The 288,358-nt window shown below is 42.3% G+C and overlaps 3 protein-coding genes across 6 annotated transcripts; 1 reads left to right on the top strand and 2 right to left on the bottom strand.

Annotated features, from left to right (window-relative positions):
• Positions 1-92,453: 92,453 nt before the first annotated feature.
• On the bottom strand, positions 92,454-163,081 carry LOC148364906 (contactin-4-like). 4 transcript variants are annotated; one of them, XM_088339106.1, is made up of 23 exons: positions 163,005-163,081; positions 136,181-136,278; positions 131,504-131,636; positions 130,812-130,987; positions 127,312-127,407; positions 123,687-123,890; positions 120,339-120,441; positions 119,231-119,415; positions 117,888-118,027; positions 116,721-116,850; positions 115,936-116,086; positions 107,644-107,771; positions 105,096-105,274; positions 103,469-103,589; positions 102,405-102,563; positions 101,471-101,620; positions 101,331-101,401; positions 99,838-100,072; positions 99,651-99,766; positions 97,835-98,015; positions 96,671-96,783; positions 96,418-96,586; positions 92,454-95,132 (listed from the first exon to the last, which is right to left on the bottom strand). In XM_088339106.1, the coding sequence occupies exons 2-23, from the start codon at positions 136,233-136,235 to the stop codon at positions 95,041-95,043; spliced, it is 3,087 nt and encodes a 1,028-aa protein (XP_088195232.1). In that variant the 5' UTR covers positions 136,236-136,278; positions 163,005-163,081; the 3' UTR covers positions 92,454-95,040. The 4 variants fall into 4 exon arrangements, with proteins under 4 accessions (XP_088195232.1, XP_088195231.1, XP_088195233.1 ...); XM_088339105.1 differs by lacking the exon at positions 163,005-163,081 and adding an exon at positions 140,168-140,424; XM_088339107.1 differs by lacking the exon at positions 163,005-163,081 and adding an exon at positions 139,654-139,765.
• Positions 163,082-164,991: 1,910 nt separating this feature from the next.
• Positions 164,992-226,584, bottom strand: chl1b (cell adhesion molecule L1-like b). Its single transcript, XM_088339104.1, has 26 exons — positions 226,509-226,584; positions 193,355-193,495; positions 190,879-190,987; positions 188,249-188,439; positions 187,215-187,337; positions 186,132-186,302; positions 186,031-186,060; positions 183,651-183,762; positions 183,392-183,573; positions 182,340-182,471; positions 181,327-181,467; positions 181,146-181,257; positions 179,621-179,787; positions 179,267-179,441; positions 179,074-179,198; positions 178,599-178,700; positions 177,942-178,139; positions 177,229-177,299; positions 176,652-176,874; positions 175,880-175,995; positions 173,427-173,631; positions 173,231-173,353; positions 172,584-172,763; positions 171,293-171,424; positions 168,997-169,069; positions 164,992-167,189 (listed from the first exon to the last, which is right to left on the bottom strand). Exons 2-26 carry the CDS (start codon positions 193,443-193,445, stop codon positions 166,979-166,981), a joined length of 3,495 nt encoding a protein of 1,164 aa, XP_088195230.1. The 5' UTR covers positions 193,446-193,495; positions 226,509-226,584; the 3' UTR covers positions 164,992-166,978.
• A 20,951-nt stretch (positions 226,585-247,535) lies between these two features.
• Positions 247,536-287,911, top strand: cntn3b (contactin 3b). The gene is made up of 23 exons (XM_088339102.1): positions 247,536-247,672; positions 256,579-256,695; positions 258,301-258,439; positions 261,604-261,773; positions 264,365-264,463; positions 267,355-267,558; positions 267,628-267,730; positions 268,982-269,166; positions 269,299-269,435; positions 271,147-271,276; positions 272,911-273,061; positions 274,042-274,169; positions 274,239-274,414; positions 277,419-277,536; positions 277,804-277,962; positions 278,030-278,179; positions 280,124-280,194; positions 281,565-281,799; positions 283,001-283,110; positions 284,473-284,659; positions 285,160-285,272; positions 285,358-285,523; positions 287,638-287,911. Exons 2-23 carry the CDS (start codon positions 256,641-256,643, stop codon positions 287,727-287,729), a joined length of 3,078 nt encoding a protein of 1,025 aa, XP_088195228.1. The 5' UTR covers positions 247,536-247,672; positions 256,579-256,640; the 3' UTR covers positions 287,730-287,911.
• The last annotated feature ends 447 nt before the right edge of the window (positions 287,912-288,358 follow it).

Raw genomic sequence — 288,358 nt, 5'->3', positions numbered from 1 at the left:
CCCTTTCTGTTTTTTTTTACATTTTCGACATACTAACCCCTTTGTGTTTTTTTCGACATTTTCGACATACTAACCCCTTTGTGTTTTTTCGACATTTTCGACATACTAACCCCTTTGTGTTTTTCAGACATTTTCGACATACTAACCCTTTTGTGTTTTTTCGAGATTTTCGACATATTAACCCCTTTATGTTTTTTCGATATTTTCGACATACTAACCCCTTTGTGTTTTTTGACATTTTCGACATACTAACCCCTTTGTGTCTTTTCGACATTTTCGACAAAATAACCCCTTTCTGTTTTTTCGACATTTTCGACATACTAACCCCTTTCTGTTTTTGACATTTTCGACATACTAACCCCTTTGTGTTTTTTCGACATTTTCCACATACTAACCCCTTTGTGTTTTTCAGACATTTTCGACATACTAACCCTTTTGTGTTTTTTCGACATTTTCGACATATTAACCCCTTTATGTTTTTTCGATATTTTCGACATACTAACCCCTTTGTGTTTTTTCGACATTTTCGACATACTAACCCCTTTCTGTTTTTTCGACATTTTCGACATAGTAACCCCTTTGTGTTTTTTCTACGTGTATTTTTTCAACATTTTCGACGTACTAACCCCTTTGTGTTTTTTCGACATTTTCGACATACTAACCCCTTTTTGTTTTTTTGACATTTTCGACATACTAACCCCTTTGTGTTTTTTCGACATTTTCGACATACTAACCCCTTTGTGTTTTTTTAACCTTTTTCGACATACTAACCCCTTTGTGCTTTTTCCGAGTTTTTCGACATACTAACCCCTTTGTGTTTTTTGACATTTTCAACATACTAACCCCTTTGTGTTCTTTAGACATTTTCGACATACTAACCCCTTTGTGTTTTTCCTACGTGTATTTTTTCAACGTTTTCGACGTACTAACCCCTTTGTGTTTTTTCGACATTTTCGACATACTAACCCCTTTGTGTTTTTTAGACATTTGACATACTAACCCCTTTGTGTTTTTTCAACATTTTCGACATACTAACCCCTTTGTGTTTTTCCTACGTGTATTTTTTCAACGTTTTCGACGTACTAACCCCTTTGTGTTTTTTCAACATTTCGACATACTAACCCCTTTGTGTTTTTTCGACATTTTCGACATACTAACCCCTTTGTTTTTTCGACATTTTCGCCATACTAACCCCTTTGTGTTTTTTCGAGATTTTCGACATACTAACCCCTTTGTGTTTTTTCGACATTTTCGACATACTAACCCCTTTTTGTTTTTTTGACATTTTCGACATACTAACCCCTTTGTGTTTTTTCGACATTTTCGACATACTAACCCCTTTGTGTTTTTTTGATATTTTCGACATACTAACCCCTTTCTGTTTTTTCGACATTTTCGACATAGTAACCCCTTTGTGTTTTTTCTACGTGTATTTTTTCAACGTTTTTGACGTACTAACCCCTTTGTGTTTTTTCGACATTTTCGACATACTAACCCCTTTGTGTTTTTTTTGACATTTTCGACATACTAACCCCTTTGTGTTTTTTTCGACATTTTCGAAATACTAACCCCTTTGTGTTTTTTCGACATTTTCGACATACTAACCCCTTTGTGTTTTTCAGACATTTTCGACATACTAACCCCTTTCTGTTTTTTTTTACATTTTCTACATACTAACCCCTTTGTGTTTTTTTCGACATTTTCGACATACTAACCCCTTTGTGTTTTTTCGACATTTTCGACATACTAACCCCTTTGTGTTTTTCAGACATTTTCGACATACTAACCCTTTTGTGTTTTTTCGAGATTTTCGACATATTAACCCCTTTATGTTTTTTCGATATTTTCGACATACTAACCCCTTTGTGTTTTTTGACATTTTCGACATACTAACCCCTTTGTGTCTTTTCGACATTTTCGACAAAATAACCCCTTTCTGTTTTTTCGACATTTTCGACATACTAACCCCTTTCTGTTTTTTCGACATTTTCGACATAGTAACCCCTTTGTGTTTTTTCTACGTGTATTTTTTCAACGTTTTCGACGTACTAACCCCTTTTTGTTTTTTTGACATTTTCGACATACTAACCCCTTTGTGCTTTTTCCGAGTTTTTCGACATACTAACCCCTTTGTGTTTTTTGACATTTTCGACATACTAACCCCTTTGTGTTCTTTAGACATTTTCGACATACTAACCCCTTTGTGTTTTTTCGACATTTTGGACATACTAACCCCTTTCTGTTTTTTCGACATTTTCGACATACTAACCCCTTTGTGTTTTTTCTACGTGTATTTTTTCAACGTTTTCGACGTACTAACCCCTTTTTGTTTTTTCAACATTTTCGACATACTAACCCCTTTGTGTTTTTCCTACGTGTATTTTTTCAACGTTTTCGACGTACTAACCCCTTTGTGTTTTTTCAACATTTTCGACATACTAACCCCTTTGTGTTTTTTCGACATTTTCGACATACTAACCCCTTTGTTTTTTCGACATTTTCGCCATACTAACCCCTTTGTGTTTTTTCGACATTTTGGACATACTAACCCCTTTCTGTTTTTTCGACATTTTCGACATACTAACCCCTTTGTGTTTTTTCTACGTGTATTTTTTCAACGTTTTCGACGTACTAACCCCTTTTTGTTTTTTTGACATTTTCGACATACTAACCCCTTTGTGTTTTTTCGACATTTTCGACATACTAACCCCTTTGTTTTTTTCGATATTTTCGACATACTAACCCCCTTGTGTTTTTTCGACATTTTCGACATACTAACCCCTTTCTGTTTTTTCTACGTGTATTTTTTCAACGTTTTCGACGTACTAACCCTTTTGTGTTTTTTCGAAATTTTCGACATACTAACCCCTTTGTGTTTTTTCAACATTTTCGACATACTAACCCCTTTGTGTTTTTGACATTTTCGACATACTAACCCCTTTGTGTTTTTTCGACATTTTCCACATACTAACCCCTTTGTGTTTTTTCGACATTTTCGACATACTAACCCCTTTGTGTTTTTCAGACATTTTCGACATACTAACCCTTTTGTGTTTTTTCGACATTTTCGACATATTAAGCCCTTTATGTTTTTTCGATATTTTCGACATACTAACCCCTTTGTGTTTTTTCGACATTTTCGACATACTAACCCCTTTCTGTTTTTTCGACATTTTCGACATAGTAACCCCTTTGTGTTTTTTTTACGTGTATTTTTTCAACATTTTCGACGTACTAACCCCTTTGTGTTATTTCGACATTTTCGACATACTAACCCCTTTTTGTTTTTTTGACATTTTCGACATACTAACCCCTTTGTGTTTTTTCGACATTTTCGACATACTAACCCCTTTGTGTTTTTTTAACCTTTTTCGACATACTAACCCCTTTGTGCTTTTTCCGAGTTTTTCGACATACTAACCCCTTTGTGTTTTTTGACATTTTCAACATACTAACCCCTTTGTGTTCTTTAGACATTTTCGACATACTAACCCCTTTGTGTTTTTCCTACGTGTATTTTTTCAACGTTTTCGACGTACTAACCCCTTTGTGTTTTTTCGACATTTTCGACATACTAACCCCTTTGTGTTTTTTAGACATTTGACATACTAACCCCTTTGTGTTTTTTCAACATTTTCGACATACTAACCCCTTTGTGTTTTTCCTACGTGTATTTTTTCAACGTTTTCGACGTACTAACCCCTTTGTGTTTTTTTAACATTTTCGACATACTAACCCCTTTGTGTTTTTTCGACATTTTCGACATACTAACCCCTTTGTTTTTTCGACATTTTCGCCATACTAACCCCTTTGTGTTTTTTCGAGATTTTCGACATACTAACCCCTTTGTGTTTTTTCGACATTTTCGACATACTAACCCCTTTTTGTTTTTTTGACATTTTCGACATACTAACCCCTTTGTGTTTTTTCGACATTTTCGACATACTAACCCCTTTGTGTTTTTTTGATATTTTCGACATACTAACCCCTTTCTGTTTTTTCGACATTTTCGACATAGTAACCCCTTTGTGTTTTTTCTACGTGTATTTTTTCAACGTTTTTGACGTACTAACCCCTTTGTGTTTTTTCGACATTTTCGACATACTAACCCCTTTGTGTTTTTTTTGACATTTTCGACATACTAACCCCTTTGTGTTTTTTTCGACATTTTCGACATACTAACCCCTTTGTGTTTTTTCGACATTTTCGACATACTAACCCCTTTGTGTTTTTCAGACATTTTCGACATACTAACCCCTTTCTGTTTTTTTTTACATTTTCGACATACTAACCCCTTTGTGTTTTTTTCGACATTTTCGACATACTAACCCCTTTGTGTTTTTTCGACATTTTCGACATACTAACCCCTTTGTGTTTTTCAGACATTTTCGACATACTAACCCTTTTGTGTTTTTTCGAGATTTTCGACATATTAACCCCTTTATGTTTTTTCGATATTTTCGACATACTAACCCCTTTGTGTTTTTTGACATTTTCGACATACTAACCCCTTTGTGTCTTTTCGACATTTTCGACAAAATAACCCCTTTCTGTTTTTTCGACATTTTCGACATACTAACCCCTTTCTGTTTTTTCGACATTTTCGACATAGTAACCCCTTTGTGTTTTTTAGACATTTTCGACATACTAACCCCTTCCTGTTTTTTCGACATTTTCGACATAGTAACCCCTTTGTGTTTTTTCTACGTGTATTTTTTCAACGTTTTCGACGTACTAACCCCTTTTTGTTTTTTTGACATTTTCGACGTACTAACCCCTTTGTGCTTTTTCCGAGTTTTTCGACATACTAACCCCTTTGTGTTTTTTGACATTTTCGACATACTAACCCCTTTGTGTTCTTTAGACATTTTCGACATACTAACCCCTTTGTGTTTTTTCGACATTTTGGACATACTAACCCCTTTCTGTTTTTTCGACATTTTCGACATACTAACCCCTTTGTGTTTTTTCTACGTGTATTTTTTCAACGTTTTCGACGTACTAACCCCTTTTTGTTTTTTTGACATTTTCGACATACTAACCCCTTTGTGCTTTTTCCGAGTTTTTCGACATACTAACCCCTTTGTGTTCTTTAGACATTTTCGACATACTAACCCCTTTGTGTTTTTTCGACATTTTGGACATACTAACCCCTTTCTGTTTTTTCGACATTTTCGACATACTAACCCCTTTGTGTTTTTTCTACGTGTATTTTTTCAACGTTTTCGACATACTAACCCCTTTGTGTTTTTTCTATTTTTTCGACATACTAACCCCTTTGTGTTTTTTCGACATTTTCCACATACTAACTCCTTTGTGTTTTTTCGACATTTTCGACATACTAACCCCTTTGTGTTTTTCAGACATTTTCGACATACTAACCCTTTTGTGTTTTTTCGACATTTTCGACATATTAACCCCTTTGTTTTTTTCGATATTTTCGACATACTAACCCCCTTGTGTTTTTTCGACATTTTCGACATACTAACCCCTTTCTGTTTTTTCTACGTGTATTTTTTCAACGTTTTCGACGTACTAACCCCTTTGTGTTTTTGACATTTTCGACATACTAACCCCTTTGTGTTTTTTCGACATTTTCCACATACTAACCCCTTTGTGTTTTTTCGACATTTTCGACATACTAACCCCTTTGTGTTTTTCAGACATTTTCGACATACTAACCCTTTTGTGTTTTTTCGACATTTTCGACATATTAACCCCTTTATGTTTTTTCGATATTTTCGACATACTAACCCCTTTGTGTTTTTTCGACATTTTCGACATACTAACCCCTTTGTGTTTTTTCGACATTTTCGACATAGTAACCCCTTTGTGTTTTTTCTACGTGTATTTTTTCAACGTTTTCGACGTACTAACCCCTTTGTGTTTTTTCGACATTTTCGACATACTAACCCCTTTTTGTTTTTTTGACATTTTCGACATACTAACCCCTTTGTGTTTTTTCGACATTTTCGACATACTAACCCCTTTGTGTTTTTTAGACATTTGACATACTAACCCCTTTGTGTTTTTTCAACATTTTCGACATACTAACCCCTTTGTGTTTTTTCGACATTTTCGACATACTAACCCCTTTGTGTTTTTTCGACATTTTCGACATACTAACCCCTTTGTGTTTTTTTGACATTTTCGACATACTAACCCCTTTGTTTTTTTTCAACATTTTCGACATACTAACCCCTTTCCGTTTTTTCGACATTTTCGACATACTAACCCCTTTGTGTTTTTTCTACGTGTATTTTTTCAACCTTTTTTACGTACTAACCCCTTTGTGTTTTTTCGACATTTTCGACATACTAACCCCTTTGTGTTTTTTCGACATTTTCCACATACTAACCCCTTTGTGTTTTTTCGACATTTTCCACATACTAACCCCTTTGTGTTTTTTCGACATTTTCCACATACTAACCCCTTTATGTTTTTTCGATATTTTCGACATACTAACCCCTTTGTGTTTTTTCGAGATTTTCGACATATTAACCCCTTTGTGTTTTTTTGCCATTTTCGACATACTAACCCCTTTTTGTTTTTTTGACATTTTCGACATACTAACCCCTTTGTGTTTTTTCGACATTTTCGACATACTAACCCCTTTGTGTTTTTTTGATATTTTCGACATACTAACCCCTTTGTTTTTTCGACATTTTCGCCATACTAACCCCTTTGTGTTTTTTCGAGATTTTCGACATACTAACCCCTTTGTGTTTTTTCGACATTTTCGACATACTAACCCCTTTCTGTTTTTTTGACATTTTCGACATAGTAACCCCTTTGTGTTTTTTCTACGTGTATTTTTTCAACGTTTTTGACGTACTCACCCCTTTGTGTTTTTTCGACATTTTCGACATACTAACCCCTTTGTGTTTTTTTTGACATTTTCGACATACTAACCCCTTTGTGTTTTTTTCGACATTTTCGACATACTAACCCCTTTGTGTTTTTTCGACATTTTCGACATACTAACCCCTTTGTGTTTTTCAGACATTTTCGACATACTAACCCTTTTGTGTTTTTTCGAGATTTTCGACATATTAACCCCTTTATGTTTTTTCGATATTTTCGACATACTAACCCCTTTGTGTTTTTTGACATTTTCGACATACTAACCCCTTTGTGTCTTTTCGACATTTTCGACAAAATAACCCCTTTCTGTTTTTTCGACATTTTCGACATACTAACCCCTTTCTGTTTTTTCGACATTTTCGACATAGTAACCCCTTTGTGTTTTTTAGACATTTTCGACATACTAACCCCTTCCTGTTTTTTCGACATTTTCGACATAGTAACCCCTTTGTGTTTTTTCTACGTGTATTTTTTCAATGTTTTCGACGTACTAACCCCTTTTTGTTTTTTTGACATTTTCGACATACTAACCCCTTTGTGCTTTTTCCGAGTTTTTCGACATACTAACCCCTTTGTGTTTTTTGACATTTTCGACATACTAACCCCTTTGTGTTCTTTAGACATTTTCGACATACTAACCCCTTTGTGTTTTTTCGACATTTTGGACATACTAACCCCTTTCTGTTTTTTCGACATTTTCGACATACTAACCCCTTTGTGTTTTTTCTACGTGTATTTTTTCAACGTTTTCGACATACTAACCCCTTTGTGTTTTTTCTATTTTTTCGACATACTAACCCCTTTGTGTTTTTTCGACATTTTCCACATACTAACCCCTTTGTGTTTTTTCGACATTTTCGACATACTAACCTTTTTGTTTTTTTCGATATTTTCGACATACTAACCCCCTTGTGTTTTTTCGACATTTTCGACATACTAACCCCTTTCTGTTTTTTCTACGTGTATTTTTTCAACGTTTTCGACGTACTAACCCTTTTGTGTTTTTTCGACATTTTCGACATACTAACCCCTTTGTGTTTTTTCAACATTTTCGACATACTAACCCCTTTGTGTTTTTTTGACATTTTCGACATACTAACCCCTTTGTGTTTTTTCTACGTGTATTTTTTCAACGTTTTCGACGTACTAACCCCTTTGAGTTTTTCAGACATTTTCGACATACTAACCCTTTTGTGTTTTTTCGACATTTTCGACATATTAACCCCTTTATGTTTTTTCGATATTTTCGACATACTAACCCCTTTGTGTTTTTTCGACATTTTCGACATACTAACCCCTTTGTGTTTTTCAGACATTTTCGACATACTAACCCCTTTCTGTTTTTTCGACATTTTCGACATACTAACCCCTTTGTGTTTTTTCTACGTGTATTTTTTCAACGTTTTCGACGTACTAACCCCTTTTTGTTTTTTTGACATTTTCGACATACTAACCCCTTTGTGCTTTTTCCGAGTTTTTCGACATACTAACCCCTTTGTGTTCTTTAGACATTTTCGACATACTAACCCCTTTGTGTTTTTTCGACATTTTGGACATACTAACCCCTTTCTGTTTTTTCGACATTTTCGACATACTAACCCCTTTGTGTTTTTTCTACGTGTATTTTTTCAACGTTTTCGACATACTAACCCCTTTGTGTTTTTTCTATTTTTTCGACATACTAACCCCTTTGTGTTTTTTCGACATTTTCGACATACTAACCCCTTTGTGTTTTTCAGACATTTTCGACATACTAACCCCCTTGTGTTTTTTCGACATTTTCGACATACTAACCCCTTTCTGTTTTTTCTACGTGTATTTTTTCAACGTTTTCGACGTACTAACCCTTTTGTGTTTTTTCGACATTTTCGACATACTAACCCCTTTGTGTTTTTTCAACATTTTCGACATACTAACCCCTTTGTGTTTTTGACATTTTCGACATACTAACCCCTTTGTGTTTTTTCGACATTTTCCACATACTAACCCCTTTGTGTTTTTTCGACATTTTCGACATACTAACCCCTTTGTGTTTTTCAGACATTTTCGACATACTAACCCTTTTGTGTTTTTTCGACATTTTCGACATATTAACCCCTTTATGTTTTTTCGATATTTTCGACATACTAACCCCTTTGTGTTTTTCAGACATTTTCGACATACTAACCCTTTTGTGTTTTTTCGACATTTTCGACATATTAACCCCTTTATGTTTTTTTGACATTTTCGACATACTAACCCCTTTGTGTTTTTCAGACATTTTCGACATACTAACCCTTTTGTGTTTTTTCGACATTTTCGACATACTAACCCCTTTCTGTTTTTTCGACATTTTCGACATAGTAACCCCTTTGTGTTTTTTCTACGTGTATTTTTTCAACGTTTTCGACGTACTAACCCCTTTGTGTTTTTTCGACATTTTCGACATACTAACCCCTTTTTGTTTTTTTGACATTTTCGACATACTAACCCCTTTGTTTTTTTTCGACATTTTCGACATACTAACCCCTTTGTGTTTTTTTAACCTTTTTCGACATACTAACCCCTTTGTGCTTTTTCCGAGTTTTTCGACATACTAACCCCTTTGTGTTTTTTGACATTTTCGACATACTAACCCCTTTGTGTTCTTTAGACATTTTCGACATACTAACCCCTTTGTGTTTTTCCTACGTGTATTTTTTCAACGTTTTCGACGTACTAACCCCTTTGTGTTTTTTCGACATTTTCGACATACTAACCCCTTTGTGTTTTTTAGACATTTGACATACTAACCCCTTTGTGTTTTTTCAACATTTTCGACATACTAACCCCTTTGTGTTTTTTCGACATTTTCGACATACTAACCCCTTTGTGTTTTTTCGACATTTTCGACATACTAACCCCTTTGTGTTTTTTTGACATTTTCGACATACTAACCCCTTTGTTTTTTTTCAACATTTTCGACATACTAACCCCTTTGTGTTTTTTCGACATTTTCGACATACTAACCCCTTTGTGTTTTTTCGACATTTTCGACATACTAACCCCTTTGTGTTTTTTTGACATTTTCGACATACTAACCCCTTTGTTTTTTTTCAACATTTTCGACATACTAACCCCTTTCCGTTTTTTCGACATTTTCGACATACTAACCCCTTTCTGTTTTTTCTACGTGTATTTTTTCAACCTTTTTTACGTACTAACCCCTTTGTGTTTTTTCGACATTTTCGACATACTAACCCCTTTGTGTTTTTTCGACATTTTCCACATACTAACCCCTTTGTGTTTTTTCGACATTTTCCACATACTAACCCCTTTATGTTTTTTCGATATTTTCGACATACTAATCCCTTTGTGTTTTTTCGAGATTTTCGACATATTAACCCCTTTGTGTTTTTTTGCCATTTTCGACATACTAAATCCTTTGTGTTTTTTCGACATTTTCGACATACTAACCCCTTTGTTTTTTCGACATTTTCGCCATACTAACCCCTTTGTGTTTTTTCGAGATTTTCGACATACTAACCCCTTTTTGTTTTTTTGACATTTTCGACATACTAACCCCTTTGTGTTTTTTCGACATTTTCGACATACTAACCCCTTTGTGTTTTTTTGATATTTTCGACATACTAACCCCTTTGTTTTTTCGACATTTTCGCCATACTAACCCCTTTGTGTTTTTTCGAGATTTTCGACATACTAACCCCTTTGTGTTTTTTCGACATTTTCGACATACTAACCCCTTTCTGTTTTTTCGACATTTTCGACATAGAAACCCCTTTGTGTTTTTTCTACGTGTATTTTTTCAACGTTTTTGACGTACTCACCCCTTTGTGTTTTTTCGACATTTTCGACATACTAACCCCTTTGTGTTTTTTTTGACATTTTCGACATACTAACCCCTTTGTGTTTTTTTCGACATTTTCGACATACTAACCCCTTTGTGTTTTTTCGACATTTTCGACATACTAACCCCTTTGTGTTTTTCAGACATTTTCGACATACTAACCCTTTTGTGTTTTTTCGAGATTTTCGACATATTAACCCCTTTATGTTTTTTCGATATTTTCGACATACTAACCCCTTTGTGTTTTTTGACATTTTCGACATACTAACCCCTTTGTGTCTTTTCGACATTTTCGACAAAATAACCCCTTTCTGTTTTTTCGACATTTTCGACATACTAACCCCTTCCTGTTTTTTCGACATTTTCGACATAGTAACCCCTTTGTGTTTTTTCTACGTGTATTTTTTCAACGTTTTCGACGTACTAACCCCTTTTTGTTTTTTTGACATTTTCAACATACTAACCCCTTTGTGCTTTTTCCGAGTTTTTCGACATACTAACCCCTTTGTGTTCTTTAGACATTTTCGACATACTAACCCCTTTCTGTTTTTTCGACATTTTAGACATACTAACCCCTTTGTGTTTTTTCTACGTGTGTTTTTTCTACGTGTATTTTTTCAACGTTTTCGACATACTAACCCCTTTTTGTTTTTTTGACATTTTCGACATACTAACCCCTTTGTGCTTTTTCCGAGTTTTTCGACATACTAACCCCTTTGTGTTCTTTAGACATTTTCGACATACTTACCCCTTTGTGTTTTTTCGACATTTTGGACATACTTACCCCTTTCTGTTTTTTCGACATTTTCGACATACTAACCCCTTTGTGTTTTTTCTACGTGTATTTTTTCAACGTTTTCGACATACTAACCCCTTTGTGTTTTTTCTATTTTTTCGACATACTAACCCCTTTGTGTTTTTTCGACATTTTCCACATACTAACCCCTTTGTGTTTTTTCGACATTTTCGACATACTAACCCCTTTGTGTTTTTCAGACATTTTCGACATACTAACCCCCTTGTGTTTTTTCGACATTTTCGACATACTAACCCCTTTCTGTTTTTTCTACGTGTATTTTTTCAACGTTTTCGACGTACTAACCCTTTTGTGTTTTTTCGACATTTTCGACATACTAACCCCTTTGTGTTTTTTCAACATTTTCGACAAACTAACCCCTTTGTGTTTTTTCGACATTTTCGACATACTAACCCCTTTGTGTTTTTTCTACGTGTATTTTTTCAACGTTTTCGACGTACTAACCCCTTTGTGTTTTTGACATTTTCGACATACTAACCCCTTTGTGTTTTTTCGACATTTTCCACATACTAACCCCTTTGTGTTTTTTCGACATTTTCGACATACTAACCCCTTTGTGTTTTTCAGACATTTTCGACATACTAACCCTTTTGTGTTTTTTCGACATTTTCGACATATTAACCCCTTTATGTTTTTTCGATATTTTCGACATACTAACCCCTTTGTGTTTTTTCGACATTTTCGACATACTAACCCCTTTCTGTTTTTTCGACATTTTCGACATAGTAACCCCTTTGTGTTTTTTCTACGTGTATTTTTTCAACGTTTTCGACGTACTAACCCCTTTGTGTTTTTTCGACATTTTCGACATACTAACCCCTTTTTGTTTTTTTGACATTTTCGACATACTAACCCCTTTGTGTTTTTTCGACATTTTCGACATACTAACCCCTTTGTGTTTTTTTAACCTTTTTCGACATACTAACCCCTTTGTGCTTTTTCCGAGTTTTTCGACATACTAACCCCTTTGTGTTTTTTGACATTTTCGACATACTAACCCCTTTGTGTTCTTTAGACATTTTCGACATACTAACCCCTTTGTGTTTTTCCTACGTGTATTTTTTCAACGTTTTCGACGTACTAACCCCTTTGTGTTTTTTCGACATTTTCGACATACTAACCCCTTTGTGTTTTTTAGACATTTGACATACTAACCCCTTTGTGTTTTTTCAACATTTTCGACATACTAACCCCTTTGTGTTTTTCCTACGTGTATTTTTTCAACGTTTTCGACGTACTAACCCCTTTGTGTTTTTTCGACATTTTCGACATACTAACCCCTTTGTGTTTTTTAGACATTTGACATACTAACCCCTTTGTGTTTTTTCGACATTTTCGACATACTAACCCCTTTGTGTTTTTTCGACATTTTCGACATACTAACCCCTTTGTGTTTTTTCGACATTTTCGACATACTAACCCCTTTGTGTTTTTTTGACATTTTCGACATACTAACCCCTTTGTTTTTTTTCAACATTTTCGACATACTAACCCCTTTCCGTTTTTTCGACATTTTCGACATACTAACCCCTTTGTGTTTTTTCGACATTTTCGACATACTAACCCCTTTGTGTTTTTTCGACATTTTCCACATACTAACCCCTTTGTGTTTTTTCGACATTTTCCACATACTAACCCCTTTGTGTTTTTTCGACATTTTCCACATACTAACCCCTTTATGTTTTTTCGATATTTTCGACATACTAACCCCTTTGTGTTTTTTCGAGATTTTCGACATATTAACCCCTTTGTGTTTTTTTGCCATTTTCGACATACTAAACCCTTTGTGTTTTTTCGACATTTTCGACATACTAACCCCTTTGTTTTTTCGACATTTTCGCCATACTAACCCCTTTGTGTTTTTTCGAGATTTTCGACATACTAACCCCTTTGTGTTTTTTCGACATTTTCGACATACTAACCCCTTTTTGTTTTTTTGACATTTTCGACATACTAACCCCTTTGTGTTTTTTCGACATTTTCGACATACTAACCCCTTTGTGTTTTTTTGATATTTTCGACATACTAACCCCTTTGTTTTTTCAACATTTTCGCCATACTAACCCCTTTGTGTTTTTTCGAGATTTTCGACATACTAACCCCTTTGTGTTTTTTCGACATTTTCGACATACTAACCCCTTTCTGTTTTTTCGACATTTTCGACATAGTAACCCCTTTGTGTTTTTTCTACGTGTATTTTTTCAACGTTTTTGACGTACTCACCCCTTTGTGTTTTTTCGACATTTTCGACATACTAACCCCTTTGTGTTTTTTTTGACATTTTCGACATACTAACCCCTTTGTGTTTTTTTCGACATTTTCGACATACTAACCCCTTTGTGTTTTTTCGACATTTTCGACATACTAACCCCTTTGTGTTTTTCAGACATTTTCGACATACTAACCCTTTTGTGTTTTTTCGAGATTTTCGACATATTAACCCCTTTATGTTTTTTCGATATTTTCGACATACTAACCCCTTTGTGTTTTTTGACATTTTCGACATACTAACCCCTTTGTGTCTTTTCGACATTTTCGACAAAATAACCCCTTTCTGTTTTTTCGACATTTTCGACATACTAACCCCTTTCTCTTTTTTCGACATTTTCGACATAGTAACCCCTTTGTGTTTTTTAGACATTTTCGACATACTAACCCCTTCCTGTTTTTTCGACATTTTCGACATAGTAACCCCTTTGTGTTTTTTCTTCGTGTATTTTTTCAACGTTTTCGACGTACTAACCCCTTTTTGTTTTTTTGACATTTTCGACATACTAACCCCTTTGTGCTTTTTCCGAGTTTTTCGACATACTAACCCCTTTGTGTTTTTTGACATTTTCGACATACTAACCCCTTTGTGTTCTTTAGACATTTTCGACATACTAACCCCTTTGTGTTTTTTCGACATTTTGGACATACTAACCCCTTTCTGTTTTTTCGACATTTTCGACATACTAACCCCTTTGTGTTTTTTCTACGTGTATTTTTTCAACGTTTTCGACGTACTAACCCCTTTTTGTTTTTTTGACATTTTCGACATACTAACCCCTTTGTGCTTTTTCCGAGTTTTTCGACATACTAACCCCTTTGTGTTTTTTGACATTTTCGACATACTAACCCCTTTGTGTTCTTTAGACATTTTCGACATACTAACCCCTTTGTGTTTTTTCGACATTTTGGACATACTAACCCCTTTCTGTTTTTTCGACATTTTCGACATACTAACCCCTTTGTGTTTTTTCTACGTGTATTTTTTCAACGTTTTCGACGTACTAACCCCTTTGTGTTTTTTTGACATTTTCGACATACTAACCCCTTTGTGTTTTTTCGACATTTTCCACATACTAACCCCTTTGTGTTTTTTCGACATTTTCGACATACTAACCCCTTTGTTTTTTTCGATATTTTCGACATACTAACCCCCTTGTGTTTTTTCGACATTTTCGACATACTAACCCCTTTCTGTTTTTTCTACGTGTATTTTTTCAACGTTTTCGACGTACTAACCCTTTTGTGTTTTTTCGACATTTTCGACATACTAACCCCTTTGTGTTTTTTCAACATTTTCGACATACTAACCCCTTTGTGTTTTTTTGACATTTTCGACATACTAACCCCTTTGTGTTTTTTCTACGTGTATTTTTTCAACGTTTTCGACGTACTAACCCCTTTGTGTTTTTGACATTTTCGACATACTAACCCCTTTGTGTTTTTTCGACATTTTCCACATACTAACCCCTTTGTGTTTTTTCGACATTTTCGACATACTAACCCCTTTGTGTTTTTCAGACATTTTCGACATACTAACCCTTTTGTGTTTTTTCGACATTTTCGACATATTAACCCCTTTATGTTTTTTCGATATTTTCGACATACTAACCCCTTTGTGTTTTTTCGACATTTTCGACATACTAACCCCTTTCTGTTTTTTCGACATTTTCGACATAGTAACCCCTTTGTGTTTTTTCTACGTGTATTTTTTCAACATTTTCGACGTACTAACAACCCCTTTGTGTTTTTTCGACATTTTCGACATACTAACCCCTTTTTGTTTTTTTGACATTTTCGACATACTAACCCCTTTGTGTTTTTTCGACATTTTCGACATACTAACCCCTTTGTGTTTTTTTAACCTTTTTCGACATACTAACCCCTTTGTGCTTTTTCCGAGTTTTTCGACATACTAACCCCTTTGTGTTTTTTGACATTTTCAACATACTAACCCCTTTGTGTTCTTTAGACATTTTCGACATACTAACCCCTTTGTGTTTTTCCTACGTGTATTTTTTCAACGTTTTCGACGTACTAACCCCTTTGTGTTTTTTCGACATTTTCGACATAGTAACCCCTTTGTGTTTTTTAGACATTTTCGACATACTAACCCCTTCCTGTTTTTTCGACATTTTCGACATACTAACCCCTTTGTGTTTTTTGACATTTTCAACATACTAACCCCTTTGTGTTCTTTAGACATTTTTGACATACTAACCCCTTTGTGTTTTTCCTACGTGTATTTTTTCAACGTTTTCGACGTACTAACCCCTTTGTGTTTTTTCGACATTTTCGACATACTAACCCCTTTGTGTTTTTTAGACATTTGACATACTAACCCCTTTGTGTTTTTTCAACATTTTCGACATACTAACCCCTTTGTGTTTTTTCGACATTTTCGACATACTAACCCCTTTGTTTTTTCGACATTTTCGCCATACTAACCCCTTTGTGTTTTTTCGAGATTTTCGACATACTAACCCCTTTGTGTTTTTTCGACATTTTCGACATACTAACCCCTTTTTGTTTTTTTGACATTTTCGACATACTAACCCCTTTGTGTTTTTTCGACATTTTCGACATACTAACCCCTTTGTGTTTTTTTGATATTTTCGACATACTAACCCCTTTCTGTTTTTTCGACATTTTCGACATAGTAACCCCTTTGTGTTTTTTCTACGTGTATTTTTTCAACGTTTTTGACATACTAACCCCTTTGTGTTTTTTCGACATTTTCGACATACTAACCCCTTTGTGTTTTTTTTGACATTTTCGACATACTAACCCCTTTGTGTTTTTTTCGACATTTTCGACATACTAACCCCTTTGTGTTTTTTCGACATTTTCGACATACTAACCCCTTTGTGTTTTTTAGACATTTTCGACATACTAACCCTTTTGTGTTTTTTCGAGATTTTCGACATATTAACCCCTTTATGTTTTTTCGATATTTTCGACATACTAACCCCTTTGTGTTTTTTGACATTTTCGACATACTAACCCCTTTGTGTCTTTTCGACATTTTCGACAAAATAACCCCTTTCTGTTTTTTCGACATTTTCGACATACTAACCCCTTTCTGTTTTTTCGACATTTTCGAAATAGTAACCCCTTTGTGTTTTTAAGACATTATCGACATACTAACCCCTTCCTGTTTTTTCGATATTTTCGACATACTAACCCCTTTGTGTTTTTTCGACATTTTCGACATACTAACCCCTTTCTGTTTTTTCGACATTTTCGACATAGTAACCCCTTTGTGTTTTTTCTACGTGTATTTTTTCAACGTTTTCGACGTACTAACCCCTTTGTGTTTTTTCGACATTTTCGACATACTAACCCCTTTTTGTTTTTTTGACATTTTCGACATACTAACCCCTTTGTGTTTTTTCGACATTTTCGACATACTAACCCCTTTGTGTTTTTTTAACCTTTTTCGACATACTAACCCCTTTGTGCTTTTTCCGAGTTTTTCGACATACTAACCCCTTTGTGTTTTTTGACATTTTCGACATACTAACCCCTTTGTGTTCTTTAGACATTTTCGACATACTAACCCCTTTGTGTTTTTCCTACGTGTATTTTTTCAACGTTTTTGACGTACTAACCCCTTTGTGTTTTTTCGACATTTTCGACATATTAACCCCTTTGTGTTTTTTAGACATTTGACATACTAACCCCTTTGTGTTTTTTCAACATTTTCGACATACTAACCCCTTTGTGTTTTTCCTACGTGTATTTTTTCAACGTTTTCGACGTACTAACCCCTTTGTGTTTTTTCGACATTTTCGACATACTAACCCCTTTGTGTTTTTTAGACATTTGACATACTAACCCCTTTGTGTTTTTTCAACATTTTCGACATACTAACCCCTTTGTGTTTTTTCGACATTTTCGACATAGTAACCCCTTTGTGTTTTTTCTACGTGTATTTTTTCAACGTTTTCGACGTACTAACCCCTTTTTGTTTTTTTGACATTTTCGACATACTAACCCCTTTGTGTTTTTTCGACATTTTCCACATACTAACCCCTTTGTGTTTTTTCGACATTTTCGACATACTAACCCCTTTGTTTTTTTCGATATTTTTGACATACTAACCCCCTTGTGTTTTTTCGACATTTTCGACATACTAACCCCTTTCTGTTTTTTCTACGTGTATTTTTTCAACGTTTTCGACGTACTAACCCTTTTGTGTTTTTTCGAAATTTTCGACATACTAACCCCTTTGTGTTTTTTCAACATTTTCGACATACTAACCCCTTTGTGTTTTTGACATTTTCGACATACTAACCCCTTTGTGTTTTTTCGACATTTTCCACATACTAACCCCTTTGTGTTTTTCAGACATTTTCGACATACTAACCCTTTTGTGTTTTTTCGACATTTTCGACATATTAACCCCTTTATGTTTTTTCGATATTTTCGACATACTAACCCCTTTGTGTTTTTTCGACATTTTCGACATACTAACCCCTTTCTGTTTTTTCGACATTTTCGACATAGTAACCCCTTTGTGTTTTTTCTACGTGTATTTTTTCAACATTTTCGACGTACTAACCCCTTTGTGTTTTTTCGACATTTTCGACATACTAACCCCTTTTTGTTTTTTTGACATTTTCGACATACTAACCCCTTTGTGTTTTTTCGACATTTTCGACATACTAACCCCTTTGTGTTTTTTTAACCTTTTTCGACATACTAACCCCTTTGTGCTTTTTCCGAGTTTTTCGACATACTAACCCCTTTGTGTTTTTTGACATTTTCAACATACTAACCCCTTTGTGTTCTTTAGACATTTTCGACATACTAACCCCTTTGTGTTTTTCCTACGTGTATTTTTTCAACGTTTTCGACGTACTAACCCCTTTGTGTTTTTTCGACATTTTCGACATACTAACCCCTTTGTGTTTTTTAGACATTTGACATACTAACCCCTTTGTGTTTTTACAACATTTTCGACATACTAACCCCTTTGTGTTTTTCCTACGTGTATTTTTTCAACGTTTTCGACGTACTAACCCCTTTGTGTTTTTTCAACATTTTCGACATACTAACCCCTTTGTGTTTTTTCGACATTTTCGACATACTAACCCCTTTGTTTTTTCGACATTTTCGCCATACTAACCCCTTTGTGTTTTTTCGAGATTTTCGACATACTAACCCCTTTGTGTTTTTTCGACATTTTCGACATACTAACCCCTTTTTGTTTTTTTGACATTTTCGACATACTAACCCCTTTGTGTTTTTTCGACATTTTCGACATACTAACCCCTTTGTGTTTTTTTGATATTTTCGACATACTAACCCCTTTCTGTTTTTTCGACATTTTCGACATAGTAACCCCTTTGTGTTTTTTCTACGTGTATTTTTTCAACGTTTTTGACGTACTAACCCCTTTGTGTTTTTTCGACATTTTCGACATACTAACCCCTTTGTGTTTTTTTTGACATTTTCGACATACTAACCCCTTTGTGTTTTTTTCGACATTTTCGAAATACTAACCCCTTTGTGTTTTTTCGACATTTTCGACATACTAACCCCTTTGTGTTTTTCAGACATTTTCGACATACTAACCCCTTTCTGTTTTTTTTTACATTTTCGACATACTAACCCCTTTGTGTTTTTTTCGACATTTTCGACATACTAACCCCTTTGTGTTTTTTCGACATTTTCGACATACTAACCCCTTTGTGTTTTTCAGACATTTTCGACATACTAACCCTTTTGTGTTTTTTCGAGATTTTCGACATATTAACCCCTTTATGTTTTTTCGATATTTTCGACATACTAACCCCTTTGTGTTTTTTGACATTTTCGACATACTAACCCCTTTGTGTCTTTTCGACATTTTCGACAAAATAACCCCTTTCTGTTTTTTCGACATTTTCGACATACTAACCCCTTTCTGTTTTTTCGACATTTTCGACATAGTAACCCCTTTGTGTTTTTTCTACGTGTATTTTTTCAACGTTTTCGACGTACTAACCCCTTTTTGTTTTTTTGACATTTTCGACATACTAACCCCTTTGTGCTTTTTCCGAGTTTTTCGACATACTAACCCCTTTGTGTTTTTTGACATTTTCGACATACTAACCCCTTTGTGTTCTTTAGACATTTTCGACATACTAACCCCTTTGTGTTTTTTCGACATTTTGGACATACTAACCCCTTTCTGTTTTTTCGACATTTTCGACATACTAACCCCTTTGTGTTTTTTCTACGTGTATTTTTTCAACGTTTTCGACGTACTAACCCCTTTTTGTTTTTTCAACATTTTCGACATACTAACCCCTTTGTGTTTTTCCTACGTGTATTTTTTCAACGTTTTCGACGTACTAACCCCTTTGTGTTTTTTCGACATTTTCGACATACTAACCCCTTTGTGTTTTTTAGACATTTGACATACTAACCCCTTTGTGTTTTTTCAACATTTTCGACATACTAACCCCTTTGTGTTTTTTCGACATTTTCGACATACTAACCCCTTTGTTTTTTCGACATTTTCGCCATACTAACCCCTTTGTGTTTTTTCGACATTTTGGACATACTAACCCCTTTCTGTTTTTTCGACATTTTCGACATACTAACCCCTTTGTGTTTTTTCTACGTGTATTTTTTCAACGTTTTCGACGTACTAACCCCTTTTTGTTTTTTTGACATTTTCGACATACTAACCCCTTTGTGTTTTTTCGACATTTTCGACATACTAACCCCTTTGTTTTTTTCGATATTTTCGACATACTAACCCCCTTGTGTTTTTTCGACATTTTCGACATACTAACCCCTTTCTGTTTTTTCTACGTGTATTTTTTCAACGTTTTCGACGTACTAACCCTTTTGTGTTTTTTCGAAATTTTCGACATACTAACCCCTTTGTGTTTTTTCAACATTTTCGACATACTAACCCCTTTGTGTTTTTGACATTTTCGACATACTAACCCCTTTGTGTTTTTTCGACATTTTCCACATACTAACCCCTTTGTGTTTTTTCGACATTTTCGACATACTAACCCCTTTGTGTTTTTCAGACATTTTCGACATACTAACCCTTTTGTGTTTTTTCGACATTTTCGACATATTAAGCCCTTTATGTTTTTTCGATATTTTCGACATACTAACCCCTTTGTGTTTTTTCGACATTTTCGACATACTAACCCCTTTCTGTTTTTTCGACATTTTCGACATAGTAACCCCTTTGTGTTTTTTTTACGTGTATTTTTTCAACATTTTCGACGTACTAACCCCTTTGTGTTTTTTCGACATTTTCGACATACTAACCCCTTTTTGTTTTTTTGACATTTTCGACATACTAACCCCTTTGTGTTTTTTCGACATTTTCGACATACTAACCCCTTTGTGTTTTTTTAACCTTTTTCGACATACTAACCCCTTTGTGCTTTTTCCGAGTTTTTCGACATACTAACCCCTTTGTGTTTTTTGACATTTTCAACATACTAACCCCTTTGTGTTCTTTAGACATTTTCGACATACTAACCCCTTTGTGTTTTTCCTACGTGTATTTTTTCAACGTTTTCGACGTACTAACCCCTTTGTGTTTTTTCGACATTTTCGACATACTAACCCCTTTGTGTTTTTTAGACATTTGACATACTAACCCCTTTGTGTTTTTTCAACATTTTCGACATACTAACCCCTTTGTGTTTTTCCTACGTGTATTTTTTCAACGTTTTCGACGTACTAACCCCTTTGTGTTTTTTCAACATTTTCGACATACTAACCCCTTTGTGTTTTTTCGACATTTTCGACATACTAACCCCTTTGTTTTTTCGACATTTTCGCCATACTAACCCCTTTGTGTTTTTTCGAGATTTTCGACATACTAACCCCTTTGTGTTTTTTCGACATTTTCGACATACTAACCCCTTTTTGTTTTTTTGACATTTTCGACATACTAACCCCTTTGTGTTTTTTCGACATTTTCGACATACTAACCCCTTTGTGTTTTTTTGATATTTTCGACATACTAACCCCTTTCTGTTTTTTCGACATTTTCGACATAGTAACCCCTTTGTGTTTTTTCTACGTGTATTTTTTCAACGTTTTTGACGTACTAACCCCTTTGTGTTTTTTCGACATTTTCGACATACTAACCCCTTTGTGTTTTTTTTGACATTTTCGACATACTAACCCCTTTGTGTTTTTTTCGACATTTTCGACATACTAACCCCTTTGTGTTTTTTCGACATTTTCGACATACTAACCCCTTTGTGTTTTTCAGACATTTTCGACATACTAACCCCTTTCTGTTTTTTTTTACATTTTCGACATACTAACCCCTTTGTGTTTTTTTCGACATTTTCGACATACTAACCCCTTTGTGTTTTTTCGACATTTTCGACATACTAACCCCTTTGTGTTTTTCAGACATTTTCGACATACTAACCCTTTTGTGTTTTTTCGAGATTTTCGACATATTAACCCCTTTATGTTTTTTCGATATTTTCGACATACTAACCCCTTTGTGTTTTTTGACATTTTCGACATACTAACCCCTTTGTGTCTTTTCGACATTTTCGACAAAATAACCCCTTTCTGTTTTTTCGACATTTTCGACATACTAACCCCTTTCTGTTTTTTCGACATTTTCGACATAGTAACCCCTTTGTGTTTTTTAGACATTTTCGACATACTAACCCCTTCCTGTTTTTTCGACATTTTCGACATAGTAACCCCTTTGTGTTTTTTCTACGTGTATTTTTTCAACGTTTTCGACGTACTAACCCCTTTTTGTTTTTTTGACATTTTCGACGTACTAACCCCTTTGTGCTTTTTCCGAGTTTTTCGACATACTAACCCCTTTGTGTTTTTTGACATTTTCGACATACTAACCCCTTTGTGTTCTTTAGACATTTTCGACATACTAACCCCTTTGTGTTTTTTCGACATTTTGGACATACTAACCCCTTTCTGTTTTTTCGACATTTTCGACATACTAACCCCTTTGTGTTTTTTCTACGTGTATTTTTTCAACGTTTTCGACGTACTAACCCCTTTTTGTTTTTTTGACATTTTCGACATACTAACCCCTTTGTGCTTTTTCCGAGTTTTTCGACATACTAACCCCTTTGTGTTCTTTAGACATTTTCGACATACTAACCCCTTTGTGTTTTTTCGACATTTTGGACATACTAACCCCTTTCTGTTTTTTCGACATTTTCGACATACTAACCCCTTTGTGTTTTTTCTACGTGTATTTTTTCAACGTTTTCGACATACTAACCCCTTTGTGTTTTTTCTATTTTTTCGACATACTAACCCCTTTGTGTTTTTTCGACATTTTCCACATACTAACCCCTTTGTGTTTTTTCGACATTTTCGACATACTAACCCCTTTGTGTTTTTCAGACATTTTCGACATACTAACCCTTTTGTGTTTTTTCGACATTTTCGACATATTAACCCCTTTGTTTTTTTCGATATTTTCGACATACTAACCCCCTTGTGTTTTTTCGACATTTTCGACATACTAACCCCTTTCTGTTTTTTCTACGTGTATTTTTTCAACGTTTTCGACGTACTAACCCCTTTGTGTTTTTGACATTTTCGACATACTAACCCCTTTGTGTTTTTTCGACATTTTCCACATACTAACCCCTTTGTGTTTTTTCGACATTTTCGACATACTAACCCCTTTGTGTTTTTCAGACATTTTCGACATACTAACCCTTTTGTGTTTTTTCGACATTTTCGACATATTAACCCCTTTATGTTTTTTCGATATTTTCGACATACTAACCCCTTTGTGTTTTTTCGACATTTTCGACATACTAACCCCTTTGTGTTTTTTCGACATTTTCGACATAGTAACCCCTTTGTGTTTTTTCTACGTGTATTTTTTCAACGTTTTCGACGTACTAACCCCTTTGTGTTTTTTCGACATTTTCGACATACTAACCCCTTTTTGTTTTTTTGACATTTTCGACATACTAACCCCTTTGTGTTTTTTCGACATTTTCGACATACTAACCCCTTTGTGTTTTTTAGACATTTGACATACTAACCCCTTTGTGTTTTTTCAACATTTTCGACATACTAACCCCTTTGTGTTTTTTCGACATTTTCGACATACTAACCCCTTTGTGTTTTTTCGACATTTTCGACATACTAACCCCTTTGTGTTTTTTTGACATTTTCGACATACTAACCCCTTTGTTTTTTTTCAACATTTTCGACATACTAACCCCTTTCCGTTTTTTTGACATTTTCGACATACTAACCCCTTTGTGTTTTTTCTACGTGTATTTTTTCAACCTTTTTTACGTACTAACCCCTTTGTGTTTTTTCGACATTTTCGACATACTAACCCCTTTGTGTTTTTTCGACATTTTCCACATACTAACCCCTTTGTGTTTTTTCGACATTTTCCACATACTAACCCCTTTGTGTTTTTTCGACATTTTCCACATACTAACCCCTTTATGTTTTTTCGATATTTTCGACATACTAACCCCTTTGTGTTTTTTCGAGATTTTCGACATATTAACCCCCTTGTGTTTTTTTGCCATTTTCGACATACTAAATCCTTTGTGTTTTTTCGACATTTTCGACATACTAACCCCTTTGTGTTTTTTCGAGATTTTCGACATACTAACCCCTTTGTGTTTTTTCGACATTTTCGACATACTAACCCCTTTTTGTTTTTTTGACATTTTCGACATACTAACCCCTTTGTGTTTTTTCGACATTTTCGACATACTAACCCCTTTGTGTTTTTTTGATATTTTCGACATACTAACCCCTTTGTTTTTTCGACATTTTCGCCATACTAACCCCTTTGTGTTTTTTCGAGATTTTCGACATACTAACCCCTTTGTGTTTTTTCGACATTTTCGACATACTAACCCCTTTCTGTTTTTTCGACATTTTCGACATAGTAACCCCTTTGTGTTTTTTCTACGTGTATTTTTTCAACGTTTTTGACGTACTCACCCCTTTGTGTTTTTTCGACATTTTCGACATACTAACCCCTTTGTGTTTTTTTTGACATTTTCGACATACTAACCCCTTTGTGTTTTTTTCGACATTTTCGACATACTAACCCCTTTGTGTTTTTTCGACATTTTCGACATACTAACCCCTTTGTGTTTTTCAGACATTTTCGACATACTAACCCTTTTGTGTTTTTTCGAGATTTTCGACATACTAACCCCTTTGTGCTTTTTCCGAGTTTTTCGACATACTAACCCCTTTGTGTTTTTTGACATTTTCAACATACTAACCCCTTTGTGTTCTTTAGACATTTTCGACATACTAACCCCTTTGTGTTTTTCCTACGTGTATTTTTTCAACGTTTTCGACGTACTAACCCCTTTGTGTTTTTTCGACATTTTCGACATACTAACCCCTTTGTGTTTTTTAGACATTTGACATACTAACCCCTTTGTGTTTTTTCAACATTTTCGACATACTAACCCCTTTGTGTTTTTCCTACGTGTATTTTTTCAACGTTTTCGACGTACTAACCCCTTTGTGTTTTTTCAACATTTTCGACATACTAACCCCTTTGTGTTTTTTCGACATTTTCGACATACTAACCCCTTTGTTTTTTCGACATTTTCGCCATACTAACCCCTTTGTGTTTTTTTGATATTTTCGACATACTAACCCCTTTCTGTTTTTTCGACATTTTCGACATAGTAACCCCTTTGTGTTTTTTCTACGTGTATTTTTTCAACGTTTTTGACGTACTAACCCCTTTGTGTTTTTTCGACATTTTCGACATACTAACCCCTTTGTGTTTTTTTTGACATTTTCGACATACTAACCCCTTTGTGTTTTTTTCGACATTTTCGACATACTAACCCCTTTGTGTTTTTTCGACATTTTCGACATACTAACCCCTTTGTGTTTTTCAGACATTTTCGACATACTAACCCCTTTCTGTTTTTTTTTACATTTTCGACATACTAACCCCTTTGTGTTTTTTTCGACATTTTCGACATACTAACCCCTTTGTGTTTTTTCGACATTTTCGACATACTAACCCCTTTGTGTTTTTCAGACATTTTCGACATACTAACCCTTTTGTGTTTTTTCGAGATTTTCGACATATTAACCCCTTTATGTTTTTTCGATATTTTCGACATACTAACCCCTTTGTGTTTTTTGACATTTTCGACATACTAACCCCTTTGTGTCTTTTCGACATTTTCGACAAAATAACCCCTTTCTGTTTTTTCGACATTTTCGACATACTAACCCCTTTCTGTTTTTTCGACATTTTCGACATAGTAACCCCTTTGTGTTTTTTAGACATTTTCGACATACTAACCCCTTCCTGTTTTTTCGACATTTTCAACATAGTAACCCCTTTGTGTTTTTTCTACGTGTATTTTTTCAACGTTTTCGACGTACTAACCCCTTTTTGTTTTTTTGACATTTTCGACGTACTAACCCCTTTGTGCTTTTTCCGAGTTTTTCGACATACTAACCCCTTTGTGTTTTTTGACATTTTCGACATACTAACCCCTTTGTGTTCTTTAGACATTTTCGACATACTAACCCCTTTGTGTTTTTTCGACATTTTGGACATACTAACCCCTTTCTGTTTTTTCGACATTTTCGACATACTAACCCCTTTGTGTTTTTTCTACGTGTATTTTTTCAACGTTTTCGACGTACTAACCCCTTTTTGTTTTTTTGACATTTTCGACATACTAACCCCTTTGTGCTTTTTCCGAGTTTTTCGACATACTAACCCCTTTGTGTTCTTTAGACATTTTCGACATACTAACCCCTTTGTGTTTTTTCGACATTTTGGACATACTAACCCCTTTCTGTTTTTTCGACATTTTCGACATACTAACCCCTTTGTGTTTTTTCTACGTGTATTTTTTCAACGTTTTCGACATACTAACCCCTTTGTGTTTTTTCTATTTTTTCGACATACTAACCCCTTTGTGTTTTTTCGACATTTTCCACATACTAACCCCTTTGTGTTTTTTCGACATTTTCGACATACTAACCCCTTTGTGTTTTTCAGACATTTTCGACATACTAACCCTTTTGTGTTTTTTCGACATTTTCGACATATTAACCCCTTTGTTTTTTTCGATATTTTCGACATACTAACCCCCTTGTGTTTTTTCGACATTTTCGACATACTAACCCCTTTCTGTTTTTTCTACGTGTATTTTTTCAACGTTTTCGACGTACTAACCCCTTTGTGTTTTTGACATTTTCGACATACTAACCCCTTTGTGTTTTTTCGACATTTTCCACATACTAACCCCTTTGTGTTTTTTCGACATTTTCGACATACTAACCCCTTTGTGTTTTTCAGACATTTTCGACATACTAACCCTTTTGTGTTTTTTCGACATTTTCGACATATTAACCCCTTTATGTTTTTTCGATATTTTCGACATACTAACCCCTTTGTGTTTTTTCGACATTTTCGACATACTAACCCCTTTGTGTTTTTTCGACATTTTCGACATAGTAACCCCTTTGTGTTTTTTCTACGTGTATTTTTTCAACGTTTTCGACGTACTAACCCCTTTGTGTTTTTTCGACATTTTCGACATACTAACCCCTTTTTGTTTTTTTGACATTTTCGACATACTAACCCCTTTGTGTTTTTTCGACATTTTCGACATACTAACCCCTTTGTGTTTTTTAGACATTTGACATACTAACCCCTTTGTGTTTTTTCAACATTTTCGACATACTAACCCCTTTGTGTTTTTTCGACATTTTCGACATACTAACCCCTTTGTGTTTTTTCGACATTTTCGACATACTAACCCCTTTGTGTTTTTTTGACATTTTCGACATACTAACCCCTTTGTTTTTTTTCAACATTTTCGACATACTAACCCCTTTCCGTTTTTTCGACATTTTCGACATACTAACCCCTTTTTGTTTTTTTGACATTTTCGACATACTAACCCCTTTGTGTTTTTTCGACATTTTCGACATACTAACCCCTTTGTGTTTTTTTAACCTTTTTCGACATACTAACCCCTTTGTGCTTTTTCCGAGTTTTTCGACATACTAACCCCTTTGTGTTTTTTGACATTTTCAACATACTAACCCCTTTGTGTTCTTTAGACATTTTCGACATACTAACCCCTTTGTGTTTTTCCTACGTGTATTTTTTCAACGTTTTCGACGTACTAACCCCTTTGTGTTTTTTCGACATTTTCGACATACTAACCCCTTTGTGTTTTTTAGACATTTGACATACTAACCCCTTTGTGTTTTTTCAACATTTTCGACATACTAACCCCTTTGTGTTTTTCAGACATTTTCGACATACTAACCCCTTTCTGTTTTTTTTTACATTTTCGACATACTAACCCCTTTGTGTTTTTTTCGACATTTTCGACATACTAACCCCTTTGTGTTTTTTCGACATTTTCGACATACTAACCCCTTTGTGTTTTTCAGACATTTTCGACATACTAACCCTTTTGTGTTTTTTCGAGATTTTCGACATATTAACCCCTTTATGTTTTTTCGATATTTTCGACATACTAACCCCTTTGTGTTTTTTGACATTTTCGACATACTAACCCCTTTGTGTCTTTTCGACATTTTCGACAAAATAACCCCTTTCTGTTTTTTCGACATTTTCGACATACTAACCCCTTTCTGTTTTTTCGACATTTTCGACATAGTAACCCCTTTGTGTTTTTTAGACATTTTCGACATACTAACCCCTTCCTGTTTTTTCGACATTTTCGACATAGTAACCCCTTTGTGTTTTTTCTACGTGTATTTTTTCAACGTTTTCGACGTACTAACCCCTTTTTGTTTTTTTGACATTTTCGACGTACTAACCCCTTTGTGCTTTTTCCGAGTTTTTCGACATACTAACCCCTTTGTGTTTTTTGACATTTTCGACATACTAACCCCTTTGTGTTCTTTAGACATTTTCGACATACTAACCCCTTTGTGTTTTTTCGACATTTTGGACATACTAACCCCTTTCTGTTTTTTCGACATTTTCGACATACTAACCCCTTTGTGTTTTTTCTACGTGTATTTTTTCAACGTTTTCGACGTACTAACCCCTTTTTGTTTTTTTGACATTTTCGACATACTAACCCCTTTGTGCTTTTTCCGAGTTTTTCGACATACTAACCCCTTTGTGTTCTTTAGACATTTTCGACATACTAACCCCTTTGTGTTTTTTCGACATTTTGGACATACTAACCCCTTTCTGTTTTTTCGACATTTTCGACATACTAACCCCTTTGTGTTTTTTCTACGTGTATTTTTTCAACGTTTTCGACATACTAACCCCTTTGTGTTTTTTCTATTTTTTCGACATACTAACCCCTTTGTGTTTTTTCGACATTTTCCACATACTAACCCCTTTGTGTTTTTTCGACATTTTCGACATACTAACCCCTTTGTGTTTTTCAGACATTTTCGACATACTAACCCTTTTGTGTTTTTTCGACATTTTCGACATATTAACCCCTTTGTTTTTTTCGATATTTTCGACATACTAACCCCCTTGTGTTTTTTCGACATTTTCGACATACTAACCCCTTTTTGTTTTTTCTACGTGTATTTTTTCAACGTTTTCGACGTACTAACCCCTTTGTGTTTTCGACATTTTCCACATACTAACCCCTTTGTGTTTTTTCGACATTTTCGACATACTAACCCCTTTGTGTTTTTCAGACATTTTCGACATACTAACCCTTTTGTGTTTTTTCGACATTTTCGACATATTAACCCCTTTATGTTTTTTCGATATTTTCGACATACTAACCCCTTTGTGTTTTTTCGACATTTTCGACATACTAACCCCTTTGTGTTTTTTCGACATTTTCGACATAGTAACCCCTTTGTGTTTTTTCTACGTGTATTTTTTCAACGTTTTCGACGTACTAACCCCTTTGTGTTTTTTCGACATTTTCGACATACTAACCCCTTTTTGTTTTTTTGACATTTTCGACATACTAACCCCTTTGTGTTTTTTCGACATTTTCGACATACTAACCCCTTTGTGTTTTTTAGACATTTGACATACTAACCCCTTTGTGTTTTTTCAACATTTTCGACATACTAACCCCTTTGTGTTTTTTCGACATTTTCGACATACTAACCCCTTTGTGTTTTTTCGACATTTTCGACATACTAACCCCTTTGTGTTTTTTTGACATTTTCGACATACTAACCCCTTTGTTTTTTTTCAACATTTTCGACATACTAACCCCTTTCCGTTTTTTTGACATTTTCGACATACTAACCCTTTTGTGTTTTTTCTACGTGTATTTTTTCAACCTTTTTTACGTACTAACCCCTTTGTGTTTTTTCGACATTTTCGACATACTAACCCCTTTGTGTTTTTTCGACATTTTCCACATACTAACCCCTTTGTGTTTTTTCGACATTTTCCACATACTAACCCCTTTGTGTTTTTTCGACATTTTCCACATACTAACCCCTTTATGTTTTTTCGATATTTTCGACATACTAACCCCTTTGTGTTTTTTCGAGATTTTCGACATATTAACCCCTTTGTGTTTTTTTGCCATTTTCGACATACTAAATCCTTTGTGTTTTTTCGACATTTTCGACATACTAACCCCTTTGTGTTTTTTCGAGATTTTCGACATACTAACCCCTTTGTGTTTTTTCGACATTTTCGACATACTAACCCCTTTTTGTTTTTTTGACATTTTCGACATACTAACCCCTTTGTGTTTTTTCGACATTTTCGACATACTAACCCCTTTGTGTTTTTTTGATATTTTCGACATACTAACCCCTTTGTTTTTTCGACATTTTCGCCATACTAACCCCTTTGTGTTTTTTCGAGATTTTCGACATACTAACCCCTTTGTGTTTTTTCGACATTTTCGACATACTAACCCCTTTCTGTTTTTTCGACATTTTCGACATAGTAACCCCTTTGTGTTTTTTCTACGTGTATTTTTTCAACGTTTTTGACGTACTCACCCCTTTGTGTTTTTTCGACATTTTCGACATACTAACCCCTTTGTGTTTTTTTTGACATTTTCGACATACTAACCCCTTTGTGTTTTTTTCGACATTTTCGACATACTAACCCCTTTGTGTTTTTTCGACATTTTCGACATACTAACCCCTTTGTGTTTTTCAGACATTTTCGACATACTAACCCTTTTGTGTTTTTTCGAGATTTTCGACATACTAACCCCTTTGTGCTTTTTCCGAGTTTTTCGACATACTAACCCCTTTGTGTTTTTTGACATTTTCAACATACTAACCCCTTTGTGTTCTTTAGACATTTTCGACATACTAACCCCTTTGTGTTTTTCCTACGTGTATTTTTTCAACGTTTTCGACGTACTAACCCCTTTGTGTTTTTTCGACATTTTCGACATACTAACCCCTTTGTGTTTTTTAGACATTTGACATACTAACCCCTTTGTGTTTTTTCAACATTTTCGACATACTAACCCCTTTGTGTTTTTCCTACGTGTATTTTTTCAACGTTTTCGACGTACTAACCCCTTTGTGTTTTTTCAACATTTTCGACATACTAACCCCTTTGTGTTTTTTCGACATTTTCGACATACTAACCCCTTTGTTTTTTCGACATTTTCGCCATACTAACCCCTTTGTGTTTTTTTGATATTTTCGACATACTAACCCCTTTCTGTTTTTTCGACATTTTCGACATAGTAACCCCTTTGTGTTTTTTCTACGTGTATTTTTTCAACGTTTTTGACGTACTAACCCCTTTGTGTTTTTTCGACATTTTCGACATACTAACCCCTTTGTGTTTTTTTTGACATTTTCGACATACTAACCCCTTTGTGTTTTTTTCGACATTTTCGACATACTAACCCCTTTGTGTTTTTTCGACATTTTCGACATACTAACCCCTTTGTGTTTTTCAGACATTTTCGACATACTAACCCCTTTCTGTTTTTTTTTACATTTTCGACATACTAACCCCTTTGTGTTTTTTTCGACATTTTCGACATACTAACCCCTTTGTGTTTTTTCGACATTTTCGACATACTAACCCCTTTGTGTTTTTCAGACATTTTCGACATACTAACCCTTTTGTGTTTTTTCGAGATTTTCGACATATTAACCCCTTTATGTTTTTTCGATATTTTCGACATACTAACCCCTTTGTGTTTTTTGACATTTTCGACATACTAACCCCTTTGTGTCTTTTCGACATTTTCGACAAAATAACCCCTTTCTGTTTTTTCGACATTTTCGACATACTAACCCCTTTCTGTTTTTTCGACATTTTCGACATAGTAACCCCTTTGTGTTTTTTAGACATTTTCGACATACTAACCCCTTCCTGTTTTTTCGACATTTTCGACATAGTAACCCCTTTGTGTTTTTTCTACGTGTATTTTTTCAACGTTTTCGACGTACTAACCCCTTTTTGTTTTTTTGACATTTTCGACGTACTAACCCCTTTGTGCTTTTTCCGAGTTTTTCGACATACTAACCCCTTTGTGTTTTTTGACATTTTCGACATACTAACCCCTTTGTGTTCTTTAGACATTTTCGACATACTAACCCCTTTGTGTTTTTTCGACATTTTGGACATACTAACCCCTTTCTGTTTTTTCGACATTTTCGACATACTAACCCCTTTGTGTTTTTTCTACGTGTATTTTTTCAACGTTTTCGACGTACTAACCCCTTTTTGTTTTTTTGACATTTTCGACATACTAACCCCTTTGTGCTTTTTCCGAGTTTTTCGACATACTAACCCCTTTGTGTTCTTTAGACATTTTCGACATACTAACCCCTTTGTGTTTTTTCGACATTTTGGACATACTAACCCCTTTCTGTTTTTTCGACATTTTCGACATACTAACCCCTTTGTGTTTTTTCTACGTGTATTTTTTCAACGTTTTCGACATACTAACCCCTTTGTGTTTTTTCTATTTTTTCGACATACTAACCCCTTTGTGTTTTTTCGACATTTTCCACATACTAACCCCTTTGTGTTTTTTCGACATTTTCGACATACTAACCCCTTTGTGTTTTTCAGACATTTTCGACATACTAACCCTTTTGTGTTTTTTCGACATTTTCGACATATTAACCCCTTTGTTTTTTTCGATATTTTCGACATACTAACCCCCTTGTGTTTTTTCGACATTTTCGACATACTAACCCCTTTCTGTTTTTTCTACGTGTATTTTTTCAACGTTTTCGACGTACTAACCCCTTTGTGTTTTTGACATTTTCGACATACTAACCCCTTTGTGTTTTTTCGACATTTTCCACATACTAACCCCTTTGTGTTTTTTCGACATTTTCGACATACTAACCCCTTTGTGTTTTTCAGACATTTTCGACATACTAACCCTTTTGTGTTTTTTCGACATTTTCGACATATTAACCCCTTTATGTTTTTTCGATATTTTCGACATACTAACCCCTTTGTGTTTTTTCGACATTTTCGACATACTAACCCCTTTGTGTTTTTTCGACATTTTCGACATAGTAACCCCTTTGTGTTTTTTCTACGTGTATTTTTTCAACGTTTTCGACGTACTAACCCCTTTGTGTTTTTTCGACATTTTCGACATACTAACCCCTTTTTGTTTTTTTGACATTTTCGACATACTAACCCCTTTGTGTTTTTTCGACATTTTCGACATACTAACCCCTTTGTGTTTTTTAGACATTTGACATACTAACCCCTTTGTGTTTTTTCAACATTTTCGACATACTAACCCCTTTGTGTTTTTTCGACATTTTCGACATACTAACCCCTTTGTGTTTTTTCGACATTTTCGACATACTAACCCCTTTGTGTTTTTTTGACATTTTCGACATACTAACCCCTTTGTTTTTTTTCAACATTTTCGACATACTAACCCCTTTCCGTTTTTTCGACATTTTCGACATACTAACCCCTTTGTGTTTTTTCTACGTGTATTTTTTCAACCTTTTTTACGTACTAACCCCTTTGTGTTTTTTCGACATTTTCGACATACTAACCCCTTTGTGTTTTTTCGACATTTTCCACATACTAACCCCTTTGTGTTTTTTCGACATTTTCCACATACTAACCCCTTTGTGTTTTTTCGACATTTTCCACATACTAACCCCTTTATGTTTTTTCGATATTTTCGACATACTAACCCCTTTGTGTTTTTTCGACATTTTCGACATACTAACCCCTTTGTGTTTTTTTGATATTTTCGACATACTAACCCCTTTGTTTTTTCGACATTTTCGCCATACTAACCCCTTTGTGTTTTTTCGAGATTTTCGACATACTAACCCCTTTGTGTTTTTTCGACATTTTCGACATACTAACCCCTTTCTGTTTTTTCGACATTTTCGACATAGTAACCCCTTTGTGTTTTTTCTACGTGTATTTTTTCAACGTTTTTGACGTACTCACCCCTTTGTGTTTTTTCGACATTTTCGACATACTAACCCCTTTGTGTTTTTTTTGACATTTTCGACATACTAACCCCTTTGTGTTTTTTTCGACATTTTCGACATACTAACCCCTTTGTGTTTTTTCGACATTTTCGACATACTAACCCCTTTGTGTTTTTCAGACATTTTCGACATACTAACCCTTTTGTGTTTTTTCGAGATTTTCGACATATTAACCCCTTTATGTTTTTTCGATATTTTCGACATACTAACCCCTTTGTGTTTTTTGACATTTTCGACATACTAACCCCTTTGTGTCTTTTCGACATTTTCGACAAAATAACCCCTTTCTGTTTTTTCGACATTTTCGACATACTAACCCCTTTCTGTTTTTTCGACATTTTCGACATAGTAACCCCTTTGTGTTTTTTAGACATTTTCGACATACTAACCCCTTCCTGTTTTTTCGACATTTTCGACATAGTAACCCCTTTGTGTTTTTTCTACGTGTATTTTTTCAATGTTTTCGACGTACTAACCCCTTTTTGTTTTTTTGACATTTTCGACATACTAACCCCTTTGTGCTTTTTCCGAGTTTTTCGACATACTAACCCCTTTGTGTTTTTTGACATTTTCGACATACTAACCCCTTTGTGTTCTTTAGACATTTTCGACATACTAACCCCTTTGTGTTTTTTCGACATTTTGGACATACTAACCCCTTTCTGTTTTTTCGACATTTTCGACATACTAACCCCTTTGTGTTTTTTCTACGTGTATTTTTTCAACGTTTTCGACATACTAACCCCTTTGTGTTTTTTCTATTTTTTCGACATACTAACCCCTTTGTGTTTTTTCGACATTTTCCACATACTAACCCCTTTGTGTTTTTTCGACATTTTCGACATACTAACCCCTTTGTTTTTTTCGATATTTTCGACATACTAACCCCCTTGTGTTTTTTCGACATTTTCGACATACTAACCCCTTTCTGTTTTTTCTACGTGTATTTTTTCAACGTTTTCGACGTACTAACCCTTTTGTGTTTTTTCGACATTTTCGACATACTAACCCCTTTGTGTTTTTTCAACATTTTCGACATACTAACCCCTTTGTGTTTTTTTGACATTTTCGACATACTAACCCCTTTGTGTTTTTTCTACGTGTATTTTTTCAACGTTTTCGACGTACTAACCCCTTTGTGTTTTTCAGACATTTTCGACATACTAACCCTTTTGTGTTTTTTCGACATTTTCGACATATTAACCCCTTTATGTTTTTTCGATATTTTCGACATACTAACCCCTTTGTGTTTTTTCGACATTTTCGACATACTAACCCCTTTGTGTTTTTCAGACATTTTCGACATACTAACCCCTTTCTGTTTTTTCGACATTTTCGACATACTAACCCCTTTGTGTTTTTTCTACGTGTATTTTTTCAACGTTTTCGACGTACTAACCCCTTTTTGTTTTTTTGACATTTTCGACATACTAACCCCTTTGTGTTTTTCCGAGTTTTTCGACATACTAACCCCTTTGTGTTCTTTAGACATTTTCGACATACTAACCCCTTTGTGTTTTTTCGACATTTTCGACATACTAACCCCTTTGTGTTTTTTCTACGTGTATTTTTTCAACGTTTTCGACATACTAACCCCTTTGTGTTTTTTCTATTTTTTCGACATACTAACCCCTTTGTGTTTTTTCGACATTTTCGACATACTAACCCCTTTGTGTTTTTCAGACATTTTCGACATACTAACCCCCTTGTGTTTTTTCGACATTTTCGACATACTAACCCCTTTCTGTTTTTTCTACGTGTATTTTTTCAACGTTTTCGACGTACTAACCCTTTTGTGTTTTTTCGACATTTTCGACATACTAACCCCTTTGTGTTTTTTCAACATTTTCGACATACTAACCCCTTTGTGTTTTTGACATTTTCGACATACTAACCCCTTTGTGTTTTTTCGACATTTTCCACATACTAACCCCTTTGTGTTTTTTCGACATTTTCGACATACTAACCCCTTTGTGTTTTTCAGACATTTTCGACATACTAACCCTTTTGTGTTTTTTCGACATTTTCGACATATTAACCCCTTTATGTTTTTTCGATATTTTCGACATACTAACCCCTTTGTGTTTTTCAGACATTTTCGACATACTAACCCTTTTGTGTTTTTTCGACATTTTCGACATACTAACCCCTTTCTGTTTTTTCGACATTTTCGACATAGTAACCCCTTTGTGTTTTTTCTACGTGTATTTTTTCAACGTTTTCGACGTACTAACCCCTTTGTGTTTTTTCGACATTTTCGACATACTAACCCCTTTTTGTTTTTTTGACATTTTCGACATACTAACCCCTTTGTGTTTTTTTAACCTTTTTCGACATACTAACCCCTTTGTGCTTTTTCCGAGTTTTTCGACATACTAACCCCTTTGTGTTTTTTGACATTTTCGACATACTAACCCCTTTGTGTTCTTTAGACATTTTCGACATACTAACCCCTTTGTGTTTTTCCTACGTGTATTTTTTCAACGTTTTCGACGTACTAACCCCTTTGTGTTTTTTCGACATTTTCGACATACTAACCCCTTTGTGTTTTTTAGACATTTGACATACTAACCCCTTTGTGTTTTTTCAACATTTTCGACATACTAACCCCTTTGTGTTTTTTCGACATTTTCGACATACTAACCCCTTTGTGTTTTTTCGACATTTTCGACATACTAACCCCTTTGTGTTTTTTTGACATTTTCGACATACTAACCCCTTTGTTTTTTTTCAACATTTTCGACATACTAACCCCTTTGTGTTTTTTCGACATTTTCGACATACTAACCCCTTTGTGTTTTTTCGACATTTTTGACATACTAACCCCTTTGTGTTTTTTTGACATTTTCGACATACTAACCCCTTTGTTTTTTTTCAACATTTTCGACATACTAACCCCTTTCCGTTTTTTCGACATTTTCGACATACTAACCCCTTTGTGTTTTTTCTACGTGTATTTTTTCAACCTTTTTTACGTACTAACCCCTTTGTGTTTTTTCGACATTTTCGACATACTAACCCCTTTGTGTTTTTTCGACATTTTCCACATACTAACCCCTTTGTGTTTTTTCGACATTTTCCACATACTAACCCCTTTATGTTTTTTCGATATTTTCGACATACTAATCCCTTTGTGTTTTTTCGAGATTTTCGACATATTAACCCCTTTGTGTTTTTTTGCCATTTTCGACATACTAAATCCTTTGTGTTTTTTCGACATTTTCGACATACTAACCCCTTTGTTTTTTCGACATTTTCGCCATACTAACCCCTTTGTGTTTTTTCGAGATTTTCGACATACTAACCCCTTTTTGTTTTTTTGACATTTTCGACATACTAACCCCTTTGTGTTTTTTCGACATTTTCGACATACTAACCCCTTTGTGTTTTTTTGATATTTTCGACATACTAACCCCTTTGTTTTTTCGACATTTTCGCCATACTAACCCCTTTGTGTTTTTTCGAGATTTTCGACATACTAACCCCTTTGTGTTTTTTCGACATTTTCGACATACTAACCCCTTTCTGTTTTTTCGACATTTTCGACATAGAAACCCCTTTGTGTTTTTTCTACGTGTATTTTTTCAACGTTTTTGACGTACTCACCCCTTTGTGTTTTTTCGACATTTTCGACATACTAACCCCTTTGTGTTTTTTTTGACATTTTCGACATACTAACCCCTTTGTGTTTTTTTCGACATTTTCGACATACTAACCCCTTTGTGTTTTTTCGACATTTTCGACATACTAACCCCTTTGTGTTTTTCAGACATTTTCGACATACTAACCCTTTTGTGTTTTTTCGAGATTTTCGACATATTAACCCCTTTATGTTTTTTCGATATTTTCGACATACTAACCCCTTTGTGTTTTTTGACATTTTCGACATACTAACCCCTTTGTGTCTTTTCGACATTTTCGACAAAATAACCCCTTTCTGTTTTTTCGACATTTTCGACATACTAACCCCTTTCTGTTTTTTCGACATTTTCGACATAGTAACCCCTTTGTGTTTTTTAGACATTTTCGACATACTAACCCCTTCCTGTTTTTTCGACATTTTCGACATAGTAACCCCTTTGTGTTTTTTCTACGTGTATTTTTTCAACGTTTTCGACGTACTAACCCCTTTTTGTTTTTTTGACATTTTCAACATACTAACCCCTTTGTGCTTTTTCCGAGTTTTTCGACATACTAACCCCTTTGTGTTCTTTATACATTTTCGACATACTAACCCCTTTGTGTTTTTTCGACATTTTGGACATACTAACCCCTTTCTGTTTTTTCGACATTTTGGACATACTAACCCCTTTCTGTTTTTTCGACATTTTCGACATACTAACCCCTTTTTGTTTTTTTGACATTTTCGACATACTAACCCCTTTGTGTTCTTTAGACATTTTCGACATACTAACCCCTTTGTGTTTTTTCGACATTTTGGACATACTAACCCCTTTCTGTTTTTTCGACATTTTCGACATACTAACCCCTTTGTGTTTTTTCTACGTGTATTTTTTCAACGTTTTCGACATACTAACCCCTTTGTGTTTTTTCTATTTTTTCGACATACTAACCCCTTTGTGTTTTTTCGACATTTTCCACATACTAACCCCTTTGTGTTTTTTCGACATTTTCGACATACTAACCCCTTTGTGTTTTTCAGACATTTTCGACATACTAACCCCCTTGTGTTTTTTCGACATTTTCGACATACTAACCCCTTTCTGTTTTTTCTACGTGTATTTTTTCAACGTTTTCGACGTACTAACCCTTTTGTGTTTTTTCGACATTTTCGACATACTAACCCCTTTGTGTTTTTTCAACATTTTCGACAAACTAACCCCTTTGTGTTTTTTCGACATTTTCGACATACTAACCCCTTTGTGTTTTTTCTACGTGTATTTTTTCAACGTTTTCGACGTACTAACCCCTTTGTGTTTTTGACATTTTCGACATACTAACCCCTTTGTGTTTTTTCGACATTTTCCACATACTAACCCCTTTGTGTTTTTTCGACATTTTCGACATACTAACCCCTTTGTGTTTTTCAGACATTTTCGACATACTAACCCTTTTGTGTTTTTTCGACATTTTCGACATATTAACCCCTTTATGTTTTTTCGATATTTTCGACATACTAACCCCTTTGTGTTTTTTCGACATTTTCGACATACTAACCCCTTTCTGTTTTTTCGACATTTTCGACATAGTAACCCCTTTGTGTTTTTTCTACGTGTATTTTTTCAACGTTTTCGACGTACTAACCCCTTTGTGTTTTTTCGACATTTTCGACATACTAACCCCTTTTTGTTTTTTTGACATTTTCGACATACTAACCCCTTTGTGTTTTTTCGACATTTTCGACATACTAACCCCTTTGTGTTTTTTTAACCTTTTTCGACATACTAACCCCTTTGTGCTTTTTCCGAGTTTTTCGACATACTAACCCCTTTGTGTTTTTTGACATTTTCGACATACTAACCCCTTTGTGTTCTTTAGACATTTTCGACATACTAACCCCTTTGTGTTTTTCCTACGTGTATTTTTTCAACGTTTTCGACGTACTAACCCCTTTGTGTTTTTTCGACATTTTCGACATACTAACCCCTTTGTGTTTTTTAGACATTTGACATACTAACCCCTTTGTGTTTTTTCAACATTTTCGACATACTAACCCCTTTGTGTTTTTCCTACGTGTATTTTTTCAACGTTTTCGACGTACTAACCCCTTTGTGTTTTTTCGACATTTTCGACATACTAACCCCTTTGTGTTTTTTAGACATTTGACATACTAACCCCTTTGTGTTTTTTCGACATTTTCGACATACTAACCCCTTTGTGTTTTTTCGACATTTTCGACATACTAACCCCTTTGTGTTTTTTCGACATTTTCGACATACTAACCCCTTTGTGTTTTTTTGACATTTTCGACATACTAACCCCTTTGTTTTTTTTCAACATTTTCGACATACTAACCCCTTTCCGTTTTTTCGACATTTTCGACATACTAACCCCTTTGTGTTTTTTCGACATTTTCGACATACTAACCCCTTTGTGTTTTTTCGACATTTTCCACATACTAACCCCTTTGTGTTTTTTCGACATTTTCCACATACTAACCCCTTTGTGTTTTTTCGACATTTTCCACATACTAACCCCTTTATGTTTTTTCGATATTTTCGACATATTAACCCCTTTGTGTTTTTTTGCCATTTTCGACATACTAAACCCTTTGTGTTTTTTCGACATTTTCGACATACTAACCCCTTTGTTTTTTCGACATTTTCGCCATACTAACCCCTTTGTGTTTTTTCGAGATTTTCGACATACTAACCCCTTTGTGTTTTTTCGACATTTTCGACATACTAACCCCTTTTTGTTTTTTTGACATTTTCGACATACTAACCCCTTTGTGTTTTTTCGACATTTTCGACATACTAACCCCTTTGTGTTTTTTTGATATTTTCGACATACTAACCCCTTTGTTTTTTCAACATTTTCGCCATACTAACCCCTTTGTGTTTTTTCGAGATTTTCGACATACTAACCCCTTTGTGTTTTTTCGACATTTTCGACATACTAACCCCTTTCTGTTTTTTCGACATTTTCGACATAGTAACCCCTTTGTGTTTTTTCTACGTGTATTTTTTCAACGTTTTTGACGTACTCACCCCTTTGTGTTTTTTCGACATTTTCGACATACTAACCCCTTTGTGTTTTTTTTGACATTTTCGACATACTAACCCCTTTGTGTTTTTTTCGACATTTTCGACATACTAACCCCTTTGTGTTTTTTCGACATTTTCGACATACTAACCCCTTTGTGTTTTTCAGACATTTTCGACATACTAACCCTTTTGTGTTTTTTCGAGATTTTCGACATATTAACCCCTTTATGTTTTTTCGATATTTTCGACATACTAACCCCTTTGTGTTTTTTGACATTTTCGACATACTAACCCCTTTGTGTCTTTTCGACATTTTCGACAAAATAACCCCTTTCTGTTTTTTCGACATTTTCGACATACTAACCCCTTTCTCTTTTTTCGACATTTTCGACATAGTAACCCCTTTGTGTTTTTTAGACATTTTCGACATACTAACCCCTTCCTGTTTTTTCGACATTTTCGACATAGTAACCCCTTTGTGTTTTTTCTTCGTGTATTTTTTCAACGTTTTCGACGTACTAACCCCTTTTTGTTTTTTTGACATTTTCGACATACTAACCCCTTTGTGCTTTTTCCGAGTTTTTCGACATACTAACCCCTTTGTGTTTTTTGACATTTTCGACATACTAACCCCTTTGTGTTCTTTAGACATTTTCGACATACTAACCCCTTTGTGTTTTTTCGACATTTTGGACATACTAACCCCTTTCTGTTTTTTCGACATTTTCGACATACTAACCCCTTTGTGTTTTTTCTACGTGTATTTTTTCAACGTTTTCGACGTACTAACCCCTTTTTGTTTTTTTGACATTTTCGACATACTAACCCCTTTGTGCTTTTTCCGAGTTTTTCGACATACTAACCCCTTTGTGTTTTTTGACATTTTCGACATACTAACCCCTTTGTGTTCTTTAGACATTTTCGACATACTAACCCCTTTGTGTTTTTTCGACATTTTGGACATACTAACCCCTTTCTGTTTTTTCGACATTTTCGACATACTAACCCCTTTGTGTTTTTTCTACGTGTATTTTTTCAACGTTTTCGACGTACTAACCCCTTTTTGTTTTTTTGACATTTTCGACATACTAACCCCTTTGTGTTTTTTCGACATTTTGGAGATACTAACCCCTTTGTGTTTTTTCTACGTGTATTTTTTCAACGTTTTCGACATACTAACCCCTTTGTGTTTTTTCTATTTTTTCGACATACTAACCCCTTTGTGTTTTTTCGACATTTTCCACATACTAACCCCTTTGTGTTTTTTCGACATTTTCGACATACTAACCCCTTTGTTTTTTTCGATATTTTCGACATACTAACCCCCTTGTGTTTTTTCGACATTTTCGACATACTAACCCCTTTCTGTTTTTTCTACGTGTATTTTTTCAACGTTTTCGACGTACTAACCCTTTTGTGTTTTTTCGACATTTTCGACATACTAACCCCTTTGTGTTTTTTCAACATTTTCGACATACTAACCCCTTTGTGTTTTTTTGACATTTTCGACATACTAACCCCTTTGTGTTTTTTCTACGTGTATTTTTTCAACGTTTTCGACGTACTAACCCCTTTGTGTTTTTGACATTTTCGACATACTAACCCCTTTGTGTTTTTTCGACATTTTCCACATACTAACCCCTTTGTGTTTTTTCGACATTTTCGACATACTAACCCCTTTGTGTTTTTCAGACATTTTCGACATACTAACCCTTTTGTGTTTTTTCGACATTTTCGACATATTAACCCCTTTATGTTTTTTCGATATTTTCGACATACTAACCCCTTTGTGTTTTTTCGACATTTTCGACATACTAACCCCTTTCTGTTTTTTCGACATTTTCGACATAGTAACCCCTTTGTGTTTTTTCTACGTGTATTTTTTCAACATTTTCGACGTACTAACAACCCCTTTGTGTTTTTTCGACATTTTCGACATACTAACCCCTTTTTGTTTTTTTGACATTTTCGACATACTAACCCCTTTGTGTTTTTTCGACATTTTCGACATACTAACCCCTTTGTGTTTTTTTAACCTTTTTCGACATACTAACCCCTTTGTGCTTTTTCCGAGTTTTTCGACATACTAACCCCTTTGTGTTTTTTGACATTTTCAACATACTAACCCCTTTGTGTTCTTTAGACATTTTCGACATACTAACCCCTTTGTGTTTTTCCTACGTGTATTTTTTCAACGTTTTCGACGTACTAACCCCTTTGTGTTTTTTCGACATTTTCGACATACTAACCCCTTTGTGTTTTTTAGACATTTGACATACTAACCCCTTTGTGTTTTTTCAACATTTTCGACATACTAACCCCTTTGTGTTTTTCCTACGTGTATTTTTTCAACGTTTTCGACGTACTAACCCCTTTGTGTTTTTTCGACATTTTCGACATACTAACCCCTTTGTGTTTTTTAGACATTTGACATACTAACCCCTTTGTGTTTTTTCAACATTTTCGACATACTAACCCCTTTGTGTTTTTTCGACATTTTCGACATACTAACCCCTTTGTTTTTTCGACATTTTCGCCATACTAACCCCTTTGTGTTTTTTCGAGATTTTCGACATACTAACCCCTTTGTGTTTTTTCGACATTTTCGACATACTAACCCCTTTTTGTTTTTTTGACATTTTCGACATACTAACCCCTTTGTGTTTTTTCGACATTTTCGACATACTAACCCCTTTGTGTTTTTTTGATATTTTCGACATACTAACCCCTTTCTGTTTTTTCGACATTTTCGACATAGTAACCCCTTTGTGTTTTTTCTACGTGTATTTTTTCAACGTTTTTGACGTACTAACCCCTTTGTGTTTTTTCGACATTTTCGACATACTAACCCCTTTGTGTTTTTTTTGACATTTTCGACATACTAACCCCTTTGTGTTTTTTTCGACATTTTCGACATACTAACCCCTTTGTGTTTTTTCGACATTTTCGACATACTAACCCCTTTGTGTTTTTCAGACATTTTCGACATACTAACCCTTTTGTGTTTTTTCGAGATTTTCGACATATTAACCCCTTTATGTTTTTTCAACATTTTCGACATACTAACCCCTTTGTGTTTTTTCGACATTTTCGACATACTAACCCCTTTGTTTTTTCGACATTTTCGCCATACTAACCCCTTTGTGTTTTTTCGAGATTTTCGACATACTAACCCCTTTGTGTTTTTTCGACATTTTCGACATACTAACCCCTTTGTGTTTTTTGACATTTTCGACATACTAACCCCTTTGTGTCTTTTCGACATTTTCGACAAAATAACCCCTTTCTGTTTTTTCGACATTTTCGACATACTAACCCCTTTCTGTTTTTTCGACATTTTCGACATAGTAACCCCTTTGTGTTTTTTAGACATTTTCGACATACTAACCCCTTCCTGTTTTTTCGACATTTTCGACATACTAACCCCTTTGTGTTCTTTAGACATTTTCGACATACTAACCCCTTTGTGTTTTTCCTACGTGTATTTTTTCAACGTTTTCGACGTACTAACCCCTTTGTGTTTTTTCGACATTTTCGACATACTAACCCCTTTGTGTTTTTTAGACATTTGACATACTAACCCCTTTGTGTTTTATCAACATTTTCGACATACTAACCCCTTTGTGTTTTTCCTACGTGTATTTTTTCAACGTTTTCGACGTACTAACCCCTTTGTGTTTTTTCGACATTTTCGACATACTAACCCCTTTGTGTTTTTTAGACATTTGACATACTAACCCCTTTGTGTTTTTTCAACATTTTCGACATACTAACCCCTTTGTGTTTTTTCGACATTTTCGACATACTAACCCCTTTGTTTTTTCGACATTTTCGCCATACTAACCCCTTTGTGTTTTTTCGAGATTTTCGACATACTAACCCCTTTGTGTTTTTTCGACATTTTCGACATACTAACCCCTTTTTGTTTTTTTGACATTTTCGACATACTAACCCCTTTGTGTTTTTTCGACATTTTCGACATACTAACCCCTTTGTGTTTTTTTGATATTTTCGACATACTAACCCCTTTCTGTTTTTTCGACATTTTCGACATAGTAACCCCTTTGTGTTTTTTCTACGTGTATTTTTTCAACGTTTTTGACATACTAACCCCTTTGTGTTTTTTCGACATTTTCGACATACTAACCCCTTTGTGTTTTTTTTGACATTTTCGACATACTAACCCCTTTGTGTTTTTTTCGACATTTTCGACATACTAACCCCTTTGTGTTTTTTCGACATTTTCGACATACTAACCCCTTTGTGTTTTTCAGACATTTTCGACATACTAACCCTTTTGTGTTTTTTCGAGATTTTCGACATATTAACCCCTTTATGTTTTTTCGATATTTTCGACATACTAACCCCTTTGTGTTTTTTGACATTTTCGACATACTAACCCCTTTGTGTCTTTTCGACATTTTCGACAAAATAACCCCTTTCTGTTTTTTCGACATTTTCGACATACTAACCCCTTTCTGTTTTTTCGACATTTTCGAAATAGTAACCCCTTTGTGTTTTTAAGACATTATCGACATACTAACCCCTTCCTGTTTTTTCGATATTTTCGACATACTAACCCCTTTGTGTTTTTTCGACATTTTCGACATACTAACCCCTTTCTGTTTTTTCGACATTTTCGACATAGTAACCCCTTTGTGTTTTTTCTACGTGTATTTTTTCAACGTTTTCGACGTACTAACCCCTTTGTGTTTTTTCGACATTTTCGACATACTAACCCCTTTTTGTTTTTTTGACATTTTCGACATACTAACCCCTTTGTGTTTTTTCGACATTTTCGACATACTAACCCCTTTGTGTTTTTTTAACCTTTTTCGACATACTAACCCCTTTGTGCTTTTTCCGAGTTTTTCGACATACTAACCCCTTTGTGTTTTTTGACATTTTCGACATACTAACCCCTTTGTGTTCTTTAGACATTTTCGACATACTAACCCCTTTGTGTTTTTCCTACGTGTATTTTTTCAACGTTTTTGACGTACTAACCCCTTTGTGTTTTTTCGACATTTTCGACATATTAACCCCTTTGTGTTTTTTAGACATTTGACATACTAACCCCTTTGTGTTTTTTCAACATTTTCGACATACTAACCCCTTTGTGTTTTTCCTACGTGTATTTTTTCAACGTTTTCGACGTACTAACCCCTTTGTGTTTTTTCGACATTTTCGACATACTAACCCCTTTGTGTTTTTTAGACATTTGACATACTAACCCCTTTGTGTTTTTTCAACATTTTCGACATACTAACCCCTTTGTGTTTTTTCGACATTTTCGACATACTAACCCCTTTGTGTTTTTTCGACATTTTCGACATACTAACCCCTTTGTGTTTTTTTGACATTTTCGACATACTAACCCCTTTGTTTTTTTTCAACATTTTCGACATACTAACCCCTTTCCGTTTTTTCGACATTTTCGACATACTAACCCCTTTGTGTTTTTTCTACGTGTATTTTTTCAACCTTTTTTACGTACTAACCCCTTTGTGTTTTTTTGACATTTTCGACATACTAACCCCTTTGTGTTTTTTCGACATTTTCCACATACTAACCCCTTTGTGTTTTTTCGACATTTTCCACATACTAACCCCTTTATGTTTTTTCGATATTTTCGACATACTAACCCCTTTGTGTTTTTTCGAGATTTTCGACATATTAACCCCTTTGTGTTTTTTTGCCATTTTCGACATACTAAACCCTTTGTGTTTTTTCGACATTTTCGACATACTAACCCCTTTGTTTTTTCGACATTTTCGCCATACTAACCCCTTTGTGTTTTTTCGAGATTTTCGACATACTAACCCCTTTGTGTTTTTTCGACTTTTTCGACATACTAACCCCTTTGTGTTTTTTTGACATTTTCTACATACTAACTAACCCCTTTGTGTTTTATCGACATTTGACATATTAACCCCTTTATGTTTTTTCGACATTTTCGACATATTAACCCCTTTATGTTTTTTCGATATTTTCGACATACTAACCCCTTTATGTTTTTTCGATATTTTCGACATACTAACCCCTTTGTGTTTTTTCGAGATTTTCGACATATTAACCCCTTTGTGTTTTTTTGCCATTTTCGACATACTAAACCCTTTGTGTTTTTTCGACATTTTCGACATACTAACCCCTTTGTTTTTTCGACATTTTCGCCATACTAACCCCTTTGTGTTTTTTCGAGATTTTCGACATACTAACCCCTTTGTGTTTTTTCGACTTTTTCGACATACTAACCCCTTTGTGTTTTTTTGACATTTTCTACATACTAACCCCTTTGTGTTCTTTAGACATTTTCGACATACTAACCCCTTTGTGTTTTTCCTACGTGTATTTTTTCAACGTTTTCGACGTACTAACCCCTTTGTGTTTTTTCGACATTTTCGACATACTAACCCCTTTGTGTTTTTTAGACATTTGACATACTAACCCCTTTGTGTTTTTTCAACATTTTCGACATACTAACCCCTTTGTTTTTTTCGATATTTTCGACATACTAACCCCCTTGTGTTTTTTCGACATTTTCTACATACTAACCCCTTTGTGTTTTTCAGACATTTTCGACATACTAACCCTTTTGTGTTTTTTCGAGATTTTCGACATATTAACCCCTTTATGTTTTTTCGATATTTTCGACATACTAACCCCTTTGTGTTTTTTGACATTTTCGACATACTAACCCCTTTGTGTCTTTTCGACATTTTCGACAAAATAACCCCTTTCTGTTTTTTCGACATTTTCGACATACTAACCCCTTTCTGTTTTTTCGACATTTTCGACATAGTAACCCCTTTGTGTTTTTTCTACGTGTATTTTTTCAACGTTTTCGACGTACTAACCCCTTTTTGTTTTTTTGACATTTTCGACATACTAACCCCTTTGTGCTTTTTCCGAGTTTTTCGACATACTAACCCCTTTGTGTTTTTTGACATTTTCGACATACTAACCCCTTTGTGTTCTTTAGACATTTTCGACATACTAACCCCTTTGTGTTTTTTCGACATTTTGGACATACTAACCCCTTTCTGTTTTTTCGACATTTTCGACATACTAACCCCTTTGTGTTTTTTCTACGTGTATTTTTTCAACGTTTTCGACGTACTAACCCCTTTTTGTTTTTTCAACATTTTCGACATACTAACCCCTTTGTGTTTTTCCTACGTGTATTTTTTCAACGTTTTCGACGTACTAACCCCTTTGTGTTTTTTCGACATTTTCGACATACTAACCCCTTTGTGTTTTTTAGACATTTGACATACTAACCCCTTTGTGTTTTTTCAACATTTTCGACATACTAACCCCTTTGTGTTTTTTCGACATTTTCGACATACTAACCCCTTTGTTTTTTCGACATTTTCGCCATACTAACCCCTTTGTGTTTTTTCGACATTTTGGACATACTAACCCCTTTCTGTTTTTTCGACATTTTCGACATACTAACCCCTTTGTGTTTTTTCTACGTGTATTTTTTCAACGTTTTCGACGTACTAACCCCTTTTTGTTTTTTTGACATTTTCGACATACTAACCCCTTTGTGTTTTTTCGACATTTTCGACATACTAACCCCTTTGTTTTTTTCGATATTTTCGACATACTAACCCCCTTGTGTTTTTTCGACATTTTCGACATACTAACCCCTTTCTGTTTTTTCTACGTGTATTTTTTCAACGTTTTCGACGTACTAACCCTTTTGTGTTTTTTCGAAATTTTCGACATACTAACCCCTTTGTGTTTTTTCAACATTTTCGACATACTAACCCCTTTGTGTTTTTGACATTTTCGACATACTAACCCCTTTGTGTTTTTCAGACATTTTCGACATACTAACCCTTTTGTGTTTTTTCGAGATTTTCGACATATTAACCCCTTTATGTTTTTTCGATATTTTCGACATACTAACCCCTTTGTGTTTTTTGACATTTTCGACATACTAACCCCTTTGTGTCTTTTCGACATTTTCGACAAAATAACCCCTTTCTGTTTTTTCGACATTTTCGACATACTAACCCCTTTCTGTTTTTTCGACATTTTCGACATAGTAACCCCTTTGTGTTTTTTAGACATTTTCGACATACTAACCCCTTCCTGTTTTTTCGACATTTTCGACATAGTAACCCCTTTGTGTTTTTTCTACGTGTATTTTTTCAACGTTTTCGACGTACTAACCCCTTTTTGTTTTTTTGACATTTTCGACGTACTAACCCCTTTGTGCTTTTTCCGAGTTTTTCGACATACTAACCCCTTTGTGTTTTTTGACATTTTCGACATACTAACCCCTTTGTGTTCTTTAGACATTTTCGACATACTAACCCCTTTGTGTTTTTTCGACATTTTGGACATACTAACCCCTTTCTGTTTTTTCGACATTTTCGACATACTAACCCCTTTGTGTTTTTTCTACGTGTATTTTTTCAACGTTTTCGACGTACTAACCCCTTTTTGTTTTTTTGACATTTTCGACATACTAACCCCTTTGTGCTTTTTCCGAGTTTTTCGACATACTAACCCCTTTGTGTTCTTTAGACATTTTCGACATACTAACCCCTTTGTGTTTTTTCGACATTTTGGACATACTAACCCCTTTCTGTTTTTTCGACATTTTCGACATACTAACCCCTTTGTGTTTTTTCTACGTGTATTTTTTCAACGTTTTCGACATACTAACCCCTTTGTGTTTTTTCTATTTTTTCGACATACTAACCCCTTTGTGTTTTTTCGACATTTTCCACATACTAACCCCTTTGTGTTTTTTCGACATTTTCGACATACTAACCCCTTTGTGTTTTTCAGACATTTTCGACATACTAACCCTTTTGTGTTTTTTCGACATTTTCGACATATTAACCCCTTTGTTTTTTTCGATATTTTCGACATACTAACCCCCTTGTGTTTTTTCGACATTTTCGACATACTAACCCCTTTCTGTTTTTTCTACGTGTATTTTTTCAACGTTTTCGACGTACTAACCCCTTTGTGTTTTTGACATTTTCGACATACTAACCCCTTTGTGTTTTTTCGACATTTTCCACATACTAACCCCTTTGTGTTTTTTCGACATTTTCGACATACTAACCCCTTTGTGTTTTTCAGACATTTTCGACATACTAACCCTTTTGTGTTTTTTCGACATTTTCGACATATTAACCCCTTTATGTTTTTTCGATATTTTCGACATACTAACCCCTTTGTGTTTTTTCGACATTTTCGACATACTAACCCCTTTGTGTTTTTTCGACATTTTCGACATAGTAACCCCTTTGTGTTTTTTCTACGTGTATTTTTTCAACGTTTTCGACGTACTAACCCCTTTGTGTTTTTTCGACATTTTCGACATACTAACCCCTTTTTGTTTTTTTGACATTTTCGACATACTAACCCCTTTGTGTTTTTTCGACATTTTCGACATACTAACCCCTTTGTGTTTTTTAGACATTTGACATACTAACCCCTTTGTGTTTTTTCAACATTTTCGACATACTAACCCCTTTGTGTTTTTTCGACATTTTCGACATACTAACCCCTTTGTGTTTTTTCGACATTTTCGACATACTAACCCCTTTGTGTTTTTTTGACATTTTCGACATACTAACCCCTTTGTTTTTTTTCAACATTTTCGACATACTAACCCCTTTCCGTTTTTTCGACATTTTCGACATACTAACCCCTTTGTGTTTTTTCTACGTGTATTTTTTCAACCTTTTTTACGTACTAACCCCTTTGTGTTTTTTCGACATTTTCGACATACTAACCCCTTTGTGTTTTTTCGACATTTTCCACATACTAACCCCTTTGTGTTTTTTCGACATTTTCCACATACTAACCCCTTTGTGTTTTTTCGACATTTTCCACATACTAACCCCTTTATGTTTTTTCGATATTTTCGACATACTAACCCCTTTGTGTTTTTTCGAGATTTTCGACATATTAACCCCTTTGTGTTTTTTTGCCATTTTCGACATACTAAATCCTTTGTGTTTTTTCGACATTTTCGACATACTAACCCCTTTGTGTTTTTTCGAGATTTTCGACATACTAACCCCTTTGTGTTTTTTCGACATTTTCGACATACTAACCCCTTTTTGTTTTTTTGACATTTTCGACATACTAACCCCTTTGTGTTTTTTCGACATTTTCGACATACTAACCCCTTTGTGTTTTTTTGATATTTTCGACATACTAACCCCTTTGTTTTTTCGACATTTTCGCCATACTAACCCCTTTGTGTTTTTTCGAGATTTTCGACATACTAACCCCTTTGTGTTTTTTCGACATTTTCGACATACTAACCCCTTTCTGTTTTTTCGACATTTTCGACATAGTAACCCCTTTGTGTTTTTTCTACGTGTATTTTTTCAACGTTTTTGACGTACTCACCCCTTTGTGTTTTTTCGACATTTTCGACATACTAACCCCTTTGTGTTTTTTTTGACATTTTCGACATACTAACCCCTTTGTGTTTTTTTCGACATTTTCGACATACTAACCCCTTTGTGTTTTTTCGACATTTTCGACATACTACCCCCTTTGTGTTTTTCAGACATTTTCGACATACTAACCCTTTTGTGTTTTTTCGAGATTTTCGACATATTAACCCCTTTATGTTTTTTCGATATTTTCGACATACTAACCCCTTTGTGTTTTTTGACATTTTCGACATACTAACCCCTTTGTGTCTTTTCGACATTTTCGACAAAATAACCCCTTTCTGTTTTTTCGACATTTTCGACATACTAACCCCTTTCTGTTTTTTCGACATTTTCGACATAGTAACCCCTTTGTGTTTTTTAGACATTTTCGACATACTAACCCCTTCCTGTTTTTTCGACATTTTCGACATAGTAACCCCTTTGTGTTTTTTCTACGTGTATTTTTTCAATGTTTTCGACGTACTAACCCCTTTTTGTTTTTTTGACATTTTCGACATACTAACCCCTTTGTGCTTTTTCCGAGTTTTTCGACATACTAACCCCTTTGTGTTTTTTGACATTTTCGACATACTAACCCCTTTGTGTTCTTTAGACATTTTCGACATACTAACCCCTTTGTGTTTTTTCGACATTTTGGACATACTAACCCCTTTCTGTTTTTTCGACATTTTCGACATACTAACCCCTTTGTGTTTTTTCTACGTGTATTTTTTCAACGTTTTCGACATACTAACCCCTTTGTGTTTTTTCTATTTTTTCGACATACTAACCCCTTTGTGTTTTTTCGACATTTTCCACATACTAACCCCTTTGTGTTTTTTCGACATTTTCGACATACTAACCCCTTTGTTTTTTTCGATATTTTCGACATACTAACCCCCTTGTGTTTTTTCGACATTTTCGACATACTAACCCCTTTCTGTTTTTTCTACGTGTATTTTTTCAACGTTTTCGACGTACTAACCCTTTTGTGTTTTTTCGACATTTTCGACATACTAACCCCTTTGTGTTTTTTCAACATTTTCGACATACTAACCCCTTTGTGTTTTTTTGACATTTTCGACATACTAACCCCTTTGTGTTTTTTCTACGTGTATTTTTTCAACGTTTTCGACGTACTAACCCCTTTGTGTTTTTCAGACATTTTCGACATACTAACCCTTTTGTGTTTTTTCGACATTTTCGACATATTAACCCCTTTATGTTTTTTCGATATTTTCGACATACTAACCCCTTTGTGTTTTTTCGACATTTTCGACATACTAACCCCTTTGTGTTTTTCAGACATTTTCGACATACTAACCCCTTTCTGTTTTTTCGACATTTTCGACATACTAACCCCTTTGTGTTTTTTCTACGTGTATTTTTTCAACGTTTTCGACGTACTAACCCCTTTTTGTTTTTTTGACATTTTCGACATACTAACCCCTTTGTGCTTTTTCCGAGTTTTTCGACATACTAACCCCTTTGTGTTCTTTAGACATTTTCGACATACTAACCCCTTTGTGTTTTTTCGACATTTTGGACATACTAACCCCTTTCTGTTTTTTCGACATTTTCGACATACTAACCCCTTTGTGTTTTTTCTACGTGTATTTTTTCAACGTTTTCGACATACTAACCCCTTTGTGTTTTTTCTATTTTTTCGACATACTAACCCCTTTGTGTTTTTTCGACATTTTCGACATACTAACCCCTTTGTGTTTTTCAGACATTTTCGACATACTAACCCCCTTGTGTTTTTTCGACATTTTCGACATACTAACCCCTTTCTGTTTTTTCTACGTGTATTTTTTCAACGTTTTCGACGTACTAACCCTTTTGTGTTTTTTCGACATTTTCGACATACTAACCCCTTTGTGTTTTTTCAACATTTTCGACATACTAACCCCTTTGTGTTTTTGACATTTTCGACATACTAACCCCTTTGTGTTTTTTCGACATTTTCCACATACTAACCCCTTTGTGTTTTTTCGACATTTTCGACATACTAACCCCTTTGTGTTTTTCAGACATTTTCGACATACTAACCCTTTTGTGTTTTTTCGACATTTTCGACATATTAACCCCTTTATGTTTTTTCGATATTTTCGACATACTAACCCCTTTGTGTTTTTCAGACATTTTCGACATACTAACCCTTTTGTGTTTTTTCGACATTTTCGACATATTAACCCCTTTATGTTTTTTTGACATTTTCGACATACTAACCCCTTTGTGTTTTTCAGACATTTTCGACATACTAACCCTTTTGTGTTTTTTCGACATTTTCGACATACTAACCCCTTTCTGTTTTTTCGACATTTTCGACATAGTAACCCCTTTGTGTTTTTTCTACGTGTATTTTTTCAACGTTTTCGACGTACTAACCCCTTTGTGTTTTTTCGACATTTTCGACATACTAACCCCTTTTTGTTTTTTTGACATTTTCGACATACTAACCCCTTTGTGTTTTTTCGACATTTTCGACATACTAACCCCTTTGTGTTTTTTTAACCTTTTTCGACATAGTAACCCCTTTGTGCTTTTTCCGAGTTTTTCGACATACTAACCCCTTTGTGTTTTTTGACATTTTCGACATACTAACCCCTTTGTGTTCTTTAGACATTTTCGACATACTAACCCCTTTGTGTTTTTCCTACGTGTATTTTTTCAACGTTTTCGACGTACTAACCCCTTTGTGTTTTTTCGACATTTTCGACATACTAACCCCTTTGTGTTTTTTAGACATTTGACATACTAACCCCTTTGTGTTTTTTCAACATTTTCGACATACTAACCCCTTTGTGTTTTTTCGACATTTTCGACATACTAACCCCTTTGTGTTTTTTCGACATTTTCGACATACTAACCCCTTTGTGTTTTTTTGACATTTTCGACATACTAACCCCTTTGTTTTTTTTCAACATTTTCGACATACTAACCCCTTTGTGTTTTTTCGACATTTTCGACATACTAACCCCTTTGTGTTTTTTCGACATTTTCGACATACTAACCCCTTTGTGTTTTTTTGACATTTTCGACATACTAACCCCTTTGTTTTTTTTCAACATTTTCGACATACTAACCCCTTTCCGTTTTTTCGACATTTTCGACATACTAACCCCTTTGTGTTTTTTCTACGTGTATTTTTTCAACCTTTTTTACGTACTAACCCCTTTGTGTTTTTTCGACATTTTCGACATACTAACCCCTTTGTGTTTTTTCGACATTTTCCACATACTAACCCCTTTGTGTTTTTTCGACATTTTCCACATACTAACCCCTTTATGTTTTTTCGATATTTTCGACATACTAATCCCTTTGTGTTTTTTCGAGATTTTCGACATATTAACCCCTTTGTGTTTTTTTGCCATTTTCGACATACTAAATCCTTTGTGTTTTTTCGACATTTTCGACATACTAACCCCTTTGTTTTTTCGACATTTTCGCCATACTAACCCCTTTGTGTTTTTTCGAGATTTTCGACATACTAACCCCTTTTTGTTTTTTTGACATTTTCGACATACTAACCCCTTTGTGTTTTTTCGACATTTTCGACATACTAACCCCTTTGTGTTTTTTTGATATTTTCGACATACTAACCCCTTTGTTTTTTCGACATTTTCGCCATACTAACCCCTTTGTGTTTTTTCGAGATTTTCGACATACTAACCCCTTTGTGTTTTTTCGACATTTTCGACATACTAACCCCTTTCTGTTTTTTCGACATTTTCGACATAGAAACCCCTTTGTGTTTTTTCTACGTGTATTTTTTCAACGTTTTTGACGTACTCACCCCTTTGTGTTTTTTCGACATTTTCGACATACTAACCCCTTTGTGTTTTTTTTGACATTTTCGACATACTAACCCCTTTGTGTTTTTTTCGACATTTTCGACATACTAACCCCTTTGTGTTTTTTCGACATTTTCGACATACTAACCCCTTTGTGTTTTTCAGACATTTTCGACATACTAACCCTTTTGTGTTTTTTCGAGATTTTCGACATATTAACCCCTTTATGTTTTTTCGATATTTTCGACATACTAACCCCTTTGTGTTTTTTGACATTTTCGACATACTAACCCCTTTGTGTCTTTTCGACATTTTCGACAAAATAACCCCTTTCTGTTTTTTCGACATTTTCGACATACTAACCCCTTTCTGTTTTTTCGACATTTTCGACATAGTAACCCCTTTGTGTTTTTTAGACATTTTCGACATACTAACCCCTTCCTGTTTTTTCGACATTTTCGACATAGTAACCCCTTTGTGTTTTTTCTACGTGTATTTTTTCAACGTTTTCGACGTACTAACCCCTTTTTGTTTTTTTGACATTTTCAACATACTAACCCCTTTGTGCTTTTTCCGAGTTTTTCGACATACTAACCCCTTTGTGTTCTTTAGACATTTTCGACATACTAACCCCTTTGTGTTTTTTCGACATTTTGGACATACTAACCCCTTTCTGTTTTTTCGACATTTTCGACATACTAACCCCTTTGTGTTTTTTCTACGTGTATTTTTTCAACGTTTTCGACATACTAACCCCTTTTTGTTTTTTTGACATTTTCGACATACTAACCCCTTTGTGCTTTTTCCGAGTTTTTCGACATACTAACCCCTTTGTGTTTTTTCGACATTTTCGACATACTAACCCCTTTGTGTTTTTCAGACATTTTCGACATACTAACCCCCTTGTGTTTTTTCGACATTTTCGACATACTAACCCCTTTCTGTTTTTTCTACGTGTATTTTTTCAACGTTTTCGACGTACTAACCCTTTTGTGTTTTTTCGACATTTTCGACATACTAACCCCTTTGTGTTTTTTCAACATTTTCGACAAACTAACCCCTTTGTGTTTTTTCGACATTTTCGACATACTAACCCCTTTGTGTTTTTTCTACGTGTATTTTTTCAACGTTTTCGACGTACTAACCCCTTTGTGTTTTTGACATTTTCGACATACTAACCCCTTTGTGTTTTTTCGACATTTTCCACATACTAACCCCTTTGTGTTTTTTCGACATTTTCGACATACTAACCCCTTTGTGTTTTTCAGACATTTTCGACATACTAACCCTTTTGTGTTTTTTCGACATTTTCGACATATTAACCCCTTTATGTTTTTTCGATATTTTCGACATACTAACCCCTTTGTGTTTTTTCGACATTTTCGACATACTAACCCCTTTCTGTTTTTTCGACATTTTCGACATAGTAACCCCTTTGTGTTTTTTCTACGTGTATTTTTTCAACGTTTTCGACGTACTAACCCCTTTGTGTTTTTTCGACATTTTCGACATACTAACCCCTTTTTGTTTTTTTGACATTTTCGACATACTAACCCCTTTGTGTTTTTTCGACATTTTCGACATACTAACCCCTTTGTGTTTTTTTAACCTTTTTCGACATACTAACCCCTTTGTGCTTTTTCCGAGTTTTTCGACATACTAACCCCTTTGTGTTTTTTGACATTTTCGACATACTAACCCCTTTGTGTTCTTTAGACATTTTCGACATACTAACCCCTTTGTGTTTTTCCTACGTGTATTTTTTCAACGTTTTCGACGTACTAACCCCTTTGTGTTTTTTCGACATTTTCGACATACTAACCCCTTTGTGTTTTTTAGACATTTGACATACTAACCCCTTTGTGTTTTTTCGACATTTTCGACATACTAACCCCTTTGTGTTTTTTCGACATTTTCGACATACTAACCCCTTTGTGTTTTTTCGACATTTTCGACATACTAACCCCTTTGTGTTTTTTTGACATTTTCGACATACTAACCCCTTTGTTTTTTTTCAACATTTTCGACATACTAACCCCTTTCCGTTTTTTCGACATTTTCGACATACTAACCCCTTTGTGTTTTTTCGACATTTTCGACATACTAACCCCTTTGTGTTTTTTCGACATTTTCCACATACTAACCCCTTTGTGTTTTTTCGACATTTTCCACATACTAACCCCTTTGTGTTTTTTCGACATTTTCCACATACTAACCCCTTTATGTTTTTTCGATATTTTCGACATATTAACCCCTTTGTGTTTTTTTGCCATTTTCGACATACTAAACCCTTTGTGTTTTTTCGACATTTTCGACATACTAACCCCTTTGTTTTTTCGACATTTTCGCCATACTAACCCCTTTGTGTTTTTTCGAGATTTTCGACATACTAACCCCTTTGTGTTTTTTCGACATTTTCGACATACTCACCCCTTTTTGTTTTTTTGACATTTTCGACATACTAACCCCTTTGTGTTTTTTCGACATTTTCGACATACTAACCCCTTTGTGTTTTTTTGATATTTTCGACATACTAACCCCTTTGTTTTTTCAACATTTTCGCCATACTAACCCCTTTGTGTTTTTTCGAGATTTTCGACATACTAACCCCTTTGTGTTTTTTCGACATTTTCGACATACTAACCCCTTTCTGTTTTTTCGACATTTTCGACATAGTAACCCCTTTGTGTTTTTTCTACGTGTATTTTTTCAACGTTTTTGACGTACTCACCCCTTTGTGTTTTTTCGACATTTTCGACATACTAACCCCTTTGTGTTTTTTTTGACATTTTCGACATACTAACCCCTTTGTGTTTTTTTCGACATTTTCGACATACTAACCCCTTTGTGTTTTTTCGACATTTTCGACATACTAACCCCTTTGTGTTTTTCAGACATTTTCGACATACTAACCCTTTTGTGTTTTTTCGAGATTTTCGACATATTAACCCCTTTATGTTTTTTCGATATTTTCGACATACTAACCCCTTTGTGTTTTTTGACATTTTCGACATACTAACCCCTTTGTGTCTTTTCGACATTTTCGACAAAATAACCCCTTTCTGTTTTTTCGACATTTTCGACATACTAACCCCTTTCTCTTTTTTCGACATTTTCGACATAGTAACCCCTTTGTGTTTTTTAGACATTTTCGACATACTAACCCCTTCCTGTTTTTTCGACATTTTCGACATAGTAACCCCTTTGTGTTTTTTCTTCGTGTATTTTTTCAACGTTTTCGACGTACTAACCCCTTTTTGTTTTTTTGACATTTTCGACATACTAACCCCTTTGTGCTTTTTCCGAGTTTTTCGACATACTAACCCCTTTGTGTTTTTTGACATTTTCGACATACTAACCCCTTTGTGTTCTTTAGACATTTTCGACATACTAACCCCTTTGTGTTTTTTCGACATTTTGGACATACTAACCCCTTTCTGTTTTTTCGACATTTTCGACATACTAACCCCTTTGTGTTTTTTCTACGTGTATTTTTTCAACGTTTTCGACGTACTAACCCCTTTTTGTTTTTTTGACATTTTCGACATACTAACCCCTTTGTGCTTTTTCCGAGTTTTTCGACATACTAACCCCTTTGTGTTTTTTGACATTTTCGACATACTAACCCCTTTGTGTTCTTTAGACATTTTCGACATACTAACCCCTTTGTGTTTTTTCGACATTTTGGACATACTAACCCCTTTCTGTTTTTTCTACGTGTATTTTTTCAACGTTTTCGACGTACTAACCCCTTTTTGTTTTTTTGACATTTTCGACATACTAACCCCTTTGTGTTTTTTCGACATTTTGGAGATACTAACCCCTTTGTGTTTTTTCTACGTGTATTTTTTCAACGTTTTCGACATACTAACCCCTTTGTGTTTTTTCTATTTTTTCGACATACTAACCCCTTTGTGTTTTTTCGACATTTTCCACATACTAACCCCTTTGTGTTTTTTCGACATTTTCGACATACTAACCCCTTTGTTTTTTTCGATATTTTCGACATACTAACCCCCTTGTGTTTTTTCGACATTTTCGACATACTAACCCCTTTCTGTTTTTTCTACGTGTATTTTTTCAACGTTTTCGACGTACTAACCCTTTTGTGTTTTTTCGACATTTTCGACATACTAACCCCTTTGTGTTTTTTCAACATTTTCGACATACTAACCCCTTTGTGTTTTTTTGACATTTTCGACATACTAACCCCTTTGTGTTTTTTCTACGTGTATTTTTTCAACGTTTTCGACGTACTAACCCCTTTGTGTTTTTGACATTTTCGACATACTAACCCCTTTGTGTTTTTTCGACATTTTCCACATACTAACCCCTTTGTGTTTTTTCGACATTTTCGACATACTAACCCCTTTGTGTTTTTCAGACATTTTCGACATACTAACCCTTTTGTGTTTTTTCGACATTTTCGACATATTAACCCCTTTATGTTTTTTCGATATTTTCGACATACTAACCCCTTTGTGTTTTTTCGACATTTTCGACATACTAACCCCTTTCTGTTTTTTCGACATTTTCGACATAGTAACCCCTTTGTGTTTTTTCTACGTGTATTTTTTCAACATTTTCGACGTACTAACAACCCCTTTGTGTTTTTTCGACATTTTCGACATACTAACCCCTTTTTGTTTTTTTGACATTTTCGACATACTAACCCCTTTGTGTTTTTTCGACATTTTCGACATACTAACCCCTTTGTGTTTTTTTAACCTTTTTCGACATACTAACCCCTTTGTGCTTTTTCCGAGTTTTTCGACATACTAACCCCTTTGTGTTTTTTGACATTTTCAACATACTAACCCCTTTGTGTTCTTTAGACATTTTCGACATACTAACCCCTTTGTGTTTTTCCTACGTGTATTTTTTCAACGTTTTCGACGTACTAACCCCTTTGTGTTTTTTCGACATTTTCGACATACTAACCCCTTTGTGTTTTTTAGACATTTGACATACTAACCCCTTTGTGTTTTTTCAACATTTTCGACATACTAACCCCTTTGTGTTTTTCCTACGTGTATTTTTTCAACGTTTTCGACGTACTAACCCCTTTGTGTTTTTTCGACATTTTCGACATACTAACCCCTTTGTGTTTTTTAGACATTTGACATACTAACCCCTTTGTGTTTTTTCAACATTTTCGACATACTAACCCCTTTGTGTTTTTTCGACATTTTCGACATACTAACCCCTTTGTTTTTTCGACATTTTCGCCATACTAACCCCTTTGTGTTTTTTCGAGATTTTCGACATACTAACCCCTTTGTGTTTTTTCGACATTTTCGACATACTAACCCCTTTTTGTTTTTTTGACATTTTCGACATACTAACCCCTTTGTGTTTTTTCGACATTTTCGACATACTAACCCCTTTGTGTTTTTTTGATATTTTCGACATACTAACCCCTTTCTGTTTTTTCGACATTTTCGACATAGTAACCCCTTTGTGTTTTTTCTACGTGTATTTTTTCAACGTTTTTGACGTACTAACCCCTTTGTGTTTTTTCGACATTTTCGACATACTAACCCCTTTGTGTTTTTTTTGACATTTTCGACATACTAACCCCTTTGTGTTTTTTTCGACATTTTCGACATACTAACCCCTTTGTGTTTTTTCGACATTTTCGACATACTAACCCCTTTGTGTTTTTCAGACATTTTCGACATACTAACCCTTTTGTGTTTTTTCGAGATTTTCGACATATTAACCCCTTTATGTTTTTTCAACATTTTCGACATACTAACCCCTTTGTGTTTTTTCGACATTTTCGACATACTAACCCCTTTGTTTTTTCGACATTTTCGCCATACTAACCCCTTTGTGTTTTTTCGAGATTTTCGACATACTAACCCCTTTGTGTTTTTTCGACATTTTCGACATACTAACCCCTTTGTGTTTTTTGACATTTTCGACATACTAACCCCTTTGTGTCTTTTCGACATTTTCGACAAAATAACCCCTTTCTGTTTTTTCGACATTTTCGACATACTAACCCCTTTCTGTTTTTTCGACATTTTCGACATAGTAACCCCTTTGTGTTTTTTAGACATTTTCGACATACTAACCCCTTCCTGTTTTTTCGACATTTTCGACATACTAACCCCTTTGTGTTTTTTGACATTTTCAACATACTAACCCCTTTGTGTTCTTTAGACATTTTTGACATACTAACCCCTTTGTGTTTTTCCTACGTGTATTTTTTCAACGTTTTCGACGTACTAACCCCTTTGTGTTTTTTCGACATTTTCGACATACTAACCCCTTTGTGTTTTTTAGACATTTGACATACTAACCCCTTTGTGTTTTTTCAACATTTTCGACATACTAACCCCTTTGTGTTTTTTCGACATTTTCGACATACTAACCCCTTTGTTTTTTCGACATTTTCGCCATACTAACCCCTTTGTGTTTTTTCGAGATTTTCGACATACTAACCCCTTTGTGTTTTTTCGACATTTTCGACATACTAACCCCTTTTTGTTTTTTTGACATTTTCGACATACTAACCCCTTTGTGTTTTTTCGACATTTTCGACATACTAACCCCTTTGTGTTTTTTTGATATTTTCGACATACTAACCCCTTTCTGTTTTTTCGACATTTTCGACATAGTAACCCCTTTGTGTTTTTTCTACGTGTATTTTTTCAACGTTTTTGACATACTAACCCCTTTGTGTTTTTTCGACATTTTCGACATACTAACCCCTTTGTGTTTTTTTTGACATTTTCGACATACTAACCCCTTTGTGTTTTTTTCGACATTTTCGACATACTAACCCCTTTGTGTTTTTTCGACATTTTCGACATACTAACCCCTTTGTGTTTTTCAGACATTTTCGACATACTAACCCTTTTGTGTTTTTTCGAGATTTTCGACATATTAACCCCTTTATGTTTTTTCGATATTTTCGACATACTAACCCCTTTGTGTTTTTTGACATTTTCGACATACTAACCCCTTTGTGTCTTTTCGACATTTTCGACAAAATAACCCCTTTCTGTTTTTTCGACATTTTCGACATACTAACCCCTTTCTGTTTTTTCGACATTTTCGAAATAGTAACCCCTTTGTGTTTTTAAGACATTATCGACATACTAACCCCTTCCTGTTTTTTCGATATTTTCGACATACTAACCCCTTTGTGTTTTTTCGACATTTTCGACATACTAACCCCTTTCTGTTTTTTCGACATTTTCGACATAGTAACCCCTTTGTGTTTTTTCTACGTGTATTTTTTCAACGTTTTCGACGTACTAACCCCTTTGTGTTTTTTCGACATTTTCGACATACTAACCCCTTTTTGTTTTTTTGACATTTTCGACATACTAACCCCTTTGTGTTTTTTCGACATTTTCGACATACTAACCCCTTTGTGTTTTTTTAACCTTTTTCGACATACTAACCCCTTTGTGCTTTTTCCGAGTTTTTCGACATACTAACCCCTTTGTGTTTTTTGACATTTTCGACATACTAACCCCTTTGTGTTCTTTAGACATTTTCGACATACTAACCCCTTTGTGTTTTTCCTACGTGTATTTTTTCAACGTTTTTGACGTACTAACCCCTTTGTGTTTTTTCGACATTTTCGACATATTAACCCCTTTGTGTTTTTTAGACATTTGACATACTAACCCCTTTGTGTTTTTTCAACATTTTCGACATACTAACCCCTTTGTGTTTTTCCTACGTGTATTTTTTCAACGTTTTCGACGTACTAACCCCTTTGTGTTTTTTCGACATTTTCGACATACTAACCCCTTTGTGTTTTTTAGACATTTGACATACTAACCCCTTTGTGTTTTTTCAACATTTTCGACATACTAACCCCTTTGTGTTTTTTCGACATTTTCGACATACTAACCCCTTTGTGTTTTTTCGACATTTTCGACATACTAACCCCTTTGTGTTTTTTTGACATTTTCGACATACTAACCCCTTTGTTTTTTTTCAACATTTTCGACATACTAACCCCTTTCCGTTTTTTCGACATTTTCGACATACTAACCCCTTTGTGTTTTTTCTACGTGTATTTTTTCAACCTTTTTTACGTACTAACCCCTTTGTGTTTTTTTGACATTTTCGACATACTAACCCCTTTGTGTTTTTTCGACATTTTCCACATACTAACCCCTTTGTGTTTTTTCGACATTTTCCACATACTAACCCCTTTATGTTTTTTCGATATTTTCGACATACTAACCCCTTTGTGTTTTTTCGAGATTTTCGACATATTAACCCCTTTGTGTTTTTTTGCCATTTTCGACATACTAAACCCTTTGTGTTTTTTCGACATTTTCGACATACTAACCCCTTTGTTTTTTCGACATTTTCGCCATACTAACCCCTTTGTGTTTTTTCGAGATTTTCGACATACTAACCCCTTTGTGTTTTTTCGACTTTTTCGACATACTAACCCCTTTGTGTTTTTTCGACATTTTCGACATACTAACCCCTTTGTGTTTTTTTGACATTTTCGACATACTAACCCCTTTGTTTTTTTTCAACATTTTCGACATACTAACCCCTTTCCGTTTTTTCGACATTTTCGACATACTAACCCCTTTGTGTTTTTTCTACGTGTATTTTTTCAACCTTTTTTACGTACTAACCCCTTTGTGTTTTTTCGACATTTTCGACATACTAACCCCTTTGTGTTTTTTCGACATTTTCCACATACTAACCCCTTTGTGTTTTTTCGACATTTTCCACATACTAACCCCTTTGTGTTTTTTCGACATTTTCCACATACTAACCCCTTTATGTTTTTTCGATATTTTCGACATACTAACCCCTTTGTGTTTTTTCGAGATTTTCGACATATTAACCCCTTTGTGTTTTTTTGCCATTTTCGACATACTAAATCCTTTGTGTTTTTTCGACATTTTCGACATACTAACCCCTTTGTGTTTTTTCGAGATTTTCGACATACTAACCCCTTTGTGTTTTTTCGACATTTTCGACATACTAACCCCTTTTTGTTTTTTTGACATTTTCGACATACTAACCCCTTTGTGTTTTTTCGACATTTTCGACATACTAACCCCTTTGTGTTTTTTTGATATTTTCGACATACTAACCCCTTTGTTTTTTCGACATTTTCGCCATACTAACCCCTTTGTGTTTTTTCGAGATTTTCGACATACTAACCCCTTTGTGTTTTTTCGACATTTTCGACATACTAACCCCTTTCTGTTTTTTCGACATTTTCGACATAGTAACCCCTTTGTGTTTTTTCTACGTGTATTTTTTCAACGTTTTTGACGTACTCACCCCTTTGTGTTTTTTCGACATTTTCGACATACTAACCCCTTTGTGTTTTTTTTGACATTTTCGACATACTAACCCCTTTGTGTTTTTTTCGACATTTTCGACATACTAACCCCTTTGTGTTTTTTCGACATTTTCGACATACTACCCCCTTTGTGTTTTTCAGACATTTTCGACATACTAACCCTTTTGTGTTTTTTCGAGATTTTCGACATATTAACCCCTTTATGTTTTTTCGATATTTTCGACATACTAACCCCTTTGTGTTTTTTGACATTTTCGACATACTAACCCCTTTGTGTCTTTTCGACATTTTCGACAAAATAACCCCTTTCTGTTTTTTCGACATTTTCGACATACTAACCCCTTTCTGTTTTTTCGACATTTTCGACATAGTAACCCCTTTGTGTTTTTTAGACATTTTCGACATACTAACCCCTTCCTGTTTTTTCGACATTTTCGACATAGTAACCCCTTTGTGTTTTTTCTACGTGTATTTTTTCAATGTTTTCGACGTACTAACCCCTTTTTGTTTTTTTGACATTTTCGACATACTAACCCCTTTGTGCTTTTTCCGAGTTTTTCGACATACTAACCCCTTTGTGTTTTTTGACATTTTCGACATACTAACCCCTTTGTGTTCTTTAGACATTTTCGACATACTAACCCCTTTGTGTTTTTTCGACATTTTGGACATACTAACCCCTTTCTGTTTTTTCGACATTTTCGACATACTAACCCCTTTGTGTTTTTTCTACGTGTATTTTTTCAACGTTTTCGACATACTAACCCCTTTGTGTTTTTTCTATTTTTTCGACATACTAACCCCTTTGTGTTTTTTCGACATTTTCCACATACTAACCCCTTTGTGTTTTTTCGACATTTTCGACATACTAACCCCTTTGTTTTTTTCGATATTTTCGACATACTAACCCCCTTGTGTTTTTTCGACATTTTCGACATACTAACCCCTTTCTGTTTTTTCTACGTGTATTTTTTCAACGTTTTCGACGTACTAACCCTTTTGTGTTTTTTCGACATTTTCGACATACTAACCCCTTTGTGTTTTTTCAACATTTTCGACATACTAACCCCTTTGTGTTTTTTTGACATTTTCGACATACTAACCCCTTTGTGTTTTTTCTACGTGTATTTTTTCAACGTTTTCGACGTACTAACCCCTTTGTGTTTTTCAGACATTTTCGACATACTAACCCTTTTGTGTTTTTTCGACATTTTCGACATATTAACCCCTTTATGTTTTTTCGATATTTTCGACATACTAACCCCTTTGTGTTTTTTCGACATTTTCGACATACTAACCCCTTTGTGTTTTTCAGACATTTTCGACATACTAACCCCTTTCTGTTTTTTCGACATTTTCGACATACTAACCCCTTTGTGTTTTTTCTACGTGTATTTTTTCAACGTTTTCGACGTACTAACCCCTTTTTGTTTTTTTGACATTTTCGACATACTAACCCCTTTGTGCTTTTTCCGAGTTTTTCGACATACTAACCCCTTTGTGTTCTTTAGACATTTTCGACATACTAACCCCTTTGTGTTTTTTCGACATTTTGGACATACTAACCCCTTTCTGTTTTTTCGACATTTTCGACATACTAACCCCTTTGTGTTTTTTCTACGTGTATTTTTTCAACGTTTTCGACATACTAACCCCTTTGTGTTTTTTCTATTTTTTCGACATACTAACCCCTTTGTGTTTTTTCGACATTTTTGACATACTAACCCCTTTGTGTTTTTCAGACATTTTCGACATACTAACCCCCTTGTGTTTTTTCGACATTTTCGACATACTAACCCCTTTCTGTTTTTTCTACGTGTATTTTTTCAACGTTTTCGACGTACTAACCCTTTTGTGTTTTTTCGACATTTTCGACATACTAACCCCTTTGTGTTTTTTCAACATTTTCGACATACTAACCCCTTTGTGTTTTTGACATTTTCGACATACTAACCCCTTTGTGTTTTTTCGACATTTTCCACATACTAACCCCTTTGTGTTTTTTCGACATTTTCGACATACTAACCCCTTTGTGTTTTTCAGACATTTTCGACATACTAACCCTTTTGTGTTTTTTCGACATTTTCGACATATTAACCCCTTTATGTTTTTTCGATATTTTCGACATACTAACCCCTTTGTGTTTTTCAGACATTTTCGACATACTAACCCTTTTGTGTTTTTTCGACATTTTCGACATATTAACCCCTTTATGTTTTTTTGACATTTTCGACATACTAACCCCTTTGTGTTTTTCAGACATTTTCGACATACTAACCCTTTTGTGTTTTTTCGACATTTTCGACATACTAACCCCTTTCTGTTTTTTCGACATTTTCGACATAGTAACCCCTTTGTGTTTTTTCTACGTGTATTTTTTCAACGTTTTCGACGTACTAACCCCTTTGTGTTTTTTCGACATTTTCGACATACTAACCCCTTTTTGTTTTTTTGACATTTTCGACATACTAACCCCTTTGTGTTTTTTCGACATTTTCGACATACTAACCCCTTTGTGTTTTTTTAACCTTTTTCGACATACTAACCCCTTTGTGCTTTTTCCGAGTTTTTCGACATACTAACCCCTTTGTGTTTTTTGACATTTTCGACATACTAACCCCTTTGTGTTCTTTAGACATTTTCGACATACTAACCCCTTTGTGTTTTTCCTACGTGTATTTTTTCAACGTTTTCGACGTACTAACCCCTTTGTGTTTTTTCGACATTTTCGACATACTAACCCCTTTGTGTTTTTTAGACATTTGACATACTAACCCCTTTGTGTTTTTTCAACATTTTCGACATACTAACCCCTTTGTGTTTTTTCGACATTTTCGACATACTAACCCCTTTGTGTTTTTTCGACATTTTCGACATACTAACCCCTTTGTGTTTTTTTGACATTTTCGACATACTAACCCCTTTGTTTTTTTTCAACATTTTCGACATACTAACCCCTTTGTGTTTTTTCGACATTTTCGACATACTAACCCCTTTGTGTTTTTTCGACATTTTCGACATACTAACCCCTTTGTGTTTTTTTGACATTTTCGACATACTAACCCCTTTGTTTTTTTTCAACATTTTCGACATACTAACCCCTTTCCGTTTTTTCGACATTTTCGACATACTAACCCCTTTGTGTTTTTTCTACGTGTATTTTTTCAACCTTTTTTACGTACTAACCCCTTTGTGTTTTTTCGACATTTTCGACATACTAACCCCTTTGTGTTTTTTCGACATTTTCCACATACTAACCCCTTTGTGTTTTTTCGACATTTTCCACATACTAACCCCTTTATGTTTTTTCGATATTTTCGACATACTAATCCCTTTGTGTTTTTTCGAGATTTTCGACATATTAACCCCTTTGTGTTTTTTTGCCATTTTCGACATACTAAATCCTTTGTGTTTTTTCGACATTTTCGACATACTAACCCCTTTGTTTTTTCGACATTTTCGCCATACTAACCCCTTTGTGTTTTTTCGAGATTTTCGACATACTAACCCCTTTTTGTTTTTTTGACATTTTCGACATACTAACCCCTTTGTGTTTTTTCGACATTTTCGACATACTAACCCCTTTGTGTTTTTTTGATATTTTCGACATACTAACCCCTTTGTTTTTTCGACATTTTCGCCATACTAACCCCTTTGTGTTTTTTCGAGATTTTCGACATACTAACCCCTTTGTGTTTTTTCGACATTTTCGACATACTAACCCCTTTCTGTTTTTTCGACATTTTCGACATAGAAACCCCTTTGTGTTTTTTCTACGTGTATTTTTTCAACGTTTTTGACGTACTCACCCCTTTGTGTTTTTTCGACATTTTCGACATACTAACCCCTTTGTGTTTTTTTTGACATTTTCGACATACTAACCCCTTTGTGTTTTTTTCGACATTTTCGACATACTAACCCCTTTGTGTTTTTTCGACATTTTCGACATACTAACCCCTTTGTGTTTTTCAGACATTTTCGACATACTAACCCTTTTGTGTTTTTTCGAGATTTTCGACATATTAACCCCTTTATGTTTTTTCGATATTTTCGACATACTAACCCCTTTGTGTTTTTTGACATTTTCGACATACTAACCCCTTTGTGTCTTTTCGACATTTTCGACAAAATAACCCCTTTCTGTTTTTTCGACATTTTCGACATACTAACCCCTTTCTGTTTTTTCGACATTTTCGACATAGTAACCCCTTTGTGTTTTTTAGACATTTTCGACATACTAACCCCTTCCTGTTTTTTCGACATTTTCGACATAGTAACCCCTTTGTGTTTTTTCTACGTGTATTTTTTCAACGTTTTCGACGTACTAACCCCTTTTTGTTTTTTTGACATTTTCAACATACTAACCCCTTTGTGCTTTTTCCGAGTTTTTCGACATACTAACCCCTTTGTGTTCTTTAGACATTTTCGACATACTAACCCCTTTGTGTTTTTTCGACATTTTGGACATACTAACCCCTTTCTGTTTTTTCGACATTTTCGACATACTAACCCCTTTGTGTTTTTTCTACGTGTATTTTTTCAACGTTTTCGACATACTAACCCCTTTTTGTTTTTTTGACATTTTCGACATACTAACCCCTTTGTGCTTTTTCCGAGTTTTTCGACATACTAACCCCTTTGTGTTTTTTCGACATTTTCGACATACTAACCCCTTTGTGTTTTTCAGACATTTTCGACATACTAACCCCCTTGTGTTTTTTCGACATTTTCGACATACTAACCCCTTTCTGTTTTTTCTACGTGTATTTTTTCAACGTTTTCGACGTACTAACCCTTTTGTGTTTTTTCGACATTTTCGACATACTAACCCCTTTGTGTTTTTTCAACATTTTCGACAAACTAACCCCTTTGTGTTTTTTCGACATTTTCGACATACTAACCCCTTTGTGTTTTTTCTACGTGTATTTTTTCAACGTTTTCGACGTACTAACCCCTTTGTGTTTTTGACATTTTCGACATACTAACCCCTTTGTGTTTTTTCGACATTTTCCACATACTAACCCCTTTGTGTTTTTTCGACATTTTCGACATACTAACCCCTTTGTGTTTTTCAGACATTTTCGACATACTAACCCTTTTGTGTTTTTTCGACATTTTCGACATATTAACCCCTTTATGTTTTTTCGATATTTTCGACATACTAACCCCTTTGTGTTTTTTCGACATTTTCGACATACTAACCCCTTTCTGTTTTTTCGACATTTTCGACATAGTAACCCCTTTGTGTTTTTTCTACGTGTATTTTTTCAACGTTTTCGACGTACTAACCCCTTTGTGTTTTTTCGACATTTTCGACATACTAACCCCTTTTTGTTTTTTTGACATTTTCGACATACTAACCCCTTTGTGTTTTTTCGACATTTTCGACATACTAACCCCTTTGTGTTTTTTTAACCTTTTTCGACATACTAACCCCTTTGTGCTTTTTCCGAGTTTTTCGACATACTAACCCCTTTGTGTTTTTTGACATTTTCGACATACTAACCCCTTTGTGTTCTTTAGACATTTTCGACATACTAACCCCTTTGTGTTTTTCCTACGTGTATTTTTTCAACGTTTTCGACGTACTAACCCCTTTGTGTTTTTTCGACATTTTCGACATACTAACCCCTTTGTGTTTTTTAGACATTTGACATACTAACCCCTTTGTGTTTTTTCGACATTTTCGACATACTAACCCCTTTGTGTTTTTTCGACATTTTCGACATACTAACCCCTTTGTGTTTTTTCGACATTTTCGACATACTAACCCCTTTGTGTTTTTTTGACATTTTCGACATACTAACCCCTTTGTTTTTTTTCAACATTTTCGACATACTAACCCCTTTCCGTTTTTTCGACATTTTCGACATACTAACCCCTTTGTGTTTTTTCGACATTTTCGACATACTAACCCCTTTGTGTTTTTTCGACATTTTCCACATACTAACCCCTTTGTGTTTTTTCGACATTTTCCACATACTAACCCCTTTGTGTTTTTTCGACATTTTCCACATACTAACCCCTTTATGTTTTTTCGATATTTTCGACATATTAACCCCTTTGTGTTTTTTTGCCATTTTCGACATACTAAACCCTTTGTGTTTTTTCGACATTTTCGACATACTAACCCCTTTGTTTTTTCGACATTTTCGCCATACTAACCCCTTTGTGTTTTTTCGAGATTTTCGACATACTAACCCCTTTGTGTTTTTTCGACATTTTCGACATACTCACCCCTTTTTGTTTTTTTGACATTTTCGACATACTAACCCCTTTGTGTTTTTTCGACATTTTCGACATACTAACCCCTTTGTGTTTTTTTGATATTTTCGACATACTAACCCCTTTGTTTTTTCAACATTTTCGCCATACTAACCCCTTTGTGTTTTTTCGAGATTTTCGACATACTAACCCCTTTGTGTTTTTTCGACATTTTCGACATACTAACCCCTTTCTGTTTTTTCGACATTTTCGACATAGTAACCCCTTTGTGTTTTTTCTACGTGTATTTTTTCAACGTTTTTGACGTACTCACCCCTTTGTGTTTTTTCGACATTTTCGACATACTAACCCCTTTGTGTTTTTTTTGACATTTTCGACATACTAACCCCTTTGTGTTTTTTTCGACATTTTCGACATACTAACCCCTTTGTGTTTTTTCGACATTTTCGACATACTAACCCCTTTGTGTTTTTCAGACATTTTCGACATACTAACCCTTTTGTGTTTTTTCGAGATTTTCGACATATTAACCCCTTTATGTTTTTTCGATATTTTCGACATACTAACCCCTTTGTGTTTTTTGACATTTTCGACATACTAACCCCTTTGTGTCTTTTCGACATTTTCGACAAAATAACCCCTTTCTGTTTTTTCGACATTTTCGACATACTAACCCCTTTCTCTTTTTTCGACATTTTCGACATAGTAACCCCTTTGTGTTTTTTAGACATTTTCGACATACTAACCCCTTCCTGTTTTTTCGACATTTTCGACATAGTAACCCCTTTGTGTTTTTTCTTCGTGTATTTTTTCAACGTTTTCGACGTACTAACCCCTTTTTGTTTTTTTGACATTTTCGACATACTAACCCCTTTGTGCTTTTTCCGAGTTTTTCGACATACTAACCCCTTTGTGTTTTTTGACATTTTCGACATACTAACCCCTTTGTGTTCTTTAGACATTTTCGACATACTAACCCCTTTGTGTTTTTTCGACATTTTGGACATACTAACCCCTTTCTGTTTTTTCGACATTTTCGACATACTAACCCCTTTGTGTTTTTTCTACGTGTATTTTTTCAACGTTTTCGACGTACTAACCCCTTTTTGTTTTTTTGACATTTTCGACATACTAACCCCTTTGTGCTTTTTCCGAGTTTTTCGACATACTAACCCCTTTGTGTTTTTTGACATTTTCGACATACTAACCCCTTTGTGTTCTTTAGACATTTTCGACATACTAACCCCTTTGTGTTTTTTCGACATTTTGGACATACTAACCCCTTTCTGTTTTTTCGACATTTTCGACATACTAACCCCTTTGTGTTTTTTCTACGTGTATTTTTTCAACGTTTTCGACGTACTAACCCCTTTTTGTTTTTTTGACATTTTCGACATACTAACCCCTTTGTGTTTTTTCGACATTTTGGAGATACTAACCCCTTTGTGTTTTTTCTACGTGTATTTTTTCAACGTTTTCGACATACTAACCCCTTTGTGTTTTTTCTATTTTTTCGACATACTAACCCCTTTGTGTTTTTTCGACATTTTCCACATACTAACCCCTTTGTGTTTTTTCGACATTTTCGACATACTAACCCCTTTGTTTTTTTCGATATTTTCGACATACTAACCCCCTTGTGTTTTTTCGACATTTTCGACATACTAACCCCTTTCTGTTTTTTCTACGTGTATTTTTTCAACGTTTTCGACGTACTAACCCTTTTGTGTTTTTTCGACATTTTCGACATACTAACCCCTTTGTGTTTTTTCAACATTTTCGACATACTAACCCCTTTGTGTTTTTTTGACATTTTCGACATACTAACCCCTTTGTGTTTTTTCTACGTGTATTTTTTCAACGTTTTCGACGTACTAACCCCTTTGTGTTTTTGACATTTTCGACATACTAACCCCTTTGTGTTTTTTCGACATTTTCCACATACTAACCCCTTTGTGTTTTTTCGACATTTTCGACATACTAACCCCTTTGTGTTTTTCAGACATTTTCGACATACTAACCCTTTTGTGTTTTTTCGACATTTTCGACATATTAACCCCTTTATGTTTTTTCGATATTTTCGACATACTAACCCCTTTGTGTTTTTTCGACATTTTCGACATACTAACCCCTTTCTGTTTTTTCGACATTTTCGACATAGTAACCCCTTTGTGTTTTTTCTACGTGTATTTTTTCAACATTTTCGACGTACTAACAACCCCTTTGTGTTTTTTCGACATTTTCGACATACTAACCCCTTTTTGTTTTTTTGACATTTTCGACATACTAACCCCTTTGTGTTTTTTCGACATTTTCGACATACTAACCCCTTTGTGTTTTTTTAACCTTTTTCGACATACTAACCCCTTTGTGCTTTTTCCGAGTTTTTCGACATACTAACCCCTTTGTGTTTTTTGACATTTTCAACATACTAACCCCTTTGTGTTCTTTAGACATTTTCGACATACTAACCCCTTTGTGTTTTTCCTACGTGTATTTTTTCAACGTTTTCGACGTACTAACCCCTTTGTGTTTTTTCGACATTTTCGACATACTAACCCCTTTGTGTTTTTTAGACATTTGACATACTAACCCCTTTGTGTTTTTTCAACATTTTCGACATACTAACCCCTTTGTGTTTTTCCTACGTGTATTTTTTCAACGTTTTCGACGTACTAACCCCTTTGTGTTTTTTCGACATTTTCGACATACTAACCCCTTTGTGTTTTTTAGACATTTGACATACTAACCCCTTTGTGTTTTTTCAACATTTTCGACATACTAACCCCTTTGTGTTTTTTCGACATTTTCGACATACTAACCCCTTTGTTTTTTCGACATTTTCGCCATACTAACCCCTTTGTGTTTTTTCGAGATTTTCGACATACTAACCCCTTTGTGTTTTTTCGACATTTTCGACATACTAACCCCTTTTTGTTTTTTTGACATTTTCGACATACTAACCCCTTTGTGTTTTTTCGACATTTTCGACATACTAACCCCTTTGTGTTTTTTTGATATTTTCGACATACTAACCCCTTTCTGTTTTTTCGACATTTTCGACATAGTAACCCCTTTGTGTTTTTTCTACGTGTATTTTTTCAACGTTTTTGACGTACTAACCCCTTTGTGTTTTTTCGACATTTTCGACATACTAACCCCTTTGTGTTTTTTTTGACATTTTCGACATACTAACCCCTTTGTGTTTTTTTCGACATTTTCGACATACTAACCCCTTTGTGTTTTTTCGACATTTTCGACATACTAACCCCTTTGTGTTTTTCAGACATTTTCGACATACTAACCCTTTTGTGTTTTTTCGAGATTTTCGACATATTAACCCCTTTATGTTTTTTCAACATTTTCGACATACTAACCCCTTTGTGTTTTTTCGACATTTTCGACATACTAACCCCTTTGTTTTTTCGACATTTTCGCCATACTAACCCCTTTGTGTTTTTTCGAGATTTTCGACATACTAACCCCTTTGTGTTTTTTCGACATTTTCGACATACTAACCCCTTTGTGTTTTTTGACATTTTCGACATACTAACCCCTTTGTGTCTTTTCGACATTTTCGACAAAATAACCCCTTTCTGTTTTTTCGACATTTTCGACATACTAACCCCTTTCTGTTTTTTCGACATTTTCGACATAGTAACCCCTTTGTGTTTTTTAGACATTTTCGACATACTAACCCCTTCCTGTTTTTTCGACATTTTCGACATACTAACCCCTTTGTGTTTTTTGACATTTTCAACATACTAACCCCTTTGTGTTCTTTAGACATTTTTGACATACTAACCCCTTTGTGTTTTTCCTACGTGTATTTTTTCAACGTTTTCGACGTACTAACCCCTTTGTGTTTTTTCGACATTTTCGACATACTAACCCCTTTGTGTTTTTTAGACATTTGACATACTAACCCCTTTGTGTTTTTTCAACATTTTCGACATACTAACCCCTTTGTGTTTTTTCGACATTTTCGACATACTAACCCCTTTGTTTTTTCGACATTTTCGCCATACTAACCCCTTTGTGTTTTTTCGAGATTTTCGACATACTAACCCCTTTGTGTTTTTTCGACATTTTCGACATACTAACCCCTTTTTGTTTTTTTGACATTTTCGACATACTAACCCCTTTGTGTTTTTTCGACATTTTCGACATACTAACCCCTTTGTGTTTTTTTGATATTTTCGACATACTAACCCCTTTCTGTTTTTTCGACATTTTCGACATAGTAACCCCTTTGTGTTTTTTCTACGTGTATTTTTTCAACGTTTTTGACATACTAACCCCTTTGTGTTTTTTCGACATTTTCGACATACTAACCCCTTTGTGTTTTTTTTGACATTTTCGACATACTAACCCCTTTGTGTTTTTTTCGACATTTTCGACATACTAACCCCTTTGTGTTTTTTCGACATTTTCGACATACTAACCCCTTTGTGTTTTTCAGACATTTTCGACATACTAACCCTTTTGTGTTTTTTCGAGATTTTCGACATATTAACCCCTTTATGTTTTTTCGATATTTTCGACATACTAACCCCTTTGTGTTTTTTGACATTTTCGACATACTAACCCCTTTGTGTCTTTTCGACATTTTCGACAAAATAACCCCTTTCTGTTTTTTCGACATTTTCGACATACTAACCCCTTTCTGTTTTTTCGACATTTTCGAAATAGTAACCCCTTTGTGTTTTTAAGACATTATCGACATACTAACCCCTTCCTGTTTTTTCGATATTTTCGACATACTAACCCCTTTGTGTTTTTTCGACATTTTCGACATACTAACCCCTTTCTGTTTTTTCGACATTTTCGACATAGTAACCCCTTTGTGTTTTTTCTACGTGTATTTTTTCAACGTTTTCGACGTACTAACCCCTTTGTGTTTTTTCGACATTTTCGACATACTAACCCCTTTTTGTTTTTTTGACATTTTCGACATACTAACCCCTTTGTGTTTTTTCGACATTTTCGACATACTAACCCCTTTGTGTTTTTTTAACCTTTTTCGACATACTAACCCCTTTGTGCTTTTTCCGAGTTTTTCGACATACTAACCCCTTTGTGTTTTTTGACATTTTCGACATACTAACCCCTTTGTGTTCTTTAGACATTTTCGACATACTAACCCCTTTGTGTTTTTCCTACGTGTATTTTTTCAACGTTTTTGACGTACTAACCCCTTTGTGTTTTTTCGACATTTTCGACATATTAACCCCTTTGTGTTTTTTAGACATTTGACATACTAACCCCTTTGTGTTTTTTCAACATTTTCGACATACTAACCCCTTTGTGTTTTTCCTACGTGTATTTTTTCAACGTTTTCGACGTACTAACCCCTTTGTGTTTTTTCGACATTTTCGACATACTAACCCCTTTGTGTTTTTTAGACATTTGACATACTAACCCCTTTGTGTTTTTTCAACATTTTCGACATACTAACCCCTTTGTGTTTTTTCGACATTTTCGACATACTAACCCCTTTGTGTTTTTTCGACATTTTCGACATACTAACCCCTTTGTGTTTTTTTGACATTTTCGACATACTAACCCCTTTGTTTTTTTTCAACATTTTCGACATACTAACCCCTTTCCGTTTTTTCGACATTTTCGACATACTAACCCCTTTGTGTTTTTTCTACGTGTATTTTTTCAACCTTTTTTACGTACTAACCCCTTTGTGTTTTTTTGACATTTTCGACATACTAACCCCTTTGTGTTTTTTCGACATTTTCCACATACTAACCCCTTTGTGTTTTTTCGACATTTTCCACATACTAACCCCTTTATGTTTTTTCGATATTTTCGACATACTAACCCCTTTGTGTTTTTTCGAGATTTTCGACATATTAACCCCTTTGTGTTTTTTTGCCATTTTCGACATACTAAACCCTTTGTGTTTTTTCGACATTTTCGACATACTAACCCCTTTGTTTTTTCGACATTTTCGCCATACTAACCCCTTTGTGTTTTTTAGACATTTGACATACTAACCCCTTTGTGTTTTTTCAACATTTTCGACATACTAACCCCTTTGTGTTTTTCAGACATTTTCGACATACTAACCCTTTTGTGTTTTTTCGACATTTTCGACATATTAACCCCTTTATGTTTTTTCGATATTTTCGACATACTAACCCCTTTGTGTTTTTCAGACATTTTCGACATACTAACCCTTTTGTGTTTTTTCGACATTTTCGACATATTAACCCCTTTATGTTTTTTTGACATTTTCGACATACTAACCCCTTTGTGTTTTTCAGACATTTTCGACATACTAACCCTTTTGTGTTTTTTCGACATTTTCGACATACTAACCCCTTTCTGTTTTTTCGACATTTTCGACATAGTAACCCCTTTGTGTTTTTTCTACGTGTATTTTTTCAACGTTTTCGACGTACTAACCCCTTTGTGTTTTTTCGACATTTTCGACATACTAACCCCTTTTTGTTTTTTTGACATTTTCGACATACTAACCCCTTTGTGTTTTTTCGACATTTTCGACATACTAACCCCTTTGTGTTTTTTTAACCTTTTTCGACATACTAACCCCTTTGTGCTTTTTCCGAGTTTTTCGACATACTAACCCCTTTGTGTTTTTTGACATTTTCGACATACTAACCCCTTTGTGTTCTTTAGACATTTTCGACATACTAACCCCTTTGTGTTTTTCCTACGTGTATTTTTTCAACGTTTTCGACGTACTAACCCCTTTGTGTTTTTTCGACATTTTCGACATACTAACCCCTTTGTGTTTTTTAGACATTTGACATACTAACCCCTTTGTGTTTTTTCAACATTTTCGACATACTAACCCCTTTGTGTTTTTTCGACATTTTCGACATACTAACCCCTTTGTGTTTTTTCGACATTTTCGACATACTAACCCCTTTGTGTTTTTTTGACATTTTCGACATACTAACCCCTTTGTTTTTTTTCAACATTTTCGACATACTAACCCCTTTGTGTTTTTTCGACATTTTCGACATACTAACCCCTTTGTGTTTTTTCGACATTTTCGACATACTAACCCCTTTGTGTTTTTTTGACATTTTCGACATACTAACCCCTTTGTTTTTTTTCAACATTTTCGACATACTAACCCCTTTCCGTTTTTTCGACATTTTCGACATACTAACCCCTTTGTGTTTTTTCTACGTGTATTTTTTCAACCTTTTTTACGTACTAACCCCTTTGTGTTTTTTCGACATTTTCGACATACTAACCCCTTTGTGTTTTTTCGACATTTTCCACATACTAACCCCTTTGTGTTTTTTCGACATTTTCCACATACTAACCCCTTTATGTTTTTTCGATATTTTCGACATACTAATCCCTTTGTGTTTTTTCGAGATTTTCGACATATTAACCCCTTTGTGTTTTTTTGCCATTTTCGACATACTAAATCCTTTGTGTTTTTTCGACATTTTCGACATACTAACCCCTTTGTTTTTTCGACATTTTCGCCATACTAACCCCTTTGTGTTTTTTCGAGATTTTCGACATACTAACCCCTTTTTGTTTTTTTGACATTTTCGACATACTAACCCCTTTGTGTTTTTTCGACATTTTCGACATACTAACCCCTTTGTGTTTTTTTGATATTTTCGACATACTAACCCCTTTGTTTTTTCGACATTTTCGCCATACTAACCCCTTTGTGTTTTTTCGAGATTTTCGACATACTAACCCCTTTGTGTTTTTTCGACATTTTCGACATACTAACCCCTTTCTGTTTTTTCGACATTTTCGACATAGAAACCCCTTTGTGTTTTTTCTACGTGTATTTTTTCAACGTTTTTGACGTACTCACCCCTTTGTGTTTTTTCGACATTTTCGACATACTAACCCCTTTGTGTTTTTTTTGACATTTTCGACATACTAACCCCTTTGTGTTTTTTTCGACATTTTCGACATACTAACCCCTTTGTGTTTTTTCGACATTTTCGACATACTAACCCCTTTGTGTTTTTCAGACATTTTCGACATACTAACCCTTTTGTGTTTTTTCGAGATTTTCGACATATTAACCCCTTTATGTTTTTTCGATATTTTCGACATACTAACCCCTTTGTGTTTTTTGACATTTTCGACATACTAACCCCTTTGTGTCTTTTCGACATTTTCGACAAAATAACCCCTTTCTGTTTTTTCGACATTTTCGACATACTAACCCCTTTCTGTTTTTTCGACATTTTCGACATAGTAACCCCTTTGTGTTTTTTAGACATTTTCGACATACTAACCCCTTCCTGTTTTTTCGACATTTTCGACATAGTAACCCCTTTGTGTTTTTTCTACGTGTATTTTTTCAACGTTTTCGACGTACTAACCCCTTTTTGTTTTTTTGACATTTTCAACATACTAACCCCTTTGTGCTTTTTCCGAGTTTTTCGACATACTAACCCCTTTGTGTTCTTTAGACATTTTCGACATACTAACCCCTTTGTGTTTTTTCGACATTTTGGACATACTAACCCCTTTCTGTTTTTTCGACATTTTCGACATACTAACCCCTTTGTGTTTTTTCTACGTGTATTTTTTCAACGTTTTCGACATACTAACCCCTTTTTGTTTTTTTGACATTTTCGACATACTAACCCCTTTGTGCTTTTTCCGAGTTTTTCGACATACTAACCCCTTTGTGTTTTTTCGACATTTTCGACATACTAACCCCTTTGTGTTTTTCAGACATTTTCGACATACTAACCCCCTTGTGTTTTTTCGACATTTTCGACATACTAACCCCTTTCTGTTTTTTCTACGTGTATTTTTTCAACGTTTTCGACGTACTAACCCTTTTGTGTTTTTTCGACATTTTCGACATACTAACCCCTTTGTGTTTTTTCAACATTTTCGACAAACTAACCCCTTTGTGTTTTTTCGACATTTTCGACATACTAACCCCTTTGTGTTTTTTCTACGTGTATTTTTTCAACGTTTTCGACGTACTAACCCCTTTGTGTTTTTGACATTTTCGACATACTAACCCCTTTGTGTTTTTTCGACATTTTCCACATACTAACCCCTTTGTGTTTTTTCGACATTTTCGACATACTAACCCCTTTGTGTTTTTCAGACATTTTCGACATACTAACCCTTTTGTGTTTTTTCGACATTTTCGACATATTAACCCCTTTATGTTTTTTCGATATTTTCGACATACTAACCCCTTTGTGTTTTTTCGACATTTTCGACATACTAACCCCTTTCTGTTTTTTCGACATTTTCGACATAGTAACCCCTTTGTGTTTTTTCTACGTGTATTTTTTCAACGTTTTCGACGTACTAACCCCTTTGTGTTTTTTCGACATTTTCGACATACTAACCCCTTTTTGTTTTTTTGACATTTTCGACATACTAACCCCTTTGTGTTTTTTCGACATTTTCGACATACTAACCCCTTTGTGTTTTTTTAACCTTTTTCGACATACTAACCCCTTTGTGCTTTTTCCGAGTTTTTCGACATACTAACCCCTTTGTGTTTTTTGACATTTTCGACATACTAACCCCTTTGTGTTCTTTAGACATTTTCGACATACTAACCCCTTTGTGTTTTTCCTACGTGTATTTTTTCAACGTTTTCGACGTACTAACCCCTTTGTGTTTTTTCGACATTTTCGACATACTAACCCCTTTGTGTTTTTTAGACATTTGACATACTAACCCCTTTGTGTTTTTTCGACATTTTCGACATACTAACCCCTTTGTGTTTTTTCGACATTTTCGACATACTAACCCCTTTGTGTTTTTTCGACATTTTCGACATACTAACCCCTTTGTGTTTTTTTGACATTTTCGACATACTAACCCCTTTGTTTTTTTTCAACATTTTCGACATACTAACCCCTTTCCGTTTTTTCGACATTTTCGACATACTAACCCCTTTGTGTTTTTTCGACATTTTCGACATACTAACCCCTTTGTGTTTTTTCGACATTTTCCACATACTAACCCCTTTGTGTTTTTTCGACATTTTCCACATACTAACCCCTTTGTGTTTTTTCGACATTTTCCACATACTAACCCCTTTATGTTTTTTCGATATTTTCGACATATTAACCCCTTTGTGTTTTTTTGCCATTTTCGACATACTAAACCCTTTGTGTTTTTTCGACATTTTCGACATACTAACCCCTTTGTTTTTTCGACATTTTCGCCATACTAACCCCTTTGTGTTTTTTCGAGATTTTCGACATACTAACCCCTTTGTGTTTTTTCGACATTTTCGACATACTCACCCCTTTTTGTTTTTTTGACATTTTCGACATACTAACCCCTTTGTGTTTTTTCGACATTTTCGACATACTAACCCCTTTGTGTTTTTTTGATATTTTCGACATACTAACCCCTTTGTTTTTTCAACATTTTCGCCATACTAACCCCTTTGTGTTTTTTCGAGATTTTCGACATACTAACCCCTTTGTGTTTTTTCGACATTTTCGACATACTAACCCCTTTCTGTTTTTTCGACATTTTCGACATAGTAACCCCTTTGTGTTTTTTCTACGTGTATTTTTTCAACGTTTTTGACGTACTCACCCCTTTGTGTTTTTTCGACATTTTCGACATACTAACCCCTTTGTGTTTTTTTTGACATTTTCGACATACTAACCCCTTTGTGTTTTTTTCGACATTTTCGACATACTAACCCCTTTGTGTTTTTTCGACATTTTCGACATACTAACCCCTTTGTGTTTTTCAGACATTTTCGACATACTAACCCTTTTGTGTTTTTTCGAGATTTTCGACATATTAACCCCTTTATGTTTTTTCGATATTTTCGACATACTAACCCCTTTGTGTTTTTTGACATTTTCGACATACTAACCCCTTTGTGTCTTTTCGACATTTTCGACAAAATAACCCCTTTCTGTTTTTTCGACATTTTCGACATACTAACCCCTTTCTCTTTTTTCGACATTTTCGACATAGTAACCCCTTTGTGTTTTTTAGACATTTTCGACATACTAACCCCTTCCTGTTTTTTCGACATTTTCGACATAGTAACCCCTTTGTGTTTTTTCTTCGTGTATTTTTTCAACGTTTTCGACGTACTAACCCCTTTTTGTTTTTTTGACATTTTCGACATACTAACCCCTTTGTGCTTTTTCCGAGTTTTTCGACATACTAACCCCTTTGTGTTTTTTGACATTTTCGACATACTAACCCCTTTGTGTTCTTTAGACATTTTCGACATACTAACCCCTTTGTGTTTTTTCGACATTTTGGACATACTAACCCCTTTCTGTTTTTTCGACATTTTCGACATACTAACCCCTTTGTGTTTTTTCTACGTGTATTTTTTCAACGTTTTCGACGTACTAACCCCTTTTTGTTTTTTTGACATTTTCGACATACTAACCCCTTTGTGCTTTTTCCGAGTTTTTCGACATACTAACCCCTTTGTGTTTTTTGACATTTTCGACATACTAACCCCTTTGTGTTCTTTAGACATTTTCGACATACTAACCCCTTTGTGTTTTTTCGACATTTTGGACATACTAACCCCTTTCTGTTTTTTCGACATTTTCGACATACTAACCCCTTTGTGTTTTTTCTACGTGTATTTTTTCAACGTTTTCGACGTACTAACCCCTTTTTGTTTTTTTGACATTTTCGACATACTAACCCCTTTGTGTTTTTTCGACATTTTGGAGATACTAACCCCTTTGTGTTTTTTCTACGTGTATTTTTTCAACGTTTTCGACATACTAACCCCTTTGTGTTTTTTCTATTTTTTCGACATACTAACCCCTTTGTGTTTTTTCGACATTTTCCACATACTAACCCCTTTGTGTTTTTTCGACATTTTCGACATACTAACCCCTTTGTTTTTTTCGATATTTTCGACATACTAACCCCCTTGTGTTTTTTCGACATTTTCGACATACTAACCCCTTTCTGTTTTTTCTACGTGTATTTTTTCAACGTTTTCGACGTACTAACCCTTTTGTGTTTTTTCGACATTTTCGACATACTAACCCCTTTGTGTTTTTTCAACATTTTCGACATACTAACCCCTTTGTGTTTTTTTGACATTTTCGACATACTAACCCCTTTGTGTTTTTTCTACGTGTATTTTTTCAACGTTTTCGACGTACTAACCCCTTTGTGTTTTTGACATTTTCGACATACTAACCCCTTTGTGTTTTTTCGACATTTTCCACATACTAACCCCTTTGTGTTTTTTCGACATTTTCGACATACTAACCCCTTTGTGTTTTTCAGACATTTTCGACATACTAACCCTTTTGTGTTTTTTCGACATTTTCGACATATTAACCCCTTTATGTTTTTTCGATATTTTCGACATACTAACCCCTTTGTGTTTTTTCGACATTTTCGACATACTAACCCCTTTCTGTTTTTTCGACATTTTCGACATAGTAACCCCTTTGTGTTTTTTCTACGTGTATTTTTTCAACATTTTCGACGTACTAACAACCCCTTTGTGTTTTTTCGACATTTTCGACATACTAACCCCTTTTTGTTTTTTTGACATTTTCGACATACTAACCCCTTTGTGTTTTTTCGACATTTTCGACATACTAACCCCTTTGTGTTTTTTTAACCTTTTTCGACATACTAACCCCTTTGTGCTTTTTCCGAGTTTTTCGACATACTAACCCCTTTGTGTTTTTTGACATTTTCAACATACTAACCCCTTTGTGTTCTTTAGACATTTTCGACATACTAACCCCTTTGTGTTTTTCCTACGTGTATTTTTTCAACGTTTTCGACGTACTAACCCCTTTGTGTTTTTTCGACATTTTCGACATACTAACCCCTTTGTGTTTTTTAGACATTTGACATACTAACCCCTTTGTGTTTTTTCAACATTTTCGACATACTAACCCCTTTGTGTTTTTCCTACGTGTATTTTTTCAACGTTTTCGACGTACTAACCCCTTTGTGTTTTTTCGACATTTTCGACATACTAACCCCTTTGTGTTTTTTAGACATTTGACATACTAACCCCTTTGTGTTTTTTCAACATTTTCGACATACTAACCCCTTTGTGTTTTTTCGACATTTTCGACATACTAACCCCTTTGTTTTTTCGACATTTTCGCCATACTAACCCCTTTGTGTTTTTTCGAGATTTTCGACATACTAACCCCTTTGTGTTTTTTCGACATTTTCGACATACTAACCCCTTTTTGTTTTTTTGACATTTTCGACATACTAACCCCTTTGTGTTTTTTCGACATTTTCGACATACTAACCCCTTTGTGTTTTTTTGATATTTTCGACATACTAACCCCTTTCTGTTTTTTCGACATTTTCGACATAGTAACCCCTTTGTGTTTTTTCTACGTGTATTTTTTCAACGTTTTTGACGTACTAACCCCTTTGTGTTTTTTCGACATTTTCGACATACTAACCCCTTTGTGTTTTTTTTGACATTTTCGACATACTAACCCCTTTGTGTTTTTTTCGACATTTTCGACATACTAACCCCTTTGTGTTTTTTCGACATTTTCGACATACTAACCCCTTTGTGTTTTTCAGACATTTTCGACATACTAACCCTTTTGTGTTTTTTCGAGATTTTCGACATATTAACCCCTTTATGTTTTTTCAACATTTTCGACATACTAACCCCTTTGTGTTTTTTCGACATTTTCGACATACTAACCCCTTTGTTTTTTCGACATTTTCGCCATACTAACCCCTTTGTGTTTTTTCGAGATTTTCGACATACTAACCCCTTTGTGTTTTTTCGACATTTTCGACATACTAACCCCTTTGTGTTTTTTGACATTTTCGACATACTAACCCCTTTGTGTCTTTTCGACATTTTCGACAAAATAACCCCTTTCTGTTTTTTCGACATTTTCGACATACTAACCCCTTTCTGTTTTTTCGACATTTTCGACATAGTAACCCCTTTGTGTTTTTTAGACATTTTCGACATACTAACCCCTTCCTGTTTTTTCGACATTTTCGACATACTAACCCCTTTGTGTTTTTTGACATTTTCAACATACTAACCCCTTTGTGTTCTTTAGACATTTTTGACATACTAACCCCTTTGTGTTTTTCCTACGTGTATTTTTTCAACGTTTTCGACGTACTAACCCCTTTGTGTTTTTTCGACATTTTCGACATACTAACCCCTTTGTGTTTTTTAGACATTTGACATACTAACCCCTTTGTGTTTTTTCAACATTTTCGACATACTAACCCCTTTGTGTTTTTTCGACATTTTCGACATACTAACCCCTTTGTTTTTTCGACATTTTCGCCATACTAACCCCTTTGTGTTTTTTCGAGATTTTCGACATACTAACCCCTTTGTGTTTTTTCGACATTTTCGACATACTAACCCCTTTTTGTTTTTTTGACATTTTCGACATACTAACCCCTTTGTGTTTTTTCGACATTTTCGACATACTAACCCCTTTGTGTTTTTTTGATATTTTCGACATACTAACCCCTTTCTGTTTTTTCGACATTTTCGACATAGTAACCCCTTTGTGTTTTTTCTACGTGTATTTTTTCAACGTTTTTGACATACTAACCCCTTTGTGTTTTTTCGACATTTTCGACATACTAACCCCTTTGTGTTTTTTTTGACATTTTCGACATACTAACCCCTTTGTGTTTTTTTCGACATTTTCGACATACTAACCCCTTTGTGTTTTTTCGACATTTTCGACATACTAACCCCTTTGTGTTTTTCAGACATTTTCGACATACTAACCCTTTTGTGTTTTTTCGAGATTTTCGACATATTAACCCCTTTATGTTTTTTCGATATTTTCGACATACTAACCCCTTTGTGTTTTTTGACATTTTCGACATACTAACCCCTTTGTGTCTTTTCGACATTTTCGACAAAATAACCCCTTTCTGTTTTTTCGACATTTTCGACATACTAACCCCTTTCTGTTTTTTCGACATTTTCGAAATAGTAACCCCTTTGTGTTTTTAAGACATTATCGACATACTAACCCCTTCCTGTTTTTTCGATATTTTCGACATACTAACCCCTTTGTGTTTTTTCGACATTTTCGACATACTAACCCCTTTCTGTTTTTTCGACATTTTCGACATAGTAACCCCTTTGTGTTTTTTCTACGTGTATTTTTTCAACGTTTTCGACGTACTAACCCCTTTGTGTTTTTTCGACATTTTCGACATACTAACCCCTTTTTGTTTTTTTGACATTTTCGACATACTAACCCCTTTGTGTTTTTTCGACATTTTCGACATACTAACCCCTTTGTGTTTTTTTAACCTTTTTCGACATACTAACCCCTTTGTGCTTTTTCCGAGTTTTTCGACATACTAACCCCTTTGTGTTTTTTGACATTTTCGACATACTAACCCCTTTGTGTTCTTTAGACATTTTCGACATACTAACCCCTTTGTGTTTTTCCTACGTGTATTTTTTCAACGTTTTTGACGTACTAACCCCTTTGTGTTTTTTCGACATTTTCGACATATTAACCCCTTTGTGTTTTTTAGACATTTGACATACTAACCCCTTTGTGTTTTTTTGATATTTTCGACATACTAACCCCTTTCTGTTTTTTCGACATTTTCGACATAGTAACCCCTTTGTGTTTTTTCTACGTGTATTTTTTCAACGTTTTTGACATACTAACCCCTTTGTGTTTTTTCGACATTTTCGACATACTAACCCCTTTGTGTTTTTTTTGACATTTTCGACATACTAACCCCTTTGTGTTTTTTTCGACATTTTCGACATACTAACCCCTTTGTGTTTTTTCGACATTTTCGACATACTAACCCCTTTGTGTTTTTCAGACATTTTCGACATACTAACCCTTTTGTGTTTTTTCGAGATTTTCGACATATTAACCCCTTTATGTTTTTTCGATATTTTCGACATACTAACCCCTTTGTGTTTTTTGACATTTTCGACATACTAACCCCTTTGTGTCTTTTCGACATTTTCGACAAAATAACCCCTTTCTGTTTTTTCGACATTTTCGACATACTAACCCCTTTCTGTTTTTTCGACATTTTCGAAATAGTAACCCCTTTGTGTTTTTAAGACATTATCGACATACTAACCCCTTCCTGTTTTTTCGATATTTTCGACATACTAACCCCTTTGTGTTTTTTCGACATTTTCGACATACTAACCCCTTTCTGTTTTTTCGACATTTTCGACATAGTAACCCCTTTGTGTTTTTTCTACGTGTATTTTTTCAACGTTTTCGACGTACTAACCCCTTTGTGTTTTTTCGACATTTTCGACATACTAACCCCTTTTTGTTTTTTTGACATTTTCGACATACTAACCCCTTTGTGTTTTTTCGACATTTTCGACATACTAACCCCTTTGTGTTTTTTTAACCTTTTTCGACATACTAACCCCTTTGTGCTTTTTCCGAGTTTTTCGACATACTAACCCCTTTGTGTTTTTTGACATTTTCGACATACTAACCCCTTTGTGTTCTTTAGACATTTTCGACATACTAACCCCTTTGTGTTTTTCCTACGTGTATTTTTTCAACGTTTTTGACGTACTAACCCCTTTGTGTTTTTTCGACATTTTCGACATATTAACCCCTTTGTGTTTTTTAGACATTTGACATACTAACCCCTTTGTGTTTTTTCAACATTTTCGACATACTAACCCCTTTGTGTTTTTCCTACGTGTATTTTTTCAACGTTTTCGACGTACTAACCCCTTTGTGTTTTTTCGACATTTTCGACATACTAACCCCTTTGTGTTTTTTAGACATTTGACATACTAACCCCTTTGTGTTTTTTCAACATTTTCGACATACTAACCCCTTTGTGTTTTTTCGACATTTTCGACATACTAACCCCTTTGTGTTTTTTCGACATTTTCGACATACTAACCCCTTTGTGTTTTTTTGACATTTTCGACATACTAACCCCTTTGTTTTTTTTCAACATTTTCGACATACTAACCCCTTTCCGTTTTTTCGACATTTTCGACATACTAACCCCTTTGTGTTTTTTCTACGTGTATTTTTTCAACCTTTTTTACGTACTAACCCCTTTGTGTTTTTTTGACATTTTCGACATACTAACCCCTTTGTGTTTTTTCGACATTTTCCACATACTAACCCCTTTGTGTTTTTTCGACATTTTCCACATACTAACCCCTTTATGTTTTTTCGATATTTTCGACATACTAACCCCTTTGTGTTTTTTCGAGATTTTCGACATATTAACCCCTTTGTGTTTTTTTGCCATTTTCGACATACTAAACCCTTTGTGTTTTTTCGACATTTTCGACATACTAACCCCTTTGTTTTTTCGACATTTTCGCCATACTAACCCCTTTGTGTTTTTTCGAGATTTTCGACATACTAACCCCTTTGTGTTTTTTCGACTTTTTCGACATACTAACCCCTTTGTGTTTTTTTGACATTTTCTACATACTAACTAACCCCTTTGTGTTTTATCGACATTTGACATATTAACCCCTTTATGTTTTTTCGACATTTTCGACATATTAACCCCTTTATGTTTTTTCGATATTTTCGACATACTAACCCCTTTATGTTTTTTCGATATTTTCGACATACTAACCCCTTTGTGTTTTTTCGAGATTTTCGACATATTAACCCCTTTGTGTTTTTTTGCCATTTTCGACATACTAAACCCTTTGTGTTTTTTCGACATTTTCGACATACTAACCCCTTTGTTTTTTCGACATTTTCGCCATACTAACCCCTTTGTGTTTTTTCGAGATTTTCGACATACTAACCCCTTTGTGTTTTTTCGACTTTTTCGACATACTAACCCCTTTGTGTTTTTTTGACATTTTCTACATACTAACTAACCCCTTTGTGTTTTTTGACATTTTCGACATACTAACCCCTTTGTGTCTTTTCGACATTTTCGACAAAATAACCCCTTTCTGTTTTTTCGACATTTTCGACATACTAACCCCTTTCTGTTTTTTCGACATTTTCGAAATAGTAACCCCTTTGTGTTTTTAAGACATTATCGACATACTAACCCCTTCCTGTTTTTTCGATATTTTCGACATACTAACCCCTTTGTGTTTTTTCGACATTTTCGACATACTAACCCCTTTCTGTTTTTTCGACATTTTCGACATAGTAACCCCTTTGTGTTTTTTCTACGTGTATTTTTTCAACGTTTTCGACGTACTAACCCCTTTGTGTTTTTTCGACATTTTCGACATACTAACCCCTTTTTGTTTTTTTGACATTTTCGACATACTAACCCCTTTGTGTTTTTTCGACATTTTCGACATACTAACCCCTTTGTGTTTTTTTAACCTTTTTCGACATACTAACCCCTTTGTGCTTTTTCCGAGTTTTTCGACATACTAACCCCTTTGTGTTTTTTGACATTTTCGACATACTAACCCCTTTGTGTTCTTTAGACATTTTCGACATACTAACCCCTTTGTGTTTTTCCTACGTGTATTTTTTCAACGTTTTTGACGTACTAACCCCTTTGTGTTTTTTCGACATTTTCGACATATTAACCCCTTTGTGTTTTTTAGACATTTGACATACTAACCCCTTTGTGTTTTTTCAACATTTTCGACATACTAACCCCTTTGTGTTTTTCCTACGTGTATTTTTTCAACGTTTTCGACGTACTAACCCCTTTGTGTTTTTTCGACATTTTCGACATACTAACCCCTTTGTGTTTTTTAGACATTTGACATACTAACCCCTTTGTGTTTTTTCAACATTTTCGACATACTAACCCCTTTGTGTTTTTTCGACATTTTCGACATACTAACCCCTTTGTGTTTTTTCGACATTTTCGACATACTAACCCCTTTGTGTTTTTTTGACATTTTCGACATACTAACCCCTTTGTTTTTTTTCAACATTTTCGACATACTAACCCCTTTCCGTTTTTTCGACATTTTCGACATACTAACCCCTTTGTGTTTTTTCTACGTGTATTTTTTCAACCTTTTTTACGTACTAACCCCTTTGTGTTTTTTTGACATTTTCGACATACTAACCCCTTTGTGTTTTTTCGACATTTTCCACATACTAACCCCTTTGTGTTTTTTCGACATTTTCCACATACTAACCCCTTTATGTTTTTTCGATATTTTCGACATACTAACCCCTTTGTGTTTTTTCGAGATTTTCGACATATTAACCCCTTTGTGTTTTTTTGCCATTTTCGACATACTAAACCCTTTGTGTTTTTTCGACATTTTCGACATACTAACCCCTTTGTTTTTTCGACATTTTCGCCATACTAACCCCTTTGTGTTTTTTCGAGATTTTCGACATACTAACCCCTTTGTGTTTTTTCGACTTTTTCGACATACTAACCCCTTTGTGTTTTTTTGACATTTTCTACATACTAACTAACCCCTTTGTGTTTTATCGACATTTGACATATTAACCCCTTTATGTTTTTTCGACATTTTCGACATATTAACCCCTTTATGTTTTTTCGATATTTTCGACATACTAACCCCTTTATGTTTTTTCGATATTTTCGACATACTAACCCCTTTGTGTTTTTTCGAGATTTTCGACATATTAACCCCTTTGTGTTTTTTTGCCATTTTCGACATACTAAACCCTTTGTGTTTTTTCGACATTTTCGACATACTAACCCCTTTGTTTTTTCGACATTTTCGCCATACTAACCCCTTTGTGTTTTTTCGAGATTTTCGACATACTAACCCCTTTGTGTTTTTTCGACTTTTTCGACATACTAACCCCTTTGTGTTTTTTTGACATTTTCTACATACTAACTAACCCCTTTGTGTTTTATCGACATTTTCGACATATTAACCCCTTTATGTTTTTTAGAGATTTTCGACATATTAACCTCTTAAACACATTCGCAGGATTAACAGCAGTAAAACGCTGGATGGAAAAATACTAACTAACCCCCTTTGTGGCCCCACATTCTACAAACAAGCCACCACAGTTAGGAACACCGTCACCAACACAAACTACCTGATTAAACAAACACTCACACCTAATTCGGAAAACTGTATATATGTCATCAAGTGTAAACACTGTGACATTAAATATATAGGAGAGACAGGAAATTCAATCAGATGTAGATTAGCGCAACACATTTATAACATCAAAAACAACAGGGAAACAGACACACACTTAGTAGCCCACTTCCTACACCATGGACTACAGGCACTAGAAATATGGGGCCTACAAACAAACAGCAATTGGACGCAAGAAGAAAAACACTGGATAATAAAACTGAACACTCTCTTTCCAAATGGACTAAACAAACGCATGTAAAACAAGAAAGGCTCCAGTATCCTGAATGGCCAGTGCAAACCTTCCTTTCCCAAGGGCCTCAGATTTAGGGGAACTTGGGAAAGAAAGATTGTTTCCTAACCCTAACCCTTTAACCCTAACCCTCTAACCCTAACCCTAACCTGATTTTGTTTTACGGCTCTATCTCAAAAAAGAATTAAATATTTGGCCACCATGGCTCCGATCCCCGCTCCTCCCTGGCCAAAGTTGTTTCTGTTTTTGAGGACGTTATCATAACCCACTGTCACCGTTTTATTCCCTGTGTTTTTGAGTTTGCGTCTTTCACGTCGGGGACACCGACAAACGAGTGGACTGTTGTCGTTTGAATCCTTCTGCTTTTATTAACAGGGAAAAGAGGACAAAGCCTGAGAGGAAGTTTACAGCGTTTAGACAAATGCAGGGACGTGGCAACGAGGTTTGCTCAGACCACATACTCAAAACTGGAGCCGTTCAAGCCAACGGGCAAGCAAAAACAAATACCCACGGACGCTGCTTTTTTTTTTTTTTTAACAACAGTTTTGTCTTCCCTTTAGAAATGATTTCAAGTGTACAAAAGCGTATTTTACACGATATCTCGATTCTCCGCTAGCTTTGCTACGAGCTTCGTCGGGCCGCGACGCAGGCGTCTGTAAACATTCTACTGTCTTCCGTTGACATGACATTAAGGCTCTAAACGGTCCTGAGGATTTTCAAGTCAGGCACACACAAGGCAAAGACGGCTAAGCTAAAGAAAAAGTGGGTTGCGTTTGCCAAAGACGTTAACGCCTTCCCATGTAACGCACTTTCTTCGATTTCCCTTAATCGAGACACTTTGCCCGCCACGTTGCTGGCGTTTTCCTTTCAAGACATTTAAGGACCGTATTTTACAGACTACACGTCGCACTTTTTCATTCCGTCGGTGGAAAGTCACTTGACTTGAGCCAAAGAGACTTTTGGCCTAATTTGAGCATACCTGTCAAAACGTTTTTTTGATCATTTCACAATCATAAAAAAAAAGCCTCCTTTTTCTTCAAACGATCCGTTTTCGCCCCCATTTGTGCTCTAATCCGGACGATCTCGGTCAACGGTAGCAGACAAAAAAGTCATTGTGGATCTCTAATACTGTTGCGCTATACTAGGAAAGGTGATCCTATAATAAGCCACAGTGAATTAATTGCAAGTGATACGAACTAGGATGCCGTCGATTTTCTTTACTTCGTAAATCAAATCGACTTGCTTACACGAATGAGCTTTTTATAATTCTACCTACTGAGTAAAAAGGAACTAAGTGCGTTTGTAAAGATGATTGCGGTATAAGGGGATTTGCAAGCATCGACGATGTCGACGTCAGCTGAGGTTGACAGGTATGCGTTAGCAGCCTCAACTAGTGCTTTTCTTTGACTTTGAATATCTTTTTCAGCCCAATCCTATTCATTTATTTTGACAAGAAAAGTGCGCCGAATAAGATGAGTGCTATGCTAGTTTCCAGTATAGGAGCTAATGACTTGCTTTTTTTGGCCTTTTTTCTTGTTTTTTTGGGTCGGTTTTTAAAAAAAATCTTTTTCCTTTGTGGTTTTCCTCGTATTTTTGTGAAAATGGTTTTTTTTTTAGGGCCAAGTGTTGTGTTTACTATGGAAAATATGCATCTAAAATAGGACCGTTTTCTTTGCAAGTCAACCGTTCGTTAACCTGTAGTTCTTTTTAGTGATTTGTTTTGAAAACAGGCTGTTTAGAAAAAAATGTTTTTGTTTTACTAAATGCATATAAATCCCACTTCCTCTTTTCCGGCGTGAATATTCCAAATGGACACTTTGAGAGTACTCACGTTTTTTTTGATTCCGAAAACCCGCGTCGTCATTATCTGGGACGTCGATCTTGTTTGTTTTTGGGAGGGGGCCATTTCGTTTAAAAAAAAAAAAAATAGACGCCAATGAAAATGTTTATTTTAATGAAACTTTTGCATGCCAACCCTTGACCTCCAATGTTTTTGTTTTTTTCTTGTTCTGGGATTCGTGCCCGAAAGGGGACTGACATCAAAGGGAATTCTTCGGTTTTGCCAAATGTATTCTAATCGAGTGCAACTTGTCATTTTTCTTGAGTGTATTTTTTTCTAAACCAAATGTAATTTTTAGTCTGGACAATACGGCATGTAAAAGGTTGATTTTGATCACACTATTGCAAGCATTACATTAGCAATTACATCTTAGGCGCCGCCGCGAGCGGCAGCCTTTCCAGTAGCTCTGTGTCATTTAGCTCTTTTTGTGACTTATTGTTTTAGGTGTCTGCTTCTTAACCGGAGCTAAGGTGAAGGCTAAGCGGCTAGCGGCGTTAAAGGCCCTCGGAACCGTCCGTAATCATTTGAAATGTGAACTCTCTACCAATAAGACCGACGAACTGGCTGTGCTTGTGAAAAATATCAAAGGGCACGAGGAGTGCAGTTTGCTGAGTTTTACGGAAACGTGGCTCACATCTAGCATCCTGGACGCTAACGTGAATCTACCCGGCGCGATGTTAGGACAGACAGAGACACAAAAGCCTGCGGGAAGCGGAGAGGAGGCGGACTCGCTATCTACATGAAGACGAGACGGTGTAACCCTGGGCACAAAGATTTCCACTTTTGGCCTAGCGTGTGACCTCGTGCACTCCGCTGTTGCTAACTACAACACAGCACCCCGAGGCCATCCTGTTCATCTTTTAATAAACAACAAAAGGATACTGCTGGAAGTGTGAACTCTCCTACAGGGATGAATAAAGTATCAATCCATCCGTCTATCTATCTAAGCCACCGCTAACTTGCATTTTTTAACCCCTGTAAGTTGTCCCTAAAAAGGTCTCGCATCAAAGTGAATTCTTTTGTTTTGAATCAGGCAAAATGTAGATATTTTCTTTTATCTTTTTTGAAGCAGGCAAAGCCATTTTGTAGTTTGGAAATATGGCACTAAAAAGGGTTATTTGGATAAATCCTTTTCAAGTAGACTGTTGACTTTTTCTTTTCCCCCTGTGGCTGGCATCCAAGTGAATTATTTTTTTGTTAAACGCATTCACGTACTACTTTGATATTTCAAAACGGGAATATTCCAATAAACGGGGGAAATGAGAACAAGAACTTTTATTTTCGGATGCAATCCAAAAAAGAAAAAAGTCATACGCTGTAGAGGAAACGGACACAAGCGCGTCTGTTATTATCAGGGAAGAAGGCTTACGCTTCAACTTTTTACTCTATCCTAATTGGCAGATTGGAGTTTCATTATTAAAACAATAAAAGGCTGGTTTTATTTGACTTGGTTTGTTGTGAATCCAGAAAGGATGACATTTTTCTTGATTTACTTACAATTTTTTTATAAAGGACAAAGCCCTTACAGGGAGCGATGTTTGATTTGCCAAACGATACGGCTCCAAGAGCCGGCTCTTTGAAATGAACAATAGGAGGCCGCTCCCTCCGTGATCGTGTTGGGTCAGGTGCGAACGTAACGGCTCTCGTCGTTCACTTCAAAGAGCCGGCTCCCTTCGATACAGCGACGCGTCTTTCACATATATAACGGCTCGAAGAACCAACTCTTTGAAGTGAACGACAAGAATCGGCTACCCGCACAAAAGGGAACCGCTTCCCTTCGAGATAACGATGATTATTTGCTGAACGGAACGGCTCTATAAGCCCCCTAACCCTAACCCTAACCTCAGGTGCCGGCTCCTCACCAAAAAAGGAACCGTCTCCCTTGATGATGTTCATGGAGCAGCTTTTTGTAAGAAGGGCAGGAGCCGGTTCCCTTCGAGATAGCGATGTGTCGTTCACGAATGTGACAGCTCTCAAAAAAGAGCCAAGGTTCCCATCAGTCGGTTCTTTTCAGCGAGACGAGCCGATAGAGCCAGTTTTTGGGGACGGTTCGGAATTTTCATCACAACTCAATATTCTCAGTCCCGTATAAATAGAATTCAATCGAATATTCTTGTAAACCGAAAACTAGATCGTTTCCCGACGAGCTCGTCTTTTTTACGACGCGTCGGCAAATCGTCTTCTTTGTGGTCAAATGTCCTCGTACCGCCAGTTTATAGCCCGACTGCTGAAAAAAAAGTCCCAAGAATGTCCAGTCGAGCACGGAACGTCCTCCAGATAGTGGTGGTTTTCTGGCTTGGGTAACAAGGTGGCGTTCGTTTTTTCCGTCTTGACGTAGTTTGTCTGTCATAAAGATGTCCTGGCGGTGAAGGAGAGCGCGATGGTGCTGAGAGCCGACAGGGTGGACACTTTGGAGGCCGAGCCGAGCGCGTTTCCCCCTGCAGGACAAAACAGGAACCACAATTTTTAGTCCCCGAATACAAAATAAAATCGACGCTAAAATGGCGAGTTGACCCCTGCGGGACAGGAGAGTAACGGCAGCATTTTATTCCGAAAATACCCAATTAAAGTTCCCGGTAACATTTAATTGCATCAAGTAATCCGAATATTTTTGTTTTATTTCCGTTGTTATATGTCTTTGGTTGTATTTCTGTCATAATAATACTTTCGTAGTATTTTTTTTATAGAATCGCCGTAGTGGTATTTTTGTAGTACCTCTGTATAAGTTTTCAATTATTTCCATCGCAGTATTTCGGTAGTATTTTTGTAGAATCCCCATAGTAGTATATTTGTAGTATTTCTTTAGTATTTTTGTAATATTGCTGTGGCTGGGTTTTTCTCGTATTTCTGCGCAGCCCTTTCAGAATTTTTGCGATGACGTGACCGCGCGTTGCCCCCTGCAGGACAGCACAGGGACAACGCCGATTCAGTAAAAAAAAAAATGAAATGAAAATGAAATGATCTGCATTTCTATAGCGCTTTTCAAGTCAATGACTTTCCAAAGCGCTTTACATTGTACTTCACATTTCCCAATAGCGGCCGTGCAGCCATGTAAGGCGCTAACCTGCTTATTGGGGGTAATTGGGGGTTCAATGTCTTACCCAAGGACACTTCGACAAGTAACACGGACAAGCCGGGATTCGAACTGGGATCCCTTAATCCTAAAACGATCGCTCTACCTCCTGAGCTACTGCCGCCCCAAAAAAATACAGAATAAAACAGAGAAGGACATTCTACTGTTAGAATTTGAACAAATATGGTAAATGGACTGCATGTGTATAGCAGTTTAACCGCTATGCAATTTGACCCATTTACACACATGGGTAAATGGGTCAAATTAGCAACATCAGCCCTGAGAGGCGTCCACCTGCTTATGGGGAGCATTAGGGTTTTGGTGTCCCGCGTAAGGACATTTCCACAAAGAACTCGAACCTGCGCTACGTCCTGAGCTACTGCTGCCTCAATGTAAAAGCAGACTATTCTTTCTCTCTCTAAACAATTTCTCTCTTTCCTTTTTCCCTCATCATCTTTTTCCTTCTGTCAATTTTTGTCCCTCTGTCACTCTCTCTTTATCTTTTTACTTTCTCTCTTACTCATATTGGCCGTCCCAGGACATCGGGTAGGGAAAAGGGAGAATGGAGTCGGAGGAAACCGTATCGGGGCGTCCCCACTTAGCGAGGGGGGTCTCTCGAGTCAAGTTTGAGGGAGACGCGCGCGACTGACCGTCTAATCTCGGTATGGTGATCTGCGGGCTGGTGCTTCCCTCGCCTCCTTCGCCGAAGGCCCGGACCTGGACCAGGTAGTCCTCGTCGGTGGGCAAGGAGAGCTCCAACGAGGTCCCGTTGGTCTCCATCACGTTGGCGGGACTGTGACGGCTCTTTTTGTACAAAACCTGCCAGAGAAGGAAAAAAAACGGTTGAGAAGCAGGAAAGAGAAAACAAAAAAAGGAGTTTTCTTTTTTTCCCCCCCTTTTTACTTTGTAACCGGTGACTTCCGACTCGTTCTCCAGCGCTTTGACTTTCTCCCAGTTTAAGATGATCTTGGAGTCGGAAGCGTTCCACACGACCTTGGCGGGAGGTCGGCTGGGTGCTGCCAGGGGAAAATCAGAAAAACACTGAGGGTCAGGGTTTAGGTTAGCTTTGGGGTGAGAGGGTTAGGGACGGGATTGGAGCTACTGTTGGAGTTCGGGTTACTTTTGGAGAAAGGGTTAGGGTTCAAACTACGGTAGGGTTGGAGATATGGTTAACTTTACCATTGGAGCGAGGGGAAGAGTTGGGATGCGTTGTTTGAAATATCCTTCAAAAAGTTGAAAGTTCGATATTTTCTCTCATAAGGATGTGTTCACATTGCCCAACCGAGTTCTAAAAGCCATCCATGATCTGCACCGCTTATCCACAGTAGGGTCACGGGGGTGCTGGAGCCCATCCCAGCCATCCTCGGGCAGTGGGCAGGGGACACACTGAACTGCTTGCCAGCCAGTCGCAGGGCACACAGGGACAGACAACTCATTCCCACCTAGGGGCAATTTGGACCGGCCAATTCACCTGACATGCGTGTTTTTGGAATGTGGGAGGAAACCCGAGTGCCCGAAGGAAACCCGCGCAAGCACGGGGAGAACATGCAAACTCCACACAGGGGGTTCGATCTCATGACCTCAGAACTGTGCCTCACACGCGCTAATCACTGCGTCGCCGTGCTGCAGTTCTAAGAGCCTTTACGCTTTATTTTCGACTGTCCCTATCTGCTTTTATCTTACTTTTGTCAGAGCTGTTCGGGGCGGAACACATCAGGTTCGAGGAAAGGGGGCTCGTCCCTGTGTTTTTAGCATGAACGTGGTGAAAATAGGGAAAGGCCTGCATCTAGTAAAGTCCAATCGCTGACCCAAACCTTCAAAAAGATGAGAAAAGAAGAATTTTTTTCAAGCGCTTCTAAAAACGCGCATCAAAAACGACCCGACCGAGGCTGCGATCATGACTTGAAGCCAGGAGAGGGCGACAGAGAGGAACAACGTTTTGAATTCAGTACGGCTCCTCTTGGGTAAGCGTTAGAGTCGGAAGCAGAGTCAGAGTCGCATCTCATCGTGAAGAAGGTTGAGGTCGTTGTATTTTAAAGGCGATGGAAATTGTTTAGGAGGTCCTACGTGGTTTTTTGGTGGTGACGTGGACGGCGGCGCTGGCCGGCCCCGCCCCCGCCGTGTTGTAGGCCCTGACGGACACGTGATAGGCCGTGGCGCCTTTCAGGCCCCCGATCAGCGTCCAGGTTTGGTTGCCCGACGTCCTCAGCGGCGCTTCTTCCTTTTCTCCTGCGCTCCGGTAGCTCAACTGGAAAAGCACACAGAACAGGCGGACCGTGGCATGTGACCGTGGCATGTGGCAGAAAAAGGCAAAAGAAATGAGACGGCCCGCCAGACACATTCTTTTCTTTGTCGCTTTGCTCGTCGAGGCGCAAAGAGCGCTTCCGCTTCGGGTCCGCAAAATCATTTGACTCCTTTTCTTTCCCGGCTTGAATTTTTCACACCCGATTTTTCGTCTCGCTTCACATGCTGCTTTGCGCGGGATTACTTTTGCAAAAAACAAAAGAACAATTGCAGAAATACACAAGCCGGAAGGGAGCCGGAAATGTCAAAGTATGAAGCCCATGAGTGACAAGATGGAATGACTTCAAAAGAAAAATATTTTTTTAATGTATATTTTATAATCTTATTCATTTCAAGACGTTCTTTTCCATTGCGTTCCGTCACAGATGGGCTTCCATATTTTTAAACACCGATAGCAGGGAATAAGCAAAAGCCCGAGAATGCCAAGATCCGATTCGTTAAAATCAAAACAACGGCCATTACAAATTAAAAAATATGTTTCGATAAATAACATGGAATGATACACGAGATAGCGCTATTGCTTAATGCTTGTTCTTTTACGTCTCAATTTTAGCACTCTCATCTCAAAAGTTTTTTTTTCCCCCGAAAGGCAATTCATAAAAGACAAAATAACGGTCACAAGAAATACATTGTTTTCATTAGATTTTTTAAATAAATAGCATGGAATTATACATAATTATTGGCTATCCGTTTATTTTATTTTTTGAGTTGAAAATGCATTATTCGTTTATGTTTCGTTAGCAAAAATGAAATTGATAACAAAACGATCTTTGGAAATGAAAAAATAATCATATCAATTTCAAAAGTATTTTACTATGACATAACTCAAATAAATGTTTCAAAAGGTCGATTTGATACATTTTGATATCTTGACACTCTCGGGCTTCCGTAGAATAGCGGAAGAAAATTCAAGTGGTGTATTTTTTGTTACTTATTTCGAAAGGACGTTTTTATCCTATTTGTTTTTCTAACACGCTTAAATGTCCGTAGAGTAGCAAAAGCAAAATGAAAAGAGACAAAGATGGAAAGTCGTGCGATGCGCCCGAACTCATCATTGAACACGAACACCAGAAACGGAAGCGCTATCTGTCGGGTTCTAAAGAAACTTTGAAGCTACAATCAAACTCGTTTATGAAAGAAAAGCAAGCGCGTCGAAAGAAGGCAAAGTTGCGTTCTTGAATTGAAATGAAATACTTGCGCAGACTGAAGCGTGCGCCTCTTTTTTATACGGTCTTGTAGATTCCGATTGGAGGACACGATAAGGTTTCTGATTGGTTCGGACAGGAATCGCATCTTTAAATGCAGCGGTCGCTAGATAGCGTGCGAGTATAATAAATGAGCAATAGAAACTTGGAATTTGGGAGTCCAACTCTCCCGGAACAGAACGTACCCAGCGGCAAAAATATATACACGTTTAAATGTATATTGGGTATAAAATATGGAATATCGTATAAAAGGCACACTTCAACCAGAATTTCCCTTACAGTATCTTAGGACTTTCCTCTGATAATGTTACAGGAAACCTGCCATCACTGCAAGTGACCAGCAGATGGAGCATCAATATGAAAAATGACTGTACCTGGTATCCCAGCACTCTTCCCTTGCTAGCGTTCCAAGGTGGCGCTTTCCACCAAACCTGAATCTGAGAGGCCGACAGACTCTTGGCTCGGACCCCGGTGGGGGCTCGCGCGGGTTCTGAAGTGGGAAAACGGGGCGGCGTGATGAGCCGGTTCTTGACGGCGGAGGACGTTTACCGGCTCGCTCACCTTCCTCGGCCGAGTAGACGGTGACGCTGCGTCCGAAAGGCCCCTCCCCCTGGTTGTTGTACACGCCCACTTTGACTCGAAAAGGCGAGAACGGCCGAAGGCTTTCGTTCTTGAACACGTATTTGGAGGCGTCGGGCCACGGCACCGCCGCCTGCATCCAGCTGGTGGCGCCGACGGGTCTGAAGGCGACCACGTAGCCAAAACCGGCGCCGTTCTGCAGCTCTTCTGGGACCGGCTAACCCGAATCGACACTCGTATTAGTTGCCGTCCATCGAACGAAGCGGACGTATTACGATCGGCATTTATTCAACATCTGACCGCTACGGGAGCCCAAAGGCGCCACAATACAACACAGTAACCCCTGCTTTTCGTCATGGGTGGCGTTTAGAAGTAAGGTCTCGGGACCGGGCCCGGTTAAAAATGTCAATCGTTAAGTCGGTCCGGTCGGGCTTTTCTCTCACTGTTTTTTGTTTCTCCTTCTCTAAGAAACTACACGGCACTCAAGTCATTATTAAGATAAAGAAAATCCTTAACAGGTCGTTTAACTCCAAATCAATAAATCGAAAGTAGTTTTCCTACTCTGTGTTAAATATGCGCGGCTTCCTCCTCCCGACTCCCTCACGTCAGGGGTCATTTCTGCTTCTTAGCAATAGCTTGCAAACTCATCAAACTTTCCTTCTGCTTTTTGGCCAAATCTTTCACTATCTTCAGAATTTGATTTCCTTTCTGTGCCTTTTCGTTCAGTTTCATACTTCAGATGCATACTTTGGGCGCCAAGCCGTTTATTTAGGCGCTGCACTTGCAATGAGCGCAGACTCGATTTTGGGGAGTCGGCCCCAAGTAAACCCCAAGCTGCATGGTTCAGCCCAAAGGCACAGTTTGGCGCTGAAGTACGCACGGCCGAAGTAAAACTTTGTGTTTATTTTGGCGGCGAACGAAAGCTGCGAGTTCATTTCGGGCTCGTTTATCGAATCGGATGAATCCGTCGGCTTCGGGCGATGGAGAAACTTTTGTTTATTTATTATCCGTTAGTCGAGAACAAGCGCAATTTACAGGCTCAAGTATTTGTTTGAAAAATAAATACTTCACTATGTTTACGAGTAACTTCTGTATTGTCAAATTGTAATTTTGAAAATGATCCTGCCGTTTTAATGCGCAACTGTATGGATGAGGGACACCATCCGCCTTACTTTAGGTGACACATTTCCTCCGTCATGTGGACGTTATTTTCCTTCAGGTTCTGTCATAGAGAAATCCTATAGTTTTCCAGAATCAAACTCTGGAGCGCCAAAGAGCCACATTTAGCTCCAGAGCAAGTTGAGCGGGTCTAGAAAATCAACTTTGTTGACGATAGGAAGCACTTCTCTCTGTTTCGCCAATCAGAATGCGGCAACACCATGAAAATCCGCCAAGTAGCGAAACCGCGATGAATAAACCTCGATACAGCGAGGGATTACTGTATATTTGTTCTTGCCCGGAGCACGCAGGCTTACCTCCCAGGTGATGACCAATTCGGAACGACTACCGCCGCCACCGCTAACGTTGGCCGGCGTTACCTTCGGAGCTGGAAAACAAAGGAATGGTCTGAAGGACTCGTATCGGAGAATACCGAGGACGATAACTCCTGGCGTACATGTTCCTTTGGTCCTGGCCATCTTAGAAGGCCGGCTGGGTTCTCCGGTTCCCAGAGCGTTGCTAGCCAGGACTCTGAACTCGTAGTCCACCCAGGAGTTCAGCTCCACCACTGTGGCCCTCAGGTGCTGGCCCCCCACCACCTGGGGGACTGCAAAAGGACAAACATCACGGGCATCACCTTCAAATGGTGCATAAGGGCACCCTAAGGTACCTTACCCTCCCCACCTTCTCGTGTCGCTAACTCCCGTGCGCCTTCGCGTCCCTCCACACGTCCACTCCCCCCACCCTTCGGCTCCTTCGGCTTCTCTGTAGGTTCTCTGACACCTCCTGAACTCGTGCTTTTCCCCAGATTGCTACATCCCCAGACTGGGTTGGTATGCAAGTGTGGCAGGGGATTGTTGGTGGTCACCTCATGTGGTGGCTTCCGTGTATTCCACTCCCCCCTACTGGTTGTCAACCCCTATTCCCCGCCACCCCCATTTCCCCTGTCCTCATTACCCGCTTCTTTCTGTATATCCTCAAAGACCGAAATGCTACACCCCCAGCCTAGCGTAACAGGGGGTGGCTTGTGGTCACCTTCCAGGCAAGCCCCAGCTGCTCTGTGTTCTTCCCCCTATTTTGCCTGTCCACCTCCAGGCCTTGCACACCCTTCCCCTTCACCTGCAGCCCCAACCCGGTTTCTAAGTGATGCTGGGTAGAAGGGGGTTTTAGTTGCTTTCTGGGCCCGGATCCTCCATCCCCCTATTTGTTTCCCGACCTTACCTATGGCCTCTTTTCACCTGCCTTCCCTCACATTCCCTGGGAACCCGTTCGCTACACGCCCAGCCCGTGTCTGAAATCTTGTCGGCTGGGCATGGCTCGATATAGCCGGTTCGGACCCGGAGGAGGAACGACGCCACGGAAAAGGTCACAGCTGGTGAGGAAACGCTCACCTGTAGACACGGCCTGCCACCCCAGGGAAAAGTGCGTCCGGGCCTGGATGCTGTACGCGCTAATTGGACTGTGATTATCGGCGCCGGGCCTCCAGGATAGCGTGACCGTGCTCGCTGTGATTTCTTCCACTTGGATGCTGGCGGGGGCCCCCGGGGGACCTGCGAACGGTAAAACCCGACCGAAGCGTCGGGAGGGGCGATGGAAAGAGGGAGAAGGAATGGAAATGAGAAATAGACGGCACCCGCAGCCACCGGGGACCGGACAATTGGTTCGGAGCTTTTTAATTAAGCTGTTAACATGTTTCCACGGAAACGACATCATTTGCTATATATCTTATCTGGTTTTCATCGGTGAGCCTTGTGAGCATTTACGGCCACTTAGTGAATGAATAACGTCAATTAAGAGCTACAAGCTACCTCTTTAGCTCCGTTTTTAACACTGCCGCTTTAATAACAGTGCAGATGATTGTTTTGGTGGGGACAATGATTCAGACAGCAAGCTGCTCTTTTCACTAAGCATGTGCTCTAAATACGAGACGCAGTCTAGAAACATGAACGAAGACCTTCCAGAAGATAAATCAGTTCATGTTTTTGCCAATATTATTTATAGAATACATTATAGGAGGTTTGTCAGTACTTTTTCAAAAAATAAATCGTTTTCCTTTTTATCCTGAAAAATAAATACAAACCTAACAAAAAGTGACCGAAGACAAAACAGCAGACACGACCAAAAACGTCAAAAAACATGACCAAAAAATAACCCAAGAATCCCATCTACAAAAAAAACAAAAATGGACCAAAAGAAAAAAAAAAATATTCCGAAATTTAAAAAAAAAAACCACGGCGCCATTGGCGTTTTGAAGTCGAGGGTGCGGACACCGAAGGGCCCTTCCCCATCCGGTCGGCGCAAGGTTTAAAAAGCGCAAACTCGGTTGATTTTTAGGGTTGTGTAAGAATCGGAATCCAGTAAGGCTCGTACGAAGACCACATCGAGTTTACTTGCGGCTTTTCATGAGGTCCGGGATGTCGGGCAATAAAAAGAGTGAAAAAAAAGAGCGTCTCACCTCTGACTAGCAAGTCGACGGCCGCGGAGACGCTGTCCACTTTGGTGTGGACGGCGCAAGTGTATTTTCCGGCGTGCTTCAGCTGGACGTTGCGGATCATGATGTCCCCCGCCGAGCGCCGCTACCGAGAAAATCACAATAGCCGTCAAAGGCGCTCCGCTCGCTTAAATTACAAATAGGATGCCGCCACGGGACACAGAGAGAAGCATCGTGGTCGAAAGCAGAGCAGTGACGCGGACTCTTTTCTTTCTTAAAGCAGACCCGGACTCTCCGGTCCTGCTCCGACTCTGAAGATTCCAATCGGAAGGACCTTTAACAGCTCCCGGCTAACAAGATGAGATTTTTTTTTCTTCGACCCCATTTGAAGAAGAGAAACTCAAAAATCATGCAGCACACGCGGCACTCCAGGACCGGAGTGACCAGGTCTGTCTTAAAGGCACTGCATCTTTTAGAGCGGGCAGCACGGTGGAGCAGTGGTTAGCGATTGTGCAGCACAGTTCTGAGGTCATCAGATTGAACCCCCTGTGTGGAGTTTGCATGTTCTCCCCGTGCTCGCGTGGGTTTCCTCCGGGCACTCCGGTTTCCTCCCACATTCCAAAAACATGCATGTCAGGTGAATTGGCCGGTCCAAATCGTCCCTAGGTGTGAATGAGCGGGCGAGTAGTCTGTCCCTGTGTGCCCTGCGACTGGCTGGTAAGCAGTAGAGGGTGTCCCCTGCCCACTGGGGCGGCAGTAGCTCAGGAGATAGAGCGCTCGTCTTGGGATCAAGGGATCCCAGTTAGAATCCCGGCTCGTCCGTTTTACATGTCGAAGTATCCTTGGGTAAGACACTGAACCCCTAATACCCCCAATAAGCAGGTTAGCGCCTTACATGGCTGCAAGGTCGCTATTGGGAAATGTGGAGCGCTTTGGGAAGTCATTGACTTGAAAAGCGCTATATATAAATGCAGATCATTTCATTTCATTTCACTGCCCAAAAGATAGCTGGGATGGGCTCCAACACCCCCGCAACCCTACTGAGGATAAGCCCCGCAGATAACGGATGGATGTTTTAGAACAGCACAGCACAGTAAGCAACAAAAAAGCATAGATATGGTACATATTGTAGATATGTTAAAATCTAAGTATTTTTTCATGATTTTTGAAATCTATTTGTTTTGGGGTTTTTTGCCTTTTTTTCATTTAGAAGTATGAGTTTTACTAAATGTGTTTTTTTTTCCATTAAGGAGCAAATGCTCACGCGTAAGGGAAAAAAGCGGACATCAACAAGTTGTCTCTTTTAAGCACAGCATATTGAAGAGCAGGGAAACTTGCAAAATTGTCAAAAAGTGTATGTTAAAGAAAAAATGGATTTGTTTCTGACTACAATTGTATTGAAATACATCAAAAGAAATGTTTTTTTTTTGCATCCCCTAAAAAAAAAAAAACAGATGAGAGTTATCCCCTCCGCGTTTTTCAAAATACCCTTTGTTGATTTGTTTCCTATTTTTTTAAATGATTTCATTCTAGTTTTAGAAGAATTCTTTTCCTCCAGACGTATCCCCAAAAAAAAACAATATCGTCCACCGATCCAAACAAACATGGCCGCGGTGCCGCCCGGGAAGAGCAATGTTTTATGCAAGGTTACCCCGCCGACTTTCTCCAGAAATCCCGCGTGGCGTCCGAAGCGGACGAGCTGCTCGTTGAAGAACCAGGTGAACTGGAGTTGCAGGTCCGGATCCTGTCTGACTTGGCAAGGCAGGAGGACGCTCTCGCCCGCCCTCGCCTCCATGCGGCCGGACGGCGCGCCCACGATGAGCGTGGCCTCTGCGACGAGAGCGACGTTATACTTCCTCGACGGTTCGGGGCAAGGAGTCGAAAGCCCGCTAAAGGAGCCGGCCCGGCCGAGACGGTTTTGGGCCTGCCGGGATTCCGAGACGCGTCCGGACCGGCTTACGCGTCTATCGTCGACCGACGCTTCGGTCTGCGAGGACCGCGGGTAGTCGCGCATCGGCAAAGCCGTCGAACTGCAGGCCGAGGCTCTCGGAGCGGAGACCGCCAGCCCCGCCTGGTCGCACTCGGATGATTTTCAAGGAATCGGTCTCATGCGCAAAGCTAAGGAATCGGATTTCGTTCGCCTGAAAAGATCTGTTTTTCGGGCATGTTTTGGAAATATTCAAATATACTTGCATCACATTTTCTATTCTTTCTAGCTTCCCCTCTGGGGTAGCAGGGGTTTGTAAAGCTAATTAGAATAGTATTGTACCCAAACTGGTTACCTCAGAATTCATTCATGACGTATCTCGAAAGGCATTCGGTGTGTTGTCGTTTGCCAGTTTCTAAGCAGCCGACGCTCGAACGTCTTTGCGCCTTTTCTAACGATACCGTCTCGAAAATGTAAACGGATGGAGTCTAAAGTCCTCCGAAAGCCGATTCGCGCTCGTTTTCGGGCGCTTTCCGACAATTGTTCTCGCTCCTTTTAATGAGCAAAGTCGATCGCAATCTCGTCCCGTCATCTCCCGTTAGCGCCGCCCCCGATGGCCCCTCTTCGCTTCCCGATGGCGCACGCCGTCTTCGAATAGGGCGGGCCCGACACGACGGACGAAATCCCGTCGGTAATATTTGCACGTCTGCCGCAGACAATCGCCGGCGCCGTAATGAGCCGGAGGCCGTCCGGCAACGGATAAAGTGCGTCGGCTCTATTTACGCGGCGAGGCCGTCGGTCGACGCGCAACGCCGGCGGCTCCCCGGGAAAATCAAACGTACGTGCGCCGCTTACCGATTGTCACTCGCTGAAATCATTTCATTTTTTGGCCTCTTGCCACTTTAAGCCCCGAAACACCGAGGGGCTCGGAGTAGAGAGACGAACCTTACGTGCGAACCCGGGCTTACTCGTGAAAAAAGCCGTATGTGTATCGGTTGAATCGATTCGAGACATTTCCCTTTTCTTTTCTGTCCCTAGGGCCAAAATGCTCGAGATGGGCACATGCTCTCACTGGGTCGTTTGCTTGTATCACATTTGTATGAAATGGCATGTGTAAATGTCCCAGAACTTATGCTCTGAATTGCTGTTCCAGAGTAAAGAGGAGACGGATGGAGAAAGCGGCAGCCTTTCCAGCAGCTCCGTGTTATTTTGCACTTTTCGTGATTTCTTGTTTTAAGCGTCTGCTTCTATCTTCGCTGTTTTCCGTCCCGTTTGACAACTACACTTTGGATGACTTTCTATCCATGGGGTTTAAGGCACGTTTAGTCGAGGAATCAACTCCATGCCCTGAAGAATTCTCGTGCCGGCGTGGCGTGATGAGGGGGCCCAATCGTGGCTGCAGAGACGTAGCTAAGGCTAAGCGGCTAGCAGCGTTATAAGTCTTCTGTACCGTCCGTAATCACGGGAAACGTGAATTCTCGACCAAATAAGACCGACGAACTGGCTGGGCTGGTGAAAAATATCAAAGCGTACAGGGAGTGCCGTTTGCTGTTTTTTACAGAAACCTGGCTCACGTCTAGCATCCCGGACGCTAACGTGGAGCTACCCGGCTTCAGCGCTTTTAGGGCAGACAGACACACAAAAGCCTGCGGGAAGCGGAGGCAGACTTGCTATCTAGGTGAACAGGAGGTGGTGTAACCTTGGGCACAAAGATTTCAATCTGCCGCAGGGACGTCCAACTTTTGGACAAGCGTGTGACGTCATCCACTCTGCTGTCGCTAAACTACAACACAGCACCCCGAGGCCATCCTGTTCATCTGTTCATAAACAACAAAAGGATACTGCTGGAAGTGGGAATATCCCTACGGGAATGTATAAAGTATCTATCTATCTATCTAGTAACGAGTTAAAACGATGGGAGAGGAATTGTTTAGGGGAAAACTCTCCTTTTAACCTCCTACATTGTGGTTGTCACAGTTGTCTGCATCCATATATAGTGTAAGTATTTGCTTTCGACTAGCCCTCGTTATCAGTATACTCGTCTACCGGGTTATTGGTCCATTTAGGCATGTAAAAAATGACAATTGCAATTGATATGTAACGCCACTCCAGATGTAGTAAGTCTTTGTTGTATTCAAACCCTCTATAGTGCAAGTCTACGCTTTAGCTTAGCCAGGAACATCTTGTAAATAAATAAGACTCAGCAAGGGAGCCGACTCTTGGGGCAAGTAAGAATTTTGGCGAGCGGTAGTAATTAAGAGACGCGGATGACCTTTCACGAGGAGCTTTCCGGTGCTGCTGGCTTCACCAAACTGGTTTCTGGCCGTGCAAGTGTAAGAACCCGCATCTGCTTTGCTGGCGTTCCAAATGCGAAGGTGACCTTCGTCCGCTATAAAAACCCTGAAAGGAAAAAATAGGGCGATGTTTGAAAACAAAAACAAAAGATGCAAGGCCAGGACTTTATTCAATGACCGAGAACTTCGAAAAAGGCCAAACAAATGAATGGTATGAGAAAAAAAAAAGACGACCCTTCGCTTGAAAAAGAGATCGAGGAACGGTACACGGATCCCTCATCTTTCCGGACCGTTTTGCGTCCCCAAATTCCTATAGAGACATCTTTATTCTCCAGCTTAAGCGTATGGATCGCAGACAGCGTCAGGAGCAGCCTCGCACGTTTTAGCACATTGAACATACAAAACGAATACATCACAAACATTCTCCATACTGACTAGGACAAATGTCTTTCAAGAAAACATCAGCACTCGCTTAACCCCGACAAAACATTAGCCAAACTTACAATCTCAAGGTTAGCTTAGCGTTAGCTTGCTTTAGCATAGCGATTACGTAGCCCCAGCAACCTTAGCGTAGTCTAAGCAGTGAACCGTTGCGTACTTGACTCTGCCCACTTCCTATTGATTGAAGTTGTTTAAGCATTGGACAATAATTTGGAAACATTGTCCTACGCTTTGTATAAAGTATTTTTCTTTCCAAGTCAACTTGATCTGGGAAAGCTTTATCTGGAACGAATTGATTTTCCTTGTAGAGGAGAAGCGGTGTCCGAAGAATCAGCAATGAAATATTTGAGGCTGACCTCCGTTTGATTTCACCTTAGACAAACTTTTGGTCCGAGTGAGCGTTACAAGAGATCGGGTTTGGCGTCTGGGGGATCCCGGTTCGAGAATTCAAATCCTTGCCTCTGGCACCGGTACATTTGTTCATGGTGCTTTTGAATTCCCTTGAATTATTTTCGAGATGTCGTTACCAGAGGCGGGCGTCCTTGCTCTCTGTCTTTTTGGTGCAATGTGAAGCCATTACAGGAACCCATTACATTCTCAAACAGGATTCAGTATTTTATGTGACAGTATATACCACGATAGAGAGAATATCTATATGGGAAGAAATTACGCATCTTTGTACTCTATGCCTAAGACGGCGCCGCCATAGTTATTGGATGTATTCAGATGTACTTTGTAGGTAAATACAAAGACCCTTCAGGTAGCGTCTCTACCAGATTAAGGAATGTATGAGACAATATAAGTGAAGCCAGAATACGCTACAATAATGGGACATTATGATTAATGTTCCACACGTATACAGCTGCATAGTAAGGTAGTAACATAAGAGTTACATAATTGAAATAATAACTTGTTATAGTGCTCAGAGTAAGTGTGTTCCAGGAACTCGTTCTTTGTAACGCATTAGTGCCAACACTATATATTACATCTAAGTAACTATGTCAAATATGGACAATCAGGGCGTAAAGACCTCTGTTGGTCACACGAGTTCCTTTAGGTCAGTTACTGTTTATAAATCAGCGTTCTAGGACAAATGTTTTCTACAATAGTTCCTCTTTGAAGGTTTAATATCATGCACCAAAGTCTTTCCCAAGTGTCCCTATCCAATGTTATCAACAATGCCAAATTGGGACTATTGGGGCTTCAAGGAGTCAGGTCAGTTATATGACAAATCAGCATTCTTTCCAAATATTTCCTTTAAAGTTGACCAATTTCTCCACAGAATATCTGTTGACGTTCCACCGGATGCTAACATTAGCATAGCGCCAAATCTCCTGCTCGCTGCTATCAATATACAGCAGCTCGCACACCCGGACGGAGCTTATATCGTCGCCGGCGACTTTAATCAGGCATGCTTAAGGAGTGCACTTCCCAAATTCATTCAATATGTGGAATGTGCAAGCAGGGGAAAAAACACAGGATCCCCCCCACCTGGATCTGACCATCTCTGTCTGTCCCTCATACATCCCCCTTCGGAGAAAAACAAAGCCTGCAACAAGGACAATACAAATATCTTCTTTGTTCTCTTCTATCCTCACTTTACGTCCAATTTTTGCACTACTGGCAGTTCTTTATAGCTAGCCACTCCTTGCACATCTGTTTCTCTGCACTATGGTACTTACAGCCTTATTGTAACAGTGTTATTGTTACTGTTTACCTGACTTGTTTACCTGACTGCCCATTTTGCACATCTGGTTAGCTGCTCCTCTTGCACTATTTGCGCTACTGTAAAATACTATACATAGCCATAATTATTGAGTATATTATTAGTACTCAATACTCCAACTCAATACAACATTGTATTTATATCTGTACATTCAAGGAAACTGTGCGGGTCAAATGGACATTTCGTTCTGTATACACGTGTACTAGAATGACAATAAAGTAGATCTGAATCTGAATCTGAAGAATTTCGTTGTCACAATATGTTCAACCCATTTTGGAACAATGACAATAAAGGTATATTCTAATTCTAATGCTTTTGCATTTATAAAGAAGTTGAGTCATTTAGAAACACAGCAAATAGTCACAACAGTCGAGTTATAAAATAATAAAAGCGTGACGGTAATCCTTACCAAGAAAACTAATTGCGTTCCAGTAACGGGTTCCGTTTTCATGCCTTAATGCGTATTAATTAGAAATATCGGAATGGTGTGATATGAATTATTTTAGTCCATCAATACTTGTCTTCTGTCAGCCCTCTTCAATTGCTTTTCCCGTGGTTATGTCGCTTCAATATATGTGTTTTCAGATTGAAGCATTTAAGCAATCCCGTTTCAGCCGTTACTCGTTGCCAGGCTCAGAAAACTGTCTTTTTTTCAATTGTCTGGCAGCCGGCTGCGGTAAATGTCGTAAAATAGATAGGGAGGGTCCATTCAGAAAGGACACGACTGAAGCTGTGAAATGCACGTCCCAGCCACCGGTACTTATTAGATTCCATTTTGTTATTCAAATGTCGACAAAGCATCTCCAGCCATCGAACATGCGAAACCTATTTGTTAGCGTCACCGTTTGGAGACGGCTCATGAATACGCGCGGACCCAAACGCCGGCGAGGATCGGCCGCACGGCGTCGGCCCGCTTCGCTAACAAGGTCAATAGAGCACGCTCGGGAAAATCCAGGTTAAGATTCCGACGATCGCAGGAAGCTTTCTGCAAATATTAAGAGGGAACAGGAACGGGTCGCTTCGCATCAGCCAACTCGTTTCCTTAAAATCGGAGGTTTTTGAGAACAAAGGAAAGACACAAATCGTTTCTCTTAGGCTATATTTCTATCGTCTAAGCGCATGTAGACAGAATGAATAGGTCGCGCCCATTCTTCAGCATCCATGGTCGGAACGCGGCCGGCTGTGGGCCGATCGAAGCGGCTCCCTCGTTAAAGTTCTATCCGAAACGGTTTGGTTGCCCTTTCGCGAGACAACAGATGCGGCACCATCTTGTCTAAGCGCACATTTTGCGTCCAAATGTTTTACAGCCTCCGATTCTGAGTTTTGTATAGATCGTATAAGCTTGCATTTTTCTTGATATCGAAAAACAGTTCATTACGCCACTCTCCAAATGTTTTCCCCTGACAAGGGATGGTTTTGTCGCAGAAAGCCAATCGATACGAGCACTGGCTGCATAAGAAAGGAATGCCAATTTCCTCAACAACGTTTCATTCAGAGAATCGGGGTGACGAGACCTCCGTTGACCATGCAAATTCTTCGGGTCAGTTATAAAACTCGACATCATTTCCAGCTCTTATTCTGAAAAGTTGACCTTTTTTCTCCACAATATTCTCCCCTTTGGTCAAGACCTCCAATGGTTAAACTATTACTACAGGTCAGTTATATAACACAATCTCCTCGCTAGATGTTTTCGAAAACGGTTTATACCAAGTGAATTGTTCTCTCCACAATACTCTCCCCTTTTATAATTTCAAATCCGCAACCAAATTATTCTCAAACTTCCCTCACCCCGTCTTATCACATCAACAACAACACGACGATTTGTATGCAAAATCGTTTTTTTTAAGCAAAAACGTTTCATTGTATTGGATAAAACTAGAAAAAGAAAGGAACCGTTTCTTGGGCCGCTAAACAAAAAAGGAATTGTTCTTTTCCCCATCAGCTATGGAGTTGTATCGCCATCTACTTGAATACTTTTGCTCCTGGAGCGTTACTGGAGCGGAAAGTCATCATCTCGTTTTAGGAGCGTATCAAATAAAACGGTGTCGTCGAGAAAAGGCTGAGGCCGACCGCTAACGCTTCGCTGCTATCGTTCGCGGCGGGAGGAAAAAAGGAAGGACGGGGATAAAGTAAGAAAGAAATCGGAAAAGAAACATTACCAAGAGAAAAGGGAAGGAAGGAAGAGAAGGAGAGTTAGAGAAGAGGGGAAAGTAACGAAGGATGGAAATAAAGAAATAATAGGAGAGGAGTCAGGAAAGAAAAGCGTCTGAGAAGGAACAGGATAACGGGAGAAAGGAAGAAAGAAAACGAGGTCGGAAAAGGGAAAAGGAAGTCATGATAAGAAACTGGAAGGAAAGAGGGATGAGAGAATAGAAAGGAGGGAATGAGGGAGGCCGGAAGGGAGGAAGGATAAGGAGTCAGGAAGAGGGAAAACAAGGGAGAATAGGAATTAAGAAGGAAAGAATGATGGGAGAAGGAGATAATAAAAGATCAGATATGGAAGGAAGGAAGGAAAAGTGAAAGCAAGTAAGTTTAAGAGCCTGATAATGATGGGAAGGGAAATGAAGGAGGTAAAGAATAAATCATGAGAAAAATTGATTGAAGGAATGATCAGAGAAAGGGAAGAGTTAAACCAAGAAAGGATAGGAACCTAGGGAGGATGGGGGGGGGAAGGAAAGAAAGTAAGGAAATGATGGAAATAGGAAGAGAAAGTCACTTTACATTAAAAGTGCAAAAGCCCACCGCATGCGACGATCAAGCTCGAGTATCTGTTTTCTTTGTCCTGGATTAGACATGTCCCGGGAAAGAACCTAGCCGCATCGCATGTCTTTCTCTGCATTTTTTTTTCCTGACCTGAAATTTTTCGGTTTCCTGAAAAGTTGTAATAATGGAAGTGGCATTTGCTTCTCTCTTGACCTAAAGAACAACTTTTGCCCCACCATTGATGAAAGGAAACACCGGATCCGCCTGCCGTACCTTCCCGAAGGCTACCGTCCGTAATCCCACGTTCACTCGGGTTTTTTTTTTTAACCCTGGGGAAACGGAACGACATTTGTCGCGGCCGGAGCGGCGAACGTTCAGCAAAATCAAAATCTGTCGCAGCTCGTAAAAAAAGCGCCGCCCTCCAAATCCCCGAGCTGTCCTTGCGGACGACGAAACGGCTCGCCGTTTCCACGGCAGATGTTCTGCCAGACGCCAAATGATGCAATTACACCACGGAGCGGGAAAAAAAATAAGACCGGCGTCATAAACAGCGGCTCTTCCCCATTTTATATCGCTGGGTCGTCAGTTTCATGGCAGTCGGTGAAAATTGCCATTCGTCTGATACGGAGGACGACACATTTTCTATAAATGAACCCTTCGCCGATGGCTCAGGTCAAGTCCTGTTCATTCTTTTGGCCTTTCATCAACAGAAGTCTCAAAGGGCTGCACATACAGAACACAGACGTCAACATGAAAATCTAGGTCATAACATGGAGTCCGGTTAACAGCTTCCTGAAATCAACATCATTTAAAAACGATTGAAAATAAATGTGTTTTAAGCCTAAATTTAAACACTAGATTGCAAATCGCATATCAGAGAGCAGGGCATTCCACAGCACCGGGGACCGGATGGAGAAGGCTCTCCAACCTGCTGTTTATTTCTAGGCTCTCGGGATCACTCGTAAACCAGCATTTTTCTGAGCAAAAGTTCGAGGAGGTATATTCGATTGGAAATTTTGTATCGTTCCGACCGAACCTTAAAATCACATCTTAGGCTGACAAGGAGCCAGGGCAGGTCAGCCAAAATCGGGTAAAAGTCATCCAATTTGATGCAGCGCTTTGTACCAACTTCGGGCTTTAACGCTAAATTTCCGGAGACCGGAGAGTGGCACGTTCCAATAATTGAGACGGGAGATAACAAAAGCAAGAATTATAATCCCAGCATCCCGCGGGACAGCATGGGGCATTTTTTTGCAATGTTGCAAAAATAAAAGGAAGCTGTTCTAGAAATATTCTTAACGTGTCACTAAAAGGACATATTGGAGTCAAACGATACACCTAGAAATGAGAGCGATTCACTTTGGCTGATATGACATTTCTCAAGGATCACAGCAGTGTTTGAAAACACGTCGCAGCATTGAGATGGACCAATAATAAGCATTTGAGGTTTTTTTCAGGGTTGAGGCGCAAGGAATTAAGTAACATCCATCTTTTTTTTAAATTTCAGTGAGGCAGGCCTTCAAATGTCCACAACTTAACGGAGCACATTCCTCCAACGGAAGACACGGTCGGAAACCGTTCTCGTTCTTGCGAATAATATCACCGAACGGAAGCATATAAATGCTGAAAAGAAGTGGACCGAGTACTGCGCCCTGCGGAATGCCACGCCACACAAAAAGGCCTAGAAGTCAAATCAACGAACTCGATGTGTCCTACCTGAGAGGTAGAATCTGAAGCACGAAAGGACAATTCCTGAGGTGCAAATCCATTTTTCCAGCCCCTCTAGTAAAAGAAAATGTCTGGAATCCAATTTCCAGAGCAAGAATTGTAAAATATAAAATTGAAAAAGTTTAAATAGAGCAAATCGAAAATGATTTCTGCCAGTCTGGTAGAGTGGCGCCCTGAGAAAAGAATGCAATGTGTAAAACTTCACACCTAGGGAAAATTTGGAGCGGCCGATGAACCCGACATGCATGTTTTCGGAATGTGGGAGGAAACCGCAGTGGCCAAGCGTGGGGAGTACATGCAAACTCCACACAGGAGGTTCAATCTCATGACCTCAGAACTGTGTTGCACACGCGCTAACCACTGCGCTGCCGTGCTGCCCACCTTAAAGTCCTTGAATATATATATATATATATATATATATATATATATATATATTGATTTTGAAGTGTGGCAGGGAAAAATAGCTGAATCAAAATACATGAGAATCTATCAAGCGTTTTTGCGGAGGTTTGCAAATATTTGCAGGAGCCGCCTCGGCCGGCTGGCGCTAAATCAGTGGAGATCGCGCTCGAACGGCCGGGCGCCTCGCCAAAACCTCGTCGCAGACGCGGGCTTACTTTCTCATTTTCTTTTTTATGTTGCGCCGTACGTGGCCGTCGCGGCCCAATTAGGAGCCGGGCGCGCTCGGCCCGCTGGATTCCAGCCGATGTCATCCAAACGCCGTCCGATGTTCCCCCCACTTACGGCCCCCGCCGGCCCCTCCCCTGCAGCCGCCGGCCCCCCGTCGCCCTCCCGCCAGCAGAACCGGCAAACGGGAGCGTACCGAGGCTCCGTTGACAAAAGAAAATCAACCGGCACTCCGCATGTATTTTCTCTGGCGCAAAAACATGTGGACATTTCGGTGAAAGTGAAAAAAGAAAGAAGGAGGCAAAGGAAGGAAGGAAGTCATAGGGTGGAAAGGAGAGAAGGAAGGAGGGTCGGAAGGAAGGAAGCGGGCACGGAAGAAAGCAAATGAGGAAAGAATGAATGAAGGAAGGAAGCAATGAAGGAGGAGAATCACAAGGAAGAAAGCAAGCACGGAAAAAGCAGAAAGAAGGTAACAATAAAAGAAAAAAGTCAAAAAAGGCAAGAACTACAGAGGGAAGCAAGGTAGGAATTGAAGCAAGGAAAGAAAGGTGAAAGGAAGAAAGGAAAGAAATAAGGAAAAAAAGACAGAGGGAAGAAAGAAAGAATCTAAGAAGGTAAGAAGGAAAGGAGAGGGAGGGGAGGAGGAAAGAAGGAAAGAACATCAAGAAGGAAGGAAGACAGAAAAAAAGCAAATAGGAGAAGAAAGAAGCAAGGAAGAAGTCAAAAAAAGGAAGCAAGGAGGGAAGCAATAAAGTGATGAAGGGAAGCAACAACGAATAAATAAAGATAATAGAAGAACCTGGAAAGAAGAGGAGGGAAGAAAGGCAACAAAGAAGCAAGGTCACGATGTGAGAAAGGACAGAAGAAAAGAAAGACATAAGGAGGGAAGAACGCCAACCGAGCAAGCAAAGAAACGATGAAGGAAGCACCAAAGGGAGAAAGAGAGGAACATTAAGGAAGCACGGAAAGAAGGAAGACATCGAGGGGAAAAACACAAAGAAAGGAGGAAGGAAGAAAGAGATGAAGGAGAAGGTAAAGGAGGCACCTTTGTCCGGGCCCGAGGGCTTTGTCGTCCTTGGTCCAGCTGATGTTCCCCCAGGGGGCCATTTGGGGGCCGCACTCCAAGAGGACGTCCCCTCCCGCCTTGACCAGCGTCTGCCGCCTCGATCCGCCCCCCGAGAAAACCGGGGCCAGCGCTGACCACGCACAAAAAAAAAGACTGGCTCAGAAGACCTTCTTTTTCTCACCTTCCGTCCCGTTTCCCCATGCTCGGCGTTCCATGCTAGGATCCGTTTCCCTCTTTCCCAAAACCTATTCCCTCATCCCCCCCTTCTCTTCTTTTTGTCTCACCTTTCTCCCTTACCTCAATCCATTCCCCCCTCTCCCCATTTTTCTCTTTCCCTTCCTCTCTCTCTCTCTCTCTCTCTCTTTCTCCACCATCTTTCCCCGTCTCTTATCCTTCTTTCTCTCTCCGTCCCCACCTGTCTTTCTTTCTCCCTCTCTCTTCCTTTTCTCTTGCTCCCTTTCCGCTCGCGCTCTCATTTCTCTCTTTCTTTCCCCCCTTCCCCTCTCTCTATACCATTTTCTCTCTTTTCCTCTTGTTCTCCAACCCCGTCTCTACCATCTTTCTCTTTTCCTTATGTCCCTCTCTGTCTCTCCTTTCTCTCACTTATCCTTCTCTTTCTCTCTCCCTCTGTTTTCCCGCTCTCTTCCTTCCCTCTTTCCGTTCCCTTTGTCTATTTTTGGCCGATGCGGGGGTTCCCCGAGGGGTCGCCTTGACAACCCGAGCCGGGAGAGAGAGAAGGACCGGTGGGCGGACGGAGGCCTTACCGGCAACTCGTAGCTCGGCGTTAGCGTAGACGCGTCCGTGCTCGTTAGCGGCCACGCATTGGTAGACGCCGGCGTCGGCTAGCGTCAGGCGGCCAATCAGCAAGGAGCCCTCGCTCGCCCGGATGCGCTCCTGACAAAGACGTATGGGGTGACTTTTATGACACGGACGACTCCCTCCAAAAACAGAGCGGGCCGTAAATCCGCCGCGCGCTCGCTACCAGCGAGCAGGGGCGGAGACTTCTATTTTCCGATCATCGGATTTGAATTTTAGGCTTCCCGGACCGCGTTTTACTCCGGCCCCGTGACACGTGACCTTATCGAGCGGAGGCCACAGTTGTATCCGTCCATATATAGTGTGAGTCCATGCTTTTGGCCAGCCACATACGGGCAGGACTCGTAAACAGACGATGTGCGGCAACGGGGCGGACTTTCGGAGCAAACGAGTGAGCTACCGGGTCGAATCCGGCGAGTGACACCGATGCGGTAGTCTTTCATTTCATCTCACTCCGCTGTTGCTAAACTACAACACAGCACCCCGACGCTGTCCTGTAGATACTGCTGGAAGTGTGAATTTCCCTACGGGGATGAATAAAGGATCTATCTATCTATATGATGACTCACATACAAGTTTACTTTCGGCCTTATTCTTTTTTTGCCTGAGTCCGGCGTCACGAGTCTTACTACGGGCCTTGATCTTTTCCACCCGTTGCCGATGTCACTTGATGTGCAGGGTGTGTTACGCAAGCATTTTTAAAAAATATTCAATCATTTAATAGTAAAAACTGTAGCCTTCATTCTTTTGGAAGCCATCCTGGTGCCATAAGAACTGCAGGGTGTGTGATGCGTAGAGTTATCATTTAATAACAAGTTCACTTGCATTGTTATGGGCTTCATTCTTTTTGAGCTGCTCCTGCTGTCAGAAAACACTCGTGCCACAAGGCTTGCAAGGTACGCATACAACGATCCCATAAACTCATTTACGAATAACGATGGGTTTCATTCTTTGTCACAGTACCTGCAGGGTGCACTTTGCATATACTCCTCCCTCCGCATCCGCCTGCTACCCAACTGTACCCGTTTACCGACTCACAAGCGATTCATCTCATCACGGTTTTTTACTGTACATACGCAAATAAATGAACAAACGGCGATTCCTGCCCAGCTTACCTGATCAATGTCCAGGGTTTGTCCGTTTTTCATCCAGCGGTAGGAGGGTTTGGGCTCGCCGCCGGCTTTGCAATCCCACGACAGGGAGGCGTTCATTTTCTTTTCCGCATTTTCGGGCGTCTCCAGTAGATGCGGAGGAGCTGCCGAACGTTCGGAGAGTCACCGCGACGTTTAAGAGCAAAGAAAACAGGTTGGGAAGGGATTTCCGTGACGCGTACGCCATTCAGATGAAAGGGCGATCCCTGTTTAAGCCATACGAGGCGCTCCTAACGTTCGACTTCAAAAATAAAAAGACTTTGACATTTTGCAAACTTCACCCGACGTCACTTTCGAGGACTGACCTTTCCGAGGCCTTTTCATTCTGCTATTGAATTCAAAGAGGCCGCTCCTATTGACTTCTGCTCCGGAAAAGATGTTCGCTCAACTTGAAAGAAAGTCACTCGACTCACAAGCTAGAATTTTGCTTGCGGTGGAATTTTGGGGAGAATAAAAGATCAAAACTCCAAACTCGTTTGAAATATTTATACGTGACTTCTGCCTTAGTCCATATGAGGAATCGATGTGCTATTGAGTGGAAAAACAAAAGTCTAGAGAAAGACAGGCAGCTTGGTCCTTTTTGGTTTTTTCATTTCACTTTTTGGAGCTTGTTTTTGGTCCTATTTTTGGTGATTTTCAGGTCATTTGTCTCTTTTTTAGCTTGCTTTTTTGTTGTTTTGTGTCCATTTTAGGGTCTCGTTTTCTGGGGTCCTATTCGTCAGGTTGTGTTAGGCCTTTTTTGGTGTTTGGTGTTTTTGGGGCATTTTTGGTCACGTGTTTAGTCATCTGTTTTAAATGAGAAATCATTTTTGGGCGTTTTCTTTATCCGTTTTTACAGGGTTGTTTGTGGGTCTTTTTGCGGTCGCGAGTCTGTTTTCCTGGGCTCGTTTTTGGCCGTTTATCAGTGGCTTTTTGGATGTGTTTCTTTGTCAGGATAAATCGGTTGAAATGCAACGCGAGTGCGTAAAAAGATTGACTTAAGTACTGTCGAAACTCCTTTTATGTACCGTACGAAAAATTTCCTCGGTGCCGCAAAACGCAAAAACGTATAAGCCCCGCCCTGTTTTAAGCAGCAGTCTTTAACATGTAGCAAAAATTAGCAGCTTGTAAGTGAGACATTTACAGTAATAGCTTTTAGCCACAATCGCGGCGCCATCTGCCGCACCCTCATATTCAAAGCGGGTCACGGGCTAGCGCTTAGCTTCATCCGCCATTAATCCGGATAAAAATATTAGCTGGGCGGGCGTCGCTATTCGACGGCTTCGGGAGAACGGGCTTCCTTTCTCGCGACGAGGAACGGAATTTACCGTAAAAAGAAAGTTTTCCTTTGACGGCGTCGGATCCGCGGGAATTTTCTGCCACGCATTGGTAAGTGCCGGCGTCCTCCTGTTGAAAATAGGGAATTTCCAGGACGCCGCTAGCTCGCCTGGCGTCCACTTTCCGCGGGAAAGGCGCGCCGTCCGCTTTCCTCCAGGTGATGGAAGGGACCGGGCTGACAAAAAACAAGACGAATGTCAACACAAAAGAGCAAAAAAGCCACAAAAGAAATGCTTTTTTTTTTACGGTTCATGCCAACAATCTAGCTAGCAATCGTGGGTTTCAGGTTATCCAAGGGACGGGTCTGTCAAAAACAAGCAAAATGTTACCCCATTATTTCCATTAATAATATATGTAAATAGTTTGGTAGTTTGGTATGTACAAATCAAAAACATCTAATGAATGTCAGTATGCTGGCAATTAGCACTTAGCATTCGTGACACTAACATGAACTGGTTAATGAATAAGGTTTAATTGTTAAAGCAGTGAATTGAAGCAAGCCATTGATATTTGCTAATTCTTATGTTTGCAAAACATGAAATATTTTAGGAGCAAAAATATGATACAATCGATGTCTAGCAATCTAGTTAGCAATTAGCAGTTATCATTTGTGACACTAGCATTAACTGGTCAACGAACAAAAGCAAAAAAAAAGCAAAAAAAAACTAAACTAGCGGGTAAATGGAAGCTAGCCACCAATCATATTTGCAGATGCAGCGAGTGGCTCTGTTAGCAAGACATGAAATAATGGATGACACAAAATATAAGACAATCCGTGACTAGCAATCTAGCGAGCATGCTAACCGCCTCCATCATTTGCGGGAAATATTTTTTGTAGAAGCACACGACATTCTTAAGCGTGACTAGCATCCGTGCTAACATCCGAATCGTACAAACGGTTAAAAGGATTAAGAGGTAGGCTTTTATTCCCTGCTGAATTTTAAAGCCCACTCGGACTTTGGTTTTAATCACATTATCTGCCGCTGCTGCTGCTGCATCTGGCCTCCATCAAAAACCCCCACAAATGACCTCAAAACCGCCGGGGATGCAAAAACAAGCTAGCGCGAAACGTCGCGGAAAGGGAAACGTGTCGCTCACTTTCCCAGCGCAAAGCATTCCAGCCTGACGGTGGATCCTTTGGCTACGTGGACCAGCTCCGGAAATTGGACCTCCATCTTTGGCTCGTACTCGCCCATCACACCTGAGGGAAATACAGAAAGCGGGATTTTCATACGCAAATCTTGAACATTGGATCCCCTCCACAATAAAATCTAAAAAGTCCCATGTCAAGGACGGATAAAACGTGCTTAAAATGGAGATTTGGCTTTCTTAAAAAGAAACATCGTTGTGCTACGTTTGGCCAGCGGACCCGAATCAGGGACGCGGTAACAGGGGAGGCGTGCTCCCAAAAAGACGTTATTTCAGAAGAGAAGGGAACAGGAGCAGCTGACCAAATTCCCTTTGCCGTCAAGACGGAGATTGTATAGGGACAAGGACCTGAAGCGGCTAAAGGGACCTTCTCACGGCTTGCCAACGGGACAGGGACCTAAAGCGACAGATGGACCTTCTCACAGCCAGGAGAGTGACTAAAAGCGGCTGAAGGACTTCATCCTCCTTGCAGAGACAGGGACCTTGTAGCTACTTTCTCTAGACTTCCAAAGGCAAGTGCCGGAAGAGGGCAGGGACGTGCAATTGAAATCGAGCCAACCCAGTGTTCTACCCGAGCAGTCAATTTGAAGACACGAGCGCGGGGAGCTGGTTCTCTCGCGTTTGCGGTTCAGCAAGCTCCCCCCGGGAAGTTCAGACGCGTTCCTCTCACGGCCCCGACTCGGAAATTGGATCCCGCCGAGTGTTAAAAAGGAAAGGAGCCCGAAATATCCCAGACGTGAAAACGCTGGTGACGATTGGCATCTTCGTCCGTTATCTCCCGTTTGACGGCGTCTTGTTTGAGCTTCGTTGGCTAGGAAATATTCCCGTGATGCGCGAGAATAATTTGGGGACAAAAGACAAGAAAAAGAAAAAGGAAAAGGAAAAGGAAAGGGAGAAGAGGAGGTCCCTGCAAAAGGGTTGAAAATCCATTGGTGGCAGCACTTTCCTCCTTTTCTTATTGCCTTCATTGACAGTCTAAACTTTTTCAGATCTCTTCATTATTTTGCTTCATAATCTTGTTGTCATCTGGCATTTTACCCGATTCGTATCTTGCTTTTCCAGAAAAAATACAATTTTTTTAATAATTATTTGTCAGTGGAACTTGAGTATTCATTTCATTTTTTGAATACAAGTTATCTATTTTGGATTATCATAAAGCTGGATTTTTTTTCAATGTAACTACATTTGTATCTTGTTTATGGTTTATTTAAAAAGAAATAAGCAAAAGTGTTTTTTAATAGGTTCTAGCTTCTTAAAAAATGGTTTAATGTATTTTGTACAGGTTATTTATTTTATTCATTTTTTCTGGAATTTGGTATTTGACTATTCTAAGCAGTTGTTTTAAGTTTAACTATATTTTAATCTCTAAATATGCTTTAAATGAGCAAAGATGACCTGCCAAAAGAGCAAATATTTCAGCTACGGAACATTTTTTAACAAGCGATTCGTTTTGGTTAAACATTTGGGATTTTTACGTCATTTTCAAGTTTCGCTCTATTTTTATTTGATATTTCGAGCAGAAAAAATGAGCAACAATTTCAGCTTTTTTTTATTAAATAAGAATGAAATTATAATCATGCAGTTGATGCATTTCATTAGTTTTTGCGTGGTAATCGTTAGTCTCTAAAAACCAAATAAATGTAGTCTGCTGATATTTTTTCATGATATTCTAACATTTTCTGGGTTTTTGTAGTTGTTTTTTTTTAGCAAAACTAGACAATAAAAAATTGAAATCAGCAAACTGATGTGCAAGTATTAGCGTTATTGAAAGAGTTCTTGTGGAATCTTAAACCGCTTCGAAAGAAGTTATTAGATATACTGCAAATCATCTGCTGCCACCGACTGATATGGATGGATGTTGCAAAGCGAAGCTACTAAAAAATAGATATATAAAATAGAAATGAATCGAGCACTCGTCTGTTGTGAGGACCCAGAATGCTGATGTCACCAAGATGTCCAAGTCCACATTCTGCTTCATCCTTCAAGCCAGCTCTCTTCCAAGGTCAAACACGGAGTGACTTTTCAGACGGACGTACGATATTTCTAACGGGAGTGGGTGGGGCTTTCGCCGCCACCTCCCTGTCCAATCAGAGGTCACGATGCTGAAAACGTAATCCCCGAGCGTGCGCTGGCTCGACAGGGAAGACGGATGGCGTGATGGAGGTCGTGGATGTCAAGGTCAAGAGAGATTTCATGCAACAGCACTATCCGCCATCGTCCGTGACAACCGAGCGCTTCGGGTTTTTTTCCTTTGCATTTTCAAGTGAAAATAATACCGTGCCGTATTTAAACCGTAGCGTACCTCGCGCATCGTTCGAAAACAGGAAGAGGCCGTACAGGATGAGGGCCCTTCCAGAGCACTTACCAAGTCAAGGGAATTATAATATAAACGACGATATGAGATTTTTGACAGTCGACATGCGGGAAATTAAAATTATTCAGACTTGCCAGGATTGGGACATGATTTTTGAAGAACGCTAGCTAATTGGAGGGGCCAAACAGGACTGTACGTATCACCAATCCTAATCGAGATTGGGATGGAACGCAGTGCGTTGCTGTCATCGCAAGACACTGCGGTTTAAGCCTTGTGTGAGCAGCAACCTTAAAGCCCCCCAGAAGAGGGGCACTGTTTTGTTAAGGTTAACGCATTTCAATATGATGAACTCTCCCATTTTTGCATTTTTTATACAGCTCAAATGGAAATGTGAATAAAAAAACATTTTTCTACCGTTGGGTCCAATCTAGGAAACGTCATAGCATTTCAAGTTAAATCAAATATCATTTAAGGGGATTTTCCTGGGTTTTTATCAACAAAGTGGCGGGTTATTTTGACTGGAGGGTTAAGTACAAAACTAGCACAGAAAATGCTCTTTATTTCTGTCAAATCGAAAATCAAAAAAAAAAAAATTGCATTTAGCTTTGTTCCCAAAATTGCGCAGCCCTTCCTCCTACTAGAACAGTTACCGTTTTGAGGGATCATCGTTTTACTGAACACCATGTATGCTCACTCAATAAAAGCCTACAAGAGGGATTTTATTTTTGTTCTCACTGTCCAGGACCGCAACTTGATTTGTGACTACGACTAGCTGGCTAGCTAGCTCGTGGAGTAAAACTGCAGTAAAGAGATTCCTCGTGTTACTCTACGCCACATTCGGTGGAATTCTAGTTGTCGATGATACAGGAGTCACGGATTCGAGATCTTTTCGCTTCCGTTCCATCCTGGAGACGATCTCCGGATGGAAATCCGAAAGGCCGGGACGCGACGTTTTAGCAAAGGGAACGAGAAAAAGATCTGACCGTCACGGCGGAGCACCAGCGGGGTGACGGCTCCCCGGACTCGTGTATTGGTGACCGGATGTCGGACAACGCAGGTGTAGTTCCCTTCGTCGGAGGCTTCGACCGTGGCGATGTAGAGGTCGCCCGTTTTCTGCGAGATGAAGCGGCGCGAGTCCTGCTTCAGCGATGCCGGAAACCCGTTGAAAATCCACGAGAACTCCAGATCTGAAAGTGCAAAAATAACAGCCCGGATCGCCATTACGGAGGACTCGCTAGACACATCAAATCACACTTGGAGATACAGTAGAGTTAATCTCCTTTACAAGTTACGGTGCGGAAGAAGATCTTTTCATTACTCAAAGATTTAACTGTATGCGTGACACATCCTACATGTCTTGACACGTGACACCACAAAAAGGCTGAAAGAAACGAAGCCCGTAAAAATACAGTAGTCTCTTGGAACACCATGAGCCCTGCCTCACAGTGGTTTTCTTTCACGGTGTTGTTAAACTTGCTGCACGCCATTTGGAACCGTTTTACTCTCGGGCTTCCCGGCGGAGGCTGCGGCCTTCGCGACCTGAACTCCAATAGGCGGAAGACGGTCTGCAGTATTGCTGAATGACTATAATCTTGACACATCCTACGTGTCCATGAAGAGGCCAAGAATAATGAAGCCCATGGTAATGGTCTTTTTACAGGACTAAAGAGCCCTAAAGGCCATAGGTGGCTCGCGGGCCATACTTTGCCCACCTCTGTTCTTAGAGGAGTAAGGCTACCGTGGCATACACCCACAAGGAGTGCATGAAAACCGTATTTAGGAAAAGTTTGAGGAACTCTATTTTAAAAAACGACAGCGACGTGAAGTTCGTTTAACGGGACCAACGGGACGAAGTTTCGGCCTTCCGAACCGTCCGACAGACTCGTCCGAGATGTCAGGAAAGGAAGAGAACAGCTTCAACGTTTGGTGAATTTGCAGCCGTTACGACGTTCCGCCTTTGACTCGCAAAACTTTGCGGGTGTCACCTGATCCCGACCGCCGGACGTCGCCATAGCAACGGCACGCCTTTGTTAACGCGGGCAAACGCTCACCTGAGGCGATGCTAACGAAGACGCCGCCGATACTAGCGGGCCGGCTCCTTTTCAGAGAACGCGGCAAGAAGCGACATTTTTGAAAACAGATGAGCGGACTCACTTTTATTTTTGTTTATTTACTTTGTAGAAGACGATTTGACACGTTCTTCCACGTTTCATTCACGGAATCGACAGCGCTGTCCTATTTATTTGGAAACGGCGTCGGCTGGTTTTTGTCAAGGTCGCGATGACAAAAGCGGTCAGGTGGCCTTCTCCTTCACCGTCTCTGGGAAAATTGCTCATTTCCTGCAGCACAATGCGACACCTGGAAAGGCTACACAGGAAGAAGCGCTAGCTACTCGCCGGCATATTGTCCAGGAAGTCCGCTCTGCCCAGACTTTGCAGGACGCGTCCCAAAAAGGATGTTGATGAAAATCAAGATGATGAAAACGTTAAATAAAGTTGTATTCAGCAAGAACGACTTTGTTAATATTGCGGGAGGACACGCTGCACCAAATTTGCAGGATACATCTGGATCACACTCATGAAGAAAGCCCCGGACCCTCGAATTGTTCAAATTTGGTGTTGATCGGAATCCTGATGTTGAAATCATGATAAAAGGAGTTCCGTGCACTTTAATTCACTGAGAATCATTTCGCTAATATTGTAGATGAACTCTGCAGCAACTTTTCAGGCTCTATTTCTGGAGGGAACTCATTAGGACATATCTGGGCCATCAATTTGACCAAATGTAAGCGTTATGAGTGCTGCATAAAGCGAGGATCCACTCGATCAACGAACAGCACGTGGCGCCGTTGTCTCTTTTCAGGAAAACATTTTGAAACCAATATTTGTTGTCATGATCATTGATGCCGGGCACCCGGGTCTGCTCCATTGGCACCAACAGCCGCGGACCCCGATTGGTTGCCGACTTCTTCTTAGACCCCCGCCTTCCTGTCAACATGTGTCGGATCGTCTGCGAACCTTAGCTACACGCATGGCCAGCTCTTTTGACTACTGACTCTATCCTGCCCTGTTTTCCGTCCGATTCCCGTTGCCGACCTCATTTCTGAACCCGTTTACGTTTTTTGCTCCTTCGTCCCGGCCATCGAAATGTTTTTTCTCGCTCTCGACATTGCCTTCGCTCGCCAAGGAAGCGCCACTTCCGCGTTTCGGCTATCGGTTACCCGTGACCGACGATCATCGGATCGCGGGTGCGAGTCCTTTTCTCCTTCTAAATAAAGCCGAGTAAAACGAACGCGATCGGGTCCCGTCTCCGTTCCTGGTCCGTGACAATTTGGCATCTAGGAGGAAATGGTGTTTTGAAAATCTGTGCTGAGTAAACGGCAAAGAAAATGACGGATACTCGTATTGTCCAAATGCGGTGATGTCTGTGAGATCCTAGGTGTTGAAATGGTTTTACAAGTGTTAAGTCATGAATTTCGGTCGACCTATCAGACAGAAAAATCCATCGAGATGAAAGAAAATGAAAGAGTGCAAAACCTGAGCGCGTTTAATTTGTTTTCGGGCCTGCGGTCAGTCCGAAGAGGCTTGCGAATGCTAGATCTCGCTCCCGCAACTAAGAAAAAAAAACAATAGATCTCAAACACCATAGAAGAGAGCCCTCGGGATGAGGCATTTGATTTCATTCATTTAAAAAAAAAAAAAAAAAAAAAGAGTCAGATCATAACTGAACAGGAATTCTGGAAAATGGCGATTCATAATCGGACGCTTTACCTGCAAACGGCGTTGGCTCCATGGCAAACGGCCCATCGGGGGATTTAATGTCAGGCCATAGGCTAAGTCTCATGATTGCTGATTCGGGTCACCTGCGATTGCCCCGTTGGCACCAAGAGCCCTGGTCGCCGATTGGCTCCCTGACTATTTTTAAACCCCCGTCTTCCAAGCGAAGGATGTCAGACCGTCTGCAAACCTATGCTTTCAGCTAGGCAAGCTCTGTCCTATCCGACATTCGCCTGCCCAGTTTTCTCCTGCCCGATACCTGTTGCCGACCCGTTTCCGGACCCGTTTCTGCCTTCCTCCTCCGTGCCGGCCATCGACCTATTTTCCAGCCGCCTACGGTGACCCTCGCTCGACACGGAAGGACCACTTCCGCGTTCCTGTCATCTGCTACCCGTGACGACGACCATCGGATGGTAGAAGCAAGCGCCGCTCTCTTTCTTAATAAAAACGGAGTAAAACCAACGCTATTGGGTCCCGTCTCTGTTCCTGGTTTGTGACAAAGTCCACACTTATAAATGTATTTTTGGATGCAAAGTGTCAGAATTCAAGTATTGTGACGCAAATGCTACTTGTCTTTTGCATCAGTAGAGTCCAAAATGTCTTTTAAGAAATTGCCAGCTGGCCAAAGCGCAGACAGAAAAAAATAGCTCGCACCTCGAAGCCTTTTCGGGCCCGAAATCAGAATTGGCGCTAGTACTGGAGAAATCCAGCCGGTCTAGATTTATCGATGGCAAAATTCTAGTCATATTCATGAATTCATCTGCGACGAGTTTGTTCGAAAGGGAGAAGAATAATTGTGATTTTCCAGCGAGCGAATTGTGAAAAAGCTTACCTCCGGAATGCGGCGGCGGCCCACATAAGAGAACCACTCCTTGACCTTGGCGAACAGAAACAGAACTTCTTGTGTGGGTTGGGAACTCTTCCAGGTCTAAAAGGGAAAAGGTGCATTCAAAGGGATGTCAAAAGGTGGCAGAACATCTTTTACATTCATGAATGGCAAGCAAATTCCCAACTTTAACTTTTTTCCCCAGGGCCATCACCCCCCTAAACAAGCAAACGTCCGTGAAGAAATATATATGTTCAAAACAACGAGTGTTTCCATTTTATTTTTGAACTCGTGGCACCGTTGCTCCGGTGCACTTACAACGTTGGTCAGTCTCCGAGCACGACTTCTAAACACAAAATTTGCCTTCCATTCTTTCACTTATTTTTCTCTTTAAAGTCTTCATGACGTGTTTATCCGAGAGTGCCGCGTCCAAACCCTCGGAAAACAATTTTCACCACGTCGTCATCGATGACAATCAAGGGTTGAATTTCCCTACCGGGATGAAGAAAGTATCTATCTATCCATGTATATATAAACATAAATGTATTCAAGTATATATATATATATATATATATATTGAGGGTATATAATTAATATATTGTTTTTTTTTTTTACTTGGTCTTTTTGCAATCTTTTTTACCGTGTTACCTCCGTCTTAATTTTGCACGGAAAGGAGAAACCCTCCAATCTTCTACTTATGCAGAGTCATCGACACAGCCCAGAAAATCACGGGATGCTCTCTGCCTGACAATTGAGAAGATAGACCATTCTATTCAAAGGTTTCCCCCAGCAAGGAATTACAATTAAGCACAGCAGTGAGAGTAACACAGCAAATGCCTTCTTCAAGTTACTTGATCATCGCTTTGTTCTCACGGTCAGCATGTTTTGGCCAAGTCCGTCACTCCTAGGATTTTCAGGTGACTACGGACACCGCATAAGTACGGTCTGGAATCCCGAGTACGCGGAACGATTCGACCGAGGACGAAGGTTAACTCGTTAGCATCGAGGATAACGAATGGGAAGCCAACGAGCGAGTCCCGCCAGTTCTGCTTTTATCTTCTGCGAGGGATGTTTTGGCTCAGCAGTTCCCCGACAAACTCCAAAAATACAAGCCAATGTTGCGTCAACAAAATAAACCCCAAAAAAGAGATACCGAGTGGCGCCCCGACCCGAGCGGGCCTCGCCAGGATGCCGGCCACTTGCTTTCATGTCAAGTTCTGATAGAAGGCCAGATGAAAGCCTCGCCCAACAAGAAGAAGCCACGGGGGCGGGGGGCCTGCTCACAAAATCCGATTTGGGCTTTTTTGTCGGGGCGCATCAAAGCCGGAGGAAAAATCAAATCAAATAAGCCTTCCTTTGGACGGGCGTGGTGGCACTCGCGAGTGCGTCTCCAGAGGAGGCCTCCAACTTCAAACACGGAGGACGAGGGAACGCTTAAGAGCGCCATTTTGAGTCACGACGGAGACCGAATGATGACGTGAATAGAAAAGAGCCAGCAGACGACAAATGTGGATTTGATGGACTGTGTTCATGACCCTCTTCTAGGTTTATTCCTTCTTCATTAATCTTAGAATTTGGTAGATTTTGTGTCATTCTAATTGGATTGTTGAGCAAAGAGCGGCCCGTGATTTGATGAGCCGCGTTGATGACTCTCTGCGAGGTATATTCCTCGTTTCATCTCATATCTCGGAATTGGTTCCATTTTGTCTCATCCTCTTTTGCGCTGCGTAAATGTCACGAACCGATAACTTTTATTTTCGGTTCGTCTCGTGGAATCGGTTTCACGCTTTGCCGTTTTAATGTGGCTGTCGGGCAGAGAGCCACCCGTGATTTTCTGGGCAGTGTGGACGAATCTTAGTTCTTGTTTAATTTATAATCTTGCCAGCGAGTGGTTTTGGTGTCATTTTAGTTTTCCGTCGTCAGGCAGAGAGCATCCCGTGATTGCCCGGGCTGTGCGGATGACTCTCTGCAAGGTTCTCCACGATTACAGGTTCCATAAAAGGACGGGCCGAGCTTTCTTGAAAAGAGCAAAAAAGGATCTTTGCGCCGGCTCATGAGCGAGCATCAGGGAAAAAAGATCTTTTTTTTATCAGCAAAGAGAAAATGGATGCGCAAAGTTCCCGAGCGCTGGCTGGGTGTCGGCAACTTTTGATAGACGACGGCGCGGGTGAGGGGGGGCGATCGCTTCCGTCCGCTTCCCCCCCCCCTAACCCCGGGGCGCAGAGATAACGGACGGGCGCCTGGCTCGATACCCGCTCGATGCCCGCCGCCCTTCCTCCGCCGCCGCATCGATTATGCAAAGCGCGAAAATCGGAAGGGGAAGATTTCCGAGCGGCTCGCAAACAGCGGACATCCTACGGATAGCAAAAAACAATTCTCCTGCTGCGACGCGTTCTGGACTTTCTGGCCTTTCATGTTCCGTGCATCGGGTGTCATCGCGGTCTTTCGCGTCTTAAAAGGTATGAGGTCACGTCACTCTCCTTATTCTTCTATCAACTCTTTGCCTTTCAGGTTTGTTTAAGTTAGAGTAGCGAGTGTTCCGATACGGGACCTACTTTCAGGTTTTGTTCACGTGCAGCTGGTCAGAATTCTGCGTCATCTCTTTTTCTCGTTTTGTTCCGTTTGATCGAGTGACCTTCTTTCCATTTCACGACACGCTGCTGTCGTGTCCGCATTTTATGTTTTGTTTAGTTAGAATCGGTTCGCATTCCGACACGTAGTTCTCATTCATGTTTTTTGTTCCGTTTGATACGGCGTGCGTTTCAACAAGACTCCTTCCATCGACGTTCCCCGTGTCCGCGTCATCTTTTCTTCAATCGGAGTTTGTCTGTGATGCGCCTATTGGTGTGTGAGTGTGTGTGTGAATGGGTAAGTGTGAAACACATTGTAAAGCGCTTGCGGAGGTCTTCAGTGACGCGAAGAGCGCTATAGGAATGCAGTCCGTTGACCATTTAGCGTTCCAACGGATCCCGCGATCTCTTCCTTTCGTGTTTTGTTCGGTTGGAGCTCGTTTGAGCGCCTGCATCGTGTTTCAGGATTTCTCCACTGTGGAACCGGTGTCGTTTTTCTTTTCTGTCATTGTTGTTACACTTTCATGTTTGGTTCGTTTAGATTAAATTTGAGTTTCGAGACCGCGTGACAAGGGTGTGCCGTCGAGCCTGTCTCGATGTCTTTAAATTCTGGCAATCCCGGTTTGTTTCCTTGTTCCGTTCCCGCACGCTACCCGACACCGTTACCGTTTCTGTCGATAAAACATTTTTGAAAATCTTATTTCGACTCTGGGTTTATGAGATGTGCTTCTCCAGCCACGTCTGAAGCTGACGCGGTCAAGGAACACAAATTCGCAAAGCCGGTGAAGATCTCACCACCTCAGCTCTTTGAATTCTTTGACGACCTCCGTCCGGCCGACTAAAAGGGTCGAGTACCCGGGAATAGGGCGAGACGGACGGTCTAGGTCTTGCGACGCCGTCTTGAGGGAAAAAAAGAAGAAAGAAAGCGACGCTCACACGCAAAAGTGAGGCCGGCCTCCCGGCTGAGGACGGTCCCGAAAGGATTGGAGGCCGTGCATTGGTAGGTGCCGGCGTCTCGCTCTTTCTTGGGACGGCGGATTCCGAGGTTGCCGCCCGACAGAGTGTAGTCCGACCCCGCCTCGGGAAGGATTTCCGTGCCGTTCACTTTCCAGCTGAAAAACAAAACAAAGCAAACGGAAAGATCGGGGGCGGCTTCCATGCTAGGCTAGCGCTAGCCGTCGGCCAACGAAGGCCGGCATCAAACATCTTCTCCACCGGTGTTTTTCAACCAGTCTGCCGTGAGACCTTGTCTCGTGTGGCGCTGGAATTTGCCCAATTTTACCAGGCCATTATTCAGTATTTGTTGCATTTGAAAGGCACCACATCTCATTTTGTTGTGATTTTGTAGGGTTTATTTCCTTTTCTGGCAACAATAGACATAATTGAGTTCCCAAATCATCAAACTGGGCAAAAAGTAAATAGCGCTTTACAAATATAAACAAACGGTACGACAACAAATGTTGCACGGTCGAAAAAATTCAGTTTGATTGAATCATCTGTGAAAATGGCAGGGAGTACCGAATGTGCAAAAGTTGAACAGAATACAGTTGAATACATCCGAGGAAAAAGTCGTTGATATGTCTAACCCGCAACAGAGAGAGCATTTTTAGGCATAGGCATTTACTCACCGATAGACGGGCGGCGGGGTGGCCCGAGCCTCGCAGCTAAAGACCACCCCCCGGTCGCTCTCCGGAGAGACCGCCGGGAACACGATGCTACCGGGCTGTTTGCTAAACACCGGACTTTGCGCCGCCCGACTCGCTGCAAAAAACGTGAAAGGAAGCAAGAAAGCCTGCAGTTAAAAGTCTCCGCTTCAGCTCTTTAGGCTCATGTTTACGTATTATGTATGATATCATTGTAACGTAGACTCGTTTTTGAAGGAATATTTTCTTGTTTTCTTTTATCAACGATATACATCGGATCGGTATTGAAAATGTGATCGTACGAAGTAGCGGGAGAAGGAAATCCCTCAGAGGAAGATTCTGGAAAAGACTTTATCCAGAGAAAGGAAATCAGTAACAGATAGTATACACTGCAACGCGAGCTTGAGGATGCATCCTTGCTACTTCATGTTGAAATGCTAGCTAGATCTAACTGAACAAAACATGAAAATGAAAGAAAGAAAGACGCAGGGTATGATGGAATGCCAACTCGTTCTAACTGAACAAAACACGGAAGGACACAAGGAAAACACTCGGGCGTAGATAAAAGAAAAGCGACACGATTGAATACCGAGCAGCTTATACAGAACAAACCGTGAAAGGAAAACAACAAGAAACATTCCCACATATGGAGAGAATGAGCGAGCATCGACGACAAGCGCATGAAATAAAATGCAGGCTCACTAACTCGATCCTACTGAACAAAACAAGGCGGACGACGCAGGATATGCTGGGATATTAACGAGGTGTAACTGAACAACACATAAAAGTCAAGACAGAATATGTTGAAAGACAATGAGGTTCTAGGCAAAACATGAAAAAGGAGGCAGGAAATCCTATTCATGCGGGGGTTAAACAACAATATCAACACCAAGCAGCTCTAACAGAAGATAACATGGAAGAAAGACAACAGAACAAACAATGACCACATGTGGAAAAAAGGACCATGAGAAATAAGGCGGGGCACACTAACTTAAGCTACTATTACTTTGGTATACTGAAGAAAAACATGAAAACAATACAGTTATGTTCTGGCTCTAACTGAACAAAAAATTGAAGGGAAAAAATGGGAGGCATATACGCAAACAATGAGGAAAGTGGCATAACGGTGAGACCATGAAACATAATGTTTGAAGACCGACTGCGTCTAACTGAACAAAACGTGAAAGGAAGACACCGCTGGATATGTTACTTTATTCATCCCCGTAGGGAAATTCGCACTTCCAGCTGTATCCTTGTGTTGAAAAAGAAAAAAAATACAATAAAGATATAGAATACAAAAGTAACGGACAAAATTCCACTAAAAGCAGAGAACATGAAATGCAAAAAGTACAGAACATGACAGGAAATTAGCCTCGCTAAAAAGCTTTTTTGAGGACGTCTACTAGTCTCCCGTAGTAGTCTGTGGCAGCCAATGAAAAGCCTTTATGGATAAAATGGTGCCTATCTCAATTTTGCAGGAAACTTATCACTTGAGAGTGTTTATTCTTGATTCTCATTGGACCCATGTAGGTCACAGTCCCGCCCCCCCTTACAAAAGACCCCCCCCCCACACACACACACACAATCACACACTATTACACGCACGTGACACGCACGCGACACGTTTGTCTTTCCCCGCGGAGAAGACGCGTTAGCTGTGAAAACACGCCTCATTTGCATATTCCCCAGAGGGGGCGGGAACAGAGTAGGCTCCGCCCGCCAGGCTTATTTTCCACACTTGTTTTTTTCCTTCTCAAACGTGCTAAAAAACAAACACAAACTATCCAAGCTTTCGCTTGTTAGCGAATTGTAGCTTAGGGACATTCTTATTGATGTTTACTCTTGCTCTTTTTGCAGAGAAACCGTTTGCGGGAGACCCCCGGGATACAGCCACCCCGCCTTACACCAATTACAAATGATTTGCACCTCGATAAACTTCAGATTGGTATAAGATGCTGCTTTGCGTCACCGCATCCTCAAAATGTTGATATTCCAACGGATGAACGACCTCCCACGGTACCGTTCTCTTCATTCAGCATCTCTTGTGCTTCCTAAAGACTTATGGAGTGGGCAATACAATACGGTACTTTTGTGCTGTATTTATGGATTCCGAGATTGGCAGTGATGCTAAGGGTAGAAGTAAAAACCGGGTAACCATTGAAACCAAACTCGAGAGGACAAAGAAATATGAAGAAGGCACAGGAACGGCCGCACGTTGCAATCGAGTCTATTTTTAGAGAGAACTCCAAAAAGCAGGCTTTTTCTTCCCATTTTTAGCCAGCCCTTCTCAAAAAATAAACAAAAAGAAATCCCATTTACAAGAAGAAATCAGAAAGAGGCCAATAGGAAAGCGGGAAGAAAAAGAAAATGAGGGAGGAAAAAAGCAAATGAGAAAAATGGAGAAATTAAAGATGAAGAAAGGAAAATCAGAAAAGAAATGCCATTTTCTATTTTTTGGATTCTTTTTAAACATCTTTCATTTCCTTTTTGTCTGATTTCTTTTGTCGTCCCCTTTTTCTTTCTCTATTTTTCAATGGACACGCGACACTTTGTCTTCTTCCGTCGGGCTTTCGGCAGCGCTATTCCACCGACGACGCGACGCGCTGTCCCTTTAACTTCCGTTCTAGGGCGGGGGCCCCGAACCCTCGTCCCGGGGGCCGCCGGAGGAACGCTCGGCGGCGTCGGCAAAGAGACGAGAGGCCGGACTTTGTCTGCCGGGATCGCCGGAGGACGCTTCCCCCGGAGACTTCGGTCCCCGGACGTCTTTGCTGTTTGTGTTCCATTCCCAAAAGAGGACGGGGGGGGGGAAACAAACAAGCGCCGGCTGGCTGATGATGCAAGCGTTGCCGATCGGCTCTGCCGTGCCCGTCACCGCCCTCCCTCCGTCCCTCCGTCCCTCCGTTTGTCCGTCCATCCTACACGGCAAAACCGGCTTCATAAAGCGGGGCATGGCTTTCCGTCCTCCTCCAGGATGTCTTCAAACATGAAAAGGATTGTGGGCCAGCCTTTTTACGCCACGGTCTTCTTCTCCTCTCGCCTGCTCGCGTCGACAGTTTGCCCGTTAAGTGCCGTGGACGAGTTCAACAAAGCCAAAAATGAGTTTGCTTTTTTTTTTGACCAATTTTGTTTTTCTAGTTTTACTAAATCGCTTAGTCTTATTCCACAGACAGACTGAGGAGATGATTTCTTCCTCATGCCATGAGGCTCTTTAACCCCACCCAAGAAGTAAAAGCCCACATTAAAACCCACTCCCACATTTGCATATGACCCTATTTTTATGACGGTGTGTATTTTCCGTAGCACCATTGAAATACTCTATATCAACGCGTTATATTGGCTATTTTTGTATTCTATATCTTGATTGTATTTTATTTTTCAACACAAGGATAGAACTGGAAGTGCGAATTTCCCTATGGGGATGAATAAAGTAACTATCTATCTATCCATCTTGTTTTTCTAGGAAAATCCCCCAAAACTACCCATTTGTAATGCTTTTTTTCTGCAAATGAAATCAGCAAAATGATGTACTCTTATTTTATTATTCTTTGAACAAATTGCGGTAATAAAGATACGGTGCTACTTCACGAGCAGCTAACTAGCGTATCGTTCGAACGTACTCCGTTGCCGATTTCCGAAACGAACCGATGTCGGTTACTCGGCCGAAAGAAAACGAAGAGGATGAAAAACGGGGCAGAATAAACCGCTAAGGACGCGGTGCCCCCTTTTGGTCACGGAGGGGACGACACGCGTCCGCCCTTTTAAAACCAGAGCGACGCCGACAAACAGGGTATTTTGGCCCCAGTCGTCGAAAAAAAGACGACTCGGACGGGATTTCTGAGACTTGTGTGTAAAGCCAACGTGGGGAAAAAAAAAAAAGCAAACGCGAGCGCTAAGCTAGCGACGTCTATTAGCATGTCCGGAAAGGAAGACCTTTGACATAACGGCGTCTCCGAGGACGCCGTGGGCAAGATCCACCTTCGGACCTTTTTCCTTCTTTGCTTACTCGGCAAAAGATGAAAAACAATAAGTACGACTTCGGACGCCTTTAATGTTCTGGGTATTTTTAAGTCCTCAAGCTATATTGTCCTAAAGATCCGCGAGTCGAAAAGAGAGCTTTTTTATCATTTTCATTTAATTATTATTATTTTTTTCCCAGGTCCGGACTTTCATTCCGGTCAATTGACCACCTTTTTTGGTCCCTAATTGTTCCGTCAATGTCTGGTTGTACGTCACGTGTCATAGTCCTTTTATGTTTTGTTTAGTTAGAGCTAGTAAGTGCCCCGACATATCCTGTATTTGTTTTCCTCTCGTGTTTTTTGTCTCGTTGTTATACGTCACGGTCTCGTTGTCAGGACGCTCTTGTTCGGTTCCCGCGTGTGAACGTTTCACGCGTCGTCTTACTTTCACGTTCTCGTAAATCCGGTCGGTGTCGGAAGCTAAGGTGTCCATTCTATCCGCGTGTGGGATTGTATCTCGAGCGGTCGCCCTTGAGTGTTTTGTTCTGTCGGTGCCGGTTGCTGTCTGGACCTCCGCTAATGCTTCCATCACCGCGTAGGAATGTTTCTCTTGCCGCGTCACTTTCAGCTTTTGTTCCGTTAGAGCCCGCGGGTGTCCCGACACGTCGTTTCGTTTCAGCCGACGACACGAAAGAGGTTTTCTTACCTGCTGGGAACTCCAGCAGCGCGCGCAGCAGCAGGAGTTTCCATAGCGACGTCATCCTCGGCGTCCGCCCGCTTTCACATCCGATGGGCCGGAACAATCTAAAGACATCGGGTCAAACCAACCAGACGCTTTTAGGATGGATCCATCTTATTTGCCATAGAAGTCTTTTATGACGCGGTTATTCGGCGGTGTCTCGCTTTCATGTTTTGTTCCGTTACAGCCAGTTAAGGGCCCCGCATTTTGAGTCGTTTCACTTCATTTTGGCCTAACAGATTCTTAAGTGTCTCACTTCCATGTTATGTTCGGTTAGCGGTAGTCTTCCAACATGTCATTTGATGACTTTCATGCTTTGTTCAGCTACAGCTCGTGTCCCCACTCCCCACACATTATGTGTCTTACCTTGTTTTTTTGAGCTCGTTTCCAAGCTGTTCATATTCCAAGATAAGCCATGTTTTCTTCCTTAATTGTTTTGTTCCGCGTAAGGCACTTGGTGTGTACACGCGTCATGCGATTCCTATTTTCATGTTTGGTTCTGTTAGAATGTATGTATATTTACCGCATTCTCTTGCTTCGGAACCAGTTGGCATTCCTGCATGAAATTTTAGGAAGCGACTCTACTTTCTGGTCAGTTTTTTTCTCTAAACTGTACTTTTTTTCCAATCACAATTGCAAACATTAGGCTCAGGTAGACTCGTGTTGGCGGTTAGCCACTGTGTCAACAGGGCTAGTGTTCATAGATGAAGATTTTGCTCCTTTTAAAATAAATTATGGAAATCTGTACAGGCTTTTGAACTCAATCTGAATTCTTTTACAATCAAAATCTGCAAAATGAGGTTCAAATAGATAGGTGTTAGCGGTTAGCCACTGTGTTAACAATTCCAGCATGATGAGTCTGTGAAACTGGAAATGGCTTCTAGATTAGCGAGGATGAACCACTCGAGGGATGCTAGCAGCTGAGTTCATTGAACAAAATGTTGTTATTTTATCAAAGAACCTTTGATTTTTTTTTTTTTTTCAAAATGTGCAAGCTTCAACACGAGGCACAATAGCAGTTAGCCACTAGCTCTTCAATGCTGCCAAAGGTCACGGAGTTCCTCGTAACGGCCGTCAGAAGCTGAATTATGGGATGCTCACGGATGCGTTATTTTGACAAAATGACCTTTTTTTTTGTTTTTTTTTCCCCAGGAACTAGGCTACTTTGTTTTGCTTTTCAAAAGCACGAGTTGCACGGTACAATATTAGCTTCAAACAGACTTACATTAGCCGTTAGCGACCATGTGCACATTTCTAGCATAAATACTTCACATCCGTTACACTGGCCTTAGTTGCAAATACAATATTCGCTATTAACTGCTAAAAGGTAGCCGCAGCAAAGTTCTTTGAATAAAATGACCTTTCTGTTGTTAATAAAAAAAAAACAATACACCTACTTTGGTCCTTTTTTTCTTTTTTCGAATTCATAACAACCCGGGACGTCCGCCGGTCATTGATCTAACCGGTGGGTTAGTCCGTGCTTGGCCCAAATCGGCTTCAAATTTGACAAAGAGTTTCTCAACGCTAATGCATTAGCGACCGGGTACAGTGCATGCAAAGCCAGCGTTGGTAGTTCGAGTCTGTGAAACCGACATGAGCTGCTAAATTCAGAATTCAAGGTGGTACAAGATGCTGCAGCGAGGCGTTTAACCAAGACAAGAAAGTTTCATCACATGACCCCAATTTTACCCAACCTGCATTGGCTCCCTGTTAGCTTAAGATGTGATTTGAAGGTTATGTTGGTAGTATACCAAATCATGCATGGACTCGCTCCCTCGGATTGAATTTCCCCCTATGTTCCGGTCCGGAACAAAGGGGGAAATTCATTGGGGGCCTTGGTGCTGTGGAATGCTCTTCCCCCTGAGATTCGATCTGCAACCTCAGTAGAAATGTTTAAATCTAAACTTAGAACACACTTCTACTCTATAGCATATGAATAACCTAGATTTTATGTGGACAATATCTGTGTATTATTTGCCCTCATGTAGGTTTTGGATCAGGGGATGGTGTCATAATAGTCTGTAGTTTGAAATAGTCTGTGGTCTGTGCAGCCCTTTGAGACTCTTTGTGATTAAGGGCCAAACAAATAAACAGGACTTGACTTGACAAAATGATCATTTTCATTTTACATGACTAAATTCAAAAATAGACCAACTTGTTTTTTGTTTTTTTTATAACCAACCAGGAAGTCAGGTTTTAATACAAGTGAAGGTTCAGTCAGCGGTTGACCCAAATGGGATTCAAATTGGGGTTCAAATGTGTCAACTAAAAATTTCCAAAAACCGTCAACAAAGTCGAGCGAAATCGTTTCAAAGCCGACGACTTTGGTTTTTAGCACAATCGATGGGAAAAAGAGGACGACGAGCTGCTCGGGAGCTCTCGGTGAAACCTTACTCGGGTTCACAACAATAACATTTGAGTGAAGGATTTTTTGAAATCGCTATCGTATAGCGGAGGGAAACAAAACAAGGAACTCAAAGATGAGGCGTCCCTGCAACATCGTGTTCAAACACCGACTGCATCCAGATGAACAAAACCGAAAAGGCAAAAGCAAAAAGATGTGTTGGAACACCGACTAGATTCCATTGACAAGACGTACGCAGCAAACCAACGAAAACAAGAAATCATGGCGATCCGCGACACGTTGGGACACTCACTAGCTCCCACGAAACACAACATGAAAGGAAGGCAAGGGATATGTTGAAACACAAACTCACTGGCACTGACAAAACATATGCACCAAGTATGATAAAAACGAAAGAAAGAACTTCGACTTGCTCTAACTCAACAAAACATGAAAGTAAGACCCAGGAAAGGAGCTCACCCCACAAAACATACTCACACGCCAACGGGACAAAAATGAAGAATATGTTAGCATACTAACTAGCTCTAACTGAACAAAACATTGAAGTAGGACACCAAATATGTTTGAAAAACAAACTCGTCCAAACTGCCAAATCTGCACGCAAACTCACTGTCACTTAACCAAATTGAGAAAGAATGACGATGCAGAACAAGTTGGGAAACGAGCTCTAACCAAACAAAACAGGAAAGTAAGAGGAGCCCATTAAATAGCCAACGCAGCGGTGAAAAAACGTGAAGTGGAAGCCCGTCCCAGCGGACTTGACAAAACTGTTGTTTTCGGATGCCATTGGATGGATGGCTTTTCACGCATGCGATGAATTCAAATCCAAGTCCAACGATCGATAATTGAAGAGGAGTCCACCGTTGGGTTTCAATCATGGGAAAGTCAATGGGCCCTTTAGCTCAACCAACACATTAAAGCCTTCAAATTGGCGATTATCCTGTTAAGATTTGACAATTTTATAGCGCCCTTACTCGCAAAATTGCGGTAAGGCGTTTTCTATGGAGTGACGTCATGACGCACGCATCAGATTTGGTTTTTGATGATTGTTGATGGAGCCGTGTCCTTTGCTTACCGCGAAGAAGAAATATTCTTAAAGGCTGAAGCACAATGTCCTGCTCATCTTCTCACGCATGAGGAAACTCACACATCCCAAACTTCTTCTTCTTTCAATTCCCGTTGAGGGACAGCGCATAGACTCACACAACTCTCACAATGTTCGATATTGAATATAGAATATAGAAAGTACAGATGCACTTTTCAGGATCTTTGTCAGGAGCGCTGGATTAGAAATTGTTATCTGGGCGAATTTGCGATGCACGCAATTTCAAAACGCAAATCAAACACGAAAGTAGCAAAAACAACGTCAAGCAGCTCATAGTGAAGAAATAAACCGGAAGTGGGAAAAGAATTAAGAATGACGCGTGCAATTGTTTATTGTTGACAATTCTTCACAGTCCGTCTTTCCGTAAATCAATTGGTCCATCATTTAAGACTGCTCAATTAGCCGAGTTCGCATGCGGCGCGTGCAGGAAAGCCTAAGGGAAGGCTAAAAGCGAAAATCCAAATGGAATCAAAACTGGATTTACCTTCTCCGGGCTAATCGGGCGCGGCAACTCCCCGCGAGCATCCCCGTCTCGTTCTTTCGCGACTTGATCAATTGCAGTCGGTGCGCGTGCACGTCAAAGGCGGTGGCGTGCGCGAGCTTCCTCACCGGCGGGGGCCTCTGTTGCCCCCTCCCCGCAGAAAAGGTGCCGTGCTCCGATCGGCGCAAAAATGAAATGAACTCCGAAGAAAAGGAGTGGGACCTTCCGTGCGGCTTCCAGACTCTCGGAATCGGAACGGACTTCGGTGTTGTGCCCTTTTCCGACTCCTATGCAAATTCCTCCCCCCCTGATCGTATTCTATATAAAACGCTTATTAAAACAATAAAGCGAGCTAATTATAATAATTGGGAGATCCTAGTCTATATAACGCGTTTATTTAAACAATAAAGCGCGATCGTATTTTACAAAATGCGTTTGTTAATGCGGATGGAAAAGTCACCAACGTCACTGTACGCTATGATTTCCGCAATCACAACTAATTGTACACAAATAATATTTATTTGATTTACTATAATATCCGTATGTAATGTCTTTTTTATTGTGAATGAAACCCTGGTTGCATTGGATCCCGCGGTGTAAACAAATTGTTGTTTTTTTCATTTAAAATCGGAGGGGGGGAGGAATTTGCATAGGAGTCGGAAAAGGGCACAACACCGGCCGTGTGAGCCCGCTAGGCTCTGCGCCCCGTAAAGCCAAGGGGAGCGCCCCTGGTCCAGCCCCCCCGATTGCCCCCTCCCGGCTTGTTGCAAGTGATGCGCTAGGGCGCGCGTTGCACCGCAAGACTCGCATTTCGGATGTAATAGACCATTCGAAAAACCATATTGAACAAGAAAATGAAAGATAGCCTGCAATCCGTGGCGTCACAAGGGGGTGGCCAGTCGGGGACAAGGCCCCACCCCGCGATAAATGTGTTGGCCACCCCGCTTGCGGACCAATAAAACGGTTCCGAAACATACCGACAGCCCGGTCGTCCATTTTGAAAAAGGATTTTGGTTGTTTTGATTCGGTAGCTTTATTCAGACGATCCGATCGTTGTTTTTGTGTCACGGTTGCCGCGGTGCCCGATTGGCCCTGCCCATGTGGTGCCAGCTGCGGCTCGTTAAGAGATTGACTTTCTGTTTATATAAAGCTCAGCGCTCTCTTGCGTCCTTGGTCAGCCCGTCAAACCAACTTCTGCCCCAGAAAACGTGGGTTTTGACTCGGTCCTGTTTTCCTGTGATACCTCCAGTCCAATATTGTTCCCGTTTATGGTCGTCCTGTTTGATTTCAGGTTCCGGTTTAGTTTCCGTCTGTTTTTGTCCCGTTTATTATTTTCTCCTGTTTACTTTCGATATCCCGATTCATGATCTTTCCTGTCTGTACCTTCCCGTCCGTCATCGACTCCATCCCTTCGATATCGACTCGGGCTATCGGGATCGGTCTCGTCGGTCTCTGGCTTCCTGTCCTTCTACGTCGGACCGGCTTTCTAACGCGCATGACTTCCCATTTCCCGTCAAATAAAAGGCTTGTGTGAGAACGTCACGCGATCGGGTCCTGTATCTGTTCTGGTTCCTGACATTTTGCACCACATCCAGCAACCATACGATGTTGCGCATACAATATAGTCTGCTCATTTGGAGTTCCCTGTTGGAAAGTACTTTTTACGTTTTGTTCATTTATAAAGAATCATTTTTGAGTTACATTGAGTAACAGTTGGAGTGTCTATCGGACATACAGTACAGCCCTGTTGGAAAGTTGGCTTGTTTTTCTTCTGTTTTATTCATTCGGTCATAATTAATCGCATTGTGTTGGCGAATATCCAGTCGAGATAAGGTTTTCTCCGTACTTGTTTTATGCCCGAAGCAATAAAACAGAAATCGAACCAACGACGACAGCTTCCCCTGCGTCGTGAAGTCGTCTCGCGCCCAAAGGGCAAACGGAAAAGTCCCGGGCCGCTCAAAAGTCTCATCGTTTTGCAGAAAAGGAAACGAAACCAAGGAAATCGCAACAAAACGAAACGCGGTCCCTCTCAAACACGCCGATCGACTGAAGGGGTAGACGAGATCGGGCGCGGCACGATTGCCCTCTACTGTAAAGGAGTGTCATTGACTCTCCGTTTCTAAGTTCCGGGTCTGCGACACACCAGTTGAGAAACAGCGGGGTAGAGGAACAAAACAAGACTTTGACAATTCCGAGAGATCAGAGCCGCGCTTACAACAGCTCAACAAGATTTCCCTGCGACGTCGTATCGCGACACTCGGTAGATGCGAATGAACGAAACATGAAAGGTAGACGACGCGAGGCAATTGTTGGAAAACAACCCGGCTCTACCGAAAGAAAACACGAAAGAGAATGCGGGATATGTCGAAACGCCAAATGGTTAAAAGTTACAAAACACGAAAGGCAGACGCTGAATATGTTGGGAAACCACATAGCTTCACCTGAGGAAAAAAACATCAAAGATCATGCGGGATACGTTGGAAAACCACCTCCAATTCGTTTTTTGCCATGCTGTCCGTCTAAAGTGAAGTGCACTCGTGCAAACCCAAATCATCTGCGAGCCGGAACAGACTAGCCCCTGTTGTCAGGAGGCGGCCCACCTAAAATTTTGGCCAGGATCCATTATCCCCAGTCGACGACTGCCGAAAGCCGGGACCAGGAGGGCGTATTCTTCTTCGGTCCGGGCCGCCGCGGTGTGGCGCTGCTGTCCGACGAAAACAAACTGCTGTTTTGGCCGCGATCCGTTATCCCCCGGCCGAGGGAGCCCCAAAAAGCCGAGGCAAAGCTCACGGGCGGCCCGTTAGCCCGTAAGAAGGGCTTTTGTTCGCGCCGAATTCCCCGGCAACGTTCGGCCGATGAATAATTGAAGGGGACGAAACGATAAAAGCGCCCTTCTCTCTCTCGCCCATCCGTTTCTCAGCTTCCAGCACGACTCGGAGGGGATAACGGATGGGAAAATAAAGCCCATTGTGATGATGAAACGTCAAAGAAGTGCCTCGTCGATTTCTTTTTGAGTTTCGTTTGATTAGAAAGCCGTTGCGGATCGTGACGAGGCACTTCGGACCCGGACGGAAACCGACTCCCAGTCGGAGAAGAATTTCATGTTCTGTACCTCCCTCTATGTCCTGTTCTGTGTCTTCAGGGGAATTCAGGTCACCCGAGTTCTTTCGAGTTCCAACACATCCTCAGTTAGGTGTGGTGTTTCAGTATATGTCGTGCATCACCTCCTTTCAAGTTTTGTTTTGTTATAGCCAGTTGGAATCCCGATACGTTTCTTTCTAGGGTTTCTTGTCGAGACTGTATCGGAGTAGCTCGATGACCTTGCCTTTTCTGTACAGCGTCCGTTTCGTGAGTAGATCCTTTCGGGAAATGGGATTCCGGTTCTACGATGGTGCGTCCGGAGCCTGACAATGGCGTATGGCGGTTTGCCGGGATTCCGACGGAGTCACTCAAAAACGATTCTTCGGAACAATGAGTCCGAAAAGAGCGTTTCGCACATTATTTGATAATGTCCTTGCACTGGTTTGTCCGTCTCTCGTGGAAGCAGATTCCATTTTCCAGGATCATTCTTTTCAGGGACTAGAAACGGTCGCTCCTTTTGCAATATTGGCATGGAGGTGGCAAACAAGAGGAGGAGGGGGACGGATCATTTTGCTAGAGGCCAAGCGCCCAAAGGCCAGTTTTGGAATAATGTACATAAGTTATTCAACTTTACTATAATCTATGTGTGCCTGAAATATTGTGCTTACAAAATAGGATGTTCTCACAACAGAAGTTTCCAACTAAGAGAGAACTAACTGTATCAATCAGTTACAGATGTGACCCGCAGGCCAAGGTTGGTTCCTGAAGATAGCGTGAAAAGAGTTAATCAGTCACATTGCAAATAACAAGTGGTTGCGCAAGAACCGGTTTCAACCGGAACATTTCACCTTCAACCGCACCCTTTCCCCTTAGCGGTTGAAACCACATTGTAACTAGGGCGTTCCTTTCTAAATAAAAGGCAAGCAGAGAGAAGACTGCTTCAGAGTAAGAGGAGGATTGTAACTGAAGCAGACTCTCACTCTCCTTGCAAGAAAAACCATACACAAGTCTCTGTCTTTTTGTATGCAGGTTTTGTGACAAGTGTTGGGTTGAACCTGACAGCCAGCCTCAGTAAAAGCTCCTTTTGAAGCTAGCAAAGGAACCTGTGCGCACTCCCACAACGTCGTGTGGCATTAACAGGCCGTGGGTGGCGCCGCTCCAATCGGGTCCAGAAAATCACAATGACAGAAATGTCCTGATTTCCAGGGAAAATGATTCTTTTTTTTTTCACTTAAGATAACATGAAAGGGATCCTAAAATGACACCCTGTACATCTCAAAGAAAAGTCCAATTAAATATGAAATCAAAAACTATTTGTGAACAGCGGGAACGTTTTCTTTCCGGTCCGCAAAAAGCGGTTTGGGCCGGAGGTCACCCGCAAACTCGCTCCGGCGGCCCTGGAGTCGATCGACTTTGAGAAATCTAGCGTAGGGCGTCCCGATTCAGCTGGAACCGATCGCTTGGGCTCGCCCTTCATTAGCCTCGTCGCCGCTCCTCGGCAAGCCCGGTCCCGTCGGAGTCGATGAGCGATCGGCGTAGGGGAGGCGAGAGGGGTCGGCGCCTCGCCGGCCGGGACGTTCGCCGCGGACGGTTCCCATAGCGACGGCGTCCTGGTTTTCCAAGGTCAGAGAGTCTCCTCCTCCGCCTCGTCCCGTTGCCAGAGAGAGCAAAAGCGATTTCCTTGGCAAAAGCTCCTCTACTTTTCTCCACGGACGGGAAGAAAACGGGCCGGGTAATGATCGGGCTCGCTGGCTTTTTTCCTCCTCAAAAATCCGTTTTACTTTCCTGTCCCTCTCCTTTCTAGGTTAAGTGTTATTCCTTGACATCGTTGCGCATCCAGCAGCTGTCGGTATGGCGAGAATTGCTATTTACCCTTTGGTGTTCCGCCGGCTTGTCAGCGGTCCTTTACAATTGGAAAGAGGGGTCTCCAACCTGTGTGCCCGCGGACCTGATCTGAAAGTAGCTCAGGTCATTGGGATTTTCTACTCAAATGCTTTTTTAATCCTGAGTATGTTAAATCAATAAATTCCAGTGGATGGTCTTCATAGACAAACAAAATCTATTCGAGTATTGATGGTTATTTTAGAGAGTAGAGTGAGAATCTTTTTGTAACTAAAAGAAATGTAGTTATTCATCTTTTTAATGATTCATTTTACAAAAAAAATGTTTTAACTCCCTGCGAGAGTAAAAACCACCAAAGAAATAAGAGAGAAAAAGAGAGAGAAAAGACCTGTCAAAACAACAAAATCAAAAAGAAAGGAGAAAAAAGCAAAGAATGAAATAGATGAATAAAGGAAAAAAGAAAGAAAAAGATACAAATGAAAGAAAAAAAACAAAAGTAATAAGAAAAAGAAAAATAGAAAAAAATCAAGTAAAATGACAAGAAAAAAAGGGGGAAAAGGAGAAAAAGAAAAAGGCAAGAAAAAAATGACGGAAAGGGAAAAAAAGGTTTTTGAGTAGATGTCGACGACAGCGATACGCATTTCCAGGCACGGACAGAACAACAAGAGTGCCCTCGCAACCAGAAACAGGATGTAGGCTCGTTCACTTGCTGTAACCGAGGATGGCCGAAAACGACGGGGATGCGGTGGGAATCGAACCCGGGTCACGGTGGCAAGAGCACCGAATCCTAGGCGCTGTACCACTGGTAGTTTGGGTGACGTCGGAAAAGGCGGTCAATGACAATAAATGATATTCTAGGCGTTGCCTGTGAAAAAGGTGTCGATTGAAAGAAATCCAACACTTTTACCGCCGCGACCCGGGTTCGATTCCTGTTGGATTCATTGTTTTGCCGTCTGTCGGTAAAACCTCATGTATCACGCGCATGGAAACGTTCAGTTTGTCTGTTTTACACAAATTCGGTACTTTTCCTCTTTCATCCATCCATCGTCTTCCGCTTAACCGGGAACGGGTCGCGGGGGCAGCAGCTTTAAAAGGGAAGCCCGGACGTCCCTATCCCCAGCCACCTCATCCGACGGGATCCCGAGGAGTTCCCGGGCCAGCCTAGAGACATAGTCACTCCCGGGGCCTCCTGCCGGGGGGACATGCCAGCAAGACCTCCCGAGGGAGGCGTCCGGGAGGCGTCCTTATCAGATGCCCGAGCCACCTCAACTGGCTCCTCTCAATGCGGATGACTGAGCTTCTCACCTTATCTCTAAGGGAGAACCCTGACACCCTGCGAAGGGAACTCATTTCGGCCACTTGTATCCGGGATCTTTGGTCATAACCCAAAGTTGATGACCACAGGTGAGGCTAGAAAGGTAGACGGACCGCTAGATGGAGAGCTCAGCCAGAGCTCCACCAGGGAGCGCTACGGGGTCCGCACGACGGCAGACGGCGACGTGCAGTAATTGGACTCCACGTTACGGGAAAGGCGGTGACCTTGCCCGGATGGGACCGGTTGACAGGGAATCTAGCGCCACCTTTAACACCTTTCAGTGTCAAAAAAGAAGTGACGGGTGAGATAACGACCGGAAGAGTAAAGAGACGTCCGACCTCTGTCAGATTGCGGGAAGGCCGCACTTCACATGTGTCAGAAATGTCTTTATGAGCCGCATTTTGCTGCTTTAAGACAGTTTCTCCTGTGGTCCTTTAGTATTATAGTATGACTGAAGTCGAATTTTGTGGTACCTTTTACTTTTTAAAGCGAAAGTAACGACATTCATTATACATCTAAGCCTAAATCCAATGCGTCATCGCTAGGCCACGAGGGATCTAGATGACATGGGAAAAGGTATTAAGTTTCATCTCATGATCACACTATTTTCATTTTTGAGCCAAGACGAACGTCAGAGAATGGAGAGAACAGACCCTGGATAGAAATACATGCAAAAAATGATGTGTCTGTTGATGAATCAGACTTTGAAGGACATGACATCAAGAGGGGGGTAAGAGGAGCTATTTAGTTTTCAATTCATGGCCTCCACACAATACTGGCTTTTTTGCTCCGAGAGTCGGCGGCTCCGTCGCAGTGTCCCATCTGCTCGGTAAAAGCAAAGACTTACACTACGTGTAGACGGATACAACTGCGGAATTGTCATCAGGGGAAGACGAATACTAAAAAGGAAATGTACTGGAGACATCGAGCGATACGCAGGAGGGGTTTTTTGTAGGCTCTATACCACAAGTCCCCGGTGCTTTGGTGCAAAAGCAGACTTAAACTATACATGGAAGGATACAACCGTGACATCCATTATAATGGGCTCTACTGTAGCATGGTCTTGGTCATGGGGGCAGAAAAGAAAAGGGAAATGTCCCAGAGAAATCTACAATACACGTGAGGCTATATTAGTTTGCGTGTTTCATTGGTCCCAGAGTGCTTTGAAGCAAAAGCATAGACTTACAGTGTACACGGAAGGATACAATTGCGACATCCGCTATAACGGGTACAACTGTAACATTTTGGTCAAAGGGGCAGAAATGAGTCAAGAGAATCCCTGTGTTATGATAAAAGCTTCCTAGTGAATGGAAATGCTCTCGATTCGGGTGGTTTTCCTAGGGATTTACCGTCAAAATTGAAAAAAAAACTCGACTTCCACGATGGAGAGTGTCGAACGTTAACGTCAGCGACCGCTAGCCACGACAAAGAAGAAGAACGGTGGTGCGACGGGGCAATTTGAGGCCGACGCGACTGAGACGGATTTCCGAACGCCGTCGGAAAGACGAAAGATCCTTACCGGACAAGACATCGTCCACATTTTCTTCACTCTTATCTTTTTGCCCCTTCGGGGATTCGATTTGATCGCTGGCCAAATAATAACGACGCTGCCCGCAAAGCTTTTCCATCACCTCGTTGTTTCATCAACAAATTTGGATGCACGAATGCCTTTTTTGTGTTTCACCCAAGACAAAAAAAAATATCCAACTGAAACAGCATGTTGTGTCAAAACCAGAGCAGGGGACAGGACCCACTCGCGTAACGTTACTCACAGTTTTATCGGGGAAAGGAGAAAGGAGCGCACACTCGATCCGGAGATCCTTGGTCGCGGGGAGTAAGTTGCTCAGCCGCATTGAGCGATGACGGTGTCGGGAACGAAAAAAGTCAAAATCAAACGGATCGTGGCGGGAGCAAAAGACGGGAAAAACTGAGATTCTCAGACGCACCGACAAAAGGCTACTAACAGGACACGGTTTAAATATTGACAGGGAGCCAATCCGTCACCGAGCTTCAGCTGGTGTTCCCGGGCGGGGCCAATTGGGCACTATGGCAACCGTGACATGTTGTGATAATGTGGTGTTTGAGGTGATGCGAGCTCTGTGAAGCTGGCTTTCAAGGGGGGGAGCGTGAGAGCTATCTTTTTTGCGCACAAAAACAAAAAAATGAAGGAAAGTTCTAAAAAGTGGACGTGTCTCTCTACTTCCATGTTTTTGTTGGCCACTAAACTTTGGCTAACGTAGACATGCTAACGTACGACAAGGCTAACTTACCGCAGTGGAACTGTTTTTATCGTTAAAACGCCTACTACACGTAATATTAGCATCTGGTAATATGCCAAGCGGTTTTTTGATGTCGTACTTTTCGTGAGGAAGCTGAAAAAAGCTCGTATTTATTATTGGCTGTGTCGTTATCACTTTCTGTCCGAGCATTTCAAGACTTCGATGCCGTTTTGGTTGATTTGTGTACATTGAATAGATGAATACCTTTACATGAGCATGTAGAATTATGCCTGGCTATTAGTATTAGTGTTAGTATTTTGTAAAAAAAAATGCTTAACATTAGCAGCTAGTGATGCCCATCTTTTAGTTGTCAATTTTGAACATGACTATTCTTCTTTTTTAGTTCTTGGACAAGCCATTCCCTGTCACGGTTGCCACGGCGCCCAATTGGCCACGCCCATGGACACTAGCTGAGACGCGTTGACAGATTGCTCCCTGACTACTTAAACGCTGTCTGGTGAGTCGCCCTTTGTCGGAGCGTCTGCGAAACTCCTGCCAAACTCTGCGGTGATACGTCAAGCCCTGTGAATCCCCGTTTTGCCTGTGTTCTTGCTCTTGTCTTGTTCTCCCCCCGATCCGTTTGATTTCGACCACTTCCTGGTTCCGATCAATCTACTTCCGCGACCCACGATCCCCGAATCGAGGGTGCGCTCATTCCTCTTCTCCCCAATAAACTGTGAGTAACGTTACGCGAGTGGGTTCTGTTTCTTGTTTCCTGTCCCTTAAATTGATTTTTCCTTTTTGGGTTGTTTCATGAGAATTTAAGGACTGAAACACTTCAACATCTTGAAATATGCCTGTCTGTGATTTATCATTTCATATTTTACTTTTTGAGCACAAAATGAGTCTATTTGGGGATACGCCTCATTATCCGTTTTCACGTTTGTGACCCTAACTTTTCGTTTCAGTGCATTCGATAATAGCACCGACATATGGAAAGTGTGCTACCTTAAAACATGCTACCTTCCCCCCTTCACTCCCGACATGGTTATCAATATGGAGTAGGCCTCCCTTGTGAACATCCAGAAATAGAAAGGAAGCGGCCAGGCTACAGTTCATTTTCATGTTCTGTGAAAAATGGGATCCAAGTACACGAAGCGAGATATGATGGGAAGCCCTCGTTAGGGGACGGCTTTCCTAATCAGGCACCATCGGGCAAACGTCACCTTTGGAATTGAGTGAAAATTCAAGAGCAGAGGATAAAAAACAAAGCAATTACCGATTGACTTTTGGATTTGGGATGGTATTTTTATCTTAGAATGTTACGTCTCATTTTGTACAGAAATGCAAATGTCATTATTAACTGCGGCCACAAACTTGAGGAAGGGATTGTGTTGGGTGCTTCAAATGTGAAGCCTGTGGAAACATGGCAGGCGCAAGAGGCAGTGAAATAAATGAAAGGGGGAAGGCGCCTGGGTTGGATGGTTGTGTCGCTGAATGCTTGAAAAAAGGCGGCACGGCTATGATTGACTGGTTAGTACGCTTGTTGAATGTATACTTTTTAAGTGGTGTGGTTCCTGTTGATTGGTGTAGTGCATGTGTGTTGCCATTGTATAAGGGTAAAGGTGATAAGTATGAATGTAGCAATTCCACAGGTATCAGTTTGTTGTCTGTGCCGGGTAAGCTGTATGGAAGAGTCTTGATTAAGAGAGTGAGAAGAAGAACGAATCAGGTGATGGAGGAGCAGAGAGGATTCAGGAAAGGAAGAGGATGTGTGGATCAGGTGGTTGCGCTACGACAGGTGTGTGAGAAATATTTTGCGATGGATTGTGGCCATGTATGGCGTGGGTGGAAAGTTGTTGGAAACATTGAACTAGAGTTTTTATGTAAACAGCAAAGCATGTGTAAGAGTAGGTAGTGAGACAAGTGAGTGAATCCCTGTGTTGACTGGTGTGAGACAGGGGTGTGTGATGTCACCCTGTTTAACATGTACATGGATGGTGTGGTGAGAGAGGTGAATGCAAGAGTATTTGGCAGAGGTGTAGAGATGATGGAAAACAGTGGAGCGGTGTGGCAGGCAAGTCAGTTGTTGTTTGCAACTGACAGCGCTTGTGGCTGATTCTGAGGAAACATTGAGAAGGTTGGTAACGGATTTTGGAAGAATATGTGATAGGCGTAAGTTATGTGTGAATGTTGGCAAGAGTAAGGTAATGAAGTGTTCACGTAATGGAAAGGGCATGGCGTTAGAAATAAGGTTGAATGGACAGGTCCTGGAAGAAGTTGAAAGCTTTAGGTACTTGGGTTGTGATGTGGTTGCAGTTGGTGGAATGGAGTGCGAGGTATTGCACAGAGTGAATCGAGGAAGCAAGGTTTTGGTTGCTCTGAGGAGAGTGATGAACAACAAGAGTATGAGTATGAATGTTAAGAGGGGACCGTATGCGGAAAAGAGGTCTAAATCTAGTGGAAGCTAGAGCTTTTGTTGGTGATAGGAATGATTGTGAAAGGACAGTGGGATGTTTAGACACGTTCTAAGGGATGGGCAGGGCACCCGTATGACGCGACAGGGGTAAACCAGTAAAAGCTGTCTCCTGTTGAACAGAAGTGTGTAGTGTCACCCTGACCCGAGTGACACGGCCGCTTTCTGGTGTCCCGTTTCATCCGGAGGGACGAAAGCATGACCGACTCGGGCGCCGAGGTGCTTCACTTGTTTGGGTGTTTGGGCATTTGGGTTGGCCCTGCTCCAAAAGGTTTTGTGTGTTTTTTGCTACTTTTTCCCTTTTCTCTATTATTTTGTTGTTTTTGTATGTTTGTCTTGCTATCGGTCACCCCTCCTTCGTGGTAAATTTTCAAAAATTCGCGTAAGAAATATTTAATAATGCAAAAAGACACAAAGAATATTTGTTATAAATTCAAATGAAACTTTCAAAGCTTTCTAAAACCTGAGAATTTCGACACACCTTGCTCGACTAATCTTTCCCTTCAATCAAAAAAAGACAGTTTTCTGTTCTGATAAGGATGGCAAAGTGAAATGGATGGATCTTATTCCAGCTCGTAAAGTGAAAACAGGGTACAGCCCCTGGGGTCGTGTCTACCGAGGGGGTCTCTTGCCCATGCCGTTGATGCGGGGGATTTCACGACCATCGTACGTCTGTTTCTTCAACGGAGCTATCATTGGTCAATCATTTTTTGATGATGGCCTACTTTCACGTTTTGTTCTGTTAGAACACGATGTCGTTGTTGGATCCCTGCATTCTCTCAACTTCGTGCGCTGGTCACGTTCCATCGGTTAGTATTCCGGAATATATCATATCAGAAGGGAAGAGATCGGGGCTGGTACTCGAAGATTGTGGAGCCCGGCCGACACGCCATCATACAGGGAGAAGAGATCCAATAAGAGAAAGCTAATGTTAACTGCAGATGACAGATAGAACATAGCCAATGGGATGTCTTTTCGTTATTTGTGAAATGTATAAATGATCCGGGGCAACTGGGAGGGGAACACTTAGGTCTTCTGTTAGGAACATTCAACATCTGCCCCCTTGTGGTCCGCCTGGTCATTTATCTCTCAAAAAACGAGCGCGCATAATTGTTGGATGAATGTGGGTCGTGTTTGGTTAATGGAGTCAGATAACTCATTGGAACATTTTGGAAAACGCTACATTTTGAGAGATAATTCCAAACAGAAGGCTGCATGATATTTTCAGTCTTTATGACACTTCCGTTGCTGTTCCGTCCACGCGTGGAAAGGTTTTAGTCCAATTTTCAGGTTTGGTTCTATTAGAGCCGGTTAATGTCGGACCGCGATGTCGTTGTTGGATTCAGCATTCTCTACTTTTCGTGTGTGGTTCACTTACAACTCATTCAGATTTAGATTTATCTTGTCTTTCCCACTCTCCCGTTTTTTCAGTCAGAAGATGTTGTGATATAACCTGTTTTGTCTCACTTTCATGTTCTGTTCAGTTACAGCAAGTGAACGAGCCTACATCGTATTTCCGGTAGCGACGGCACTCTTGTTGTTCTGTCCGTTCCTGGAAATGCGTATCGCTGTCGTCAAACTTTCATGTTTTGTTTTGATAGAGCCGGTTGATGTATACGGTGAACCGGTGGCGTAGTGTCTTCGTCTTCCGGGATCAACTGCGCAGGCGGGTGAATTTATGACAACCTTGTTTCCGTTTTTTTTTTTTTAAATGGAGATATCGACGGTGGGGTTCCAGCGAGCGCAGAGTCGCACCCGGTAGGGAGCTCCACGGATCGTGCCGGTATGACCGAAGGGTTTACATTTCCGAGGAGCGCGAGTGCATCATCGGCAGTTATTTACAGCGTAAGCGGCGCTCATGAATTTTTAAAGCGCCTCTGGAAAAGTCCGGCCAAAGCAAAAGAGGAGGCGCGTTCGGTCACCGCTAAAGTGCTAGCCTTTGCATTATTGATGGAGACGCGCGGTCGTACGGAAACGGTCCGGGCCCTTGTCTACACGCCCGCTCCTTTGTCACTAGAGCGCCGTCACCCGCTTCTGGACGCGGTGGCGCGGACGTTCCGTGTCTCGCCGCGTGTTCGACTCCCGGGACCGGTATTTGGACCAAGAGAACTTTTAGGACAAAGTTGAGTCATGAAAGTATTCAGAGTATCCTTGGCCAATTGTTCAGGAGAGCTTTTTCCCACAAAAGGGAATGGAAAAATGGCCCGACCCTCTCTTAAAGGAAAAAGGTGTGGACAATAGCTTTCCCCGTTCCACAACATTGACTTAGGAAGTCAAGTCAAGTCATGTTCATACTGAAGGATTTTATACATTGGACTATGAAAGATTTTATACGATTGAATACAATGAGTGCAATGAAGATTTTCACTGAGTGGGCTTCAGGTCACGCTGTTCCAAATGCGGAATGTTTTGGCTAGGGAATTTTGATCACAGGACTCTGACGGAGGACGGCAGACGATGTTTTGAGAACAAGGCCCTGATGATGTAGAAACACTCGGTTTGTTTTGTGTTTTTCCAGACATCGAGGCGAGGTGGTGGAGCCACGTGGGGGCTTTCCTGCCACACCCATGGGAGGAGCCGGCACACCAAATTGCGGAAAAACGTGGGCGGAGAGTAGGAAGCAGAAGATCGAGAGAGGAGGCTTGACAGAGACTCGAGCGACACTAATTCGGCTAATTCGGCCATATTCGATGGAGTTCACTTAGTTAAATTGTTAAAGAAATTAAATCTGCCCCCGTGTGGAAATGCCGGTCTCTTGTTCATTTTCCATCAAGAAACGAGCGCGCATTATTAGGTGAATGTAGGTTGTGTTTGGTTAATGGAGTCAGATCACTCATTCCAACAATTTGGCAAACGATACATTTTAAGATTTAAGTCCTAACAATACGTATAGCCCTTAATTACTCAGAGCATGCAGTTTGGTCTTTCAACTTCAACCTTTGTTTGAACGGAGGACATTTTGAGGATGTCCAGCGGCAAGGTACATCACCATCCATTTACTTCTACCTTTAGCATCGCAATCGATCAGGCCGACGGTGACCCGACTAAAAAGGTTGTAAACCTGCACTCATAAAGCTCAAAAAGATTGGACCGCTCAATGGACAATGGTGAAAAACAAATGGACAGGCCTGTGCGCTAATGATCTCATTTGAGCCAACTTTATAACTTCCTGCAGTTGCTGACCCAAAGTGTGGTCAACAACTTTGTGATCTTGAATGAATTGAAAAGGGAACGAATGGAGACTGTGTTTGTGATGGCGAGTGCAGATCGATATAGTTATCATTTGATTACTGATGTAGTCCTAGTGTATTTACCGACCATTTGAAAAGGGCTTTGTTCTTTTTGGCCTCTTCCTAATATCACAAGACATACTAGGTGCCTCACGCATAGAGTTAGAAATGAACTTGTTTACGATCATTATGGGTTTCATTCTTATGGCCTGCTCGCGGTCTCATATATTTACTCATTTACAAGTATCACGATAGACTTTATTCGTTTGGGCCTTCTCCTGGTATCGAGTCTTGGGATGAAGCTAGTTTTTGGGGCCTCCTAGTGGTGTCGCCATACACTTTTTAAAGAAGTCGTCATTTTTTTGGGCCTGTTTAGAGTGTCGTAAATATATGCAGGGTGCGTGACGTATAATGTGATCCTATATTTACTGCCTTTTGAAAGAAGGCTTTGTTCTTTTTGACCTCCTCCTGGTGTCACAAGACAAACAGAATTTATGACGCATGAAGTTATGATAGATTTACTGCTTGACTTTTATCGACGTGGGCTGAGAGAAACCTAATTTCAATTCTCTGTTCATGTTGCAGAATTGGCTAACTTTGACTTCATTCTTTTGGGCTTTCTCCTGGTGTTAATAAGAGACGCGGGGTCTTTTAACGGGCCTCATTCTTTTTGGCCTGCTCGTGGTGTCAGGCCAATTCTGCAACATGAACACAGAATCGAAATTACGTTTCTCTCAGCCCACGTCGATAAAAGTCAACCGGTAAATCTATAAAAACTTCATGCGCCATGAATTCTGTTTTTCTTGTGACACAAGGAGGAGGTCAAAAAGAACAAAGCCTTCTTTAAAAAGTGACAGGGTTTAACGACAGCGAGGGTTCAGCTCTTCTCGTGTCCTCGATGATGCGCGAGAATAGAGCTTGGGAAATTTCCTGCCACGGGGTGGCTCCTATGCCACATATGACATGTTACCGTCGTGTCAATGAATTGCGGGGAGAGAAATAATTCCGAAAAAGAAGGCGCGTGCGTCTTTGTTGTTTTGGATGAAACAAGGCCCAAGGAAAGGGGCCTAGCGGAGAACATTCGTCAGACGGTTCACAAACAAAGGAGATACCGCGTCGCTCACAGTCAATCGTGAACGATGCCATCAATTTCGAGTCATAGAGTTATCGACCAAAATTCCACCGCTCGTATTAGATGACGTCGTGGACGTGGGATCGTTTTCACGGAGGCTGTGATTGATCGCCACTGACATTGGAACGGAAGACGACGTGACCTTTTTATGGATATTTGGTAAATGGTATGCATTCATGTATAGTGCTTTTCAAGTCAATGAAGAGCTCCCAACGCGCTTTACAATGTGCTTCACACTTACCCATTCACACACACACACTCACACACCATAGTCAGCCATGTAAGGTGCCGACCTGCTCATTGGGGGCATCAGAGATTCAGTGACTTGCCAAAGGACACTTCGACATATAACACGAAGGAGCCGGGAATCGAACCTGCGACCCGTTGATCCCAAGACGAGCGCTCTACCAAAATCGGATTTGGGATGGTTTTGCCGAATCGTGAACGCGCTAGACGAGGAAGTTTTCCGATTGCCAACTTCTTAGGTAAAAGCTAGCCAAAACCTTCCTTGAAAAGGACTCTGTCCTATATTTCTATCCCGACAGGGATTTTGTGCCGCATGCTAACGGGACTCTTAACCAATGCGCTCATTAACCTCCTTTCCTTGAAGCCGCGAGCGCCGATGATCTGCTTCGTGGGATTGTTTGGCGGTTACTTTATAAAATCAGGATTGTATTTCGAGCTTTTGCTTTGGGCCATTCTGAGAAACTGGATTTGTCTCGCATATTTCGGGATTTTGTTTACTCGTTTACCGTTGGGTTTCGTTTTCTTTTTCGGGCAATTATGCGTTCCGAGTATTTGACATTTTTTTTCCCTCACGATAAGGCGCACCATTGAAAGAGAATATTTTCTGATCCACTCTCCTTCGATAAGGCGCATGAAATGAAAGCTGCATCAAAAATCAATGATTATATTTAAATGTGTTGATGGATATCCGCTTTTACCACTAAAATAACGAGTGAAATGGTTACTATGCCGTCCTCACGCTCAATTTTCTCCCTTTTTTGGCGTCACGGGCTGTTTTTCTCGTTTTCTTTTTAAAACAATTAACGCGTTAACAAAAAGAGGGCACTCCAAGAACACACCTAATATGTTCTTCAGGGGCAGAACAGTGACCTGTCCCTAGCACAAATGATTGTAAACCAAATACTATTTAAATGTGTTTGATAAAAAGAATACACCATTTTAAAAGAATACAAACTGTTAATAAAAGCTTTGAAATCATTTCCCTGACAATTGACAAAAGACCAAAAAATAAAAATTTCGGTAATTCTAAAAAAGCTTTCAACGTTGGTTAAACAAGCATATTTGAAGACGAGCAAGGACGCATCGGAATCCTTCCAATTGAACGGAGGAAATAAAAGTTCAAGGAAACCGTCGATGCAAAACGGAAGCTTGAATGACTTGTGCACAAAACCTGCAGTCTGAAGACTGACCCTGAAGACAATGAACCCGAATAAGTTTTTGCTCATTGGCTTCGGTCAGGAAGAAGAGTGTAAAAGTTCCACATTTTTTTCAGGTTGTCACTGCTTTTATTTAGTCAGTTTGTATAATTTAGCTATTTAGGACTTCTTCATATAATCAGTCGCAATCGTTAGGCGTCGCCATTGTTTCATTTGGGTTTGTCTTGTCATATAAGTTCCTGTTAGTATTGGTTTAAACAAAAATGCTCTTTTCCTGTGAAAATTCCTCTCTTTTTGTACCGTTTTTACTTAGGCACTGTCCTCTTAGTATAAAACTGACAGACAGCAATTTTGACAGCACACTTGTGACAAAATGATTTCCGGTAGATATCATGTTGATGGTTGATACTGGCTGAATAATAATAAATACGAAATACTACTTTCCACGGTTATCGTGTTTTTGGGACCCAGACCGAAAAAATACAGGACAAATCATACGCTATAGTATCGCCGATTCACACGCAAGATTCTGAACTGAATGAAGAGAAAGGCATTGTGAGAAAGAGTTTAGCCGGTAGCATAATTAGCTTTTTCATGATGCCAATAGCAGATCGGCATCGTAAATGGCGTGGACCAATAGCGACCAAGATTCTTAGGGACCTAACGCGTTAAAGGCATCAACACTGCAAAGTTTGAAATTTTCTCGATTGAATTCGTCATCGATGTGGTATAGTGGGGCAGACGCCATAAAGAGGAGTCGTAAAGAACATCTTACTCCTCACTAGAATCCACATCCTAGGGGATTCTATTGTATTCCAAAAAACGTCTAGGTATATTGTTTTTACTGTTGTTTAAAGTATTTATTGAGTTTTCGTAATGTTTCCGGGTTTTCACAATATCTTTTTTGATGAGGTGGAACTTGTTTTTTTTTTTTTTTTTTGAGTCCTTTTTTTGGGTATCTGTTTTGAATAGTTATGATTCTGTAGATTGGTTATTACTTCTGTTTTCGTGGATATCGTGGTTTTACTTCTCACTTTAGTGTCACTCCAAACACCAAATCAATACATCACATAAATTACGGCATTTTTTTGGGTTGATGTCATATAGTGGGGGAAATTGGTGTATCGAGAGGTACCTCCATAGTGCCACTCTTTAAGACTGGAATGACTGGAGTTCATTTCAATGACAGGGTGTCAAAAAATCTCGGCAAGCCATAAAGAATGTGAAATGAGAGGAGAAATTTGACTCAAAAGAAATGTGCGAAAACATTTGGGACATTTGACAGAAACGGCCTCCTCGTAGCGAACCCGACTCCATCGAGTCTTCCTTTTCCGTCGTCTGGTTTCTAAAAGAAAGCGGGCGTGTGTTGTCGCCAGCAAATAATGCTAAATTAGCAATTAAATGAGAAGTCTATTAGTTCATTTTTTCTTTCCCGGTTCAAAAACATCCTCCTCATCATCCAACATGTCAGGCAGCAAATGACACTAAATTCCATTAGAATTAGAATGACAATCAGAGCGTCTTGTTTTTTGCGCGATATTCAAAGGCGGCATCACAAATACGAGCAAAGACGAGCTGCGTTGTCAATTTGCTCAAATCCGTCATCGTTTAATGAACAAATTGAACCGAACCCCAAATCCCGCAATACCCGTCTTTTCATTCAGAATCTTGTGTGAGTCAGCAATTCTATAATGTATTTTTATCCATCCATCCATCCATTGTCTTCCGCTTATCCGAGGTCGGGTCGCGGGGGCAGCAGCGTTCTTTCGGTCATGACCCAAAGTTCATGACCATAGGTGAGGGTAGGAACAAAAATCGACCGGTAGATGGAGAGCTTTGCCTTTCGGCTCAGCTCCCTCTTCACCACGACGGACCGGTACAGGGTCCGAATGACGGCAGATGCTGCACCGACCCGTCTGTCGATCTCCCGTTCCATCCTACCCTCACTCGTGAACAAGACCCCAAGATACTTGAACTCCTCCACTTGGGGCAAGACCTCCTCCCCGACCCGGAGGGAGCATACCACCCTTTTCCGACTGAGAACCATGGCCTCGGACTTGGAGGTGCTGATCCCCATCCCGGCCGCTTCACACTCGGCTGCGAATCGCTCCAGCGAGAGCTGAAGATCACGGCCTGAGGAAGCCAACAGCACCACGTCATCTGCAAAAAGCAGTGACGCAATGCTGAGGCCCCCAAACCGGACTCCATCCCTGCCAAGGCTGCGCCTAGAAATTCTGTCCATAAAAGTTATGAACAGAATCGGTGACAAAGGGCAGCCCTGGCGGAGCCCAACCCTCACCGGGAACGAATCCGACTTAGTGCCGGCAATGCGGACCAGACTCTGGCACCGGGCATACAGGGACTGCACCGCCTGGATAAGACTGTGCGGTACCCCATATTCCCGAAGCACCCCCCACAGGGCCTCCCGAGGAACACGGTCGAATGCCTTCTCCAAGTCTACAAAACACATGTAGACCGGACAGGCAAACTCCCATGCACCCTCAAAGACCCTGAAGAGTGTATAGAGCTGGTCCAGTGTTCCAGGGCCAGGACGAAAACCACACTGTTCCTCCTGAATCCGAGATTCGACTTCCTGGCGGACCCTCCTCTCCAGTACCCCTGAATAGACCTTACCAGGGAGGCTGAGAAGTGTGATTCCCCTGTAGTTGGATCACACTCTCCGGTCCCCCTTCTTAAAGACGGGAACCACCACCCCAGTCTGCCAGTCCAGAGGCACTGTCCCCGATGTCCACGCGATGTTGCAGAGGCGCGTCAACCATGACACACCCACAACATCCAGAGCCTTAATGAAGTCCGGGCGGATCTCATCGACCCCCGGGGTCCTGCCACCGAGGAGTTTTTTGACAACCTCGGTGACTTCAACCCCAGTAATACGAGAGCCCAACCCAGAGTCCTCAGGCTCTGCTTCCCCAGAGGAAGACGTGCCGGTGGAATTGAGGAGGTCTTCGAAGTACTCCGCCCACCGATTCACAACGTCCCGGGTCGAGGTCAGTAGCGCCCCATCGGCACTATACACAGTGTCGATGGCACACCGCTTCCCCCCCCTAAGACGTCGGATGGTGGACCAGAATTTCCTCGAAGCCGTTCGGAAGTCGGCTTCCATGGCCTCGCCAAACTCCTCCCATGCCCGAGTTTTTGCCTCGGCAACCGCCAAAGCCGCATTCCGCTTGGCCAGCCGATACCTGCCAGCTGCTTCCAGAGTCCCACAGGCCAGGAAGACCCGATAAGCCTCCTTCTTCAGCTTGACGGCATCCCTCACCGCCGGTGACCACCAACGGGTCTGAGGGTTGCCGCCGCGGCAGGCACCGACTACCTTACGGCCACAGCTCCGATCAGCCGCCTCGACAATGGAGGCGCGGAACATGGTCCACTCGGACTCAATGTCCCCCGCCTCCCTCGGGACATGGGCGAAGTTCTGCCGGAGGTGTGAATTGAAACTTCTTCTGACAGGAGATTCTGCCAGCCGTTCCCAACAGACCCTCACAACACGCTTGGGTCTGCCGGGTCGGGCCGGCATCTTCCCCCACCATCGAAGCCAACCCACCACCAGGTGGTGATCAGTTGACAGCTCCGCCCCTCTCTTCACCCGAGTGTCCAGAACATGCGGCCGCAGGTCCGACGAAACGATGAAAAAGTCGATCATCGAACTACGGCCTAGGGTGTCCTGGTGCCAAGTGCACATATGGACACCCTTATGTCTGAACATGGTGTTCATTATGGACAGACCGTGACGAGCACAGAAGTCCAATAACGAAACACCACTCGGGTTCAGGTCAGGGGGGCCGTTCTTCCCAATCACGCCCCTCCAGGTCTCACTGTCATTGCCCACGTGAGCGTTGAAGTCTCCCAGCAGTACGAGGGAGTCCCCAGGGGGCGCGCTCTCAAGCACACCCTCTAAGGACCCCAAGAAGGGTGGGTACTCCGAACTGCTATTTGGTGCATAAGCACAAACAACAGTCAGGACCCGTCCCCCCACCCGAAGGCGGAGGGAGGCTACCCTCTCGTCTACCGGGGTGAACCCCAACGTACAGGCGCCGAGCCGTGGAGCAATTAATATGCCCACACCGGCTCTGCGCCTCTCACCACGGGCAACTACAGAGTGGAAGAGAGTCCAACCCCTCTCGAGAGGACTGGTACCAGAGCCCAAGCCGTGCGTAGAGGTGAGTCCGACTATATCTAGTCGGAATTTCTCAACTTCACGCACCAACTCGGGCTCCTTCCCTGCCAGAGAGGTAACGTTCCATGTCCCAAAAGCCAGTTTCTGTAGCCGGGGATCGTCGCGCCAAGGACCCCTCCCTTGGCTGCTACCCAGCTCTCTGCGCACCCGACCCCTTTGGCCCCTCCTACAGGTGGTGAGCCCATGGGAAGAGGGTCCCACGTCGTCCCTTCGGGCTGTGCCCGGCCGGCCCCCGTGGGTAAGGGTCCGGCCACCAGGCGCTCGCCAGCGGACCCCACCTCCAGGCCTGGCTCCAGAAGGGGGCCCCGGTAACCCGCGTCCGGGCGAGGGAAATCGAGGACCAAAATTTTGTCTCATCATTAGGGGTCTTCTGATCTGCGTTTTGTCTGGCCACTCACCTAGGACCTGTTTGCCATGGGTGACCCTACCAGGGGCTTAAAGCCCCCGACAACATAGCTCCTAGGATCATTGGGACACACAAACTCCTCCACCACGATAAGGTAGCAGATCATACGAGTGAATTTTTTTAAAGGCAGTTTTATTGATAACTCATGTATTTTTGATTATTATTTAAAACCAATGTTGTTATTTGAATGAATAGCAGGCTTTTGCCTTGCATGGCTGACGCTGCTATCGGTGAGTTCAAGTCAAGTCAAGTCAAATTTATTTATATAGCCCTTAATCACAAAAATGTCTCAAAGGACTGCACAGGATTACAGTTACAAAATTACACAATTACCTGATCTTAAACTAGCAAACCAGCATGCGGGCAAGGAAAAACTCAAAAACCTCAGTGTGAGGAGAAAAGAGAAACCTTGAGAAAGGACCTCACATGTGGTAATCCCCCTTCCAGCATTGAACAGGGTGAATTACAATTAGCATGAGCGTGAGTTAGTCTGTAAAAGGGAAAAGTGTCAAGCACATTGTAAAGCGCTTTGGGAGCTCTTCATTGACTTGAAAAGCGCTCTAGAAATGCAGACCAATGACGTTTTTTGTGACCCAAAGTACGACGCAATGTCCCTTTAAATCACAAAAATCATATGTCCAGGGTTGGGTAGGGTGAATTTAACTGGATTACTTTCAATTACTTTTGAATGAATCCAATACCAAATATGCTAATAAAAAGACCAAAGAAACTAAATAGGAATACAATGATGACTCACAACACGTGGTAAGCTTTCACTCCTGGCTTTGATCTCCGGTAAACGAACATCAAATGCGACAGAAACAAAATGAAAATAAATCCAAACAGCTTTTTGCGCTTCCATGTATTCCGTTACTCCCCAAGCCTGCACAAAATGTAGTCATTTTATTCCTATTTAGTTTCTTTTGTCTTTTTTTAGCATATTTGGTATTGGAGTCATCCAAAAGTCATTGAAAGTAATCACGTTAAAGTAACCTTACCCAACCCTGCATATGTCATATGATTAGAGGTTTCATATTGTAAATGCAGAAATAGTTTGTCGAAACTTGAATCGTGAAAATTGCAAACGGAAATAGTTTTTCATAAAAACAAAATAATACTTATTAATGGTAGACGAGGGCCAACTTGTAACAAGGAAAAGTAATGCAAAAGGAGGCTTTGATCATTCCCTAACCTCAATGTTTGACTTCGAAAGGCCCAACAATGGTTTAGCTTGCTAAAAGTAATAATAATAAATAGATAAATAAACGGAGGGAGGGAGGGAGGAAGGGAGGTAATCAGTGCATGGTCCTTTGACACATAAGTGATGGTATAATCAAAGAAAATTCAATATGATTTCAAAATGAAGATTTTTTTTATTTTGTATTAAGCTTTTTGGCACTCTTGAGCTTCCATTGATTAAAAATGAATTCTAAGTACTTTGTGTTTTTTTGTTTTTTTAAAGCATCCTCATTCCACACATCACTTTTGACATCTAATTTTCTTCTTTTTTTTTTTTTTTTTTTTTTTTGAATACTCACATTCAATGAAGTTAGTGACGTTATTTCCTCCTCGTCCCCAAATGAGCTTCTTGGTTGCTGTTGTGGTGTATCTCCATTCTTGGTATAGATCCAACGGTGGCATTTTGGCCAAAACCGTCAAAAGAAGATTTTGTCGAAGAATTCAAAGTTTGACTTGAGCGTGTAAAATGTCAACACTGAAGGGCGGAAGTCATCACGCATGCGCGTTGGGCATCCGATCGTGCAGATCACCGATTCTTCTTATTTCTCTCTCTTTAAAAAAAACATTTCTAAAAGACGAACTGTTGTCTGTTTGATATTGAGGCCAAATAGAAAATGTAATAAAAACTGAACAATTTACATGAAGATTGTTGAGAAAGTTTAGTGTTTCTGAATTGGGTGTAAAACAAATAAGGGGGCCAAAAACCGTGCGTGCGCATTTCGGCATCAAATGACAATACGCGAAAAACTCTTTTCTTCGACTCTTAGATGATGAAATTTCGCGTTTTGTGTTTTGCAGCCAAGTAGGACATTGAATAGAAACGGGCTGCTTCACGTGAAACTCCCTAAGATAGTTCAGCGTGTATAGTTTGTTGACGACGGTCCAAAGTGCAGAAGAAAATATCGCGCATGCGCATTATGGTATTAGAGCCTGCACATGTCTATATGAAAATCCTCATTCTTTTTTGATTATTTTTATTTCTTATACTCTGAAAAAAAATCCACTGTCACCTTTTGGATTTTGCGGCAAAATAGAATGGGATAGAAAAAAAGGAATATAAATTCCGCAATTGAAATCATTTCAAGTGGGCTCCTCAATATTGGAATATAACTGGGAAAGAATATACTGTATATAAAGGTTGGTTCAAAATGTTGTCTTTCGATTTTCTTTCAATCATTTTCTCTGCAATACCCACGTTTATCCAAAAGGCGGCTCAATCAATCATGATTTGAGTTCAGTTTTTATAATAAGAAACCTTAGATCAATTAACACAGAAATCCTGGCAAATTCTGAACTTTCAGCGCTAAAAATTATGATATTGTGAAATAAAAAGGCGATTTACAAGTGAACTGTTAACCAATCTCGACTGAAACAACACAGAAACCATGAAAAACATGCTCAAATATCAAAAGATAATTTTTATTCAAATGAGTCAAGATGCAGCTCCTTTTCCTGATTTGACTCAATTATTTTGGACTCTTTTTGTCCTCCGTATTACGTCCTCAGAGACGACACCATGCATATTGACCAATCGCGTACGCCTTCAGTAGAAAACAAGCCGGAGAGAAAAAAAATGGCCTCGATGAGAGCCAGTTACAGATTGAAACGAATGACGGGGACCGGCTCTTTGCCAAAGAGCCATCTCGTTGAGCCTTGACGTTCGCTGACGAGGCCTTCGTCGTAGGCTGTTACTTTCGCAACTAAAATATAAATTGAAGGAAGCCGGCTCCTCATTGGCGGGGAGCCAGCTCCCGTCTCTCACTTCAAAGAGCCGGCTCATATAGCCGTTACGTTCGTGAATCACGCATCACTAATCCTTTACGATCTGCAGATAATTAAGACAGGTTGGCGCGTGCAGAGAACCGATCTGGCAGCTTCACTTTTATTTTCGCTTTGCCGTTTTGGAATTTTCTCCATTTCGGGTGCCTTTGTCAAATATTTTGCTCAATGGTCCAACTCTAAATTAAATAGATGAATAGATACTTTATTCATCCCCGTAGGGAAATTCACACTTCCAGTAGTATCCCTTTGTTCGACGTCCCTTCAGCAGATGGAAATCTTTGTGAACCGCCTCCTGTTCACGTAGATAGCGGGTCCGCCTCCTCTTCCCGCAGGCTTTTGTGTCTCTGTCTGCCCTGACAGCGCTCGGTAGCTCCGCGTTAGCGTCCGGGATGCTAGGCGTGAGCCACGTTTCCGTAAAACACAGCAACGGCGCCTCTGATCCAGGGCGCCAATTTAAGACCAAGAAGGCTAACGAAGCATTTTGAAAAGATAAGAAAAGGCATTTTAATAGACGGCAAAACACAAATGAATCATGTCAACATGCAAAAGAACAATCCATGATTTCGACACTATATTTTAAGGATGCTCCCGTTTGCGCACACAAAAGTGTTGTTTGCATTTGAAAATAACATTTTTTATACATTCATCAAACTAAAAATAATAATGAACATGGAATAAGCACGATGCCACATTGTCTCAACAGATTCATGATTTCCAGGAATACGTCACCGCAATATATAATAAGTTAATTAGTAACCCGCTAATAATAATGAATGAATTTCAATCGTTGCATTTGTTTACTCAAAGAAAATTCGTGGCCCCTCCAAAACATGTGCGGAAATCAAAAATATCAGCCAATACTCCTGCATCATAGGAACTGGTTTCCCAGTCGCAAGCCAATGTCCCGCCCCCCTAATCTTCTATTTACGGGGGCGGCATCGGACGAAGCTTGTCAAAAGTCCAGCCGGCGGTGTGGAAAAGTGGCCGCGATCCTTTCCTGCAAAAAGTTTGGAAACGCTGCACAAAACATGCAAGACATATGAATAAATAGAGCACAGTCAAAACACATTTGGAGTGGACCGGATCGGAATTGGAATTGTGTAGCCACTGGAGTATTTTCTACATATTCTTGATGACGTATTTGTGCACGGGATGCATACATTTCTTTTGAGATTTTCCTTGCCCTCATGTAGGTTTTAGATCAGGGGACGGTGTCATAATAGTCTGTAGTTTGCAATAATCGGTGGTCTGTGCAGCCCTTTGAGACTCTTTGTGATTAAGGGCCAAACAAATAAACAGGACTTGACTTGAGGTTTTTGAGTTGTTCCTTGCCCTTATGTAGGTTTTAGATCTGGGGATGCTGTCCTAATGGTCTGTGGTTTGCAATAGTCTGTGCAGTCCTTTGAGACTACCTGTGATTAAGGGCCAAACAAATAAAGATGACTTGACTTAACTTTTGTGTAAAAACTCTACTTGAAGGAGAGAGCAATTGAGTCGAGCAAGGCTATAAAACCAAAACAAAATCTGTCCATTTTCTTATGGTAAATACACTTCTCACCTTCACTATACATTAGGCTCCCGGGATACGGCGTTTTGACTTTACAGTGTGAAATACAATATGATTTCCGCCCCTCTTTACAGCATTTTCTCTACTATACAACATGAGCAACACATTTTTTCATATGAAAAACAAATAACGTCTCTAAGATTGGCGTCTGCTATTGGTCCACGTCCTCTCAAAATGCTGGCTGGCCTGTGGCGGACGTCACAGCATCATAGAAATGCTGATATGTTATTGTCCGAACTACCGCCCACAATGCCTTTCCCTTCATTGAGTTCATTTTATTCGCTATGGCTTACATTGATGACAAAGAAAGGAACAAACTATCATAACCATGAAAAGCTCGCACGAATCGCCACTCCCACTAAGATTATTGAGACAATTGGGACCCAACGCGATAAAAGCGAGGAATTCTTTCAAAGGCATGAAGATTCACCCAAGCGGAAGTTTTAACATCAGTTTTGATTTGGATCCATAGTCCCCTCGCCCTCCTGCATCCACCTGCTACTCCATAATTATTCCTCCATATATATATTTGTGATTTGATTTTATAATTAGCTCGTATGTTACACATAAGTAGTACTCGTTTGAATTTTTTGATCTGGAATCGGTAATGCATTAGTTGTAAACTCACTTTGCGACATCCGCCTCAAAACCCGTTCATGCTGCATCCCGGGCTCTACTATATATGAATTTATATTCAAAGATTCACCAAGTCTACAAGAAAACGGTAGAAAACGGAGGTGCAAATTCCCCTGAAAACCCCAGTCGTCGAGGTGGGCGGAGCTTCTGGAACATGGCCGAGCGAGCGTCCAATCGGGGCGTAAGAAAAAGGAGTACGGCCTCGGAGACGACTGTCCCGAGGACGTGGTTTTGTCCCTCGGCGAGTGAGACCGGGACCCCGGAGCCTTGGAGGTGAAGCCCCGCCCCTTACGCTGCGAAGTAGGGCCCCGCCCCTTTCTCCGGCCCGCCGCCGGCGTATTGGCCGACGAAAGAGCCGTCCTCGTCGAACGGGGCGTCCTCTCGGGCGTAGTCCGCCAGGCTGTCCCCGCTGTCCCCCTCTGCCTCGCCCCCCGCCGTCACGCCGGCCGCGCCTCTCGCCGTCACCTCCTCGCTTTTGAGGGGCTTTTCGTCGTTGTCGCTAGAACCAAACCAATGAAGATAGGGTCTCGTTAGTCATCGGTGGCTGTATTTCGCTTTTCTGCATTCTGATTGGCTCATCGGTCGCCCCCTTTTTCATAATGTCCGTCAAAAACGTAACCGTATAAGTTGTACAAGTACGTCAAATGTCTTGACCAACCCACAGGTGGTGTTTTGTTTTTTTTGAAAGTTTTTCAACTGAAATTTTGGATTTTGGTGTCACGGTTGCCATGGCGCCCAATCGGTCCCCGCCGTGGGGCGCCAGGTTCTGTCACGGTTGCCACGGCGCCCGAATGGCCCTGCCCATGGACACCCGCTGACACGCGTTGACAGATTGCTCCCTGATTATTTAAACGCTGTCTTGTGAGTCGCCTTTTGTCGGAGTGTCTGCCAAACTTCTGCTAAACTCTGTTGAGATTCCCCGTTCTTGTTTTGTCAAGCCCTGTGAATCTGTTTTTTGCCTGTGTTCTGCTCCTGTTTTGTTCTCGCCCCAATCTGTTTGATTTGGACCACTTCCTGGTTCCGATCAATCTACTCCCCGCGACCGACGATCCCCGGATCGAGTGTGCGCTCGTTCCTCCGTTCCCCAATAAACTGTGAGTAAGGTTACGTGAGTGGGTTCTTCTTCCTGTTTCCTGTCCTGGTTTGTGACATTTGGATTCGTTTTCGGTCGCGTTCCCGACTCTTGTCCCAATCAAATAGCTGGCCATGTTTTTTTCACTAGCTATTTTGATCATGTATGCTCAGTAGCCTAGATGGTAGTGTGCCCGCTTTGAGACTGGGAGGTCGCTGGTTCGCGCCTCGACCGAGACATACCTAATTGGTATAATGGCGGCGCCCTCTGGCTGCGGCTGCATCGACTCGCTACAACGGGTCAGATGTATCGACATTTCGTTCTGTGTACATTGTTACAAAGAATGACAATACAAAGGAAATTATTATTATTATTATTATTATTTCATTCGTGAGATATCAAACTGGAAATCAAATGCTGAGCCAGCCATTTTGTCTTGTGGCTCGTTTTTCGATTTTGTTGTCGGTTCTTTCTTTGGGATGTTTTTCTGTCATTTTTGAGAACCCTTTACAGTCCTTTTTTTTCCATTTTTTTCAGTCGTTCTTAAAATCATTCTTGACGATTCTTGCAGTCGCCACCTGAGGGCAGTGTGAGTCGGATGTTGTATTGAGGTTTAGGATACAGAAATCCTTCGCTGAATCAAAGTTTACTTTTAGCTTTTTTTATCGCACTGCCCCTTTTCCATGGCTGGGAACGTTGGACTTTTTCACATTAGGAATGGGCAAACTACGACCTGCGGGCCACATACGGCCCGTCACGCTATTTAATCTGGCCCACCCAACAAATACTTATGTATATATATTTATATATATACAAAATAAATGTCCCTTTGTGTTTCTCTTCCCAATAAGAAAAATGGATTTCATTGAACACCAATGAGTACTACGCTCAAAAAGCTAGCTTTATTTTTTTTGCTTTAGCTTTTCTTTCTTGCAATGCATATTTCATTGATCAAAATGTTGATCATATTTCATGCTGAACAAGCTATGTTGCATTTAGAGTTTTTCAATGCATATTACATCTAGAGTAGTGTCCTTTGCTAACCGGACCCTCAAACAGGAGCCAAGTCGGGAGGAAACAAGATGGCCGGTGTATTCTTTGCGGAAACGAGCCTTTGGGGAGCCGAAGGGGTCTCGCTCCAGGACACCGTGCTGTGGGTGGTCTTAAAACCGAGGCCCCCTTCTCAGGGATGAGCCGAAGCAGGTCTGAATCTTGCGGGCTTTTTGATTCTTACCTGTACTCACAGAAGGTGTCCTCATTCATGCCTTGCGACTCCACATCGGGATGAAGGTCTTCTTTTTCTTTCACTGCGAGCCAAAAAAAGGAGCAGACCGCGTTAAACCGGGCCGCTACAAAGCAACACACACAAAAAATGGCTAGAGTAGGAAACGGTGGAAAAAAAGTCAAAAAAAGCCGAATCACAAAACAGTTGAAAACTAGCTGTGAAAAACGACTGACACTGAAGGACAAATCAGCTCGCAATAGAAATTGTCGCAAGGGGCAGCTAACAACATCGATAGCAACTAGCCCCGAGTCGGAGCCTGCAGCCAAGTAGCTACCCCGGGTGGCCAGAGAAGATAACGGTGGAAAGAAGTCCACGATGCCTGAATCACAGGTCATTCGTAGTGGAAGGCGAGTCATACTGCCGCAGGACCCGCTCGCAACAGCAATTGCGGTGAGCGGTGATTCATGGCCTGCGGCTGAGCAGCTAATATAAATGGCTAGAGTAAGAAACGGTGGAAAAAAAGTGAAAAGGTTGTATATGGGACACTGCAACATTAGCTGTGAAAAACGACCGACAAATCGGCTCACATTAAAAATTGTCGCCGGGGGCCAGCCAAAGCCTGCAGACAATTGGTCAAGATGAGTGGCTAGAGAAGGAAACAGGAATGACCAGTGCAAGTTGTGGAATCATTTTTGAATGTGTTTTGTGGTGTTTTATTTGAAAGGCATTTGAGGTATTATGACACCACCGGGATCGCCATATATCACACACTGCTCCTTTAAATTGGTTTCAATAACAAGAAAGCCGTTTAGCTTGTTTGACATGAAAAAGAGCCGTCCGAGAGGACACGAATGGATATTTAACGAGAGAACAAAGAAGCTCGGCGGCCATTAGCCGCCTGTGAATAAGCGAAGCAATTACGCCAAAGGGGAAGAAAAAAAACCAAACAACGTCAAACGAGATGAAAGCCGGGACGGTCGTGAAGTGGCCTCTCGTCCCACTCATAGGACGGAATAAAAAGAGGCTTCAGAATGGAACAGAAAAAATGTGGAAGCCAATAGAGTTGCTCCAAAGCCACACCGTAAGAGCAGTCCCGGTCGAAAAAGGTGGTCGTCATGGCAACGTGCGACGGCGATAAAGTCGTTCTTAAGTTTTCTCCGCATCGATTCCTCATCAGATGTTTTGACAACCAAGCAAGGTTCCGTTACTTTTTCCTCCCCCTTCAAAATCACACACATGAAAACGGTGTGCTTTCACTGAGATGACACAAATATGCAAAGCTGTGTTTACATCAATAAAGGGGAGGAATAAGAAACTAAATGCTATTTGAACTTTTGTCAAATTCAGATGGAAAAAAAGGGATGCTTGAACTAAAACCGTACAAAAATGTATAGCATTCCATACATAAATGAGGAAAGCCTGCAAACTGCTGCACAAGGGGAGGAATAAGAAACTAAATGTGATTGAACTTTTGTCAAAATCAGATGGAAAAAAGTACATGCTTGAACTAAAACCTGACAGAAATGTATAGCGTTCCGTACATAAATGAGGAAAGCCTACAAACTGTGACACCAGGGGAGGAATAAGAAAATATATGTAATTTGAACCTAATCAAAAACCCCAGATGAAAGTAGTTTCTGTTCGGACTAAAATCCTCCAGACATTTAGAGATTTCCGTTTTTTCAAAAAGGAAAGCATGCAAACAATGACAGAAAGGGTGGGGCAGGTAAATAAATGCATTCTAGATAAAGGAAAAAATAACAAACATCAGCCAAAAGTGTGCAGGTTTTTTGAAATTGAATGAGGCTCGCAAGCAAACAACGGCAAAGGGTTCTGTTGCTTATTCCTCCCCCTTCAAAATCACAACGATTAAAGGACAATGCATGCTGTCATTAATATTACCCAAACATGTCTAAACTTCTGTACTTTGATGAGGATTGAATGCAAACAATGATCACAAGGGGGAGGAATAAGCTCTGCCTAAGCGCAATTAAAGCGCTTTGCATCCTTAGTAAGGGCCTGTTTTGTGTTTTAATGAGGATAGCATGCAAACGGACAGGACAGTTCAGTTACTTATTCTTCTCCCTTCTGTTATTTAGGAAAAACTGTGCTTAAACTAAAAATAGGCATAACTCTCTGTAGTTAAAGGATGGAATGCGACGGCAGAGGGTTCGACGACTTCCCCCCTTTTGGTAAATGGAGAAATAACATTTAAAGCTTCCTGTATTTTACTGTGGACAGCATGCTGACAATGCCACAAGGGGGAGGAATAAGTAATCACAAGTGTGTTTTTTTTTTTTGCTACCTGAATATTTTCCCCCTTTGTTCCTGTTGATGAAGCAGGCCACCAGGACGATGAGCGTGAGGAGGGCGACGGCCGACAGCAAACCGATGAACCAGCCCCGTTCGCTCCTTTCTCCTTGGGTGTCCCAAACACCTGAACGCAACACGAAAAATACACAAAAATGAATATCTTCTTTGTCACTTTTGAGCTTCCTGGGACCCCACGGCCAGTCAGTGAAATGGCTCGCGCCGCACATAAAAGGGAGATCGCCTCCGGTTGGTCTCAACATCTTCAGCCTGTAGTAACCGATTCCAACGATGATTGACGTACGGGTTGACAATGAAATTCCCCAAAACATTTTATGACATTTTCCGAAGGATGCGTTCAAATCGGAGCCGAAAATAAACGTGCGCAAAACTATTTGTGATTCATTTTTGCACAGTTATTCCGCACAAGTGTGCACAAATATTGATTTGACTCCTGGAAAGAGAAGTCAAACATCTGCAACTCTTAAACAAAGTCTAAAATATTGGCCCGAGTAATATAAATGTTCGAAAACTGGCCGTCGGTCTCTAAATGGCCTCTTTTGGAAACGCCTAAAGTTTATCTCATCTCATTAACTGCACCGCTTATCCTCAGTAGGGTCGCGGGGGTGCTGGAGCCCATCCCAGTAATCATCGGGCAGTGGGCAGGGGACACCCTGAACTGCTTGCCAGCCAATCGCAGACGCCTAAAGCTACCCTTAAAAATGTGTAAAGTACAATGTGCACTTTTTCAGATCGTGATCCATTTTGACAAGGTACCAGGTAAGGCGAGGAGCTATCGTCTCACCGGTTTTCCGGCTAAGATGCTCACGCTGCACTCTTCCGCAAGCATGTGAGCGGAAGGCCAGAATATAAAGCTTCTAATACAAACAATGGTTTTCAGGGTATGCGTTTGCCGTACCCGGACACAACGCCTTTTAATGTCTCCGCCTTGACAGACTCGTCCTCGAGTTCGTGTTCATGTTCCGTCTCATAATGACGCTTAAAACTTGACGTGCGAGGTACAACGCTCTCGAGGCATCATGCGCAAAACAGCACGGTCAATTTTTTGCACAAAGCCTCAGTCATCTGTCCACACTGGCTGAAAAGAACGAGTTTTTTTGCTGGAAGAGCTGTCACATCTTACGCACTGTCCCTTTTAAGAAATCCTTTGGACGACAGAGGAGTTAGCGAGTCAGATCATTTAGTTTTCCAATGTTTTTTTTTTTCTTCAAAGACGTAAAAGTGTTGCCGTGCGACGACCTCCGAGAAATCAGAGCGCGACTTACTGGCTTCCAGGGCGGTGGCGCTCTCCTGGCTGGCGAGGGGCCCGCATCCCACCGCCGTGCAGGAACGTATATGGAACTTGTACTTGGTCCCCGGGGCCAAATCCCGAAAGGTCCACTGGGTGGTGCCCGCCTTGCCGATGTCCACCGTCTGCACCGGCCCCGCCTCCTCCGTCTCGTTCACTGCCAAATCACAGACCGGGTTGCTCAGGATGCCCGAATAGGGCCAGCTTTGGATCGAGCTCCTCCCACTCCAGTTCTTTTAGATGTTGATGTTTGAGCTAAATCTGCTCTGGTCCAATTGGAACAAATTTGGATATATAAAATTGGGTTCTATGTAGCCCATCGAACATACGACACATCTAGAAACACCTACACATCTAGGTTCTGGACATTTGAATTGACCAAATTTGGTGTTGTAGATAAGATTCCTAATGGCGAAATGGTCATACAAGTATAAGGTCTTGAAAGAGTTCAATAATCAGTGCTAAACAAACAACGGGGCTCTTTTTTGGTCCACTGCCGTGTCGCATTTTTCTTCTTATTTTTTTTGAGCATGATTTGGCGTCATGAACAGGAAAGTTAGGGCTACCTAACTTTGCTACTTGGGTGTGGAGACCAAGGATTTCTTGTACGGGTGAGAGACGTACTCATCTGATATTGCAGAAGATATCCGGTGAGGACGCCGTTGGGCTGCGCCGGCGGCGCCCAAGCCAGAGAAACCCGATCCCTCTGTGCGTCCGTGACCCTGAAAACCGGATTCTTCTCCGGCACTGCCAGACAAAAGAAGCCCCGTTCGGGTTTTTATGTTCACGAGGGTTTTCACGAGGGTTCTCAGGATCTCACCTCCTTCAGGTGTCTTGAAGTGGACCGGCCGACTGCCGGGACCGTTTCCGCGGCCGTTGAAGCTCATGACCATCAGGCTGTACTCGGAAAAAGCCGGTAGAAGTCCCAGCAAAGTCCAGTGACGGTCGTTCGGCAAGGTCAGCGTCTGTTTGTCGCCGGGGATTTTCTTGGAGTCCGACAAAGTGCGCAGGCGCCACCAATTGATCTGAAAAAGATGGCAGCCATTCTTTGGCGTTGGCCTCCATAGTTCCGCGTTGTAGGACGGTGCCATTTCTACCGGAATACCCACCAGCACCGTGCCACGCCCCCAACCCTATTTCCGCAACAGACACGATGCGAAAAAACAGACTCAGCGGCAGCCTTTCCAGCAGCTCCGTGTTACTTCGCTCTTTATGTGATTCATTGTTTTAAGCGTCTGCTTCTATCTTCTGTGTTTTTCGTCCCGTTTGGATGACTTTCTATACTATTGTCATGGGTTTTAACGCACAAAAACGCGTTTATTCGAGGAATCGACTCCTTGCCCTGAAGAATTCTCGTGCCGGCGTGATGAGGGGGCCCTATCGTGGATGCAGAGCCGGAGCTAAGGCTAAGGGGCTAGCGGCGTTATAAGTCTTCGGTACTGTCCGTAATCACGATACCAAATAAGACCGGCGAACTGGCTGCGCTGGTGAAAAACATCAAAGCGTACGGGAAGTGCCGTTTGCTGTGTTTTAAGGAAACGTGGCTCACGTCTAGCATCCCGGATGCTAACGTGGAGCTACCCGGCTTCAGCGCTGCTAGGGGAGACAGAGACACAAAAGCCTGCGGGAAGCGGAGGAGGACTCGCTATCTAGGTGAACAGGAGGTGGTGTAACCCTGGGCACAAAGATTTCCATCTGCTGCAGGGACGTCCAACTTTTGGCCTAGCGTGTGACGTCGTCCACTCCGCTGTGGCTAAACGACAACACAGCCATCCTGTTAATCTGTTAATAAACAACAAAAGGATACTGCTGGAAATGTTTCCCTACGGGGATGAATAAAGTATCTATATATCTTATTGGAGTACCAACGCAAGCTTTAGACGTGATGTTAATCAGAAGGAACTTTAAAAGACACATTGCTCATCCCACAAGATACATTTGACTTTTCACAGTTCCAATGCCCCCATAGGTACAGAACGACACCTGGTCTATATACCCTCCCTGATGGAAGAAAGCATTTCTCTCTGTGTGTGTCAGACAAGGTAATTGTGCGCAACCACCAACGAAAATCATAACTACCAATTTGGTGGTTCGGGCCAAGCGCTTTAAAAACGCCATAGTAAATCTATTTTCACTTTCCAGGATACACCCACCATCCTTCTAAAATACTCCCAAAAAATCATCACATTTCAATTTCCATCTTGTTGAAATTCAGTTGTGTTTTTTATGAATCAATGCGTCTGTGTTTTTGATTCAATCGGTCATTTATTGTCATGCTTATTTGTTTGGCCCTTAGTCACAAAGAGTCTCAAAGGGCTGCACAGACCAGATGATTGCAAACCACAGGCTATTATGACAGCATTCCCTGATCTAAGACCTACATGAGGCCAAGGAAAAGCTGAAAAAGCTCAACATGAGGAAAATGAAGAAACTTTGAGAAAGAGCCGCACATGAGGTCATCCTGGATGACCGGGCTGCAATGGATGTCGCAAAAAAATGAATACAGATATTGTCAACATAAAATCTAGGCTATTCACATGCTATAGAGTAGAAGCGTATTTTAAGCTTAGATTTGAACAGTTTCACTGAGGTTGCAGATGGAATCACAAGGGGAAGAGCATTCCACAGTATTGGGGCCCGAATGGAGATCACTCTCCACCCTGTGGATACTCTTCTAATGAACAAATATACTTTGACATGATAAAAAAAGTATGATTGTGTTTGAGCGTTCAATAAGTCTTCCCCGTTAAAAACCCAGTAGTAACAGACGAAGGCCCCGCTCCTTTCAATAATTGTAAGTTATATAAATATATTGAAAAGGTGTTACTTTTACTGTTACCGAAAACAAATATGATTTGATAAATTATCGAGTTTTCGATCGTTTTACTGATTAAAAAACATTACGGAGCCTGATATCAAATTATTGTAAATCAAGTTTTTATTTGCTTTGGTTTTTTCATAATATGCACTAGTCTTTCTGCATTCAATGGGTTTAATGATTGAGTTTGTAAGTAAAGTCGTCCATGGGTTTTGCTGATCATCCAAAAAAATCATCAGACATAAGGCCCACGACAACCAGGCTATTCTTTTTTAGTTGCTCTTCTTACAGGAGATAAATGAAAACTGAACGTGAGCGCAGGTAGTTTAAAATAAAATATGCGCTCACTTACAATAACAATCCTTTCGCCTCGATCGTTCAAGGTCGATCGTTCAACGAGGATACTTTGGCGACTGCGGCTCGGCGTCGATGGTTTTTCCGATTTGGGGTCTTACCCGGTAACCGCCCAGACGTCCGCGCAACTTGTCCTTGCTCACAGGAGTCCAGCTGACCCTCACCGTCGAACTGTTCATGACTTCCACCGCCACGTCCTCGGGGGCCGCAGAAGGAACTGCAAAAGAGAAGATCTTGATCCGTGCCTTCAAAACTGTCGTGTCGAAATGCGCTAAAGGAACGGATTTGCGGAGCCCGGAGAGCTAAGGCTCGACTATCGGGACGGAACGCTATTCGCCTTTGAGAAACGACACCGCGAGTCGGGTGACGAGACACAAAACTACAGGAAGGGACGGGGTCTCTACTATCAAAGACGCAAAGAGCGCGGGGATCTGCTCGCTAGAGTAGCCGGTGACCTGTCTTGCTCTCCTGGGGACAAGTCCAAAAGAAAGCTAAAGACAAAAGACAAACACAAAACCATCTCAACAACCCAAGTCCGAGCACGTTCTTTATTTCGTTTTATATTAAAAGCATAAATCACAAAAGCGCCGGCTACCCACAAACGGACGGCTTATTATCGAGAAACCATTCGAGTTGACTGAGCTGAAGGGAAAAACACGACTCTCGGAGGAGAGCGATTGATTAGGTTTAAAAAGTTACAATTCCAAAGAACTTTTAACAACAAAAAACATCAGAAGCTGCTTGTTTTTCCTGCGAGATCACCGCGGTAGAGTTCTAAGGTACGGTGACCCCGCCTTATGACGTTTTCACTTTAAGGAGTTTTTTTCTGCCTCTTTACGGAGACCAAAAAGAAGCAAACAAAATGAGACTCACAATCTTCGCCGGAGTACCCGGTTAAGATTTTGGGTTCGGGTGCCCATCCCTGGTGGTTCCTGGCCTGGACTTTGATTTCGTAAGGGACGAAAGCGGGTGTGTCCTTGACCAGGAAGGAGTGCCTCTTCACCAGGTGTTCCTTCCAGTCCTCGTCCAGGTCTTGCCGCCGGTAGCTGACTTTGTACTCCAGGCCGGGTCCGTGGTGTTCGATCGGCAGCAGGGGCTAAACCGGAACAAGACCGGACCTTTTTATTTTCCGTAGTTTGCCGTCAACGGTTCATTGCTGTTCGGCATTCATCGTTCGGTGTCGATCTTTTGGCGTCGATCGTTGCGTCAAGAACTTTTAATTTTGCCGCCATTAATAAGATTAGAAGCTATGACTGCAGACGAGGAACTAAAAAATAAATTCAGAAACCAAAAGCGTGCTCTTCGAGGCAAGGTTAGCCTCCATAGCATTGCACAGTCTCATTCCAATGAAGTCCGGGACCAAATCAGAGCTCGGAAAGGAATACAAAAGTCCCAAGCTAGTAAATCATTTCTAGCACCAAAGGTCTCAAGCGAGCTAACGGTTTCTCACCTCCCAGTTGATGTCCATTTCATGCGGGAAATGCGCTTGGATCTGGATATTTTCTGGGTTCTTGTCAGGGGCTGTGAAAGACACAGATGAAAATCACTTGAGTGAAGCCAGAATCCGGCCAGGACTCGAACTGACGCCGAGTCAAAAAGTACAGGTCGTATCTGACTTATGACCCAGTCCATTCACGTCCACCGGTTCTTAAAACCACGGCTATGGCATGTTTGTTTTTTCCTGCGGGCAATTTTTGGGAATTTAATGTCTGGCACCGGTCCATGTAACGGCCTGGCAATACCTTTGACGATTTTGGCAGCCGCCTGGCACAGGAACCTACCATGACGCTGAGCAACGACATGCTCATTTTTACCCAGCGGATGCTACTTTCTGTCAATGAGATCCTCATTTTACCAGCGAACACCATGTTTTCCCAAAGAATACTTTTTTCAACGGATGCTGAATTTTCATTGGGAATGCTCATTTTTTGCAGCAGATGCTCTTTTTTTTTTTTTTTTTTTTTTTTCTTACTCAATGTCCGGAAACGTACCACGTAGCAGCCTAGCCACAGATTGGCCAATTTTGGGAGCCAGTCAAAAGCAATCTACTATTGCACTCGGTTACTGGATATGATCTCGGCAGCAGGTGGCGCCATTCTCATACATTTCCGGGCGGAGGGACGTTACCTTTAGGAAAAAGAAGCATTTGAGCGGGGGTCCTACCTGCAGGGGGCGTTTTGTATCTGCGGGAGGGCCGACTCGGAGGTCCCCTGCCCACGCCGTTGACGGCGGCCACCCGGAATCGGTAATCCACGTGAGCGTGAAGCCGGAGCACGGACCCGTCCTGATTTCCGGGGACGCGCACCAGCGGCTTCCAGTTGCCGGGGTCCCATTGGCTCTCCTCGTATTCGATGGCAAACTCTGTGCACAAAGAGATAATGGTTTTCCGTCGATGATTGTTTTTTGTGTTGGCGTTTGTCGCAGTTCAATTCTTTACTTGCACTTTTTCTAAACCTTAGACATTAGACCCCCTGTCAAAAGCCAGAAACGGAGACAGGACCCAATAGCGTTTGTTTTACTCAGTTTAATTGATAAAGAGAGAAGCGCTTGCTTCCACCATCCGATGATTGTCGGACACGTCACATAGTCAAGTCAAATTTATTTATATAGCCCTTAATCACAAAAATGTCTCAAAGGACCGAACAGGATTACAATTACAAAATGACACAATGACCTGATCTTAAACCAGCATGCGGGCAAGGAACAACTCAAAAACCTCAATGTGAGCGGGGAATACAATGAAGTACCTCTTATGTGTTATATACCATACATGAATCACTAAAGTCTACTGTATTTTCCTTAATTTTGAATCAATCTAACCTGTGATAGAACTGTTGTGATGGTCCCCCGGCGTCCATCGGAGTTGGACACTTTTGGCTTTGTGTTCCGAGAGCACCAAATGCTCGGGCGCGTCCGGAACATCTGGAGGAAAAAAAACACACGAAAACTCTTGATTTTGCCCTTTCCTTCTCCGTTTATCCCCTCCCCGTGTTCTAATCAACATCCGGGTTTTGAGACCAGACGGATAAAAACAGCTGGCTGGAATGGATCGTTTCTGTTGAGGTATTTATTCCAGTTGTTTTTGGTCGATCGTGTTGTCATTCTATGACATTCCACACCCTTTAGGGAGGATCTGCTTTGATCACCTAAGAGATGTATTAAAAGGTGGGCTCAGGAGAAAACCTTAGAACGGATGGGAATTCCGTATTTGAAGGCATCTCTTGCAAATTCAAAATCAATTCATGTCTTTGCTCATTTTTTTCAGTGTCTGCTAAACTTTAATGTGAACACCTACCAAGAACCATGAGCAAGGCAGAGGCGGCCTCCCGGTCCACCGGAGTCCGTCCTACGCAGGTGTACACGCCTTGGTCCTCGTGACTCACGTTGAAGATGTGGAGGTTGCCGGCTTCCACGAGGTATCTGAAGATGCCAAGTTGAGCAACAGAACCCCTAAAGGACTCGATCTGCATCGATAATGAAGAACCTACCTGGGATTGCGGGTGAGATTGGAGACCGGGTCCAGCAGGTCCTCCTGGTCTTTTTCCCACCGAAGATAAAAGTGACGGCTGAAGGATTGGTCGAAGTCCGCCTGGCAGGAGATCTGAGCCGCGGAGCCCGCCCGGATACGTTGGTCTTTGGGGTCCACTCGGACTCTGGTGGGTTCTTTGAGGGCGGGATGGAGTTCAGTTGGTACGTTTATATACGGGCAATAATCACATTGGAAAGGGACTCCACAAGCACTTAAGTAGCATTTTGGTCTTAGTCCGACTTTTCCCGTTGTAAACGGTTATTGCCAGCACGGGACATATTCATTGGCTTACCGGGAGGGGGCGGGGCTTTACCTTTGACATGAAGGCGGGCCTCCAGGACGGCCGATCCTTCGGCGTTGTGGGCGGAACACGTGTAGCGTCCCGCGTCCTCCTTGGCTGTCGCGATAAACTCCAACGAGCCGTTGCCGTGGAAACGGAACCGAGGACCAATCAAGGGGCCCGACGAATCCTCTTTGCTCCTGGAACCAAAAAGTCATGAAGCTCTCATGTGTACTTTCCAAACTTTCCTGTTTTGTTGGTTTGGATCTAGCATGTATTTTAATCTGGGCCAAGTGCGGCCCGCCACATGCTGAGCGTCTAAAAATAAACAGAGCTTTGACCAAGAACTACATATCCCCTGATGCGACTGCTCGGCGCCACTACACACCGGTATTTCTATGTCGATGATTGGAATTGAGGAACAAATGATCTTAAACATGTCCAAGAAGAGTTTGCTATACGGTGATACCTCCACACACAAGATGAGTTTGTTTCCGCATCGTGCTCGCATCTCGAGCAAATTTTCCCCATAAAAAACAAATGAAAACGAATTCATTTGTTCTCGGCCTTCCCGGGGCATCCCAGTTCACCTTAAATAGATTTAAAATTGTAAAGTAGGCTTAAACGTATTTACTCAAGGTGTGTATTCCTAATCAGTTTGATGTTCCTTTTGGCTGTCTCCTAGTCTTCCTTCTTTGTTCGAAGGTCTTGGTACTTTTCTAGGGGGGTGGTCTTTTTTTAACATACCAGTTGTCTTCTGATTTCAATAACACAAAGGCAGTGACCAGCGAGATGAGAGCGAGTAAATTATCCGCTCCTACTGTGCTTCTTCTCCAGCTGCAAGTTGTTAAAAAATGTCTTTGCCTGGTAATATCTAGAAATTCTAGTAACTTGGATTTTTTTCGGAGGAAATACATCTTGTATCTCCAATGTCTTGTAGCTCCTAGGTATTACTGTATTTTTTTTTAAGCATATTATAAATGTGTACTTTACATAAAGGAGTAGTTCTATTTATTTGACACAGCCGTGACATTTTGAAGTAACATCCGGCCCTTTAAGGATCATTACGCAGATGTCAACAAATCCTTTATGGATCTTTTCAATATATTATGGAAGTTCTAGAAAGAACTTGTTACACTTGACTGTGTGCAACATGAGAAAGTGGTCATCAAGCAGGAGTGAGCGAGGCCAAGATTAGAGATCTGCTGGCTGCCCCCTGTCGGTGAGAAAAAAAAGATGTATTGCACCCACCAGCTGATTTTACAAGGAAGCCGACAGAAGACTCTGCACGAAAAAAGAACCGGCTCTAAAAACGGATTCTTTTAACAAAATTGGATGCATTTTGCAACGAAATCAAATAAAATGTTCATCAAAAGACAGAAAAATATTTTTAGGAAAATGCAGATATTTCTTTTACAAAAACAGAAAAAAAAACCTTTTCAAAACGGATGCATCCTTTGCTGAAAAAGTCAAAAATATATGCAAAAACCCCCCCCAGAGGACCATTTGAGATCCGCTGCCCCCTGTCAGTGAGTGGAAAAACTGCAACTCCACCCACCAGCTGATTTTGGAAGGCGGCGAACTGAAGACTTTGCAGTGCATGAGCATGGGCTTTCCCCTCACCGCCGTGTAAGATTCCCCCTCGTCGGTCAGGATCATCGGAGGAACGTCTGCAAAAGGGGCGGTGAGAAACAAAGCGGGCGGGGCCTTTCCCGGCGGCCAATGGCGCGGCGGCTTACCGGCGACGAGGACGTTGAGGTTAGCCATGACGCTCCCGTGACGGTTGGACGCTCGGCATTGGTAGACGCCGCTGTCCGACGGTTTGGCTTTGCGTAAAACCAGAGTGTCGCCCGAAAGCTCGCGCTTCGAAGACGGAGATTCTGAGGAGAGAAAATAAAGGGACACTGTCTGAAATATTCAATATCCTATCCTATCCTAAGAGAGAGAGAGGCAGAGAGACAAAGAGAACTACGACGCGTGGATAATAATACAAAAAGTCAGCGAGAGAGAAGCCCAGCCTAGCGATTGACATAATAGTGTCATGGTTGCCATGGCGAACAATTGGCCCTGCCCGTGTGTGTCACGGTTGCCATGGTATCCAATTGGCCCCGCCTGTGTGTCTCACGGTTGCCACGGCGCCCAACCGACCCCGCCCGTGTGGCGCCAGATGCGGCTCGTTCTGTCTAGATAAAGCTCGGCGTTCTCTTGCTTCGGGGGTCAGCCCGTCAAATGAACTTCTGCCCCACAAGACGTGGGTTCTGACTCGGTCCTGTTTTCCTGTGAGATCTACAGTCCGGTATTGTTCTTGTTTATTGTTGTCCTGTTTAATTTCAGGTTCCAGTTTAGTTTCCGTCTGTTTTTGTCCCGTTTGTTATTTTCTCCAGTTTTCGTTCTCGTTTGGTTCCTCCTGTTAGTTATCGATCTCCTGATTTGTTGTCAATCCTGTCCGTCCCTTCCTGTCCAGTATCGACCCCATCCATCCGATATCGACTTGAGCAGTTGGAGTCTGTCTCGTCGGTCTCTGGCTTCCTGTCCTTTCACGCCAGACCGGCTTCCTAACGTGCATGACTCCCCATTACCCATTAAACAGAAGGCTTGTGTGAGAACGTCATGCGATTGGGTCCTATATCTGTTCTGGTTTCTGACAAATAGGCCCAACTTGGGTCAAAATTCGGCTCGGGTGTGGACTCATTTCAGATCCGATTTTAGAATTTTGGCTGAAAACCCTGAGCGGGACGGGGTGTAGACTGACCTTGCAGAGGGCGACCGTTGAGCCTCCATTCCAGCAGGGGGCGAGGCGTCCCCGAGGCAGAGCATTTGATGACCACGTCCGAGCCCACCGTGGCCAGCTGACCCTCGGGCTCCTGCGACCACTCCGGAGGTGCTGCCCACAAGAAAACGGGAAAAAAAAAACTCTTATTCAAAAAAAGACTCCGAAACCTCCGGGATACGGCAACCCCACTTTACCACGTGGAATAAAATGCTTTTTTTTCTCGCCCCTCTTTACAGCATTTTCACGATAACAGCACATCGACACCAAACGATCCTGCAGTGTTGATCAGCTATGGCTCCGAGTGACATAAAAGCAATTTGTATTTTTGGAAATCTAAAAACCCAAAAAGTTTCACCTTTTATGTTAAATGACATCAAAACTATATGTACTAAATGAATAAATAAATGAATACATATACACGCATAAGAAAATTCAAAATGTTTGAATATATAACTAGAATATTTAGAAAAAAAGAAAATAATTGCCCCCCCCAAAAAAGGTAGTAAAATGTTTTTTTTTTTTTTTTTTTTCAAAAACCGTGAAAGGAATCATTTCTGTGTCTATTGTCAGGTCAGAATCCTGTAAAGATTTTACAAGCGAGTGCGATACCGTTCTGTATTTTTTTTCAACCGTAATGATTAGCTTTGGTTTCCCAGGCTTGCAGTGATGCTAGAGGGAGAAGCAAAAACATGATAACCATGGAAAACAAGCTCCTGTAACATGAGCGACTCGCATTGCCTCAGCAGCTGACATCTCAGATGCCATCACTCGCTTCGCAATTAGCGCTATATTAGCGACGAGCACGAGCAGCTCTTTCGTTCGATGTTCATGTCACGGAGATGTCGGTATTTGCCTCGAAAAGCCTCGGATTTTATCGCACGCTCTTTTTTCAGAATTGGACGCCATTTTTTAAAAGCAGAAGCGTCTTTTAAGGGCTAAATCGGCGCGACGGGAGAACAGCCAATGGAGCGGCCGCGGACCGAAACGGATTTTGTGGCGGAAGCGCCAAAAAGCCCGGGATCGTCGGTTACCTTCTACGGCGACGACGAAGTAATGGATGACTTCCCCCAGCGCGTTCTTGGCCTTGCACATGTACTTGCCGCCATCTTCTTGCGTCACGTCGGGCAGCAGCAGCGACTTGCCGTGGTTCTCCACTTTGGCTTTGGCCGGAAGTTTCTGGCCCATCTTGATCCATTCCACCTTCGGAGTCGGACTAGCGGATCGCAAACGTTTGCACTCAGGAAAGAACGCGGGGCGAAAAAAAAAGAGCATCAAAGAGGAGAAACTCACAATCCTTGAGGAATGCATTCCAGATGCAAGTCTTCTCCCTTGACCAGCCGCTTCTCACTTTTGCCACCAGGGGGCGTCATCAGCAAAGGCCTGCGCTGCGGAACGGCGTTGGCTGACAACACCGCAAAAACAACACTCGGTGAGGACCTCTTCCCCGAAGTGTAGAGTTTATTTGATCGATTCATAACCATATTTTATGTTGGGCTATTAAAATAACTCGTTTTATTCCTCGTCTTGCCCGTTTGGGCTCAAATCCGGATGGTCTCGGTCACCACACGCCTTGCTAAGGGCGGGCCATACCCCTCTCCCCCTCCACTAGGGGGCTCCTGCCCAAATCGGAAAATGAAAGGGACAGTGAGTACACGTTGCTGTATTCTGCCGTGTCACCCAAAAAACGAGTGCTACATAGCACAAAATACGGAGACTCTTTGTACCTGTAAAGTGCTGTTTTATGCTCATTTTTGGACAGAAAGAAAGACGAGTAAAGAAGAGACAGAAGAAAAAAAAGAAAAGATGAAAAAAGCAGGAATATGGAAGAAAAGAAAGTACAAGAAAAAAGGAGCAAAAAGACAGGAAAAAAGGAGAAGTAGAAACAAGCAAAACGAGAAAAGACAGTATGGAAACAAAGGGTAAAAGACAATAAAGGAAAAAAATCAATTGCATTTGATTTCAAATAAATAGACGTTTCTTTCAAATGACAGTTCCTGTACTTTTGCGAATGATTTCCGTTATTATTCTTTATCTGAAATGAATGACATTCTTTGACCACTAGGAGGCACTACATCGAGTGTCAATTTATCCTTCATGTCTTATTTTGAGAAGGAAATTGTAAAAACAGCATATTTGAGAAGAGTGTAACATTTCGATCAGCGCCAAAATCCCTCGACCAAATTAGGTTGGAGAGCCCGCCCCGGAGGAAAAGATCAAGACCCCTTCTTGCTGCTAGCAGATTTGGCTACCGGAAGACCTTTTCCGAGAAGGAGACGGACGGGAGCAAATCGCCGACGCCGAAATCAATTGTCTTTTTTTATTCAAATCAACTCTTTCGCACGAATCATCTTTCATTTGACATTGTCCCTCCTTCTGTGAGTAAATAGGTGCTGCGTTGTGTTTGTAAGGTCTATTATGGCTTCAAATGGGCATTGGCCATCAGAATTAAGCAGTGGGGGGAAAAACGCTGGTATTTTTTCAGTTGGCGGGTCATCTCACTCTATAAGCTTTTAACGCTGTTGCAACGCCATTCTAGTACCTTGTTGTGTGTACCTTCGTATGTTCTAGGGGTTTACGTACCTTTTTGTGTGTATTTATGTACATTTTCTTGCTTGGTTATGTACGCTTTTGTGTGCAAGTACCTACATTTTTATGTATGTGTAGTATGTTTGTGCTTGTGTTAGTGTGAAAGGATTTGATACATTTGACTATAAAGGATTTTATATGATTGACTATAAATTACATTTAATGCAAAATATATTCACTAACTGGGCGGTAGTTCAATGTCAGGGCAGGCTGTTTGAAAAGCATCATATTTTGTCTAGGAAATTTGGATAACAGGACTCGCGGATTGTTTTGGGAAGCCAGACATCAAGGCGCTGTGTTGTGAGAACGGTGGGCGCAAAACAACGGCTTGTCACGCCCATGGGAGGAGCCAAGGCGCCATCTTGTGGAGAGACGTGGGCCAATAAGAGAAAGCTAAAGGACTAAAGGGGGCTTCACACAGACTCCAAGGTCGTCACTTCGGCCGTCTCCTGCTTTACACTTAGTTCTGATGTTGGGAAAATAAATCCGCCCCCGTGTAAAATGTCGGCTTTCCTGGTCATTTTTGTCTCTCGAGAAAGGAGCGCGCATCATTGTTGGATGAATGTAGGTCGTGTTTGGTTCATGGAGTCAGATAACTCATTTGAACAATTTGGTAAACGCTACATTTTGATCATGAATTCCCAACAGTGTATGTTTTGGTATGTGTTTAGTACGTTTTATGTGTTTTTGTAGGAGTTGATGTCATTTTGTTTGTTAAGGTACGTTTTGGTGTGTATTTTTGTGTTTTTTCATGATTGTGTATGTTTGTGTATTCATATACCTTTTTGTGCATGTTTAGTACGTTTTTGTACGTGCTTATGTACGTTTTTTGCATGCTTATGTAGATTTTTGTCTGTTTTTATGTACGTTTTCTTGCTGTTTTTTTGTCGTGTATGCTAATTGTTTTTCTATGATATCATTTACTGTTCATTTTTTCAAGTGAGCGCTATAGTGCTCGGGAAAGTCAGGGAAATGGTGACTTTCCCTGATATTTGACATGGAAAGAAAAAGCGAGTAACCGTTTGATAGTAAGGCGCCCAACCCTCCTAATAACGGGAGTCCCAAAGGCCGGATGGAATCTTACCGCTTTCGGGACCCAGGCCGTGATTTTTTCCTGGAGGACGAAAGTAAAAGGTGAGGAACGGGGACGCGACGGAGACGGGACGGGAGAGGATTCGGGCCTACCGGCTTTGACCACCACCGACATGGCCGTCTTCTGCACGATGGTCCTGATGGCGGGGAAGGCGGCCACGCAGCAGTAATCCCTCCGGCTGTCTTTCTGCTCGGCGTGAGAAAAGTGAAGATCGCCGTTCAGTCCCGTGGAGACCCGCTCGTCTTGTTCGATGTGTTGGAGGTCTGCGGAAGGAACGACGTCAGAAATTCCGACCCCTTTCATGAAAAAAAGAGTGTGGCTATCAGCAACGATATCAGTGTCATGGTTACTGATGCGAAGCACCTGAGTCTGCTAGCTTGGTGTTGTTGTCGTCCGTTACTTTGTACAGTAGACCCCCGGGATACAAAGCAAGCCTTTTTCGACCCTGACCCCCGCCTGTCCCGTTTTGCTCCCGTTTGTCTTCAGCTACAACCCAATTTGATCCCGATTACGCCCGCTATCCCGTCTTGGCTTACGACTCGTTCCCGACCCCAATCACGTCCGCTCTCCCGTTCTGACCTACGACTCGCTTCCGACCCCGACCAGGTTTTTGCTCTCCCGTTCCGGCTACCGACCTGTTTTTTTCCGTCCCCGACACCGCCATCGCTCGCCACGGAAGATCCACTTCCGTGTTCGGATCACAAGCCGAGTACGAGAGCGAACACCGGATCGTGGGCGCACCCCTTCCTGGTTCCTTCGACAAAACTCGTTGTAACGAGTGGGTTCTGTTTCTGTTCTCGTCATGACACAGAACCATTAATCCAAATAGCAAAGTGATGAATGCAAGGATATATTTTGAAGCCGTAACGATCCATGCAAGTTCACATTTGAAAATCAGTTTCATTTCCAATCTGCTGTTGCCGTTTCCTCCCTTCCTCGGCATCCACCCGCCGCTACACTCTACCGGTTCAAAAGTACACCGAAGGTAAATCAAATGTACGGGGAGTGGAAGCTATGCATTCGTTTGACATTGTCATGCTCACTATCCTGGGGTCCTACTGTACCTGTGATTTGTGATTAAATTTGGAATCCCGCTTCACTACCTTTCGAATCCGCTTCTGTACAGTGTCAGTCCATCGACATCAGGGACCCATAGGACGATGAAGTGTACTTACTGATGGTCATCCAGTAGATCTGCAGGGGTGGGATCCCTTTGGGGGGGTCGCACTTTAAGGTAAAAGCCTGACCTTCCTCCACCACCAAAGGCTCCAGACGTTCTTTGGGAAACTTGGGAACTTCTACGAGACAAAAAACGGACATTCTCATAAATGCCTCAAGTTACAGTGCCTTTTAAACTTCAGTTCAACATCTCATTCAAACACACTTGTCACAGAGGCAGAAAGTCACTTAAAGTTCCATCCATCTCCTAACCTGCTGAGTCTTTAGCCGACCCTCATTCTGGCTACAATTGAACGGATCTGGCCGGAGGCAGGAACGCGTGAACATTTAAGCTTCAGTTCAACAGCGGTAACTATCTTTGAACTGTGGCAGTCCCTTAAACTGTTTTTCCATTGAATACTTATCGTTCAGTGGCAAAAACTCACTGGTAGTTACATGCAAGATGAATCTATTGTCCTTTAAGCTTCAGTTCAACAGTGGTGTCAAACTATTACCTCTGCCCTGACACCAGCCGCCTCAGATTCCATCTTTAAATTAAAATTAGAGGCTCAGTGGCAAAAACTCATCAGAAGTTATGTGCAAGGTTCAACCACTGTCCTTTAAGCTTCAGTTTATCAGCGGTGACTATCTTTGACCTGTGGCAGTCCCTCAAACTATTTTTCCATTGAACAATTATCGCTCAGAGGAAACAACTCTCAGAAGTCACGTGCGAGGTGAAACCACTGTCCTTTGAGCTTCAGTTCAACTGTGATGACTATTCCCTACTGCCTCCTGCTCCGTGTTACGATCGAACAGACTTGGATCAGTGGTAAAAATTCTTTAAAAGTCACGTGCAAGGTGTTTTAAGCTTCAGTTCATCAGATCTGATGATCTCCTTCTCCTCACTCTGGAAATGGCGTTTAGCTAATTAGCATGGAAGCTCTAGACGAACTTTCAGGCTATGCATATATGGATCGCTGCCCCTGGGACCGGAGTTTGAGACCCCCGTCAGGGGACGCAGTTCGCCGGGACCGATGGGGAAGTGACTCACGAGGGACCAGGAACCGGATCTGGTGGGAGGTGGCCGTCCCCAGTTTATTGGAAGCGTAGCATCGATAGTTTCCCTGGTACTCGCTCAGGTTGCCGACGTTGGGGATGACGAAGGTCCCCGAGGTGTCTTCCGTCCTGAGTCGGGGGTCCCCGGACGGATCGAAGTCCTCGCCGTCTTTCGTCCATCGGAATCTAGAAACAGGATGGTGACGATACTCGCAATGAGGAGCGCGATATGAACGAGACGACTCCCGCGGAAATTGTGTCACTTGGGCCTGGGCTATGGCAGGTAGCTGTTAGCATGTAGCCGTTAGCAAGTATCTGTCAGAAAGTTCGAGTCTACTCGTTAGCATTTACTTATTACCATGTAGTCTTTAGCATCTACTTGTTAGGATATCATCATTAGCATGTAGTTGTTAACACATAGTGTTCATCATGTGGCTGTTAGCATGTAGCCGCTAGCAAAGAGCCGTGATTATATAGTTTTTAGCGGACAGTTCATTGAGACTTTTTGTAAAGGGCTACATAAAAAACATGATTTGACTTGTAATTGTTAGCATGTAGTCGTTAATATGTAGTCGTTTGCATCTACTTGTTAGCATATAGTCTTTAGCATCTCCTCGTTAGGATCTAGTCCCTAGCATGAAGTCGTTAGCATGTTGTTGCTAGCACCTACTCATTATCATGCAGTCTTTAACATCTACTTTTGAGAATGTAATCGTTAGCATGAAGTCGTTAGCATGTAGTCGTTTGCATCTATTCGTTAGCATATAGGCTTTAGCATCACCTTGTAAGATCTAGTCCTTAGCATGAAGTCGTTAGCATGTAGTTGTTAGCATACAATCTACTCGTTAGCATATAGTCTTTAGTATCTCCTTGTCGGGACCTAGTTTCTAACATGAAGTCGTTAGTATGTAGTCGTTTGCATCTACTCGTTAATATATAGTCTTTAGTGTCCCCTCATTAAGATCTAGTCCCTAGCATGAAGTTGTTAGCATGTTGCTGTTAGCCTGTGATTGTCAGCATATTACGGCGACATAGTAGCGGCTACCGCTAACAGAAGTGGGAATTTTGGATCGATACTATACGGTCGAGGTACTTTTAAAGCTCCGGGAGGGGAAGCCGGCTAAACTTTAGGGCGAGAAGAAGAAAATGGGGGCCCCAAACCCACAATCGGGAACGTGAGAGGTGGCTAGGCCTGAGTGATACCGGGACATTTGGTATCGATCCGATCCAAGACGTTCCGGGGTATCGTTGACGGATACCAATCTTGCTCGGAATTGTCAGGATGATTGACTATGATTGACGCCCCCTTAGGACAGTTGAGGTGCCTGCACACCCGTTCTGAAAAGACCTCAAGTCATTGTGATTCTCTGGTCAAACGACTCGTTTCTATTGATGTTTTAGAAAGTATTGGTCATTATTTTCACGCAATTCCTTGAGAGAGTAAAATGATCATTTGTTTGAGTATTAAACAAATTGGTATTGATTGATTTGACAGGAAATACAACCAAAGTGAAGTCAAATATATGGCTTTTAGAAAGCGAATGAGCTAAATAGGTGCAATTTTTCTGGCTAACATTTTAGCTTTGTAGCTAGCATATCTTTCTACTCTTTTACCTATTTAGTGAGCGATCTAGGATTTTTTTTTTGCGCGTTTTCTAGTCTACATTATGCAATGTCACAAAATAGAAAACTGTCAACAAGACCTCTCAAATGTATGAGAGGCTGTTTGAGAAGTACTCGATCTCACATAGAACGTCGTTCTCTCGCACATGCACAACTATACGCTAAAACAGACAAAACCATAATCATGCACAAACACTACTATACCCTCCTACACACGCAAATGCTACTAGACTCTCACATATACTACTATACTCTCTCACACACCACTAGAATTTCATAGAGACACTACTCTACTCTCTCACACAAACTACTATATACTACTATAATCTCATACATGCACAATTAGAATAGCGTTTTGGAAGATTATTGTGTGTGAGAGTACGTCTTGCGTTCAAGAGTATAGCAGTATGCGTGTGAAAGCATCGTCGCGCGTGAATGAAAGTATAGTAGTTTGTCTGAGAGCGTAACACATTGCCTGTATGAGAGTATGTGTGAGAGAGCAAATTAGTGTTTGTCCACGAGTATCAATGCGTGTCGGATGGATGGGGTCCATACCGGACAGGACGGGACAGACAGGATAGATCATGGAACAGGATATCGAAAATAAATAGGACAAACTCGACGGGAAGGAAAACTGGAGAAAATAATATACAGGACAAGAATAGACGGAAACAAAACTGGAAACTGAAATTAAACTGGACAAAATAAGCGGGAAATACCGACAGCATAGTATGAGACAGAGTATCGTAACGCATTGGTGAAAATAGGATTTTATATGAGAGGAGGTTTTACTTCTCAAAGGGCCTTTCGTAGCAATACATTCCATTGCGAGATACACAGAACGTGAAGTGGAAACACGATCGGATGGAATTCGAAAGGTAGACCGAATCTACGACGGCATCAGAAACGGAAAGACGGTACGATAGCACCGATCCCTTCCAAGTAGAGATTCCGAGTACGGCTCATTTCCAGATTGAGAGGGGTGGGCTCACCCTTACTCACCGCGGGGGCGGGTTCCCTTTGGCCCGGCAGGTGACGGCGTAGCTCTCGTCGAACGGGAAGGCGATGAGGGAGCTCTGCGATTGGTCGGTGAGGCTGGGAGGCTGCTCCACTGGAAAACAAAAACGGGAGCCATACTGTCGTTTTTACTCCAAAAATACCAAGAACGAGGAGTACGCAATTTTGGCGTTTTTTTCACCGTAAAAATCAGTTCCTTGGAAAGACAAAACCACACGCCTTTGGAGCAGCACCTATCTACTAGGGGTCTCTTTTAGGTCTATTACCTTCAGAATTAAACTAGCAATAAGGGACATTCATTTAGCTCATGAGGAGATGTCATCAGTTGTAGGCCTAAGCACCTCCATTATTTTATTAAAAACAGTCACAGAATTTTGGGGGGAAGGCTGTTCATAAATAACAAGAGGACACCATCTTAAAACGAGGAACATCAAGCAGACCAAAATAAAACAAACACGAAAAACGAAGAGAAACGAAAAGACAAAAAAACCTGACTTCATATGAAAATAAAAAAGGCAAAAAGAGTAAACGAAGCAAGCAGAGAAAAAAGGAAAAAGGAAAATAATGCTGTGTTTGGGGGATGTACCCGGAGCAGCAATCAGTCAGTTTCTCTTGTGTTATATCTGTATGGACCAGAACGGAGACAGGACCCACTTGCGTAATGTTTCTCACACTTTTATTGGGAAGAAAGGAAAGGAGCGCACACACGATCCAGAGATCGCTGGTTGCAGGGAGTAGGTTGCTCAGACGCAGAGGTGGGACTTCTGTGGTGAGCGATGGTGTCGGGAACAAAAAAAACAGGTCGGTAGCCGGGGTGGAAGAGCAAAAACGTGATCGGAATAAAAAATGAATCGTTATTCGGGGCGCGAGAACAGACGTGGTCGAGATCAAAAACGGATCGTTACTCGGGACGGGAGAACAGACGTGGTCGAGATCAAAACAGCTCGTCATTTGGGACGGGAGAGCGGACGTGGTCTAGCTCTAAACAGATCATAACGGGAGACTAACAGGAGCAAAATAACAGGACAGGCAAAAAAGGGCAACAGATTTGCAGACGGACCGACAAAAGGGAATTGACAGGACCGAGTTTAAATACTGACGGGGAGCCAATTTGTCAACAAGCCGCAGCCGGCGCTACACGGGCGGGGCCAATTGGGCGCCATGGCAACCGTGACAATATCAAAACCTTTTTCCAGCCACCAGTAATTTTAAAAAATCCTGATTAAAAGAGTTAACATGTCGTTTAGCTCAGTAGTGAACTCAATAGTGTGTTTCGATGAATAGGAGGTGCTCGACGATACACACTAGACCTTCAAGTGCGACTCCTGCGGACTATGGATTCATTTGTCCTCGATTGATTTTAAAAGTCTTTGAATTTTTCATCTTATTTTGTACCGAATTCTTTGAAAAGATATTTAAAAACAGAAGAAGGCTTTTGGATTCTGCCCAACCTCACTCGAACACAATTGAGTTTGAGCGCCACGATCGAGACACCGCCGTATCGATAAAAAAGCAAGGTCGACAGTATACGTTGACGGAATGGAACGATGAGAAACGTGACATCGTTCTAAGAACGAGCGCGCGTTATTTGTAGCCCTAGCGCCGTGTGGAAATCCCAAAAGGCTCTGCGGTAACGACCCCTTTCCTGTTTACCCGTCCCACTCGCCGGCGGAAGACAACAAACAAAAAGGAAAACGAGCGTGAGGGAGTCCCCCGAAGACTCCCAGAGAGTTATTTGGATTTCGCAGAAAAAAAAAACATTTGTTTGAACCGCTTTCTACCCGAGAGACGACAAGGTCGGATCGCTGATGTTAGCGAACGGATTCTGTTCTGCGCCTTTGATGAAACCGTTCGACGGCACTCCCCATGAGATTACCGCTTCTTTCTACTGTTTGTCTGTAGCCGCAAATGGCAATTCCTGGCTGGATTGCCTGCTTGCGAGAGGGAAACTCGAGCTGCTAAATCGGATCCGATGCGATCGCACGCATCTAACGAATGAGACGAAAGAAAGAAAGAAAGAACAAATGAATGAAATACAAGAAAATAAAACTGGAAAGATCAAGAAACACAGTAAAGAAAGAAAGCAAGAAAGAAAGAAACAAAGAAAGAAATAAAGAAAAAAAGAAACAAAGAAAGAAACAAACAAACAAACAAACAAATGAAAATAACAAAGAAAGAAAGGACAAATAAATGAAATAGAAGAAAATAAAAATGGAAAGATCAAGAAGTAAAGGAGTAAACGAGAAAGAGAGGATGAAAGAAAGAGAAAATAGAATTAGAGAGAGCGAAATCGAATAACCGCAACAAGAAAAAAAGGAGGTAAAGAGATAAAGGGAAAAAGAAAGAAAGAGAAAGAGATGGAGAGAAGCGGTCCCCGACTCGGATTTAGCCGACTCGTAGAAGAACGCGTCTTTGGCGGCTAGCTCGGATCGTTTGCTAGAGAGCAAGGAGCGGTTCTGACCTTCCAGCGGGATATCCAAGAGAGCCCCTGCCGCAAGTAAGAGCCATAGCAGAAGGCCGACCCTCAGCCTCCATCTTCTCATCGACCTCATGCTCCTCCGCCTTCAAGCTTTCAAGCTCGTCTCCGGGCGGCCCCAAGATGCTGCAAAAAACAAAATAGACAAAAAAGAAATCAATATTCCATCCATTGAGCGGGCAGAGGGGGGAGCCATACTGGGAATTTTGCTCATACAGGTCGGTATTCAAAGGCAGCGATCCGATATCGATACTTTTTGCTTTGATGAACGTTGAATCATTGAATTAGATTATGGTTATCACGGCATTTTCTAGCAGTAAAAACGTGGATTTTTTTTGGGGGGGGTAAAAAAAAACGACACTGCCTGAGATGGGCTCCAGCTCCCCCGTGACCCTACCGATGATAAGCGGTGCGGATAATGGATATCTACGCTCCCGACTTCAACAGTATCAAAAAGGAATCCAAACAGTTGACGTGTTTCAGAAGAGAAGCCGAGGGAATCGAATCCCCAAAAGCGGCGATGTCACAAAAACACCTCTTGTCCCCAAAAACGGTGAGTAACATTACGCGATTGGGTTCTACTTCCTGTTTCCTGTTCTGGTCTGCGACAACACTTTCCTCTGCAGATAAATAAAGAGAGACGATCGTCTCTTACCAGGAGGAGGCCGTTTTGTTCGGTTGCCATAGTGACAATGGATGAACAGGTTTGTGTTCAGGAAAGAGACGCGCTTACATTTTGGGTTGCGGCGTGTGGCTCTCTGTCAGGAGAGGTTTATGTTCATTTGTGGCGTCGCTACGGTAGCTAAGGACGCCTGCCATTGTCCAGAGAGAGGGCACTTTCAGGTATTTTGCGTAGTCTCCATCCCATCCCAAAAATATCGATCCGATCCCAGTACTCGCTCAGTATCAATAATAATAGCCTGTATTAGTTGACTGTCTCTCTGTCTCTCTCTCTCTTTCCCTCCCTCTCCCTCTCTCTCTCTCTCTAACAAGACGAACAGGGGAACAATCCACGTGCCACTTCTGACAAGGCTAGCTTTTTTTCAAACCAGTACCGGAGGAGCCGAGCGAGGGGCCGCTTCAATGTGGCCCCTGAGGGTCCGCTTTGGCCCGTCTTCCCGGTCTCGCCCTACTTAATCATCCTCAGACCGCGATTTTAGCAGCGGCTTCCGAAATCCCAGATTTAGGACCTCCTTACACAAATTCCCATTGATATTGAAGCCTTTTTTTCTTCTGTTGAATGGATTCTTCTTGAAATCCAGCAAAAGTTTATGACCTCCCCCAGTAAAATCCTGAGCAAAGGCATGAAGGAATAGCTAGCCCATAACTTGAAGCATCTCCATTCTTTGGAATACAGTCGACCCCAGGATACAGCATCCCCACCATATGACCATGTGGAGTAAGTCAACCCCTCTGTACGGCATTTCTTCATTATTGTCAGGAACCAGAACAGGATCAGGACCCAAACGCGTGACGTTACTCACACAAGCCTTTTATTTTGCGGGAAATGGGAAGTCACGCACGTTAGGAAAGACAGGAAGCCAAAGACCGACTCCGATTGCCTGAATTGATATCGGACAAAATGGGGTCGATACCGGACAGGACGGGAAAGACAGGATAGATAATGAGACAGGATATCGAAAATAAATAGGACAAACTAGACAGGAACGAAACCTGGAGAGAATAATATACAGGACAAGAGTAGATGGGAACGAAACTCGAAATCCATATTAAACAGGACAACAATAAACGTGAACAATACCAGACAGGAAATACCAACAGGAAACAGGACCGAGTCAGAACCCACGTCTTGCGGGGCAGAGGTTCGTTGTCGGACTGACAAAGGAAGAGTGAGAGCACTGAGCTTAAATAGAAGGGAAGCCAATCCGTCCATAAGCCGCAGCTGGCGCCACACAGGCGGGGCCGATTGGGCGCCATGGCAACCGTGACAATTATACCACATTGAGAAAAATGACTGTTAGAAGTTTGGAGCGATGCCGAAGGGAAACGTAGAAGCATGGTATCCATGGCAACGGGACATACCATCCAAAAAAAGGACTCCCAAAACCGAACTTCCGACTTTGCGTTTTTGATGATCCCAAATTTCAAGTCGATGTAGAGTATGACTAAGCGCTGAACTTTTACTGTCTTTCAAGTTCTTTGAAGGTAGATGGATAGATAGATAGATGTCTAGATAGATGTCTAGATAGATAGATACTTGATTAATCCCCGTAGAGAAATTGACCCTTCCAGCGGTATCCTTGTGTTGAAAATAAAACAATAATAAAGTAGAACGAATATAATACACAAATAGCCAATGTAACCTGGCTTTTACTCCCCCGGGTGGAGTTAAAGAGCCTCATGGCATGAGGAAGAAGTCAAGCAAGTGTTTGAATGTTGTCCCTTATTTTTCCCGTGGCGGCATTTTCACCCGGCTATGGTAAAGAAGTCTCGGCCGCTTTTCCTCCAACTCCACCATCACCCCCTAGAAACACAACGCAGACCTTTCAAGTCTGCAGGTGCAGCCAGGGAGACTTACAATATACGTTCGTCCCAAAGACAGATTTTCTTTTCTCACATGAAGGAACCTTCGTTTTTCAGAACAAGAAGAGAAATGAAGTTTTCTTTTTTGGACCCCGAATCACAGCCGCAAAAGTGACGCTCCGTATACTCGTGTCAGGACCAGAAGGGAGACAGGACCCACTTGCGTTGCGTTTCTCACAAGTTTTATTGGAAGAAAGAGAAAGGGTTGCGCCCACCATCCGGTGATTGCTGGACGCGGGAAGCAGGTCGCTCTGAACGCGGAAGCGGATCGTCCGTGGCGAGCGATGGCGTTGGCGGGAAAGGAACAACGGGTCAGTCGCCGGGACAGGAGACCAAAAACGTGGTCGGGGTCAGAAGCCAGAATAGGAGAGTGGTCGGGAGAAAAAGAGGTCGAAAGCCGGGACAAGAGAGTAGACGTGGTCAGGATCAAAAACAGGTTGAAGCCGGGGAACAGACGGGAGTAAAAAGCAGGTGGGAGTCAGGGTCGAAAAAGGCTTTCCTAGTGTAATCTGAGGTTTGCAGACGGACTGACAACCGGTGACAGATTAGATGCCTCGCCTCCTAGTGGTCATAAAAAGGCTTTCCCTCAGTCGAGACCAACGCAGTAATCGGGTCAGTTTGACCCCATTTTCCGGGTTATTCGACACAAAGGAAGTCTTTGGGAAGTCATTGACTTGAAAAGCGCTATAGAAATGCAGATCATTTCATTTTTATTTTTTTTCACAAAAGGACCCCGTTGTAAGGAAAACGTGGTCGGGGACAAAAAGAGTTCGAAAGCCGGGAAGGGAAAACAGACGTAGTCAGGATCACAAACGGGTCGAAGCCGGGGAACAGACGGGAGCAAAAAACGGGGACGGGGAGGAGTGAGGGTCAAAAAAGTCTCGCCTAGTGTTCACTGAGGTTTCGCAGACGGACTGACAACAGGGGACTGAGAGGACCGAGTGACAGGGAGCCAATCAGATCCTGCGACAGTTGGCGCCAAAGGAGCGGGAACAGCGGAATCACATCACTAATTATGACAAGGAGTTGAAAGGGAGGTCACTTTTAGAACTTCTCCAAGCAGTTCTACCCATGATTGCCCTATACTTTTCCAACCGTCCTTAGGCCTTCTAAACAATGGAGTTGTCGGGTCCAGAGCACCCTCTTCCACCAGAGGGCGCCTCATGAGTTTGGAACCGGCTCACCGGATAGGCTACGAGGAGAGTCCCCGAACTGTTCGGCTCTCTGCTCTCGTCGAGCTTGTCGGTAGCATCTGTTGATGCTTCTCTAAGACTTTGCAGATTTCCACACAAACTAAAGTCAGAGTACGTTGCAATAAATCCATTCTTACAATCGATAGCGTGAACTTGGGCCCTTCTGGCTGAAGTTTGCTGGAGAAAGGATCTGCTGACTTTGGCTCTGCCCACTGGGGGCTCATTTGGGGGCTTAGTGGATGGTTCTGGCGGAGGAGGAACCCCCGAACCCCGGTTGTCGCTTAGCATTTCCTCAGACGCGGTTTCCATTCTCTTATTGTGAAGCGACGCCACCATCTGCGAGTGGGAGGCGGGCGACCCTGCCCGGTCACCTCGTCTACATTGTAGGGACTTGATTTAGGGACCCCCGGGGTCTTCTTTAACCCCGCCCGCCCCTGACCCCTTTGACAGCCGCGGGAGATTGATGAACTTGACGGGAAATTGAAAAAATCCGCAGCCTCGGCTTGCTTTGGACGGCAGATCCTTGAGCGACACTCCTGCTTGAGGTTCTTTTGGCTTCCGACGTTTCGGTCTCACGTCAGATACCCGAGAATTACACATTGTTGGTTTGGGATCTCTATCTATATCAGAGGTGTCAAACTCATTTGAACTCGGGGGCGGGCCACACGACAGAACAAACATTCTGTCCGGGGCCGGATTCAAGAATAAGAAAAAGAGATAAAGAAATGAGAAAGAAAGACAAAAAAGGAGAGAGGGCAGGACAAAGAAAGAAAAAGAGAGATGGAGAGAGCGTGAGAAACAGAGATAACAAGTCGTGAGAGAGGGGGATAAGAAAGGGAGAGGAAGAAAGAAAGCCAAAGAGGAATAGAAAGACAGTAGGAGAGAAAAAAGAAAAGAAAGCGCGAAGGGTAGGAAAAGAGAAGGAGAAAAGAGAGAAAAGGAAAAAATGAAGTTAGAGCAAAAGAAGTCAAAAAGACAGAGAGAGAGAGAGAGAGAGACAGAGAGAGAGACAGAGAGAGAGAGAGAGAGAGAGAGAGAGAGAGAGAGAGAGAGAGAGAGAGAGAGAGAGAGAGAGATTTCAACCTGCAGCTTGTTTTCTCTTGAGCTTCTATGGCCCCTCTGCCGTAGCTTGTCCACTCCCCCTCCGTGACTTTGCTTTCACACGTTTTCTTGAAAAGTGCATGAAGGTCAAGTGAAGTAAGAACTGCAAAAACGTCTGCAACGTGGACAACCACTCCAGCATCTGGCCGGCCACTTTGGCTTTCAGTCTCCCAACTTTTGGCAAATGACACCCAATATGGAAAAAACGGAAAGTTCCTTGGCACAGGAATCCAAACGATACATGGTAAGGACCCGCAAGATAGGAGAGCGCCACGTGCCGTCCAGGAAATCCTTTCTTAGCATGAAGCCACTCATCGGGCCAGATTTCTACCTTAATTTTCGTCGCGAGGTGTCAGACAGACCCAAACGCAGGACACAAGGGGTGGGATCAAAGCCCTCCAGAGGGGTGTTTATTTAACAGCATAGAAAAATGTTGAGATCTGGTGAGAAGAAGGTGTGGGACCAGAACGACTGAGGAGCAGATCTTGAGAGGGAAGCTCGCGAGGGAAACTAAAGAGGTGGTCTTGGGGTGAAGAAAATCTTCAAGGGGAGTACCTTTAAGAAAGTTGGCTTGAGTGGATCATGGTGGGACTAAGAAGGAACTGGACAAGGTGATTGGAGTGGCAGGTCTTGGAATGGGTGAACCTGAAACAGGAAGGGATAAAGGAAGTCCTGGGAGGAGAAGTTTGTCGTTCTGGCAAGGAAAAGTCTTTAGGAATCAAAACTATTTAGCAATGGAAGGTGGGAGCCCAGGGTATCGGTACTAATCTCGTTAAAAACCCCTTTTGCAGCTCCCAAAACATCCAAAATTCAAACACGTTGCTCCACGTCATAAGATCCCTGCTATTGGTTCGCGTCTCGGTATCCCAAAATTGTTGATATGCTAGTGGCTGAACCACCTCCCACAATGTCTTTTTTCTCCATTCATTTCAAACTGTCGTGTGCTCAGTAAAGGCCTTTCGCATCAGAATTACAAACCATTTTCCGGGCGGCATTCATTCGCTTTGTATACCAAGGCTTGCCGTGATGCTAAAAGGAGAAGCAAAAAGATGATAACCATGGAAATGAAGCTTGCGACGATCAATACCGAGATCATTACCCCTCCTACAAAATAGGGACGAGTGTAATTGTAATCATTGTTTTAAAGTCCATTGAATCAATGCTCACATGTGAATGTTTTAAAATCGATCGTCTCGTCTCGCTTTCTGCATCCGCCCACAACTTTGCTGTACCAGCTCGTCACTTCACACTAAAGGTCGATCCGTTTTCATTCGACCTTCGCATGTATATTTACCTATAAAAGATACGTCATTAGTACCGACTATTATGCTATGGTTTCTATCTGTGAAGGCATTAGCTGCCTCAGAACCCATTCACGTCTAATCGCCACTCTCTCCAGTCTCCTAATCAAATTCTGTTGACTGCTACAAGCCCACCCACGCAAATCATCCATTATTCAGAAGATTATCGCAGGGACGCAATTTGAAACGAGACACTTAACGAGATTGGGGAAGCGTATCGCGTGGTTTTTTCTTGTAACGCTCGCGTTATTCCGCCCTTGAGTAGCGCCGCCCGTCGATTAAGCCCCCCCCCATCAATATTGCACGAGAAGCCGCGGGAACATAAAGCACTGTCGGAGTATGAGGCCCACGGTGTCCTTCTACGGAGCGTTGATACGGGACAACCTGACAGAGAGTCATCAACACAGCCCCAAAGAAATCATGGGCGGCTTTCTGACCAGTCTGCAGAACATCATCGTGGACTGGCCATCACCTGTATGACCTGCCGCTCTCTGGTAGTTGCTATAGATCCTTTTAAATCCAGGACTAACAGGCTCAGGGCCATCACCACCCTAAACAAGCGCGTGAGACTGAAAAATATATGTCTCTTGCCTATTTATAGAAAGATATATCTTCATATTGGGTCCAACCTTCTTTTCCAAACATGGCAGTAACATTTTTGACGAAAAACCTTCGCAAATTGGACAGAGTCTGAGACATTCAAACAACTTTACATCATCAACACTGCCCAGAGAGTCATGGGATTGTATCTGCCCACTCCGGAGGACACTACCGTTTTGAAAACCTGCAACAGAGACAACAACATTATAAAGGATTCCTCTCTCTCACACTGGCCACCACCTCTTCTGGTAGATGGTACAGGTCTCTTAAAACAAGAACTAAGAGGCTCACCAGGGTTATAACCACCCTAAACAAGCGCGCAAGACGGGAAAAAAGGTATACATTTTTACGTATAGAAAAATCAATACTATTGGGGCCGTCCGTCTTTACAAACATTTGAGACCAAAACCAAAATATTGATCCAACTTTACAGTTCAGTCATCAACACAGCCCAGAAAATCATCCTTGGTGGCTACAGCAAGATGCGATCAAAATATGTCTTTTCTCCTTTTGGATAAAATGCCAAAAACATGGAAAATCTGTTGAACGACCGCTCTGGAATACGGATGTACGTCAATTCCGAGGTCTGCCTCATCTATGAAGAGCAGGAGGACGCTTTACACTAACAACGGCAACCAGATGATGAAGGTGCTTCATACGAGTCAGATAGGGAGGCTTCTCCTGCTGTTTCATACCAATTTACTATCTCTTTCATGTGGGGGAGCAAAGCTCTACCCCCCAAAAAACGTCTGGAGAAGGATGGATGCAGACAGGCTGTACTTGCCCAAGACACACAGCAGGAATTGATCCATAAACCCACAAATGAGTTCACCTTAAATCGGTGCTTCTCTATTACTTTCCGTCACGCTCCCCCTCGGAAGAAGAAATCCTCTCGCGCCCTTCAAAATCGATCTTCGTTTTGGAAGTGATGACGTCATCTCAGCCAAATTCGGCGTCTTAGCGTGATTGGCTGCTAAGTGACGGCTTCATTTATTTGGCTTTTTTTGAACATGGCAAGCACAGCGCTTTTTGCAGGTCTCCCTCCACGGTGGCAGTGAAGTGTAACGTTGTTTCTCTCTTCGCCTGAAAAAGATCCCTGAAATCAAAGGCCAGGCTCCGTATTTGAAAGAGCCTGGCGTCCCCCGGGGCTCCCGCCCCACGTTTTGACAAGCACTGCAGTGAACAAAGAACCTAAGAAACAGAGGAAGAAGTGTTCTGTTCCGGTTGTGGCTCCGGACCCCGCTGCAGCGTCCGAGCTCCGTCTTCAAGTACTTTGTTGAGACACGGAATAAACATGCGGCCTTTCCGAGAAGAGTCGAGCTGCTGACCCGGTAAACACGTCCGGTGACGGGACTGGGAAAGATCATTCCTCGGTAGTGTTGCTCGCCTTTAAATAGTTTGAGGTCCCTGCCTTCGTATGAAAGTTAAAGGGGCAGTGTGTATTACTTGACCTCCAGATGTCCCCATATTTGGTCTGACCACAACGGAAAGAGCAGGCTTGAGCGAGCAAGTGGTCAAAATCAAACAGATCGGGGCGAGCACAAAACAGGAGCAAAACACAGGCAAAACGGGGATTCACAGGGCTAGACGTGTCAAAACAGAGTTTCACAGACGCTCCGACAAACAACGACTCACAAGACAGCGTTTAAGGAGTCAGGGATCAATCTGTCAAGGCGTTTCTGCCCGTGTCCGTGAGCGGGGCCAATTGGGCGCCGTGGCAACCGTGACAGAACCTGGTGCCACACGGCAGGGACAATTGGGCGTCATGGCAACCGTGACAGAATGAAAATTATGATTAGAAAGGGAAAAATCAGTTCCGTATCTAGTCGGCCGTTGATGTCTTTTACCCCTCTGCATCCACCTGCTACTCCCCTGGACCGGCTCCAGTCACGTCACCCCAAAGGTAGCTCCAACGTACGTAATCCTTCACATGTTATCGTGTGCACGTAAGTAGTCCCTCCTGAGGCTAATTAGCGTAGGCATCTATCCCGCTATACGACAATTTCACCCGACTCGGAAGGGATTTACGAGGTTTTCTTCTCAACGGACATTTTATTTACGTAGCGCGTTCGTACTTACGAGGTACGATGTCATCCTTTGCGCCCGCCGATTCCTTTCCCGAGGTATTTACGAGGAGGGGCTCGGTCTTATGTCATGAGGGACGGCATCTGTTGGATGGCTTTAGCTGGCCCATTAAGCCCCCTTCCCAGCCGGCCAAGAGGCAATCCTGGCAAAGCCCCTTCCTCCTTAAAGGATTTTGGCAACACGAAGAGCGTCCCAACGCCTTGAAACAGGAAACTCTTTTACGGTGTGGACTCTGGACGACCGGCGTTTTCAAAGGACCCAAACGCAGGACGCGGGAAATTCAGGTGACTCAAAAAATGATGAGATACGCAAAATTGCTCAATAAAGTCACAAACAACATAAAAGCAAAGCAGAATGCAGGATAACTGGAAAATGTTTTGGTGAAAAACAAAGGTGGAAATCTTCCGTCCCAAAATGTCCTACTGAAGAGACAGGAGTGAAGATGGGGCCCCTGACAAAGACAACCACAGAATGTCCCAAGACACATTTGAAAGATTCCCCGAATCCAGACTCGGAGCTGGTGGACTTTGGAGAGAAAGGTGCAGAAGGTGGACTCGGACACCAAAGAAGAACTGGCGGCATTGACCCCAAAGAGGACAAGACAATAGAAAAAACAAACATAGATAATTGTCAATCGTTTTCCATCGATTGCTAGACTCAAAACGGGATCGCTTGGGCCTAAGACCACAAAGACCTCCAACAGGGATAGACTAAGGCTGTGTGACTCTTTCCAGTCCCGAGACTCGTGGTAAGAACTCTACACCAGAAGAACAGATATTCTACTCGGACATTTTTAGTCCATAAGTCCAAACTAGATCGCCGTTAAAGGATTTTATATAATTGACAACAAGTTACCGGTATTCAGTTTAATGCAATAAAGATATTCACTGACTGTGCTTTAGTTCAATGTAAAAGGCAGGGCAGGCTGTGTGGAAAATGTATTGTCTAGGACATTTCGGATAACAGTAGGCCTGTGCTGAGGCGGGACGACCGGAGATCGTTGGCCACAAAAACAACTACCTTGGCACGCCCATGGGAGGAGCCGGCACACCATCATGCGGGGATAAGATAGCCAATGGGGGAATAATGGGATGTCTTTGCTTTGTTTGTTGAAATGTATAAATGATCTCGGGCAACTGGGACGGGGGCCGTCTCCTGTTTACAATTAGATTTGCTGTTAGGAATAATAAACCTCCGCCCCCGTGTGAAAATGTCGGCCTTCCTGGTCATTTTTCTCTCAAAAAACAAGCGTGCATAATTGTTGGATGAATGTAGGTCGTGTTCGGTTCATGGAGTCAGATAACGCATTTGAACAATTTGGTAAAGGCTACATTTTGATTTTTGATTTGCCCTAGAACTACATAGGGCTCTCATTTGGCTTGAGAGAAGCTTGGGAAGGTGTCAAATTTTCTTGAATGGAATCGTCTTTATAGTTGTTGAAATACACTTTGCAAAACATTGTATGCAACGAGGTTAAACATGGCACTCCGGGGCATATTACAATTGAATATATCATATAAACAACTATTGTAACTAAGGCAGTAAAAGATTTTATACAATTGACTATAAGGGATTCGATTGACTCAGTTTAATGCAATAAAGATATGCACGGACTGGGCTTTAGATCAATGTCAGGGCAGGCTGCTCGAAACGCACAATAATTTGTCCAGGAAATTTGCATAACAGCACTCGTGGATTTGCTGACCAGACATCAAGGCGCGGGTGTATGAGATTGTGAAGCCCCGGGGGCTTCCTTGGCACGCCCATGGGAGGAGCTGAGACGCCATCTTGCAGGGAGACATGGGCCAATAAGAGAAAGCTAAAGGAGTCCAGAAGAAGGCTTCCCACAGACTCCGACGTCACTACTTCGGCCATCTGCTGTTTTACACTCAGTTCTTCTTTTAGGAAAAATAAATCTGCCCCTGTGTGAAATGTCAGCTTTCCTGTCATTTTTCTCTCGCGCGCATAATTGTTGGATGAATGTAGGTCGTGTTTGGTTCATGGAGTCAGATAACTCATTCCAACAATTTGGTGATTTATTGCGATCATAATCGATTGTTCACTGGATTGCTGCACCCTAGGACCACAACCAACTCCGAAACGGATCGATAGTGTCACAAGCAAGAAACGGAGACGGGACCAAAAAGCGTTCGTTTGACTCTGTCTTATTGAGAAAGAGAGCAGCGCTTGCATCCACCACCCGATGATCGTCGGACACGGGTAGCGGATGGCAGGAACGCTGAAGTGGCACTTCCGTGTCGAGCGAAGGTAGTCGTAGACAGCGAGAGAACAGGTCGATGGCCGGGACGGAGGAGCAAGGGCAATAACGAGTCCAAAGAAAAAAAGTCAGCAACAGGTATCGGGCAGGAAACAGGGCAAAACAGGTCAATGGCTGGGACGGAGGAGCAAGGCAGAAACGGGTCCAGAAAAAGGTCGGCAACAGGTATCTGGCAGGAGAAAAGGAGGCGGGAGAATGTCAGATAATACAGAGCTTGCCTAGCTGAAAGCATAGATTTGCAGACGGTCTGACAGCTTCCTCTTGGAAGACGGGGGTTTTAAAAGAGTCAGGGAAGCAATCAGCGACTAGGGCCGTTGGCGCCAACGGGGCAGTAGCAGGTTCCCTGAATCAGCAATCATGACACATAGAAGCTGGGGGACCCGCTCCAATCCTGGGACTTCTGGCAAAGAACACCTATTCTACTCATGGTGGAGATTTTCCGATTCATTTTCCTTTATTACCACAATGAAGTCCAAGACACGCTCATGGATGCTAGGGGACCTGCTGGAGTCCTGAGACTCCTAGTTAGAACCTACCACCGCAAGTACGAATATTATACCTCGTCAGTCATTTCCTATTGATGACTGTAGTCCATAGAACCACATGCTGCTCCTGTTTAGCCCGACTGGGGGGCTGGCAGGGACCCTCTCAAGTCCTCAGACTCCTTGTATGAAGCTTCTACCAAAAGAACAAGATTTCTCCCACAACAGCACACAAAAGAGAGAGGCAATCGGCAGCGGGGGGGGGGAGACACGGGGGTCTGGATGATGGACGACGGAGGGAACGCTTTTCCACCCGGGTTTTAACGAGGAAAACGGGGGGAGGGTCCGCTTTGAATGGCCCCCGACGCGGGGGGAGGCGACAAAAGCCGGCTGGCCGCAACATCGGCTCCTTTTTTCTCAGGCCCGCTTTGGAATCCCCGCTCATGAGTGGAGTCGGGTTTGTAGGTTTAGTTGCCGGACTTTGTGGCCAATTGGGGGACGACGTGGGGGGCGCCCCGGTTGAGTGGAGGGCCCCGAAAGTCGGAAACGGAGAGCCCCTTCTGCGACGGTCGAGTGGCCGACGTGGACGTTCAGGTCGATGCTTCCTGCTCTCCGATCCGGGAGGACCACAAGTGGAACTTCTCAATCTGCCATTTGGCATTGTTCTCCTTTTTGAGTTCTTCTGGCAAAAGCGCATTTTCTACAACAGGGATCTCAAACTCAATTGACTTGGGGGGGGGCCCAGAGCTAGGGTCCTGGTGAGTTTGGGCCAAATTGGGTCTTCCATAAAATAGATCCAATAAAAACATCCGCTCCTGTTACATATCCTTTTTTTGAAGAATTTTTATGGAAAGAAATCAACCAATCATCAACAAATGGATGCACAATACAATTGAACTGCACCCAAAAGAACAGTGTTGTGTATTCAGTGCCTCCTATTGCTAAAAAAATGCCATTGTCAGTAGGAACCTGAGAATAAAAGCTCTCGATTCCCTTTTTAATTGTCCATGTCAGATCTGGCCCCCCGTTTCCCCCCACTAAAGGGCCTAAATCGGGGGGACTGGCTGTAAATCAGCCACCTGTACCTCGTTTGCGTCCACACCTGGACTTTATCATTCCAGCTCTCGATATTGCCTGTGTCATGAATACTGATTGGGGGGCCAACAGCCACAGGACCTGATTGGCTGTTCAACTCTTTTTTGAACTCCCGTCTACCGAAAGGAGGCCGTCAGACCGTCTTCAAACCGATGCTCTCAGCTAGGCAAGCTTTTGTACTCTCCGACATTCTCCTGCCCCGTTTTCTCCTGCCCGATACCCGTTGCCGACCTGTTTCTGGACCCGTTTCTGTTTTGCTCCCCCGTCCCGGCCATCGACCTGTTTTTGCCCTGTTTCCTGTCTGATATTTGTTGCCGACCTCTTTCTGGACTCGTTACTGGCCTTGCTCTCCCGTCCCGGCTAGTGACCAGTATCCCTACAGTCTACAATTATCCTCGCTCGACACAGAAGTGCCACATCTGCTACCCGTGACCGATGATCACGGGATGGCGGATGCAAGCACTGCTCTAATAAAAAGTGAGTAAAAGGAACCCTTTTGCTACAAAACGATCGACTGCTCTAAATGTGGCGACCGTGTTTCGAGTCCAAAAATTTGAAGCGAGCCGGCTCCGAGTTAAGTCTCTGTGTCGTATGCGGAGCGGGATTGTTTTTTTGTTATTTTCAGATCTTTGATCCTCGGAACGATTTCCAGATCCCGGCGGACAATAGCTCTGGTTGGAGCGCGATTCCAACAAACACTCCCATCAAAGAGAAAGACGCCTCATCAAAGACCCGCTCCGCGCTCTATTTGTAAAACATGTTTGGGATTAGCGGCAAAGTGGAAGAAATGCTTTGAAGGCAGAAATGGGACGGCCAAAGTAGCAAGTCTTAATTCCGCTAGACCAGGGGGGTCAAACAGGCGGCCCGCGGGCCTAAACTGGCCCGCGAGGAATTAAATCCGGCCCGCGAGACAACACTCAGAGATGTGCAAGAGAAAAACGAGCTGCAGGTTGAAATATATCCACTCTCTGTTGCCAAAGCCAGGTGTCTCTCACAAATGCTGTTCCTTCTCTCTCTCTCTTTCTCTCTCTCATTCTCTCTGTCTCTGTCTCTTTCTGTCTCTTTCTCTCACTCGTTCTTTCTCTCACTCGCTCTCTCTCTCTCTCACATTCTCACACACTCTCTCTCTCTTTGTCTTATCCTCTCTTTCTCTTGCTCTTTATCTCTGTCTCTCATTCTCTCTCGCACTCTCTCTTTTTTTCTTTCTTTGTTCCTCTTTGTCTCTTTCTCTCTCTGTCTTTTTACCTTTGGCTCTCTTCTTTGTTTCCTTTTCTCTCTTCTCTCTTTCTCTTTCTTTCTCCATCTCTCTCCTTCTTGCTTTCTCTCCTTTTCTTTCTCTCTTTCTATTCCTCTTTGGATTTCATTATTTCTCTTTCTTCCCCCTCTCTCGCTTTTTCTCTATCTGTATCTCACTCCCTCTCTTTTTCTGATGTCAAATCCAGCAAAGTCTGATCGTACCGCATTTGGACCTACTTGAAAATGCTCTGAAAGCTAGCATCGTTTGTTCACCAGATTTGTCAGTAGAACCTAAGAAAGCCATCACAATTTAGGTCTAAGAACTAGCCAATTTCGGTAGAGCAGATTGTCGGTTGTGACGATAAAACATCGCATTGCTAATCCACTATTAGCTCACCTGATCAAGGACATCTCCACAAAACCAGGTTTGTGTCGACGTCGAGTTTTTTTTTTTATCTCGTGCTCCGTCCGGGAGCTAATTTGCCGCACAAAGCCCAACATTAGCGGCCTCGGAAATCAATTCCATTGATGCCGGTAGATCGATATCTTTTCTGGGTCACTGAAGTCAGTGGAAAAAGCCAGATGATTATCTGGAGTGTGGGCACAGTCACAAAGAAAGCACAAACTGACCGGAGCTTACAAAAAGCGTGTATTTTATAGAAGCCCCCAAGAGTGTCGAAATACTTCATTTGTTGATTCGAATCAAAAACATGTGTACTATATCATATAAAGGAGTTTAGGTTTAGAAATGTATATTCATACAACATATCACGCAACCTTGTCCTGGTTTTAGCAGAGAATGGCCAATTCATGCACACTGTTGAGTTATATATATTTTTTTTACCACTTTTTCCATCTCTAGCCACTCCTCTTAGCCACCCGGCTGCAAGGCTACAGCTTGCCAGGAGCTGCTATTGTTGTCGTTAGCCGCTCTGTCTGAATAAAGCGCGGCTAAACATGCATTGCTAAGTCCCGTGATTCAGGTCTTTTGTAGTTTTTTTTCCAATATTTCCTTCTCTAGCCATTCATGTTAACCACTTGGCTGAAGCCTAAAAATTCTGCTCGCAGCGTATGTTTTTGTGAGCACCCTCTTCAACAGTAGTTTGTCCATTTGAGGGATTTTGGGGGTTAAAGATCCTTAATCCCGTTAGCCGACAAGAATTTTGTGGAGAAACGCATAAAAAGCGCCGTTTCCTTCTTAGGAACTTGTAACAAAGCTAAATGGCGGCGCCTTTTCAGTTGCGGGATTTTCCGGCCTTTTAAGGAGCGTTTTTGGAGCCCGTCACGCTCGAAAGATAATCCCGACGTTAGCTTACGTAAAACCTGGTGAGCGTCTGTCCGTGCGAGAGGGAGGAGGCCACCCCCATATCGGAGTCCGTGGAACCCCATTTTTCTCAATTACTCTCTGTCTTGTCCCTCCTAGGAAGAAGAAATCCACCCCCCTCTACAAAACACTGTTTCAATATGAACGTGTAAGAGAATAAAACAACGGACAAGAAAAATGTGTTTATTTCAAATCCATTACGATGCCAAAATCCAATATCCAATTTGTAGATTATCCAAAAACAAAACTCTACAAAGTCATCAACACGGCCTAGAAGATTATGGGCTGCTCTCTACCTCACAGCCAAACGTGCTCGGCATAACATCCAAATTCAATTCCAAGATCGTACATTAACCAAAAAAACAATCATGACAGAGAGTCATCAATGCGGCCCAGATCATAGGCTGCTTTCTACCCGACAGCCAAATGACAATGACAAAAAATTCCAACTTTAAAATGAACCAATTTTACAGAAGATCATCAAGATATCCAAGAAAATCATGTGGTGCTTTTTGCCTGACAACCACATCACAATGACGCAAAACCAAAACTAAGTCCCATTTTATACGTCAACCAATTTATAGATTGAGCAAAAATAATATTTATAGAGAGTCATGAACACAGCCCAGAAAATCAGGGACTGTCGGTCAAATTAGATTTTCGAAAAAACATATTTTAGATACAACCCAAAAATAATTCTCACGGAGAGTTATCAACCCAGCCCAAAAATCATGGGTTGCATTCTACTTTTAGAATATGTAGGAATGTATAAAATAAATAATATGACATATTATGGGAAAAAGTATATTAGTACTCGAACAATTTTACAAGAGTAAACCAAAACGGATGACGGTCGAGTAGGACTCTCCGGAAGTAGCGGGAGATAGAATTGTCCTACCAGAAGACTTTCTTCACGTACAAATTTGGGAAATGGAACATTTTTTAAGTCAGATCTGACAAAAATCTTCAGATATCGTTTGCTTCTGTCTGACGCGCTCTTTGCCATTGTCACTGCTGCGGGAAAGAAGTTAACTGCTGCCTTTATAAAGCTGTGTCGCACTACTTCCACGTTTACACGGAAAAATTGCTTCGACGGAGGATTTTTGGACAAACTTTCTTTCAAATGTTACTTTAAATGCAGGGTAGGACAAACTTTGAGTGGCGGGCCACAAAATGGATCAAAGAGGCCAGTGGGAAACATTCGACCAATTTCAATTTTTATACAGATCGAAATCTGATACATGATCGATACATGGGAAAACAAGATAACCTGGGCGTATCCAAGTTTTCTCATTTACATTGACATGCAAAAGTTATATTTTATTCTCCATCAGTTTCAAAATGGACCTTTTTTTCCAAATGGCTTTGAATTACTCAAAAATGATGAAAAAGTGTCATGGTTACTGATTGGGGGCACCTGCGGCTGCCCCGTTGGCCCCAACAACCCTGGTCTCTGATTGGCTCTCCTACACTTTTTAAACCCCCTGGCTCCCTGTTACCAGTGTCAGACCATTCTGCGAACCTATGCTCTCAGCTAGGCAAGCTTTGTACTATCCGACATTATTCTGCCCTGTTTTCCTGCCCGATACCTGTTGCCGGCCTCTTTTCTGGACCAGATTCTGTTTTTGCTCTACGGTCCCGGCCATTGACCTGTTTTTGCCCTGTTTCCTGCCTGATACATGTTGTCGACCTCTTTTCTGGACTCTTTCCTGCCTTTGCTCCTCCCTCCCGGCCATCGACCAGTTTTCTCGCTGCCAACGACTCCCCTCGCTTGACACGGAAGTGTCACTCCCTCGTTCCTGCCATCAGCTACCCGTGACCGACGATCATCGGATGCAAGCGCTGTTCTCTTTCTTAATAAAAAATGAGTAAAACGAACGCTATTGGGTCCCGTCTCCGTTCCTGGCTTGTGACAAAAAAGTATTTATGTATCAATAAAAACTTCAAGTGGAACTAAGTCAAATCATATCTCTCTTTTTAAGCACTTAGATAGGTCAGAATACAATTGGGCCAGTTCAGAAGGAATTTTTAATTGAAAGAATTGTGACAAAAGTGAAACAAAAAGCAAGGAAAAAAAGTAGCCGGCTCATTGAACGTCGCACACGAGTGCAAAGAAAAATGATGTTTTTATGCTCGCCAGGGATAAGACAGACATATTTTTCTTAACAGTACTTTTTGAAATATATATATATTACCGTTCTATTTTCCTCTGATGGATCGCAAGACCTGACAGGACGCATGCGGCCCCCGGGCCGCGGTTTGCCCACCCCTCTACAGCCGTATTCGGAAGAGGACGTCTCGACAGCACGAAAAGAAGTTTAACGGATCGACTCTCCGAGTTCATTTTCTGAATCGCACTAAAGAAGGCTTGAAAAGCATCCGCCCGGTATCCGTACCGGCCGGGTTGCGTCATCGTCAAGTGAGTGAATGCGCCAAAAGCGTCCGCTGTCAGCGAAAGGGCAAGCCGGCGACGTGTTGAGACTCGGCCCGGGCAAAATTTGCATCTTGGACGTCCGTGAATGCCGGCGTTTGTTCCCGCCAGAAGCTTTCGGAACTCGCCGTCCAAAATAATAGGACTCCTAGGACTCCTTTTGCCTTGAATTTATCGGGCCGGCGTGCGAGGGAGCCATCGTGTTTAAAAATGTTTTTCTGATTCAAAGTCGCCTTTTTTTCACAAAAAAGTGGAAAATTGCTGCTGAAAAATACGACAAAATGATCTCCCAAAAAGCTCAGATAGAGTCTAAAGAGTCCAATACAAATAGTCATTTAAATGAGCAGAATGGTTCTAATATGGTTGTTTCAAAACGGATTGAAAAATACCATAAATGTCAGCTGTTTTCTGTAGAATCATGAAAAAAACAATGATGGAATTGAGAAAAATCTGTCAAACTGTCACAAACCAGAACAGGAAACAGGAAGCGGAACCCGATCGTGTGACGTTACTCAGTTTATTGGGGAGAAGAGGAATGAGCGCACTTTCGGGGATCGTTGGTCGTGGAAGTAGATTGATCGGAACGAGGAAGTGGTCAAAATCAAACAAATCATGGTGAGAACAAAACAGGAGCAAAACACAGGCAAAAACGGGGATTCACAGGGCTTAATGTATCACAACAGAGTTCAGCAGGAGTTTCGTAGACGCTCCGACAAAAGGCGACTCACAAGACAGCGTTTAAGTAGTGACAGGGAGCAATCGGTCAACGCGTTTCAGCCGTTGTCCGTGGGCGGGGCCAATGGGGCGCCGTGGCAACCGTGACAGAACCCGGCGTCACACGGCGGGGACCGATTGGGCGCCAAGGCAACCGTGACACAAACGTTAAAATATTGTGAAAAACCTGTATTCAAAGTAAGCAAAATAAATCCATTGTGGCAGTGAGTTCAAAAAGGATCTCAAATCCTAGAGCAATGACTTAAGCACATTAACATAAAACCATGATCCGAATCGAAAGCTAAAAATTGTGAAAATGCTAGGAGAAAAATAGTCATGAATAAGAGCAAAATGATGGTGGTTAAAAAAAGAAACTACAATCAACACGAGCTGCCATTTTTGGGGAGTAAAATTGAGCAAAATAATATGTCAAAACAGAAGATACATGAAAAGAACTCAGTTTGAAAATAGATTGAAAATACTACGACACCAACTTTCGTCAAGCGAAAAATAGCTCCAAAGACGAGATCTACCCAAAGCTAATATCAAGTGGAAGGACTTCGATCGATCTATCTACCTTGCTCATATCCCTCAAGAGGGGTGACTGTCAGGAAGACAAACACATATACAAAAACAAAGAAAACAAAAGAGGCAAAAAGTAGCAAAAAAACACACACAAAGTTTTTGGGGGACTTTGGCCAACCAAGTCAGGCACCTCGGCACCCGAGTCGGTCACGCTTTGGTCCCTCAAGATGAAACGGGACACCAGGAAGCAGCCGCGTCACTCGGGTCAGGGTGGCACAACACACTCTTCTGTTCAACAGCAGGGCCCGATAGCTTTCACTGGTTTACCCCTGCCGCATTATACGGGTGCCCTGCCCATCCCTTAGAACGCGTTCAAACATACCACTATCCTTTGACAACACCTCTCCACTCCTTCCTATCACCAGCAAAGGACTTGGAGACAGACATTTTCCGAGTTCCGAGTCTGGCTGTCATCCTCGACAGTTCGCTCTCATATAAATAACATCGCCCGCTCAGCTTACTTTCAAGCATCGTGGCCCCTCCCTCAACCCCCACACCACCCCTATCCTCATCTATAGCTTTGTGACCTCACGCCTCCATAAACTTCAGCCGGTCCATAACTCTGCTGCACGCATCATGGACAAAACCCCCTCTGGCCATCGCGTCGCCCCTTTCCTTCAGCAACTCCACTGGCTCCAGATCTACCATAGAATCAACTACAAAATCCTGCTCATCACCTACATCGCCATTCATAACCTTGCTCCTCCCCGACCTCTCCAACCTCCACCTTTCCAACCCTTTCCTTTCTCCCAATAAAACTGAGAGAAACGTAACGCGAGTGGGTCCTGTCTCCGTTCTGGTCCTGCCACCTTCAAATCCAGACTCAAAAGCCACCTCTTTAGAGTTGCCTTTTCATGATCATCTGCCATCCCCTTTTTGAACTCTACTTTGTTCGTATTTGCTATTTATCATTTTCTGGTTTTATTCTTGCTTTAATGTCGCCTGAAACTCCTGTACAAAGACATCGGGTGTCCTGAATGGCGTTTTGAAGTGGAATGTATTATCGTTTGGAAAAATTGTCACGAAATAGGAGAACGATAAAAAAAAAAAAAACAACTGGAACACTAACTGGTTTTGTCGGGAAAACAAAATAAATAAATAACTGCATTCCACAGTACTGGGACCCCGGCAGGGAACGCTCTCTAACCCGAGGATTTCTTCTTGGCTCTTGGGATCACGATTAGACCAGCGTTTTCCGAAAGCTCTGAGCGGGAACATAGCGGGAAGTCGAATGCAAATCCGATTTTGACGAGTAGCAACAGAACCTTCAAATCATTTCTGGAAAGGACAGGGAGCCAGTGCAGGTCAGCCAAAATCGGGTAAATGTGATCAAACTGGCTTGTCTTATCGCTTGGCCTGTTTTGTACATCCTCTTTTTTGGACGAGCAAACGTTATCGATTCGGTTTTCCAAATAGAGAAGGATGATGTACGACCGGAGGAGGTCTTTTATCGGGAAGTTGCTGAGCAGGCAATTCCAAAGGAGAGCCACGCCGAGAGATGCCGACTGTGCAAATGAGGGCCATCCGTTGGAGCGCCCCCACCCCCACTTTCACACTTTCGCACCGCCGCCGCCGGCCTACTCTGATTTCAAACGTCCCATTTTGCAGAAGCAGATCGATGAGCTGGAATGGCGTAACCGTTCGGCTTTTTTCCGTTCCGGCGCTTTCAACCGGTCTATTTCTTGCGTCGCCGCGACGTCTTTCCCTTGAACTATTGCGGTGGGGCCCCCCACCTTGCCTTGAGCACTGACTAGATAGCATTTAGCAAGTGTAGCAGACCCTCGGATTGTAAATATGCTGGGACAGGCAAAAAGTCACAAACGAAAGTCTTCTCCCAAAAGACGGGGAAGTTTGGCCACGCGTACGTAACGCTTCACCGCGACCGCGGAGGGAGCCAAGCCAAGACCGGCGCCGGCAGCTGTTCCTTCAACCCAATCACGCCGACGAGACGCTAAAATGTGAGAGGATTTCTTCTTCCGAGGGGGGCCCTGACGGAAAAGAATCCAGAAATATTGGACTTATTCCACAAAAGGTGTTTAAATGTGCACAATAATAATGAATGTTGCAGTCCGACGAGTTTTCTGATAGTAACGGTCAGTTTAGTCCTTTCCTTTTACACTTATCGAACTGCTGGTTTGCATCACCCTTGATATTTCGATGCCGCAAAGCACTGTGGGACTTGCAGAAAACAGATAGATAATCCATTAAAAACTCAAGTTTACTCATGTATATTGCTTGATTTTTCAATGGCATTACAGTTTTATTTCCTGGCTTTATGCCACAGTTGTATCCATCCGTGTATAGTGAAGGCTATAAGCAAGCTGATGCAAAAAGACTTTAATTTGTAAGACTCAGAAGACTCGCAGTGATGCTAAAGAGAGGTAAAATCATGGTAACCGTTGAAATGCGGCGTACGATGGTCAAGAAAGACAAAGAATCCTTAACCTTAATGAGGAATATGGCTGGAAACAATCATTAATCAGGACAAAAATGAAAAATAAGGAGCCATCCTTGCAAGTGGAAGTTCTCAAATTAGTTTTTGTTTGAATCTGCCATCTCCTCCTCAATGTGCATCCACCTACGACTTCACTGGACCAGCTCAAGTCACTTCACACCAAAGCTAAACGAAATGTCATTTTTCCTTTATATGTATGCTTATTTAATCGTACGAACGGTCACGGCTTGACGGATCCCTGAACGGCCCGGGTGGACAGGGCACCGATGAGGACGCAACTCTGGACAGCCTTCTCCACTCTAGATTATATTGTTCCTCGTGGGTCGAAGGTGCGGACGTTCCACGTGGAAATGGCCAAGGTCTCGCTACCACGCAACGGAGGTGTCACACATTCATCCCCTACGACCTGCGTGCTCCTTTTCCACCCGGGCGAGCGAGTGGTCGTCGTCCATCATGTGGTGTGTCTTGGGCGAGTGCGGCTCGACATCGCCCATCCCTCTCCGGACCGTTTTTTGAGGTTAGGGTTCGCTCTACCACATGTAACAGCACTTGTTTCCATGGTTACCAGTAGCAGGAGAAGCCTCCTGATCCGACGACGCGTACGTCAAATCAACCCAAAAAACACAAACAAACACCACACAAACTTCATATGCGCATATCATACGCCTAAGTACTACCTGCCATATATTACTATAGTTATTTGGATGTTTTTATCCGGGCTACTGAGAGTTTGGAACACACACGCTACGTATTCGCTTAGGTTTAGATTTCATTCGCCACGCCCCCTCAGAACCCCTTTATGTCATGATTACTGATGCGAGGCACTTGTGCCCGTTCCTTTGGCGCCAACAGCCCTGGTCGCCGATTGGTTCCCCGACTCTTTTTAAACCCCCGTCTTCCAAAAGGAAGCTGTCAGACCGTCTGTGAACCTATGCTTTCAGCTAGGCAAGCTTTGTAGTATCCGACATTCTCCTGCCCTGTTTTTCCTGCCTGTTGCCGACCTGTTCCCCATCAATGTGATTTTCCGTGTTTTTTTTTCTAGATTTGTTTTCTCATGGCTGAGATTTACCCCTGTTGACTAATTCCACCTGCTTAAAGGGACACTGTAATATTTGACCACTGGATGTGTGTATTGTGTAGTGTAACCAAAAATGAGTGCTATAAAGTGCAAGGAAAGGCAGCACGGCGGGGCAGTGGTTAGCGCGTGTGCGACACGGTTCGGAGGTCGTGAGATCCAACCTCCTGTGTGGAGTTTGCATGTCCTCCCCGTGCTTGCGTGGGTTTCCTCCGCGCACTATGTTTTCCTCCCACATTCCAAAAACATGCGTTTAATTGGCCGGTCCAAATTGTCCCTAGGAGTGAAAGGTCTGTCCCTGTGTGCCCTGAGACCGGCTGGCAACCAGTTCAGGGTGTCCCCCCACTGCCCGAGGACGGCTGGGATGGGCTCCAGCACCCCGCGACCCTACTGAGGATGAGCGGTGCAGATAATGGATGGATGGACGGACTAATTACAGGCCTCTCTAATCTTTCCAGGTAGGAGAACTTGAACAGGACCAAAATACTGTTTCGCATCACCGTATGCAACATCTGCCGAGGGAACGGCGATTCAAAAATGGCCGTCGAGGGGCCCCTAAAACGGCGTTAGGGCCCCCCGGCCGGGGTCACTCCAAAGGAGGGACATGCCCCCTACCAGGCCTGGACGCCAAGTTCAGCCGGGACAATATTCTTCAGGTGCAAACTAAAAGTGTGGCGATGGCTCATTTTTATGGCAGAAATGTCAGAAAAACGAGGGGCCTTCGCCACCATTTGGCATCCGAGACCTCACTTCAAATGTCATCCCACCCCCACAGCCATTTTTTTTCTTCTCTCCGCAGAAAGAGAAGCAGGAACGGGATTCCTCACCATCGGACTTTTTTCACGCGCGGCGAGACTTCTCATCCGCATCAAAACAAATGTGCCGGCCAGATGCTCATAGAAAAAAGAAATGGCATTTGTAGGACGCAGACTCGGATTAATTTACGATTAAAGCTAATTAGAAAACAAAAATCCTTTAAAAAATATAAAAATGAAAAAGTGAAAAAAAAAAACTGCTTCAGCCTGCAAATCCGATTCAAAAAGAGACAATAATGCAAGAGTTTTTACTCTACACCTGAATGTCAAGACCAGAACGGAGACAGGACCCACTTGCGTGCGTTTCTCTTAGTTATATTGGGAAGAAGGGAAAGGATGGTACACACGATCTGTAGATCGCTGGTCGCGGGGAGCAGGTTACTCAGACGCGGAAGTGGTATTTCCGTGGCGAGCGAAGGCGGTGTCGAGAGCGGAAAAAAACAGATCGGTAGCCGGGACGGGGGAGCAAAAATCGTGGTCGAGATCAGAAAAGGGGTCGTAGCCGGGAAATCGTAGCCGGGGAATCACAACAGGAGAGAGTCAGGGTCGAAAAGCTTGCCTAGCGTAAGCTGAGGTTTGCGGACGGACCGACAACCGGTGACAGGAAGACGGGGGTATAAAAAGTGACGGGTAGCCAATCAGCGTCCGAGGCGGTCGGCGGCAGAGGAGCGGGCTCAGGTGCCTCATGAAAACATTCAAGAAAGGAATTGATAAACCGTTAAAAATCAAAAAGGACAATGCTAAAAATGTCAAACTTTAAAATGGAAATGAAATATCAACATTTTAAAACACAAAATGAATACAATTTTAAAAATAGTTAAAATTAAAATGCACATTTTTCAATTTTAGGAAAAGGAAAATTGAAAAAAAAAATTAAACAAAAAAATGAAATTTAAAACACAATATATATGTATTTAGACCAAAATGTGAAACTGAATAAATACATTTAAAATTAAAAGAGAAGCAAACTTTTACAATAAAAAATAATTCAAAGTGAGAAGAGGATGCGTAAATAAGAGGCAGTCGCGGAGGCCGACGGGAGATCGAAATTTAAGGAGACGAACCGATTCCATAGTTTGAGCGTTTTCAGGAAAGGGAAGGAACTGACTGTGAGCAAATTCATTTCTTTGAAGGCCTCCAAGCAAAAGTAGAGATCTGAGACCCAAACTGTGCAGCAAGAAGCAGCCGCAACCTTTCTTTCTTCCGGCCTAATCCAGATTACAATCCGGAGATTAAGCCATTAATTGCTTGATGAACGGTGCAACAAACGAAAGCGGACGTTTTTCCGCAAAACAAAAGAGGATTAGCGATCTGCCCACTTAGCAAATTGCCCATTTGCTCCATTTGCGGGATCGTCTCCCCTTTCCTTAGCATCCTCCTGGAACTCTTATGTACCGACCTTCCGTTAAAGGGCAGAGCTGGGTACGGTAGCCCAAAATTGGACTCCATTGACTTCAGAATAATAGTAGTCATCTGAAAAAGTACTCGAATCAAAGTCAAAAGGTACTTGGTGAAAAGAACTACTTTGTTATGTGCAGCAAAAACAGGCATTCGATCGGATCCTCAAATGGTCCAAATCCATCCAATCCGCAATAAGTGACATTTAATATACATTCAAATCATCGAGGTGAATAGACGTACTTGAATAGACAATACAATTAAAATAGCATCGATAAAAGAAAGAAAGTAGCACGTTTAAAGCCCAACAAGCTAAACTAGGGGTTGACAATCCAAAATGTTGAAAGAGCCATCTTGGACCCAAAAAACCAACACATTTTTCAGGAGCCGCCCAAAAAAAAAAATGCCTTTTTTGAAAACGCAACGCATGCTAAATCATTTTTTATTGGCCTACTATAAAAACGACAACGTTGGATGCGCATCTTGTGGAGAATGACGTGATTATGTTGTACGATACCGTATGCTAAATGGATTCGTGAATTTGGGAACGTTCAATGGTTTTGATTGAAGTACAAAAATGCAATCGATACATCCAATTTTCAGAATGAAAAAGACAAGAACAAAAGGTGCAGAATCAGCCCCTTATCTGGCCAACAGGCCCGCTAAGGGATTGAATCCGGCCCGCGAGACAACACTCAGAGAAGCGCGAGAGAAAAACAAGCTGCAGGTTGAAATATGTCCACTTGATGTTGCCAAAGCCAGGTGCCTCCAACAAAGACACTGTACTTGGATTTCTTTCTCTCTCTCTCTCTCTCTTCCTCCCTTTTTCTCTCTTTCTCTCTCTCTCTCTCTCTCTCTCTCACTTTTTTTACCTACTTTTGCTCTCTCTTTTGTCCTTTTCTCTCTTACACTCTCTCCCTTGGTTTCACCTCCTCTCTTTCTCGCCTTTTATCTTTCTATCTTGCTCTTTTCTCTTCTCTCTTTGTGTCTTTCTATTTTTCTTTGGATTTCATTCTTTCTTTCCCTCCCCCTCTCTCACTATTTCTCTTTATCTCTCTCTCTCTCTCTCTCTCTCTCTTTCTTTCTTTGTCCCGCCCTCTCTCCTTTTCCCTCCCTCTTTTTCTTATTTATTTTTCTCTTTTTCTTCTTTCTCTCTAATCTACTAGTCCGGCCCCCGAGAGAATGTTTGAACTATCGTGTAGCCCCCGAGTTGAAATGAGTTTGACAGCCCTGGTCTAAAGGCTCTCCCCGGATCAGTTATTCATACATTTTCTTGAGTGTTTGGTGCAAGATATTGAAAAATACGTCCCCGGGCTAAAACCACAATTGAATTAACCTATTAACGTTCCTGCAACATTCGTCTAAAACTCCAATCCAAGACACGCCCAAAGTATATTCTTCTCAGGGAGTATGGACATTTTGGGTCTCTTTTGAAAGGACACACTCTCAACGTTTGGTCCCAAAATGAAACAAGAAGCTAACCGGAGCTACCCGGCTTCAGCGCTTTTAGGGCAGACAAAGACACAAAAGCCTGCAGGAAGCGGAGAGGAGGCACACTGGCTATCTATGTGAACATGAGGCGGTGTAAGATTTCCATCTGCCGCAAGGACGTCCAATTTTTGGCCTAGCGTGTGACGTCATCCACTCCGCTGTTGCTAAACGACACCACAGCACCCTGAGGCCATCCTGTTAATAAGCAACAAAAGGATACTGCTGGAAGTGTGGATTTCCCAAAGGGGATGAATAAAGGATCTATCTATCTGAGTTGAAAGAAACACAAATAGGTTTTTTTTTAGTTCTATTTTTGCAATGGCATGCCGCAAAAGAGTATAACATGGGCATCTTTGCAGAAAAACAGCTTGAAGCCTTACCTAGTACCTTGTCAGATTGGATCACAATCTGAAAAACTAAACTTGTATTTTACACATTTTTCCAAGGGACCAATCAAGGTGTTTCCAAAAGTGACCAGTTTACAACACTAAAACCTTTGCAGCTGTGTATTTCACTTTGGCCATTTTTTTAGACAATCCGGAAGAGTTATAAATATTTGACATATTTTTTCACACTTTGCACACACTTGAGCATATTAACAGTGTGTAAAAATGAAGCAGGAGTGGCGTAGCACACACACGTTTATTTTGGGGTCTAATTTCAAGACACGGCGTATCGTTCTTTTCAGAATTTCATTCGCTGACCAATGTGTCCATCATTATTTCAATCGGTTTATACTGGATAGATAATTTAGGGAGCTAAAGGAGGCGACGGTGTCCGTTTTATCAATACAGGCCCGGGGCCTGGAAAAAAAAAGGCTGCTATTGGCCGAGAGTGGCGTCAATCAAGGGTTCGGATTCAAACGGCCCTATAGTAACTCATTTTATGAGTCTGTGGTGAAAGAGAGGGATTGCAACAAGGAATCTTCAACATGCATGAATGCTTTTAGGCGGATTTTTATTTTTTTATTTTATTGTGTGTTTTGGAGTCAATGTTTTATAAGGTTGGATTCAATGAACAGATCTCAATGTAACGAGTCCCTATTTGCAGGCAATCCAATAATCGGCTGACCACTAGGGGACGTTATGGATCAGCTATCATGTCTTTAGAGTTTTGGCGTATCTCATGGTTTCTGTGATGGTTACATTTTGAAATCATGTCTTGAAATTGAAGACTTTGCACATTTAGAGTGTTTAGTGCAAGATCAAAACGGATGTCTCGGCTTGAAGGTTCAGGGATAGCTTTTAAGGTTTGGGGTTAGAGGGTTGAGGCTTTAATACAATTAGGATTCATGTATTACCGATTGATTTTTGTCTTATTTCTAAGATCTTATTTTGTGAAAAACGTTTTTTATCTGGCAAAAACCCCAATTTGGCCCAACCTTATCCAGACCCTAGCTCCGGTGGACCCCGAGCCAACGGGCAAGGAAGGCCGAAGGTCCCGAAAAGGAGTCTTAACTGGTTTTCATTTCATGCCTTTGGAGAACTGGATTTGATCCGTGCTGGACATTTGGCAAGTGATCAACAGATTTGAGGTGTGTTGAACTCCAGCACAGCCCTCAAGCCATCTCAGGTGCCCTTTACTTCGGTGTCCCGGGCTTCCCCGGAGACCCTTATCTGTAATGGATCCGGCCACAAAAGACGGTTGTGTTCTTGACGTCCTTTATCCGCTTGTCCTGAATAAAAGCTGCGATTGAAATGGAAATGGCGGCCGCTTTTGGCCGATATCTCTTTCAGCCATCTCTTTTCCACTCAATGGGCAGAACTGTCACGTTGGACGTTCCCTAGAGGTTCTGCTGCTGCTGTTCTACAATTCCTTTTCTGTAGTTTACGGACTGTAGGCTCTTAGATTTTAGCTCGAAATGATGAAATGTGGACTCCAGTTCTGCTGTAAAATGTCAGCCATCTCGGACAAACAAGCTCAGGGACAGGTCATAAAAAGTCCTTCGAATTCTGCTCCAAAAGCTGGAAATGTCTTTCAAGAGTCTTCTCTTCGAACTGCTTTGCTTCAGGCACATTTCCAGGAACGCTCTCATCACCGTTTTGCTCGTAACATCATCGGATGCCGGTTTCTGCAGGAGAGGCGTCGGCATCGTTTTACCGATATTAGAGGGGCTGAGGGGAGATGAGTCAGGGTTGCCATGGTGACCGGAGCGCTACCGCTCGGGAAGTGACATCACCTCGGCGTTTGTTTACGGTTCGTCCGCAACGGCAGAAAAATCGGTCCAGCCATTTTCCCCAGCTACGGCTTTCCTCGGCTCTCGTCAGGACCTCGTGGCTATCTCGCTTCCTCGTATCGCTTCCCGTCCCATTCGTTTTTATGGCCCAATGTCATGGTTGCCATGGCACCCAACCGGCCGCGCCCGTGTGTGTCACGGTTGCCGTGGTGCCCAATCGGCCCCGCCCGTGGGACGCCAGCTGCGGCTCGTTGAGGGATTGGATTTCTTTCTATATTCAGCTCAGCGCTCTTTTGCTGTTTTGGGTTCTGACTTGATCCTGTTTTCCTGTGTTATCTCCAGTCCGGTATTGTTCCTGTTTATTGGTCTCCTGTTTCATTTCAGGTTCCAGTTTAGTCTCCGTCTGTTTTTGTCCTGTTTATTATTTTCTCGGCTTTTCGTTCCCGTCTCGTTTCTCCTGTTAATTTTCGATATCCTGATCGGTTATCTATCCTGTCACTTCCTGTCCAGTATTGACCCCATCTATCCGATATCAACTCGGGCAGTTGGAATCGGTCTCGTCGGTCTCTGGCTTCTGGTCTTTCCACGCCAGACCGGCTGCCTGACATGCATGACTCCCCGTTTCCCGTAAAATAAAGACTTCTGTGAGAACGTCACGCGATTGGGTCCTGTATCTGTTCTGGTTCTGACACCCAAGTTTTCTGGACTAAATTGTTGTTAGAGTAAATAAAAGAAGGATGAGAGGAACTACCCCAGAAATATTAAATGTATATTATGAATTCATTTAATTTAAGCATTTGCTTCTTCCTTCTCCTTTTTGGACATTGTATTTACTTTTGACTTTTTGTTGTTTTTTCTCATATTCGAAAAAAATGCTTTTAATTCATTCATTCATTGAATTAAACCATGTGATCCCTTCTTATATAAATACTTCTGGGTTGAAAGGATTGAATGAAGGAGTTATACGGAGGTTTAATGTGTCTCCTATACCCCTGTTTATATGGAGTGGATCCCCCCGTTCTATCCGGCCATATATAGTGTAAGTCCAATAAACTGTGAACCACGCTCCCGGGAACTGCAGGAACGTCATGACGTTGCTCTGGTTCGACCATTGAAACGTGATTATTGGCAACTAAATTGGGATAGCTTCTTCTTCTCCGTCCCGTTTCTTCTCTGCGTGAAGCTACGGTCTAGGAATGGCCTCCTCGCATCCTTCCATCGTAATCACGGAGGAGAAAAAGGCCGAGCTCTCCTTTTGAAACGGGGACAAACCAAACACACCCGCTCAGGCAGGTGAGGGCGCCTTTCATCTTCAGTTCGAGGCTCACCTTGCCAGGCCGCCTTTCAAGTCATGCCACAAAGAGTGCCTCTTCTGCAAACCGGGACCAAAATAGGAGGGACGGATCCCAAATTGATGTAGGAAAATGGAAAAAGCTACAAATATACTTAAATAAATGACATTCATGAAATTGCTTTATCGATGCCTGTTGGCCTGGAGAAGGATGGGTGCCACCTGGCATGAGTTGCCCAAGACACACCACAGGAAATGGTGCCCCTAACACCGTTTCGCTTAAGGGGTCCCACCAACCAACCAAGCGACCAACCATGCCTGACAAAATCAATACCGAAATAAACCGATAAATGAGGAATACACGACAAAAATACAAAAAAAACAAAAAAAAACAAAAACAAATGCGTAAATAAGCAAGAACAAAATACATAGGAAGTGTTTCCGCAAAATCCAAAACAAAATAAATCACAAAATACATGATTATACATTTGTCACCATTTCTTTTTTTCTACATATGATAAATGGAATGCATTTCTATGGCACTTAACCAGTCATTGAAGACTTTCAAAGCGCTTTACAATATACTTTACCCATTCACACACAAACACACCCCTACCTCCTTACCTGGGCTATTAGGGGTTCAGTTTCTTGCTCAGGGACACTTCAACAAATAACACAGAGGAACCGAACCTGCGACCTATAAGGTCCTAAGAAGAGCGCTCTACAATGTACTTCTCACTTTTCTCTTTCACACTGACTCACACACGGATAGAAGACTCACCCACACGAGGTGACTACCTACATATCAGAGGTGGTTTAGTGTCTTGCCCAAGGACACTTTTTACTCAGGGGAGCCAGGAATCGAACCAGGGAACCGTTGGTTCAAAGACTTTACCTCCTGAGCTGGCCCCGTACGGCAGGATTGGTCCTCAACACAAAAAAGCTCAGCAAGATAGGAGGAAATTGGCGGTTTGGCTGTGAAAAAGGAAACGGACGGGCGCAGCGACAAAGACTTCTTGTTTGCCATCAAGCGGAGCGAAAGCGTGAAAAACGGCGTGAAAAGCCTCAGGTGGGAGCTGCATGCTAAACCGCGCAAGCGAGTGCGGTCGGCCGGACGCTAGCGCCGATGGCTTTTCAAAAGACTCGCTGAGAAACCTTCGACCTACTTACCGGCACAAAAGCCGCGGCCGCCTCAATTGCCGATCGGAGACGCTTTCGGCTTCGCTCCGTGAAGCTGCTTCGAGAACATCAGTGAGACCTTCACGAGGTCCACCTGTCAAGTTCTCCAGCTGTAGGGCTGTCATGAACGGACTGTCGTTTCTGGTCTATAAGGCGCACCCCCAAAAATAGTCTCTTGCAAAACCATTTGGCATACAAGAAACACACAGCAAGAAGCGTCAGGGTTTGCTACTTGCAGTTCTTCGTTTCTCCAAAAGAACACCTTTTCGAGTTGACTTCACTTTTCCTCTCTCCAGGTGATGCAATTAGACAATCAGCCACCAATAGTATAAATATCCCAGGCTTCCACCTGAAGACTCCCCCCCACCAAACGACAAGCTTCGCCTGGCTCGACCTCCTCTTTCGATTCTCTCCACGTTCCAGTTTCTCCACTCCAACCTCCCTCTCAAAAGTCTCCTTTTTTAACATTCTCTCCACTCCAAGTTCCCCTCTCAGGATCTCCTCCTTGTCCCAATACCTGCCACTTTAACAGACTTCTTAAAGATATTCCTCAAGTGTCCTTTTTAACATTCTCGCCACCCCAAGATCCCTTCTCAGGATCTCCTCCTCTGCTATCCTGGTCCCCCTTCTTGATGGTGAGGTCTTTTGTTGCCGCTGTCTAAATAAACCTCCCCCAAAGAGGATTTGTGTCCTGCGTTTGGGTCTGTTGCATGCCGCTCCAAAGCTGCTTGTACACCAAAGCAGATTTTGTTGGTATGTATTGTGGATGCTTAAAAGCACCTCCAGCTAAAAGCACTTACAACTCCATACATTTTCACAAAGATCGGTTCAACCGGTTAGGAGCCTACAAGCCACGTACGAACATACAAACCTATATACATCTACATCTATCCCACCACCTCAAATCCTCTATTTATCCATTCATTCGTTTTCTGCAGGGCTTATCCTCAGGAGGGGGTGCGGGAGCCCACCCCAGCTGACTTGCACCAGCGGGCAGGGGACACCCTCGACTGCTGGCCAGCCAATCACAGGGCACAGACGGCTCAGTCACTCCCTCTCACCCAGGGACAACTTCCAGTCACCGGTTTCCTTTAATTGCATGTTTTTTTAGATTGTGGGAGGAAACCAGAGCGGCTGGGGAAACCTGCGCAGGCATGGGTAGAACATGCAAACTCGCGCTAACCACCAAGTTGCCGTGCAGAAAAGAGAAGTCGGAATATTTTGGGGAACTAGTGATAGAGCAAGTAGACATAAGCCATCGATCGTGGTGGACCTCATAATGTGACTCCGTTTTGCTCGGATATCGAATGTTACTTTCGAAGGAGAGAAAATGAGAAACTATTTGAATCAAGAACAACACAAAGCTCTTACTCTATTATCTCCATGGAGCAAAGTTGTGGACTAGCTTAGACAATGATGTCTTGATTGCTGATTCGGGGCACCTGCGAATGCCCTGTTGGCGCCAACAGCCCTGATCGCTGATTGGTTCCCTGACTCTTTTTAAAATCCCGACATCCAAGAGGAAGTGTCAGACCGTCTGTGAACCTATTCTTTCAGCTAGGCAAGCTTTTGTACTCTCCGACATTATCCTGCCCTGTTTTTCCTGCCTGATACCTGTTGCCGACCTCTTTTCTGGACCGGATTCTGTTTTTGCTCCCCCGTCCCGGCTATCGACCAGTTTTCCCGCTGTCTACGACTATCCTCCCTCGACACAGAAGTGCCACTTCTGCGTTCCCGGCATCAGCTACCCGTTTCCGACGATCATCGGATCGTGGCTGCAAGCGCTGCTCTCTTTCTCAATAAAACCGAGTAAAACCAAATACTATTGGGTCCTGTCTTCGTTTGTGGCTTGTGACAAATAACTCGCAAAAACCAAAAATGGATTCAAGATGACGTTCATGAAATATACTAGAAACGCAATCCTCGTCCTTTTCACCCTTGATATACAAGTTTATTGAAGTTCAAATGTAACCATGAAGATTTGGAACACGTTTAAAAAAAAGGAAAAGACAAAAACCATCATTCTGATGGAAAGTTCTATGACCTGAGTCAAAACGTCAGCTCCTCTGCCCACCTCGTACAACTCCATCAAGAAACGGAGATCTGCTATAAACTCAATTATAATCAGAACCGCTTCAATCGTAAAAGTTGCGGTTAAACGATGACCGATGAAACGAAAAGATGGTCGAAACATTAACCCGATTTCTATTGCTATGATTGCCTGCGTGGAAATAGACCAGACCGAAGCGTGGAAAGAAGGGAATCCCCTTAGAAAATGATAGGAACTCACCCGGATGCGCAGAGAAAATCCTTTAAAGGAGCCCGAGCGTCCGTACGGGCGCTCGCCGGGTCGGGTTTGCAGCGAGTGGCGGAGCGAGCGGGACGGCATCCCCCGCCTCGTCTTCCTCCCGCCTCCTCCCCCTCCTGGATGCTGCCGCCACTCCCCCCGTCCCTAGAAAAGCCAAAAGAAGTCAGAAGGCTTTCCGCCTACGCCAAAGGAACAAAAACGCCAGACAATCGCGATGACCGGTCGCCCTTAGCAACCACAAAAAAAAAAGATGAACTTAGAAAGTACCCCGTTCTGGGACTCGGGTCATGACCCCGCCCAACAAAGCATCCCCCGCCCGACCCGAGGGGCAGAGTTCGGCGTGTCAAACACTCTTCGCCAAAAAATACAAAAACCTTAAGCTCTTTTTTATTGACATCATTGAGCATTGGGTTCAGGTTTGGCGACCCAAAATGTTGAAAACGCCATGGTTCGTTTTTTGCAGCGGACCCAAACAAGGAAGTCGGATCCAAAATGATGATATTGAATCCAAATCCCCAACACACAAATGGTTAACAAACAACTTTACTATTCAGACCACAACAAAAACACAAACCTTAGAAACCAGGACAGAACTGGAAGGTAGAATGACCCGACAACCAGACCCCAACAGCCAGATTGGATTGAGAAAAAAACAAAAACCACATGTGGCAAAAATGAAAATCTTTATAGAAGGCCAATTTTTCCATTATCAAACATCTCAATATCTCAATGCATAAGAGGGAAAAAATCCAGAATTGATGAGCGCTTACATAACCACATGCAGTTTTAGTTCATGTTCTTGAACACCTCATCATATTAGTTTTCAAAGTTCAGAGTAAAATCAATGTCATCCATTATTCCCACTTTCATGAATATCCATTCAAAAGCTCAAAATACAAAATTGAAAAAAAACACTATTGCGAATTCCGCAAAAATGGCGTTTTAAAAAAGAAAATGATACTTCCGTTAATTAAACAATAGTTATCGATAAATTACGAACAAAAAATGTGCAAAATGCCGAATGAATACGCGTGAAAAATGACATTAAAATGATATTTGCATTGTTGAATATTAGCGCAGTACACATTGGTAAGAAGTGTCGACTTTTGAAGATTTTTGGCAAATACGGAATAGTCTACGTTGAAAAATACCGACCTTTATAATGTTCATGATTTGAATATGTCAGAGACCGGAAACGGAGACAGGACCCACTTGCATTTGTTTTTACAGTGTCGGGAGCAGGGGAAGAACAGTTCGATGGCCGGGACGGAGGAGCGGAAACGTAATCGAGTTCAGAAAAGGGGTCGGCGCCGGGAATCAAACGGGAATCAGGACAGGAGAAAGTCGGGGTCGAAAAGGCTTGCTTAGCGGGAGCTGAGGTTCGCAGACGGACTGACAACGGGTGACAGGAAGACGAAGGTTTAAAAAGAGATAAGCGGCCGATCAGCGTCCGAGGCAGTTGGCGTCAAAGGAGAAGCCTCGCATCAGTCATCATGACAGGACACCCGTGTGAAAATATGAATAGCACAAAAGAGGATATGGATGAAAAAAGCCCAAATGCAAAAAAATAAAGAAATGGACAAATATCTCCATAGCATTTTTCAAGCACCCTTTTTTCTCATTCGAAATCGTCAAGGTGCAAAAGAGGACTTTTTAAACGGCGTTTACATCTTTCGAATCTTGGGCTAGTATACGAGGTGGCGGTGCCAAACAGAAAGGGGCGGGGTCACAAAGGGAAACTGGGGACAAGACAGCAGTTTGTCATCGTATTACTTTGACAACATTATTTTTAGTAGGCCGGATGAAAAAGTCTGAGGGGCCATAAGTGGCCCACGAGCCTTAGTTTATAACCCTTTTAAAACTTAAAAATAAGCCTGTATTTCTACAATTCTCTGCCACCTCATCTAGTAACAGTCATTCAAGTGTGAATAAAGTACAGAGTAAAAATATTTAGCAGTACAAAGGACAAAATACTTCTACAGGAAGTAAGATACTTTGTTATTTGAGAGTCTGTTGAAGGTTGTTTTGTGTCTTCAGCGCTGGCTCTTTTCAAGGGCTGCAGAGACAAGGTTGACTTGACAACTGCTTTAGAACATCTCAAGAACCAGAATATTGCACTTAAGCTGAGGTCATTTCACTCGAAAGCTATGCCTCAGTCTGTCGGTCGGTCTGGGGCCTCGCGGGATTCGAACCGTCGACCCCGCAGTAGCGGTCGGAAAAGACGGTCCGATGACTCTTTCGGGATGTTTTGAGCTACGCTGAGGAAGCCGGAGCCGGGCAGGGGGTAGCCGGTGATCTTTTGTTCTGCGTCGAGCCTCCGTGTAGGCTTTTCCCGTCCGCGACAGATCCGCGAAAGGCCGCCGCGACGTTCGCTTCGGCGTTCGATACCTGGGAAGGAGGGAGCGTCGCCGTGGCAACCACACGGCTAGACCTTAGCGGGCTCACCGGGACCGGCTTCTTTTTATGCCCGGCCGTCGGTAAAAGAATCCCAAAAGGATCGTAACCATAGCAACCTGAAAAACTCATCTCTAAAACCATCATCAGCTGTCTTTGTTTACATGGGTGGTTTCCTTTTGAATGGCAAAATGGCCGTTCCGTCTCGGAGTTTGTCCGACGCCTGAAACGTGTTCAAGATGGACGAGCGCATATTTACTACTGCGGCGGGAAGAAAGCGGTCACGAAGTTTTTGTAATATCAAATCTGGGCCCTATTTTTCGAAGGGACAGCGCCACGGCCACCGTACAGCGGAGAACGGTGCCGGATCGCGACACAGACGCGAGAAGTCGTCTTTTTCTGATGTTGTCCTTCGTGGTTGCCGTGGTCACGGACCAAGTTCGCTCCTTATGGTTCCTCGAGGGTTAAAGGACACTACGGCGACCTGGCATGGATGCCGACCGTACGGAAAGAGAAGTTGAATGATTCGGATGGATGACGTCCGTTGCCGTTCGAGCCGGAGATCGTGACGGATGTCGACTTGATTCGGGAGTGAAAAAGTTGAAATATCTGGAGTATCGCGGTGGATTTTCAGCGGACCGGAACGCAGGATGCAGGACGTGGGGCAAAGTGCTCGAAAAGGATGAAATTTAATAACCGGATCGTCACCAACGTAACATACAAAAGGTCAAGGACAAGGAAAAAACTAAACCTCATAAACCAGGACGTGACTGAAAAAAGATATTGATGGTGGAAAGTGGATTATCAAAAAGGAAAATTACCAGACACTGAATACTGTCCAAAATGTCCTCATCAAGGGTTGGGCTAATTAGATAGATGTCCAGATAGAGATAGATAGAAGTCTAGATAGATAGATAGATAGATAGATAGATAGATAGATAGATAGATAGATAGATAGATAGATAGATAGATAGATAGATAGATAGATAGATAGATAGATAGAAGTCTAGATAGATAGATAGATAGATAGATAGATAGATGTCTAGATGTCTAGATGTCTAGATAGATAGATGTCTAGATGTCTAGATGTCTAGATAGATAGATAGATGGATACTTGATTCATCCCCTTTGGGAAATTCCCACCTCCAGCAGTATCCTTCCGTTGAAAAATAAAATCATAATAAGATAAAAAAAAATACAATACAGAAATCCCCAATATAACGTGTTGATATAGAGTATTTCAATAGTGCTAGTAATAAAAATAGGGTAATATGCAAATGTGGGGGTGGGGTTTGATGTGGTCTTTTACTCCCCCGGGTGGCGTTAAGGAGCCTCACGGCATGAGGAAGAAATCATCTCCTCAGTCTGTCCGTGGAACAAGACTGTGACAGCAGTCTGTCGCTGAAGCTGCTCTAATGAGAGACTGGTGTCAGGTGATTAGACACTCCTGTCCCGATGACAAACTAATCTGGCGCCCTCCGGTGGACGGAGGCCTGCCAAACCCTAACAAAGGTTGTAAATATTGAATCAAGTACGGTGGAACCTCGGTTTTTGAACGCCTCTCAGTTCGAACTAATCGGTTTTCGACCAAAAATTTTGAGAAATTCTTGCTTGGCTTTTCGTTCAAAAAATGGGAGTTCGAACGCCGGTACGCTAGGGTGCGATGCTGAGCGGCGTACGGGTGTAGATGGCCCCCACCCCTCGTGAAGAACTGTTGTCACGGCAACGCGCACTCCTTTTCTGTTTTCGTTTTTCAAAAGCGGCGAAGGGAGTGTTTTAACCCCTAATGATGCCTCGGAAGAAGGTCGGTGCAAGCAGCAAAGTTGCTACAGGTGAAAAAAGAAGAGTAGTGCGTACAACTATTGCCTTTAAGAAAGAAATAATAGCAAAATATGAAGAAGGTGCGCGAGTTTCCGATCCTGCTATACATACAGCATGGCTTCTGCTGAGCACCACAAGGGTAAGAAGTCCTATTCATAATTCTTTTCTTTACCCTTTTTTTATTTTTACACGTTCACGTTAGCGTCATCTTTCGTACGGAAGATGACGATAACGCGATCGTACAATTAGCCTGGGTTAGCTTCATGGTGTTGGAACGGATTCAAACGATTTTACATGACTTTTAATGGGAAAAACGATTTTCGGTGATCGACCAAATCGGTTTTCGAACAGAGTTCTGGAACGGATTATGGTCGAGAACTGAGGTTCCGCTGTACTATGAAACCTCCTTTTTGGCCCCAGTGATGTATGATATGATCGATATTGGCCAAAACATGGACTCTTTTCTCCGGAAGGGCTTTCTAAATGTCTTTTTTGTGTTTATGCGAGAGTTTTTCAAAAGGGGTAACAGGCGCCGTATAAACAAGCGGGTCCCCCTCCCCTCCCCCGAATCGAGAAGAATGAAGCGCTTGAAGCCCCGCGGAAGTTTGGCCCGACAGAGGCCGACTCTGTCAAAGGGGTCGGAGTTCACGCGCGAGGAAGGAATGCCACCCTATTAAATGGCCTTTGTTCCCGCCCGTTCGGGGGTTTTTTCCTCTCCTCATTTGGTTTCTCCGTCTCGTTCGTCCGCTACCAGACGCGAAGGCCATCGGACGTCGGCCGGACGTAAATAAGCGGACTGACGGGGTCCCTCCAAAACTCCCGACAGGTGCCGGACCCTTTCCCACCCAGGGAAGAAAACGAGAGAGAGAGAGAGAGAGAGAGAGAGAGAGAGAGAGAGAGAGAGAGAGAGAGAGAGAGAAAGAGAAAGAGAGAGGGAGAGAATGAGGTGAGAGAGAGAGAGAGAGGCAAAACAGAGGGGGAGTGAATGAAAGTGAGGCAATGGGGAAAAAGAGAGGGTCAGGGAAAGAGAAAAAGGAGAGGACTGAAAGAATTTGAGGGAAAATGAGAGAGCACAAAGAAGAAATAAATGAAAGAGACACAGGGAAAGGGAAGGAAATAAGAAAAGAAAGAAAAGGAAGAAATACATAAGAGACAGGGGGAAGAGAAAGAGAAAAAAAGAGGAGCCAAAAGAGTGAGGGGAAGAGATAAAGAGGAAGAAAATAAATGAGAGATAAAAGAATGAATAACAAACACAAAATAAATGAGAAAAAAAGAGATACAGAAGAGCAAAGAGAAAAAGGCAAAAAGAAAGGACACGATAAGAAGAGAGAGAAAGTGAAAATGGAAGGAAGTAAGGAAGTACGGAAGTAAAAGTGGGGAAGTTAATCAGGAAATTAAGACAAAGGGAGAACAGATACAGAGGGATAGAGACAGAGATAGAAAGACAAAAACAGAAAGTAAGGAAAACAAAGGAAGAGGAAAGGATGTAAAGTAGAGAGAGGGAGAGAGGGAGAGAGAAAGAGAGAGGGGGCAGAGAGAGAAAGACAGTAAAAAGGAAGAAAGATTTAAAGTAAGGAAGAAAGGATATACAAAAGAAAGGACATGAAGAAGATATGGAGGAAAGGTGGAAGTAAATGAGGAGGAGGGGGAGAGAGAGAGGGAGACAGAAAGAGGACATCACATCAGCCATATTGAAAATCATTAATGTTCTTTTTCTGGGACAAGTGCGAAGGAATGCCACAGTAATGTGTTGCCGTGGTGCGCTCCCCCGTGGCCCCTCCCCCGTCATAGCCCCTCCCTCGCAAAGAATCAACGAGCAGCGCGTCCCACACTCCGTTTCTCGCCGCAATTAGGCGGCAGGCGGTCTTTGTTGGGAGATGGACAAACGTCTGGGCGGGGGTCTCCTCAAATGCGTTTCCATAGCGATCCACGTCTCGCCGTTATGAAATGTGAGCCGCTCCGGCCGCCATTTTAAAGAGGGTCAATCCAATCATCAAAGTGTCGGGCTCGCCAATAAGGACGAACAAGACCGAAACCCCGTTAGCGACCATCGAGTACTTCGACAGGAAACGAAAGAAGGTCTTTCTTCTACGCCAGCAATCCATTGACGCTGCTGGTTTGGATGAAACTGGACCCGAGCCACCTGATGCTCATTCGGTTTAACTGAGGGATTTTACAATTAAACAAATAATTCAACGGAATAAAAATTCAGATCGGCCGATGGTCGAGTCCTGAATGGACCCGGGAAGCCTGAAGCAAGTCACAAAACCCCTTGGGAACCACAATCTAAATATCGCCTCGTTCGGAACCGACTTAGTTCTACGGGTTTCTCGCTTGTCCATAACACACCGTTCCTAAGAGTTCTTATCCGACGTCAATAGAATCTTCAATACCTTGACCTGGACTTTTTGGACTTTGCCGGCCATCATAGTTGGAAAAGACCTGTGAAACCAGTCCCTCAGACCAGCATTTTTTTTCTTTAATTTCTGGAGAAGGAATATTCTTCTGTTTTGAATGTGTGGTGAGCATTAGTTTTTCCGTGGGTGGGGTGAGGAACGTTTGCTCCATCCCAGAAAGTCTGAACAAGATGTCTCATGGACTTGGTAAGGTCCATCATCCAATCTCTGGCTGGAGCTGAAGGTAGACTCCATTTCTGGGTCAGTATGAAACCGGAGGTCTGGGTGTTTATGATGGTGGTCACCTCACTGGAGAGGACCTCCTCTATGAGTCTTAAAGTTTACAACTGGATGAACGGCTAGTCTAGGAGAACAGCTTCAAATTTATAATGTTCAGTAGATCCTGAAACCGGAGGTCTGGGTGTTTTTGATGGTGGTCACCTCACCGGAGAGGAACTTCTCAAAGAGTCTTAAAGTTTACAACTGGAAGAACGGCTGGTCTGGATGAACAGCCTCAAATTTCTAATGTTTCTACAACGGACAAACAAAGGAAAAGCAGGAGGTCCGCCTGCACAATGGGTGTCGGATCGAGGACATCTCATTCCTCGGTCCCGACGGAGACGAAGTAAATCAAGAGAAGTTTATTTATCTCGGCTGTCTTCACCGTCTTCTGGTTTCCTGCATTTGGAGAAGGTTGTCTGGATCCGGTTACCCGTCTCCCGAGGACCTTGACCCCATGTCGGAGAGGAAACGTCAAGGAGGCTGTCAAGGAGGCCGGCAGGAACCACGGAGGCCAGCGGGCCAGCGGGCCTGTCGTATCTCACTTTGACAGGGAACAGAAAAAGGACCTTCTCGGTGTCAGTCGGGACCCAAAGAAGCTAGGGGAACGCAGACCCCCCCCCTCACCTCACAACATACAAGACACGACTAATGATCTCAGACCGGAAGGAGAGCCTCACCTTTAACGGGACAGTGTGTATGGATTTCAAAAATAGCATTCATCCGAAAAAAAGGAGATTGATTGATACACAAATGCTAATAGCAACGTGCAAACATGTCTCTTTTTTCCTGTTACTCTTGTTATTTCTTTCTTTTTCCCCTTCTGTTGTTCTCTTTTTTCCTTTTTCTTTCTTTTTCTCTCTCTCTCTTCTTTTTTCCTTTTCTTCTCTTTATTCTGTAATTTTTTTTTTCTTCTTTTCTTTTTCTTCTTTTCTTATTCTTTTCTCCATTTCCCCTTTACATTTTTGCTATTTTCCTGTCTTTCAACCTGTTTTCTTTACTCTCTGTATGTTTTGCTATTTTCCTTTTCTTTTCATATTTTATTTTTTTTCTTCATTGATTCGTTTTCTTTCTGTGTATTTTTCCTTTGTTTTTATTTGTATTTTTTCTTTTACACTCGTCTCTTGTTCTTCCCCCTTCTTTTTCATTTTGTCCATTTTATTATCATCCTCCGCAAAAAGCTGGGCAAAAAAAATGAGAAGAACGTTGCGCTTTGGTCATTGTGAGTCTCCGTACTTTGCGTGACACGATAAGGCGACTTCTTGTCGTCAAATATGACACAGTGTCCCTTTAAGGCGGGTTGCTGTCATTTTCTATGGATGAATTCTCAGAAATCAAGGGAAAAAAAAAATAACAGCTCAGATTTATGCAGAAAAAGCCCAAAAGAGGAGGAAGCAAAGGAGGAATACAAAGCGCCCGTCGCCGTGGAGACCAGAGACGAGAGGAACTCGCCAGTCAATTAGCAATCCTCCGGCGTCGCATAGGGGGCCGACCCATTTGCTACGTCGGGGGCCACCAGAAGGAAACGGGTGGACCGCCGCGTAAATCTCAGGCGGGGGGACACGGGGACACGCCAAAAGCGTGTTGGACAAACGAAGACGTAGACAAAGTGGTTATAAAGGACGATGAAAAGAAGATGGAGGAGTCGCCCCTCCCTTTTCCTTACATGGTCGCTCTTTGCCTCGTGTCCCCGACTGTCCGAAGAGAGAAGATTACGAACGGTCAGAAAGCATTGCCGGCTCAAAAACATTGGCGATGGGCTGGACCGATTGAGGAGAGGGATGTGTGTCTTTCACCTCTTCTGCTTTCCTGATTACTTGAGTCACCTGGGAGTCCCAAATACCAGAGATTGGCCTCCAAATTATGAATATGTACATAATGAAGAGTACAGATCAATCATTAATAATACCTAATACAACCAGATAGAAAATAGAAAAGAATATCCCTTTTTATTATCATTGTTACAAAATGGGTTGAACATATTGTGACATCAAAATTGGACGTGGCACTCCAGTTTCACATTTTACAGTGAGGATAGAAAAATACAAAGAAAATAAAGGAACAAAGAAGATGTTTGTATTTTTCTCCAGAGAGGGGTGTATGAGGGACGGGCAGAGATGGTCGGATCCAGCGAGGTGGGGGCAGGGGGGAAGTTATGTACGCATGTTCCAGTGTTTTTCCCCGCTGGTTGCACATTCCACGTATTGAATGAATTCGGGAAGTACAGTCCTCAAGCGTGCCTGATTAAAGTCGATCGATCGCAGCGAGCAGGAGATTTAGCGCTATGCTAACGTTAGCATCCAGTGGAACGTAAACAGCAATCACAATGACCACAGTTAGGTCTCTCGGTAGATAGAAGGGTCGACACGATATATCGGGTGAGCGGTGTGTGTCGATGATTCTGCTGTCATTGCGGCGCATAGTCCCCCGCCCCTGTTTATAACGGAGTCTCCGTCTCGGTCGTGCCTGAGTAGCGTGCGTCTTGCTCGTCGGACCGCGGCGTCGGGGAAGCCGAGACTTCGCGATGACAAAAATACCAAATTCACTCATTTTGCGAACGATGGTTCCGGCGTCGGTCGGGAACATGCTCGGAAGCGCCGGTCGGTCTGTGCGGTGGCCTTCTTAGCCTAGCGGCGAGGCACTGACCGGCAGCCTCGCTTTGACTTTCGCTCCCTCCGCCGTATCCTGCCATGAATTAACAGCGATAAGGTTCTTAGGGGCCAACTTTGGGCCCTCACACTCTCGATAAAGACGAGTCCTCACGATGTCACCGAAATGGTAAATGCCCCGTATCGTCGCAAAGTGCAAACTACTTCACGGGAGAAACCGGGCCGTCCGTCTGAAAGAAGAAAAACAGCACAGCCCACCGATAACGTCCCCCGGTAGTCAGCATTTTCCACAAACATAGTCCGGGGACCTCCACGAGGGGTAATGAATCTGACCGTGTCCAATAGTGACCCAGAAAAACACCGGAACACCAACAATACTTGCGTTGGGCTCGGCTATGTGTCTTGCTCAAAGGCACTCGGACGTTTAACTCTGAGAACCCGGGATTCAAACCCGCGACCGCTTTGGTTCCGAGACGGGCGCTCTACCCCCTGAGCTACGGTCGGTTGGCAAAGTGTGCATCCATTTTTGGGGTGACATCACGTACGTACGGAAAAAAAGCAGGGAATGGAGGAGGTTGTCCCAGAGATGCCTCTCTAATTGTGTTGTGGGAGGGGGCTTCCCGGTAAATGAGTTTGGTGTAATCCACACAACCCCCCTCCCCCCAATGGTCCAAATAAAGGCCTCCTTTGACCATCTCCTCTGAATCACAGGAAATGTCTGGTGCCTGTCACCCAACAAGACGCCTCAATTCCGTTTCCCTCTTCACGCAGCCTAACGCCAAATCGCGACGCGGACCTCCGCCGTGTCCTTTTTTCAAATCAAAATCCCCAAAACAAATACTCGGTTTGGGAAGTCCAAGAGGAGAAATTGTGCCGAAAGGATCAAAAGGAATTCATCAGCACGTCGGTCTGAGCGGATCGCGGTCGAAATGAGAATTCCGAACTGGTGAGGAATCACTGGTAATGGACAAATGGAAGAAGCTGAACAGACGAGAAAAAAACACAGACAGACAGAAGAGAAATAAAGGAGAAAAGAAGAAAAATAAATAACATAAGCAGACAAAGAAAGAAAAGAAAGTAGAGAGAGAGAAGGAGAAAAAGAAAGAGAGAAACTGAAAGAGAGAAATAGAGAAGAGAAAGAGAGAAAAGGGGGAAAGAGAAAGAGAAAGAGAGAGAGAGAGAGAGAGAGAGAGAGAGAGAGAGAGGAGAAAGAGAATAAAAAAGTGAGAGAATGAGAGAGAATGAGAGAGAAAGAAAAAGTGAGAAATAAAGAGGAATTGAAAGAGAGGGCGAGAGAGAGAGGGGAGAAAGACAATAGAAAAGTGAGAGACTGAGAAAGGAAAGAGAGAAAGGATAAAAGGGGGTAAATAAGTGAGAGAGAAAGGAGAAAAAGAAGAGCGAGGAAAAAGGAGAGAAAAAGGAGCAAAAGAAAAGGAGAAAAGTGATAATAGAAAGAGAGAAAAGAGAGAGGGAGGACAATGACAATAAAGGTATATTCTATTCTATTCTATTCTATTAAAATGTGACAAACTGGAAAGTATGCCATGTGTTTTTAGGTTGTTGATGTCGGCGTGGTGAAAACCGGCACATTGAATTCCAAACATTCTTGACATTGTTGAGAAATAACAATCAACAACAACAACATCAAAAGACTTCAGATTTTAAACTTAACTGGGGCAAGAAGACGTGTGATCGCATCTTAACGCCACTCAATTATTAAGAAGAAACGGAGACGTCCTCACCTTATCAATCCAAAAGGAAAATGGCGCTGCAGTAGGTCAAATCGGGTCTCTCCGAAGCGACATCGTGAAACCACCTGCTGACTGTGAGAAAGAACAGTGAAGGCGCGCCCCCTAGGGACACTTTTCACCAACTGCCCTCCACAAAGAAAGCAAAGAAAGGACGGAAGCGAGGAAGCGAATTCCTTCAATGCTTTCCAATAGGCTGCTTGCTTTGAACAGGCTCTGCTGCCCTCTGCTGGTCATAGGAGAAATTCCATTGATTTTTCTTCCTGAATTTCCAAATCCCTGCAAAAAAACATATGATGGAAACGTAACGAGTGTTTTGTATGGTTAAGAGCTATAGTTGAATTTGTCCACATTTTCACTAAATTTGACGCTCTTCCTCCACTATATTCCCTCCTTCCAAGATTTCAAACCATCAACCAACTAAAAGTACCGTACTTTAGAAGATATTTTACGTACGCGTACAACATGGACCACAACGTTATTAATGATAGATAGATAGATGTCTAGATAGATAGATACCATGGATAGATAGATGGATAGATATTTTATTCTTCCCCTTTGGGAAGTTCCCACTTCCAGCAGTATCCTTTTGTTGTTTATTTACAGATTAAGAGGATGGCCTCAGGGTGCTGTGTTGTCGTTTAGCCACAGCGGAGTGGATGACGTCACATGTGATGCGCATGCGGTAAAAAGGGGTGGGGTGACTCTTTAGCCAATAAGACTGCAGAACACAATGATGTGATTTTCGGTGGATAGGAAGCAGAAAGCATGACAAGGTGCTTCAAAAAACGATGTTTTTCAATCACAAAATCATCGACAAAGTCATCCGTGAACATACAAAACCAAAACCTCGGAAACAAAGCCTACCCTGAAAAAAGGTAATGGCGGTATAAATGCTGAGAAATGGACGGTGAGCTGACATGGGACACGGGGTGCTGTCCAAAATGTCCTGACAAAGGCTTCTTTTCTGCACGTAAACATAAGCCGTTGATTGCAATGGGAAGCTTCTTTCTGTCCTCATCAAGGTGGGGTGGGGTCCCCCCACCAAATTTGCAATCGGCCTTCTATCAATCCTCCGCCAAGAGGTTGAGGAAGGGCTTCGGCGCCGACCTTCCCGTACGCGCGGAGCCGACGCCGCTCGTGAAACATTGAAGAGGCGCCGTTCTTTATCCTCCGGGCGGATCGATTCCACCCACAGGCCTGACACCTTCAGGAGGGTTAAATACGATTTCACATATTCTAGACGGAGGGTCTCGTCGTCCCCGCCAGACCGCCTCCTGCGCCGCTTCCACCCGACTGCCGCCGGGGCATCCATCACGGCCCGACCGCTCGACTCCTTTCGAACCGGACGCTAGAAACGGACCCGGTTCCGAGTACGACTTCTTTAGATAGATTTCATGTCTGAATAGATAGATGTCTAGATAGATAGATGGATAGATACTTGATTCATCCCATAGGGAAATTCACACTTTGAACAGTATCCTTGTGTTAATTATTAACAGATGAACAGGATGGCCCCGGGGTGCTGTGTCGTCGTTTAGCAACAGCAGAGTGGATGACATCACACGCTAGGCCAAAAGTTCTGCAGTTTGACTTCCAACAGTGTTGCCTTGCTATCCCGTGATTTATTTGCCAATTGCTAAGTTCCTTAATAAGGAAAACCACTTGGATCAATATACAGGCATGTTTTCACCTATTGCAGAGAAAGAGAGTCAAATTTGGTGTTGTTGACGAGTTTGCTCCTCCTAATTCATATAAGCAGGACATCATGGAAAGGATACAACTTCTACATGAACAGTGAGGTTACATTTTGGGTCATCTTCCGTGTCAGGTCTGTCTTTTTAACAACATTTGAAACAATTATTTGGGTTCATTTACCCACCTTAGAGATGACAATGAGCTAAAAAAATCAAAAATGTTTTTCTTAAAGGCTGCAAAATGTTTGGGCAGAGGTGTATCCAATCACCACACATGTGCCCAGTTCAAACCCCAGGTGGGGCTTTCTGATGGTAGGAAGTCTATCAGATCCTAACATGGGCGCTCAGAAGAAGACCCTCGAGGGCAGGTGCTACTTCAAAAGAATCACATTTTGGAGTGGAAAAGTCCAGCAAAATAAGTAGCCCGGTAATTTAATAAACTCTTTGAAAAGTTCCTTGTGAAAAGTTCAGGGTATTAATAAAGGAACTTAGTAGATGGTTTCCAAAAGTGGCCGAAAACTTGACTTTGGACAATATTTAGACATTGTGACAGAGTTGAAAATGTTTGACTTCTCTTTGCAAAAGTCAAACCATGATTGTGCCTAGTTGTGTGTGTTAATCCCTTGAAAAATGGATGGCATTTACACACATTTATTTTGGCCCTATTGCAATGCCAGTAAAATTCAAGTCAAGTCAAATGTATTTCCGACGCCCTTAATCACAAAAATGTCTGAAAGGACTGCACAGGATTACAATGACACAATGACCTGATCTTAAACCAACATGCGGGCAAGGAACAACTCAAAACCTCAGCGTGAGGAAAAAGAGAAACCTTGAGAAAGGACCTCACAAGCGGTCATCCCCCTTCCAGGATGACTAGGGTGAATTACATTTAGCATTACAGTACACAAACATAGTAAACACGAGGTAACATGTTGAAAATTTGTCCGGAAAGTCAGTGTGTAGAAATTTGAGAAGTGCAAGTCTGTTGAGTGTGGTAGGAAAGCTTTATAGAAGGATTTTGACCGGAAGAATAATAGTGACGCATATGACGAGGAGGGGGTAAACCAACGTAGGCTGTCGAGTCTCTCTTCTGATGGAAGGTCGCATGGCATGGCAATTTAGCCCTTGTTTGTGCTGCGGGCTTCATCTTCTGGATCAGCATCGGATGAGCGATGGGTAATGAATGTTTGGTGTGTTCTTGACTCTCGTCACCTTGGACTAGGGGGATACGGCTTCTGTATCCGGATAGATTTGGCTTCACCGACAGGATATGTCAAATTTGTTTTAGTCCTCTTGATGTGGTTATTTATGCATGATTAATCGATAGGGTTGAAAAATCAGTGCCGGGCGAATGAAATGGTCCGTGTTTACCAGCAGGCTCAAACAGATCCATGAGTCCTCGTAGTGTTCTGGCCGGGATGCTACCCCCCCCTGAACACCGATCCTCGGTCAGAGGCCGAGCTCTTCCTGGTTTGCACGGGGCTCACGACTTTTCCGGAAGCAATGAAACGGAAAAGGAATGTATGCGACTCGTCCGCCAGGAGTTCGGACTCCGGAGTCTCCGGAGAGGAGCCGGGGAGGCCTCTGTGGGCAACGCTTCCCCGATGAAGAGCCGAGGCCGCCGGGGGCCGGTCCCCCGGAGACCGCTACGCTACGTTGGAGGGGATGCTAGCGCTCGCTTGACTTATTCCCTTTGAATTGTGCGAGCGAAAGGCACGCCACCTTTTTTGAATCCGAAGCTTTCAAACCTGACCACCAAACACAACCGTCAACCCATTCCTTCTTTTTCAAGACACCCCGGATTCCTTCACTTTAGCCGTTTCCCATTTCACGTCCAGTAAAATATTTCACGCCATATGGCAGAGTCCATTGCCGTAAGTATAATAAAGTAAAAAAATGGTGGCTATTAAAGGATTTTATACATTTTACTATAAAGGATTTTATACGATTGACTCAGTTTAATGCAATGAAGATTTTCACCGAGTGGGCTTTAGTTGAATGTACAAGGTCAGAGCAGTCTGTTCGAAATGCTGAATATTTTGTCCAGGGAATTTTGATCACAGGACTCGTGGATTTGCTGACGCAGGACGGAGATGTTGTTTTGGGAAGTCAGAGATCAAGGCGCTGTGTCGTGAGAAGATTGGGTGCAAAACAACCGCTCGGCACGCCCATGGGAGGAGCCGAGACGGCATCTTGCGGGGAGACGTGGGCCAGTAAGAGAAAGTTAAAGGACTTCAGAAGAAGATTGAAGTTAAGAACAAGGAAGCGAACTCCAAGGTCAGGAAAGTATTTGACGACTGTTGGAAGGAGTCCTTACGTCGGACTGCCTTCATCAAGGTGAAATGTGATGCAGGCGTGCACACTTCCGCCACTCACCCGACTTTCGCGACCTCTACGGTAAGACGGGGTGGCAGGTCCTGAAAGAAAAGACCACAACAGAGGCCCGAAAACAGGCAGGGTGACCTGACGGTCGAGAGCGATCTCGTGCTACTGCAGACGTCTAACACGCGACCTCGTTCCAATCCAAGAAAGAACGCAGGAAGTTTGTTTATCCGTTCCCGTCGTGATCACCTCGGATTTCCGGTGACTCGAGCATGAGACGGGGAATCGGGGTATTGAAATATTGATGAGCTGCTTGCATATTCATCCCGGGATCCAAAATAAATAGGAAAAGGCGGCTTCAGGATGAGCAAGAGACGAGGATGACCTTCGCCGCTGGCTAGATACGGAGAGGTGCCGATCCGTTCTCTCCCACTTTGACCGTACGGGACGATATCCGACGGCACGCGTCGATATCTCTGGATTCCCTCATCTCCTTTGACGGAACAAGCATTCAAGCAAAAACGGGAACCGGGAAGGATCAATATGGACGGCTCATGAATCCTGGCTTCAGACCTGCATCTCCTTCCTTTCCCAGCAAGTATCCCATCGACATTGCGGTCCGAGGACTTCTTTATCACGAGACAATGCTGTAGGTGGGGTAAATCAGCTTCCTCGTGAACCGTTCTGTCACGGTTGCCACGGCGCCCAATTGGTCCCCGCCGTGGGGCGCCAGGTTCTGTCACGTTTGGCACGGCGCCCAATTGGCCCCGTCCACGGACACCAGCTGAGACGCGTAGACAGATTGTTCCCTGACTCCTCAAACGCTGTCTCGTGAGTCGCCTTTTGTCGGAGCGTCTGCGAAACTCTGTTTTGACGCGGCAAGCCCTGAGAATCCCTGTTTTTGCCCGTGTTTTGATCCTGTTGTGTCCTCGGCCCGATTTGTTTGATTTTGACCACTTCCTTGTACCGAGCAATCTACTTCCGCGACCAACGATCCCCAGATCGGGTGTGCGCTCGTTCGTCTGCTCCCCGATAAACTGTGAGTAACGTTATGCGATTGGGTTCTGCTCCCTGTTTCCTGTTCTGGTACCTGACAAAATCAGCTTCCTCATGAACAGTTCAGGGTACTTAACAGAAGATCCTTGTGGAAAGGTGCCAAACTCAAGGTACCGGAATACCCCAAATAATACGTACTCCGGTACATGCAAAAACTCTGTGAAAAGTTCCTCTTAAACGGTTCACTGTCGTCAACAAAAGACCCTAGTAGATAGGTACTACTCCAAAGGCACCAGGAATTGATCTCACGGCAGAAAACACAAATAAAGGAATACGTACGTACCCCGCTCCCTCTCTCACGACTTTTTGAAAAGTTCCTCAAGAATTGTTCTCGGTTGTTAGGGTTTGAGGGGTAGATGACGGACCCATGTGGGGGAGCCTGAAACTAGAGGGAAAGGAATGTAATTATTAATAAACCAGTACCAAAGTAGCAAAAACAAAGCAACTCACACAATGTCCAAACAAGAAGCTAGAAACAAAAAGCAAACTTGACAAACTTCAAACTTAAAACCATGACCAAAACTAGAAACTGCAATGAGTAAAGTAACAAATTAAACGAGAAGAAAACACAAACAAACCAGGATGACAATGGCAGACAAAATAAGAGATGACCATGAGACAAAAAAAGTCTTTCTTAAAGGGTACGGAATATTTGGGCACAGGTGTGTCCAATCACCACACCTGTGCCCAGTTCAAACCCCAGGTGGGGCTTTCTGGTGTTAGGAAGTGTGTCAGATCCTAACATGGCTGCTCAGAAGAAGACCCTCGAGGGCAGGTGCTACTTCAAAAGAAACACATGTTGGAGTGGAAAAGTCCAACAAAATAAATAGCCCGGTACTCGAATGAACTCTTTCCTCGTGAAGTGTTCAGGGTACCAAGAAAGGACCTTAGTAGATCGTTTCCAAAAGTGGCCAAAAATTTGACTTTGGACAATATTTAGACATTGTGACAGAGTTGTAAATGTTTGACTTCTCTTTCCAAAAGTCAAACCACGATTGTGCACGCCTGTGCGTGATAATCCTTTGAAAAATGGATGGTATTTACACACATTCCATTTTGGCTCTATTGCAATGAAGCCATTAAAATGACATAAAATGATGTTGGGAACGTCATTGGCTCACCAATGTGTCAATCAACATCTGAATCGGTCCCTACTGGCTGATGATAATGAGAGCTGTTGTTGTTTTTAGTTGTTTTTTTTCAAGACAGGCCGTCATAGGCTACGGCAGGCTAAGGACCGTGATAAAATACAGCAGTAGGTCGAGAGTGGTGTCAGGTCATATTGGAGATCACCTGGCGAGTAGGTTTATTTTTAAAGTGAAATTGTAACGAAGATTGTCAAATGAAGTAGGACTGCTTTTAGGCAGATTTTTTTATTTGATCTGTGGGCCTTCTGCTGTATTTTGGAGTGAATATATGACAGTGTTGGGGGTATCTTGTTTTAGATTGATATTGATGTATGTTCCCGTGAGGAGTATATTTTGAGATGGTCTGTTGAAGGCCTGGGGAAAAAAAACAGAACCAAAAAAGGTTTTTTGGACTTTGAACTTCAGAAGAGACGGCTGCTTTTTCTTTTTTTTGCAAATCATTGAACTTCTTTGAATGGCGGCCTGGACGTTTTTCATTTCACGGAACCGGAATGCTTTTGATGTCAGACGACATTTTGCCCGATTAAAAAAACCACGTACGAATCGGATTTTGTCTGGCCTGCCGGTCAGGACATAGTAGGACAGAATGGCGTCCGGCCTCAAACGCACAAAAAGAAGAAAGAAGTGAATCGAGAAGTAAATCTCGCTTCAGGTGATCTCAGGCGCACCTGATACTTCTTCACCTCACTTTTCCTTTTTTTTTAATACAAAAAGATATTTTAGACAGAGGATGGATCGAAAATCGAGCGAGAATACATCAAAAAGATGAGAAATGTCACCTCAACAATTTGGTTTTGTCCTCATCCAGTGGAACTTCATCCAAACACAACATTTTAGTTGAAGCCTTGATTTACAGGAAATACAATCGCTATCCGATAGAGTACGGAAAAAGAACAAGGAAGTTTACCGGGATTTCAAAGACATCAAATCTCAATGACCGTCCCTGCTTCATCTTGTTGAAATACTAACTCCATCCAAATGAAGAAAACATGAAAGTAGGACAATGCAGGATATAGTGGAAGAGAAACTAACTCCTAGTGAACAAAAAAATGCAAAGCAGGGAACATGACCGATAGCAGACAGCAACAAGAGTGTCATCGTGAAAGGGCAGTGAGATGTAATGCGGGAACACTAACTTAACATAACATTAAAAAAATATATATCAGTGCATCCAATTCATGTCGACACAAATTCAGACCTTACCAAAGGATCTCTTGACACAAAAGGAATTGGCGGCGGATAGTCTACAGGAACAGAACATGCTAATTGACGAACATCCCGAGAATTCAAAGACATCGAGGCTACGCTGACACAGGCTGGACAGCATCATGTTTCAACGACAGATCTAAACAAACAAAACATGAATAACAGAGGTCAAGGGAGATGATGCATTGTGAATTGTCTCAAACTGACTACTAAACAAAACATGTAAAAGAGACGATCGGATCGCATAAATGTAGATTCAAAACAAAATCGATAGGTGTGGATAGCAACACCGATCGTTCAAACAGAACAAAACAAGAAAGAGAGACTACACAAGACGACGAGGCCTTGAAATTTAATGCAAGCACACCAATTCGCTCTGTCAGTACAAAACATGAAAGTGAGACAACGCAAGAAACATTTCTACTCATGGACAGGAGGAAAACTATGATGAACAAACTATAACCATATAACAGAACCAAAACATGAAAGACAGAAAAAACAGGATATGTTTGAATATCAAACAGATCTAAATTATCATGATTACTCACGTGACTTAGCTGTGCCCGTTCTTTTGGCGCCAACGGGTTCTGATTTGCTCCTGATCAGGGTTTGAACCCAGTCCTGTCTGTCCCCTTTCGTCTGTCCGTCTGCGAACCTCCGTGAACACTAGGCAAGCCTTTTTCAACCCTGACTCCCACCTGTCCCCGTTTTTCTGCTCCCGTCTGCCCCGGCTTCGACCCGTTTTTGATTCTGACCACATCTGCTCTCCCGTCCCGTCCCGGCTTCCGACCTATTTTTGTCCCCGACTACGTCTTCTCTCCTTTATTTGCTTACGACTCGCCTTCCGACCCAGACCACGTTTTTGCTCTCCTGTCCCGGATACTGACCTGTCTGAGCAACCTGCTTCCCGCGTCGTGGGCGAAACCCTTTCTCTTTCTTCCAATAAGAACTTGTGGTGAACGTCATGCAAGTGGGTCCTGTCTCTGTTCTGGTCCTGACACTAATTGAACAAAACACGAAAAGAGGGTGATGCAGGGATCATACGCTTGAATAGAGAACAATTACAGGATGTTTCGTGACCAACCGACTCTATAAGAATGGAACGTGAAAGGGATACGAGGCCCAAAATAATAATGCAGGCACAGGTACTAGCTGTAACAGAAAGGATGACGGCACAGAATTAGGTGTGAAAGGAGGTTGAATCTACCTGAGCTAAACACAAAAGCGGACGACACAATAAACTAACCCGCGAAATGTAACGGAACAAAACATGAAAGTCAGACGGTGCAGAACTAGTGATGAAAGGAAGTTGAATCTAGCTGAGCTGAACACAAAAGGAGGCGACACAGTAAACTAACCTCCAAGATGTAACAGAACAAAACATGAAAGGTTTTGACTTCATTTTTATGAGCTGTGGCTATGGAAATCCTGCTCATCCTATGCCACAGGTGATCAGGCCCGCTAAGGGATTGAATCCGGCCTGCGAGACAACACTCAGAGAAGCGTAAGAGAAAAACAAGCTGCAGGTTGAAATATATCCACTCTATGTTGCCAAAAAAGGTGCCTCGAACAAAGACACCGTACTTGGATATCTCTCTCTCTCTTTCTCTCTCTTGCTCTCCCCCTGTCTCCCTCTCTCTCCCCCCTCTTTTCCACCCCCTTTCTCCCACTCTCTGTCACGTTCACTCTCTGTGTCTCTCTTTTTCTCCTCCTTTGTTGCTCTTTGTCTCTTTCTCTGTCTGTGTCTTTTAACCTATTTTGCTCTAACTTCATTTTCTCTCTTTTCTCTTTCTCTCTTTCTACCCTTTGCGCTTGCTTTTCTCTTTTGTCTTTTCTCTCTTTCTGTCTTTCTATTTCTCTTTGGATTTCTTTCTTCCTCTCCCTTTCTTTTCCCCCTCTCTCACGACTTTTTATCTCTTTTGTTTCTCACGCATTTCTCTAGCTCTCTTTTTCTTTCTCTTGAATCTACTAGTCCGGCCCCCGACAAAATGTTTGTTCTATGGTGTGGCCCCCGAGTTCAAATGAGTTCGACACCCCTGTCCTATGCAAATGATATGCAAATGATATGCCAACGAGCCGCACTTGACCCCGCCCACGCGTCTAATAAAGCGACGACCGCGCCTCCGGAGCGCACCTTCTTTTTGCGGCGTCTCGCCTTGCGGCACCCTACAACTTTAAGGGAGGGGTGAGGAAGAGGGAGGGGCGAGGCGTGACGTCGCGTGACGTGGCGTGCCGCAGCGTGCGCGTGCACGCCACCTCTCCACGCAGGCGTCCGGCGCGTGCGCGCGCCCGCGCGTCGCTGGTGAATCGGCGCCACTCGCCTTCCGTCCTTCCCCGGGCGAGGATCGAGAAAATCGGATGCTGGGGGGGAGGGACGAGGGGAGGGGGGGGACGCGGAGCAACGTCCTCACGTTTAGCCGCACTCACAGCTCGGAATTACAATTAAGAGCGCAGAAGGATCCCAGCGGTGAGTCTTTCTTCTTATTTGCATTTCTCCGTCTTGTAATATCATCGCGAATATACGCCGCGAGCCGATGAGATGGCCGCTCATTCACGCCTTCGCGCAGTCACATCGATCGCGGCCGAGCGTGCACCTTCCCAGTCGAGAACTGGGCACTGGTTTTCCATTCGCCCAGTCCGCCCATTACAAGCTGTCCGTGTGCGCGAAACAAGGAAAACTTTATGGCATCTACTGCTCAATTCGTTGACTTTTGTCTTTTTTTTAATGCACAATGATTATAAGGCGCACCTTCATGTTTTCATAGCCAATCCGCATGACACAAAAATAACAGTTACAGCAGGGGTGTCAAACTCATTTTAACTCAGGGGGCCACACGATAGAACAAACATCGTGTCGGGGGCCGGACGAGTAGATTCGAGAGAAAGAAAAAGAGAGATCGAGAAATAAGAGAAGGGGAGAGAGGGCGGGACAAAGAAAGAAAAGGAGAGGGAGAGTCCGTGAGAAACAAAAAAGGTAAAAAGTCGTGAGAGAGGGGGAAAAGAAAGGGAGAGGAAGAAAGAAATCTAAAGAGAAATAGAAAGACAGAAGGAGAGAAAAGAGAAAAGAAAGAGCGAAGGGTAGGAATAGAGAAAGAGAAAAGAGAGAAAAGGAAAAAAGGAAGTTAGAGCAAAAGAAGTTAAAAAGACACAGAGAGAGAAAGAGACAAAGAGCAACAAAGGAAGAGAAAAAGAGAGACAGAGAAAGAGAGTGGGAGAAAAGGGGTGGAAAAGAGAGAGAGAGAGAAAGAAATCCAAGTACAGTGTCTTTGTTTGAGGCACCTGGCTTGGGCAACATGAAGTGGACATATTTCAACCTGCAGCTTGTTTTTCTCTTACGCTTCTCTGAGTGTTGTCTCCCGGGCCAGATCCAATCCCTTAGCGGGCCTGATCTGGCCCGCGGGCCGCCTGTTTGACACCTGTGAGTTCGAGCGAGGTTTACATGAGAGAATCCTATTTTTCGTAGAACGCGCATTTTGGAGTTCCCGCTTTCACAAAAATAAGAATGGATCCATTCATAAACGGTGACTGTGTGGTAAAGCATTTATAGCATTTGTGGCCCCCAGCTCAAAGCAGTGTGAGACCCCTCCTGGTATAGATGCTGTAGAAAAACGATAGAATAGTCCAATAGTATGACTGAAGAAATATTGTTTCAATGAGAAGAGAATCGTTTTTTCCAGTTTGATGTGGCAGCAACAAAAAAGAACATATCCCAAAAGAAGTGGCAGAATCTGTGGTGCGCTCCTTTAGGGTGGTGATGGCCCTGCCTGGGGAAGAAATGTTGAAATGCACAACTTTGTGGAAAAGTGCCATCCTGAGCAAAGAACAAATAGTTGAAAAAGAATAAGAAGAAGAAGAGGATGAAGGAAAGGAATCCTCCCTTTTTATTATTGCACGTTCGCACTTGAGCACGGAAAGCGGCAGCCAGCAGCGCTTCGTTTTGCAGCGTTTATTGACGATCGGCTGATTTCTCGTAGAAAAGGAGAAGATTCTGATCATTGGGTTTATTGTGTCATGATGGCTGATTGGGGGCACGTGCGACTGCCCCGTTGCCGCCGACAGCCACGGGATCCGATCGGCTGTTTTAAACTCCCGTCTTCTGAAAGGAACCCCTCAGACCATCTGCGAACCTATGCTCACAGCTAGGCAAGCTTTTGTACTCTCTGACATTATCCTGGCCTGTTTTCTTGCCTGATCCCTGTTGCCGACCTTTTTCTGGACCCGTTTCTGTTTTGCTCCTCTGTCCTGGCCATGGACCTGTTTTTGCCCTGTTTTCTGCCTGATACCTGTTGCCGACCTCTTTTCTGGACCCCGTTTCTGTTTTGCTCCCCCGCCCCGGCCATCGACCTGTTTTCTCGCCGTCTACGACGACCCTCGCTCGACACAGAAGTGGCACTTCTGCGTTCCTGTCATCTGCTACCCGTGACGACAACCATCGGATGGTGAAAGCAAGCGCTGCTCTCTTTCTTAATCAAAACTGAGTCAAAGGAACGCTATTGGGTCCCGTCTCTGTCTCTGGTTTGTGACACAGTGTCTATCCTGCAACAATAAGTAATGCCCGCATTGGGAATACATCACCAATTTTCTGCGAGTCTTCGAATATCGCTGATGAAAAGCCATCGGAGGAGGCTGTGGACTCTTCAAAAGGGGCCTCCGATCCAAAGACGTCAATCACTTGAACCCGTCTCGTCAGAAGATCCTATGAATGCATCGAAAAGGGGTCGCCCTTCGCACTCATCACAAACAAATAGGTCACTCTCGGCGTCCAAAAGGTGGCTGGGTCATTGTGATTTTCGAGAGGATTTCATTTCAAACTCACGCCGTAGATGGCCGTCTTTGAATACATTCTTCCGAATGTCCTCTCAAAATGAGCCTTTAGTGCTTGTCTGAGGATATTTCAACCCATCCATCCATCCATGATCTGCACCGCTTATCCTCAGTAGGGTCGCGGGGGTGCTGGAGCCCATCCCAGCTGTCTTCGGGCAGTGAACAGGGGACACCCTCAACCGGTCGCAGGGCACAAAGGGACAGACGACTCACTCGCTCATTCCCGCATAGGGACAATTTGGACCGGACAATTCACCTGACATGCATGTTTTTGGATGTGGGAGGAAACCCACTCAAGCAGAAGAACATGCAAACTCCACACAGGAGGTTCGATCTCATGACCTCAGAACTGTGCCGCACACGCTAACCACTACGCCGCCGTGCTGCCTGAACAAAACATGATCATAAGAAAAGACAGGCGCATGAATTAGCTTTACCTGAACAAAACATGAAAGTAAGACAATGCAGGATGTGTTGGAACACGAATTGAAAGGGAACAAAAACTGGAAATCAATCATTTGGACGCTTGACTTGACGCTCCTTATTGAACACAAAACCTGAAAAGAAAGCAAGGCAGAATAGATCGGGACACTCACTCGAACTGAACAAAATGAGAAAAAGACAAATAATGATACGCACTGAAGAAAAACCGGAAAGAAAAACGGATACGTCGGAACACCGAACATGGGAGGAAGAAAACGAGAGGACGTCAGACTGTCGGAACCAGAACAGGATCAGGACCCAAAGGCGTGACGTTCTTACACAAGCCTTTTATTTGACTGGAAATGGGGAGTCATGCGCGGTCTGGCGTGGAAAGACTGGAAGCCAGAGACCGACGAAACAGATTCCGATTGCCCGAGTTGATATCGGACAGGATGAAAAAAACGAATCAGGATATCGAAAATAAACAGGATAAACTAGACGAGAACAAAAACTGGAAAAAATAACAACGGGGACAAAAACAGACAGAAACAAAACTGGAACCTGAAATTAAAAAAGGACAAAAATGAACGGGAACAATAGCGGACTGGAAACAGGAAAACAGGACCGAGTCAGAAGTTTGTTTGACGGGCTGACAAAACAGCAAGAGAGCACTGAGCTTAATATAGAAAGAAATCCAATCCCTCAACGAGCCTCAGCCGGCGTCCCATGAGCAGGGCTAATTGGGAACCATGGCAATCATGACACACACGGGCGGGGTCAATCGGGCCCCATGGCAACCGTGTCACACATGGGCGTGGTCAACTGGGCGCCATGGCAACCGTGACAAAGACGACCGATTGCGATCGAACGAAAACACGACAACGCAGGATGCGTTGGGACATGAAATCTAACCCGACACAAAACCTGAAAGAAAAACACTACAACCGACAAGTACCTGTGGAGCGTCGTGCGACTCTTTGGTGCCCCCTAGTGTTTTCCGATGGTATTTGATCGTGCAAAATGTCAAACATTCTTAACATTTTCCAATGATGGATCATTCATTCATCCATTCATTCATTCAATCACATAAACGCAGCAGCCCTTGGATCCCCAAAGAGAGTCTCGACCGATTGCTACCCGATTGGTTCCTTTCCTTTTTAAGCCCAGTCCTTTCACTCGCCTGTTGTCAGTCCGTCAGCAAACCTCTGTTCCTACAAGGCATGCACTTTGACTCTGACTCCCGTCGGTCCTGCTTTTTGCACCCGTTTTTTTCCACCCGTTCGTTCCTTATCTCCTTGTTTGTCTCCGCCTACGACTTTGACCCTGATCACGCTTGCTCTCCTGTCCCGGCTTACGACCCGTTTCTGATGCCGACCACGTTTTTGCTCTCCTGTCCCGGCTATCGACCTGTTTTTTCCATCCTTGACACCGCCATCTCCCGCTACGTATTCGGATCACGATCCGATTGTGTGAGCGGCTTGCTTCCCGCGAGCAGCGAGCACCAAATCATGGGCGCTGCCCTTCCTCTTTCTATCAATAAACTGGGGGTTAACGCAACGCATTTGGGTCCTGATTCTGTTCTTGTGGTGACAGACCGATTCTTCAGGTGTTCTTGGTTTTAGTCGCGGCAGCATCGGGTTCACCATCGCACCCTGAAAACCCATCTCTCCCTCTCCTAGAGCTACGGTGTCACTCGAGGACAAAATTCATCCGACACCCGAGGCCATCCCAGTCCGTACCGGCGACTTCACGAAGCACTTATTTGAAGCACTTATTTGAAGCACTCCTTAAAGCGTTATTTGATCATTTCATGTTAAGACATCATAACGAGACTCATTCAATTGTTTTACTCAGACATTTTGCTTTTTTCTAAATCCAATATGGCTCTTTTAACATTCTGGGTGGCCAACCCCTGCCCTGCCCTAAACTCTTCACCGTAACCCTAAACCCAAAGCCTCATCGCCTAACCTGTAGACCTGGGGACAATTTCAGCCCAGGGAAGATAGTTTGAGGCCCTTACCTTAATATGAGTGTTGTCAGGACCAGAACGGAGACAGGACCCATTTGCGTTAAGTTTCCCTCACTTTTATTGAAAGAAAGGAAAGGGTTGCACCCACCATCCAGTGATCGCTGGACGCGGGAAGCGAGTCGCTCTGAATACGGAAGTGGGACTTCCTTGGCGAGCGGTGTCGGGAACAGAGAAACAGGTCAGTAGCCGGGACAGGAGAGCAAAAAACGTGGTCGGGTCAGAAACAAGTCGAAAGCCAGGAGAGGAGAGCGGACGTGGTAGGAATCAAAAACGGTTCGAAGCCGGGGAACAGATGAGAGCAAAAAACAGGTGGGAGTCAGGGTCGAAAAAGGCTCGCCTAGTATAAACTGAGGTTCGCAGACGGACAGAGAAAAGGGGACGGATAGGAGTGGGTTTAAATAGGGACAGAGGGTCCGAGGCACTCAGTAATCATGACAAGTGTGTATCGTGAGTCGCCTCCTAGTGGTCATAAAAAGGCTTTCGCTCCGTCGAGACCAACGCAGTACTCGGGTCAACGTGACCCCATGTTCCGGGTTATTTGACACAAAGCGACCCCGTTGTTTGGACTGTTTTAAACCAGGTATCTAAAATCTGCGGCTCAGGGGCTAATTATGTCACCGATTCAAAAATCTATGTTTGAGAACTTTGGAATTTGTTTCTGGTAGCTTTTCTTGCGGAAAACCCGATTAGGGCCACCCTCGCTCGGACCCTAGCTTCGGCCACCCCCGACTCAATGGCGTTGAAAACCTCAGATACCGGATCGTATTCTCGGAGGAGGCGGTGTAAGGTAAGAAACCGAAAGAGGGTTTTCAACTCCCGGCCGGAGATCCCGAGAGCCGACCCCACGGAGAAGACCAGTAGTCGATTTGAAAGGCGAGGCGTGTCACGGGTTCCTTATCCTCTCTTGCGCTTTGACGTCGCCGTAGCAACAGCCCCCCGTTTCGGCCGTCCTTTCTTTCAGTTTAGGAACGTCGGGAAAAGGACTTTTTCGGGGAGGAATTCCAAAAATAGCCGGAGGAAATTGAGGAGGGGGGTAATCCGGCTTCTTAATCCCGGGAGGCGCGTCGGTGAGCGCTTAGCGCCATGTAGGTCACGTTAGCAAAGCCCCCGATGCCGTCCGGACGGCCAATTACGGAGGGCACAAAACTTGAAAGGCTATTTAGGTCGCGCCGTCCATCCGGGTCAGACGCTTATCTGAAAAAAAAGGTCAATTGCGGAATAACCAAATATATTTTACGCTGAAATAATAATTGCAATTATTTTTTCCCCCCAAAACATTTTCTGAATTCTCATTATAATGTTCCAACATATCTTGCATTGTTTTCATTTCATGTTTTCTTCCGTTAGTCCCAGTTGATGTTCTTGACATAACCTGCATTGTCTGACTTCATATTTTGTTCAGCCACAGCTAATTAGCAGACTTATTCATCAGCACATTTCATCGTTTTGGTCACCGCAGCACTCTCGTTAATCTTTTCATGTGTTGGAATGATTCCTGCGCCTTTCATGTTTTGTTCTGTTAGTCCCAGTTGATGTTCTGACATAACCCGGATTGTCTGGCTTCATGTTATGTTCAGTGACAGCTAATTAGCAGATTTATTTATGAGCACATTTCGTCGATTTTGTCATCGCAGCACTCTCGTTAATTTTTCTGTGTGTTGGAATGTTTCCTGCACCTTTCATGTTTTGTTCCGTTAGTCCTAGTTGATGCTCCGACATAACCTGCATTGTCTGACTTCATGTTTTGTTCAGCGACAGCTAATTAGCAGATTTACTTATGAGCGCATTTGGTCGATTTTGTCATTGCACTTCATCTTTCCATGTGTTAGAATGTTCCCTGAGTCAGCACCGGTTGGTAGTTGTTAGGTAGTTGTTCTGTTCGCGTGTGAAACATTCTATGTTATATTATCTCAATGTTTTGTTTATTTATTAGAGCTAGTGTTCTGACATCACCTACTTTCATGTTTTGTTACCTTAGATCTAGCGAGTGTTCTGAAATTCTCCCTTGCAAATTCGGGCTTTTTATTTTATTCCAACCCATTGAACGTAAATGGTAACAATATCATGATCATAAATATCAGAGTGGATCAAGTACTACTAATCCAAAATGTTTTGGATGTTTTGATCCCAAATACTACACTAGAAAGATGACAGAAATACAAAAATATTGCTTTAAAATGAAATATCAATTGCTGCAGAAAAACAGCGACCTAAAATCCTATTTTGCTTTCATTCTGAGAAGAAACAAGAAATACTACAGATATTCTACACAAATTTTAGGATATTTACACTATGATGAAAAGTACTACTACAAAAATATCCGTACTTTAATACTATCATGGACAGTACTGCTACAGATATAAACTACCACTGAAATACGAGAGAAAATACGACAACGGAAACACTACAAATGACTACAATACGTGACGGCCGTAATAGTAGAAATATACAACAGAAATACGACCAAAAATACTTTACTAAGACTTATAGTAATGCTTCATAAATATTTGAAAAATATGACCGAAATAGAGGACAAAATATCAAATGAAGTTCCTAAAGGTGCTGATGTTGACCAGGACACTATGGCAGCTGTTGGCCTTCAAAATAAAAGCTGGATTTTTCAAACAAGAGCAACGTTTGCAGTTAGTGAAAAATATTGGAGGAGGGTTTTTTTTTGTTTTTTTTCCCCGTCAAAGTGCGAATCCTTGCTTTGCCAGGCGCCGCTGCTACGCTAGCTTTGCTAGCTGTCCGCTCTGCCATCTCCTATTAATAGTCAAAAAAGGGGACTGGTGTGGGGGGGGGGTGGCTGGCGCTAGCAAGAGGGCTTTTTTTTTCAGGTCACGGCTAGCTCCACGCTGCCCCTTGAAACTTGTTAGAGACAGACAGACAGATGTTTCTTAGCAGGCCACACCTGAAAATACGCCATTAGTTTGGCGACACGGAAAGGAGGATTGGGCTTCTTCCATGGGTGACAACATTCTGCCCATCTGTCCTTTTCCAATGTGACGCAGCCTTTTCTTGTTGTCAGCATATGTCAATTGGTGGCGTTAACTTTTCCTTTATGGGTGTACATGTTCCATAACATCTGTAGCATATAGAACCCAAGTGAGCCACCACGTTTGACATATGCACAGGGCAACCACACATTGCATGAGAACTTCATCACTCGCAAAAACCCATCAGACATGTTACACTTACTATTGTGGCACTGATAGAACCCCGTAGTACACACCAGGTCTGCACATATACAACGGCAGCTGACATGGAGACAAGTAACGCCACTTGACATTTGCACACAGCAACGACATGTAATGCAAACAGACACTGGGTGACATTGTCAAAAGATACCATTTTGGCACTAATAGAACCCCATAGTACACACTAGCTGTCCACATATACAACGGCAGCAGACATAGAGACAAGTAACGCCACTTGACATATGCACACAGCCACGACATGTTATGCAAACGGACACTGCGTGATATTGTCAATTCAAATCCATTTTGGCACTAATAGAACCCCGTAGTACACACCAAGTGTGCACATATACAACGGCAGTTGACATGGAGACAAGTAACGCCACTTGACATATGCACACAGCAACGACATGTAATGGAAACGGACACTGCGCGATATCGTCAAAAGATACCGTTTTGGCACTGATAGAACCCCATAGGAGACATTAGGTCTGCACATATACACCGGCAGTTGACATGGAGACAAGTAACGCCACTTGACATATGCACATAGTAACGACGTGTAATGCAAACAGACACCGCGTGATATCGTTAATTCATATCAATTTTGGCACTGATAGAACCCCGTAGTACACACTCGGTGTGCACATATACAACAGGAGCTGACATGGAGACAAGTAACGCCACTTGACATATGCACACAGCAACGACATGTAATGCAAACGGACACTGGGTGACATTGTCAAAAGATACCGTTTTGGCACTGATAGAACCCCGTAGGACACACTAGCTGTCCACATATACAACGGCAGCTGACATGGACAAGCTAGTCATGGAGTTTTCTGTTTTCTTTCTGCACTTTTTATCACTTTGATCACAAACGTGATTGTTTCCTTTCAGATTAAAAGCACAGAGAATCCCCATCTCGGAACGAGAGTCCCGTTAGCCCGCCGTCACTCAAGATGACGTTGCCGTGGAAACTCATGGTCCTGTTCTCCGTCCCAGCGTGCTTGACAGGTAAGACATGAGCGTCCCGGTCGCTAGCTTTTAGAGCTACGTTTCCCGATCGAAATTCGACTTCCGATATGTCGTCTAAGGAGTCGTCGAAAGCTAGCTAGCGCAAGAGATGTATGACCCCGGGCTGCATCCTTGTCGTTGTCCCGGGTGGACGGTGACTAAAATGTGTGGGAAAAATGCAATTCATGTTAGTTGGATGCTAGCGATGAATAACGAGCCGTGACCTGGAAATGACGACGTCTCCGGGATCCTTGGGATGATGCTGATTACCGTCACAAAGTTTGTTTTTGTGAGCCTCTATTATTCTAGCGCCAAAAAAACATGGCAGGACTCGCATAGGTTAGCCATTCGAATCAGCTCATTCTTTGCATTCCTGAAATTCTTATAGGAATTCCGATAGATTTATGACACATCACAAACTGTCAAACGCGCAAAATAAATGTGATTTATGACTGTCGTTATAGGAATCCTTGACATTTCTAAAACCCTGGAATGAATTCCGAGTGATCTATGACTTGGAATATGTGTGCGAATAATAAGTGAAAATAAATGGTAATGGTGTTATTATAATAATTAGGACTAAATTCATTCTTTGCATTCCTGAAATTCTTATAGGAATTACGATAGATTTATGACACATCATAAACTGTCAAACGCGCAAGATAAATGTGATTTATGACTGTCATTATAGGCATCCTTGACATTCCTAAATTCCTGGAATGAATTCCGAGTGATTTATGACTTGGTATATGTGTGCGAATAAGAAGTGAAAATAAATGGTAATGTTATTATGATAATAATTAGAACGAGTTGCATTCTTGGCATTCCTGAAATTTCTGGACATCCTTCATAAACTATGATATATTTAAGAAACATCAAACACTCTCAATAAATGCATTTATAAGCATTCTTAGAATTCCTGGAATTTCTTTGTCAATGAAGACAAATTTATGACTTGCTATAGTGACGCAAATGAGTCATTAAAATGATCATTTATGACTGATTGTATGCATTATTGGCATTCCTGAAATTCCTTTAGAAATGCTGTCTGATGCTGATGTCTGATTTATGACTTGAATAGGATTTATGACAATTATGTCTCACGACTGCAGTTTTTGCATTTTTGATGACATCAACTTCTACGGGGGGGACGGACATAAATCGATCGTAATTCAAATCCAAACTCCAGCGATGTCCGCTATGCCCATCATTACAGTCATTTGCATACGTGTAAGAAATTCAAATTCATTTAGGAATTGCAAGAATTCAAAGAATTTGATTCAAGTCATAAATAACAAGGGTATCGCTACAGTTGATAAATTCATCATCGTTCACATAGAAATTCAAAAAAAATTTGAAAAAATGCATATAAATTTGATTGTAGATCACAAGGATATGTCTCATTCCACATTTTTCTAAAAGATCATAAATCATCCATTATTCTTGAAGGAATGTAAGGAATGTCATGAACGCATTCATGTTTCCCGGCTCGCTTTAACGTCGAGGTGTCGAGCTGTCCCGGTGCAAATTTTTTGTCGAAAAGTCAAACGGAGTAGCGAGAAATCCTATCGTCAGCCGGTCTTTTTGTGGGTCTTTGGTCCTCAGCCGTCCCGGACGCCGACGTTTCATTGGAGGGACCGAGGTGGAGGGCGGAGCCCACCGATCTGGTTTTACCCTTGGACTCCCCCCGGTGGCGGGCCGAAATGGCCTGCCGGGCGGAAGGGAACCCGCCCCCGCAATACAGGTGAGCTTGACCCCGCCCACTCTACGCATGCACGACGCTCTCTCACGGCGCCCCCTGTTGGTTGTCAGGATGCTCTTTCTCAGATTTCGGTCGATGGAGAAATGATTTCCGATAGGGCTCTCTATCGCCACCCGTCGTCGGATTAAGGATTACACATCAACAGAACCCTAAAAACAATCGTAATTGTAATCCGGCAAGCGCTTTCAAATAAAATGCCTTTTGAAGGCGATCGCGATTTAAGAGGAGAGTTGGTATTATTTGTCTCCCTCTAGCGGTAAAGAATAAATCACTCATTACGAAACCAGGATCGATTTCAAAACGTAGCAAAAATACCCCGAGTATAAATGAAACACGCATTTGATAAAATACTTTTGGATCGAGAAATTTGCATTTATTTTAAAATAGTTGACACGATAGGCCCCAAAGCAAAGTCATTTTTTTTTAATGTATTGTTTTCTTTCTTCCCCTTTTCCTCTTTTCCATTCTTTCCTTTCCTTTTATCTTTGTCTTATCTGGTCTCTTTTTTCTCTCTTTTACTTGTTTCCCTTTTTGTGTTTTTTGATTCTATATTTCTGTCCTTGCAAAAGACTGAGCGAAAAATCAACGTTTTGGTTACTTTTCGGTGATTTTTGACGCTGGTCTAGTAGTCAAATAATACATACTGGCCCAAATGATGGCCTTACTTTGTAGTGTTTTTTTCCTATAAATTCTCTCACAGACCAGGAACAGAGACAGGACCCCAAAAAGTTTGTTTTACTCAGTTTTTATTAAGAAAGAGAGAAGCGCTTGCATCCACCATCCCATGATCATCGGTCACGGGTAGCAGATGGCAGGAACGCTGAAGTGGCACTTTTGTGCCGTGCGAGGGTCGCCGTTGACAGCGAGAAACAGGTCGATGGACGGGGCGGGGGAGCAAAACAGAAACGGGTCCAGAAAAGAGGTCGGCAACGGGTATCAGGCAGGAGAAAACGGGGCAGGTTAGTGTCGGAGAGCATAGGTTCGCAGACGGTCTGACGGGTTCCTTTCAGAAGACGGGAGTTTAAAAAGAGTCTAACGGCCAATCAGGTCCTGTGGCTGTTGGCGCCAACGGGGCAGCCGCAGTTGCCCCCAATCAGCAATCATGACAAATTCCTCTTTTTTAAATCTTTTTTATGGGTAGTTAAAAAAAAAGTTGACAACCGTAGAAAACCCGATTCGGCCCGACCTAAACCACACGGTATCCCCCGCTTCCCCGAGTCAATTCAGTTTGTGACCCCCCGGTAGGCGAATCGTCCGTCTCGGTTTTTTTTTCGAGGCCTTTTAGACATTTTGCTGAAAAAGACATCTGGCGGCCATATTGTGTTTCCAAGCTTGGTCAGCAGAGCTCGCCGGGGAAAGCGCGGCGAGCGCACTTCGGAGCCAACGGAGAAGAAAAAAAACAAGGCAAAAAAGAGACCACAAAGTGGATGGCTCTCCAGCACGGTTTGGTTCCTGGCCATCTCTAAAAGTGGCTAAAAGAGTCCACTCGAAACTGGGACGATTCAAGACTTGGCTTGACCTGAACCAAAAAGACATAAAAAACCCGGATGGGTTGTCGAGGGATCTCAGACTCAAGTGACTTGGAAGCCGCTGATACTAGGGATTCGGGGGAAGAAACTCAACAAAAGTTACATGTAAAATGCATTCAATGTATTTTAAGTGTCACCAGGTGTCAGACAGACCCAAACGCAGGACACAAGGGATGTGATCTAACCTCACTAGGGGCGATGTTTATTTACGCAGCAACAGAGCTGAACAAGTATAACAAACGCTCCAGCAAAGCACAGTTCAAAGGAGCGCGTTTAAGTACCCAAAGAAGCAATCAGTCAATGCGAGTCAGTGTCCACTGGGCACCATGGCAACCGCGCAAGATATGACAGATAGATAGATAGTTTTTTCATCCCCGTAGGGAAATTCTCTCTGCATTGTCTCATGGGCCTGGTCCCGGTGCCACAAAAAACTACAGAAATACCACAGAAATACAGTACTACAAAAATACTGCAAAAATAAATAACCCTAAGCCTAATAGTACATTGATACTAGATATTTACAACAACCTTATCTTATCATACCACCCTTCAAAATCCAGCTGTGTGCAGTTTTAACAAAGGCCTCTAGTGATGGGAGTTCCCAGGAGTGCCTGTCTAAGAGTCATGTTCCGATTTACAATCCACACCCCTTTCCTATAAGACAGGGGTAGAGACATTTTTCAAGGCCTTTTGGAGAGAATAGAGTACTGTATCTTGATCACTGGCCCTGAGTTTACCGGGTTTTTTTTATCGAGTAACTTTGTAATAAAGGTCCTCAACTGAACTGCTCTCTTCTGCTCCTTTTTTTTCTTCGTCCAAATACTCGGTCCGAATCCCAGAAATTGAACACTGTTGTAGAATAATGAAGTCGGACTTTATCGACATAATGAGGACACATTTGTTTGGACAGGAAATTCCAGGCTTGTTTCTCCGAGTTTAAATGTCAGCGTAATAACACTCGCCTTGGTCTGGAACAGCTTGCAAGCTGACAGGAATTTGGCTGGGTCAGGCCGACTCCAACGATTTTCTTGGAAATGGCGTCATTTTGGCGAATCGAAAGAGGACGAAAACATTCTGACAAAACCATTGTCAATTCCTGGAAGCATGCACTTTGAGAAAAACATGCGCGTCATCGCAAGAGGACGCACTAAGCAACATGTGATATTTCTGACGTGATGTGTCTGCTCCGGAGGGTATTAGAAAGCTGATTGTCTCTTACACGAATGAGAGCGCTGTTTTGAACGCTGACGAATATCAATAAACAACTTTCCCCTCTCCGTCAACTTTTTTGCAATTTTTGTCTATATTTGTGGGGCGAGGCAATACGGTCTGTTCCGAAAACACGACAACAATCTCCAGGATGGCCCCCCCGGCCACTCTAAATAGTAGCCCTCCGCCGGACTAACCAGCGAGACGGCATGACTTTTCTGGCGGCCAAAATCCGATACAGAAAAACAGGAAAGTCAATCGGGGCTAAAATCGAGCGAGCTAGCTAGCGACTTGTCAGGCGGGGGCATATCGATCCGAGTGCTCGACATGTCCTCCCGAGGGCCCGGCCCCGGACGGCGTTTCCCTTTTCTTCCGGCCCCTGACGGCGTTTCGCTTCGGTCTTTCCAGATGGTGGCTCAACGGAACGCTGATGGAACCGGACGATCGGCGTCGCCAGTCCGGAGGAAGCCTGAGCATCGGCCGGCCGGACAGGAAGCGAGACTCGGGCATCTACCAATGCCAGGCCTTCAATGTCTGGGGGGCCGTCCTTAGCCGCAAGGCCCGCCTACAATTTGCATGTAAGGAACCCATCCCACGTCTCTCATTGGTCGAGCCGAACGCGATAGCGGTCGTTATACCGACGTTTGTCTTCAGGGTACTGGGGATAATGACAATTTGGCGTAGACATTGATTCGGAATAAATAATTGACAAATTCGACTGACGAGGCAAGTTGAAAGTTTGAAACTTGTCTCGCCTACTAAGAGCGCCAAAAACATGGATGTCATGTCATGTGTTTTTGTTTGGCCCTTAATCTCAAAGAGTCTCAAAGGGCTGCACAGATCAAAGATTATTGCAAACCACAGTCTATTATGACAGCATCCCCTGATCTAAAACCTTCATGAGAGCAAGGAAAAACTCAAAACCTCAACATGAGGAAAATAAAGAAACCTTGAGAAAGTCGTTAGCTGATATCTATTAGCATGTACTCGTAAGCATCCACCCGTAGAAAAATTATTTTTTGAACTTTATAAGGCCACCTCTGATGACACATTCCACTTTTGATGCATTATTCTTTTTAAGCATAAAATGATCATCAAAGAACACTCTGAATGCACTTGGTTTAGGGTGTTGGATGACAATCTAAGATTGGTTAGATTGTTTTAAAAATTCTCTTTTTTTTACTTCAGTTGGATGAAAACATCTTGGAAATACTCTGAAATTTGGCTACACGACAATTTACGGTCCATTCTTTTTCACAAGTTTTGCATACTCGATTTAAGACACACACACACACACACAAAATGGGGTTGAAGAAATTTTGTTTGCGAATCATTTAGAGAAGAAACTTGAAAAGAACACAACACGAGACAAAGAAAGATTGGTTAAGATTTTAGCTAGCACCATTAGAAAAAACTTGACTGTAGATGGAACTTGAGGCAACTGGGCAATATAGTAATAAAGCTAAAATACATCTTCATGTACCTAAATCTATCTACTTGCGCGTTCGTATGTGACTTACAGGCTCGGAAATGGCCGAACTGATTTTCGTGAAAACGTACACAGTAGTACTTTAGGCCTCTGCGCTTGTTTTTAGCTAGGTTTCATGTCAAGGCACCCAATACATAGCAACAAAATCGATAAACATTTCGCAGGGTCTACCAAAATACGGTACTTCAGCTCCTGACCACTGACCACTCTGAGCAACCTAACTCCAGATCTTACATCCGCCTGGCAATTCCGGGCCATTTTGTTTGTGGCCAGTTCATAGAGGGGCCTGTTCGAGACCAGAATCACTGAGTTGTACTTTGATATAGCATCTGGTCTTTTCTTTCTGTCTGTATATGTTAGCATCCCTATGCTAACCTTTGGCCCCACAGACAGGAACGTGCAGGTTGGTAGATAGAGTGAAGAGAAGTTAAGCTCGAGGGCTTCCGGGTCATTGTCAAGGCAACCCTTAACGTTCCTAGTTTCAAAGACAGTAGATTAGATCTGAGGAACCTTTACCCAGTTGCCAACGCAGGATTTCCGTCCGATTCCCTACATTAGCTTTGCTCCGACACGAGGAGGTCCCGAGGTGGACTGAGCAAATGTCAGTCCTATTTCCGTGCATCTCTCGTTCCTGTCGGGCTCCGAAAAGGAAAAAGAGAGAAGCGACGCGACAGAGCAAGCTCTTCCATCTTCATCAGGTTCTGGGGATATCGACCGGGCCCGGGAGGGGAGATCCTTAAAGTACCGTTATCCGCAGGGTCCGGTAATGAATCCTTGGGGGGGGGGGGGGGGGGGGGGCGGGGCCCCCGAAGAGCAATTGCGCTTGACATTTATTATCCGGCCGATACGCGCTCAAGGTCTCGCCCCTCGTCCTAATGAGGACGACGGCAACAGAGACCGTGTGCCTGCTTTCCTGCTGATGTCAAATAGAATAGAATAGCACACAACAGAACAGAACAGAAAATATTAGATTAGAATAGAATAGAACAGAAAAATATTGAATGGAATGGAACAGAACAGAACAGAAGAAAATAGAATAGAACAGAACAGAGGAAAATAGAATAGAATAGAAAAATATAGAATAGAATAGAATAGAATGCCTGTTTTAGATCAGGGGATGGTGTCATAATAGTCTGTGCAGCCCTTTGAGACTTCTTGTGATTAGGGGCCAAACAAATAAACAGGACTTGACTCAAATAGAATGAAATAGAATAGAATAGAACAGAATAGTCTTTATTGCCAAATTAGACATTGCACCACAGGACAAACAAGATAAACATAAAGGCATTTTTCTTGTTCCCTAAAGATAGGTCTTAAGTTCAGGTTTTACGTTACATGTCTGGGATCAGCTGAAAATGATCACTGACATCATCGTATGCAACAAAAATCGAGCCCGGGTCACAGCAGCGAGAGCGTAGAGTCCAAACCTGTAGCGCCGAATCACTGCGACATTCCTAACCGCGCCACTTACGAGCACATAGTGGTCCGTGTGGTACAATCCCACCCTTCTCGTACTAAAGGGTCAATGCTACGTCAAGCTATCTGGCTCTTTTGGCAGCGCTCGGCATACTTTCGATGCATCGCAAAATGGCGAAACGAGTCCAATCATGTCCCATTCAAGTCCCGTGGGAGATCAAATGCATGAATCCGAAAACCGATACCGTCTCTTTCTGTCCTCAGATCTGGAGAACTTCCAGACGCAAACCGCAAGGACCTCGGTCAACGTCCGAGAAGGTCAAGGAGTGGTTCTTCTGTGCGGACCGCCGCCCCATTCCGGAGGTGATTTTATGTGACATACTCACCTTGCTTTTTGAACAAATCCTATTCCGGACTACTGTAAATTAAACACTTTTTGCTCAGTTTTAAACACCGTGTCTTTAAATACAGCTCGGCTTATTCTTTATTTTTTGTGGAAAATAGTGACCTATTCTTTTTCACAACGCATGCGCTCTGAATACACAGCTGGAAACATTTATGATGTCCTTCCGGAGAAATTAGACTAGGTTTTTGCCAACATACTTGATATAATACAGAGGTCTTCAATGTATGCCATCTAAATGACACAGCAGTAGAAGTTAACGATAAAAAACACTGCACTTTTTTTTTCCCATATCACGGGAATCGTCGCCCAGTCGCGGGAATTCCCTTGAATCCTCGAGGAACGATAACAAGTCAATGCAACTCGGTCAACCACCGATGACAACAACACAAAAAGACAACTTTCTACATCTGTGTTGCCGTCTGGCACTATCCTCCACAGTATGGTTGCCCTGGTGTTGTTCTTTCGGATGGTAGACTTGTCTATATCACGACGGTGTCCAGAAGATTCAGCCCGTTAAGGTTGCCATGGTGCCCAATTGGCCCCGTGTTTTGCTCCTGTTTTGCTCTTGCCACGATCTGTTTGATTTTGCGTTTCGAGTAATCTACTCCCCAAGACCAACGATATCTGGATCGAGTGTGCGCTCCTTTCTCTTCTCCCCAATAAACTGTGAGTAACGTTATGCAAGTGGGTTCTGCTTCCTGTCCTGGTACTGACACAGCTAGTAACAAATTGTGATAAAATGGTTCCTCTCCAGCCCATCATCACCCGAAATTCAACCCAGAACCAACTTAGCGTCTGTAAAAATGAGTCGATTGTCGATGCGTGATGATCCCCCCCACTGCCCCCCATCCTCGCCCTCCAACCGAGAAGCGCTAACAATGGCCGCCGCCGAGTTTGTCCCCACGACAGAAGCTAGCGCAGATTCCCACACGATCCGAGCGCTAGAGGAATGAGCGCCATTGTGGAGCCCGGCCAGGGGATAATGGGCCCCGCTTCCCCGTGTGAAATCCACTTTGACAGCTGGGACGCCTCGCCCGATGTAACCCGAGCGCCGTTCTCACATTTTTACAATCCCGAGATTTATTTTGCGCCGTCACACGCGAGCGCAAACTTCATGTGACACCTGCCGAGCCACCGATCGCTCGAGGGGCGCTCGCCAACGAGGACCGGTTTCAGTTCCTAGCTAACTTCCATACCTGCGGAGAAGCTAACGTCGGCACAATCTGTTGTACTGATCGAAAATGTCTTTGCGATTGCGTTCGCTAATTAGCATTTTGCTATCAGAGAAAAATTTATAAAGAAGGCAGCAACCACAAGGTAACAACGAGGACCAAAATCAAGTCCTAGCTAGCATTCGTCGCTGCAGAGAACTGAACATCGTGTGGTTCCAGAATGTGTTTATGATTGCGTTCGCTAGTTAGCATTTTGCTAACTGAGAAAAATGTATAAGAACGCAGCAACCACAAGGTAACAACGAGGAACGAAATCAAGTCCTAGCTAGCATCCATCGCTGCAGAGAAGCTAACGTGTGTGGCTCCAGAAGGCGTTTACGATTGCGTTCGTAGTTAGCGTTTAAAAAGACGAGCATACTGGGATCAGACGGGTCCAGAAAAGTTCCTTTGAAAAGCGCTAGTCCCAACAGTGTTTCTCGTTTGAAGCTAGTCGGCACTCATTAACTAGCTAAATCAGGCCACGTGCGTTTATTTGCAAAAGAAATATGCAAATGCGTCTGCGTGATGAACGAGGTCCAATTCTGTGTCGGCCGTGCTAATTGCCTTTTGCGCGCCGATAAGAGCAGCTCATATCAACGCTAGTTTGCCCAAAAATTTTCAGATCGTTCGAGCGCTAAACCTCGTCCAAAATCAACACAGGACGTTATTGTTTGCATAGCGAAGGCTTAAGATTGCTAAGCTAGTCATCATAAGGTGAAATTGTTGTATAGCGGGGGATAAAAACCAATGCTTAGTTAGCTAGCCTTCCAAAACAGCGCTAAAATATTCAAAGAAGTAGCACTTATGCATGTGAACATGATTCAAAACAGTAGAAATGAATATTAACAACTCACCTAGGTCGCTTCCTGTGGTGGGTCTTGGGCAAATAGAGCCTGTTGCCGCCCATTCCTCTCCAGGAAAATCAAAATAAAATACAAACAACATTTGGTGTGGCTTGACTTGAGCTGGTCAAATGGAGTAGCAGGTGGATGCAGGGGGAGGAGACAGCAAATTCAAAGTAAAACTGACTTTGAAACTTCCACGATGAGATTGTTATGATTTTAATGCGGCGGTCTCAAACTTGCGGCCCAAGGGTCAGTCGGGGTCTGTAAGATGATAGTTTGAGCCGTCGGCCTTAGTATGAAAGTTCAAAGGGACAGGGTTGATTATTTAGTGTCCACTTGGGTAGAAAGACATGACAAGAATTAGGCATATTTTGATTATCTTTTGGCAGGTTTTTTTGTCGATTTTGTTATATGTCAGTAGTTTTTGATCTTTTCCCTTTATATTTTGGTCCTTTTGGGCAGTTTTTTCCTAAATTATTGTTTGTTTTTTTGGTCGTTTTAGGGTTCATATTCTTTGGGGGTTTTTGGGTGTCTTTTTGTCCAAACATGTTACGGTTCTTTGATACCCACACCCTCTTTATTCGCCTCCTAGAATTCATACAGAATGGGTTGGAATCTCTTTTCTAAGGTTTGGCTTCTCTCTGTCTTTCTCTCTCGTATTTGCAAGTCCAAAATCCATCGATGTCTACACTCATGACTTTGAGTTTCCGTTAAGGTCCTCGAACCGGACGGTGTACCTTTTGTTCAGTCCTCCCCTGTCTTCTCAAGTTGAAACCTGACTGGGTTTTTCAGAGCTGACTTTCGGCTGGATCTTCAACCGCTTCCCCCAGGCGGTCCAGCAGGATAACCGGCGCTTCGTCTCCCAGGTGACAGGAAGTCTCTACATCTCCAAGGTGGAGGTCTCCGACGTGGGCAACTACACCTGCGTGGTCAACAACACGGTCAGCCGCGAAAGCGTCCTCAGCTCCCCCACGCCGCTCGTCCTCAGGAGTGACGGTAAATCCGACTCGGCCGGACTAGTCCAAAAAAAGAAAGCCTTTTCTGAAAAACTGTTTGTCCCTCTAGGCGCGATGGGAGAATATGAACCCAAAATCGAGGTGCATTTCCCCGACTCCGTCCCGGCACCCGAGGACTCGCTGGTGAAGCTGGAATGTTTTGCTCTGGGAAAGTAAGTCGGTGTTATTGAGGCTGACCCGTACAACAGGGTTTGGGGATGAGATCTTGCCCCAAGTGGAGGAGTTCAAGTATCTTGGGGTCTTGTTCACAAGTGAGGGTAGGATGGAACGGGAGATCGACATATGGGTCGGTGCGGCGTCTGCCGTCATTCGGACCCTGTACCGGTCCGTCGTGGTGAAGGGGGAGCTGAGCCGAAAGGCAAAGCTCTCCATCTACCGGTCCATCTACGTTCCTACCCTCACCTATGGTCATGAACTTTGGGTTATGACCGAAATACCCCAATCCCGGATACAAGTGGCCGAAATGAGTTTCCTCCGCAGGGTGTCTGGAAGCTCAGTCATCCGGGAGGGACTGTGTAGCGCCACTGCTCCTCCGCATTGAGAAGAGCCAGTTGAGGTGGCTCGGGCATCTGATAAGAATGCTTCCTGGACGCCTTCCTCGGGAGGTGTTCCGGGCACGTCCCACCGGCAGAAGGCCCCGGGGGCGATCCAGCACACGCCGGAGAGACAATGTCTCTAGGCTGGCCTGAGAACGCCTCGGGATCCCGTTGGATGAGGTGGCTGGGGATAGGGACGTCTGGGCTTCCCTTTTAAGACTGCTGCCCCCGCGACCTGACCCCAGATAAGTGGAAGACAATGGATGGATGGATGGCTGTTTGACGGTTTCAATGACTCAGCATATTTTAATTTCTTAAAGCACACTGGTACTTCTAGTCACCCTGGTCGGAAACCCTAGAAGTGCCCCTAGAAGTGCTTCAAAACCCAGGTTCAAGCCAAAACCCTAGTTGGAAGCCCCAGGCTGAAACCTTAGAAGCGCTTTAAAACCCTTAGTTTCCAGCTTAACGTGTAAAAACAGATGGACTGTTTTGCCTAAGGGAGGATCCAAGAAGAGGGTCGGCTAAAAATAAATATAAGCCCTGAGATTTTCTTTACCAGTGCGCCATTTTCCTAAGACACGTGTACATCATCATTTTTTTGAACAGAAAGAAAATCTCCTTCCAACTCACTTGAGCTGAGTCAACCACTCTTTCGTCTCCAGCCAGTTACTCGGATTTCTTTCCCGAGAGCATCCGACCCATTTTTGCCGTGTGTCATAACACTCGAATGTTATTTGAAAGAGGGCGTGGTCTTGTCTGACGGAAAAATAAATCGATAAACTTGTTTTCAAAACATGCTACCGAATGTTCAAACGGTAACATGTGGTGCTACTGTTAACCAGAAGTATTGCTCCTCTGTGTGTCCAGCCCCGTCCCAGAAATCAGATGGAGAAGAACAAGCGGAGTCCCTTTCCCGAGTAAAGTCCGAATGAAAAAGTCCAACGCGGTTTTGGAAATCCCGCATTTCCAGCAGGAAGACGCGGGAAGTTACGAGTGCGTTGCGGAGAATCGGCGGGGAAAGAATGCGGTTCGAGGTCGGATTTCTTTTCATGGTCAGTTAATGTCTGAAGATATCTTGCAGTATTACCATCGTTGAGTTTTGCCTGAGTTTTCTGTTGGATCTACATTCAGAGGTCCGATGGTGGGGGGTATTTTGACCAAACAATCCTGTGCTTCCTTTAAAGCCAAACCTCGGTGGACGCAGACCATGGCTGACACCGTTCGGTCCATCCAGCAAAAACTCTTCTGGGAGTGCAAGGCCAACGGCAAGCCCAAACCCTCCTACAGCTGGCTGAAGAACGGAGAGCACCTGACTGACCAGGTAACAAAACCCATGTTAGAATAGAATATACCTTTATTGGGGCAGCACGGATGGGAACCTGTCGTGGGTTCAAATCCAGCTCCAGACATCCTGTGCGGAGTTTGTATGTTCTCCCCGTGCTCGCGTGGGTTTCCTCCGGGCACTCCGGTTTCCTCTCACGTTCCAAAAACATGCATTTCAGGTGAATTGGCCGGTCCAAATTGTCCCTAGGTGTGAATGAGCGAATGAGTTGTCTGTCCCTGTGTGCCCTGCAATTGGCTGGCAACCAGTTCAGGGTGTCCCCTGCCCACTGCCCGGAGTTGGCTGGGATGGGCTCAAGCCCCCCCCCCGCTACCCTAATGAGGATAAGCAGTACGGCTGATGAGATGAGATGAGATACCTTTATTGTCATTGTTCCAAAATGGGTTGAACAAATTGTGACAACGAAGTTGGATTTGTCACTCCAGTTCAGATTTTACAATGAGGATAGAAAAGAACAAAGAAGATAAAGGAACAAAGAAGATGTTTGTATTGTCCTTGTTGCAGGCTTTGCTTTTCTCTGGAGGGGATGTATGAGGGGGTGAGGGACAGACAGAGATGGTCGGATCCAGCTAGGTGGGGGGAGGGGGAAGCTCTGTACACATGTTGGATGTTACTGTTTTTCCCCCTGGTTGCACAGTCCACGTATTGAATGAATTTGGGAAGTACAGTCCTTAATGATGCCTGATTAAAGTTGCCGGCGACGATAAAAGTTTTTATTAGATGCCAACTCGTGTTTTGCTTCACCGATGTTATTTGTCAAGATGGGTGTGTGGACCCAAATGCAGAGAAGCAGAATAAGGGCAATGTTCACCCCAAAAAATATTAATAAAATCTCAGTACAAAATAATAGACATACACAAACCAACAAAATCAAACAAGTGTGCACAAAACGACTTCAAATGTCAGAAATCGAACCGGGAAACAAAAAATAAATCTTACGTAGCAATGACCCCTCGGTTCTTTGTTTGCGACTGCTTCTGTTCCCTTCTCCGGGAAGTGAAGGATTTTATACATTTGACAATAAAGGATTTTATACATTTGTCTATAAAGTATTTTATACGATTGACTCATAATGTAATGAAGATTTTAGCTGAGTAGGCTTTAGTTCAATGACAGGTCAGGCTGTTCCAAATGCAGAATATTTTGTTTAGTTCCGTTGATAACAGGACTCTGACGGAGGACGACAGGCGTTGTTTTGAAAACAAGGCGCTGTGTTGTGAGAACGGTGGGTGCAAAACAATTCCTTGGCGCGCCCATGGGAGGAGTCGGCACGACATTATGCGGGGAGAAGATGGCCAATAGGGGAAAGCTAAAGTACTTGAGAAAAAGGCTTCTCACAGACTCCAACGTCACTAATTCGGCCGTTTTCGATGGAGTACACTTGGTTACATTTTTAGGGAAATTAAATCTGCCCCTGAGTGGAAATGTGGGCTTCCTGTTCATCTTTTCCCTCAAGAAACGAGCGCGCATAAATTGTTGGGTGAATGTAGGTTGCGTTTGGTTCATGGAGTCAGATAACTCATTCCAACAATTTGGTAAACGCTACATTAACAGAACGAACACTGAACCAGAAGGGAGGGGAGCAGTTTGTTTATCTATGAAGATGTTCTTCAGATGTTCCTCTGGCTTTCATGCCGCCCTCGGACGCAGAAGGCCATCGGGACTCATTTGTTTGTTTTTTTCTCGTCAGGCTGGGATCCAGATGGAAAACGGGGCTTTGACCATCGCGGCGTTGAACCTCTCCCATTCAGGGATGTACCAGTGTGTGGCTGAAAACAAACATGGCGTGATTTATTCCTCCGCCCAACTCAAGGTCTTAGGTAAGCTCGCTTGCTCCGCTTGCTCTGTGTTCGATCTCTCAATCAATCGCTCCCCCCCAATTGTTTACTGTCTCGCATTCATCTAAGACCTTTCGATCGAGTCGATTTATTTAACACGTCCGGATTTACGTATCGGTTTGGATGAGGGTTCAAACGTAAACCATTATTTCTACTTCACTGCTGAAAAAAGCGTGACTGTGGTTGGTGATTTGAAATCATCAAAAGGGGGAATATTGTGGAAAAAGCAGTCAACTTGGGATGAACCTTTGCAGGAAACATCTGAGAAGCACGATGTGTGATATGACTGACCTGAAGAAATTGTGACACCAAGAAAGATCCGTACTCTCAGATTGTCTAATTTAGGTGTTGTTGATGAGAATGATACACTGATGTTAATGATGATTCATTATATTCAAATGGGGGAGTATTGTGGAGAGAACACTCAACTTGGTATGATCTTTCACAAGAAACGCCTGGAAGGCACGTTGTGTGATATAACTGACATCAATAAATTAAGTAACCAAGAAGGTTCTGGAGCCTCAAATTGTTTATATTTGGTGGTGTTTATGAGATTGATTGGTGTTTTTATTGATTTGTCACCATAAGGGTGGAATATTGTGTATAAGACAGTCAAATTTCCTGGAACCATCTGGAAGCTCTGTGGTGTACCATAACTAACTCAAAATGTACTTGATACTGTAATTGTCCAAATTTGGCCTTGATGAGATCGGTGTTCCTGATGATTCGTAATCATCAAAAGGGGGAATTTTGTGGAAAAAGCAGTCAACTTGGGATGAACCTTTGCAGGAAACATCTGAAAAGCACGATGTGTGATATAACTGACCTGAAGAAATTGTGCAAACAAGAAGGTTCTGGAGCCTCTAATTGTTCATATTTTGGTGTTGTTAATGGGAATGATGTAACTGATGTTAATGATGATTGACTATACTCAAATGGGGGAGTATTGTGGAGAGAACACTCAACTTTGGTGTGATCTTTTACAGGAAAAGCACGTTGTGTGAATAAATCGAGTAACCAAGAAGGTTCTGGAGCGTTAAATTGTTCCTATTTGGTGTTGTTTATGAGATCGATCGGTGTTCCTGTTGATTGGTAGTCACCAAAAGGGGGAATATTGTGGAGTAAACACTCAACTTGGTTTCAAGTTTGGCAGGAAATACCTGCAAGTAAATCTTGTTCAACTGATCCGAAGTCTTGACACACCGTTTCAATTTGGCGTTGTAGACAAGATTGGAATTCCCTCTTGACAAAACGAGCTGGGCTGTACATGCTTTCCGCCTCTCCTGCGCACTGCAGTCAAGGTAGCCATCTCTTGGTGCCTCTCTTCTCCGGCAGCGTTTAAGATACAATATTCGACAAAACCATTATGTCGGCGGTCGATTTCAGCCACTTATCTTCAAATTCGTTTCATCCACGTGACACCTTTGTGACATTAAAAATGCAACCATGTTCTTGACGGGGATAAAAGAGTCGAGAACTTGAAATCATCTCGAGGTTATTTGTAAAGAGAGCCGGCAGTGTGTACAAAGGGACGTGCTGTCGACCGTTAGAAGGAAACGGGATGGAGGCAAACTTCCCATCGTTCCTAAAGTTCTCCCTTTGGCTGTGTGACTCAGCTTCGGCCCCCGATTTTTCCAAAAAGCCTCGGAAGGCGCTGCTGAAGGCTCGGCTGGGCAGCGAGGTCACGCTGGAATGTCAACCGGAAGCTTCTCCGCCGGCCGTCACCCTCTGGAAGAAGGACGACCGCCTGCTGCAGAGAAACCAAAGGTACCTCCACACTTCAAAAAGCCTTGCTTAAGGTCTAGGGAAGCAACAACCGGCAGAAGAAAGTCAAAAGGGAGCTTTGTCCCTCCTCCGTGGGCTCAAATCAACATCCGGGTTCTGCGAGACTTCAAATGAAACCAGAGATGAAGAGGTTTTCTTGAGGTTTTATTACAGTTGTACAAATAGATCAAGAGCGGAGATCAACCTTCTCAAAAAAAGCTCTTCACAACCACGACCTTGCAAAGGAGGAGAAATCCACATTTTCTAATCGACATCTGGGTCGCGAACCCTTATCGTGGCAAAACAGACGCCAGAACGGAGCCTTTCTGTCCAAGTCTTCATTACAAATATTACATAAAAACGGGATTTATTTTGGGCCTGTGAAATAGATAGATAGAGATAGATAGATGTCTAGATGGATAGATAGATAGATAGACGTCTAGATAGATAGATAGATAGATAGATAGAGAGATAGAGAGATAGATAGATAGATAGATAGATAGATAGATAGATAGATAGATAGATGGATACTTGATTCATCCGGGTAGGGAAATTCCCACTTCCAGCAGTATGCTTGTGTTGAAAAATAGAATAATTAAATAAAGATATAGAATACAAAAATCCCCAATATAACCTGTTGATATAGAGTATTTAAATAGTAATATACATACATAAAATCCACACTGTCATAAAAATAGGGTGATATGCAAATGTGGGGGTGGGGTTAAAGAGCCTCATGGCATGAGGAAGAAATGAGCTCCTCAGTCAATACAGAACTAGTATAGTTTATATACCAGAGGCTTTGAGAAGAACGAAACTTGAGGAAGCAGCAACCGTTGACAAGGACTCAATCTGTGTATAGTGGAAAATTCCAACGAAACATAATAGGAAGGTGGTACGGCAAACCTCCCTAAAACGGAGTCTTATCAAAAGGAATGGTAAATCCACGTCATCAACTCAAGAACTCGTTTTTGTCTCTGCAGAATGACGCTCTTTTCCAGCGGATCTTTGAGGATCGCTAACGTGAGCAAAAGCGACGCCGCTAGCTACACCTGCGTGGCCAACAACCAGTTTGGTTCCGCTAGCACCACCGCCAAGCTAATAGTGACCGGTGAGTCCACCCACTGACAATTGGAGGTGTGTGGAGGCCCATTTTTCACACGGCCATTTCGACCGGCAGAACCGAGCAGGATCTCGGCGAGGCCCGCCGACACCGAGATCATCGTAGGCGAGAGCGTGATCTTGCCGTGCCAGGTGGTCAGCGATCCGGCGCTGGACGTCCATTTCTCCTGGGAGTTTAACGGAGAGCTCATCCACTTCCTGCCGGACGACCGACATTTTGAGCGAGTGGGCGGGGTAAGTCACAACCGAGAATGAAACCTGCGCTTTTGTTGTTCTTCCTCAATGTCAGCGAACCCTCATTTGACTGTCTTTTCCTTAGCAAAAACTGAATTGACCCTCCTATTTCTCGGTGGACAAACATTCTGCGGACTTATGAGTCAAAAATGGAACTTTTTGGAAGGTGTGCAGCCCGTTATATCTGGCGTGAAGATGGCAAAAGAACATGATGTCGACCGTAAAGCATGGTGGTGGCAGTGTCAAAGTCTGGGGCTGCTTTGCTGCCTCAGGACCAGGACAACTTTCTGTGGTTGACGGAATTATGAATTCCGCTGTTTCCCAGAAGTTTAAAGTCTGGATTGAAATCCAATCAAAGATTAAGATGCTGTGGTGTGACCTAGAATGATCTAATATGGCAGATTTGAAATGATTTCGCAAAGAAGAGTGGGGCAAGATTCTTCCACAGTTTATCTTCTGTTATCGGTGTCAAAGGTAGCCCAACTCGCGATTCGCTTCAGGGAGCAAATACTGCGTTTTGGATTTTCTTGGGCTGTGTCTGCGAAACAATAGCTTGTTAGCCTGTTCATCTTACAGTTCAGAGGTCCCAGGTCCAATTTAAGCTACCGACTTTACGGCCGAGGTCAGTAATGGGTCACAACGGAGACTAAAAACTGCGCTTGTGCTTTTGTTGTTCTTCCTCAACGTCAGCGAATCTTCATTTGACTGTCTTTTCTTTAGCAAGAACTGAATTTACCCCGAGTCTGAAAGAAATGGTTTTGCTGGATTGATATCCCTTTTTAGCGAAACAGTTGCTTGTTAGCCTGTTCTTCTTACAGTTCAGAGGTCCCTGGTTCAATTTAAGCTACCGATTTTACGGTATGAGGTCAGTAACGGGTCACAACGGAGACCGAAACTAGGGCTAGCGTTTTTGTTTTTTTTCTCTTTCAATGTCAACCGGACAGTCAGCAAAAAAACGATTTAACGGAATTGAATTTGCCATTCCACCAAATGCCTTTAGCTTCCTTGCTAAAGATCATTTTCCAGGACAAAATGAAACTGAAAACCTTTTCAGTAGTATTCCTCTTTCAGCAACGCAGTAGATTACTGGTTAGCCTGTACAGGTTCAGAGGTTCCGGGTTCAATTCCAGTTTCTGAGAGGTCAGCAGGGTGAATCACAATAGAGACTCTAAGCATCCCTGGCGTTTTCCTTGTTCTTCCCGAACCCTTCAGAAAGACGAGCAGCTGGAAGGCATTCTTCCAGAGAGAAACAAGGGACAAACTCTTGTTGGACAGCTTCTGCCGAATGAATTAGCATGATTGAAGCAAACAAGCGCGACCGGCGCCAGATGAAGACGCTGAGGCGGACCAGGTGGCGCCTTTGTCCCCCATAAAGCTAGCCAAGTGCGTGGCCCTATTATCCATTACTCATGTCCGCATTCAGAATCGGATTTAGTGGACAAGTAGTTCTTCTTGGTGGCTTTGTTCAGAGATTGAAAATACGAACGCGGCACTTCAAGACGCTACACCGTTCATTCATTCACTCATTCACACGTTGGTGGTGCTAAGCTACATACGTAGCCACAGGCTAAGGAGGACAACCAGGTCGCCCTCTTGTGTTTGTTTGGCGTTAGCTGCTAGCAGTGTTGGGCACGCTACTTTCAAAGAGTCATTGGTTCTGGTTACTCAACACTTCTAGAAAGTAACAGAGTGTGGAAGTGAATTACTGTATAGTAAGAGTAACTAGCTACCAGGGAGAGTGACCATTTCCATTACTTACAAAATTGTTGTTTTATGTCAACGAATTTGACATTTTCGGAGCAAATACGAAACACCGCAATTGCATCTTTTGACCGGATTGAAAGAGATGGGAAGAACTGCCTTTTTTGGCACAGCTCACTAAAAACGGCATTTTTGGGTCCAAAACTGCTTCTAAGGTTGTTTTTGTTGCTTTCATCCCTACAACCTGTCAGGACCAGAACAGAGACAGGACCCACTTGCGTTCCGTTTCTCTCAGTTTTATTGGAAAAAAGGAAAGTGTTGCACCCACGATCTGGTGATCGCTGGTGGCGGGAAGCAGGTCGCTCTGAGCGCAGAAAAGGGACTTCCATGGCGAGCGATGGCGGTGTCGGGAACGGAAAAACCGGGTCAATAGCAGAGGAGAGCAAAAAAACGTGCTCGGGATCGGAAACAGGTCGAAAGCCAGGAGAGGAGAGTAGACGTAGTCAGGATCAAAAAACGGGTCGAAGCCGGGGAAGAGAAGGGAGCAAAAACAGGTGGGGGTCAGGGTTGAAAAAGGCTTGCCTAGTGTTAACTGAGGTTCGCAGACGGACTGACCACAGGTGACAGAAAGGAGTGGGTTTGAATAGGGACAGGGAGACAATCAGAGTCTGAGGCAGTTGGCGACAAAGGAGCGGGCACAGGTGATTCACATCAGTACTCATGACACAACCTAATTGTTACGTAACAGAATGTTTTAAAAATGAATAAAGCTGAGTAAACGAATGCGATTGGGTCCCGTCTCCCTTTCTGGTCCGTGACAATAGCATAACCTATATGTTATGTTGATAATATCTGTGTAGTATTTGCCCTCCTGTAGGTTTTAGATGAGGGGATGGTGTCACAATAGTCTGTAGTTTGCAATAGTCTTTGAGCTGTGCAGCCCTTTCAGACTCTTTGTGATTAAGGGCCAAACAAATAAAGATGATTTGACTATTTTGAATGGTAACTCGAGATGTGACGTAAACAACTCGAAGGAAGGCGGAAAACAGCTTTAGGTGTGCGGGATACGCCAGCGTTGGTGTTCTGCAGCCAAAGTCAAGCTTTCAAACCGTCAGGAACGGTAATGCTGAGGAAGTGAGTTCCGCGAGCCCCTTATTGAAAAAGTCCATTTCTAACGGCGTTATTCTTAACACTGGCTACGGAGGCTGCTCGCTGGCAGGCGCTAGCTAGAGCCGCCGCAGGGCCTTATTGTCCTAAATCTTGGCATGAAATCAACGCTGGTCTCTTTGTCGCTGTTTGACAGAGTCTTTCGGGAGACCTGATGATTCGCAACATCCGATTGGAGCACGGCGGAAAGTACCGTTGCCTGGTCGACGACGAAGTGGAGAGATTGTCGGCTTCCGCGATCCTGCTCGTCAAAGGTCAGCCGAGGCTTTTTATTCCATTCTTTTCAACGTTCGAAAATAAAAGAAACCGGGATAAGTGCTCCGGATAACCATGGGGAACCGGTACCGCTGGTTCTTTGACACGAATTTTTCTATTTTGGGGCTAAATCGTGTCGGAAACGAATCGGACCAATCGTAAAGTAACTGCCGACGCACCCAAATGCTGTTGAAAAGACAGCCACTTATGTCCAAAAGAAATCTTTATTTTGTTGTAAAGTCGAATCTCAAGTCCGGTCTTTTCAGGTCCTCCGGGTCCACCCGACCGAGTGACGGTCGAAGAAATCACCGACAGCACGGCGCAACTGACCTGGACTCCGGGGACCGACAACGGCAGCCCCGTTAGCGCGTACGCCGTGCAAGCTCGGACCGCCTTCACCGTGGGCTGGCAGGGCGTCGACACCGGTAACCGTAGACCGATGACGTCTCCCCGACGCGGTCTCGGGTTTTCAACGCTTTTCATGTTTTTCAGTACCCGAAGTGATCAACGGCAACACGCTGACCGCCACGGTGGTGGGACTCAACGCCTGGGTGGAGTACGAGTTCAGGGTGGTGGCACGGAACCGCGTGGGTCTCGGGGAACCCAGTCCGGCCTCGGCCAAAACCAGGACGGAAGACGCCGGTAAGTCTGAAACCCTGAACCCATTATGGTTCCGCCTCTCTGAACCCCTTTATCTAATGTTATGCCTTCAAACTGTTCTATTGACTGATACCAAGACCACGTGTCAGATCTATCAATGTCAGGGATACTCCCTAATTTCTGTCCTCTGCGTATCATCTGTCCAATTCTCCAAAAACTTTCTAACTTGATTTTTAGAGGCTCCTCTGCCTATTTCTGTGTACTGTTCGTGAGTCTCCATATTCACCAACGCTGTCTGCCTCTTTGGATTTCTGTCCACCTTCAGCTCCCAAAAACGCAGGCAAGATCCTAATCGCCCTGGCCACAGTTAGCTCAATTTTCGGAAACGTCAGGTGTATTGGAACATGTCGGGTTCACCGAGACATTTTCATGCCAAGAGAAATGTCACAGACGCTTCATTCTTTTCCAGCTGGGAGAAAGTTGAGGAACAACTCCACATGGAAGTTTTCTCGCCAACTACTCATGCCACTCAGCCTCTCCAATTATTTTATTTCACTTGGGATGTCCTTAGTTACATTGGTGTCTCCTAGATAAGAGGGCCATGGTCCAAAAAATTGTGTTTTTTTGCTATTTTTTAATTTTCTTTGTTATTGTATTTGTTTGTCTTGCTGTCAATCACCCCTCTTGAGGGATATGACCAAAGGGGGTGAGGGTGAAGAGAGAGAGAAAGAGGGAGACAGAGAGACTGAGACAGACTAAGACTGAGAGAGGGACTGAGACAGACTGACACAGACTGAGACAGACTGAGACTGAGACTGAGAAAGGGACTGAGAGAGGGACTGAGAGAGGGACTGAGACAGACTGAGACAGACAGACAGACTGAGATTGAGAGACAGACTGAGACAGAGAGGGACTGAGACAGACTGACACAGACTGAGACAGACAGACAGAGTGAGACTGAGAGAGCAACTGAGACTGAGAGAGAAAGACTGAGACAGACAGAGACTGAGACAAACTGAGACTGAGCCTGAGAGAGAGAGACTGAGACTGAGACAGAGAGAGACACAGAGATAGATGTCTAGATAGATGTCTAGATAGATAGATAGATAGATAGATAGATAGATAGATAGATAGACAGAGAGAGAGACTGAGAGATAGATGTCTAGATAGATGTCTAGATAGATGTCTAGATAGATGTCTAGATAGATGTCTAGATAGATGTCTAGATAGATGTCTAGATAGATAGATAGATAGATAGATAGATAGATAGATAGATAGATAGATAGATAGATAGATAGATAGATAGATAGATAAGTGGGCAAAGGTGTCTTCTCTATGGCTAACACAAAAACACTTTACAAAACATTTATCATTACGTAGCACACGACGTGCTATATGAATGTCAATGACTGATGATTGTTCCCACAATCGTTCCTGGAATAAAACAAACAAGGTGAAAGAAGAGACAATCATTGCAGCTCATGAGAAGAGCGAAACCCTAAATGTATTCTTGTTCGGCCCGTCCGGACCCTTCCTTTTATTGAAAATAATTCCCATACAGAGCTTGAGGAGAGGTGTGTAGACAGGAACATTGCTGAAAGCCGAGTTGGGCTAGGACAATATTACAGTCCAACATTCCTCAGTGATTACCGGACGCGATTTTGGGGCGATGGGGTATCTGGAGCCGGGACAACTTTTCCTCTAACTTTAGGGTCTTCCTTTGTTGAATTTCAAATGAATCACACAAAGACTTTGTGGTATTCATCAGGTTTTTTTCTGAATATCAGTTTTAGATCGAAATAGACGACGTCTGCGTTGTAGATAAGTCAAATCGTACATTCTACGCTTCCTGAGTGAGGAAGACCTCCGTTCTAAACGGGACGGAAACAAACGGGGTATCGGTCAAGGGTCAAATCGGCTTTGAGGTCCACCGGGTGTCCCTCTGTCGCCTTTGAAGATGTGACGGTTCTCTTTTGGGCTTTTCAGTTCCCGACACAGCTCCCACTGACATCGCGGGCGGAGGTGGCACAAAGTCAGAATTGGTCATCACTTGGGAGGTAAGTCATATTTGATTCCAACTGGGGTTTTGCTTCAATCTGACGATTTTGTTGGAGGGAACAAAAACTCCTGGTTTCATCCTGTCCCATGGCCTCTTAAAACCGGATCTCATTCCCGATGGCCATAGAATCGACGCACTAACGTGGGTCCAAAAAGAGAAAGGTCATTTTCATTCCAGAACAAAATAGACAACGGGAGTTGTCACAACTGCACTCATACTATCTCCGATTGGCCGATTCCCCCAGCATTTTAAAACAATATTTGAGCGCATGACACTCTAAAAACACAAAAGTGGGACAGATCTAATATCCTCCTTTCCCGTCGTCTATTAAAACCATAACATCGTCATGACCTCGTTGGTCGGAATACACCAATTGACGAGAATGGAAAACTGCCTTGGGCCGTGTTCATTCCGGAACAAAAAAGACAATAATACGCACATGGAAGGAGCCACGAATGCGCCTCTTAGCTTCCTTTCTTACCATTTTATTGAAAAACGACTTCACAACTGGTCCCCTGGTCTACGCCTTAATAGGGAATTAGCCCTATCAGACATCCTGTGACGTCGGGGACGCCTGAAGAAGGCAAAAACTCAAAGCCTGTTTCATCATTAAAGAGCAAATATATAACGATATGAATACTGCGACACCAATGCAGGGACAGAAACACAAGAACCTTGGTAAGAGTATCTGGTGTATTGACGTCAGCGTGTCTGTGGGCATTCTCACATCAGCGTGGTTTTGTGTTTGTCCCCCGTTAGGAATTCAATACATTAAAATGCATCGTTTACCAAATTGTTGGAATGAGTTATCTGACTCCATTAACCAAACACAACCTACATTCATCCAACAATTATGCGCGCTCGTTTCTTGAGAGAAAAATGATCAGGAAAGCTGACATTTCACACGGGGGCAGATTTAATTTCTTAAATAAGAAACTAAGTGAATTCCATCGAATTAGCCGAAATATTGTCGCTCGAGGCTTCATCGAGCCTACTTTCGATTGTCCCTCTCGTTCTCTGATCTTCTGAAGTTCTTCCTTTGCCCACGCCTCTCTCCCACAGTGGCGTGTCAGCCACCACCATGGGGCAGGCCAAGAAAGTCCATGTGGGCTCCACCTCGTCGCCACGATGTCTGAAAAAACTCAAAACACCAAGCGTTTTACGTCATCAGGGCCCCGTTCTCCAAACATCGCCCGCCACCTGCGTCAGAACTCTTATCAACAGAACTAAACAAAACATTCGCATTAGGAACGGCATGACCGGTCCTTGAACTTAAGCCCTCTCTGTGAAAAATCTTCATTGCATTCAATAAATGTAACTTGTATAAAATTCTTTATAGTCAAAGGTATAAAATCCTTCACCCCCCAGCCCGTGTCGGAGGAACTGCAGAACGGCGACGGTTTCGGCTACGTGGTGGCGCTCAGGTCGGAGGGAGCGCCGAGGTGGACGCGAGCCATCATCTCCGAGCCCGGCGCCTCCCGCTACGTCTTCCGCAACGACAGCGTGCCGCCCTTCTCTCCTTTCCACGTGAAAGTGGGGGCCTTCAACGATCGGGGGCAGGGGCCCTTCAGTCCCGTGGCCACCGTCTACTCGGCGGAGGACGGTACGCTAAGCGCCGAGCTTCGGTAAAAGGAGAAGGCCGATCTGCTTACGGGACGACCTTGAAATCCGGCGGAGGAGACCGCTGGAAATAGGAACGTCTTTACATGGGTTATGACTGGCGTTGTGGGGACTTTACTAAAAAATTGTAGTTACAGTTACTTCGTTTAAATCCTCTTAACTCTCAATTCCAAGATGTACAGAAGTAGGTTCTTATTCCTTTTTTGAATCCAATACCTGCAGATGAGTGGAGTATGGGCGTCTTAGCTGGAAAACAGCTGAGACAATAGCATCAAGTCTTACCCATTCCCAGGTCAAATGTGATGACAATCTGAAAAACTAAATATTGTCTTTTACACATATGTCAAAGAAATTTCCAAAAGTAGCCATTTGGAGATGACCAGTTTACAGCTTTAAAAGCTTTGCAACAGTGCATTTTTACTTTACTTTTGTTTCAATTTTAAGACATTGTGAAAGAGTTGTAAATGATCGACTTATTTTTCTGCATCTCTAACAAGATTGTGCACACCTGTGCATGAAAAGCACTCGCAAAAACGGGTCCTGAGTTCCATGACACACGTTTATTTTCGCCTCTCATTTCAATACACATCCTGAACATGAATACATTTCTGTTGGCTAACCAATGCATCAATCCTTATTTGAATCAGGCACTCCGGGCTGAAGTTTTTTAAAGCCAAATTGGGTCATGTCTGTTTTCTCAATACAGGCATCCAGACGTTATCGCAGTATAATGACCGTGAAAAAATGGTTGCAATTGGTCGAAAGTGATGTCAATCAAAAGGTCAGGGGCTAATGGCCATATTGTAAATCATCTGAGGAGTCTGTTTTTTTTTAATGGGAATAATGGGGCGAAACAAACCGATTCCGACAAGGATCTTCCAACAATACAGGAATGCTTTTAGACGTTTTTTTTATATCCGTCCCAATAACATGCCCACCCTTTCGATGTATTTGCTGGCAGATTGAGAGACGTATGTGACGATGTGGAATATGTAGTAGTGTTGTGAAAAATTTGACTGATAACGTCCTACAGTATGCGTTAGCAAGAAAAGCGATGGTGAAGACGCTAATGGCTATAAAAAAAGGAAAGCTTTCATTGAATGTTCAGTGCAGCTGATCAGGGCAATTGGCCTCTGTGCTGGTCTTGCCAGCTGCTGATCCACACCTTCTGGTTTTCTGCGCAGTGCCCAGCGTGGCCCCCAAGGGACTGGTCCCTCGCATCGTGTCCGCCACGCAAATCGAAGTGGTCTGGGAAGCCGTCCGAGACATCCCCGAAAGAGTGCTGGGATACGAGGTACGTGGGAAGCTTGACGGAGCTCTTTTTGTCCCAGCACGTTCATCCTTTCAATCGTCCCAGAACGGAGCTCTGCTGAATCTTCATGGAGAACTCACAGCGGGTGGCCAAAGAGGCTTCACAAGAACAGCTTTCCACAGCAGAACCGTTGTAAAGCGTGGCGCAGCGAGCATCACGGAGCTTTGATACTTTCGGAGCGGACCGTATCTGGGCCTCGCCCCAAAATATACACAAAAGAGCAGAGAATTGACAGAGAGGGAGACGTCGTTTATTAACCGTCGTCAGCGTTCCAACGGTGTTCTCTTCGTCCAAGAGACAATCCGCTTTTTTATACCCTCCGGAGCAGAAACATCACGGCAGAAATATCATGCGTTCTTTTTCTCTTACCGGCAGCATTCCCAGAATTGACAGCATTTTTCTCAGAATTGACCTATCTCAGCCAATACTGTTTTGCAATCGTCGACGTGTTCCTCATCAAGCCACAGTTTTTTTCCCTACTCAATTCAATTGGCTGACTTAACTATTCCACGACAATACATTACGGGAATACGATCCGAACGAATTCCCTAGGACAGACCTGGGCACTCCGGTCCTGGAGGGGCGTATGTTCTGCATGATTTTTGAGGTTTCTCTGATCCAATACAGGTGATTCCAATCACCAGTATCGTTAACGAGCACTTGCTAGCTTGCTAACGAGGTTATAATTTGTATCACCTGAGTTAAAGAAGAGCAAACTTCAAACTCTGGCAGGACGTATGGCCCTCCAGGACCGGAGTGCCCAGGTCTGCCGTAGGAGGACTTTGGGTCTCAATTTAGCTTAATTATTAACTGTAATTATTATCATGACCTGGCTTTCATGAATAGCATCTGATTTCCGATCTCAAAATAAAATGTGGATATACTATGGACTGAATTTTAGCACCTCAGGATCCAAAGATTTTTCTGGTCTGAAAATGAACTGCTTTTGTTCGGATTCTTTTAGTCGTAATTAGAATTTGTAAATTAGCAAAAGTGAAGCAGTTATGTACTAAATGCAAACAAGGTGTTTCCTATCTTTTCACAAACAAAGCAAATTTCAAGGAAAGTCTTGCCTCAAATGTGTGTTTGACAGTAGAATAGGAGAGGGTAAACTGCATGAGATTGAACTTTGAAGTAGCCTAAAGTCCAAAAGCATGACTATTTCACTCCATATATGGTGGCATTTGTTGCAACCCGGACTAATTCAGGAGAAAACTGCGCTGAGCTGCTGGAAAAAGGGACCCGCGTATAATTCTAGTCGAATCGTTTTTCCAGACCGGACCAATCGAGTCAAGTCAGTTGAAAACGAACGGGCAGTCATATTTTCAACGTGCCTTCGAGCAGGTGCTGTACTGGGAGGACGACACCAAGCCGGACACGGTGGGCAAAGCGCGGCCTTCGGGAAACGAGACCCTGTTAAACATCACGGGGTTGAGCGCTTACACCACCTACTACCTGGCCGTGTCCGCCTGCAACACCGCCGGCGCCGGTCCGCAGTCCCTGCCCATCAACGTCACCACCAAGAAGCCGCGTAAGTCCAGACGTCGGTGGAGAAACTTAAAAACAGATCTTTAGCTACAAAACCCAGGTAGAAGTAACAAATGGACTGAAATGAGCTAAGTGAATAAACAAGAAAGAAACCTGAGGTGACAAAAACCTGGCAACCTCCGCCGTTGGTACAGACAATATTAAGAGCTGGAATAGTGAGGAACTGGTGTGGGGACTGATGAAGTGGAGCTGGAAAGCGTCCAGCCGCTCCCTTCAGGTTGGGGCCTCCTCGGCTGGGAAATGATGTGCCAGATCCTAAAATTTCATCTGCCTCAAGGGCCAAATGCCAGATGGCTCAGAAAACAGACAAAAAAAACCTTCCGCTGCCCAGAACCAGACAAAATTAGCCACCAAAGCAGCATTTGAAACTGGGGACAGAACCGGGGTTCATAAAATACGCAAACAAATTCATATGAAATAATCCGATGCTCCAAAAGTTAGTGAGGGATAACTATATACCGCCTTCCCGTTTTGATCCCGCAGCACCCGAAGGGGCCCCCGGCAACGTCCAATGGTCCATGAGGGGCTCCACCATCTCCTTGCGTTGGGATCCCGTCATCGCCACGGACAACCAGTCCAAAGTCACCGGTTACATGGTAGATCTCGGAACTTCCGAGCCGTCGGTGACTTTTTCGACAAACGAAAGATCTTTTCGTCGTGATGAACGTTTTCCCGCGTCAGGTGCTGCTGCGGAGACAGCGGGACGACGACCTCAGCTATTTCCTCACCAATAAAACTTGGGCGGAACTGAGCCTGGCCTCCAACGACAACTATGGCATTCGGATCAAGGCCACCAGCGAGGGCGGGGAAGGGGCCGGCAGTCGGGCCATACACATCCACAAATCAAGTGAGTCGAGTCAAGTCAAGTCATGTTTATTTTCATAACCCTTAATCACAAGGAGTCTCAAAGGGCTGCACAGACCACAGACTATTATGACACCATCCCCTGATCTAAAACCTACACAAGGTCAAGGAAAAACTCAAAACCCTCAAGTCAAGTCATGTTTATTTGTATATCACAAAGAATCTCAAAGGGCTGCACAGAGCACAGATGATTGCAAACCACAGACTATTATCGCACCATCCCCTCATCTAAAACCTACAGGAGAGCAACATGAGATAAATGAAGACACCTTGAAAAGGGACTGCACATGAGGTCATCCCCCTTCCAGGATGACCAGGTTGGAACGGATGTAGATTTAACAAACAATACTCAGATATTGTCAAGATGAAATCTAGGTCATTCATAAACTAGAGAATAGAAGTGTGTTTTGTGCCTGGATTTAAACAGTTCTACTGAGGTTGCAGATCCAATCTCAGCGGGGAGTAATGTTCCCTGTCATTTTCCTTACGGGTCTGGGCGTTCACACAAAGTCAGTGAGCAACGCTTGAAACAACAGTGAGCAACCATAATCCCAAGTGTGGCAAGATAATCAATTATCAAACATGTCCAAAACTTGACATCAAGTTACATTTAGCCGAGTTTCCGGCAATGCACAATTATTTTTCAATGAATTGACTCATGTACAATTGCAAAGGTTGTAGGGCCTACAAACGTCATTTAGTTTTTCAATTCTTCAACAAGATTTCCATTTCTTTTTTTACCTGGTATCTTTTGTCGCATCATACTAACATTTTTGGGGGCTTATTGAGTCGCTTGCACGATACACAACTGTATTTAATCCCATTTTTAGTGGAAGTACAGTGTTGGCAACAAGATTCACTTGATATCATTGGAAATGATTTGAATGCAACACAAACTTTTTCCTCTTTTTCCCTGTCTTTTTTCTCCTTTTTTTTAAATTCCTTTTTAAAAAAATCTCATTGTTTTTATTTTTTCCTAGCTGTTACTTTTTTCTTTTTGTTCTCTATTTACTTTTTTTTCTTTGTTTCTTTTTTTTCTTTTTTTCTGAATTTTTCCTTTTTTTTCTCTCCCTCATGTTTCTTTTTTTTGTCAGCTTTTCATTACTTTTTCATTTTGGTATTTTTTCTTTTTTGTTCTATTCCCCCCTTCCTTTAAGTCATTTTGTGCATCGTTTTACATAATATTTGGTCCTGTTGGGATGAAAGAAGCAAAAACAACCCGAAGAGCCGTTTAGGACGCGAAAGAGCCGGTTCCTTTTAGTGAGCCGAGCCGAAGAAGCCGGTTCTCGAAAAACTCTACGGACTTGACTCCACTTTGTTCTACTTCGACCTTGACTTCAAAATACCGCATTTAGAAACTAGCATCAGGGGAACCCGTGTATTTTGACCTTCATGCACTGCAACTTTGACTTGATTTGCATCTTAATTAGCAATTTCGAGCCCCGATTTTTGTGAGCTGGCTCGATTTTCTTGTGCGCGGAAAAGCTCTAGCGTCAAGAAACACGACAAGGAAGTGGACGAGGATCTTCAGAACTGAAACGCTACCAGTATCTAAACAGACACGGTGGCATTTGTATGCACGTCGAGTCGGACCACAGGATGTTGCAAACAAAAGCAAGCGTCCCGGAGCAAGCCACACTCCCCTAATTGGCTCCCGACGGGACGCTAGGCTAAGCGCTTTGCATAACACCCCCGATGGCTGAACAGGATGCTAGGCTAAGCCTTCCGTGATCACCGCCATGCGATATAGAAAGCGCCATTTTTTGGACGGATATCTCACCTCAACGCCGACAGCCGGTTCCTGTCCCCGTCTCGTCAATCTTTCGTGCGATGTCCTGTCAGAAAATCAAGTTGACTCAATACAAAAATATCAAGCTAAAGGATGAGCTTCGTTTGGGCAACCCTTGACTCCAGATTTATTTTCAGCGCCTCGGATGATTGATGTCATGCGACGGCTCAAAGTCAGATCCCGATCTGTCAGCACTTTACGGTTCCTGACAGGGACTCCGGCTTTGAACATGCTCCTTTTCAAATATGCCACTTTCTATTTTTTGCAACGTCTGTTTTTTTCTCACCAACCGATTCATTTTCTGACAGGTATGGGAGCGCGGGGCTCGACGGCGTCCCGTCCCGATCCCTTCCACCTTTCGGCAACGCTGACGAGCGCGCTGCTTTTCTTCATCTGGTGACGTCGGATCCAGACCTCCGGGGATCCCGAGAGGTCCTTCTGTGGGAACGGTGGCCGTCGGACCCCGGATCCCTTTCGAGGGTTAACGGTCGCACCGATGCGCTAGCGTGGCTATCCGAAAACGAAGACGGACGAATCGAAGCGGTCGATGCCTTCCGACATTTGATCGAGGGTCGAAGTTGTCGGATGCGTCCGGAAGATAAAGGACTGCCTTAAAACGAGTTTTAAAGCTGCACTCTACACCAAATGTTGAATGAAACGGCTCGGTTGGGAAATCTAGACCAGTTTTACAGGATGTTGTTCTCAGACGCCGAGCTAAGAGTGCTAGTTTGCTAACCCAAAAATGCCCCGCCCTGGTGTGTTTGGTCTGCTTTACAATTTGTGAAATTCGACTTGTGGTCTGAAGCCAAACATAGGGGAACAGTCTTAGGGTTTAGTGGTTTGGGTCAAGGTCAGGGGTAAGGAGTCAGGAACTGGCTTTCGCTCGTCGAGTACCTATCTGGTAAAACTGGTCTACTGTTTTGAAATAGGACGACCCTTCCGTAGCCGTCCGTGAATCGTCTTTGCTGACTTTAGGCCGACTCGTTTCACCCAAAGAGAAAAAAGAAACAGCATTTAGTGGAGCACAAA

This window comes from Urocampus carinirostris, chromosome 6 (genome assembly GCF_059441175.1).
Source record: "Urocampus carinirostris isolate Australia breed hairy pipefish chromosome 6, RoL_Ucar_1.0, whole genome shotgun sequence".
In the NCBI taxonomy this organism is placed as follows: Eukaryota; Metazoa; Chordata; class Actinopteri; order Syngnathiformes; family Syngnathidae; genus Urocampus; species Urocampus carinirostris.
The sequence above is the reverse complement of the archived record's forward strand: the minus strand, read 5'-3'. Positions and strand labels throughout refer to the sequence as shown.

What these genes read in the sequence shown, in the direction of transcription:
- cntn3b (XM_088339102.1), top strand. Translation starts at nt 256,641, where the DNA reads ATGACGTTGCCGTGGAAACTCATGGTCCTGTTCTCCGTCCCAGCGTGC. An exon ending in GCTCGTCCTCAGGAGTGACG is followed by an intron (nt 267,559 to 267,627) that starts GTAAATCCGACT and finishes TTGTCCCTCTAG; the next exon opens with GCGCGATGGGAGAATATGAA. An exon ending in CGCGATCCTGCTCGTCAAAG is followed by an intron (nt 277,537 to 277,803) that starts GTCAGCCGAGGC and finishes CGGTCTTTTCAG; the next exon opens with GTCCTCCGGGTCCACCCGAC.
- LOC148364906 (XM_088339105.1), bottom strand. Translation starts at nt 140,208, where the DNA reads ATGCTCGCGGGGAGTTGCCGCGCCCGATTAGCCCGGAGAAG. An exon ending in GAATGCTTTGCGCTGGGAAA is followed by an intron (nt 119,416 to 120,338) that starts GTGAGCGACACG and finishes GTTTTTTGTCAG; the next exon opens with CCCGGTCCCTTCCATCACCT. An exon ending in CGGAAGTCACCGGTTACAAA is followed by an intron (nt 96,587 to 96,670) that starts GTAAAAAGGGGG and finishes CTTCTCTGGCAG; the next exon opens with GTTTTGTACAAAAAGAGCCG.
- chl1b (XM_088339104.1), bottom strand. Translation starts at nt 193,445, where the DNA reads ATGAGGTCGATGAGAAGATGGAGGCTGAGGGTCGGCCTTCTGCTATGG. An exon ending in GATCTACTGGATGACCATCA is followed by an intron (nt 186,303 to 187,214) that starts GTAAGTACACTT and finishes TTCCTTCCGCAG; the next exon opens with ACCTCCAACACATCGAACAA. An exon ending in AATCTCACCCGCAATCCCAG is followed by an intron (nt 179,199 to 179,266) that starts GTAGGTTCTTCA and finishes TGGCATCTTCAG; the next exon opens with ATACCTCGTGGAAGCCGGCA.